The sequence below is a fragment of the Chiloscyllium plagiosum genome, unplaced genomic scaffold (assembly GCF_037043375.1).
Source record: "Chiloscyllium plagiosum isolate Xiang-an unplaced genomic scaffold, Cpla_swu_hap1 HiC_scaffold_1, whole genome shotgun sequence".
In the NCBI taxonomy this organism is placed as follows: domain Eukaryota; kingdom Metazoa; phylum Chordata; class Chondrichthyes; order Orectolobiformes; family Hemiscylliidae; genus Chiloscyllium; species Chiloscyllium plagiosum.
Window position 1 is genome coordinate 156,694,312 of NW_028270139.1, and position 288,358 is coordinate 156,982,669.

At 44.3% G+C, this 288,358-nt stretch overlaps 1 long non-coding RNA gene across 1 annotated transcript; it reads right to left on the minus strand.

Moving 5' to 3' along the window:
* Window positions 1–35,481: 35,481 nt before the first annotated feature.
* On the minus strand, window positions 35,482–187,667 carry LOC148152249 (uncharacterized). The gene is made up of 3 exons (XR_015760050.1): window positions 187,637–187,667; window positions 49,113–49,243; window positions 35,482–35,602 (listed from the first exon to the last, which is right to left on the minus strand). It is a non-coding gene; the product is annotated as an uncharacterized LOC148152249 (long non-coding RNA).
* Between the last annotated feature and the right edge of the window lie 100,691 nt (window positions 187,668–288,358).

The following is a 288,358-nucleotide window of genomic DNA, read 5'->3' on the forward strand; positions in this document are numbered from 1 at the left end:
AAGGTGAAAGGCTTTCTTCCTGAGGAGGGAATCAGCCAGAATTTTAGAGATTTAACTCTACTGTCTTCAGTTACTCTCTCACTGTCATTAATCAAATGGGAACTACTAATGTTGATATTCCTATATATCACTCTAACATGTCTAAAGCTATCCTATATCCCCAATCCCATAGACTGGTGCTTCAAATGTATCCATATTTAATGCATCTATTGTTGTATCTTGGAGCCTCAACCCTATTGAAGCTCAATGTACAGATAATCAATTTACACCCAGGGAGCTCCCCCTAGCAGCAAAGCAAAAGCAATATAATGTGTTGCTGTGATTCACTTCCTCCACCATCAATAAAAACTGCAGCAGCAGTTTGTAATGTACTATAGCAACTCACTGAGACTCCTTCAACAGCACCTTCCAAACCCACAACCAGCTTATGGGGACAAGGGTAATGGGAGTACCACCACCATTTGCTAATTCCTCCCTAAGACACACACCATCTTGACTTGGAAAATTGTTGTTCCTTTCGCATCAAGACCTTAGAATTCCCTTCCTGACAGCATTGTGCGTGTCCCTACAGCACATGGCCTATGGTGATTCAAGAAGGCAGCCTTCTCAAGAGCAGTTGGCAAGAGGCAATAAAGATTGACCTAGCCAGGGATGCCTGTGCCCTGTGAATGAATTAGAAGCCGTTGTAGGGATGGGGTAATATGGGCCTCACCATCAATGCACGAAAGGGAAAAAAACATTCTGATTGGGAGAGACCAAAACTTGCATCAAATCACTGGCTCAGTGAAGTAAAATGTTGTACCAGAGTGTGTTTGATAAAGAGTAATCAAGAAAACAGAGAGGGACTAGGACAGGGGAATAAACGTTTGTCAAAGAGTTAAGCCTTAAGTGAGGAGAGAAAGGCAGAGATCATGAGCTTCTGCACACTAATAAACTGCAAAACTAACCAGCAACACTAATGCAGTTAGCTCAGTAGATAAGAGATGAGATCAAACTGTGCCCTTGTTTCGATACCCACAAGCAAGCTCTTTGGTACCCCTAGAGAGAACATATATGGAACATCTCAATTTTACAGTGTTCATTAAATTAACAGTACGACTTCAGCACCAGTTTTCCTGTGTATATTAAAGGAATAATTACCTTAATTATGGGCCATGCTGAAATCATATTGCTTTCAGCTGGTATCAAGGCTTTTTCTTCCATTAATTTTGACAAGAATGATTATTTATGGTAAGCAGTGTAAAGAGTCTTATTAAAAGGACAAAGCAGTTTATTAGGGCGAGCAATTTAACTCTCTCGGACCTTGTGGTTATAGACAATGCATTCTATTTTATGTTTAATAAGAGCATCAGTATGTTCTTTATAATTTGTTTGTATAATTCAGGATGTGATTATTGCTAGCAATACTGCATTTATTGTCCTTTGCCAAATGCCTCCAGAGATGCTGAGTGACTACAGAGGAAACAGATTCCCGTTAAAGTTTTGTTATGCTTGCAGATCAAAAGGAGGCCATTCGGTACATCACGTGCAAGCCAGTCTACACTAATCCAGCACTTGGCCCATAGCCCTCTGGGGGACGACAGTGCAAGTGAATTTCAAAATACTGTTTCAATGTCTGACTCTTTCAGGCATTGAATTCCGAACTCTCACTGGCCACTTGATGAAACAAATTTCTCTTCAATCCTCCTTTTAGCCTCTACCTCTTACCCTAAATTTAAGCCGCCTGATATTGACCCTTTTGCTAGTTAAAACATGCCTTCCTATCCACCCTATCTGAGGCCCGGAATACTCCCCAATCAGCTCCCGTCTCAATCTTCTCTGCTCCAAGAGAAATAACATCAGCCTCTCCAATCTTTCCTGAGAGCTCAGACTTTTAGCCCAGGCAGCATTCTGGTAAATCACCTCTACATCCTCTGTAATGCAATTATATCCTTCCTATATTGTGGTGACCAGAAGTGCCTAAGTTTATACAGTTCCATTATAACCTCCTTACTCTTGTATTCTATGGCTCACCTCATAAAGGATACTATCCCATATGCCTTCTCAACCACATAATATACTATGTTAAAAATCACACAACACCAGGTTGTAGTCCAACAGGTTTAATTGGGAGCACTAGCTTTCGCAGCGCTGCTCCTTCATCAAGTGGGTGATGAAGGAACGGTGCTCCGAAAGCTAGTGCTCCCAATTAAACCTATTGGACTATAACCTGGTGTTGTGTGATTTTTAACTTTGTGCGCCCCAGTCCAACACCAGCATCTCCAAAACATAATATACCTACCATCTTCCCAATGTCTACTTGCTGTTCAGTATTCTGTAAGTTTCAATCAGATCCCCCTTCATCCTTCTAAACCCCATCAAGTATAGTCCCGTAGTCCTTAAATGTTCCCCACATGGTAAGACTTTCACTCCTAGAATCATTCTCGTGGACATTCTCTGGACCCGCTCCAGCGCCAATACATCCTTCCTGAATCCATTGTGAAGGATAAGATTTCTGAATACTTAGAAGTGCAAAATAGGGCAAAGTCAGAATGGTTTCATCAAGGGGAGGTCATGCCTGACAAAATCTGTTAGAATTCTTTGAGGAGTTGATAAGCAGGCTAGATGAAGGAGAGTCAATGGATGTTATCTACCTGGACTTCCAGAAGGCCTTTGATAAGGTGCCACATGGGAAGCTGCTCAGTAAGATAAGGGCCCATGGTGTTAGAGGCCAGGTACCACCATGAATAGATGCTTGGCTGTCTGGCAGAAAGCAGAGAGTGGGGATAAAAGGGCCCTTCTCAGGCTGGAAGCCAGTGACTAGTGGTTTTCCCCAAGCGTCAGTGCTGGGACCACAGCTTTTCACTTTATACATCAGTAATCTGGATGAAGGGGCTGAGGACATCCTGGCTAAGTTTGCAGAAGACATGGGGAGAGAGTGGGGAAATGGGATTGAAAAACGTATCAGCCATGATTGAATGGTGGAGCAAAATCAATGGGCCGAATGGCCTAATTTATGCTCCTATGTCTCATTGTGTTATGGTCTAACATTGACCGTTTTCAAGAGGCAGCTAGATATATCACTTGGGGTGAATGGGATCAAAGGTTATGGGAAGAAAGCAGGATTAGGCTGTTGAATTGGACAATCAGCCATGATCATGATGAATGATGGAGTGGGCTCAAAGGGCCAAATGGCCTCTTTCTGCTCCTATCCTCTATGATTCTATGTTAATTCCACTGTCCTGCATTTTCCCCATAATCCTTGATTCCCTCACTGATTAAAAAAACTGTCTCATCCTTGAATATTAGATTAGATTAGAGTAGATTAGATTAGATTAGATTCCCTACAGTGTGGAAACTGGCCCTTTGGCCCAACCAGTCCACACCGACCCTCCGAAAAGTAACCCACCCAGACCCATTTCCCTCTGACTAATGTACCTAACACTACTGGCAATTTGGCACAGCCAATTCACCTGACCTGCACATCTTTGGACTGTGGGAGGAGACCGGAGCACCTGGAGGAAACCCACTTAATGACCCAGTCTCTACAGCCCTCTGTGGTAAAGAATTCCTCTACCTTCTGAGAGAAGACATTCTTTGACATCTCATTCTTAAATGTGTGACCCCTTACTCTGAAAGTATACCCTCTGATCCTAGACTCCCCACTGGGGAGAATAAACAACCCCTTTGTATCCACCTTGTTATGTCCTCCATAACCTCATATGTTTCAATAAGATTATACTTCATTCCAGCAAGTATACACCCAAACTACACAACTTCTCCTCATAAAACAATCCCTCCCTATCCAGTATCAACCTCGTGAACCTTCTCTGGACTGCCTCCAATGCCAGTATTTCTTTCCTTAGATAATCAGACCAAAAGTGGTCACAGTATTCCAATTGCCATCTGACTAGTGCTTTGTATGTTTATTCCAAACCCTCGCCACTTTTATATTCCATTCCACTGGAAAAGAAGGTCAACATTTCATTTGCCTTCCGTATTACCTGCTGAACATGACTTGGAGTTGCCGGTGGGGGCAAAGTCAGAAGTCACACGACACTAGGTTATAATCCGACAGGCTTATTTAAGATCACACGCTTTCGGAGCACTGCTCCTTCATCAGGTGAAGTGGAGAGAGGTACACAGGCAATGAAGCTGGAACGTTTGGATGCGAGCTTTTCCTGACTCACAGACACAGACTCTTACATCCCTCTGTTCCGTAGCTTTCTGCAGACTTTCTCCATTTAAATCATATTCAGCTCCTACTCCCCACTTTATATTCTATCTGCCAAGATTTTTTAAATGCCCACTCAGTTAATTTAAAGTGATAGAGTCATAGAGATGTACAGCACGGAAACAGACCCTTCGGTCCAACCCATTCAGGCTGACCAGATATCCCAACCCAATCTAGTCCCACCTGCCAGCACCCGGCCCATATCCCTCCAAACCCTTCCTGTTCATATACTCATCCAAATGCCTCTTAAATGTTGCAATTGCACCAGCCTCCACCACTTCCTCTGGCAGCTCATTCCATACACGTACCACCCTCTGTGTGAAAAAGTTGCCCCTTAGGTCTCTTTTATATCTTTCCCCCCTCACCATAAACCTCTAGTTCTGGACTCCCCCACCCCAGGGAAAAGACTTTGTCTATTTATCTTAGCCATGCCCCTCATGATTTAATAAAACTCTATAAGGTCATCCCTCAGCCTCTGATGCTCTGACTTGTCTATATCCCTCTGAAGACTCTGATCTTCTCTACCCTAGGGGATATCTTCAGTCTTCCAGGTAGCAGACGGGGGAGTGTAGGACCATTCACTGCAGCCATTTTGGCGCGAGCGATTAGGCGCAGCCCGTTTGGCGCAGACCCATTTTGGTGCAGAACTGTTTTGTAGTTCTTCAGTAGTTTGTAGTTATTATTAAAATAAAATATAACCCATTAAATGCCATCAACAATTTTGTTGTCAAAACGCGGAAAGGAGAAGTGCTCATACGACGGCTATATATATATGTATGTTATTTGGAAATTTATTGACAGCTTACGAAAAGTTCAGAGAGGAAGGGATATTTACTATGAGCATCTCATAGCAGGGCATGATATTCCGTTGAAATTAAAGAAATTCAGGGAAGCAGATGCTAGAATACAAACACTTGTAAGAAGATTTAGTGAGAGAAATGACGTTGAGTATTTACGAGGGATTGCCCATAATTTTGAATAAACGTCATATTTTAGGTTTTTCGTATTTACCTTATTTCTTTTATTTTTATTTTCTTTTTAACATTTTTACTAAAGAGGATAAATATTATTTTTCTTTTTATTGCTTTCATTAATGCTTTTAACTAAGCCTGAAAAGGGATAAATATGAGCTGGGCCGAAACAGTTCTGTGCCTAATGAGTCTGCGCCAAAACGGCTGTGCCAAACCGGCCGCGCCGAATCGCTCGAGCCAAAATGGCTGCACCGAATGGTCCCACTCCGGCAGATGGTGCTCAGTTTAACATCTTGCCTGGTAGACAGCTCCATTGACTCCGTCATCACCTGATGAATCTGCTTTCACCCTCAGGCTAAGATATCCTGACCGAGGATGATGTCCAGAACTGCATACAGTTGTTTAAATGGGACTGAGACGGCTCTGACTTGAGATTCTCAAAGTGTGGCATCCACCATTAGTTCGCTGCCAAGCAGTCAATTGGCAATCGCTTGACATTTTCTGTTAGAAAAATGGAATTTGGTGGTGACTCAGTTCTGAAATCTGTGCTTAATGGTGACAAAATGAAATGACTCCATCATTAGCCGAGACAAAAAAAATAAAAGTTTGAATGTAAAATTTATTAAACTGCTCTAAGCCGCCTGCAGGCACTTGTGGGAATAGTGTGAAAACCAATTATATTCGTTATGAGAGAGTTTCAGGCCAGAATTTATTATAATTTTATAACGTTACACGGAGGTATTAACATTACGCATGCAGCTTGATCACACATCAGGGAGTTGGGAGTTAAGCAAAAGCTTGGTGTAGTGTTATACAAGGCACTTTTCAGGGGGTGAAGAAAGAGATCTCACATTTCTGCCTTTCCGCACCTCAATCTGAGTTCTCGGCTCACGCTCAGTGGGTAGCTCTCTTGTTACAACAGTACTGGGCATTGTTGTATTCTTACACTGTTTACTAGCTTAGTCAGCTCACTTCAAGAGGAACATACATTCATGGGAATCAGCTTAGAGAAGCTTCACTAGGCTAATTTCTGGGACATAGTGAGCATAGAATCCCTACAGTGTGGCAGCAGGCCATTCGGCCCATTATGTCCACACTGACCCTCCGAAGAGCCTCTCCACCCAGACCCAACTGCTCCCTCTCACTCTGTGACCCTGCATTTATCACAGCTCTTTCACCAAGAATGCACATCCCTGGATACTATGGGGCAATTTAGCACGGCCTAACCTGCACATCTTTGGTCTGTGAAGAAACCGGAGCAGACTCCATCATAAATCATCTGCTCACTTTAATCAACGTAAAAGAGCAGGAAGCATGACTTTGAAGGAACAAGGTGCCATTCACTCCTGTTTTCTGAATCAAAATTCTTCCCTGGGCCAACACTGCTTAAAACCCAATGATCTCATTCCCATTTGTGGGAACTTGCTGTGTACATTTTGGCTGCTGCGTTCCACTGCATTACAATGTACTTAAATCCAAACGTGTCACAGCATCTTCAGACATCTTGAAGCCCTGAAGTCACTGTAAAAACACAAATACATTCTGTCAATACAGACTGCAATTTCTGATATGCTTCAGAAACACCCGACCTACACTGTCCTTCAGCCTGAGGATCACATTCTGACAGCTAGTTATACGTTTAAATGAAAAGGTGCAGTGAACTCCCGATGTCCTCACTTTACCTTGTGACCCATGGTACCCAATGGCTGGAGGATCTAAATACTGCAAAGGTTATAAGTCCTGATATCTTTCGGCTGTTATACTGAAATTGTGTGTACTTGTCTCCTCCCTAGTCTAGTTGCTCCAGTACAGCTACAACACTGACATTTACCTGACCATGTGAAACATTGCCCAAGCATGTCCTGCAAACAAAAGCAGATTTAATCCAACCTGGCCAATTGCTGTCCCATCGGTCTACTCTTGATCGCCAGTAAAGTGATGGGAAGTGTCATCAACAGTGCTATCAAGCACCTGCTCAGTGATGCCCAGATTGTGTTCCGCAAGAGCCACTCAGCTCCTGACTCCATTACAGCCTTGGCTCAAACATGGACAGGAGAGTTGAATTTCAGAGAAGAGGTGAGAGTGACAGCCCTGGGCATCAAAGCCAAATACGACCGAGTGAGGCATCAAGGAGCCCCTAGCAAAACTGGAGTCAATGGGAACCAGGGGAACGATCTTCGCTGGTTGAGGTCAGACCTGGAACGTAGGAAAATGCTTGCAGTTGTTGGAGGTCAGTCATCTCAGTTCGAGGACATCTCTGCAGAAGCCCAACCACCTTCAGCTGCTTCATCAATAGGCAGGATGGTGGCTTAATGGTTAGCACTGCTTCCTCACAGCACCAGGGACTTGGGTTCTAACTGCATTCAAGAAGCTTGGCAGCATCCACGGCAAACTAGCCCTGTGGATTAGTACCACATCTATAAGCATCCATTCCCTCCACCACCAATGTTCAATCGCAGCAGTGTGCATTATCCACAAGATGCGCTGCAGAAATTTACCAACGCTCCTGAGGCAGTATCTCCCAGACCTGTAAACACATCCAATTAGAAGGAAAAGGGTAGCAGGTACGTACTACCATCTGCAAGTTCCTTTCCAAGCCTCTCATCGTCCTGTCTTGAAAATTTATCATTGTGGTTTCTTCACTGTCACTGGGTCAAAATCCTAGAAACTTCCCTCCCTAACAGCATTGCCAGTCTTCCTACACCAGATAGATTTTATAAAACAAATATCATTCATGTATTCTGGGCATTGCTAGCTGAGCCAGCACTTATTAACCAACTCTAATTGCTACTTGAGCTGAATTGGTTGCTCAGCCACTTCAGAGTGCAGTTAAGAATAAGTTGTGTTGCTGTGGGGATCTGGAATTATATGCAGGTCAGACTAGATCAGGACAGCAGATTTCCATCCTTGAAAATCATTGGTGAAACAAATGAGATTTTGCAAGGTTAGATTAGCTTTTTTTAAAAAATATTCTAGGTGGTGGCGTCTTACCAAGGATATATTTCCCTCCCCTCCCCTATCAGCGTTCCCGAAAGACCACTCCCTCCACGACTACCTCATCAGATCCACACCCCCCACCAACCCAACCTCCACTCCCGGCACCTTCCCCTGCAACCGCAAGAAATGCAAATCTTGCGCCCACACCTCCCCCCTCACTTCCCTCCGAGGCCCCAAGGGATCCTTCCATATCCATCACAAATTCACCTGCACCTCCACACATCATTTACTGCAGCCGCTGCACCTGATGTGGCCTCCTTTATATTGGGGAGACAGGCCGCCTACTTGCGGAACGTTTCAGAGAACACCTCTGGGACACCCGCACCAACCAACCCAACCACCCCGTGGCTGAACACTTTAACTCCCCCTCCCATTCCGCCAAGGTCCTTGGCCTCCTCCATTGCCAGACCATGGCAACACAACGGCTGGAGGAAGAGTGCCTCATCTTCCGCCTAGGAACCCTCCAACCACAAGGGATGAATGCAGATTTCTCCGGCTTCTTCATTTCCCCTCCCCCCACCTTATCTCAGTCCCAACCCTCGGACTCAGCACCGCCTTCTTGAACTGCAATCTTCTTCCTGACCTCTCTGCCCCCACCCACTCTCCGGCCTAGCACCCTCACCTTAACCTCCTTCCACCTGTCGCATTCCCAACGCCCCTCCCCCAAGTCCCTCCTCCCTACCTTTTATCTTAGCCTGCTGGACACACTTTCCTCATTCCTGAAGAAGGGCTTATGCCTGAAACATCGATTCTTCTGCTTCTTGGATGCTGCCTGACCTGCTGCGCTTTTCCAGCAACACATTTTTTAGCTTATTGCTCGTCCAACATCAATAATACAGATTACCTGGTCCATATTTCTTGGCTGTCCATGGGAGCTTGCTGTGCCCATGTTGGCTGCTCCAGTTCTTCCATAACAGTGATCGTATTTCAAAATGACTTTATTGGAAAGAAGATGCTTTTGAATGCGCTGACAATGTGACAGGTGCTGCAGTAAGTGAGTTCTTTCTTGCTTTCTTCCCTTCTCTCTCTTTCTTTCTCGCTCTTTCTCTATCTCTCTGTATATTTATATATATTATTCAAGTGAACAAGTTGCATTTACTTTTCTGGTTCTGCAATGCCGGCTTCTCATTCCCAGGGTGCTGCTCTCTCTGATACATCTTGACGGTTCGACTGCCCTCAACTGTGAACAAAGCCAAAGGCTTAACCTCAGAAGAATCCATAATGATCTGAGTCGATTGCATCACGAAGGTGAGGAGAAAGCAGAGAAGCAACACATTCCCACGTTTAAATCATTGACTGATTATCTGACTCCATGTAGCTCCCCCTCCCCGCAACCCCCACTCCCCTGAGGGGGGTGGGGGGTGTTCAAACAGCGCCTGATATTCTCTCTGTAATACAGATTGCACATTGAGCCATTGCCTCCAGCTATCCATTGAATAAAGCCTGTGGTAGGTTTACAGTTATAATTAGCAGTCCTGTGTTCAAGTATGCCTGATTCCACTTAGATATACAGGAGTGTGTATTCATACATTTGAGGGCAAATCAATCAGCTTGTCAGGATGAAAAATTCCTTCCTTTCTCCTGGTAACCTGCAGAAACCTCTGTGTCTGAGCTATTTTTGGTCCACTGTTCTCCCCGAATTCAAGGCTGAGATAATACGTGCTGGTTTTAGGAGGATGATTCAATTTAGTACTGAGTATAATACTCTGTTATGAGTGGGGAGGCTTGGCCAAAGGAAAGAGGTTGTCAGGAGATTTGAACCATTATGAGGGGCAGGAATCATTGTAGGAGGCTTGAGATGGTAGAGGGGAGGGAGATTTGGTGCCACTCAGAGAGTTGGAGAAATGTACAGCACAGAAACAGACCCTTTGGTTCAACCCGTCCATGCCGACCAGACATCCGAATAAATTTCGCCCCCCTTGACAGCATTTGGCCCATATCTCTCTAAACCCTTCCCTTTCATATACCCATCCAGATACCTTTAAATGTCGCAATTGTACCAGTTTCCGCCACTTCCTCTGGCAGCTCATTCCATACACGCACCCACCCTCTAGGTGAAAAAGTTGCCTCATAGGTGCCTTTAAAATCTTTTCCACCTCGCCCTAAATCTATGCCCTCTAGTTTTGGGCTCCCTTATCCTGGGAAAAAGATAGGCTATTCACCCTATCCATACCCCTCATGATTTTATAAACCTCTATAAGGTCACCCCTCAGCCTTTGACACTCCAGGGAAAGCAGCCCCAGCCTATTCAGCCTCTCCCTTTAGCTCAAACCCTCCAACTGTGGCAACATCCTTGTAAATACTTTCTGAACCCTTTCAGGTTTTGTTCAAGCATCAGGCCAGGTCAGAATTGAGGGTTTGAGTAATAAGGAGAGACTGGAAAGGCTGAGGGAGTGCTGCGTTAGCCGGATTTAAGACATGTTAGCTGTAGCTCATTGGCTTGTCTTGAGTCTTCTCTGAGCCAGGGGATCTTGATTTCACCCTCCCTCCCGCTATTTGAAGATGGAATCCCAAGTGGAACTTTTGGGTTGTAGTAGGGGAGTGTTGTGTTGCTGGTCTTTATGGTGATACATTGAGTGAGGGGCCCCCTCTAGACAGTCAAATGGATGTAGGTGGTCCTACAGCACTGCTGCAGGAAGTACTGCTGGACTATATTTATCTCGCAACCAATACCCCCAAGCATTATCGGTGACTCCAGATCTCGAGATGAGTGATGATATCACTACACCTCCACCTCCCCAACATCTGCTTTATTTCGAGAAGGTGGAATTGCATTCCCTGCACAGAAACAGAAAAGGGTGCAAAAATATTTACAAGGATGTTACCAAGACTGGAGGGTTTGAGTTATAAGGAGAGACTGGATAGGCTGGGAGATTTCTCCCTGGATCGTCAGACACTGACAGCTGACTGTACAGAGGTTTAATTCTGAGTGGCAAATATACAGTGAGTAGACAAGGACTTTTCCCTAGGATAGGGGAGTCCAAAATTAGAGCACATAGATTTAAGATGAGCGGGGAAAGATCTGAAACGGGATTCCAAACTGGTGGCAGCACAGTGGCTCAGCGGTTAGGTTTGATTCCAGCCTTGGGGTGACTGTCTGTGCTGAGTTTGCACATTGTCCTTGTGTCTGTGTGGGTTTCCTCCAGCTGCTCCAGTTTCCTCCCACAGTCCAAAGGTGTGGAGGTTAGGTGGATTGGCCATGGGAAATGTGGAGTTACAGGGATAGGTTGGGGTTGCGTCCCAGGTGCCAGGGTTCGTGATGTCTCGGATCGTGTTTTTGGGAGAGGAGCAGCCCCAAGTCATGGGGCTAGTTGATGTAAGGCAGAAATTCAGGGAGCAAGGGTGGAAACTTACAGCTAGAACAAACAAAGTTGTAATCTCTGGCTTGTTACCCATGCCACATGCTAGGGAGGTGAGGAATAGGGAGAGAGAGCAGTTGAACATGTGGCTACAGGGATGGTGCAGGAGGGAGGGATTCAGATAACTGAATATTTGAGGTTCATTCTGAGGGCGGTGTGACTTCTACAAATGGGATGGTCTACATCTGAACCAATAACCTGGGGGCGGGGAAATTTGCTGATGCTCTTCAGGAGGGTTTAAACTAGTTCAGCAGGGGGATGGGTACTCCCTTTGGATAAGCACGTGGATGATGATGAGATAGTGTAAGACGATGGGCTTAAGTTAGTTCACAGGTCAGCACAACATCGAGAGCCAAAGGGCCTGTTCTGTGCTATATTGTTCTATATTCTATATTCTAACCTGAATTGTAGCTCCATTGTACAGGAGGTTGAGAGTAGTGAGGTCATGAATAAGGTTTCAAGGTCACAGGAGTGTACTGGCAGAAAGGAAGGTGATTTGAAGTATGTTTATTTTAATGCCAGGGGCATTCAGAATAAGATGGGTGAACTTGCAGCATGAGTTTGTACCTGGGACTGCGATGTTGTGGCCATTTCAGAGACATGGTTAGAGCAGGGAAAGGACTGGTTGTTGCAGGTTCCAGGATTTAGATGTTTCAGTAAGATCAGGGAAGGTGGACAAAGAAGGGGAGGTGTGGCATTGTTAGTCAAGGACAGTATTATGGCAGCAGAAAGGATGAGGACTCGTCTATTGAGGTAGTATGGGCTAAAGTTAGAAACAGGAAAGGAGGGGTCACCCTGTTGGGAGTTTTCTATAGGCCTCTGCAAAGTTCCAGAGATGTAGAGGAAAGGATAGCAAAGATGATTCTGGATAAGAGTGAAAGTAACGGGATAGTTGTTATGGGGGACTTTAACTTTGTAATATTGACTGGAAACACTATAGTTCATGTACTTTAGTTGGGTCAGTTTTTGTCCAATGTATGCAGGAGGGTTTTCTGACACAGTATATAGACAGGCCAACAAGGGGCGATGTCACATTGGATTTGGTACTGGGTAATGAACAAGGTCAGGTGTTAGGTTTGGTAGTAGGTGAGCACTTTGGAGATAGTGACCACAATTTGGTTACATTTGCTTTAGTGATGGAAAGGGATAGGTATATACTGCAGGGCAAGAGTTATAGCTGGGGGAAAGGCAAAATTTAGGATGCATAGGATGGGGAAGGAAACTGCAGGAGATGGGCACAATTGTAATGTGGAGCTTGTTCAAGGAACAGCTACTGCGGGACCTTGATTAGTATGTACCTGTCAGACAGGAAGGAAGTAGTCGAGCGAGGGAACCATGGTTTACTAAAGAAGTTGAATCTCCTGTCAAGAGGAAGAAGGAGGCTTATGTAAAGAAGAGATGTGAAGGCTCACTTAACGAACTTGGGAGTTACAAGTTAGCCAAGAAGGACCGAAAGAGAGAGAGCTAAGAAGAGACATGAGAAGTCTTTGGCAGGTAGGATCAATAAAAACCCTAAGGCTTTCCATAGCTATATCAGGAATAAAAGAATAACTAGAGTAAGATTAGGGCTAGTCAAGGACAGTAGTGGTAAGTTATGCGTGAAGTCCGAGGAGATATGCAAAACGCTAAATGAATATGTTTCTTCAGTGTTCACACTGGAAAAAAACAATGTTGTCAAGGAGAATACTGAGATACAGGATGGTAGACTAGACAGGATTGAGGTTCAAAAGGAGGAGGTGTTAGCAATTCTGGAAAGTGTGAAAATAGATAAACCTCCTGGGTCAGATGGGATTTATCCTAGAATTCTCTGGGAAGCCAGGGAGGAGATTGCTGAACTTTTGGCTTTAATCTCTATGTCATCATTGTCAACAGGAATAGTGCCAGATGACTGAAGGATAGCAATTATTGTGCCCTTGTTCAAGAGGAGGCGAGTAGGGACAACCCTAGTAATTATAGTGAGCCTTACTTCGGTTGTAGGTAAAGTGTTGGAAAGGATTATAAGAGATAGAATTTATAGTCATCTAGAAAGGAATAACTTGATTAGGGATAGTCAACCTGGTTTTATAAAGGGTAGGTCATGCCTCACAAACTTTATTGCTTTCTTTTGAGAAGGTAGCCAAACAGGTGGATGAGGGTAAAGCAGTTGATGTGGTTTATATGGATTTCAGTAAGGCATTTGATAAGGTTCCCCATGGTAGGCTATTGCACAAAATACGGAGGCATGGGATTGAGGTGAATTTAATGGTTTGGATCAGAAATTGGCTAGCTGAAAGAAGACAGAGGATGGTGGTTGATGGGAAATGTTCATCCTGGCATTCAGTTACTAGTGGTGTACCACAAGGGTCTGTTTTGGGTTCACTGCCATTTGTAATTTTTATAAATGACCTGGATAAGGGCGTAGAAGGATGGATTAGTAAATTTGCGGATGAAATAAAGGTTGGTGGAATTGTGGACAGTGCCGAAGGATGTTGCAGGTTACAGAGAGACATAGATAAGCTGCAGAGTTGGGCTGAGAGGTGGTAAATGGAGTTTAATACGGAAACATGTGAGGTGATTCCCTTTGGAAGGAGTAACAGGATAACAGGATATAGGTCTAATTGTAATTTTCTTGATAGTGTGGATGATCTCGGTGTCCATGTGTATAGATCCATGAAAGTTTCCAGCCAAGCTGATAGGGTTGTTAAAATGATGTATTGGTAGAGGGATTGAGTTTCAGAACTATGAGGTCATGCTGCAACTGTACAAAACTCTGGTGCAGCTGCACTTGGAGTATTGCGTACAGTTCTGGTTGCCACATTATAGGAAGACGTGGAAGCTTTAGAAAAGGTGCAAAGGAGATTTACCAGGATGTTGCCTGGTACGGAGGGACGTTCTTTTGAGGAAAGGCTGATGGATTTGAGGCTGTTTTCATTAGAGACAAGAAGGTTGAGAGGTGACTTAATAGAGACATAGAAGATGATCAGAGAACTAGATAGGGTGGACAGTGAGAGCCTTTTTCTTCAGATGGTGAGGCTAGCACGAGGGGACACAGCTTTAACTTGAGGGGTGATAGATATAGGACAGATATCAGGGGTAGTTTCTTAGAGAGTAACAAGGGGATGGAATGCCTTGCCTGCAACAGTAGCAGACTCACCAACTTTAAGGGCATTTAAATGGTCATTGGATAAATATATGGATGAAAATGGAATAGTTTAGGTTGAATGGGCTTCAGATTGGTTTCACAAATCGGCGCAACACCCAGGGTCGAAGGGCCTATACTGCACTGCATTGTTCTATGTTCTATGTTTAACCTAGATCTGGGTAAGATGCTCTTTGAAAGGATGATGCAGACTCGATGGACTGAATGGCCTCTTTCTGCACTGTTAAGATTCTATGACAAGACTTTCTGCCACCTCTCCACCCTACCCCCACCACCACCATTTGCGGAGAAACTCTCACATTCGATTTGAATTGACCAGCAGCTCTCTAGTCCCAAGTTTACATGTTGGCCAATTCTGGGACGACAGGTTCCTCCCAAAGGAGAGGAGGTTATGGAGACAGCTCTTCAGGTACGTTTGCATTATCAGTGAGATCTGGCTGACAGAGCCCAGCATGGTGTATGACAAAGTTCGAGGAGGGGGTACGTCCAGGTTTCAGAGGCCTGATTAATGGAGAGTTCAAGCATGTATGGGTGTGTGAGGAAGAGACTGTCTCTGATAGACATGAGGGTAATGTCTGACCACGTCTTGATGTAGGTTAAGACATAAGCAGTGGACATTTGAATAACTTTAAGTCAGGAAGATAAATAGTGAGAAAGGAGACAGGAGCATTTGAAAAAGTCAGGTCTATCAATTAAGACCACAAGACAAAGGATTAGAAGTAAGCCACTCATCCAGTTGAGTCAACTTTGCATTTCAATGGCTGATCTGGTGTTCCTCAATTCCATTTTCCTATCTTTTTGCCTTGGGAAAGGAAGGGTAGAAAGAGCATTTGTTAGATTTAGTTGCCTGATACTTTGCATTTTTAATAAGTTCACCAATATTGTGCCTTTATACAGTTGAATTGAATTTCCACCATGGTGGGATTTGAACCAAGATTTCAGCTCAGAGCCTCTGTAGGGCGACTGCACTAAATCACCACGATACAATTGTTTCTCATTAAAGGCTCAACTTTCTTCGACTGTGTGTTGAACCCATGAATTTATGACTCGAGGCAATTGTGTTTCCCACAGTTGCCAAGGGTCCTCACACTGTTGTGGCAGACAGATGTCAATCACAATGAAGAATGATTCCTGGCCAGCACTTAAACAGCATTTCCTCCCTCCCCCAACATCTGACTTTTGTATAATTAATAGGCAGAAGTGCTTTAAGTAAATGGAAAAAATGAAACACATATCAATTTTTTTGTTCTAAATGCCCTTATGATTTTTCTTTTCCCCCAGTCTCTTGCTTTCGGCTGGTCCTGGGAGACTAACCTTTAATTTCTGGAGATTCCAAGGCAATCCTGAAGGATTGGCAACGCTTTGTCCTGCCCGAATCGTGATTGTGGCAGATTGAGTCAAGTAACAAAAATGATGGTTGGATGAAGGTTTTCATAAATTACTGATTACTCCTGCGAGGATTGCAGCTCAGCAGAAAGAAAAATAAATGGTCATGTTCACATTTACTTGAAGGACACGGTAAATTACAAACTGCTCTTTCATTCCGAAAGCGCATGTGGAATGTTTTGCTGAGTTGGACGATGGGCTTTCCAGATGTTTACTTGGAAGTTGGGAGGTGTCGTACGTTGAAGAAAAGGCTCCCCCTTTGTTTTCCAATTTCTTGTTTGGAGGGGATAGAAAATTGTACTGTACTGCCACACTTGATGTGTCCTATTGTGTCATTCTGCTGCGATTATGACAGATGTATACAACTTCGGGGTTTGTGTGCTGATTGTACCCAGAACATCTCAATCAATTCTGAAGAAATATCACTGAACTCTGCCTTCTCTCCACCGACACTGCCAGACCTGCTGAGTTTCTCCAGCTATCTTGGTTCCTCTTTGTTTTCCAGCTTCTGCAGTTCATTGTTTTATCTCAACACTTTTGTTTCAGTCATCTGTTGATGTAGGTGAGAGCGATTGATGCCAATCAAATGACCCTCTCTCATTGCAAGGAGTCAGTCTGAGTAACAAGCAAGATTAGAGAGGTGCTGGAAAAGCACAGCAGGTCAGGCAGCATCCAAGGAGCAGGAAAATTGACGTTTCGGGCATTCCTGATGAAGGGCTTTTGCCCGAAACGTCAATTTTCCTGCTCCTTGGATGCTGCCTGACCTGCTGTGCTTTTCCAGCACAACTGTAATCTTGACTCTGATCTCCAGCATCTGCAGTCTCCACTTTCACCTGAGAAACAAGCAGTCCTAGGGCAGGTATAGCTTAACAATATAAAACTTGCTCTACCCTCCTCCATGAAGAATTCTCAGGTCAAGGATTATACAGGCCACAGTTAGAATACACCATTCCATCACTGAGTATCGATCCTTTGTCAGAAGAGCATGCTTAATTATAGCTTGAGTTCATGGAATCCCTAAGTGCAGGTACAGGCCTTTCAGTCCATCAACTTGAAGCCTGATGAAGGGCTTCTGCCCGAAATGTCGATTTTCCTGCTCCTCGGATGCTGCCTGAACTGCTGAGCTTTTCCAGCACCAATCTAATCTAGATCCTTTCTGTCCATCAAGTTAACATCAACCCTTCAAAGAGCATCCCACCCAATCCCTCTACTTCTCGCATGCCTAATCCAAATAGATTGTAAACCCCTGGACACTGTGGGGCAATTTAACATGACCAATCCGTCTACCCTGCCCATCTTCAGACTGTGGGAGGAAACCAGAGCTCCCAGAGGAAATCAACAGACACAGAGAGAATGTGCAAACTCCAGACAGACAGTTGTGTGAGGCTGGAAGCGAACCCAGGTCCCTGGTATTGTGAGTTAGCAGTGCCAACCACTGAGTTGCTAAATTGTCCTTGGTGTTATGAGAGTTGTCTCCAGCTGTGAAAAGGCTCCAAAGGACATTTTCTCGGACTAATTACCCTCCCTACAAGGTCAATGCTCACACTCACCTTCAGATCTGAATGTTCAGGATTTGTAGACAGAACCCAGGCTGATACTCCAGCAGTACCTGCACGGCCAGAGGAGCTATCTTGCAACTGAGATGCTGAAGTAAGGTCTCAATTGATTTCCTTTAAGAAGAAACATCTACCCTCCTTCCCTAGCTTGGCCAAATGTGACTCCAAGCCTACAGCAAAGTGGGTGACTCTCAACTACCTTCTGAAATGGCCCTGACAAACTACTTAGTTCAATTAGGGAGGAGCAATTAATGCTGCCCCAACTAGGAATACACATCCCATGAATGAATAAAAAATGGCAATAAAAATTACCTGCTCATGTGGTCCAAGTGAATCTAGAGGAATCCATGACACTGTTCGTGGAATCAGTAAATTCCACCTCCTCAGAACAGGACTCATCAACTCCATTTTATTTGTACCATCTTAATATGGAAAAATTGGTTCTGTTCTATACATCACTGCACTTCCAATCCAATGACCTGTCCAGACAATTGCACCATATAAATAGACCTTGTGACCAACAAGCCTGTTTAGCTGTTTGTCATCTACATCTGCAGTAATCCTAATACTTATGCTTCTATATTCCTTAACCATCATTCCTTTCAATTCAAGCAAAACAAAGAACACGGGTGCTGAAGATCTGAAATAAACAAACACAGAAATTACCGTAAAATCTCAGCAGCTCTGGTAGCACCCATGGAAGGAAAGCACATTTAACATTTTGAGTTCAGTGGCCCTTTTTTAGAACTGAAGGGTCTGGGCAATAGATAGCTATCAGTATTTGCTGAAACAAAGGCCACACCATAGAAAATATAGATAGAATCCCCACAGTGTGGAAACAGGCCCTTCCTGGCCCTCCGAAGAGCAACCCATCCAGGCCCATTCCCCTACCCTATTACTCTACAAGTCCCCTAGCTAATGTATCTAACCTACACATCCCTGAACACTCTGGGCAATTTAGCAAAGCCAATTCACCTGGCCTGCACATCCTTAGATTGTGGGAGGAAACCGGAGCACCCGGAGGAAACCCACACAGACACGAGGAGAATGCGCAAACTCCACATAGACTGCAGTTTGGAGGCTAGATTTGAATCCAAATCCCTGGCACTGTGAGGCAGCAGTGCTAACCACTGAGCCACTGTGCCACCACGCCATCGTGGTTGGCACTGCTAAGGTAAGGGTCTTCCAAGATAACACTTTATCCATGTGATGGCTTAGACTTGATAACTTAAGAGGAGTTGGAGAGGAATTTTATGGACCTTTTATTCCCTTATCTGCATGCATCCTTCAATAGGAGGAGGTGATGGCCTAGTGATATTATCACTAGACTGTTAACCCAAAGGCCCCGATTATATTCTGGGTGCTCAAGTTCGAATCCCACTATGGCAGAATTCAAATCCAATAAGAATCTAGTTCACTAAAGCCCCTTTAGAGAGGAAAGTCTGCCCCTACTCTTGCCTCACGGCAACGTGATTGACTCTTAACCACATTCTGATCAATTAGGAAATTGGAAATAAATGCAGGCCTCGCTAGCTGCAGCCTCATCCAATGCATTAAAAAAATTAAGTTTTTGGAGCGGAGAAGTTTTAAGTCTCATATCAAGATACTTCAGGAGTGTAAGACATGCATAACAGTGGTTAGCACTGCTGCCTCACAGCGCCTGAGACCCGGGTTCAATTCCCGCCTCAGGCGACTGACTGTGTGGAGTTTGCACGTTCTCCCCGTGTCTGCGTGGGTTTCCTCCGGGTGCTCCGGTTTCCTCCCACAGTCCAAAAGATGTGCAGGGTCAGGTGAATTGGCCATGCTAAATTGCCCGTAGTGTTAGGTAAGGGGTAAATGTAGGGGTATGGGTGGGTTTCGCTTCGGCGGGTCGGTGTGGACTTGTTGGGCCGAAGGGCCTGTTTCCATACTGTAATGTAATCTAATCTAATCTAATCTAATCTAATCTAATAACCTTGGCTGATACTCCAGCAGTGTTTATGTTCATCCACATCACATGTTCCTCTATGATAGGAGAAAGTGAATACTGCAGATGCTGGAGATCAGAGTGGAGAGTGTGGAGAGACGGCATCCGAGGAGCAGGAGAATTAACATTTCGGGCATAAGCCCTTCGTCAGAAATGAGCATTATGACGGACTTATGCCCAAAACGTCGATTCTGCTCCTCCTTGGATGTTGCCTGGACTGCTGTGCTTTTCCAGCACCACACTCTCGACTCTTCTTCTTTGATAGTCAATCTGGGACAGTACACAGCCTGGAAGGATTGGGTGTGGAACATGTGGAAAATAATCAGGTTTGTTTAGTGACAATGGCGTGATCATGTTTAAGATAGATCTTTGATTTCTTGCAATGAACAAGTAAGGGGGTTACCTGAAAAAAATAGGCCAAGTCCCTCCATGATCCCTTGCTGGCAACCTTTCAAGGAGTGTCTGCTTGGCTGTGGGATTGCTTAGTGCTGCCTACACATTTTGGCATGCAGTAGTCCTGGTTGGTACTTTACCAGATTGGCACCTCAGGTTTGCCTGGTGCTCTTGCACTCTCCATTGAAACAGGGTTTGACCCCTTGGCTTGATGGCAATGGCTGAGTGGGGGATATGCTGGGTATGAGATTGAAGATTGTGCTGTCGTACAATTCTGCTGCTGTTGACGGTCCACATCACCTCATGGATGCCCAGTCTTGAGTTGCTAGATCTGTTTGAAATCTGTCCCATTAGAACAGTGACAGGGTCAATAAGTATGGTGCTGGAAAAGCACAGCATCTGAGGAGCAGGAGAGTCGTCATTTCAAACCTAAGCCCTTCATTAGGAATGCCACATGGTGTCCAGGCCTGGTCTCTCGGCAGCTCATGGTGGGTCCCGGCCTAGTTTGTCGGCGACTCTCAGCCTGGTCTCTCAGTGATATGTCTGCTGATCTCTTGGTGGCTCATGGTGGTGTTTCGGTTCAGAATGTGAGTGGATCCTGCCCGGGCATGTTTCTGAGGCCCCAGGGCAGATCAGAAAGGCAGCAGTTTCAGCACCAGCGACGGTATCTGCAGTAGCGGTATCAAGAACAGACAGCAGAGCAGGATAGGCAGACGACTCATTAAAGACTGCTGAACTTTTAACTTATTCCTTTATTTTCCTGGTTTAGACTACAAAAGACTTTAATGTAAACTCTTACCTATTTCTTTATTTTTCTAATTCTATGAGCTTAGCTTTTTAACTCATTTTTTTAGATTACAATCCCTACGGCGTGGAAACAAGGCCTTCGGCCCAACAAGTCTGTACTGAACATCTGAAGAGTAACCCACCCAGACCCATTCCCCTGCATTTACCCCCAACTAATGCACCTACCACTATGGGCAATTTAACATGAACAATTAACCTGACCTGCACATCTTTTGGATTGTGGGAGGAAACCAGAGCACCCGGAGGAAACTCACGCAGACTCGGAGAGAATGTGCAAACTTCACACAGTCGCCCAAGGCCGGAATCTCTTAGTACTTTGTACCTAAGTACCTAGGCACCTAAGATGGACCCATGTGTGGTGACATTACACACTTTTCAATGTACACTTGTACTTGAGTACACATGACAATAAAATCTAAAACCTAAAAAATCTAAAATCAAAAAATCCAACAAAGATCTGTTGCACTCCCTTGGTATTGCACTGGGATCATCAGCCTTGGGGTTTGTGCTCTATTCTGTGGAAGAGGTCTCAAGCACTTTGAGTGCGAGCAGCAGCTAAGGTAAGACAGTTTGTTTTAAAATTACTTACCGGTAGCGGGCAGCGGTGTTTTTTTTTCTCTCTTTACAGAAAGAGCGGGAGCAGCAGGGGGAAGTGACGAAGACCAGAGGGGCAGCCGGGTAGGTTTTTTTTCCCTTTAAAAGCGCGCAGGAGAAGAACCCGAGGCACTACAGAGGTAGTGTCTCCCACCCGCCCTCCTCCTCTAACCTAAATAATAAGACCCGTTGTGGTAAGTAGGTAAGTGCTGCATTTTGCTTGTTGTATTCTTTAGACCCAGTTTTTTTTTATATAAAAGGTTACTTTCAGAGGGATGGCAGTGAAGGCAGTGCAATGTTCCTCTTGCAACATGTATGAGGTGAGGGATGCCATGGTCGTCCCTGCTGATTACACTTGCAGGAAGTGCACCCATCTCCAGCTCCTCCAAGACCGTGTTAGGGAACTGGAGCTGGAGTTGGATGAACTTAGGATCATTCGGGAGGCAGAGGGGGTCATTGATCGGAGCTTTAGGGAAGTAGTAACTCCAAAGGTGGCAGATAGATGGGTGACAGTGAGGGGGACTGGGAGGAAGCAGCCAGTGCAGGGACCCCCTCCGGCCATTCCCCTCAAGAACAAGTATACCGTTTTGGATACTTGTGGGGGGGACGACTTACCAGGGGTAAGTAACGGGGCTCAGGCCTCTGGCACGGAGCCTGTCCCCGGGCATTGCATAGGCATATGGAGGATAGTGGGCTAGTGTAGGTTAGGTGGGCTTGGATCGGCGCAACATCGAGGGCTGAAGGGCCTGTACTGCGCTGTATTCTTCTATGTTCTATGTTCTAAGCCCATCACATGCTGACTCAGCAGCAAGATCCCAAGGCATACAGGATGAGTGTTGGAAAATGGGATTAGACGAGTTAGGTGGTTGCTTTTGACCAGCATAAATATGATGGGTCAACGGGTCTTTTTCTGTGCTGCAGATCTCTTATGACCGCAACTAACAATGAAGATGAAGTTAAAAATCATACAACGCCAGGTATGGTCCAACAAGTTTACTTGGAAGCACAAGCTTTTGAAGCACTGCTCCTTCGTCAGGTAGTTAGTGGAGCAGGATCATAGGTGTCAATGTCAAGATTGGAGTGGTGCTGGAAAAGCACAGCAGGTGAGGCAGCATCCAAGGAACTGGAAAATCGAGGCTTCATTCCTGATGAAGAGCTTTTGCCGGCTCCTGAGATGCTGCATGAACTGCTGTGCTTTTCCAGCACCAATCTAATCTTGACTCTGATCTCCAGCATCTGCAGTACTCACTTTCGCCCAGGATCATAGGTATGACATTTTGATCTTTTGCTATAAATTCTGTGTTCTTTTATCCTGCTCCCCAGCTACCTGATGAAGGAGCAGCGCTCCAAAAGCTAGTATTTCCGAATAAACCTGTTGGACTGTAACCTGGTGTTGTGTGATTTGTCCACTCTAGCCCAACACCGTCATCTGTACACCATAACAAAGATGATTGAGGTCTTTATGAATGGTCCTCAGCAGCAAAATATATTTCAGAATTCAGCTGTGGTCTGCTTCTTTTGCTCTCTCTGTCTCTCTCTCTCTTTCTCTATCCTTCCATTGGCATTGGCATGCAGTACAACCTGAAGCTAACATGAGATCACGGTTGGACAGGGTGGGCTGGCTACCTGGATGGTTGCCACTGGAAGACAACCTCATGATGTCATTCCCAGGAGAATTCTCCACTAGATGTCAACTCCAAGACTGCCTCCTAATTTGCAACTTTCAAAATGCAAATCAGGGTAAACCGGGAACGACTCAGAGACACAGATGGACTCATTTGGAATGCATTTGACAACCTCATAGAATTTTCCCTTCCAATTTGTAATTATGATTGATGACAGTCCTCTCAAAGAAATAAGATACACTCCCATTCAAAAAGAAAAAAAATGTGTTTGTGAAGAAATGTTGAACAACTCAGAGCAGTTTGAATTATTAATTCTCTGAAGGTCTAATCCATTGGGTTGCATCAAGCTAGAAGCTGACATTGTCAGTGTGCAGTGACTACAGAAACATTAGAATGGGTGGTGGGGGTGGTGGAGATCATTCAGCCTCTCCAATCGAAATGCTGTGCAATTAGGTCATATCTAATTTGCATTTTAAAGCCAACTATCCATTCTGGTTTCATGAACCTTAAACTACATGCTGCTAAATAAAAATTGACCACCCTCCGTTCTTAAATCCTTTATTGACCCTCCAGGCTCAACAGGTTATCAAGGAGAGAATTTTAGATTTCTACAACCCTTTGTGTGAAAAATTGCTTTCTGACATCACCCATCAGCAACTTACTGTAGCAATGTCTGCACACCCAATGGGGAGCAGTGGTTCATCAAACTGCTCACAACTACCTTCTCAAGAGGAATTCAGGATGGGGGTAATAACTGCGGGCTTCACTCACAATATCCTGATTGTGCAGATTTCCAGAGCTCAACTGAACCGGACAAATTCAGGGGAGCTCACTCAGCTCCTGCAAATCCTGCTCTACCATTCTGGGTGATTATGGTTGAACTGTGCTCAATAATCTTTTCCACCCCCTTGCATATCAAGAACTCTGCTTTAAAAATATTCAAAAAGTCTATGTTCAGAGCCTTTTGGGGGGGGGGGGGGGGGAATGTTCCAAATCACAACCCTCTGTGAGATAAAATATCAGTGTCACAGAGTCATACAGCACTGAAACAGACCCTTCGATCCAACCAGTCCATGCTGACCACATTCCCAAACTAAACTAGTCCCACCTGCCTGCACTTGGCCCATATCCTTCCAAACCTTTCCTATTCATGTACTTACCCAAATGTCTTTTAAACATTGTAACTGTAACTGTACCAATATCCACCACATCCGCAGGAAGTTCATAAACTCCCTAACCTGAAACTGTAACGCTGAGTTCTGATTCCCCCATTACAGGAAGCATCCTTTCCACATCCACTTCATCAAGACCCCTCAGACCCCTCTTATACTTCAAAACTCCATTGGACACGAGCTTAATTTGTCCAACCTTTTCTCGTAAGGCAACTTGTCTATCCCAGTTATTGTATGGGTTAGCCTTTCCTGAACTGCTTCCAATGTGCTTCCAGTGTGGAGACCAATAACTGTTACATAATATTCCAGATGTTGTCTCTTCGATGCTCTGTATAACATTGGAAGCATAACGTCACAACTTTTGTATTCCATTCTCTTTGTAATAGCTTTCCTAATTCACAGAATCATGGAATCTATATAGTGTGAAACAGACCATTTTGACCGACAAGTCCACACCGACCCTTCGAAAACTAACCACCCGGATCCATTCCCCTACCCTATTAATTGACATTCGCCTGACTAATGCACCTAACCTACACATCCCTGGATACTATGGGCAATTTAGCATGGTCACTTCACCTAACCTGCACATCTTTGGACTATAGGAGGAAACCGGAGCACCCCAGGAAACCCACACAGATATGAGGAGAATTTGCAAACTCCGAGGCTGGGATCAAACCCAGGTCCCTTCACTGTGAGGCAGCAGTGCTCACCACTGAAACTACTTGCAGTATCTGCATTCATACATCAGTACACCCAGGTCTCCCTTCATCTCAGAGCTCTGCAATCTCTCACCATTTTGGTAACAAGCTTCTTTTTGATGTTTTCTTCTAAAATGGACAATTTTACATTTTTACCACATAATACTCGATTTACCAGATCTTTACCCACTCACTTAACTTTTCTGTATCCATTTGCAACCTCCTAAGGCCTCTTGACAACTTACTTTCCTCTTTGTGTCTTCAACAAATTTAGGAATAATACCATCTGCTTCTTCCAAATTACTTCTATAAATTGTGAAAGGTTCAGGCTCCAACACCATGTCTGTGGTGCACCAGGTAATACAGTGTGCCAGGCAGAAAATTATCCATTTCTACCAACCCCTGTTCCTTTTAGCAAGCCACTCCTCTAACCACACCAATACATTACCCTCTGAACCTTAAGGTTTTGTTTCCTATTGTAATTCTCACTCACAGAAAGCAGTTAAGGCCAAAACATTGAATCTTTGCAAGAAAGATATAGTTCTTAGGGGTAAAGGGATCAAAGGGTATATGGAGAAAGTGGGAACAGGGGACTGAGTTGCATGACCCGTTATGATCACATTGAATGCTGGAAGGGCTGAATGGCCTACTCCTGCTCCTATTTTCTATATACCTCTGTGTCTGTTATTCTATCTGCTCGTGATGTGATAAATCTGAGGCAGGTTGTTAAGGCGATAAGAAATAGGGACAGGAGTAGGCCATTCGGCCTCTCAAACCTGCTCCACCATTCAATAGGACTGTGGCAGATCCTACAACCCTCAAGTCCACTTTTCTTGCTGTTCCCTGCAACTCATGACTCCCCGACTGATCAAGATTCTATCCATCTCAGCATTAAACATATACAATGACGCCATGTGGCAAGGAGTTTCAAAGACTGATCTTCCTATCGGAAGGATGGAGTAAAACTTGAAAGGGTTTAGAAAAGATTTACAAGGATGTTGCCAGGGTTGGAGGATTTGAGCTGTAGGGAGAGGCTGAATAGGCTGGGGCTGTTTTCTAGCCTCTATTCCTGATGAAGGGCTTTTGCCCGATACGTCGATTTTCCTGCTCCTCGGATGCTGCCTGACCTGCTGTGCTTTTCTAGCAACACTCTAATCTAAAAACTAGTGCTGTTTTCTCTTGAGCACTGGAAGCTGAGGGGTGACCTTATAGAGGTTTACAAAATTATGAGGGGCATGGATAGGGGAAATAGACAAAGTCTCTTCCCTGGCATGGAGAGTCCAGAACTAGAGGGCATTGATTGAGGGTGAGAGGGGAAAGATATAAAAGAGGGGCAACTTTTTCACGCAGAGGGTGGTACGTGTATGGAATAAGCTGCCAGATGAAGTGGTGGAAGTTGGTACAATTGCAACATTTAAAAGGCATCTGGATGGGTATATGAACATAGAACATAGAACATAGAACATTGAACAATACAGCACAGAACAGGCCCTTCAGCCCACGATGTTGTGCCGAACATTTGTCCTAGCTTAAGCACCCATCCATGTACCTATCCAATTGCCGCTTAAAGGTCACCAAAGATTCTGACTCTACCACTCCTACAGGCAGCGCATTCTATGCCCCCACCACTCTCTGGGTAAAGAACCCACCCCTGACATCTCCCCTATACCTTTCACCCTTCACCTTAAATTTATGTCCCCTTGTAACACTCTGTTGTACCCGGGGAAAAAGTTTCTGACTGTCTACTCTATCTATTCCTCTGATCATCTTATAAACCACTATCAAGTCACCCCTCATCCTTCGCCGTTCCAATGAGAAAAGGCCTAGCACTCTCAACCTATCCTCGTACGACCTGTTCTCCATTCCAGGTAACATCCTGGTAAATCTTCTCTGCACCCTCTCCAAAGCTTCCACATCTTTCCTAAAGTGAGGTGACCAGAACTGCACACAGTACTCCAAATTTGGCCTAACCAAAGTCCTGTACAGTTGCAACATCACTTCACGACTCTTGAGTTCAATCCCTCTGCTAATGAACGCTAATACACCGTAGGCCTTCTTACAAGCTCTATCCACCTGAGTGGCAACTTTCAAAGACCTATGAACATAGACCCCAAGATCCCTCTGTTCCTCCACCTCACTAAGAACCCTACCGTTAATCCTGTATTCCGCATTCTTATTTGTTTTTCCAAAATGGACAACCTCACACTTGGCAGGGTTGAACTCCATCTGCCACTCCTCAGCCCAGCTCTGCATCATATCCAAGTCCCTTTGCAGCCGACAAGAGCCCTCCTCACTATCCACAACTCCACCAACCTTCGTATCATCTGCAAATTTACTGACCCACCCTTCGACTCCCTCATCCAAGTCATTAATAAAAATTACGAACAGCAGAGGACCCAGAACTGATCCCTGCGGAACTCCACTTGTAACTGGGCTCCAGGCTGAATATTTACCATCTACCACCACTCTCTGACTTCGACCAGTTAGCCAGTTTTCTATCCAATTGGCCAAATTTCCCACTATCCCATGCCTCCTGACTTTCCGCATAAGCCTACCATGGGGAACCTTATCAAATGCCTTACTAAAATCCATGTATACTACATCCACTGCTCTACCCTCATCCACATGCTTGGTCACCTCCTCAAAGAATTCAATCAGACTTGTAAGGCAAGACCTACCCTTCACAAATCCGTGCTGGCTGTCCCTAATCAAGCAGTGTCTTTCCAGATACTCATAAATCCTATCCCTCAGTACCCTTTCCATTACTTTACCTACCACCGAAGTAAGACTAACTGGCCTGTAATTCCCGGGGTTATCCCTATTCCCTTTTTTGAACAGGGGCACAACATTCGCCACTCTCCAGTCCCCTGGTACCACCCCCGTTGACAGTGAAGATGAAAAGATCATTGCCAACGGTACTGCAATTTCCTCTCTTGCTTCCCACATAATCCTCGGATATATCCCATCAGGCCCGGGGGACTTGTCTATCCTCAAGTTGTTCAAAATGTCCAACACATCTTCCTTCCTAACATGTATCTCCTCTAGCTTACAAGTCCGTTTCACACTCTCCTCTTCAACAATACGGTTCCTCTCATTCGTAAATACTGAAGAAAAGTACTCATTCAAGACCTCTCCTATCTCTTCCGACTCAATACACAGTCTCCCACTACTGTCCTTGATTGGACCTACCCTCGTTCTCGTCATTCTCATGTCTCTCACATACGCATAAAATGCCTTTGAGTTATCCTTGATCCTATCCGCCAGAGATTTTTCATGCCCTCTCTTGGCTCTCCTAATCCCTTTCTTCAGGTCCCTTCTGGCTATCCTGTATCCCTCCACTGCTCTGTCTGAACCCTGTTTCCTCAACCTTATGTAAGCCTCCTTCTTCCTCTTTACAAGACATTCAACCTCCCTCGTCAACCAAGGTTCCCTCACACGACCATTTCTTTCCTGCCTGACTGGTACATACATATCAAGGACACGTCGTATCTGTCCCTTGAAAAAGTTCCACATTTCCACGACATCCTTCCCTGACAGCCTATGCTCCCAACTTATGCTCCTCAGATCCTGTCTTACAGCATCGTAATTCCCCTTCCCCCAATTGTAAAACCTACCCTGTTGCACGCACCTATCTCTCTCCATAACCAAGGTGAAAGTCACAGAATTGTGGTCACCATCACCAAAATGTTCACCCACTAACAAGCCCATCACTTGTCCCGGTTCATTACCGAGTACCAAATCCAAAATGGCCTCCCCTCTGGTCGGACAATCTACATACTGTGTTAGAAAAGCTTCCTGGACACACTGCACAAACACCGCCCCATCCAATCTACTTGATCTAAAGAGCTTCCAATCAATATTTGGGAAGTTGAAATCGCCCATGACTACTACCCTGTGGCTTCTGCACCTTTCCAAAATCTGTTTCCCAATCTGTTTCTCCACATCTCTGCTGCTATTGGGGGGCCTATAGTAAACACCCAACAAGGTGACTGCACCTTTCCTATTTCTGACTTCAGCCCATACTACCTCTAAAGGCAGATCCCCCTCGAACTGCCTTTCTGCAGCTGTTATACTATTTCTAATTAGCAACGCCACCCCCCTCCTTTTTTACCACCCTCCCTAATCTTACTGAAACATCTGTAACCAGGAACCTCCAACAACCATTCCTGTCCCTCTTCTATCCACGTTTCCGTGATGGCCACAACATCGTAGTCCCAGGTACCTATCCACGCCTTAAGTTCACCCACCTTATTTCTGATACTCCTTGCGTTGAAGTATACGCACTTGAACCCATCTCTGTGTCCGCAAGTATTCCCTGTCTGTGCTACCTTCTTCACAGCCTCCCTACATTCTTGGACATCCTGACAAACAGCTAGCCTACTTGCTGGACTACAAGTCCATCCCCCTGCCAAATTAGTTTAAACCCCCCCGAAGAGTGCTAGCAAACCTACCCCCCAGGATATTGGTGCCCTTCTGGTTCAGGTGCAACCCGTCCTGCTTGTACAAGTCCCACCTTCCCCAGAATGCAGTCCAATTGTCCAAATACCTGAAGCCCTCCCTCCTACACTATCCTTGCAGCCACGTGTTCAACTGCACTCTCTCCCTATTCCTTGCCTCACTGTCACGTGGCACCGGCAACAATCCAGAGATGACGACTCTGTCTGTCCTAGCTTTTAGCTTCCAGCCTAACTCCCTGAGCTCTTGAATTACCTCCCCACCTCTCTTCCTACCTATGTCGTTGGTGCCAATGTGCACTACGACTTCTGGCTGCACACCCTCCCCCTTAAGGATTCTGAAGACACGGTCCGAGACGTCTCAGACCCTGGCACCCGGGAGGCAACAAACCATCCGAGAGTCTCACCCATGCCCACAGAATTGCCTGTCCGTCCCTCTAACTAGAGAGTCTCCTATAACTAGCGCTCTCCTCCTCTCCCCCTTTCCCTTCTGAATCTCAGAGCCAGACCTCACGCCACAGACCCGGTCACTGCAGCTTACCCCTGCTAGGCTGTCCCCCCCACCAGTATCCAAAGCGGTATACCTATTGTTTAGGGGAATGACTACAGGGGATCCCTGCACTGCCTGCTTCCTCCCCTTCCCACCTCTAACTGTTACCCAGCTACCTCTGTTCTCTGGCGTAACTATGTCCCTGTAGCTTCTATCTATCACCTTCTCAGCCTCTCGAATAATCCTCAGTTCATCTAACTCCAGTTCCAGTTCCCTAACTCGTTCTGTGAGGAGCAGGATCTGACTGCATTTCCTGCAGATGAAGTCGGCAGGAGTATCGGTGGTCACCCCTACCTCAAACATCCGGCAGGAGGAACATTCCACTGCCTGCGCTGCCATTACTCTACACTTCGTCTCCAAAGCAAGAACACTGAGTCGCTTACCGGTGAACTTTAAAGTTAGGTTAGAGGAGGAGGATGGGAGGGAGGCCCTACTATGTAGGGCCTGGGGTATAGAACACACCCACTCAAATATCAATCACTTACATAGAACATAGAACATAGAAGAATACAGCGCAGTACAGGCCCTTGGGCCCTCGATGTTGCGCCGATCCAAGCCCACCTAAACTACACTAACCCACTATCCTCCATATACCTATCCAATGCCCTCTTAAATGCCCATAAAGAGGGAGAGTCCACCACTGTTACTGGCAGGGCATTCCATGAACTAACGACTCGCTGAGTGAAGAACCTACCCCTAACATCAGTCCTATATCTACCCCCCCTTAATTTAAAGCTATGCCCCCTTGTAATACCCGACTCAATACGCGGGAAAAGGTTCATACTGTCGACCCTATCTAACCCCCTAATCATCTTGTACACCTCAATCAAGTCACCCCTAAACCTTCTTTTCTCTAGTGAAAACAGCCCCAAGTGCCTCAGTCTTTCCTCATACGATTTTCCTTCCATACCAGGCAACATCCTGGTAAACCTCCTCTGCACCCGTTCCAATGCCTCCACATCCTTCCTATAGTATGGCGACCAAAACTGCACACAATATTCCAGATGCGGCCGTACCAGAGTCTTATACAACTGCATCATGACCTCAGGACTCCGGAACTCAATTCCTCTACCAATAAAAGCCAGTACGCCATATGCCTTCCTCACCGCACTATTTACCTGGGTGGCAACTTTCAGAGATCTGTGTACATGGACACCAAGATCCCTCTGCTCATCCACACTACCAAGTATCCGACCATTAGCCCAGTACCCCATCTTTTTGTTATTCTTCCCAAAGTGAATCACCTCGCACTTAGCTACATTGAATTCCATCTGCCACCTTTCTGCCCAGCTCTGCAGCTTCTCTATATCCTGCTGTAACCTGCCACATGCTTCCTCACTGTCAACAACTCCTCCGACTTTCGTGTCATCCGCAAACTTGCTCACCCAACCTTCTAACCCCTCTTCCAGGTCATTTATAAAAATGACAAACAGCAATGGTCCCAAAACAGATCCTTGCGGAACACCGCTAGTGACGGCACTCCATGAAGAAACTTTGCCATCAACTACTACCCTCTGTCTTCTTCCATCCAGCCAATTCCTAATCCAAACCTCCAACTCACCCTCAATGCCATATCTCCGTATTTTCTGCAGTAGCCTACCATGGGGAACCTTATCGAACGCCTTACTAAAATCCATATATACCACATCTACCGCTTTCCCCTCATCAACCTCCTTCGTCACCTTTTCAAAGAATTCAATAAGGTTTGTGAGGCACGACTTGCCCTTCACAAAACCATGCTGACTATCCTTGATCACATTATTCCTATCTAGATGTGCATAAATCCTATCCCTTACAATTCTCTCTAAGATTTTGCCCACAACAGAAGTGAGACTCACCGGTCTATAGTTACTAGGGCTATCCCTACTCCCCTTTTTGAACAAGGGAACCACATTTGCTATCCTCCAGTCTTCTGGGACTACTCCTGTAGACAAAGAGGACATAAAAATCAAGGCCAATGGCTCTGCAATCTCCTCCCTTGCTTCCCAGAGAATCCTAGGATAAATGCCATCAGGCCCAGGGGACTTATCTATTTTCACCTTTTCCAGGATTTCCAACACCTCTTCTCTACATACCTCAAAGACCAGCTCTACGCTCCAACCTCACTTCCGCCCAACACGCGCCGCTCTCTGCTGAGAAAAGACCGTTGGCGTCGAGGTAAGTTCTTTATATATCACTTACCTTCCCGACCAGCTCTGCGCTCCAACCTCACTTCCGCCCAGCTCGTGCCGCTCTCTGCTGAGAAAAAAAAAATAGAATGAATAGGAAGGGTTTGGAGGGACATGGGCTGGGTGCTGGCAGGTGGGACTAGATGCGGTTGGGATATATGGTCAGCATGGATGAGTTGGACCGAAGGGTCTGTTCCCATACTGTACATCTCTGTGACTCTATGACTGACAACCCTCTGAGAGAAGCAAATCCTCTTCATCTCAATTAGTGCCTCTTTATTCTCAGATCTTGCCCTCTGGTCTCAGACTCTCCCTTGAGGGGAAACATCCTTTCAGCATTTACCTTCCTTGCCAAATCCCTTAAAAATCCTGTGCATTTCAATGAGATCACCTCTCATTATTCTGAATGCCAGAGATAGAGCCCCAACCTGTTTAGCCTTTGCTCAAAAGGACAACCCTGCATTATAGAGATCCTCTTAGTGAACCTTCTCTGACTGGCATCCAATGAAATAATATCTTGAACAAGTTGAGTTGAGAGACTTCTGGGTTTTATGTTAACTGTGCTCACCAGGGCTCTCAGACGGTCATGGTATTAGACATAGAACATAGAACAGTACAGCACAGAACAGGCCCTTCAGCCCATGATGTTGTGCCGACCACTGATCCTCATGTATGCACTCTCAAATGTCTGTGACCATATGCATGTCCAGCAGTCTCTTAAATGTCTCCAATGATCTTGATTCCACAACTGCTGCTGGAAATGCATTCCATGCTCTCACAACTCTCTGTGTAAAGAACCTGCCTCTGACATCCCCTCTATCCTTTCCTCCAACCAAATGACCCCTCGTGTTAGTCATTCTGACCTGGGAAATAGTCTCTGGCTATCGACTCTATCTATGCCTCTCATTATCTTGTATACCTCAATTAGGTCCCCTCTCCTCCTCCTTTTCTCCAATGAAAAAGTCTGATCTCAGTCAACCTCTCCTCATAAGGTAAGCCCTCCAGTCCAGGCAGCATCCTGGTAAACCTCCTCTGAACCCTCTCCAAAGCATCCACATCTTTCCTATAATAGGGCGACCAGAACTGGACGCAGTATTCCAAGTGTGGTCTAACCAAAGTTTTATAGAGCTACAACAAGATCTCACGACTCTTAAACTCAATCCCCCTGTTAATGAAAGCCGAAACACCATATGCTTTCTTAACAACCCTGTCCACCTGGGTGGCCATTTTAAGGGATCTATGTACTTGCACACCAAGACCCCTCTGTTCCTCCACACTGCCAAGAATCTTATCCTTAATTCTGTACTCAGCTTTCAAATTTGACCTTCCAAAATGCATCACTTCACAGTTATCCAGGTTGAACTCCAACTGCCACCTCTCAGCCCATCTCTGCATCCTGTCAATGTCCCGCTGCAGCCTGCAACAGCCCTCTATACTGTCAACGACACCTCCAAACGTTGTGTCGTCTGCAAACTTGCTGACCCATCCTTCAAGCCCCTCATCCAAGTCATTAATAAAAATTACAAACAGTAGAGCCCAAGGACAGAGCCCTGTGGAACACCACTCACCATGGACTTCCAGGCAGAATATTTTCCTTCTACTACCACTCGCTGTCTTCTGTTGGCCAGCCAATTCTGTATCCAGACCCCCAGCTAGGTTCCCCTGAATCCCATTCCTCCTGACCTTCTGAATGAGCCTACCATGGGGAACCTTATCAAATGCCTTGCTGAAGTCCGTATACATCACATCCACAGCTTGTCATAAAAGAGCATGCACTTTAGGGAGCACTCATTCTGGAGCAAACTCCCCAGGTCTTTGACATCTGACCTGTAGCTAAATTTGCAAATGACACAAAAATAGATGGAAAGGCAGATTGTAAGCATGACACAGTTTACAGAGAGACATTAATAGGTTAAGTAAGCAGGCAAAAAATTTGTAAATGCAATATAATGTGGGAAAACATGAATTTGTTCATTTTAGAAGGGAGAACAAAAGAACAGAATATTATTTAAACAGAGAAAGCTGCAAGAATGTTAGAATGAAAGAACTAGGAGCAGGAGTAGGCCATCTGGCCCATTGAGTCTGCTTCATCATTAAATAAGATCATGGCTGATCTTTTCATGGCCTGAGCTTCACTTACCAAACATCTCACCATCACCTTTAATTCGTTTACTGTTCAACGAGGTAGCCTCAACTGCTTCACTCAGCAGAGAATTCCCCGGATCCAGGATCCTTTGGGTGAAGAAATTCCTCCTCAACTCAGTCCTAAATCTGTTCCTTCTTATTTTGAGGCTATGCTCCCTAATTCTAGCTTCACCTGCCAGTGGAAACAACTTCTCTACTTCTGTCTTATCTACTTCCTTCATAATTTTATAGGTTTCTACAAGATCCCCCCTCATTCTTCTAAATTTCCATGAGTATAGACCCAGTCTGCTCAATCTCTCCTCATAAGCCAACCCTCTCAACTCCAGAATTAACCTCATGAACCTCCTGTGCACCCCCTCACTGCCATTACATCCTTTCTCAAGTAAGGAGACCAAATCGTACAGTACTCCAGTACTACAGTACCCAATACAGCTGCAGCATAACCTCACTGTTTTTAAACTCCATTCCTCTAACAATGAAGGACAATACTCCAGTTCTTAATTACCTGCTGCACCTGCAAACCAACTTTTTAATGATTCATGCACAAGGATACCCAGGTCCTTTTGCATAGTAGCATGCTGCAATTTTTCACCATTTTAAAAAATACTCCATTTTGCTGTTGTTCCTATCAAAATGGAAGACCTCACATTTACCAACATTGTACTCCATCTTCCAAATGCATGCCCATTCACTTAGCCTATCTGTATCTCTCTACAGGCTTTCAGTATCCTCTGCTCTACCATTCATCTTAGTGTCACCTGTGAACTTTGACACACTACATGTGGTCTCCAACTCCAAACCATCTATGCAAATTGTAAATAATTGCAGTCCCAACACTGATCCCTGTGGCACACCACTAGCCACTGATCGCCAACCACAAACCCATCCATTCAGCCCCACTCTTTTGCTTTCTGTTAGTTAGCTAATCCTCTATCGATACTAATGTATCGCCTGTAATGCCATGCACTTTTTTCATATGCAGCAGCCTTTGGTGTGGCACCTTGTCAACTGCCTTCTGTACATCCCAATACACCATGCCCACCAGTTCCCCATTGTCCACTGGGCTCAGAACATCCCCAGAGAATTCCAGTACATTAGTTTTAAGAGAAAAGGATTGGGAATACTTGTGCATGAAATTTAGAAAACTAACACATACAGTTGCAGTGAGAAAACACCGGCATTTACCCTTGTGGAATGCAGAATATCAATCATCCACTTCCTGCATGGGTAATGTTCTTAATTTAATCTCACCTAAAGCACTGAGCTCCTGTATGATCTCGCTCCAGACTGCTCGGGTCTGATGGGAGGGCTTCTTTCACCTGTTGCTCTGGGAAACCTGCTTTCCAGATTGAACCAGACCAAAGTCAAGTGCTTAGTGGGGCAGAACTGAAGTGTGGTGTCGTCTTCTAAGGGGTTGCAAACATTTCTGGAGTTAGAGGTGTGGGTGTGAGAGAAACAACCAGAGGCTGTTGTTGATCATCTGTCTTGCAGCAAGTGAAGAGATATCTGGCCAATCTTTAAAAATGGCATGACAACAACGCAGTCTAGGGAGATGCTGGAGGGGGCAAGGACTAACTGAGAACAACTTGCAGTTAACTGTCAATCATCATTAACACCTCTACTGGAGTCTACTGATCAAACTATCAACTCTCATGCCTGCAGTATCCAACTATGAGGAACACATAATGTTTTCAATACTCAAAGCCCCTGACCTAGCTATGTTGAGCCCATTTCTCCACCAGAACCGTAGGCATTGGATAGATCTGCTGAAGGCAAGGTTCCAACACTTGGATCTTCATTTTTTTATTCATTTGTGGGATGTGGGCATCATTGACTTGACAACACTTATTGCCTGCCTCTAGGTGCCCCTGAGATGATGGTGGTGCTGCTACTTCAGTTGAGAGTCAACCACAGTTCTGTGGGTCTGGAGTCCCATGTCGGTGAGGACAGCAGATGTTCCTTCCCTGACGAACACTAAGTGAGTCTCATGGGTTTTTCCAACAATCATCAATAGTTTCATGGTCATCAGTAGATTCTTATTTTCAGATGTTTTTTGCTGATTTCAAAATGTTGTGAACACAGCCCAGTCCATCAACCTTCCATCCATTAACTCCATCTATACTTCCCACTCCCTCAGGAAGGCAGCCAATGTCATCAAAGGCCCCTCCATCCCGGTTATAATCTCTTCCAAACTCTTCCATCAGGCAGAAGATACAAAAGCTTAAACACACAGACCAACAGATTCTTCCACACTGACTTCTCAATGAACCTCTCAAATTATATATTTAATAAAGATTTTGCTCTTTGTGCAATTTCTCTGCAGCCGTAATATTGTATTCCTCATGCTGTTCTACTATCCTAATGTATTCTAAATGGTACGATCTGCATGTACTACAAGCAAAACAAAACATTTCACTGTATCTAGGCACATGTGATTATAGTTAATCAAATCAAATCAAATCAAATCAAATCCACCACATGCCGGGGTGGGATTCAAACCTGGCACATTACCTGGGTGTCAGGGCTAACCATCCGGCATTAATACCACGAGGCCATTGCCTCCACTTAAGTTGTCAGCGTGAGGGGAGGGGGTTGGTTGTAGTACAGAATGTGCCGTACAATCCTTGTATGCTGTGCTCTGTACATCTGAAGCAGAAAAGGAGAGGATGTGGTGGATGCTGAAGAGCTGGGACAGTGAGGGAGAAGTTGAGGACATTGAGCAGGAGGATCAACACCTTCAACATGATAGAACCATGCAGTGTCAGGTGAAACAAGCACTTACTTGACAGAAAGTGAGGACTGAAAATGTGTTGCTGGAAAAGCGCAGCAGGTCAGGCAGCATCCAAGGAACAGGAGAATCGATATTTCGGGCATAAACCCTTCTTCAGGAATGAGTCCCACATTGATCACCAGAAATTAGATTAAGAGTGTGTTCACCAAACAATGTCCTGGGATGGAGGATTGCCCTGTGAGGAAATATTATATAGAGAGGGACTAAACTCTCTGTTGTTGAGAAGAATGAGAGGTAATCTTATTCAAATATATCACATTCGCACTGCGCTTGGCAGGCTAGATGCAGGAAGGATGTTTCCTTTAGTTGGGAGTTTGGAGTCAAGGGACGTAATCTCAGAATAAAAGGTCATTTAGGGCTGGGATGAGGAAGAATTTCTTCACTCATAGAATAGGGGTTATTGATAAGGATGAAATATTATTGCATCTCATTTGTAAGTTTCTATATTAATCTAGTGAATCTTTGGAACGATGTGCCACAGGGGGTTGAGGAGGTTCAGTCAGTCAGGTTCTTGACAGAGGTTAATAGATTTTTGCATTTTCAAAACATCAAAGAATAGGGAGATAGTTCAGGAAAAAATGGTATTACAGTAGAAGGTTAGCGTGATGTCACTAGATAGCAGAGCAGGTATAAAGGGCTGAATGGCCTACTTTTCATGACAGTCTAGATTAGAGTGGTGCTGGAAAAGCACAGCGGGTCAGACAGCATCCGAGGAGCAGGAAAATCAATATTTCAGGCAAAAGCCCTTCAGCAGGAATAGAGGCAGGGTGCCTGCAGAGTAAAGAGGTAAATGGATAAATCCTCATTTATCTCTCCACTCTGCAAGCACCCTGCCTCTATCCCTGATGAAGGGCTTTTGCCCGAAACATCGATTTTACTGCTCCTCGGATGCTGCCTTACCTGCTGTGCTTTTCCAGCACCACTCTAATCTAGACTCTGGTTTCCAGCATCTGCAGTCCTTGTTTCTACCTACTTTTCCTGAGATGGAAGTGTCACTGAATGGGCCAGCATTTGTTCTCTACACTTTGGACCAAGTGGATTAGTGGGCCATTTTAGATGGCAAGTAAGAGTCAACCACATTACTGTGGATTTGGAGTCACATGATTACATTTCCTGAAGAGGTGACAAAGAATATTGATGAAGTCAGAACAGTAGACGTTGTCTATATGGACTTCAACAAAATATTCAACAAGGATCAGCATGTTAGACTGGTTAGTAAGGTGAGAACACATGGGATCCAGGGACAGCCAGCAAATTGGATATGCCATTGGCTTGAAGGTAGGAGACAGAGGTTTGTGGTGGAGGCTTGCTCTTCTGCCTGGAGGCCTGTGACCAATGGTGTGCCGCAAGGATTGGTGTTGGGTCTGCCGCTTTTCATCATTTATACAAACGATTTGGATGTGAACATAGGAGGCATGTTTAGTAAGTTTGCAGATGACACCAAAATAGAAGATGTAGTGGACAGTGAAAAACAGTTATTTCAGAGTACATTGGGACCTTGATCAGATGGTCCAATAGGCTGAGATGTAGCATAAATGTGAGGTGGTGCAATTTGGTAAGGCAAACCAGGTCAGGACTTATACACTTAACTGTAGGGCCTTGGGATTCTGGATTAGTGGTGCTGGAAGAGCACAGCAATTCAGGCAGCATCCGAGGAGCAGCAAAATCAACGTTTCGGGCAAAAGCCCTTCATCAGGAATAAAGGCAGAGAGCCTGAAGCATGGAGAGATAAGCTAGAGGAGGGTGGGGGTGGGGAGAGAGTAGCATAGAGTACAATAGGTCATGGGGAAGGAGATGAAGGTGATAGGTCAGGGAAGAGAGGGTGGAGTGGATAGGTGGAAAAGGAGCTGGGCAGGTCGGACAAGTCCGGACAAGTCGAGTTGCTGGAGGTTAGAAACTAGGATGAGGTAGGGGAAGGGGAAATGAGGAAACTGTTGAAATCCACATTGATGCCCTGGGGTTGAAGTGTTCCGAGGCGGAAAATGAGGCGTTCTTCCTCCAGGCGTCTGGTGGTGAGGGAGCGGCGGTGGAGGAGGCCCAGCACCTCCATGTCCTCGGCAGAGTGGGAGGGGGAGTTGAAATGTTGAGCCACTGGGCGATTTGGTTGATTGATGCGGGTGTCTCTGAGATGTTCCCTAAAGCGCTCTGCTAGGAGGCGCCCAGTCTCCCCAATGTAGAGGAGACCGCATCGGGAGCAATGGATACAATAGATGATATTAGTGGATGTGCAGGTAAAACTTTGATGGATGTGGAAGGCTCCTTTAGGGCCTTGGATGGAGGCGAGGGAGGAGGTGTGGGCACAGGTTTTACAGTTCCTGCAGTGGCAGGGGAAAATGCCAGGATGGGAGGGTGGGTCGTAGGGGGGCGTGGACCTGACCAGGTAGTCATGGAGGGAACGGTCTTTGCGGAAGGGGAAACTGGGCGCCTCCTAGCCCCGATGCGGTCTCCTCTACATTGGGGAGACTGGGCGCCTCCTAGCAGAGCGCTTTAGGGAACATCTCAGAGACACCCGCATCAATCAACCAAATCGCCCAGTGGCTCAACATTTCAACTCCCCCTCCCACTCTGCCGAGGATATGGAGGTGCTGGGCCTCCTCCACCGCCGCTCCCTCACCACCAGACGCCTGGGGGAAGAACGCCTCATCTTCCGCCTCGGAACACTTCAACCCCAGGGCATCAATGTGGATTTCAACAGTTTCCTCATTTCCCCTTCCCCCACCTCATCCTAGTTTCTAACCTCCAGCAACTCGACTTGTCCGGACTTGTCCGACCTGCCCAGCTCCTTTTCCACCTATCCACTTCACCCTCTCTTCCCTGACCTATCACCTTCATCTCCTTCCCCACTGACCTATTGTACTCTATGCTACTCTCTCCCCACCCCCACCCTCCTCTAGCTTATCTCTCCATGCTTCAGGCTCTCTGCCTTTATTCCTGATGAAGGGCTTTTGCCCGAAACGTCGATTTTACTGCTCCTCGGATGCTGCCTGAATTGCTGTGCTCTTCCAGCACCACTGATCCAGAATCTGGTTTCCAGCATTTGCAGTCATTGTTTTTACCTCGTAGGGCCTTGGGAGTGTTGTTGACTAAAGAGACCTACGGGTGCAGATGTATAGTTCCTTGAGAGTAGAGTCACCAATAGACAGGGTGATTAAGAAGGTGTTTGGCACACTTGCCTTCACCAGTCTGAGCATTGAGTATCGGAGTTGGGATGTCATGTTGCAGCTGTAAGGATGTTGGTGAGGCCACTTGTAGAATAATTCTGGTCACACTCCTATAGGAAGGATGTTGTTAACCTTGAAAGGGTGTGGTGCTGGAAAAGCACTGGAGGTCAGGCGGCATCCGAGGAGTAGGATAAGGGTTTACGCCCGAAACATCGATTCTTCTACTCCTCGGCTGCTGCCTGACCTTGTGCTCTAAAGAAAAAATCCCGAGCTTATCCAGCCACTCTCCATCATTAAAATACTCCATCCCAGGCAACGTCCTGGTCAATCTCCTCTGCACTCCCTCCAATGCAATCACATCCTTTCCAGAGTGCAGAAACTAGAATTGTATACAGCACTCCAGCTGTGGCCAAACCCAGGTCCTACGCAGTGCTGATATGACCTCCTTGTTTTTGCAATCAAGTCCTTCACTGTTAAAGCAAAGTGCTTCATTTGTCTTCTTACCCATCCTACTATCTTCAGGGATTTGTTGGCAAATACCCAATATCCTTCTGTCTCTCTGAGCCTTCTAGCGTCCTGCCATTCAGTGAGTACTTCCTTTGTCTAGTTCCTTTTTCCGAAGTACATCACTTTACACTTATCAGGGTTAAATTCCATAGTTTTAAATTTGACTTATGCACTTAGCACTTCAATCACTTAGATCACTTTGTACCTTCAGTGTTCCAGAACTTTACAAGATGAAAACAATCTAGATTTTCTACTACTCATCATTCTCATTCAACCAATGCATTCTGTCTTAGTATGTGGGTGGCTCTGGTCGGGCCAGCATCTTTGTCTATCCCTAATTGTCCTTGAACTGAGTGGCTTGCTACAGCCACATTGAAAGTCAGCCATAATGGTGTGGGTCTGGAATCACAAGCCAGACCAGATTAGGAGGAAAGATTTCCTTCCTTGAGGCACAGGAGTGAACCTAACCCTAACGCTGACCATGACCCTAATCGTAACCTAACCCTAAACCAACCCACACCTTAACCCATACGCTAACCCTCACCCTGACCATAATCCTCCCATTAACCAAAACCTAACCCTAAGCCTCACCTTCACCCTCACCCTAACCCTAATCCTCACTCTAACCCTCACCCTCAGCCTCTCATTCTCACCTTAACCCTCATCCTAACCCTCAGTCTGATCCTAATCCTCACCTTAACCCTCAACCTAGCCCTAACCTTTACCTTAATCCTCACCCTACCCCTACCCTAACCATAATCCTCACCTTCACCCTAACCTAACCCTCACCCTAGACGTCACCCTCACCTAACCCTAACCATCATTCTAACCCTAAATCTAACCCTCACTGTAACCTTAAACCTCATCCTCACTCTGACCCTCACCTTAATCCTCATTCTAACCTTCATCCTCACCCTCACTCTGACCCTAATTCTCAGCTTAACCCTCACTTTAACCTTCACTCTGACCCTAATTCGCACCTTAAGCCTTACCCTAATCCTCAATTTAATCCTAACTCTAACCCTAACCAGAACTCTTGCCCTTGCCCCACCCCATTGCAGTTTTTATGTCAAATGATGATAGTTATCACAGTCACCATTACTGACACTCACTTCTAATCCCAGTTTTCATTAACTGACTTTCATTTCCATGAAGTCATACTGCACTGAAGAGGCCCTTCGGTCTATTGAGACTATGCTGACCTATCTTTATAACTCTCACTTTCCAACACTTGCCTCGTAGTCTTCAATGTTGTGATATTTCAAGTGGTCACCCATATAACTTTTTACAAGGTTTCCTGTCCTTTACTGTTCTCCCAGGATTTGGTGGGAATTGAATGCATGTTTCCAAACATTGGCCTGGACCTTTGGATCACATTTCTAGTAAGATTGCTAATTCAAGAGTGGTGAGCTTCTACTGTTGGTGTGAACAAGCTCATTCTTGACCGGTAGATCATTGGGCATGTGGTGCAGGATGCTTCACAAGGTCGTGGGGTCCAGAGTTTGGGATTTTCTTTCCATCTCACTGTACCCCTGCTTCAAGTATTTGGACGGGAAAAAGTGTGCCATAAACAACATTCCAGTCACAAACATAAGGGTTTCCTTTTTTTGACCACAATGGTGGTAATCCCATATTTCTCAGCCAGAAGAGAGGGCTGTGTTTTTTTCACACCTTTAGGGTAAATAGAGGAGGACTACCTACTCCCAGATGCTGTCACTCAGAGGTACCTCTGTCCCAAACTAGGTGACCAACAGCCCCATATCTCTGCTTTCTATATGCACATCCTAGAATAGGGACTCCCAGATTCACAGCTTTGTCTCAGTCACCAATTCAGCATTGCCGCAGGGCATGGTAAATGGACCTAGGTAGAAGTCTGCATAATACTTCGTTTGACTTAGCGGACCCTTGGGTGCCATCATTTTCCACAACTTCTTGACAGGCCTGAGGTGACTGTACCCTGTCGAACCACGAGGATGCATAATTAGAAGTATAATTTAGAATTTTAGCATAATTAGAATTCAAAATATAAAAGGAAATGTGTAATTAAAGGAGAAAGAAGACCTGCCTTCCTTACCTTTTGTACAATTTCAGGCCCACATCAAGGCTGTTAACTCATCTATCTCTCCCCCACCTCCTCAAGGGCGACTACAGTAAGACAAGAAATATTGGCTTTACCAGCATTGATCATGCTCAGAACATGGCAGAATAAGAAGAGTTAAGTTAAAAAGTTATATTTATTTTTAATTTTGTTCACACTAGTTAAGTGCTCTGACCAAAACAAAAGCCTGTGGTGTGTTGATAAGGTAAGGTGTCTCTATTTCTTTTTTAGCGTGTGATTGGGAAAATGTTTTCTTTTTTTCTTCTTTCATTTATCTATTATTTGATGTTATAGTTGGACTAAGTTAAGCTTAAGAGTGAAAGTGGCAGGAGACCTCAGACTAATGTTATGTTCTTCTTGCTCAATGTGGGAGCTCAGGGATGTGGCTGATGTCCCTGACTCCTTTACATGCAGGAAGTGTGTCCAGCTGCAGTTCTTGTTTGACCACGTAACCGAGCTGCGGATGGACTCACTTTGGAGCATCCGCGATGCTGAGGGGGTTGTGGAGAGCACATTTAGCGAATTGGTCACACTGCAGATTAGAATTGCTGAGGGAGAAAGAGAATGGGTGACCAAAAGGCAGAAAGAGCAGGAAGGCAGTGTAGGTGTCCCCTGCGGCCATCTCCCTCCAAAACAGGAATACCATTTTGGATACTGCTGGGGGAGCTGGCTCACCAGAAGAAGGCAGCAGTAGCCAGGTTCATGGCACTGTGGTTGGCTCTGCTGTTCAGAAGGGTGGGAAAAAGAGTGGAAGGTCTATAGTCATAGGGGATTCAATTGTAAGGGGAGTAGATAGGGGGCTCTGTGGTCGAATGTCAAAACTCTCGAATGATATGTTGCCTCCCAGATGCATGGGCCAGGGATGTCTCTGATCGGCTGCAGAACATTCTGAAGGGGGAGGGTGAACAGCCAGTTGTCGTGGTTCATATAGGCACAAACGATATAGGTAAAAAAAAACAAGATGAGGTCCTACAAGCAGAACTTAGGGAGATAGGAGCCAAGTTAAAAAGTAGGACCTCGAGGTAGTAATCTCAGGATTGGTACCAGTGCCATGTGCTAGTCAAAGGAATGATAGAATAAGCAGGATAAATGCTTGGCAGGAGGGATGGGTTCAGATTTTTGGGACACTGGGACTGGTTCTGGGGGAGGTGGGACTATTACAAATTGGACGGTCTCCACCTGGGTCGGACTGGAACCAATGTCCTTGGGGATGCTTTTGCTAACGCTGTTGGGGAGGGTTTAAACTAATGTGGCAGGGGTTGGGTACCAAATGAGGTGAAAGGACAGTAAGGAGGCAGTAACTAAAGCCTGTAAGGAACTAGATAATGAAGTCAGCGTGACCAAAGGGAAGAGGAGGCAGGGAGCAGATGATGAATGCAAAGAGACTGATGGTCTGAGGTGCATTTGTTTTAATGCAAGAAGTAAGGCAGACAAACTTAGGCTTGGATTAGTACCTGGGAGTAAGATGTTATTGCTATTCCTGAGACTTGGTTGAGGGGAAGGGTATGATTGACAATTAAAATCTCAGGATATTGATCCTTCAGGTGGGATACAACAGGAGGTAAAAGGGGTGGAGGAGTTGCATTACTGGTCAAAGAAAATATCCCAGCTGTACTGAAGGAGGGCACCATGAAAGACTCGAGCAGTGAGGCAATATGGGCAGAGCTCAGAAATAGGAAGGGTGAGATAACAATGTTGGGGCTGTGCGACAGGCCTCCCAACAGTGAACGTGAGATAGAGGTACAAATATATAAACAGATCATGGAAAGATGTAGTAGCAACAGAGTGTTGGGACAGGAGATTTTAATTTTCCCAATATTGACTGGAATTCACTTAGTATGAGAGGTCTAGATGGAGCAGAATTTGTAAGAAGCATCCGGCAGGGTTTTATGGAGCAGTATGTAAATAGAGCAACTTGGGAAGGGGCCATACTGGACCTGGTGTTGGGAAATGAGCCCAGCCAGGTGGTTGATGCTACAGTAGGGGATTACTTTGAGAATAGTAATCACAATTCCATAAGTTTGTGGACAAAGACGAGAGTGATGCTAAAAGAAGAGGGCTAAATTGGGGGAAGGCCAACTATAGCAAAATTCAGCAGGAGCTGGGGAATGTAGATTGGGAGCAGCTGTTTGAGGGTAAATCCACATTTGATATGTGGGAGACTTTTAAAGAGAGGTTTATTAGAGTGCAGGACAGACATGTCCCTGTGTAAATAAAGGATAGAAATAGCAACATTAGGGAAACATGGATGACAGGTGAAATTGTGAGACTAGCTAAGGGGAAAAGGATGCGTACATATGGTATAGGCAACTGAAAACAACCAAAGCTTTGGAAGAATATCAGGAAAGTATGACCAATCTGAAACGAGGAATTAAACCGGCTAAAAGGGGCCTTGAAATATCTTAAGCAAACAGGGTTAAGGAAAATGCCGAGGCCTTCTTTTCATACAGAAGGAGCAAGAAGGAAACTAGAGAAAGGGTTGGCCCACTCAAGGGCATAGGAGGAAAGATATGTGTGAAGTTAAAGAAAATGGGTGAGATTCTGAGTGAGTACTTTGCGTCAGTCTTCACCAGGGAGAGGGACATGACGGGCGTTGCGATCAGGAATAGATGTTTGATTACTCTAGGTCAAATCGGCATAAGAAAGGAGGAAGTGTTGGGTATTCTAAAAGGCATTAAGGTGGACAGGTCCCCAGGTCCAGATGGGATCTATCCCAGGTTACTGAGGGAACTGAGAGAGGAAATAGCTGGGGCTTTAACAAATATCTTTCCAGCATCCTTGAACACAGGGGAGGTCCCGGAAAACTAGAGAATTGCTAATGTTATCTCCTTGTTTAAGAAGGATAGCAGGGATAATCCAAGTAACTATAAACCAGTAAGACTGATGTCAGCGGTAGGGAAGCTGCTGGAGAAGATACTGAGGGGTAGGATCTGTTTACATTTGGAAGAAAATGGGCTTATCAGTGATAGGCAGCATGGTTTTGTGCGGGGAAGGTCATGTCTTACATACTTAATAGAATTCTTTGAGGAAGTAACAAAGTTGATTGATGAGGCTGTAGATGTCATATACGTGGACTTCAGTGAGATGTTTGATAAGGTTCCTCATGGTAGGCTGATGGAGAAGGTGAAGTCACATGGGGTCAGGGGTATACTAGCTAGATGGATAGAGAACTGGTTGGGCAACAGGAGACAGAGAGTAGTATTGAAAGGGAGTTTCTCAAAATGGAGACCTGTGACCAATGGTGTTCCACAGGGATCCGTGCTGGGACCACTGTTGTTTGTGAGATACTTAAATGATCTGGAGGAAGGTATGAGTGGTCTGATTAGCAAGTTTACAAATGACACTAAGATTGGTGGAGTAGCAGATAGTGAAGGGAACTGCCAGAGAATGCAGCAGAATATAGATAGATTGGAGAGTAGAGCAAAGAAATGGCAGATAGAGTTCAATCCGGGCAAATGTGAGGTGATGCGTTTTGAATGATCCAATGCAAGAGCGAACTATACAGTAAATGGAAAAGTCCTAGGGAAAGTTGATGTACAGAGAGACCTGGGTGTTTAGGTCCAATTTACACTGAAGGTGGCGATGCCGGTTGATAGAGTAATTATGAAGACACACAGTATGCTTTCCTTCATCGGACAGGGTATTGAGTACAAGCATTGGCAGATGATATTGCAGTTGTAGAAGACTTTGGTTCGGCCACAGTTGGAATACTGCATACAGATCTGGTTGCCACATTACCAAAAGGATGTGGATGCTTTGGAGAGAGTGCAGAGGAGGTTCACCAGGATGTTGCCTGGTTTGGAGGGCACTATCAATGAAGAGAAGTTGAGTAGATTAGGATTATTTTCATTTGAAGGTGGAGGTTGAAGGGGGACCTGATTGAGGTCTACAAAATCATGACAGATATTGACAGTGTGGATAGCAAAAAGCTTTTTTCCCAGAGTGAGGGATTCAATTTGTGGGCGGCACGGTAGCACAGTGGTTAGCACTGCTGCTTCACAGCGCCAGAGACCTGGGTTCAATTCCCGCCTCAGGCGACTCTCTGTGTGGAGTTTGCACATTCTCCCCGTGTCTGCGTGGGTTTCCTCCGGGTGCTCCGGTTTCCTCCCACAATCCAAAAATGTGCAGGGGTTAGGTGAATTGGCCATGCTAAATTGCCCGTAGTGTTAGGTGAAGTGGTAAATGTAGGAGAATGGGTCTAGGTGGGTTACGCTTCGGCGGGTCGGTGTGGACTTGTTGGGCCGAAGGGCCTGTTTCCACACTGTAAGTAATCTAATCTAAAAGTAAGTAATCTAATCTAATCAATTAATAGGGGTCATGAGTTCAAGGTGAGAAGAGAAAATTTAAGGGAGATATGCTTGAAAAGTTCTTTACGCAGAGGGTGGTTGGGTGCCTGGAATGCGTTGCTAGCGGAGGTGGTAGAGGCAGCACGATAGCGTCATTTAAGATGTTTCTAGACAGATACATGAATGGGCAGGGAGCAGAGGGATAGAGATCCTTAGAAAATAGCTGGCAGGTTTAGATCGAGGATCTGGATCGGCGCAGGCTTCGAGGGCTGAAGTGCCTGTTCCTGAGCTGTAATTTTCTTGTTCTTTGTCCTTTGAATGAAGCTTTGTGCCTGTGAAAGTTACTTTTCTGGGCCAGGGAGTTGGTTAGTCATTAAGATTTAACAAAATAAAAACTGAACAAACTGCAGATGCTGTAAATCAGATTCAAAATTAGAAATTGCTGGAAAAACTCAGCAGGCCTGGTGGCATCTGTGGAGAGAAAGCAGGGTTAATGTTTCAAATCAAGTGAGGAAGAATCACATGATCCAAAATGTTGACTCTGCTTTCTCTCCACGAATGCCATCAGACCTGATAAGTTTTTCTAGCAATTTCTATTTTTGTTGTTAATTACGATTTAGCTCCTAGTTAATAATATGCAGAGAGTAGCATCCACCAGCTCTGAATTTGTCTGGCATTTTCAGGCCATGGATAAATTGGTCTTGCTCTCTTTGAAAGGGCATCTGACAGAGGCATAAATGATTTAGACAATGGAAAGCTATTCCTATGTGATGATGATTCTTGCTGAAGAACAAGGGTACACAGTTTTAAGCTTTTAGGCAAAAGATACAGGAGGGTTTGAGTGGGAGAAATTTGTTTAGCAGCAACTATTAATGCCTTGGAAGTCGCTGCCTGTGAAGTTGATAGCAGCAGAGACTGATTAGGTTCAAATGGAAACTGGTTGGTCATTTGGAAGAAATAAGATCGCAGGACTATAGGGATAGATTGGCAGAATGGAACACTTCCACAGAGAATTCAGCATGGATTAGATGAGCAGATTGGCCTCTTGGTTTCTTGGTTTGCAGATGCAACAGATAATTAAGAGGGCAAATGGAATATTGTCCTTCATTGCTAGAGGGATAGAGATTAAAAATAAAGAGGTGACGCTGCAAGCTTTACAGGGTGCTGGTGACTCCACACCGGGAGCACTGCGTACAATTTTGGTCTTCCTACTTGAGAAAGGATGTACTGGCACTGGAGGAGGGGCAGAGGAACTTCTATAGGTTGATTCTGGAGTTGGGAGGGTTGCCTTATAAGGAGAGATTGAGTAGATTGGGACTATACTCATTGGAATTTGGAAGAATTAGAGTCCCTTCAGTGTGGAAACAGGACATTTGGTCCAATAAGTCCACACCGACCCTCCAAACAGTAACCCATCCAGACCCAATCCCCAACCCTATTACTCTACATTTTCCCCATACAAATACACCTAACCTACACATCCCTGAACATTATGGGCAATTTACCATGGCCAATTCACCTAAACTGCACATCTTTAGATTGTGGGAGGAAACCCACGCAGACATGGGGAGAATATTTAAAGTCCACCCAGACAGTCACCCGAGTCTGGAATCGAATCTGAGTCTCTGGCGCTGTGAGGCAGCAGTGCCAACTGCTGAGCCACTGTGCCACCCCCAATATTGAGTGCGGTGGGTCTGACAGAAACATGTAAAATATGAAGGAATAAGGTAAGATAGAAGCAGGGAGTTTGTTTCCACTGGTGGATGAAACTAGAATGAGGAGACCTAGCCTCAAAATAAGAGTGAGCAGATTGAGGACTGAGTTGAGGAGGAACTTCTTCACCCAGAGGGTTGTGAATCTGTGGAATTCCCGGCGCAGTGAAGCTGTTGAGGCTACCTCGTTCAATACTTTTAAGGCAAAGATCGATAGATTTTTGAACAGTAAATGAATTAAGGGTTATGGTGAGCGGGTGGGTAAGTCATCCCCAGCGATGATCTTATTGAATGGTGGAGCAGTCCCGAGGGGCCAGACGGCCTACTCCTGCTCCCAGTTCTTATGTTCTTATGTTCTCACCAGAACTCGAAGAATGTTGACTGCTGTTCCACTTCATTGGCAGAAACTATGGCTCGGTGTTTCAAAAAGGGAATCCTCCGAAGGGTTAATCTTTGCTGCATTTGAATGAAGGGACTTGCAAGTCCATCTTTCTACAAGTTAAAAAACAAAATGCAGTTGTTAGCTTTGGCTGTGAGCGTTGGAAACTGTACATTACTGTACAGCGAGTGAAAGTATGGAACTGGGTCCCCCTCCCACGTTTGGTTTTCATTACTTTAAAGAGGAAAGTAACAATAGGACATTGGGATGAAGTCATACAATGGGCCACAGGTCACAGCCAAATAAAACATTCTGTGTCCCTCAGCCAATAATGATGAATGAGGAGGGAAACAGGTGTAAACAGGCCTGCGCTGGGGGAAATATAGCCAGTATTATTACCGTCAGTTCCCTCTCTTCAACAACTAGCTCAAGATTAACTTTGAGTAGATCTTCAATGTTGGCTAAGGAAACAGCAAGACCCAGGAGGACATTTCAAACTGAAAATATTTTCTCTCATTAAAAATAAATTGGCATGGGTATGTTTTGTATCGAGGGGAGAAAGTGGAAGTCGGGGGCTGGGGGATGGGGGCATTGGCAGGAAACATATTCGCATAACAAAATCCTGCATTCCAAAATGGATATCTAAGAACTAGGCCATTCTGCCCATCATGCCTGTGTCACCTCACTTAAAAGGCTGGAATAGAGAGAAATGAGAAGCAAACTTATTGAAAAGATATAAGATTCTTAGCTGACTTGACAGGATAGATATGGAAAGGTTGCTTCCCCCTGTGTGAGAATCTTGGACCAGAGGGCATCATCTCAGAGTAAGGAGTCGAATATTTAAGACAGAGATGAGGAGGCATTTCTTCTCTCGGAATACTGCAAATCTGTGGAATTCTTTACCATATAGGGCTGACCCTTCAAGGCTGGAGAAAGTGAGGTCTGCAGATGCTGGAGATCAAAGTTGAAACTTTACTGCTGGAACAGCACAGCAGGTCAGGCAGCATCCAGGGAACAGGAGATTCGACGTTTCGGGCACAGGCCGATTCCTGAAGAAGGGCCTGTGCCCGAAACGTCGAATCTCCTGTTCCCTGGATGCTGCCTGACCTGCTGTGCTGTTCCAGCAATAAAGTTTCAACTTTGACCCTTCAAGGCTGAAATAGACAGATTTTTAATCAGTTTGGGGAGTTGAGGGTTTTCAGGTCAACTGTGATCTCATTGAATGGTGGAGCAGACTCAATGGGCTGCATGGCCTACTTCAGCTCCTCTATCTTCTGGTCTTACAATTCCTCAGAACTCTTGGGTGTTGTGTAGAGTAAAGCCACTCCCTTTGATCACTCATGCAGAACTCAACTATCTCCAACCAAAAAGGCGTAACACCATCAAATAGGTCAGAAGCTAAACGACATCAGGTTATAGTCCTTTGTCAGGTGATGAAGGAGCAGTGCTCTGAAAGCTTGTGATTTCAATTGAACCTATTGGACTATAACCTGGTGTCATGTGACTTCTGACTTTGCCTACCCCAGTCCGACACTGGCATCTCCACATCATGACCACTGAATAGAGTGAAGTAAAATATCATATGGATATTTGCTAGGATTGCGAGACTAATAACTGGAATGAGTGAACTCCCTTCTGTAGAAAGGCTAGACGGGCTCAACCTGTATTCCCTGTAGTTTAGAAAAACAAAGAACAAAAAGCACAAATGTGAAGTACAGCACAGGAACAGGCCCTTTGGCCCTCCAAGCTGATCATCATGCGCTAACTAAACTGAAAAACAAACCTTCTGCCCTTATTCAGTCCATATCCCTCTATTCCCTCCTGATTTATGTAACCATCCAGATCCCTCTTAAATGTCGCCAATCTGCCTGCTTCCACCACCTCTTCTGGCAGTGTGTTCCAGGCTCCTACCACTCTCTGTGTGAAAACCTTCCCTCACACATTCCCCTTAAACTTTCCCCCTCTCACCTTGAACCTGTGTCCACAAGCAATTGAAACTTCAACTCTGGGAAAAAGCCTCTGACTATCCACCCTATCTATGCATCTCATAATGTTGTAGATCCCTATCAGGTCTCCTTTCAGTTGCTGTCTTTCCAGTGAAAACAATCCTAGTCTGTTTAACCTTTCCTAAAACCCACGCCCTCCAGACCAGGCAACATCCTGGTGAAACTTCTCTGCGCTCTCTCCAAAGCTTCCACATCCTTCTGGTCATGTGGCGACCAAAACTGCAGACAACACTCTAAATGCAGTCTAACAAGGGTTTTGTATAGAGTCAGAGGTGACCTTTTTGAAACATAAAATCCTGTGGCTTGCAAAAGGATGCTTCCTCTTGTGGGAGAAAGAAGAAGTCGGGGTCATCATGTTAAAATAAGGCATCAGCCATTTAAGACAGAGATGAGGAAACAGTTTTTCTTTGAGTGGGTTCCTTCCTGAAGAAGGGCTTATGCCCGAAACGTCGATTCTCCTGTTCCCTGGATGCTGCCTGACCTGCTGCGCTTTTCCAGCAACACATTTTCGGCTGGGTTCCTCAAAAGGCAGTGAATGAAGAATCTTTAAATATTTTTAAGGCAGAGGTAAATTCTTGATTACCAAGAAGATGAAAGAATATCAGGGATATGCAGGAATATAGAGTTGAGGTTAATATCAGATCAGCCACGGTCTTATTAAACTGTGGAGCAGGACTGAAGAGCTGAGTTGCCTACTCTTGTTCTTCACGAACTCCTTCAGAATCACTGCCTTAGACAATAACAGAATGGGTTTAATTCCTGTCCTGGCAAAGGCAAACTTTGCCTCTTTACCCTGCCTCCTTCCCCCAGCTCCCAAGAAAGCAATGGCAAACACTACTGACCAGACTTTCCAAGGAAAGGAAATAATTCAGGATGAGGCATCTTGTAGGATGGTGCCTTCAAGCATTCCAAGACATGGAATCCAGTTTTCTATTGAAGATGCCCCCACTGTCCTTTCCAGGCAGCGTCATTTTGGATCACGTTGCTGTGGAAGAAAATCTTCCTGCTGCCCAACCGTGGTTTTGGCTTGGGATGGGTCTCTCTTTCACCATCTCTGTAGCTCCCTCATCACTCAGTGAGGAGTGTGGAGATTGAATGGGACCTGTCCCACTTAGACTGCAAGAGCCCTGTCTCCTACTGCCTGGATTGCTGGATGAAGGAGTGAGGCCTAAACCGGGCACAATGCTCTCGTCACTCATGGTGGCCCAATGCCTGGCAGCATCCCAACACTTGGACCTCAAGGGCTACCATTTAGAGGCAGTGTTGAGAGGGTTCCTGGAGAATAACATGGGTGAGTCAGTCTCTTCGGGAGAGAGAGCATAAGGTGATAGAGTCATAGAATCATAGCGATGTACAGCATGGAAACAGAACCTTCGGTCCAACCCGTCCATGCCGACTAGATATCCCAACCCAAACTAGTCCCACCTGTCAGCACACGGCCCATATCCCTCCAAACCCTTCCTATTCATATACCCATCCGGGTGCCTTTTAAATGTTGCAATTGTACCAGCCTCCACCACTTCCTCTGGCAGCTCATTCCATAAAAGTGCCACCCTCTGCGTGAAAAAGTTGCCCCTTCGGTCTCTTTCCCCTCTCATACTAAACCTATGCCCTCTAGTTCTGGACTCCCCCACCCCAGGGAAAAGACTTTGTCTATTTATCCTATCCATGCCCCTCATAATTTTATAAACCTCTATAAGGTCACCCCTCAGCCTCCGACGCTCCAGGGAAAACAGCCCCAGCCTGTTCAGCCTCTCCCTATAGCTCAAATTCTCCAACCCTGGCAACATCCTTGTAAATCTTTTCTGAACCCTTTCAAGTTTCACAACATCTTTCCGATAGGAAGGAGACCAGAATTGCATGCAATATTTCAACAGTGGCCTATCCGATGTCCTGTACAGCCACAACATGACCTCCCAACTCCTGTACTCAATACTCTGACCAATAAAGGAAAGGATACCAAACACCTTCTTCACTATCCTATCTACCTGCGACTCCACTTTCAAGGAACTATGAATCTGCACTCCAAGGTCTCTTTGTTCAGCAACACTCTCTAGGACCTTACCATTAAGTGTATAGGTCCTGCTAAGGTTTGCTTTCCCAAAATGCAGCACCTTGCATTTATCTGAATTAAACTCCATCTGCCACTTCTCAGCCCATTGGCCCATCTGGTCAAGATCCTGTTGTAATCTGAGGTAACCCTCTTCGCAGTCCACTACACCTCCAATTTTGGTGTCATCTGCAAACTTACTAACTGTACCTCTTATGCTCGCATTCAAATCATTTATGTAAATGACCAAAAGTCTCCAAGTTTTGATTGATTGGCTCTGAAACACACACTGATTACATAACATTTGCAGCACAGAAACAGGCCATTCAGCCCTACTGGCATATGACAGTGTTTATGTGAGTCTCCCTTATCAGGGCTTTAGATTTTAAGGAAAGGAAGTTTACAAAGAACATTACAAATCAGCGTTCACTGGAAAATTATCTCCAAGTCGTCAAATTAAGTTAATACCACATTTTAAACTGTGAGACTTCAACATACTCAAAGTGCTGACTAACCTTACACTTTACAAAAAGATTGTGTGCTAGAAATATTGCTTGTGGAATTGTTTTTGCTTCCTGCTTACGCAAAGCCTGAGACTTTAATAGACACATAAAGTGCTGACTTTAATGCCAGCCAGCCAGCACTGCCAATAATTCTCTCCTCTGCTCATTATGAAGAAAGATTTAGTTTGTTGAATCAGACGCGATAAGACTGCGAACCCCTGAGACTAATCTCTCAGTGAAGAAAGATAACATTCTCTGCTGCCTGCTCAGCTCTGTTGTTACCTATCTGTTGGCAAATCTATCTAAAAATGCTGCTGCCTGCCCCAGTCACTCTCATGTGAGGCTGTGCAAGCTGAGTTTATTCTGCTTCAGTGAGGACTCCAGTTGGATGACTGATGTCTTAAAGATTGATATAGGAGCATAGAGTCATAGAGATTTACAACACAGAAGTAGACCCTTCGATCCAACTCGTCCATGCCACACAGATATCCTAATCTAATCTAGTCCCATTTGCCAGTAGTTGGCCCATATCCCTCTGAGCTGAAAATGTGTTGCTGGAAAAGCGCAGCAGGTCAGGCAGCATCCAGGGAACAGGAGAATCCATATCCCTCTGAACCCTTCCTATTCATGTACCCATCCAGATGCCTTTTAAATGCTGTATGTAATTGTACCACCCTCCACCACTTCTTCTGGCAGCTCATTGCATACACACATGCCAGCCTCTGCATAAGAAAGTTGCCAGTTAAGTCCCTTTTACATCTTTCCCCTCTCACCCTAAACCTATGTCCTCTAGTTCTGGACTCTTCCCCCCTCCCAGGGAAAAGGCCTTGTCTATTTATCCTCTCCATGTCCCTCATTTTTTTTTATCAATTTCTGTAAAGTCACCCCTCAACCTCCAACACTCCAGGGAAAACAACCCCAACCTATTCAGCCTTGACCTAAAGATCAAATCCTCCAACTATGGCAACATCCTTGTAAACCTTTTCTGAACCCTCTCAAGTTTCACAACATCCTTCCGATAGGAAGGAAACCAGAATTGCATGCAATATTCCAAAAGTGGCCTAAGCAATGTCCTGTACAGCCTCAAAATGACTTCCCAACTCATACTCAATGATCTGATCAATAAAGGAAAGTAAACCAAAGGACCCACACTCCAAGGTATCTTTGTTCAGCAACACTCCCCAGGACCTTTTCATTAAGTGTATAAGTTGTGCTCTGGTTTGCTTTTCCAAAATGCAGCACCTCGCATTTATCTAAATTAAACTCCATCTGCCACTCCTCAGCCCCATTAGCCTATCTGATCAATGTTCCATTGTATTCTGAGAAAACCTTCTTTTCTTTCCACTACACCTCCAATTTACAAACTATACCTCCTATGTTGATATCCAAATCATTTATATAAATGGCAAAAAAGCAGTGGACCCAGTACTGATCCTTGCTATGCACCACTAGTCACAGTTCTCCAGTCTGAAAAACAACCCTCCATCATCACCCTCTGTCTTCTACCTTCGAGCCAGTTTTGTATACAAATGGCTAGTTCTCCCTGTATTCTATGAGATCTAACCTTACCAACCAGTCTCCCATGAGGAACCTTATTGAACATCTTACTGAAGTCCATATAGATCATGTCCATAGCTTTGCCCTCGTCAATCCTCTTCATTACTTTTTCAACAAACTCAAACAAGCTCATGAGACATGATTTCCCACGCACAAAGCCATGTTGACTATCCCTAAGCAATCCTTGCCTTTCCAAACACATAAGAGCAGGAGAAGGCCATTCAGCCCATTGAGCCTGCTCCACCACTCAACTGGATCATAGTTAATCATCTACCTTAATGTCATTTCCTTGTACTATCTCCTTGATGCTATTAATCTCTACAAAACTATTAATTTCTGCTTGAATCTGGTCAAGGATATTATGAAGATGGAGAGAGTTCAGAAGAGATTCACCAGGATGTTTCCAGAAATAAAGGGTTTGAGTTTTAAGGAGAGGCTTGTTAGATTTGGACTGTTTTCACTGGAGAATAGGAGGGTTGACCTTATCAAGGTTTAGGAAATTATGAGGGGTATAGATAAGGGGAATATTAGGTGTCTTCTCTCTAGGGTGGGAGATTTCAGGCCTAGGGGGCATCTTCTTAAGGTGAGAGGAGAAAGATTTAAGAAAGACATGAGGGGCAACTTTTTTTACACAGAGAGTGGTTCGTGTGTGGAATAAGCTGTCAGAGGAAGTGATGGATGCAGGTAAAGTTATGTAATTTAAAAGATATTTAATAAGTACATGAATAAGAAATGTTTGGAGGGATATGGGCCAAGTGCAGGCAGGTGGGACCAGTTTAGTTTGGGATGCCTGGTGAGAATGGACTGGTTGAACCGAAGGGTCCGTCTCCGTGAGCCTATGACTCTCTGACTTTATGCTCAATGATTTGATTTCCACAATCCCTTGGGGTAGAGCATTCCAGAGGTTCACCACCCCTTGATCGAAGAAATTTATCTTCATCTCAGTCAACTGACCTGCCTCTTAACCTGAGATTATGTTCCTCAATTTTAAACTCAACAACCAAGAGAAACACTCGTCTACATCTAGCCTGCTATGCCTTTAAAATCAGTTTAGCAAACTTCCCTTCACTGCTTATGAGTTAATGAGTTGGGAAGTCACATTGAGGTTGGACAGGACAATTGATGGTCTCTTCGGTAATATTGTGTCCTGGGTTAAAAATCCAGTTTGATACTCTCCCAGTGCATGGCTTTGAAATTCTTTGAAGCTTGCATCGCAGGTGGACAGGGTGGTTAAGAAAGCATTTAGTATGTGTGCTGTTACTGCTCAGATCTTTGAGTATAGGAGTTAGGACATCATGTTGAGGTTGTACAGGATCTTGGTAAGGCTTCTTCTGGAATATTGTGTCCAGTTCTGGTAGCCCTGTTATAGGAAGGATATTATTAAGGTGGAAAGGGTTCAAAAGAGATTTACCAGGATGTTGCCAAGTATGGAGGGTTTGAGTTATAAAGAAAGGCTGGATAGGCTGGGATTTTTTTCACTGGAGCGTAGGTTGAGAGGTGACCTGATAAAAATTTATAAAATAATGAGGAGTACAGATAGAGTTACACAAGGGGCAATTTTTTTACACAGAATAGTTCGCATGCGGAATGAACTTCCTGAAGAATTGGTGGACATGGGTAAAATAATCATGTTTAAAAGACATTTGGATAGATACATGAATAGGAAACGTTTGGAGGAATATGGGCCCAGTGCAGGCAAGTGGGACAAGATTAGTTCGGGATTATGGTCAGCATGGACTGGTTGGACAGAAGGGTCTGTTTCCATGCTGCATATAACTCTATAACTTTCATTTTTCACTAATCTCTGGATACACATCTAATCTAATTACATAATCTTTCCTCATAAGACAATCCAACTGACCCAGCGGTTAATCTTGTGAATTTCCATTGCAGTCTGCAGTAAGTACATTCCTTCTTCAATCAGGACGCCAGTGTGTACAATGGTTGGGGTGAGATCGCCCCAAGTTTCTGTAGAACTACAGCATGCCTCTTAACACATGTCCTCAAATTGACTTGCCTACATTGCATTAGATCAGCCTGGGTCCCCAGACATTAACTGGTTATCTGGATTAATAGAAATTGCTGGAAAAGCTCAGCAGGTCTGGCAACATCTGCAGAGAGAAAACAGAGTTAACGTTTCGGGACCAGTGACCTTTCCTCAGAACTGCTGAATACTGAGGAAGGGTTACTCGACCAGAAACGTTAACTCTGACTTCTTCCCACTGATGCTGCCAGACCTGCTGAGGTTTTCCAGCAATTTCTATTTGTGTCTCTGACTGAGAGTATCCTCATTCTTTTGTTTTTTATCTGGATTAATATCCTTGTGATAATTCCACTGGATCATCATCACCCTACCTCCTGAAAAAAAACAGGGAAATCTGACCTGGCCAACATTGGAGGCTGAGAGGTGACCTTATAGAGGTTTATAAAATCATGAGGGGCCTAAGAACAAAGAATAAAGAAAATTTGCAGCCCAGGAATAGGCCCTTCCACCCTCCAAGCCTGAGCCAATCCAAATCTACTGTCTCAACCTGTCACCCAATTCCTAAGCATCTGTATCCCTCTGCTCCCCACCTACTCATGCATCTGTCCAGACACATCTTAAATGAATCTACCATGCCTGCCTCTACAACCTCTGCTGGCAACATATTTCACACACCCACCAACCTCTGTGTAGAGTACTTGCTGCGTGTATCCCTCTTAAACTTTCTACCTCTCACCTTGAAAGCATGACCTCTCATTAGTGGATCCTTCACCCTGGGAAAAAGCTTATATCTATCCACCCTGTCTATATCCTTCATGATTTTGTAAACCTCAATCAGGACCCCCCCATCTCCTTTTTTCTAATGAAAACAAACCTAACCTTCTCAACCTCTCTTCATAGCTGGCACCTTCTATACCAGGCAACATCCTCGTAAACCTTCTCTGCACCCTCTCCACAGCATCCACATCCTTTTGGTAATGTGGTGCCCAGAACTGTACACAATATTCTAAATGCGGCCGACCCAATGTCTTGAACAATTTTAACATGACCTGCTAGCTCTTATACTCAATACCCCGTCCAATGAAGGCAAGCATACTATATGCCTTCTTGACCACTCTATCCACCTGTGCAGCAACCTTCAGGGTACAATGGACCTGCACTCCCAGATCTCTCTGCTCATCAACTTTTCCCAAGGCTCTTCCGTTCGTTGTATAATTTGCTCTAGAATTAGACTTCCCAAAATGCATCACCTCACAATTTTCTGGATTGAACTCCATCTGCCACTTCTCCACCCAACTCTCCAGTCCATCTATATCCTCCTGTATTCTCTGACAGTCCCTTATGCTTTCTGCTACTCCACCAATCTTTGTGTCATCTGCAAACTTGCTGATCATGCCAACAGTGCCCTCTTCCAGATCATTTATGTATATTACAAACAATAGCGGCTCCAACACTGACCCCTGTGGAACACCACTGGTCACCTTTCTCCATTTCGAGAAACTCCCTTCAACTACTACTCTCTGTTTCCTGTTGCTCAACCAGTTCTTTATCCACCCAGCTAGAACACCCTGCACACCATGTGACTTCACTTTCTCTATTAGTTTACCATGGGAAACCTTACTGAACGCCTTACTAAAATCTATGTATGTGGCATGGATAGGATAAATAGAAAAAGTCTTTTCCCTGGTGTGGGGAAAGTCCAGAACTAGAGGGCATAGGTTTAGGGTGAGAGGGGAAAGATATAAAAGAGACCTAAGAGGCAACCTTTTCATGCAGAGGGTGGTACGTGTATGGAATGAGCTGCCAGAGGATGTGGTGGAGGCTGGTACAATTGCAACATTTAAAAGGCATTTGGATGAGTATATGAATAGGAATGGTTTGGAGGGACATGGGGCGGGCGCTGGTAGGTGGGACTAGATTGGGTTGGGATAGCTGGTCGGCATGGACGGGTTGGACCAAAGAGTCTGTTTCCATGCTGTACATCTCTAGAACTCTATGACTCTATTTACCCCATAATCATCAATTGATCTCATTAATCTAGTTATTCTAATATTGCCTTCAGTGAGAGCTTGTTCCTTGGGAATTGTTTGTCATATCTGTCACCTTTCCCACATTTCAACAATTGTACCAACAAGAATGTGAGAAATATTCCTGTAACATTGCTTTTACATGAACTCAGATTCAATAAAAATGTTATTGAACAAATATTAATGTCCTCTTTAAAACAAGCTCTACAAGCATTCAAGCTCTTGAAAAATCAACTTTAACGGATGGTACACTGTTTCAAGTGGGCAAAGAGCCTATCCTCCTTCCAAACCTTGTTTCTACAACTCAATACTGTCCAGCATCCCTGGGAGGATAAGGAAAACTGCACAGAGATATTCTGAATTTCCCCTGAGGCAAAGCAGCATTGACATCAATGAAAATAAATAATTCTGAGACATGTATTTCTGAGGATCTATAAGGCTCTGGTCAGACCATAATTGGAGTATTCGGCATAGTTTTGGGCCCCATATCTCAGGAAGGATGTACTGGCCCTGGAGAGTGTTCAGAGTGTTTAGAGGAGGTTCACAAGAAGTCCCACGAATGAAAAGCTTAACATATGAAGAACTTTTGAGGACTCTGGGTTTATGGTCAATGGAGTTTAGAAGTATATGGGGAATCTAATTGAAACATACAGAAAACTGAATGACCTGCACAGTGTAGATGTTGGGAAGATGTTTCCATTGATAAGAGAGACTAGGACATGAGGGCAAAATCTTAGAGTAAAGGCGAAAACAATGACTGCAGATGCTGGAAATCAGATTCTGGATTAGAGGTGCTGGAAAAGCACAGCAGTTCAGGCAGCATCCGAGGAGCAGTAAAATCGACGTTTCGGGCAAAAGCCCTTCATCAGGAATGCCTGTGTTCCTGATGAAGGGCTTTTGCCCGAAACGTTGATTTTACTGCTCCTTGTATGCTGCCTGAACTGCTGTGCTTTTCCAGCACCACTAATCCAGAATCTTAGAGTAAAAAGAAGACCTTTTAGAATGGGGATAAGGAGAAACTCTTTCAGCCAGAGATTGGTGAATTGATGGAATTCACTGCCACAGAAGGCTGTGAAGGACAGGTCACTGAGCATACTTAAGACTGAAATCGATAGGTTCTTGAGGATCAAGAGGATCAAGGGTTACCGGGAGAAAGAGGAGAATGGGGTTGAGAAACTTACCAGCCATGATTGAATGGCGGAACAGACTTGATGGCCTAATTTCTGCTGCAGGTCTATGTTCTTATAGTCGTATGGACTCTGGTGAGGTGGTTACTGTCAATCATTCAAATAAAAGCCTAGAAACAGCAAAAATCAGAGCAGGAGTAAGCCATTCACTGATCATCCTGCTCAATAGCCTGTTCCCACTTTTCTTCCATATCCTTAAGCCCCAAGAGTTATGTCTAATGCTGTGGTCAGTGCTAAAGCCTTGCAAGCGCCAATGAAGCCTGGCCTGTCTGAGCAGGTCTTAGCTCAGCTTGGGGAAGAGTGGGCCCTCTTAGGGAAAGCCCCGCTGAGAGCATCTGCAGGCCCATGGCTTCAGAAAGCATCAGAATGTTCGACATCTTAACTTCATTTCTTTATTTTTCTACTTTTATGTTAAAAAGATCTTGCTGAGCTTTTTAACTTCTATCTTTATTTCTCCTTCTCTGCAACTAATATTTTGTACCTAGGTACTTTATACCTAAGATGGCGCCATAGATGGCAGCATTGCACATCTTTCACTGTACTCTTGTACACCGTACTTGAGTACACGCAACAATAAAAGCTAAAACATAAATCTAAATCTTCTTAAAAGCATACATACTGTTAAGTGCTTTCTGTGGTATTGAATGTCACAGGCTCACCCACTCTCTGGGTGAAGAAATTTCTGCTCATCTCAGTCCTGAATGGTTTATCCTTTATCCTTCGATAATGATCCCTGTTCTGCACCCGCCCACAATCAGGGACACCCTTCCTGCATCTATCCCACCAAGTCCTGTTAGAGTTTTGGTGGGTTTCTGCGAGATTGCTTCATTCTCCTTAAACTGCAGTCAATTTAATCCTAATCGATCCACTCTCTTCACACATCAGCCCCATCATCCTTGTCGCTATGCAGGTCTGGTACAAGGTAACTTTGCCCTTGAGTTTTTTTTTCGGGGTGGGGGTGGGGTGGTGCGGGGGGCTAATTGGCCAGGCTCCATCTTGTCTGAAGTTTGATTGGTTCATTGGCATCTTGTTGTTTACCCTAACAGATAGTGCTTCAGACCAAAAGCTTGAAAGGTCTTTTGAAAAACTGATCTAGTCAAGGGGCATGGTCAGCTCTCTTGCTGGACAGTTCAATTCAGTTGAGGAGGGAGTTGATTAAATGTCACAGGGGAAACTGGAAGCCTTCTCTCTGTCCTTCTGCCCTAATGATGTAAAACTGTAAGTTTCCTGTGCCATTGTTTATTGTTTGTGCTAAGGGATGTGTGTATTGGGACTATTGTAAGTATTTTCAGAACAGCATCATTAAGTCTAGTCTGGACAGGATAAGTCACCTGGTATTCTGTTTTCTATTCTTTGTGTTTCATTCCATAATTGTGCAAATAAATTTTGTTTGTTTAAAACTTGGTAGTCGATGCAGCTAATTTACTCCAGGAATATCCACAATACACATAGCCAAACAAATAGCAAAGTTACAGTCTGGCCTATGTGTTTAAAAATGTTCTGAGGGGTCTGGCCTAGTCCATAACATCCCTGACTCAGTCTGGTAAACCTTTGCTGCACTTCCTCTATTGCGAGTCATAGCCACATCAAAGAGATATGGTTCCCATGTTTCAGAGACATTGTGTACATAAGCAAGAAAGTTATGATAAACTGTTAGGAGAAAAGACCAGCCTAGATTCAACGGGGCCATCATATCCAATTCTTGATGCCATACTTCAAGAAAGATGTGAAGGTGAGAATCCCGACAAGATTCATAAGAATGGTTCCATGAAGGTGGAATTTCAATTACTTGGAAAGATTGGTGAATCTGGAATTGTTTTACCCAGAAAAGGGAAGGTCAAGAGGACATTTGACAGCTATGTTTAAAGTCTTGAAGGGGCTGAGAAGAACAGAGAGGAAAGCTGTTCCCATCGGCAATAGGGTTGAAAATCAGAGGATGCTGACTTAGGATCACGGCTAAAAGAATCGAAAGTAACATGAGAAACACTTATTTCTCACAGTGAGAGTACGGTGGAGGCAGGGTCAATAATGATTTTAAACAGGGAATTAGATCAAATTCTATGAAAGAAGAAAATTACAGGCCTACAGGAAAGGGTGAGGTGGCAGAACCAGCAAATATACTCTTGCAGACAGACAATGGGCTGAAAGGCCTCTTTCTGCACTGGAACAATTCTGTTTTTTCTATAATTAAATACTTTAAGACAGATGGGGTTTAGAAAGAGAATCTCACTTGTACAGTCATTGAGTCATACAACATGGAAACAGACCCTTCAGTCCAACTCATCAGTGCTGACCAGACATCCCAATCTGACCTAATCCCATTTGCCAGCACATGGCTCATATCCCTCCAAACCCTTCCTATCCATATACCCATCCAGATGTTTTTTAAATGTTGTAACTGTACCAGCCTTCATCACTCCCTCTGGCAGCTCATTCCATACATGCATCACCCTCTGCATGAAAAGTTACTCCTTGGGTCCCATTTAAATGTTTCCCCTCTCACCTTAGATCTTTGCCTTCTAGTTTTGGACTCCCCCACCCTATGGAAAAAGACCTTGTTGACTTACCGTATCCATGCCCTTCATGATTTTATAAAGGTCACCCTCCAATGCTCCAATGGGCCAAGGAAAACATCCCCAGCTATTCAGCCTGTATCTATAATCCAAACCCTCCAACCACAGCAACATCCTTGTTAATCTTTTCTGAACTCTCTCGAGTTTAACAAAATCCTTCCTGTAAAAGGGCCACCCAGAATTCTACATTGTATTCTAAATGTGGACTCACCAATGTCCTGTACAGCCAAAACATGACATCCCAACTCCTATACGCAAGGCATTGACCAATGAAGGCAAGCATAGCAAACACCTCCTTCTCCATCTTGTCTACCTGTGAGACTCCATTTTCAAGGAATAATGCCTCCATTCTTCTGGCACCTCACCAGTGGCTATCGATGATACAAATATCTCAGGTAGGGGGCCCAGCAATCTTTTCCCTAGCTTCCCACGGAGTTCCAAGGTACACCTGATCAGATCCCAGGGATTTATCTACTTTCACGAGACTTCCAGCATCTCATTTTCTGTAATATGAACACTTTTAAAAATATCACTATTTATTTTCCTAAGTTCCCTAGCTTCCTTGCCCTTCTCCTCAGTAAATACTGACACGAAATACTTGTTTAGTATTTCACCCATCTCCTGTGGTTCCTCACATATACGGTCATTGTTGATCTTTAAGGGGCCATGTTCTCTCTTTGTTTACCCTTTGGCCCTTCATGTACTTATAGAATCTCTTTGGATTCTCCTTAACTCTCTTTGCCAAAGCTATCTCATAATCCCCTTTTTGCCCTCTTTTCCCACTTAAGTAGACACCTACTGTCCTTATACTGTTGGAGTTCTTTGAAGAGGTGACAAGTAGGTTAGACCGGGGAAACCCAGTGGATGTGGTCTACCTAGACTTCCAAAAGGCCTTTGATAAGGTGCCACACGGGAGGCTGCTGAGCAAGGTGAGGGCCCATGGTGTTGGAGTTGAGCTACTGGTATGGATTGAGGATTGGCTGTCTGACAGAAGGCAGAGAGTTGGGATAAAAGTTTCTTTTTCGGAATGGCAGCCGGTGACAAGCGGTGTCCCGCAGGGTTCAGTGTTGGGGCCGCAGCTGTTCACATTATATATTAATGATCTGGATGAAGGGACTGGGGGCATTCTAGTGAAGTTTGCCAATGATACAAAGTTAGGTGGACAGGCAGGTAGTACTGAGGAAGTGGGGAGGCTGCAGAAGGATCTAGACAGTTTGGAAGAGTGGTCCAGGAAATGGCTGATGGAGTTCAATGTGAGCAAATACGAGGTCTTGCACTTTGGAAAAAATAATACAAGCATGGACTACTTTCTAAACGGTGAAAAAATTTGTAAAACCAAAGTACAGAGGGATCTTGGAGTGCCAGTTGAGGATTCTCTAAATGTAAACATGCAGGTTGAGTCCGTGATTAAAAAAGCAAATGCAATGTTGTCAATTATCTCAAGAGGGTTGGAATATAAAAGCTCCGTTGTGCTACTGAGACTTTATAAAGCTCTGGTTAGTCCCCATTTGGAGTACTGTGTCCAGTTTTGGTCCCCACACCTCAGGAAGGACATACTGGCACTGGAGCGTGTCCAGCGGAGATTCACACAGATGATCCCTGGAATGGTAGTCTAACATATGAGGAACGGCTGAGGATCCTGGGATTGTATTAATTGGAGTTTAGAAGATTAAGGGGAGATCTAATAGAAACTTACAAGATAATACATGGCTTGGAAAGGCTGGACGCTAGGAAATTGTTTCCGTTAGGCGAGGAGACTAGTACCCATGGACACAGCCTTAGAATTAGAGGGGGTAAATTCAGAACAGAAATGCGGAGACATTTCTTCAGCCAGAGAGTGGTGGGCCTGTGGAATTCATTGCCACAGAGTGCAGTGGAGGCTGGGACGCTAAATGTCTTCAAGGCAGAAATTGATAAAATCTTGATGTCACAAGGAATTAAGGGCTACGGGGAGAATGTGGGTAAGTGGAGTTGAAATGCCCATCAGCCATGATTGAATGGTGGAATGAACTCGATGGGCCGAATGGCCTTACTTCCGCTCCTATGTCTTATGAGCTTATGGTCTTATACTCCTCCAGGGATTCTCTCAATCCCAGCTCTTTATACCTGACATATGCCTCCATCTTTATCTTGACCAGAGCCTCAATTTCTCTGGTCATCCAACATTCCCTACACCTACCATCCTTGCCCTTCCCACTAACAGGAAGTAATTGCCTCTGAACTCTCGTTATCACGTTCTTAAAGGATTCCCACTTCCCAACCATCCCTTTACCTGCATTGGCAGAGCCAAATTAATCTTATTCTCCCACTCACTCCCAATAGCTCCATATATTGTTCTGTGCTGAAGATTTACATGCTTTTCCTGTGAAAGATACAATATTCTTGGCTCCAACAATCCTCTCTGTGAAAACATTTTTACTAAACTTGCTTTTCATTTTCTTAGCAATTCCCTCATGAGGGGAATAATTCTTTTTTTGTTCACTCTATCAAAATCCATCTTGGTTAAAAATCCACGTTGCTGTCACTTTTCCTTTGCCAAATGCCTTTAATGTGTCCTCTATTTCTCAATCCTTTCACCAACAGATATACATTCTCTCCATAACTTTTTTTCAGATTCAGGTGGACTGCAGCAATTCAAGAAAGCCACTAACCACCACCTTCTCAGGGGTAACTTGGGACAGGCAATCAATGCTGGCCCAGTCAGCGATGCCCACCTCCCAGAAAGGAGTTAACGAAAAGATCTATCTTCTCTTCTCTCAGGAAGTCACAGTTTGTTCAATCCATCCATGTAACTTTTTTTCTTTAAAGGATGGGGAAATTACTAGCAAAGCCAATATTTATTGCTCATTTTCTAACTAACTTTGAATTGAGGGACTTATTAGACCATTTCAAAAGACAGTTAAAAGTCAATCATTTCGCTGTGGATTTGAAGTGGCACATAGGCTGGACGAGCTAAGGATGGCAGATTTCCTTTCCTAAAGGACGTTAGTGAACCAGATGGGCAGTTATGAAAATTATGAATAATTTCATGGCTACCATTACTGATTGTATTTTAATTCTAAATTTATTAAGTGATTTTAAATTCCACTAGGTGGTATAGTGGGATTTAAACTTCTGTACTCAGAGCATTAACCTGGGCCTCCAATGTACTAGGCCAATGACTTGGCCACTACTTGCCAACTCAAAGTTTGCACTTTGTCCAAGTGCAAGAAGATCTGGGCAATATCCAGGTTTGCGTTGAAAATTAACAAGTAACATTTACATGATACAAATGCCAATTTAAAGAATATAAACTAAGTACTAAGTTAGCCTGGAGCACTTTTGTTTAAGAGGAAAATGACGGTACTATTTTCTGGGCCTGTAGATTGTGAAGGAACAAAGATGGCCTTTAGTTGAGTAATATGCTCTTCTTGTCGGATGTGGGAGTTTAGGGAGAGTTTCCATGTTACTGATGATTATGTCTGCAGTATGTGTGTTTGGTTGTGAATCCTATAAAATTGCTTGGATCAGTTGGCGCAACAGTTTGAGGCAATGAGGAATGTACAAGAGCTAGGGGGTATGATGGATGGCAGTTATAGGAAAGGAGAAAAGCCACAGATACAGTCAAGTAGATGGGTTAACTCCAGGAAAGGTAGGAGGGGTAGGAAGGTAGTGCACGAGTCTGCTGTGGCTATCCACATTTCAAACAAGTATGTGTTTTGGAAAATGTAGGGGGTGATTGAATACAGGGGAATGTAGCACAAACAGCCAAGTTTCTGGTATTGATACTGGCTCTAATGCAATGAGGGGTATGTCAGGTTCCAAGCAATTGATTGTGTTAGGGGACTCTCTAGTCCAAGGGACAGACAGGCATTTCTGCAGCCAGCAGCGAAGAATCAGAATGGTGTGTTGCGTCCCTGGTGTCAGGGCCAAGGATATCTCAGAGTGGGTGCAGAATATTCTCAAAAGGGAGAGGAACCAGCAGGAGGTCATTGTACACATTGGAACCAACAATCTAGAAAGGGAAAAAGATGAGATTCTAAAGAGAGAATATAGGCAGGAATTTAAAAAGGAGATCCTCAAGGAGAATAATAACTGGATTATTCCCAGTGCTACGAGTTGGTGAAGGTAGGAATAGGAGGATAGAGCAGATGAATATGTGGCTGAGGAGCTCGTGCATGGGAGAAGGGTTCCCATTTTTAGATCATTGGAATCCCTTCTGAGGCAGAAGTGACCGAGACAAGAAGGATGGATTACACCTGATTTGGAAGGGGACTAATATGCTGGCAGAGAGGTTTGCTAGAGCTGCTCAGGAGGATTAAACTAGCAAGGTGGAGAGGTGGGACACAGGGAGATAGCGAGGAAAGAGACCAATCTGAGACTGGTACAGTTGGGAAAGGGAGCAAGTCAAACAGTCAGGGCAGGGAGGAACAAAGCAGTGAACAAGGTAGGACTGATAAATTAAACTGCATTTACTTCAATACAAGATGCCTAACAGGGAAGGCAGATGAACTCAGGGCATGGTTGGGAACATGGAGCTGACATGATCACAGCAATTACAGAAACATGGTTCAGGGAAGGACAAGACTGGCAGCTTAATGTTCCAGGATATAAATGCTACAGGAAGGATAGAAAGGGGGTCAAGAGAGGAGGGAGAAAGACAATTTCAATAAGGCATAGCATTACTGCTGTACTTCAGGAGCACATTCCTGGGAATACATCCAGGGAAGTTATTTGGGTGGAACTGAGAAATAAGAAAGGGATGATCACTTTATTGGGATTGTATTGTCGATCCCCTAATAGACAGTGGGAAATTGAGAAACAAATTTGTAAGGAGATCTCAATTATCTGTAAGAATAATAAGGTGGTTATGGTAGGGGATTTTAACTTTCCAAAGATAGACTGCGACTGCCATAGTTTTAAGGGTTTAGATGGAGAGGAATTTGTTAAGTGTGTCCAAGAAAATTTTCTGATTCAGCATGTGGATGTACCTACTAGAGAAGGTGCTAAACCTGACCTACTCTTGAGAAATAAGGCAGGGCAGGTGACAGTGGGGGAGCACTTTGGGGCCAGCGACTGTAACTCTATTAGATTTAAAATAATGATGGAAAAGGACAGACCAGATCTAAAAGTTAAAGTTCTAAATTGGAGAAAGGCTAATTTTGACAGCATTAGGCAAAAACTTTCAAAAGCTGATTGGGGCAGATGTTCGCAAGGAAAGAGACGGCTGGAAAAAGGGAAGCCTGAGATAACGAGAGTCCAGAGACAGTATATTTCTGTTAGAGTGAAAGGAAAGACTGGTAGATGTAGGGAATACTGGATGACTAGCAAAATTGAGGTTTTGGTTAAGAAAAAGAAGGAAGCATATATCAAGTGTAGACAGGAGAGATCGAGCGAATACTTAGAAGAGTATAAAAGCAATAGGAGTATACTTAAGAGGAAAATCAGAAGGGCAAAAAGGTGACATGAGATAGCTTTGGCAAATAGAGTTAAGGAGAATCCAAAGAGTTTTTATAAATACATTCAGGACAAAGGGGTAACTAGGGAGAGAATAGGGCCTCTCAAAGATCAGCAAGATAGCCTATGTGTGAAGCTGCAGAAGATGGGGGAGATATAAACAATTATTTTGCATTAGTGTTTACTGTGGAGAAGGACATGGAAGATATAGAATGTGGGGAAATAGATGGTGACATCTTGAAAAATGTCCATATTACAGAGGAGGAAGTGCTGGATGTTTTGAAAAGTATAAAAGTGGATAAAGCCCTGATCAGGTGTACCCTCGAAATCTGTGGGAAGCAAGTGAAGTGATTGCTGGGCCTCTTGCTGAGATATTTGTATCATTGATAGTCACAGGTGAGGTGCCGGAAGACTGGAGGTTGGCAAACATGGTGCCACTGTTTAAGAAAAGTGGTAAGGACAAGCCAGGGAATTATAGACCCAAGAGCCTGACACCTGTGGTGGGCATGTTGTTGGAGGGAATCCTGAGAGACAGGATGTACATGTTTTTGGAAAGGGAAGGACTGTTTAGGTATAGTCAGAATGGCATTGTGCATGGGAAATCATATCTCACGATCTTGGCTATGTTTTTTGAAGAAGTGATGGTGAGGATTGATGAGGGCTGAGCCATGGATGTGATCTATATGGACTTCAGTAAAGCGTTCGACAAGGTTCCCCATGGGAGACTAGTTAGCAAGGTTAGTCTAATGGAATACAGGGAAAACTAGCCATTTGGATACAGACCTGACTGGAAGGTAGATGACAGAGGGTGGTGGAGGGTTGCTTTTCAGACTGGAGGCCTGTGACCAATGGAGTGCCACAAGGAACAGTGTAGGTCCACTACTTTTTACCATTTATATAAATGATTTGGATGTGAGCATAAAAGGTACAGTTAGTAAGTTTGCAGATGATGCCAAAATTGGAGGTGTAGTGGACAGTGAAGAAGTATAACAGGATGTTGATCAGATGGGCCAACGGGCTGAGAAGTGGCAGATGGAGTTTAATTTAGATAAATGGGAAGAGTTGCATTTTGGAAAAGCATATCAGATCAGGACTTGTACACTTAATAGTAAGATCTGAGGGAATGTTCCTGAACAAAGAGACTTTGGAGAGTAGGTTCATAGTTTCCTTGAAAGTAGAGTCACAGATAGATAGGACAGTGAAGAAAGCTTTCCTTTATTGGTTAGAGTATTGAGTGTAGGAGTTGGGAGGTCATGTTGCGGCTGTACAGGTCATTGGTTAGGCCACTTTTGGACGATTGTGTGCAATTCTGGTCTCCTTCCTATTGGAAAGATGTTGGGAAACTTGAAAGGGTTCAGAAAAGATTTACAAGGATGTTGCCAAGGTTGGAGGATTTGAGCTATAGGTAGATACTGAATAGGTTAGGGCTATTTTCCCTGGAGTGTCGGAGGCTGAGGGGTGACCTTACAGAAGTTTATCAAATCATGAGGGGCATGGATATGATAAATAGGCAAAGTCTTTTCCCTGGGGTGGGGGAGTCCAGAACTAGAGGGTTTAGGGTGAGAGGGGAAAGATGTAAAAGGGACCTCACGGACAACTTTTTCACGTGTAGGATGGTACGTGTATAGAATGAACTGCCAGAGGAAGTGGTGGAGACAATTACAGATTTAAAAGGCATCTGAATGGATATATGAATAGGAAGGGTTTAGAGGGATATGGGCCAAGTGTTGGCAAATGTGACTAGATTAGGTTAGGATATCTGGTCAGCATGGATGAGTTGGACCGTGTTGTACTTCTCTATGACTCTAAATGCCAGGCAATGACCATCTCCAATAAAAGATTATTTCACCACTGCCCCTTGACATTCAATGGTGATGTTAATACTGAATTCCCAACTCTCAACATCCTGGGGGATTGACAACTGGCAAAGGGAATGGTCCTTGTGGAAGACAGAGAGGGTTGTGGAGAGGTGGGGTGTGGTTGGAGTTCTGTTCCCTTTGCTAATCCTTGGTTTGTGCCACTCTCCCCACCAAACTCCCCCGAACTCCCAGCTACCTTCCCCGGCAACCGGAAAAGATGCAAAACCTGCTGGCATGCCACCTCCCTCACCTCCATCCAGGGCCCCAAACAGTCCTTCCAGGTGAGATAGTGGTTCACTTGCCTCACTTCCAACCATGTTTACTGCATCCGGTGCTCCTGATGTGGTCTTCTCTACATCAGGGAGACCAAACATAATCTCAGAGCGTCTCAGCTGGACCTGCATGGGCCGACCTGACCTCCCAGTCACTGCCCATTTTAATTCCCCTAACCAATCCCTTTCCGACAGGACCATCCTTGACCTCCTCCATTGCCACAGCGAATCAGCCTGCAAATTGCAGGAACAATGCCGTATCTTCCACCTGGGCGGCCTACAGCCTGAACATTGAGTTCTCCAATTTCAAATAACCTCCCTTTCCATCCCTCAACTCCCTTCACAGTCCCTCCCCCTCCCTTCCATTCCTCTAATCCACCCTTCCTTCCAGTACCAATTGACCAACCAGTTCATACTCTCGAACTGTGCTCACCTATCCCTACATCACCACCACGCCACACCCCCCCATCTCTCCTTTATCTGCTGCTCCCCTTTCACCTACCCCCAGTCCTGAAGAAGGGTTACACTTGAAACATTAACTTCTCCACCTCCTGATGGTGGCTGGCTTACTGTGTTCTTCCAGCCTCCTACCAGTCACATAAATCTGATTTCAGATAGTCAACATGGTTTCGTCAAGGGCAGGTCGTGTCTTACAAACCTCATTGAGGTTTTGAGAAGGTGACCAAGCATCTGGATGAGGGTAGGGCAGTTGACGAGGTGTACATGGATTTGATAAGATTCCACATGGTAGGCTGTTGGAGAAAATGCAGAGGCATGGGATTGAGGATGACTTAGCAGTTTGGATTAGAAACTAGCTTTCTGAAAGAAGGCAGTGTGTGGTGGTTGATGGAAAATATTCAGCCTGGAGTCTGGTTACTAGTGGTGTGCCACAAGCATCTGTTTTGGGACCACTGCTGTTTGTCATTTGTATAAATGACTTAGACTCAGGCATAGGTGGATGGATTAGTAAATTTGCAGATGACACTAAAGTCGGTGGAGTAGTGAACAGTGTGGAAGAATGTTACAGGTTGCAGGGCGACTTGGATAAACTGCAGAATTGGGCTGAGAGGTGGCAAATGGAGTTCAGTGCAGATAAATGTGAGGTGATGCACTTTGGGGAGAACAACAGGAAGGCAGAATACTGGGTCAATGGAAAGATTCTTGGTAGTGTGGATGTGCAGAGGGATCTTGGAGTCCATGTGCATAGATCCATGAAAGTTGCTACCCAGGTTAATAGTGCTGTTAAGAAGGCACACGGTGTGTTAGGTTTCATTCGTAGAGGAATTGAGTTCTGGAACTGCAATATCATGCTGTAACTATACAAAACGCTGGTGTGGCCACACTTGGAATATTGTGTACAGTTCTGATCGCCATATTTCGGGAAGGATGTGGAAGCATTGGAAAAGGTGCAGAGGAGATTTACCAGGATGTTGCCTGGTCTGGAGGGAAGGTCTTATGAGGAAAGGCTGAGAGACTTGAACCTGTTCTCATTGGCAAGAAGAAGGCTAAGAGGATCATGCAAGATGATCAGAGGATTACACAGTGAAAGTCTTTTTCCTAGGAAGATGATGTCAGCGTGTAAGAAGGGGCATAACTACACATTGAGGGGTGATAGATTTAAGACAGATGTCAGAGGCAGTTCTTTACGCAGAGAGTGGTAAGGACGTGGAATGCCCTGCCTGCCAATGTAGTCAACTCAGCCACATTAGAGAGATTTAAACAATCCTTAGATAAGCACATGGATGATGATGGGATAGTGTAGGGGGATGAGCTGAGAATAGTTCACAGGTCGGCGCAACATCGAGGGCCAAAGGTCCTGTTCCACACTGTATTGTTCTGTGTTCTATGTTCTATGTTCTAAACAGCCTTAGAGTCATCGAGATGTACAGAAACAGACCCTTCGGTCCAACTCATCCAGATATCCTAACCCAATCTAGTCCTACCTGCCAGCACCTAGCCCATATCCCTCCAAACCCTTCCTATTCATATACCCATCCAAATGTCTTTTAAATGTTGCAATTTCACTAGCCTCCACCATTTCCTCTGGCAGCTTATTCCATACACATACCACCCTCTGCGTGAAAAAGTTGCCCCGTAGGACTCTTTTATATCTTTCCCCTCTCACCATAAACCTATGCCCTCTAGTTCTGGACTCCCCGAACCCAGGGAAAAGACTTTGTCTATTTATCCTATCTATGCCCCTCACGATTTTATAAACCTCTATGAGGTCACCCCTCAGCCTCCGACACTCCAGGGAAAACAGCACTAGCCTATTCAACCTCTCCTTATAGCTCAAATCCTCCAACCCAGGCAGCATCCTTGTAAATCTTTCCTGACTCTTTCAAGTTTCACAACATCTTTCCGCTAAGAAGGAGACCAGAATTGCACACAATATTCCAAAAGTGGCCTAACCAATATCCAGTACAGCCGCAGCATGACCTCCCAACTCCTGTACTCAATACTCTGACCAATAAAGGAACCATACCAAACACCTTCTAGCAGTATTTTCTGGCTCCTACCACTCAGCTTGCCAATTTGCCAAGTCTCACCCTGGATCCCATCACCTTTTACCTCTTTTACCAAGTTTCTAAGGGAATTTATCAGCTGTCTTATTGAAATCCATATAACTACATCAACTCCCTAACCTCACCCAAACACTAAGTCAACTCCTCAAAAAAATTTTACCAGACTTGTTAGATATGAGCTCTCTCTGATAAAGCCATGCTGACTATCCTTGATCAAACTTTGCCTCTCTCAATTGAGATTAATTTGTTCCCTTCATTATTTTCTCCAAAACATAAACTTCTTGTGCATAATTCCCCTGTTAATAAAGCTTAAAAGTGGTCTGACTTCACTCTGCAAAGAGCCTTGGGGGCTTTTATTGACAAGATGAACTGTGGTTTATGCATAAAAATTGCTGGTCATTATTATATTTGTCACAAACAGCTAACACAGAATAAACAGTGGAATAATGTGGACTGTTCTTTGACAGTCTGGTTCATTCTAACATTGGGCAGCTGCTCATGAGCCGACCATCTGAGGGGACTATGATTTTTCTCCTCTCTAATGCTTTTTTAGAAATTTAATAGAATTGAATTGAATTTATTATCACGTGTACTGAGGCACAGTGAAAAGCTTTGTCTTGTGAGCAATACAGGCAGATCACAGAGTTAAATAGCATAGGTAATTAAACAATAATTAAACAGCAGCAAAAACCAAAACACAGGTACGGGCGAATGTTAAGAGTTTGTGAGTCCATTCATTATTCTAACAACGGTAGGGTAGAAACTGTTTGAAAACCGGCTGGTGTGTGTGTTCAGGCTTCTGTACCTTCTCCCCGATGGTAGAGGTTGTAGAAAAGCATTGCCAGGGTAGGATGGATCTTTGAGAATTCTGGCCCTCTCCTTCCCCATCCCACCCCCTGCCCCACTTCATTTCACTTTCAGCTGCCTCCTTCATGGGTTAAATGTTCAACAACGTCAAAATACTTCATTGTGAGTTATGCTCACTTTTGACCTCAGCCCTTGCCAATGTGACATTTTCGCTCTCTGCAGCCTTGTCTCCCTGGTCTCAGACTGCCTGATTAATGTACTCATGCCACTTGCTGTAATTTGAGCACAGTTTCCTTTTATTCCTAAGGGACTGGATGGACTTGCCAAGATTCTTCTATGCGATCCTGAGCAGCCATCAACAAGGATTACTCCTGTTTAACTACTTGTTTGTGTTAACTGTTCCATAGCTACAAAGCTCCTATCTTTAATTCTGTTGACCTTCACCAGCATTTACAGGTTGACAGGTCAGTTCTAAGTCATTTCTTTTCCCCCCAGTATTTCCTGTGGGTAGGAAACAACGGCTTAAACATCAGGTTTCAAATAACACTTCCTCTTTTCCTTAACTAGGCCCATTTTCTCTGTTTGATTCTCCCAGGACTCTGCAGAATCACTATAGGTTGTCATCTTGTGACTTCATACCTCCCCTTTCAAATGCCTGACTAAGTAAACTGTAGCGAGATGCATTCAAGTAAATAAAGTTGTGGTCAGTGAGGATGTGACGATGTTGTCACTTTAAAATGATATTATCTCCTGTTTTGCTTTTGAGGAGAGGTTGTAAGGCAGATGTACCATGCTATCTCTAAGAAAGCAATTGAAAAGAGTTTGTGAGGTCTTGGGGATTTTTTTAAAAGTTGGAACAACAGAAGAAACCTGGGTGTGGCAGCTCTAGTTTGTGTTTTAGTTTTTAGGTTTAGTTTTAAGCAGAAGTCTTTGGGGACTCAAAAGAGTTGGAAGCTCCAGTGAATGATACTTTAGAGAATCCTGGAGCAGAAGATGCAGTCAGTTCTTCTATAATGCGATGGCTGTGTTCTTCGGCAACTCCGTGTTGTAGAAACAGCACTTAAAGTGTTGGTGATGTAATCACATTGCGGCCATTACACGTTTTAAAAGTTCGTAATTTAGAAACAGCATCCCCATTCGTCAAATGCGCAATGGCAAATTTGCATTATAATAGAACAACCTGTAATAGGTCAGGGTAAGCCTGATGGGCTGAATGGACTCTTCAGTGCCTTATGACTCCGTGACATGAAGGGAAGGCCACTTTGCACATTCTGCTCAGGCTAGCCCTTTGAAAGAACTGCCAAATAAATCCCTGTCATCCTCTCCACTCTCTGGACCACTGCCACTGTTTTCCCTTCTCAAAGATATTTGCAGTTTCCTTTTGAAAGTTATAAAGCAATCTGCTTCCTCTCTCTGAGAGACATCAAGTTTGTTTTAAGCAAAAATGTTAAGGGATATGGGTAAAAGGTAGGAATATGGAGCTAGACTACAGATCAATCATGATTTCGTTGAATGGTGGAAAAAGTTCAAGAGGCTGAATGGCCGACTGTGGTTCCTACATTTCACTGTTTAGGCAATGCATTCAGAGTCACAGTAACTCACAGTGTAAAGAAAGATTCTTCCTCATCCTTCCTTTGTTTTATTTGTCAATTACCTCGAGTCTGTGGCTACAACAACAGCGATTATAAACACACTTGTCACTAGAAATAACTTCTCCCTATCGACTCTATCAAAAACCCTTTACAAATGTGAATCTAAGCCTAATTTGCATGTTTTCCACTAATCACCTCCTTTAGACATTCAAATTATTCACTAAATTAGCATTCTGCACATTCAGTGTCTCTGATATGGGATCCTTCAGTTGATTAGAACAAGGAGTCCTATTTTTTGAATTTCTTTGCAAATTGACTTATGATAAACCCAAATGATTCAACTGATCCAACAGCCGAGGTTGACGACGACACTTCTTGCATGTCTCATAGCCCGGTAGAGGATTTCACGAAGTTTAGAGTTTGGAGGGATGACCTGTGGCTGGTGTTCTGGATTTAGAACAAAGTCACTGGAGAAACTCGGCAAGTCTGACAGCATCTGTGGAGAGCTCAGGTTTCAAATCCCAAGTCTCTTCAGCAATGAAGTGGGCTGGAAAACAATAACATATGTTGTTGACAAAGTGGGGGCGCATTCAAAGAAAGGGCAGAATAGAGTGAGAGTGCACAGAGCAAGTGATAAAGGGGGAGTGTTAATAGACAATAGACAATAGGTGCAGGAGTAGGCCATTCTGCCCTTCGAGCCTGCACCACCATTCAAGGATTCATTTTGATGAAAAATAGGTGTTAATGATAGTTGTAGGTATTTGAAAATAAGTTGGTTTTGCTGAGATCAAATGTATACAAACAACACATGGGGATGGAGGGGTGGTGTGGTGGTGAAGGAATGTCATCAAGATGGAGGACAGTCTTCCTGGTCTGAAAATGTTGAATCCTAAAGGTTGCAAATCATCTCATTGGAACATGAGATGTTGTTCCTCCAGCTCACATTAGGTTTTCTAATACAAACAGCAGCAAACTTAGGATGGAAGTGTTAGCATGGGAGCAAGATGCTTTATTGAAATGACACACAAGAGGGAGGTTAGGGTCACCCTTATGAACAGAGAGGAGGGCTTCCACAAAGTGAGCACTCAATCTGCATTTAGCCTTGCCAATGCAGAGAATACCACACTGGGAACAGCGATTGCAATAGATTTGGTTGAGAGCAGTGTAAGTAAATCATTGTTTCATTGGAAGTCTGAGCGCTTGGTTAGTGAGGAGGGAAGAGGTAAAAGTGTGGCTTAGCATCACACTCTCAACCAGGGATGGATAATGAGTCGAAAAGTGTGGCGCTGGAAAAACACAGCAGGTCAGGCAGTATCCAAGGAGCAGCAGAGTTGATGTTTTGTGCATAAAACCTCCAGCACCTGCAGTCCTCATTTTCTCTGGGGGTGGATAATCGCTCGGGACTGATAATAAATACTGGCCCAACCAGCGACACCTACGTCCCATGAGTGATTTATTTTTAAAAACCTAGTGCAGCATCTATGTCCATGCGGATTTGACCAGTTTGGCCAGAAGAGAAGCAACTAAGCCATCTTTTATGGTGAGCATTGAAGTCTTCCACCTGGAGTAATTTATGTGCCCTTGCCGCCTTCAGTATTTCCTCCAACTGATGTTCAGTGATGAGGCAGCTCATCACTAACTTCTCAAGGGCAACTAGGAATGGGCAATAAAAGCTGACCAGTCACTGATGTCCACAACACACAAATGAATTAATAAAATGCATGGTATTGATTCATCAGTTCAGAGGGAGTGATATGGGAAGTGATCGCCAGGATGTTTCTATGTCCAAGTTTGATCCAATGCCATGAGACACAATCAGACCTAAAGTCAATATTGACGATTCCCTGTAAAACACAATAGACAATAGACAATAGGTGCAGGAGTAGGCCATTCTGCCCTTCGAGCCTGCACCACCATTCAATATGATAATGGCTGATCATCCTTAATCAGTATCCTCTTCCTGCCTTATCTCCATAACCCTTGATTCCACTATCCTTGAGAGCTCTATCCAACTCTTTCTTAAATGAATCCAGAGACTGGGCCTCCACTGCCCTCTCGGGCAGAGCATTCCACACAGCCACCACTCTCTGGGTGAAGAAGTTTCTCCTCATCTCTGTCCTAAATGGTCTACCCCGTATTTTTAAGCTGTGTCCTCTGGTTCGGCACTCACCCATCCTGCCTCCAGAGTGTCCAATCCTTTAATAATCTTATATGTCTCAATCAGATCCCCTCCCAGTCTTCTAAACTCAAGGGTACACAAGCCCAGTCGCTCCAGTCTTTCAGCGTAAGGTAGTCCCGCCATTCCAGGAATTGACCTCATGAACCTACGCTGCACTCCCTCAATAGCCAGAATGTCTTTCCTCAAATTTGGAGACCAGAACTGCACACAGTACTCGAGGTGTGGTCTCACCAGGGCCCTGTACAGCTGCAGAAGAACCTCTTTGCTTCTATACTCAATCCCTCTTGTTATGAAGGCCAGCATGCCATTAGCCTTCTTCACTACCTGCTGTACCTGCATGCTTACCTTCATTGACTGGTGTACAAGAACACCCAGATCTCTCTGTACTGCCCCTTTACCTAAATTGATTCCATTTAGATAGTAATCTGCCTTCCTGTTCTTGCCACCAAAGTGGATAACCATACATTTATCCACATTAAACTGCATCTGCCATGCATCTGACCACTCACCTAACCTGTCCAGGTCACCCTGTAATCTCCTAATATCCTCATCACATTTCACCCTGCCACCCAGCTTAGTATAATCAGCAAATTTGCTAATGTTATTGCTAATACCATCTTCTATATTATTAACACATATTATAAAAAGCTGCGGTCCCAGTACTGATCCGTGCGGTACCCCACTGGTCACTGCCTGTTATTCCGAAATGGAGCCGTTTATCACTACTCTTTGTTTCCTGTCAGCCAACCAACTTTCAATCCAAGTTAGTACTTTGCCCCCAATACCATGCACCCTAATTGTGCTGACTAACCTCCTATGTGGGACTTTATCAAAAGCTTTCTGAAAGTCCAGGTACACTACATCTACTGGATCTCCCTCGTCCATCTTCAGAGTTACATCCTTGTAGGAAACTGTAAACCATTGTACTGCCATTACTGTTTGAATCAAACGGCCCATGCAGTGTGGGCTTCACTCACTCAGGTATGTCTTGACCTAAGAAAATGTTGCTGTAGGTGAGAATGGGAGGTTTCCTTCCCTAAGGGACATTCATGAACCAGATGGATATTTCTTCATGACAATTGACATTGACTTCATGGTCAAAATTAGACTTGCCATTTATTCCGAATTTTTATTCCACCATGTGTTATGGTGGGATTCAAACCCACACCCTCAGAATATTAACCTGGGGTTCTGAACTATTAGTCAATGGTGTTACCACTTAGCAGAAAGTGAGGACTGCAGATGCTGAAGAGTCAAAGTGTGGTGCTGGAAAAGTACAGTCAGTCAGGCAGGAGAGTGGACATTTCAGGCGTAAGCGCTTATATGGCTTCCTCCTATTTCCAGTAGATTTGTTCTTCTCATGGGACAGGATGTACCCAGGAATGACAACAGTGGGGTCTAGGATATGTAAGGTACGAATCATTGGGTCTGATCATGTCAAGCTGCTACATGACAGTGGTTAGCACTGCTGCCTCACAGCGCCAGAGACCCAGGTTCAATTCCCGCCTCAGGCGACTGACTGTGTGGAATTTGCACGTTCTCCCCGTGTCTGCGTGGGTTTCCTCTGGGTGCTCCGGTTTCCTCCCACAGTCCAAAGATGTGCAGGTAAGGTGAATTGGCCATGCTAAATTGCCCGTAATGTTAGGTAAGGGGTAAATGTGGGGGTATGGGTGGTTTGCGCTTCGGCGGGTCGGTGTGGACTTGTTGGGCCGAAGGGCCTGTTTCCACAATGTAATGTAATCTAATAATCTAATCTAATGACTTGAGTACATGGGGAACTCTCCTAATTACATAGGACTAGGTGTGCATTCATTTCCATACAGCTGAGTAGCTTGCCCAGCAATTTCAGAGTTAGTTGAGACTGATAGAGTCATACAGCACGGAAACAGGCCCTTCAGTCTAACCAGTCCATGCTGAACATAATCCCAAACTAAATTCATCCCACCTCCCTCCAAACATTTCTTATTCATGTACTTATCCAAATGCCTTTTAAACATTGTAACTGCACCCACATCCACCACTTCCCCTGGAAGTTCATTCCACACACAAACCACTCTCGACGTAAAAAAAATTGCCCTTCATGTCTTTTAAAAATCTTTCCCCTCTCATGTTAGTAATATGGCCCCTAGTCTTGAAATTCCCTGCTCTAAGGATTCAGCTTACCTATGCCCCTCATGATTTTATAAATCTCTATAAGGTCACCTCTCGACCTCCTATTCTCCCGTGAAAAAAGTCCCAGCCTCTCCTTATAACCCAAACTATGCAATCCCACCAACCACTGGAGATGTGGTAGCCAAGTGGTATTATCACTGGACTGTTAATCCAGAGACATAGGTAATATGCTGAAGACTGGGGCTTGAATTCTGCCATAGCAGATGGTGGAATTTGAATTCTATAGAAATTGGGAATGAAGAGTCTAATGATGACCATGAATCCATTGTTGCTTGTTGGAAAAACCACCTGGTTCACTAATGTCCTTCCATAAGACCATAAGACCATAAGACATAGGAGTGGAAGTAAGGCCATTCGGCCCATCAAGTCCACTCCGCCATTCAATCATGGCTGATGCGCATTTCAGCTCCACTTACCAGCGTTCTCCCCGTAGCCCTTAATTCCTCGAGACAACAAGAATCTATCAATCTCGGCCTTGAAGACATTTAGCGTCCCGGCTTCCACTGCACTCCGTGGCAATGAATTCCACAGGCCCACCACTCTCTGGCTGAAGAAATGCCTCCGCATTTCTGTTCTGAAATGACCCCCTCTAATTCTAAGGCTGTGTCCACGGGTCCTAGTCTCCTCGTTTAACTGAAACAATTTCCTAGCATCCACCTTCAGGGAAGGAATCTGCCATTCTTACCAGGTCTGGCCTACATGTGACTCCAGACCAACAGCAATGTGGTTGACTCTACACTGCCCTATGGGCAAATAGGGATGGACAATAAATGGTGGCTGAGCCAGAGATGTCCTCATCCCATGAATGAATAAAAAAATACCCTGGTAAATTTCTTCAGAATAATCTCCATCTTAATAATATCCTCCAGATAACAGGGAGACTAAAGCTGGGCACAGAGTCTGTGAGTCTGGAGTCACATGCAAGCCAGACCAGGTAAGGATGGCAGCATTGCCTTTCCTAAAGGACATTCGTGAACCCAATGCATTTTTACGACAGATGATAGTTCAATTGTCACTGTTGCTGAGTCTGGCTTTTAATGCCAGATTGATTAATTCGTTGAACTTAAATTCCACCAGCTGCAATTATAGGATTTAAACCGATCACTGAGCTGAAGCCTTAACCCTGCCTTCCTGTCATAGCAATTGCTCCTGACCAATAGAACATTTTCAGAGTTGTAATTTCCAGTTTGCAATAGCTACAGCATTCTGCTTTTTGTTTAACCTCTAACTTATAGAATTACAGGATGGCTACACAGCTGACATCTCACGACATATCGATCAGTTGGGGTGAGAGTGTACAGCACTCTCCTATATCACTGTTCTAATACATTGAACATTAACACTGCTGTTAGATAGGGCTCTGCAGATAGCACTTGCTCCGCCGAATCAGAAATTCTAGCCCTTTGTAGCTACAGAAACTCGAGCATAATTGTGCAGTGTTGGAGGAGTGCTATCTTTCTGATAATACATTTAATTGATGGACTGCTTTCCTGCTTAGGCTAGCAGCAAACATACACTTCTTGTATATTCATGTGCCTACCTAAAATGCCCCTATTGTGTCGTGCTCCAGGTTCCTACCACTCTGTGTAAAAACCTTGCCCCTCACATCTCCTTTGAACTTTCCCCTCTCACCTTAGATGTATAACTCCCCCTATAGAATTAGACATTTCAACTCTGGGAAAAAGATTCTGACCATCAATCCTATCTATGCATCTCATAATGTTACAGACTTCTTTTAAGTCTCCCTTCAGCCTCTGCCACTCCAGAGAAAACAGCTTGAGTTTTTCTAGCTTCCCCTTACAGCTCATGCCGTCTAATCCAGGCAACATCCTGGTAAACCTCTTCTACACCCTTTACAAAGCTTCCACATCCCCTCATGCAGAATTGAAAACAATGCTGTAAGTCTTAGAAAGTCTTAGAAAGCTGCAACATGACATCCTGACTTTTACACTCAATTCCCTGACCAATAAAGGCAAGCATGCCATGTGCCTGCTTTACCACCCTATCTACTTGCATCACCACATTCAGGGAGTTATGGACTTGAACCCCAAGATTGCTCTGTACACCAATGTTGTTCAGGGTTTCGTCGTTAACTGTGTATGTTTCCTTAACATTTGATTTCCCAAAGTGCAGCACCTCATACTTAACTGCATTAAACTCTATCTGCCATTTCTCATTGTCTTTCAGTCAACAGTAACTCCCAGGATGTAGATGGTGGAGGTTTCGGTGATGGTAATGTCTTTGATCATCATGGGGAGATGGTTAGATTTTCTCGTCATGGCCTAGCATTTGTGTGTTGTGACTGCACTTTACAATTTGTCAACTTAAACCTGGATAGTGTCCCTGTCTTTCTGCACAAGGACATTGACTGCTTCACTTTCTGAGGAGTTGTAAGTGGTGTTGAGCATTGTGCAAATATCAGTGAACACCCCCATTTCTGACTTTATGATGGAGGGAAGGTCATTGATGAGGCAACTGAAGATGGTTTGGCCGAGGACACTACCCTGAGGGATCTGTGCAGTGATATCATAAGGCTGAGCTCCAGCAACACCATCGTCCTTGCTTTTGTTACAGATGACTGTCAATTGTGGGCAGCTTGCCCTTTGTTCCTGGAAACCTTGAGTGTACTGCTCGATGTATACTCTGTCAAATGCTGCTAGTGAACATGGGAGCAGGAGGATTGAGTAATTGAATACATGGCTAGAAAGCTGGTGTAAGAGGGAGGGCATGAGATTCCTGAGGCATTCTGGGAAAGATGAGACATGTATTAAGCAAATGATCTACACTTTTAACACTGAGATAAGTACTCTCACAGCACGACTTCCTGGTTCTGATGGGGAAGATTTTAAATTAAATTGTTAAGTATAGGAATCTGACGGCAGATTCAGATAGGACAAACTCAGAGCAGGAGACAGAAGGCAAAAATATAGTGAGTGACTCTTAAAGACAGAACAGTCAAAGATAATTGAGTGTCCAGAGCAGGAATTTGGCAGTGGTAAAAAGGATTATATGTAATTGCAACAAGTAAAAATGAATAAAGACAATGACTTGGGGTACAGATAGACAAATGCAGCATGATATCATTGCTCTGATAGAAACTTGGCTTTGGGGAGGAATTCCTGGTTATGGAGTTCTTGGGCAGGATAGAGCAGGGATAAAATAAGGTGGGGTGTAGCCATAGTGTTTCAGGAATTGATTACAGCTGTGAGGAGGGGCGATATACTAAATGAGTCATCAAATAAGGCCAGATGTGGTGGGCTCAGAAACAAAATAAAAGAGAGCCACTCTGCTACAGATCCTGAATAGTGGGTGGGAGATATGACAGAAAATATCGATGCAAATATCTGAGTGCAAAAGCTATGCGACAATATAGTTGGGAACTTTAACTGTGCTAAAATCTACTTGGATGCAAACAAAAAGGCATAGCAAGCACAAAAGTTTGGATTGCACACAAGAGAAGCTTTTAGACAGCACATAACAATCCAAAGTGAGAGGAGGCACAGTTCCAAATTCAGTGTTTGCAAATGGAGCTGGGGCAAGTGGCTGACGTAGCAATGGCTGACCACTTTGGGAACAGTGAATGTCAGGTTTTGCATCAATACGGAAAGGGACAAAGATAAAAGAGGTGTAAAAGTTCCAAATTGAGGGGAGACAAATTCTGCAAAACTGAGAGTTGATGTGATGAAGATGGACTGGATACAACTGGAAGGGAAATCAGTGGGGGGCATTTAAAAGCAGGTACACCATAGACATGTCCCCACAAAATAAAGGCTGGCATTGTCAAAGCTAGAATCTCCCTGGTTTGCCAGAAGCATTATGGCAGGAAAGGAAAGGTTCATTGAATAATTGAGAGGTTACGGTGTAGAAGGAGGCCGTTTGGCCTACTGTTAATTTTATTCATTCACAGGATGTGGCCAGCATTTATTGCCCATTCCTTGTTGCCCTTGAGAAGGTGTTGGTAAGTTGACTCCTTCAACCACTGCACCAGCTCTCTGAGCATCTTGTCTTCGTTCCAATTTCCTGCCTTTGTTCTGTAACTCTGCACATTTGTTTCTGTTTAAGAAACCATGCAACGTTCTCTTGAATGCCTCAACATGAATCTGCCTCCACTCCACTTCCAGACAGTGCACCCTTCTACTCATTGCATGAAAAAGTGTTTTCGCATTTCATTTTTGCTTCTCTTGCAATACACTTTCTCTCACAAATTTGTGCGATAGTTATTCTGTTCCATCCAAACCCCTTAAAATATTGAAAACTGCTATCCAGCTTTCTCTTCCCCAAGGAAAGCTGTACCAATCTCCAGTCAATCATCACTCAATATTTGCGTACTCTTCTGGACTCTCTACAATGCGTTCCCATCCTTCCTAAAGTTCCGCATCTGAAGCTGCATACAATAATCCAGCTGAGGTCTAATGTGTCATATATACATTTGGCACTTCCTCCCAGCTCTTGTACTCCATGTCTTTTTAAATAAAACCTAGAATCCTAAAATCCTTATTAAATACTCTATCTCTACCTAACCTGCTACCTTTAAGGACTTATGAACATGTACGCACAAGGCTTCTTGTAGTTCTAATATCCCTACCTTCAGACACGGAGGCCCACGTTAGGGTCTCACCTATTCCAGAGGAGTAACATCTTTTGGGCGGCACGGTGGCACAGTGGTTAGCACTGCTGCCTCACAGCGCCAGAGACCCGGGTTCAATTCCCGACTCAGGCGACTAACTGTGTGGAGTTTGCACATTCTCCCCATGTCTGCGTGGGTTTCCTCCGGGTGCTCCGGTTTCCTCCCACAGTCCAAAGATGTGCAGGTCAGGTGAATTGGCCATGCTAAATTGCCCGTAGTGTTAGGTAAGGGGTAAATGTGGGGGTATGGGTGGGTTGCGCTTCGGCGGGGCGGTGTGGACTTGTTGGGCTGAAGGGCCTGTTTCCACACTGTAAGTAATCTAATCTAATCTCAGAACAGGATGCTTAGAAAATGACAGGTCTGTCTGTTCCTTAATACCCTTTAGAATAATATGACAGTCGCAAGCAAAACTTATTAATTTTGGAACGACATCAGACATCACTGGAAAAACTGAGCAGGTCTGGTAGCATCTGTGGAGAGAAAGCAAAGTTAACGTGTTGAGTTCAGCAACACTTCATCAGAACAGCCTTTCAGCTTTTCCAGCAATTTCTGATTTCCAGCATCTGCAGCTGTTTGTTATTTTTGTTTAATGCAGGAAAGCTGGAGGAACAGACATGAAGCAAAAGAGGAAATCAGGAAAGCAAAAACAGAGACAAGGAAAACAAAACAAACTTTGTCAGTGCATTAGGAGCAAAAAGGATAACCAAGGAAATAGAATCAGGAATACTCAAGCTAAGTTATGCTAACTCTTAATAAGGGCTTCGCTTCTGCTTTTGCCAAAAAAGGGATGATGCAGTCATTCTCTGGATTCACAGTCCAGCCATAATACCACTAGACAGTCACCACCCTTATCTTTACAGCAGAGGGATGTAGAGACTGGATTGAAAGGCAGAGATAAACAGATATTTAATCAGTATGGGAAACCAGGGTGATGGGGAAAAGGTAGGAAAGAGTTGAGGATTACCACATATACATTCACACCACAAGGACACCCACCACTTGTAACAAGGCCTACATGACGTAACGGGCTACAAAGCAAAACAGAACAGAATAGCAGATAAAAATACATCCCTCTGATACATTGACGCTTATTCAGAACAGAAGCTTAAACACCCGTACTGACAGATTCAGGAACAGCTTCTTTCCCAAGGTTATTAGACTTCTGAATGGACCTCTCAAATTTCAAATTTAATGTCGAACTCACTCTTTATGCCCCTTCTCTGCAGCCATAATATTGTTTTCCTTGCTCCGTTCAATTAACTGAATGCGTACATGATCTGCCTGTACTGCGCTCAAAACAAAACTTTTCACTGTACCTAGGTACATGTGACAATATTAAATCAAATCAAATCAAATCAAATATCAGATGAATCATGACCTAATTGAAGGGCAGAGCAGATGCGATGGGCTGAATGACCTACTTGTGTGACTACGTCTGATAGATTGTTTTCCTTAGAGGAGGCTGAGGGGTAACTGAATTGAGGTGTACAAAATTATGTGGGGCCTAGGTAGAGAAGGCAGAAAAGACCCATTATCCCAAGTGATGAGGTCAATTATTAGGAGATTACAGATTATTACAGATCTATGGTTTAAGACTAGGAAGGGTTTAGAAAGATATGGGCCAAGTGCAGGGAAATGAGGTTAGTGCTGATGGACATTTTGTTTGGCATGGACCAGTTTGGGCCAAAGGGCCTGTCTCCATGCTGTAGGACTCTATGACTCTATGGCTCTAGAAGTGATATGATGAAAAGTATGTCAGTGCAGAGGATGGTGGGTGTCTGTAGTTCGCTGTAGTTTGGTGGTGGAGGCAATGGGGATCTCCTCCTGAAGACTGTAACCTTCAAGACTTATGGACTTGGTACTGAAACTTGGGACTAGAATGGGTAGCCAGTTTTCTTTAGCTGGCATAGACAGGGAGGGGAGTTGATAGGCTAGTGCTATTATTACTAAACTTTTAATCCAGAGACCCAGATAACGTTCTGGGGACCCAGGTTCGAATCCCGCCATGGCAGATGGTAGAATATGAACTCAATAAATATCTGGAATTAAGAATCTTATTGTAGGAAAAAATCCATCTGGTTCACTAATGTCCTTTAAGGAAGGAAACTGTCCTCCTTACCTGGTCTGGTCTACATGTGACTCCAGACCCACAGCCATGTGTTTGACTCTTAACTGCCCTCTGGGCAATTAAGGATGGGCAATAAATGCTGGCCTAGCCAGTGATGCCCTCATCTCGTGAATGAATAAATGAAAACATGATGTGCTACATAGATACTTTTGCACATTTTCTATTGTTTGGTGATGTCACGTACATTAATCTTCATGTCACCTCTGGAGTTCAGCTCTTTTATCCATGATCAAAACAAGTCTACCATAATGTTTGGAATTGAGTGGCCCTGGTGGAGCCCATGTTTAGGAGTGGCACAGGGGTTAGCATTACTGCTTTACAGTACCAGGGACCTGGGTTTGATTTTAGCCTCAGGCGACTGTCACAGTTTACACATTCTCCCTGTGACTGCATGAGTTCCCTCTTGGTGCTCCAGTTTCCTCCTGAGATCCCAAGGTTTGCAGGTTAGGCGCATTGGCCATGCTAAATTGCCTAGAGTGTTCAGGGATGTGTAGGTTTGGTGCATTAGTCAGGGGTAAATGTAGAGTAATAGTTTAGGGGAATGGGCCTGGGTAGTTTGCTCTTTGGAGGATTGGTGTGGATAGTTGAGCTTGTTTTCACACAGTAGACATTCTATTCTATGACAGTCAGTGAAACTAACCAAAAAGAGGGAGGGTGAAATAAATTAAGCCTTGCTGTGAAAGTTTATAAGTCTTTTGTGACTGTCATAATATTCTAAAGAGTGTTCAGGAGCAGAGAGACCTAAAGCATCAGTATTTTCTCGCCAACCTGTTCTGAGATGTTATTCCTCTGGAATAGGTGAAATAAATTAAGCCTTGTTATTGGGGGGGGTGGGTGGAGGATGGTCAGCAGCAAACGTGAGAAGAGACTCGAACACTCCCTCCAGAATGTTAATTCATTCTCCCCCCACTTCCTCTGAAAGAAAAGTAATATTAGCTTAAGATAATGCATGTGTAAATGTGCAGTAATGACATATGTAACTGTATTACATGAAAATTAGCAAATTCAATTAGGGAAGGGGAAACAGAGAAAAACTGTAATTTGTGCTTCTCGCTATGTATAACTCCATTATTAAAATTGTAATATAAGTGTGCAGCCGCAATGAAATGTTGTAAAGGCGAGCTCCAGGATTACTGTGCCTGATTGAACATTGTGTTTAATCACTTTGGGAAATTTAATTATTCCCATGCACCATATATTATTAACCATCTTTATTGATTTTTGCTTGCTTCATTTTTTTCACATGAGTACATGGAAATGAAAGATCAGTAATAGGTTGGACAGTTCATTTGCATCATCCTCTTCCAAAAAGGCTTTGCCTATTAAACGAGGCTGTGAGACATGGGATATGTCATGGGGGTGTTGGAAGTAAAAGGATTAGCTTTTAACATTAATGCTTGGTGTCAATGGTGAAGTAATGTCAGGTAGTGGGGAGCGTGTGGTTAGCAAATTGTGAAGTCAGTATAGTCCTCCTGGACCATGGACAGTGGCAAGTGTCTAGGGATTCTGGCTGATATGCTTCTCAACCATATTCTCCTGCCTTCTGATCCCATTAGCAATCAACACTCTATCGACCTCTGTTTTAAATGTACTCAATGACTTTGCCTTCACAGCCCTCTGTGGCAATGAGTTCCACAGGGTCACCACCCTCTGGCTGAAGAAATTTCTTCTCATCTCAGTTCTAAAGGGCAGTCCCTTCACCCTGGGTTTGTGCCCTCGGGTCCTCTTACTAGTGAAAATATTCTCCATGTCCACTCTGTCCAGACCTCTTAATAATCTGTAAGTTTCAATCAGATCCCCCCCTCATCCTTAAAGCCTCTGTCAAGTACAGACCCTGAGTCTTAACCATTCCTCAGATGACAAGCCCTTCATTCCTGAGATTTCCTTGTAAACGTGTTCTAGATCCCTTACAATACCAATGCATCATTCCTTTTGAGTAGTGCCCAAAACCTCTCTCAATATTCCAAATGTGGGTGAATGAGAGCCTGCTATAGCCTCAGCAGTACAGCCCTGCTCTTGTATTCTAACCCTCTTGAAGTGAATGCTGACATTAAAATTACCTTCCAACTGCCAACTGAACCTGTATGTTAACTTTAAGAGAATCCTGAACTAGGACTCCAGAGATCTTATGTGCTTTGAAGTTGTGGAGCCTTTCACTAGTTAGAAAACAGTCTTCGCCTCTATTCTTCTGAGCACAGTGCATATCCTCACACTTTCCCACATTCTATTCCATCTGTCATTTCTTTATCCACTCTCCTCGTCTCTCCAAGTCCTTTTTCAGCCTTCCTGAACACTCGCTGTCCCTCCACCCATCAAGCCTAGCAATAATCATCTCAGTTCCTTCTTCCCAATTATTTTCTTTTATATTCACTCATGAGATGTGGGCAGCGCTGGCTGGGCCAGCATTTATTGCCCATCCCTTGTTGCCCTTGAGAAGGTGGTGGTGAGCTTCTTGAACCCCTGCAGTCCATGTGCTATGGGTTGACCCACAATGTCCTTAGGGAGGGAATTCCAGGATTGTGACCCAGTGTCAGTGAAAGAAGGCCAACACAGGATGGTGAGCACCTTGGTGGGGAACTTGAAGATGGTGGTGTTCCCGTATACCTGCTGCCATTGTCCTTCTAGTTGGAAATGGCCATGAGTTTGGAAGAGTTAGGTTATCTTTGGTGAATTTTTACAGAGTGTCTTGTAGATAGTATACATTTCTGCTGCTGGTATCAGTGGTGGAGGTAGTAAATATAATGCCAATCATGGGGGATGCTTTGTCCTGAATGGTGTCAAGCTTCTTGAGTGTTGTTGGAGCTGCGCCCATCCAGGCAAATGGAGAATGTGCCATCACATTCTTAACTTGTGCCTTAAGATGGTGGATAGGCTTTGGGGAGTCAGGAGTTCATTATTCACTGCAGTGTTCCTAGCCTCTGACCTTCTTTTGGAGACAATATGTTTATGTAGCAAATCCACTTGAGCTTCTGGTCAATGATAAACCCATGGATATTAACATTAGAGGACTTGGTGATGATAACACCATTGAATATCAAAAGGCATTGATTAAATTGCCTCTTATTGGAGATGGTCATTGCCTGGCAATTGTGTGGAGTGAATGTTACTTGCAAATGAGCAAAACTAACGTAGTGTACAAGATCCCATGAAAGGACTGCACAAAACACTATATAGGACAAACAGGAAGACAGCTAACGATCCGCATCCACGAACATCAACTAGCCACGAAACAACACGACCAGCTATCCCTAGTTGCCACACACGCAGACGACAAGCAACATGAATTTGACTGGGACAACACTACCATTAGAGGGCAAACGAAACAAAGAACAGCCAGGGAATTCCTAGAAGCTTGGCACTCATCCACAAACTCCATCAACAAACACATAGACCTGGACCCAACATACCGGCCACTACAGCGGACAGCTGAAACTGACAACCGGAAGCGGCAAGGACAGGCCACTATAAATGCTGGAGGAAACACCACAGAAGCGCTTCACAGGAGGCTTCCAAGCACTGAGGATGTCACCTAGACAGGGGACGAAACGTTTGCAACAAAAACTTCCAGCTCGGCGAACAGAACCACAGCGGTCTTTTAAATTCATTAGCCGCTGTTTAAGTGTGTTGGTGGGTTTGTGGGCTACCATGATGCCAAGAGGCTTGAGTAGTCTGAATGTCATTTCAGAGATGTCTTTGATGTAGAGGAAAGTGACTAGGGATTCTGGGCGCATCATGTCTGCTTGTTTGGGTGTGTTTATTGGGTCGAGAGTGTGATGCTGGAAAAGCACAGCAGGACAGACAGCATCCAAGGACCAGGAGAATTGACAGGCATCAGGGCTTATGCCTGAAATGTCGATTCTCCTGCTCCTCGATGCTGCCTGACCTGCTCTGCTTTTCCAGGACCACACTCTCGACTCTGATCTCCAGCATCTGCAGTCCTCACTGCCTCCTTGTGTTTATTGGATAGCCATTCTTCTTGAATACGCCGTATAGATATTTCTCTTGTGCTCTTTGTAGTTCCTCGGTGCTGCAGTGTGTGGTGGCTCATTGAAATAATGTCCTCATGCAGCTTTGTTTGTGAGTGTTGGGATGATTACTTCCATAGTTAAACATTTGGTCCATGTGTGTTGTTTTCCCGCAGACATAGGTTTGAAGTTCTCCATTGAGTGTTCGCTCTACTGTGATATCTGGGACCTCTTTATCTCTTCTTTCTACCTTTTGCCAGTCAGCCAATCCTCCACCTATGCCTGTACCTTGCCCTTAACACCACGGAACCTTATCTAATTTAACAGCCTCCTTTGCATCATCCTATCAAAGTCCTTCTGGAAATCCAAATAGATTATGTCCATTATTGTTTCTCCTTTGACGAACTTGCTTGTCAGTTCCTTAAAGAATTCCAACAGATTTCTTAGACATCCCTTTGATGAAGATGTGTTGATGCAGCCCTATTTCACCATATACTTCCAACTCTCCGCAATCTCATCCTTAATAATGGACTCGAGAATCTTACCAATAACCAAGATCAGGCTAACTGTCTATAATTTCCTGTCTTCTGTCTTCCTCCCTTTTTTAAACCGGGATGTTACATTAGCCATTTTCCAGTTCTCTGGGATTCTGTCTCCAGCGACTCCTGAAAGATCACCATCATTGCCTCCAGCTTATTTTTCGTGAAGGTCATGATACTCACCTTTGACCCCTGACTCAATTGAAGTTCTGGTATGCTGCTGGTGTCTTCGATTCTGAAGACTGATGTGAAGGTCAATAAGCCAGTTGGTAAGAATTAATAATTGTTCTGTGATGTTGATATAAAAAAAAGGTAAGACTCTACAAAATTTGTAAAGTAACCTGGGGATGAGAAATAACTGGATTATAACTCATGAAGGAATAAAGAAATGTAGCCAGAGCCTTCTGTTAAAAGTGTGACACACCGAACCACAATCAACACAGTGATAGACAAACTTCCGAGATTCTGTCCAGAGTTCAGCCACAAACACCCGTGCCTTTGATTTCTCTGCCAGCTGGTGATATCACAAACAAACCTCTTCCTGAAAAAGTTAAAGTCATGGGCAGACGGGAAATGAGGTCAGTGCTTAGAGACGCAGTGGTGTTGAAGATAAGCTGAAGATAATGATAAAACCAAAATCTTCACTCAGTTAGAGGAGAGCCAAGAATGAAAGCATTTTTCACTCTTTCCACTTACATGATCAGTGAAGGCTCAGACTGGATCTGCATTTTCCTGTTGTTGTTAAGCTTGTATGGAGTCACATCCCATTTCTCCTTCGCATGAAGACAAAGGATGTGATCTCCCCCTGAAGGAATGAAGGGTCATACAAAATAATCACTTTCTATTGACAGCCACCCTGTTTTTGAACTGATGGCTCTATAGGTTTCGTATTTGTTTATCTGATTTAAGTTAAACAGCAAATCTCTGACCTGTTTTTACTGTCAGTCTGCGTTTTTGTATAATTCATTCACAGGATGTGGGTAGCACTGGCCAGGCCAATATTATTGCCCATCTCTAATTGCCCAAAGGATTTTGGGGAGTCAGGAGGTGAGTTACTCACTGCGTGATTTCAAACCTCAGAGCTTTAATTTTACTCGTTCACATGTTGTGGGCATCGTTGACTGGGCCAACATTTATTTCCAATCCCTAATTGCCCAGGTTATAGTTAAGAGTCAACCACACTTGCTGTGGGTCTGGAGTCATATACAGGCCAGACCAAGAAAAGATGGCAGATTTCTTTCCAGAAAGGCCCATTAGAGAGCAGGATAAGCAATGGCAATGGTTTCATGGTCACCATTAGACTCTTAATCCCCAATTTTCTTTTGTTATTCAATACACACTCTCCCTGATGAGAGGTAAGTTGATTCAACAAATATCATCTTGAGGTGACTCAGCAGGGGTACACATAGAAAAATGTCTTGTCTTCCAAGAGAATCAAGGGGCTTATTTGAAATTATGGTGTTGCCCATTCGAGACAGAGGTGAGGAGTTTTTTTTTATTATGGAGATCATGGGTTTTTGGAATATTGTTGCTCAAAGGTCAGTTGAAGCAAATTTGTTGAGTATTTTGAAGACAGAGGTCACTAGATGGGTGAATGCTTAAGGAGGGTGAAACGTTATGGGGGGAGGTAGGAATGTGAATCAGTCAGATCAACAATGTTCTTATTGAATGACAGGGTGGGCTCTAGTGGCATGCTCCTATCGTATGCATTTCTGGAGTGTGAATTGAATCCATAATTCACAGCCCACTGAGTCACAGCTAACTGCCAACGGCCAAGTTCCCCAAATGAATGATCAGGACCCTTATTTTGAAGCCTTCCCACATCTCAGCAGAAGACGTTAAAACCACTTGATGGTTTAAATTGATCCAGGTTCATTGTCAATTGTACAGGAGAGAGTTAGAAAAACACAAAACACAAATGTGCAGGTTCATAGTTCCTTGAAAGTAGAGTCACAGGTAGATGGGATAGTGAAGAAGGCATTTGGTATGCTTTCCTTTATTGGTCAGAGTATTGAGTATAGGCGTTGGGAGGTCATGTTGTGGTCATACAGGGCATTGGTTAGGCCACTTTTGGAATATTGCGTGCAATTCTATCAGAAGGATGTTGTGAAACTTTAAAGGATTCAGAAAAAATTTAGAAGGATGTTTCCAGGGTTGGAGAGTATGAGTACAGGATAGAGGCTGAATAGGCTGGGGATGTTTTTCCTGGACCGTCAGAGGCTGAGGGGTAACATTATAATGCTTTATAAAATCATGAGGGACATGGATAGAGTAAACAGACAAAGTCTTTTCCCTGGTGTGGGGGAGTCCAGATCTAGAGGGCATAAGTTTAGCGTTATGTCATGGGGTAAACCCTCCTGCTTAATTTTAAAACCAGCAACATGGAAAAGATTTATCCTGTGCAGTAATCTGTAAAATTTCAAGTGGCCAAGAACTATTAGAAGTAAAAATTAACAACTTTATTTCTTAAAGTATAACAGAGAATAATTAACTAACAACTATTTACCATTCCTTCCCTTCCCTTCTATAATATTAGTCCGATAAAACTCCCAATAAAGATTTACAAACAACAGTTCTTATCTCAAAACTAGGCAGCTTTTGTGCCTCTATTTGGATCTTCCTGGGTCTTCTTTTCTTCTCAGGAATTTCTACGTCACAGGTTACTGATCAATAAAGGTACCTTTTAAGAGAGCTATTTTTCAGGCAGTCTGGTTACATGCTGGGCTTGTCAGTTCTCCTCTCAACTGTTCAATTTTCCTGGGTCTTATACCCCCAAAGCATCAAATTGTGTCATTGGCTTTTAATATCATCAATATACTCAATTCAAATTGGATTGGAGTTTGATATTTTTTCTGTGTACAATTTAAACTGATTGGCCGAATTCGAATTTATGTTTTTGTCTCATAGCAACTCAGAGAATGCTGTTTGTTCTGAATCAAATGTTACATTGTAAATTCTCCAGCTCTCAGTGTACTTGCAAGTCCATCACTCTCGTAAAGGTACATCCACATCTTCATAACTCCTCCCCACTTAAGAAAATATGAACCGTCATAATTAAAAGATGACTTTTGTTTCAACTTTTAAAACATAATACTCTAAAATACAGATAACTTTAATATAAGTTCACCTTAACTTCTTCCCATATAACTGTATATATATTATTGTGTATGTGCATGGATGTTGATCTTCTTTGAAAAGTAACCAACTGATAGTTCAATCCCATCCTCATCTTCCTGTAGCAGTACAGCTCCAATTCCTATGTCACTAGCATTGATGGCGACTTTAAAAGGTTTTGAAATGTTTGGTGCAGCTAAATCTGGTTTGGTGGTTAATATTGATTTCAAATGGTCGAATGCCTCGTGGCATTGTTCTGTCCACCGAAAGTTTGTGTTCTTCTTCAGCAAATCAGTTAACTGTGCCACCATATTGCTGAAGTTTGGAACAAATATCCAATAGAATCCAATGAGTCCTAAGAATCAAGCACCTCTTTCTTCAAGGTTGGTAGTGGAAATTCCTTGATGGACTTCATCTTTGTGTTCCATGGGGTCAACCTTCCATGAACGATGTTATGTCCCAAGAATGTCACCTCTGCTTTCGCCAATTCCGTTTTATTTAAATTTATCACCAGTTTTGCTTCTCGTAGTCATTCAATGAGCTCTGTAGTCATCTTTCCAGACCTTACAAAAGATCACTGCATCGTCCAAGTAGACCACACAGTTTGTTAAGCCGGTCACAACTCTGTTCATGAGTCTTTGGAATGTGGTGGATGTGTTCTTCATTCCAAAGGGCTATAAACTGATATAGCCCATTTGGGGTGACAAACGCAGAAATTTCTTTTGCCAACTCTGATAAAGGTACCTGCCAGTAATCACGCATTAAGTCCACCTTGGTGATGTAACTGGCTTGTGCGACGTTCTAGATACAGTCCTCCAATCCAGGAATTGGATATGAGTCCAATTTTGTAACAGCATTGGCCTTCCGATAATCCACACAGAATCGTTAAGTCCCGTCCGGTATGGGAACTAAGATAATCAGCGAACTGTACTTGCTCTGACTTGGTTCATTGATGTTCTCATTGAGCATGGCCTCCACTTCCATCTGGACCTGTCTGGCTTTGAAAGGATTAAGCCGATAGGGGTGTTGTTTTATCAGAGCAGTATTCCCTACATCTACTTTGTATACAATAGCATTTGTCCTCCCCATCTGATTCATACATATGTCCTTGTACTGTAGTAACTAATCTTTCAACTCTGTTCTGTGCTCCTGAGACAGATCGCTTACTAATTTATCCCACTCCTCAAGGACTTCTTCATTTTTTAATCAAGTTTGAGGAACATCAAAATCCACATCATCTGGATTTGATTCCTCACTCTGTGGGGCACTTACTAACACCTGTTTCTCCAATTCTTTCTCTCTAGTGTAATACAGTTTCAACATGTTCACATGACGTACCCGAGACTTTTTTTTCCTATCTGGCATTTTTACTAAATTGTTCACCTTACTCAATTTTTTCTCAATTTGATAGGGACCACTAAACCTGGCTTTGAAGGGACCTCCTATCACTGGTAACAGTACTCACATGTTATCCCCTCAGGAAAATATCCGCGTCTCAGAGGTTTTATCTACCACCTGCTTCATTCTATACCGTGCCCTCTTTAGGTGCTTTTTTATCTAAATCACCTCTTCAATTTAGTTTCTCCCTGACCTCCGATACATAATCTAGGTGTGAGATCTCTGACTTTGGTCCTGTTAATTTTTCTTTAATTAATTTCAAAGGGCCTCTAACTTCATGACCAAATATTAATTCAAAGGGAGTAAACTGAGTAGATTCATTTGGGGCATCTGTAATGGCAAACAATACAAATGGAATACCTTTATCCTAAACATTCAGGTAATCCTGACAGTATGCTCTCAACATGGTCTTTAAGGTCTGATGCCATCTTTCTAAAGTTCCTTGGGATTCAGGACGATATGCACTGGATTTAAGGTGCTGTATACCTAAGCTATCCATAACCTCCTTAAACATTCTAGCAGTAAAATTTGACCCTTAGTCCAACTGAATCTCTCTCGGTAGCCCATGGTAGCCCATGGTAGCCCATGGTAGCCCAAACCATGTGAAGAAAACTACTAGCTTCTCAACCACATTTTTTGCCTTGATACTCCATAATGGAATTGTCACTGGAAATTTGGTAGACATGTCCATTATGGTTAATAAGTACTGGTTCCCACCTTTAGTTCTCAGGAGGGGACCTACACAATCAATTATAACCCGTGTGAATGGTTCTTCAAATGCAACAAATTGGCAACAAAGATGCTGGCGTTATTACCGCCTGTGGCTTGCCTATCATTTGGTATGTATGACACGTTCAGCAAATGTTAGCCACATTCTTGTGCATTTCAGGCCAATACAAATGCTTTTGTACTTTAGCCTGAGTCTTTCATACCCTTGGTGAACTCCTACAGGTAGTTCATGTGCTACCGACAACACAATCTGGTTCACTTTGGCCCATTTTTCCTCTGCACTAACTTGCCATTGTCTCCATTTCCATCTGAGATAATTTCAGATAATAACCTTCCAGAATATTCTCTGCCTCCTTATCAGAGTAAGCATCCACATATATATCTTTTATCGCCTTGGTCTTGCTGTTGCAAGTCTCTTAGTCTTTCAGAACTAAACATGTCTGTCTGACCCTCTGCCAGTTCAAGCTTTTCCTGCACCATCACATCAAATAGAATATACGCTAACTGAACCTCAACTCCTTCATCTTTCTCTTTACTTTTCACTTCGTGCTGTGACTTATGATGGTGGGATCCAATTACCACACAGTCTGGGAAAATACCAGGATATTTCTGTTTTACCCCCTCAGTTTCTTGGTTTTCCTTGGGCTTCTCCACACAACAAATGGTGTCACTCCCACCTTGGATCCTGCCAAATCATTCCCAAAAAACAACTGAATTCTGGAACTGACTCTCAGTCAATCAGTCCCACTGTTATTTCCCCAGTCTTGAGTTGGCACTCTAACTTGATTTACATAGGGGAACATTACATTTCTGTCCATCTATCCCACAAATTACCATACTCTCGGGTAACAGATCAGAAAGAGTGCATATTCGCTCATCCCTTACTATCAGCGACTGATTAGATCCTGTATCTCTCAAAATTATAACTTCTTGCCCTTCTCCCCCGTTCTTTCTAAGTAAATGTTACCCACACTGGTGAATTCTTTGTAGAGATCAGGTACTAATTCCATACCCAGCCCTCACCTAGGCCATGCACTCTCCTGTAGCTCCTCGGCTCTTCTTGTGGTCTCCTTTACTACCTTCACTAATGCCACTGGCTTTGCACCTTTTACCATATCTTTTCCCACAGTGCCTTTCTTTAACGAACAGCACTGTGTCTTTACATGTCCCACTTTACCACAGTGAAATCATCTGAGGCCTTTCACCTCCTTTCCACCCTCTTGTGCTTCTTTTTTATCCTGTGGTAAATTCTTATCAGTGCTCTCTACTCTTGGTTTAGTAGTATAGGATCTCCCTTTCTCTCAATTTCCATCCCTCACAGGACAACTTGCTGGCCGGAAGCTCGTCTTATGCACCAACATGTATTCATCTGCTAATTCTGCTGCCCTTCTCACTTCCTAAACTGTCGGTTCCTCCGCGTGAATTCTTACCATCTCTGGAAGTGAGTCTTTAAATTCTTCCAGCAGAATAATCTCTCTTAGAGCTTCAAATGCCCTATCTATTTTCAAAACCCGCACCCATCGATCAAATGACTATGTTTAATTCTTTCAAACTCAACTTAAGTCTGGCCTGTTTCCTTCTTTGTGTTTCTGAACCACTGTCTATAGGCTTCTGGTACCAATTCATAAGCACTTAAAAAGCCTGTTTAACCTCTTTATAATCTCTTGACCCGTCATCTGACAGTGCAGCTAATACCTCACTAGCTCTGCCTACCAGTTTAGTCTGAACTAGCATTACCCATAAATCCTTGGGCCGCTCCATCTGCCTAGCCAATTTTTTGAATAAAATAAAGAAGGCTTCAACGTCTTTCTCATAAAATGTAGCAGAGTTTTGACACATTTATATATATCACTACCTTCACTTTGAATCTCCATCCTGTTAACTCGACTTTGCTGACTAAGTTGCAACTTCTCAAGTTCAAATTCTCTCTCTGTCTTTCTCTCTCCCTTTCTTTTTCTCTCTTTTTGCTCAGCCAGGAACCTTCTCTCTCTCTCTCTCTTTTTCCTCTCTTTCTCTTTCTTCTCTCTCTTTCTCTTTTTCTCTCCCTCTCTCTTTCCTCTTTCTCTTTGATTATCTTCTAAAAGCATTTTCCTCGCTGTAATTTAAGTTTTTCTACCTATACTGCACCTGTCTGTTTCTCTGACACACCTATGTGTTTGAGTCATTCCCTTACAATTTCAACTTTACTTTTGTCGTTGGTTAATTTAACTTATTTGCTAATTCTGAAAGTATGGTCCTTTTTCTTTCCTTCCAAACTTTCTTGGCAAATCTGAAAATCATCATAAAATCCCAGAGCCACTTTAGCAATTTTAAGAGCCAGTTCTCTCACTTTTAACTTAATCAACCACAAGTCACTGAAATTAAACTAATTGCCTCACCTTATTTTATTTAAAGATCTAGGACACTAACCTGCAAATCTGCTGGAATTTTTCACACCTCCAAATCTATTCAAATCTGTCTAAACCAGTTCAAATCCTGGATGATCCCACAAACTGTTATGACACAGGGTAAACCCTCCTGCCAAATTTTAAAACCAGCAACACAGCAAAGATTTATCCCATGCAGTAACCTGCAAATATTCGAGTGGCCAATAACTATTTAAGGTAAAAATTAACAGCTTTATTTCTTAATGTATAACAGAGAATAATTAACTAACAACTATTTACCATTCCTTATGCTAACCTATCTGTTACCTTCACTTTTATAATACTAGTCAGATAAAGCTCCCAATTAAGATTTACAAAACCACACTTCTTATCTCAAAACCAAGCAGCTTTTGTGCTTCTATTTGGATCTTCCTGTGTCTTCTTTTCTTCTTTCTGCATCACAAGTTACTGATTGAAAAGGTACCTTTTAAGAGAGCTATTTTTCATGCAGTCTGTTTTCATGCTGGGCTTGGCAGTTCTCCTCTCAACTGTTCAATTTTTCCCGGTCTTATACCCCAAAAGCGTCGGATTGTATCATTGGCTTTTAAGATTGTCAATATACTCAATTAAAACTGGATTGGAGTTTGATATTTTTCAGCGTATAATTTAAACTGATTAGCCAAATTCACATTTGTTTTTTTATCTCATAGCAACTCAGCGAGTGCTGTTTGTTCTGAATCAAATGTTACTTTGTAAGTTCTCCAGCAGGGAGAATTACAGGATATTTTATACAAGCACATGAATATGCAAGGAGAGATATGACCATAGACAGGCAGAAGCTGAATGTAAGGATTAGAATCATCGAGTGCAGAAAGAAGCCATTCAGCCCAACAAGACTACACTGGCCCTCTGTAGAGCATCCCACCCTGAATTATCCCATCCCAGTTTCATAATCCCACTGGAGTCTTTATCATGACTAATCCAAACATCCCTGGTCAATATGGAGCAATTTTTAGCATGACCAATCCAAATAACCTGCACAGATAATTTGGCGTAGTGTTCAGCACAACATTGTGGGTCGAAGATCCTGTTCCTTTGCTGTTCTGTTCTATGTTCTATTCCCGGCCTCCGGTGATATCTCCTGGTATGATGCAGCGGCCTCCGCAGTGGTCTCCTGCAGTGGAGTGTTGACCTTCTGGACTAGCGCAGCAGCCTGCTCCTATAATGGCATCCTAGCATAGTGGTGAACTCCTGACATGGCACTGTAACTACCTGGTGTGACTTCCTCGGCCTAGCATGGTGGTCTGAAATGATTTCCCACCCTCGTGGTCCTCAAGGTGAAGCCTGGTGCTGTCTGGAGCCAGGATCTGGTGTGGACTGGAGGCTAGGCGCCAGTCTGTTGTTCTAAACTATTATTTCTCTATCCAACTATCTAAGATCCTGTAACTAAAGAAGCTGTACTTAGGAACCTTTGTACCTAAGTCGGCATGGTAAATGGAGATGTGTAAACTTTTCCCTTTACTCATTGAGTATGCGTGACAATAAAGGCCAATTCTAAATCTAATTCTGAACTTCAGTAGATGCCAAGTATTATCTTGGGATGGCACAGTGGCTCAATGGTTAGCACTGCTGCCTCACAGTTCGAAGGACCAGTGTTTGATTCCAGCCTTGGGTGAATATCTGTATGGAGTTTGCATGTTCTCCCCGTCTCTGTGTGGGTTTCCAATGAGTGCTCTGGCTTCATCCCACAAAGCTGTACAGGTTAGGTGGATTAGCCATGCTAAAATTGCTCCATAATGACCAGGAATGCATGGGCTAGCTTTGGCACAACCTCCATACGGATTATGGGTGGGATGCTCTTCAGAGAGTCAGTGCAGTCTTGATGGGATGAATGGTCGCTTGCTGCGCTGTCAGGCTTGGATCCCTGTAATCCCTGTGGTATACCACACATTTCTGACCTGAAAATAACCTACTTTTGCTATTCTCTGCTTCCTGTTAGCCAGACATCTTTCTTCTCTGTGCCAGTATATCACTCCCAGCACCATGAACCTTCACTTCCTGAAACACCAGACTTGATAGATTTTCAGATGGCATTTGCAAAGGTAAGTACAATACATTCATAAATTGTCCTTTGTCTGCAGTGCAAGGTGGCCCTTGAAAGAACACCAATAAATTGGTTAAACCTGACTTTTCTTTCACAAAACTATGTTGACTATGCCTAATTACTTTGAACTTTGCTAAGCGCCCTGCAATATTGTCTTCAATAATCACTTTGAATATCTGCCTTATGATAGATGTTAAGTTAACTGGCCTGTAGTTTCCTGCTTTCTGTGTCTCACTGTTTGAATAAACATTTGTTCCAATCTTTCCTGAATCTTGGGACTTTTGGAAAATTAAAACCATTGCATCAGTAGCTCACTAGCCATTTCATTTAAGACCCGAGAGCGAAATCTGTCAGGACCAGGGAATCATCACTTCAAGGTCCAATGATTTACTCAGTACAACTTCCATTATGATGATCATTTTCTCCATCCCTTCGATTTCCTCATTTACAGCAAATTTTTGGGATAGTAAAAAACAGAAACATGTAAAATAGTAGCAGAAGTAGGCCATTCAGCCCTTCAAACCGCTGCAACGTTCCCTTTGATCTCTTTAGCCCTAAGAAGTGTATCTCACTTCTTCTTAAAAGTATTCACTGTTTGGCCTCAACTGCTTTTGCGACAGAGAATCCACAGGAGAGATTGACGAGGTTAGGATTGTTTTCACTTGAGATCAGATGAGTGAGGGGGGCGGAGATCTCATAGAAACATATAAAATTCTAACAGGACTAGACAGGGTAGATGCAGGGAGGATGTTCTGGATGGTGGGTGTGTCCAGAACCAGGGGTCACAGTCTGAGGATTCGGGGTGGACAATTTAGGATGAAGATGAGGAGACATTTCATCACCCAAAGAGTAGTGAGCCTGTGGAATTCATTACCACAGGAAGTCATTGGTGCCATAACATTGAATGTATTCAAGAGGTATAGCACTTGGAGTGAATGGGATCAAAGGTTATGGGGAGAAAGCAGGATTAGGCTATTGAGTTGGACCATCAGCCATGATCGTGATGAATGGTGGAGCAGGTTTGAAGGGTTACATGGCCCCCTCTATCTTCTATGTCTCTGTTTCTATATTAATACTCTCTGGGTGAAGAAATTTCCTCTCATCTCAGTCTTACAACTGTAAGCTATTCTAACTTTCTTAGTTAGCAGGAACATCCTTCCTGCATTAATCCTGCCTAGCCCTGTGAAGACTCTTTTCATTTTCTATGAGATGCCCCCATATACTTGAAACTCCAGTGAATACAGTCCTAATCTATCCAGTCTCCCTTCATACTTAAGTCCTGCCGTCCCAGGAATCAGTTTGGTGAACCTTTGTTGCACTCCCTGCATAGCCAGAACATCCTTCTTCAAGATAAGAAGAAAATTGCACAAAATACTTGGTGTGGTTTCACCAAAGCCCTGTACATTTTCAATAAGACTCTAGTGTTTGCTCCTGTATGTGAATCCTCTCATTACAAAGGCCAACATACATTCTGCTTTCTTCATGTCTGTTGCACCTGCATGCTTAACTTCAGTAACTGGTGTGCAAGAATACAGAGGTCTCATTTTACCTCCCCTTTCCTAATCTATCACCCTTCAAATGATAATTTGCCTTCCTATTTTTCTTACCAAAGTGGATAATGTCATATTTTTCCATGTGTTAGCTATTTATCTGCCCTCTCACTCAACTTGTCCAAATCACACTGAAGCATCTCTGCATCTTTCTCACAGTTCACCCTCCCACCCAGCTCTGTGTTGCCTGCAAACTAGGAGATGTCACATTTAGTTTCCTCAACTAAATCATTAATGTATATGATGAATAACTGGGCTCCATGCACTACTCCCTGCACTAACCCACTAGTCACTGGCTGCCACTCAGAAAATAACCTGTTCACTCTTGCTCTTTATTTCTTGTCTGCCAACTCCAGAGAGTGTCAATTCCATGCGGATAATCTTGCATGCTAGTCTCATGCTTGCATGCTAGTACTTTATCAAAAATCTTATCGAAAGCTCTGCTAGCTATATCTTTGAAAAGTTCTAGTAGATTTGTCAAATGTGATGCTGACTCTGTCCAATTCTATAACTGTTTTCAAGTGCTCTGTTACTGAAGTTTTTATAATGAACTGTAACATTTTTCCTACTACTGATGTCAGCTTAACCGGTCTATAGTTTTCTCTTTCCATTCTATTTAAAAATTGTGTGGTTACATTATTTACCATCTAATCCATAGGAGCTGTTCCAGAGTCTAGAGTCTCGAGAAACTTGAAGATGAGCAGCAATGTTTCCATTGTTTCCAGGGCAACTTCCTAAAGTACTCAAGGGTTTGGACAATGAGCGTTAATGATTTATCAGTTTTTATTCCCATCAATGTCCCAATACCATTTCCCTCCTAATGCTGGTTTCCTCAATTCATCCTTCTCACTAAAACCGACATTCCCCAGCATTTTTGGGACATCACTATGTCCTTCTCTGTGAAAACATTACCAAATATATACTTATTTGGTCTGCCATTTCTTTGCTCCCCAGTGTAACTTCCCCTGTTTCTGATTGTAAGCGATGGACATTTGCCTTCATCAGTCTATTTCCTTTCACGTATCTCCACAATAGATAATAGACAATAGACAATAGGTGCAGGAGTAGGCCATTCTGCCCTTCGAGCCTGCACCATCATTCAATATGATCATGGCTGATCATCCTTAATCAGTATCCTCTTCCTGCCTTATCTCCATAACCCTTGATTCCACTATCCTTGAGAGCTCTATCCAACTCTTTCTTAAATGAATCCAGAGACTGGGCCTCCACTGCCCTCTGGGGCAGAGCATTCCACACAGCCACCACTCTCTGAGTGAAGACGTTTCTCCTCATCTCTGTCCTAAATGGTCTACCCCGTATTTTTAAGCTGTGTCCTCTGGTTCGGCACTCACCCATCAGTGGAAACATGTTTCCTGCCTCCAGAGTGTCCAATCCTTTAATAATCTTATATGTCTCAATCAGATCCCCTCTCAGTCTTCTAAACGCAAGGGTACACAAGCCCAGTCGCTCCAGTCTTTCAGCGTAAGGTAGTCCCGCCATTCCAGGAATTGACCACGTGAACCTACGCTGAACTCCCTCAATAGCCAGAATGTCCTTCCTCAAGTTTGGAGACCAGAACTGCACACAGTACTCCAGGTGTGGTCTCACCAGGGCCCTGTACAGCTGCAGAAGAACCTCTTTGCTTCTATACTCAATCCCTCTTGTTATGAAGGCCAGCAAGCTATTAGCCTTCTTCACTACCTGCTGTACCTGCATGCTTACCTTCATTGACTGGTGTACAAGAACACCCAGATCTCTTTGTACTACCCCTTTACCTAAATTATTCCATTTAAGTAATAATCTGCCTTTCTGTTCTTGCCACCAAAGTGGATAATCATACATTTATCCACATTAAACTGCATCTGACCACTCATCTCACCTGTCCAGGTCACCTTGTAATCTCCTAACATCATCCTCACATTCCACCCTGCCTCCCAGCTTAGTATCATCAGCAAATTTGCTAATGTTATTACTAATACCATCTTCTATATCATTCATATATATTGTAAAAAGCTGCGGTCCCAGTACTGATCCCTGCGATACCCCACTGTTCACTGCCTGCCATTCCGAAATGGAGCCGTTTATCACTACTCTTTGTTTCCTGTCAGCCAACCAACTTTCAATCCAAGTTAGTACTTTGCTCCCAATACCATGCGCCCTAATTTTGCTGACTAACCTCCTATGTGGGCCTTTATCAAAAGCTTTCTGAAAATCCAGGTACACTACATCTACTGGATCTCCCTCATCCATCTTCAGAGTTACATCCTCAAAAAATTCCAGAAGATTAGTCAAGCATGATTTCCCCTTCATAAATCCATGCAGACTCTGACCTATCCTGTTACTACTATCCAGATGTGTCGTAATTTCATCCTTTATAATAGACTCCAGCATCTTTCCCACCACTGAGGTCAGACTAACTGGTCTATAATTTCCTGCTTTCTCTCTCCCACCTTTCTTAAAAAGTGGTACAACATTAGCCACCCTCCAATCCGCAGGAACTGATCCCGAATCTATCGAACTCTGGAAAATAATCACCAATGCATCCACGATTTCTCGAGCCACCTCCTTCAGTACCCTGGGATGTAGACCATCAGGCCCTGGGGACTTATCAACCTTCAGACCTAACAGTCTCTCCAACACCAATTCCTGGCAAATATAAATTCCCTTAAGTTCAGGTCCTTCAGCCACTGTTACCTCAGGGAGATTGCTTGTGTCTTCCCTAGTGAACACAGATCTGAAGTAACAATTCAATTCTTCTGCCATTTCTTTGTTCTCCGTAATATATTCTCCTGTTTCTGTCTTCAAGGGCCCAATTTTAGTCTTAATCATTTTTTTGCCTTTCACTTACCTAAAAAAGCTTTTTACTATCCTCCTTTATATTATTGGCCAGTTTACCTTCGTATCTCATTTTTTCTCTGCGTATTTCCTTCTTAGTAATCCTCTATTATTCTTTAAAAGCTTCCCAGTCCTCCGTTTTCCCACTTATCTTTGCTATGTTATACTATTTCTCTTTTAACTTTATATTTTTCTTAACTTCTCTCGACAGCCATGGCCACCTCTGCCTCCTCCTAGGATCTTTCTTCCTTTTTGAATGAACAGTTCCTGCATCTTCTGCATTATACACAGAAATATCCACCATTGTTCCTCCACTGTCATCCCTGCTAAGGTATTGCACCAGCTCTATCCCTCATAGCTCCATAGTTCCCTTTTTTCAACAGAAATATTGTCACTTCCGATTGTACCCTCTCCGGCTCAAGTTGCAGATTGAAGCTTATTGTATTATGGTCACTACTTCCCAATGGCTCCTTCACTTCAAGGTCCCTGATCAATTCTGGTTCGTTGCACAATACCAGATCCAGAATTGCCTTCTCCCTGGTCAGCTCCAACACCAGCTGTTCTAAGAATCCATCTCGGAGGCACTCCACAAAGTCTCTTTCTAAGGTCCAATACTATCCTGATTCTCCCAGTCTACCTGCATGTTGAAATCCCGCATAACAACTGTAGTAACATCTTTGTGACAAGCCAATTTCAGCTCCTGATTCAACTTATAGCCGACATCCAGACTACTGTTTGGGGGCCTGTAGATAACTCCCAAGAGGGTCTTTTTACCCTTAGAATTTCTCAGCTCCATCCACACTGACTCTACATCCCCTAATTTTAGGTCCCCCAGATGGTATATTCCCCACAAGCTTACTCTACTCCCCCTTACTCCATCCCGTTGTCGTTGTTGTTTTGAAATCTGAACAGTTCCCAATGCTCAGGTTTGCACACACTCAAAAACAGAAGTTGCTGGATAAGCTCAGCAGGTCTGGCAGCATCTGTGAAGAGAAATCAGAGTTGACGTATCAGGTCCGGTGACCCTTCCTCACAACTGACGTTATCTAGGAAAATGTTGGCTTATATGCAAAAGATTGGGTTGGAGGAGGGGATAAGGAGTAAACGATAGGTGGTGATAGAGCCCAAAGAGAGAGAAGAACAGGTTTGTTGCTTTTTTTGGCCAAGTTGTATTCCTGTTCCTTGGATTTATCTTATTATCCTTGGTCGACCCACCTTTCCTGGTTTAGTCTTGTGCCAGGCAGGAATGAATAATTGCAGAAATTTACAGAGAAACGTAGCATGAAGGGAGAGAAAGCAGAGTTACCATTTCAGGTCATCACCCTTCTGATGAAGGTTCAATAGATTTAACATGCTAACTCTGCTTTCTTTCTGCAGTTACTGCCAGACTTGCTGAATTTCGCCAGCAACTTCTATTATGATTTCAGGTTTCCAATATCTGCAGTTCTTTGTTTTATTATATATAGAAATGAACAACTGCAGCAGCTCCTCCCTTTGCTGGTTAAATATTTGCCATTGTCTACCTACCAGTGTCCTTTCAGGTAACATTCCCACCCTTATCAGTTTCTGTCTCAGACCATCATAGTTTCCCTTATTTATATTCAGAATCCAAACTTTTACTCAGGACCTAATAGAATTCTTTGCAGAGGTGACGACATTGGTTAAATGGGGAAGGGACGTAGATGTCATATAACTGGACTTTAATAAGGCGTTTAATAAGGTTCCCCATGGTGGGCTGATGAAGAAAGTGAAGTTGCATGGTGTCCAGGGTGTTCTAACTAGATGGATAGAGAACTGGTTGGGCAATAGCAGACAGAGAGTAGTACTGGAAAGGAGTTTCTCAAAATGGAGACCTGTGACCAGTGGTGTTCCACAGGGAGCCGTGCTGGGTCCACTGTTGTTTGTGATATGCATAAAGGATTTTGTGGAAGGTGTAGGTTGCCTGATTATCAAGTTTGCAGATGACACTAAGATTGGCGGAGTAGCAGATAGTGAAGGGCACTGTCAGAGAATACAGCACAATATAGATAGATTGGAGAGTTGGGCAGAGAAATGGCAGATGGAGTTCAATCCGGGCAAATGTGAGGTGATGCGTTTTGGAAGATCCAGTACAAGAGCAAACTATACAGTAAATGGAAAAGTCCTGGGGAAAACTGATGTACAGAGAGATCTGTGTGTTTAGGTCCATTGTTTCCTGAAGGTGACAACGCAGGTCAGTAGAGTGGTCAAGAAGACATACGGCTTGCTTTCCTTCAATGGACGAGGTATTGAGTACAAGAGTTGGCAATCATGTTACTGTTGTATAAGACTTTGATTTCACCACATTTACAATACTGCGTACAGTTCTGGTCGCCACATTACAAAAGGATGTGGATGCTTTGGAGAGGGTGCAGAGGAGATTCACCAGGATTTTGCCCGCTATGAGGAGCGATTGAGTAGATTAGGATTATTTTCATTGGAAAGAAGGAGGTTGAGGGGTGACCTGATTGAGGCCTACAAAATCATGAGGAATATAGACAGAGTGGATAGCAAGAAGCTTTTTCCCAGAGTGAGGGACTCAATTACGAGGGGTCACGAGTTCAAAGTGAAAGGGGAAAGTTTAGGGGAGATGTACATGGAAAGTTCTTTATGCAGAGGGTGGTGGGTGCCTGGAATGCGTTGCCAGTGGAGGTGGTAGAGGCGGGAACAATAGCATCCTTTAAGATGTATCCAGACAGATACATGAATGGGCGGGGAGCAAAGGGAGACAGATCCTTAGAAAACAGGCAGCAGGTTTAGTTCGAGGATCTGGATCAGCGCAGGCTTGGAGGGCCGAAGGGCCTGTTCCTGTGCTATAAGATTCTTTGTTCTTGTTTTAAATCATACTATGGTCACTCTTCCCTATAGAGTCCCACATAGTTAGATTGCTACTTTCTGATTACAGTACTCAGTCTAGAATGGGTTATTCTCTCGTTGATTCCTCGATGCAGTGATTCAGAAAATGGTCTCACACACACTCCAAGAAGTAGACTGTTACTGGTTTGATTTGTTCAATCTGCATACAGATTAAGTAACCCATAATTACAATTGTGCCTTTATTGCTTGTGTCTCTAATTTTCTGTTTCCCCAATGTTACCACAACATTATAGAACAGTATAGTACATCTCTGTGGTGGGTCTAATCTCTGTAGCCACACAACTTCCATGTCACCAGAGCTAATACTCCATAACCAACAATACTACTACAGCTATTTTTTTCTCTTTGTCTGTTCTTCCTAAAAAAACTGAATACCCTGGATATTCTGCTCCTGTCCTTGGTCATCCTGCAACCATGTCTCTGTAATCCCAACTATATCATACACATTTCCATCAATTTATGCATCTAATTCATCCACTTTATTCATCTAAGCATTAAGACACAAGACCTTAAAGCTTGACTTTTTAAAATTCTTCGTCCCATTCATATTGTTTTATGCTGTGGCCCTGTTTGATTTTTCTTCTTAAATTCTCTACCTAACATTTTTCTTATTTCCCATTCTGTCTTTTGTTTTTGCCCTTGTTTCCCTCTCCTCTGTCTTTCTGCATACGTTACCATCCCCTGACATTTGGGTTTAAATGCTCCCCAATTATACAAATAAATATTCCCCCCCAAGGACATTAATCCCTGGTCCTGCCCTGGTGTAACCCATCCAGTTTGTACTGACTGTGTCTACCCCAGAACTGATCGCATTGTCACAGGAATCTTTCACCTTTTTCCTTCACCCATCTCTCCAGCCTTTTATTCACGTGCAAATTCTAATTCTTATTGCTACTTCTATCTTTTAAAGTGAAGACTGATGCAAAATGGCTGCTCATTTCACCTTTAATTTCCCTACTTTCTATTCCACACACTCTATTTTAAATATTGATATAAATGGTTCCTGTTTTATGTTTTCAGCTAGCCTTCACTCATACTCTAATCTGTCCTTACTTTCTATTCAAACCATTCCTTATCCTGTATAATTTTCCAATCAGCCATTCTTCTGTGTATCCATTCAGTTGCAGAACATCTGTCATCCGTTCTGAGGAAGGGTCACTAGAGGGACCGAATGGTCTCTAACACATATTTAAAGGTTTCAAATTACATGGTAACAATGCAATCCCATCAATCCAAATGACTTCCCAGAACACCAGAAAGAATCCCTTTCTCTGTCCCACATAGGGTTTGACCGAGCTGTAGTTTCAATTCCTGACAGTAAGAATCTGATCGCCTCTTCCTTGATTCACCATAACACTGAGCTTAGGCTTGAAGAAAGTGAGGACTGCAAATGCTGGAGATCAGCGTCAAGAGTATAATGCTGGAAAAGCACAAGTCAGGCAACATCCGAGCAGCAGGAGCATTGACATTTCAAGCATAAGCCCTTCATCAGCCCTTCCTGTTGAAGGGCTAATGCCCGAAACGTCGATTCTCCTGCTCCTTGTTCGCTGCCTGGCCTGCTGTGTTTTTCCAGCAGCACACTCTCAAGTCTGAGCTTAGACCTGCTCAGCTTAATATAATTCTCTTAGGTTTTAATCAAACACTTCTTATCTGGCAGTTTTAAACTCAAGTCCCTACACAGTGGTAAGCTTTCTCTTAACAGTCCTGAACAACATCCCTTTGTCAGGTGCAACCATTTGACACCTGCAACTTCAGCTGCGAATTCTGACAACTTTGCAAACTGAAATTTCTGATCTGTATCTGCTGCCCTTGTCCTCCGAGATGGAAGGGGCCATGGGTTTGGAAGGTACTGTCTGAGGATCTTTGGTGAATTTCTGCAGTGCATTTTGTAGATAGTACGCAGCTGATACTGAGCATTGGTGATGGAGGGAATGGATACTTGTGGATGTGGTGCCAATCAAGAGGGCTGCTTTGTCCTTGGGAACTGAACCAACCCAATCAGTAATGCTGCTGCCGAGCCACTCTGGCTGGTGGACATTGAAAGCTCCCACCTACAGTACATTTTGCACCTTCAGTGCTTCCTCCAAGTGTTGTTTAACATGGGGAGGTATAGATTTATTAGATGAGGGAGGACTGTACGTGGTAATTAGCAGGAGGTTTCCTTGACCATGTTTAACCAGAAAACAGGGACTTCGAGCAGAATGGAGTCACTGTTGAGGACTCCCAGGGCAAATCCCTTTCACCTGTGTACCACAATGGCATCACCTCTGCTGGGTCTGTCCTGCCGGTGGGACAGGCCATATCCAGGGTTATGGCCTGGGGAATTGTCTGTAAGGTATGATTCCGTGAGTCTGATTATGTCAGACTGTTGCTTGTCTACTCTGTGAGACAGCTCTCCCAGATGATAACAAGTAGGACTTTGCAGGGTCAACACTGCTGTTTCTGCTGGCGTCTTTTCTGGTACCTGGGTCGATGCCAGGTGGTCCTTCTGGTTTATTTTCTTTGTTGAGACTTTGTAGCAAATAAGTGGCTTGCCAGGCCCTTTCAGAGAGCAGCTAAGAGTCAAACCACGTTGCTATTGGTCTAGAGCCACATGTGGGCCAGACCAGGAACAGACACCAGATTTCCTTCCCAAAAGGACATTGGTGATCCAGATGGGGTTTCTGACAATTGGCATGGTTTCATGGTCATCATTAAACTCTTAATTCCAGATATTTTTGATTGAATGTAAATTCCACCATCTGCCATGGCAGGATTTGAACCCAGGTCTCCAGAACATTTGCTGGATTTCTGGATTAGTGATCTAGACATAATACCACTCCTTTCCCTTACAGCTGCAGTGTTTTCCAAAGAGAGATAGGCTGTCATGCTGACCATTGTCAAGCTCATTATGAATCTGTTATGCTCACCACCTTGATCTTGTTTCCACTGAGATTCCTCATAGAAGATCTGCTTGGGAATTTGTTCATCTAAGCTTATTTTGAAAGAGGGGCAAGAAGCAGGGATGGAATGGGTTAGGAAGGGGATTAATGGCATATTTGCAAAATAATCTAAGAATTTAATGACAGAATTTAAGGATTGCCGAGATCTCAGATAATTGCTAGATTCCAAACGTGAACAATTGCCAGAGAAAGAAATGGGATGTCATGCAAGGTGGTTTATTAGATTAGATTACTTACAGTGTGGAAACAGGCCCTTCGACCCATTAAGTCCACACCAACCTGCCAAAGCGCAACCCACCCAGACCTATTCCCCTACACCTAACACTATGGGTAATTTAGCATGGTTAGTTCACCTAACCTGCACATTTTTGGACTGTGGGAGGAAACCCACGCAGACACGGGGAGCACGTGAAAACTCAACACAGACAGTTGCCTGAGGCTGGAATTGAACCCGGGTCTCTGGCACTGTGAGGCAGTAGTGCTAACCACTGTGCCACCGTGCTGCCCTTATCTCTTTATAAGAGTAGATAGTGTTTTTCTGAGACAAACTGTGATGTCCGGATATAGTTGAAATCAAACAGCAGAGACAGAAATCTGTGCAGATTCACTGCTGGGTCAGACAGCAGTGCAGGTTCATTTCTCCATTTGATTCACTTCCTATGTGGTCTCTACCTTTGTCTCTCTTCCTCCTTTTTAAAGTGTTTTTTGCTTGATTTTTTTCCCCAGAGTTCCAAAACAATCCAACAGCTTATAAAACAGCAATTACTGTTTCAGGAATTCAAGGAAATCAGCTCCAACACTGAAAATACCCCCAAAAAAGGAACAGCTTTTACTACCACAATATTTTTCCATCCTCCATCTTGGATTAGTACTACCACTTGTGAAACAAGAATGTAAACTTGCAATGGCATGTCTGTCTCTTATGACATTGGCTGGAGATATCTCTTAACTTATGCCAGCATTGATTCATGCTAAATAACCTTCCACTGTCAAGTGGTCCTTTATTCCTCTATTTGGATAGAATGAAGATATTGAGACTGTTCTGCTCAGAGAGAAGAAGGCTGAGAGGAGATCTCATTGAGGCTTTCAAAATCATGAGTGGGCTGGCTAGAGTGGATAGGAAGAAGCTGTTCCTGTTCATAAAAGAAGTGGAAGGCAGAGATTTCAAACAATGTGCAAAGGAAGCAAGAATGAGATAGAATCATACAGTCATAGAGGCAAAGATATGTCCAGCATGGAAACAGATGCTTCAGTATAACTCGTCCATGCTGACCAGATAGCCTAAATTAATCTAGCCCCATTTGCCACCATATGGCCCATATCCTTCTAAATCCTTCCTATTCATATACACATGCAGATGCCTTTTAAATGTAATTGTACCACCCTCCACCACTTCCTCTGGCAGCTCATTCCATACACACACCACCTTCTCTGTGAAAATGTTGCCCCTTAGGTTTCTTTTAAATCTTTCCCCTCTCACCTTAAACCTATGCCCTTTAATTTTGGAATCTCCTAACTTAGGTAAAAGATCTTAGCTGTTCATCCTCTCCATGTCCCTCATGATTTTATAAACCTCTATAAGGTCACCCTGAAACCTCTGACGCTCCAGGAAAAACAGTCCCAGCCTGTTCAGCCTCTCGCTCTAGCTCAAACCTTCCAACCCTGGCAACATCCTTGTAAATCTTTTCTGAACACTTTCAAGTTTCACAACATCCTTCCTATAGGAGGGAAACGAGAAATGCACTTAGTATTCTAAAAGTGACTAAACCAATGTCCTGTATAGCCGCAACATGACCTCCTAAACTCAATGCATTTGAGTGAAAATCTCCCTCACACAGCAGATAGTTAAGGTATGGACTATACTATCTGGAAAGGAGGCTGATTCAAGTGAGGTACTCAAGAGGGTATTGGGTGCGTATTTGAATAGATAAGGTATACAGGGATATGGGGAAAATTGAATTGAATTGAATTTTTTGTCGCGTGTACCGAGGCACAGTGAAAAGGTTTGTTTTGCAGGCAATACAGGCAGATCACAGAGTTAAGTAGCATAGATAAGTAATTAATAGGTAAACAGCGGCAAAAACCCAGATACAGGCAAATGTTAAGACTTTGTGAGTCCATTCAGTATTCTAACAACAGTAGTGTAGAAGCTGTTTCGAAACCGGCTGGTGCGTGTGTTCAGGCTTCTGTACCTTCTCCCCGATGGTAGAGGTTGTAGAAAAACATTGCCAGGGTGGGATGGATCTTTGAGAACGCTGGCGGCCTTTCCTTGACAGTGGGCCTGCTGGATGGATTCTATAGATGGGAGGTTGACCTTTGTGATTGTCTGGGCCGAGTTCACCACTCTCTGTAACCATCTCCGATCTTGAATGGTACAGTTGCCATACCAGGTAGTGATACATCCAGCCAGAATGCTCTCGATGGCGCACCTATAAAATTTGGCAAGGGTATTCACCATCATGCCAAATTTCCTCAGCTGCCAGAGGAAGAAGAGACGTTGTTGGGCCTTTGTAACCAATGCATCCACATGAAGAGTCCAAGAAAGCTTGTTGTGGATGACCACTCCCAGGAGATGGATACTCTCCACTTGTTCCACCTATGTGCTGTTAATGTGTAGCAGGGCATAAGTAACATCCTGCCAAAAGTCAATAGTGTGTTCCTTGGCTTTGCTGGCATTGAGAGCTACTTTGTTCCCAGTGCACCATTTTTCCAGGTCTTCCACCTCCCGTCTGTAGTCTGTTTCTTCGTCATCTGAGATTTGACCAAGTATGGTGGTGTCATCAGTGAACTTATAAATGGCATTAGTTTGGTATTTGGTGACGCACTCATGGGTTTACAGTGAATACAGTAGGGGGCTGAGTACGCACACCTGGGGGGGCTCCAGTGTTGAGTGTTAGTGATGATGAAATATTGTCCCCAATTTTCACTGATTGTGGCCTGTGGGTCAGGAAACTGAGGATCCAGTTGCAGAGAGTGGGGCTTAGTCCAAGATCACTACGTTTAGTAGATCACTAAGTTGGCCGTCTTGAAATAGGAAGGAACAGTTGCCTACTGCAGGGAGAGGTTGAAGATGTCCGAGAAGACCTCTGCCAGTTGATCTGCACATGCTCTGAGTGCATGGTCTGGTACTCAATCTGGTCCCATCGCTTTCCTTGGATTCACACGAAGGAAAACTGATCTGACCTCTGATGCAGTGACTGTTTGGATAGGTTCGTCAGGACTTGTCAGAATAGGTGTTACCTTTCTGCTGGAATTCTGCTCAAAGTGAGTATAGAAGATGATCTGGGAGGGACGTGTCATCACCTGCTATCTTGCACTGTCTCTTTTTAGAACCTGTGATGTCATTCAGTCCCTGCCATAGTTGCTGGGTGTCCGTCTGGTATTGGTCATTGGCTGTCTTAATGGCTCTGCGAAGGTCATATTTGGATTCCTTATATTTGAGTGGGTCTCCTGATCTGAAGGCCTCACGCCTGGTTTTTAGCAGGTTCTGTACGTCCTGATTCATCCAGGGTTGACTGTTGGGGAACCCTTGGATTGACTTCTTCAGTATACAGGAGATTGGTACTGTGTAATGGAACCGGTGCAGGTTCTCTAGGTTGAATAGCCTGGTTATGCACTGTAACATACTCTGCAATAAACATCCACAGTTTTGCTCAATTCAAGATTGTGTCATCACCTGCCTATGGCCTTAATCTGTGACATTCCCTCATGAAACCCTCGACCTCACCATCTCATTTCCTTCTTTCAGAGACCTACCTCTTTGATTATCCTTTTATCACCTGCCCTGACACCTCCTTGTGGTTTGGCATGAGTTTTTTGTTGAATGCTGCTCGATGAAACATATCAAGAAATTTTACCACCTTAAAGGCATAATGGAAGTGCAACAGGAACATGGAAATCGCTGGAAGTCCTCAGCAGATCAGGGCTGAGGAAATTTCAGATTTTACTGTCTTTTGTGACAATAATTTACTTCCAGATTAATTCCTGAATGGCAAGGTCAAGTCTGGTCATGTTTGCAATGTAGAAAAGCCAACAGTCAGACGCCAGACAGAGGAGGCAATGTGATAATGACCAGAGTTGTTTTCGGTGTATGTGTGTAGGATTTTTCTGGCACAGAGTACTGAGGAAGGTAAGAGCCTTGAAGATACAGAAGAGAATGTGGTATTCTCACCCTTCTAATCAACTGATAGTCAAAGACCAGAAAAACTCCCTGTCCCAGGAGAAACATGAAAGTGTTAACAAACATCTGTAAAACGTTAAACTGAATCAGTTTGTATCACTGCTTTTCCAGCGTTGGCATTGTTTCTGACTTGGAAACTTTCAGACACCCAGTCAGTGTTCCATTCAGGATCCAATTAACTTTCTTGCAGCAGAACAGAGAGGAGAGCAACGTCCACGATGCTCACTCCCCCTCATAAATTGCTGCCTGTAAAATACAGCTTCAGGAAGAAACAATTTTTCCCACGCACATCCTCTTGTTGCCAGTGTTTGTATTTGCCTGCCTTGTACCTCACAGAAAATAACAAATCTGTAGAAAGAGGGACTGTTGGATGTTACTCAGCTCTTTATCTGTGCATACTAGCACTTTGTAAGAGCTGAAGGTAAAATCATGTCAGACCATAGGGCTGACAATGGGGGGTCTTTTAACCCGAGGATCACTATCTCTTAGGTGAGGGGAGAGGGTTGTGGTAACCTCAGCTGTTGCAAGAATTGGACTCATGCTGTTAGTACCAACTGTAGAGCCAACTCAGCAACACAATGGTCCCACTTCACTTTCTCATTAGCTCTGTAAATCATTCCCATCTCATTTTGCTTGAATTACCTTTTGAAAGTTACTATTGAATCTCCTTGCAAATCACAAAACCTATAGAGTCATAAAACGGTTACAACGCAGGAAGAGGCCATTTAGCCCCTCAGTTGGCTTTGCTAGATCTTTGAAAGAGCAATGCAGGTTGTATCCATCCTCCACTTATTGCCGTAGACCCACAACATTTGCACCTCAGATAATGATCTGAATCTCTTCAGAAAGCTATGATTGAATGTTACTTCATCACAATGTCAGGCATTACATTCTACACCCTGCTAGGCTGAATTGGCTGTTTTCCCTGGAACATCGGAGGCTGACCTTATAGAGGTTTATAAAGTAATGGGGGGCATCGATAGGATAAGTAGACAAGGTCTTTTCCCTGGGTGGGGGAGTCCAGAAGTAGAAAGGAAACGGTTAGAGTGAGAGGGAAAAGATATAAAAGGGAGCTCAGGGACAACTCTGCTGCCGAGGGTGGTGCGTGTTTGTATGGAATGAGCTGCCAGAGGAAGTGGTGGAGGCTGGTACAATTACAACACGTAAAAGGTATCTCGATGGGTAAATGAATAGGAAGGGTTTAGAGGGATAACGGCCAAGTGCTGGCAAATGGAACTAAATTAATTTAGATTATCTGGTCGGCACGAATGACTTGGACTGAAGTGCCTGTTTCTGTGCTGTACAACTCAATGACTCTGTGATTCTAAGTAAGTTAAATAGGAATTAGGATTGGCAGCCCAGAGAGGATACTGCTCCATAATTTCAATGTGCGAGTTCTGGTTGTTGTTGTAGGTGGGGGTGCGGGGTGCAAGAAGGTGAGTTGGGAAGGTGATGATGCACCCTCACCCTTGCATGTCAAAAACCTGAAGCCTGCCAACAGATACCTCCCTCATTACTCCTTTCTACTGGCTTCAAATCATCCGGTTTGCAATACAAACAGGTTTAGCACAGACAGCTCATAAGGAGTCACTGCTGGCAGAGCTCAAATCAGGAAGAAAACAGAACAAGTTGTGATCGAGCTGTGGATTGTCCTCTGTGCAATAGTACCAACCAATCACTAATGCCCAGGGGGCACAGGTAAAGAGTTAGTTTTGGAAGGGGGTTTTAAAAGAGGAAAGAAAGGCAGAGGGTGTTAGGGAGGGAATTCCAGAGTTGAGGCCTTGGTTTTTGAAAGGACCACCATCAATGGTAGAGCAGTTAAAGTCAGGAATGTTCAAGAGCCTGGCGTTGGAGAAGTGCAGATATCTGAGAGGCTCAGGTTACACAGATTGAGAGGGATTCAAAATTTATTTTTCATTCATTCAATGTTACTGGCTGAGCCAGCATTTATGTCCTAGAATCCCTACAGTGTGGCCCTTCAGCCCAACAAGTCCACACTGAGCCTCCGAAGCGTAACCCACCCAGACCCATTCCCCTGACTAATGCTCCTCACCTACACATCCCTGAACACTACGGGTAATTTAGCACGGCCAATTCACCTAACCTGCACACCTTTGGACTGTGGGAGGAAACTGGAGCACGCAGAGGAAACCCACACAGACACAGGGAGAATACGCAAGCTCCACACAGACAATCACCCAAGGCTGGAATCAAACCTGGGTCCCTGGCACTGTGGGACAACAGTGCTAACCACTCCACCACCATCCTGCCTATTAGGCCTATCCCTAATTGACCAGAGGACAGTTAACAGTCAAATGCCCCCTCTCCAATGACACAATCCTCCTTCCTGTGTAGTATCAGCCATGACTGAATAGAGGAACTGAGTCTCTGGGTTGAAAAGTCTAATTCTGCTCCTATATCATGAGGCCTTATCTGAAGACCTGTCTCATTCTCAGTGATGAGGATAGACAAGCATGAAGAGAAAATATTTTCCAAAATATTCATCAGTATTTGGAGTATAGTATCATACAGTAGGAGGCCAATCAGCCCAGAGTTTCTGAGCTAGTATTGTTGTCATATTTAGATTTTATTCTGCTCCATCTTACTCTGTATCGTTGTAGTCAGCTAAGGAGCTTTTGCTTTGATGGGCCATTGTTTCCATCCTGAAAGTGTGAATATTTTCTCCTTATTTATTTGTGACCACTTTCCCAGTGTCTATAGTACAGCAGCTCTTTGATGAACTTACTGACTAGTGCCAGGGCACTGTAAGCTTATTCTAGCCAGACTGATTTATGCCCAAGGAGAAAGTGAGGTCTGCAGATGCTGGAGATCAAAGTTGAAACTTTATTGCTGGAACAGCACAGCAGGTCAGGCAGCATCCAGGGAACAGGAGATTCGACGTTTCGGGCACAGGCCCTTCTTCCTGAAGAAGGGCCTGTGCCCGAAACGTCGAATCTCCTGTTCCCTGGATGCTGCCTGACCTGCTGTGCTGTTCCAGCAATAAAGTTTCAACACTGATTTATGCCCAAGTTGATCGCAAATGAAATATGGTCCCACTGATTCAGACGACACAACTGACTGCTGGTAGAGACTGACAAGTTGACTGCAAGTTTATCAGTTTTCAATTGCATTGCCTGAAGCAGGGGAAGGTGTAATGGGACTTTATTAGCTGCCTTTTCAAATGACTTTTTATTATGTAGATCAAAAGGAACTGTTTCCAATGGCAGGAGGATCAGGGGACATAGATTTAAGCTAATTGGCAAAAGAAAAAGGGAATGATGAGATTTTTTTCAAACCAAAGAGTTATGATCTGCAATTCATTAGCTGAAAGGTTGATTGAAACAGAGTTAACGGTACTGTCGAATGCTGATGTCCCTGAAAAATTGAATTTTCCTAGACTTTACTGGGCAGCACGAGATTTCACTTATACAGCTGTCACAGCCCGAGTTGACTTTCCAAAACTCGATCATATGAACACAAAGAGAAGGACGATGGAAAACATAAAGGTCATGGTGCCCATTGAACCAGTGTCAACAATTTGCCTGGTGCTTAACACACCTTATTACGACGGCCTTGTTTTTGAAAACAAGTAGCGTTTGTTCTGAGGAAGATCAGTAAACTGACCCCGAAAATGAATGCTAGCAAGGTGACAAAAATAATCCAATCTCATGAATGCCCATTAGCCAAAAGGTTTCAGATAATTTGTTGTGGACTAGACCAAAGCCCCTCAAAATATATTAAGAAGGCTATTTCTTATTTTTCAAGGCAAATCATAGAGTAATAGAAATGCACAGTACGGAAACAGACCCTATGGTCTAACTTGTCCATGCCAACCAGATATCATACATTAATCCAGTCCCATCTGCCAGCATTTGGCCCATATCCCACTAAACCCTTCCTATTCATGTACCCATACAAATGCCTTTTAAATGTTAGAACTGTGTCAGCCTTCACCACTTCCTCCGGCAGCTCATTCCATACACGTGGAAAAATTGCCCCTTAGGTTCTTTTTTAAATCTTTCCCTCTAGTTTTGGACTTCTCTACCCCAGGGAAAAGACCTTGACTATTTATCCTATCCATGATCACTTTGATTTTATAAACCTCTATAAAGTCACCACTTAGCCTCTGACATTCCAGGGAGAATAACCCCAGCCTATTCAGTCTGCCCCGATGTCTCAAAACCTCCAACCCTGGCAACATTCTTGTAAATCTTTTCTGCACCTTTTCAAATTTAACAACATCTTTCCTATAGCAGGCATACCAGAATTAAATGCAGTATTCCAAAAGTCGCTTAACCAATGTCCTGTATAGCCACAACATGACCTCCCAACTCCTGTACTCAATACTCTGACCAATAAAGGAAAGCATACCAAACGCCTCCTTCATTACCCTATCTACCTGCAACTCCACTTTCAAGGAGCTATGAACCTGCACTCCAAGGCGTCTTTGTCCGGCAATCTAAGGTATTGTGGATGCAATTTGATTAGTCAAACTACCAAGCTTAAGGCAAGCACACTTTATTCTTATATTTTCATTAAAATACAAACAAAATAAAGAAGAATTGAAATAACTTAGCTCCGTTGAAAATCTTAATAGAATAATACATTATTTAACTACAAACGGGAACCAATCCAATACAGTAACATCCCAAAGGCAAATTCAGTAAAATAGATTGTCTCACGTCATTCTCCAGTCCAGGAGGAAAGAGCATTAAGAGAAAAATCAAAACGAGAGAGAGAGAACGCGAGAGAGAGAGGGAGGGAGTTAGAGAGAGAACTCAAGCATTTTGCTGATTTAGGGAGAGATGCAAAGCAGCTTCCAAACCGTAACAACTACTGAAAGTGAAACTAAAATCCTGGTTCTGTGGGAGCTTGACCCCACCCATTCAGGCTGCTTCTATTGTTCCAACTTGAAAAAAAACTCCCGGCAGGCCTCACAATCTGTCTATTTTATTGGCTGGGAACAGACTACTCACTACCTCTGTCTCAGCCTATCTTCACAAAGAAAAAGGACAAAATACACCCCTTAATGCCATAGTACCATCACAAACTGATTGAAACAACACAAGCGATCTGCCCCTGGAAATATGATGTCACAATAAGTGCTCGGGGAAGTTCCTAAAAAAGCAGTTCTCATTGAGTGATCTCCAGAGAGTAGTGTTCATCAAACTGTCTTTACCAGGCAGGTTGAAGACAGACGAGAAGAAGAGGAGGAAGACCCAGGGAAGAGTTCCCTGACACCTTGACTAGAGGGCAGGATGCTGGCCCCACCACTTCAGCAAGACTGACACATTCCACGCCGGCTGTCTCTTTGTCCTCTTGTGAACCAGTGAACCAGCTGCAGTTGTCACAGTTGCATAAGTTATTTATCTAATTGATTATTGCATCATATGTAGGCTGCTGCTTCTTAACAACCTCAGTGAACTATCAGAAAATTATTATAAAACATCAACTGCCTATTATTAGGTCACAGTGATCACAAACCACCAAAATCAGCAGCTTCTTTCAAAGCATCCAAAATAAAATTTTAAATGTTTTGGTGATAAAGCAAAGAGGTGGGGTGGAATGGTCGCTCAGTGTTGGCACTATTGCCTCACAGCACCAGGGACCCAGCTTTGATTCTGCCCTCAGGTGACCATCTATGTGCAGTTTGCTGATTCACCTCATGTCTGCGTAGGTTTTCTCCCACAGTCCAAAGATCAAATTACTTACAGTGTGGAAACAGGCCCTTTGGCCCAGCAAGTCCACACCAACTCTCAGAAGAGCAACTCACCCAGACCCATTCCCCTATACCTAATACTATGGGCAATTTAGCGTGGCCAATTCACCTAACCTGCACATCTTTGGACTGTGGGAGGAAATCGGAGCACCCAGAGGAAACTTACACAGACATGGGGAGAATGTGCAAACTCCATACAGACAGATGCCTGAAGCGGGAATTGAACAAGGGTCTCTGGTGCTATGAGGCAGCAGTGCTAACCACTGTGCCACTGTGCCGGTTAGGTGGATTGGTCATGCTAAACTGCCCACAGTGTCCAAAGATGTGTCGACTTGATGGATTAGCCGTGGGAAATGCAAGGTTTCAGGATAGGGTAAGGGTGTGGGAATGGGTAGGATGCTCTTTGAAGGGTTGGTGTGGACCTGATGGGCTGAATGGCCTGCTTCCATACTATTGGGATTCTATGATTCCATGAGTGGGATTACTTGGCAAATTCTTTGAAAGGACTAGCCCTAAATCATTTGGCTGAGTGGTCTTCTCCTTTCTGATTCTATAGTGCAAATACTGATGACCCTTTGGAAAGTAATTCCTCTCTCAACAGCTCCTATTTTTAGCTTGAAGCCCCTCCAACAACATACATTTATCAAGCATCTTTTAAGTTTTAACACGTCTTAATATGTTTCTCTAGAAAATTACCAGCCAAATTTTCACACCGGTCTACACTGAGATATTATAGTAACAAGATGACCAGGAGAGTTGACTTTTAAGGAGGGTTTTTAAAGAGGAAAGAGAGGCAGCAAGGTTTATAGAGGGATTTCCAGAGCTTAGGGCCTTGCAGCTGAAACAAGAGGTCAGAATTGGAGCAGTGCAGATATCTGAGAGGCTTATGAGGGCTGGAGGAGGTTAACAGAGATTGGGAGGGATGAGGCATAAAGGGATAAAACATATGAATGTAGATAAATCCCTGGGACCTGATCAAACGTATTCCAGGACGTTGTGGGAAGCTATGGGAGAAATTGCGAGGCCCCCTAGCAGAGACATTGTATCATCAACAGCCACAGGTCAGGGGCCAGAAGACTGGAAGTTTGTGCCACTATTTAAGAAGGGCTGCAAGGAAAGGCCAGGAAAGTAGGCCGGTGAGCCTGATGTGAATGGTGGGTAAGTTGCTGGGGGATTCTGAGAGACTGCATTTACATATGTTTGGAAAGGCAAATAATGAGTAGAGATAGTCAGCGTGGCTTTGTGCATGGGAAATCATGACTCACAAACTTGACTGAGTTTTTTGAAGAGGTGGCCAAGATTATAGGTGAAAGTAGAGCAGTCGGCACTGTCTGCATGGGCTTTAACAAGGCCATCGATGAGGTTCTGCTTGCCCAGAGGACAGTTGCGAGTCAACCACATTGCTGTGGCTCTGGAGTTGCATGTAGGCCAAACCAGGTAGGGATGGCAAATGTCCTTCCCTGAAGGACATGAGTGAACCAGATGGGTTTTTATGTCAATCCCACAGTTTCACGGTCCATGCCAGTGAGACTAGTTTTTTGTTTATTTTAGATTTAGTTTACAGTCCATGAGTTGGTTGGATGTCCCTGAGTACACAATGTCTTTGCTGCAGCATTGCAATGATAGTTGGTGTTGCATCACAAGTTGCAGCAGTAAAGTACAGAAACATACTGTAAATGAGTCGGAGATGTGCCATGAGCATTTTTAAAGGATAATACATGTCAAATGACAATGCCCATGAATGTGGTGTGTGTGTGTGTACATCTATATATATATATAAATGTGTGTGCATGTTTGCGCATGTGTATATGCATGTCTGCACATATATGTACATGCGTGTCTATGCGTATGTTTATGTGTGTGTACGTCTGTGTCTGTGTTTTTGTGTCTATGTGTAAGAAGTGGATGACACGCAACAATCACCAGACAGGGATATTCCCTCTCAGTTGGGGAACACTTCAGCGATCAGGGACATTCGGCCTCAGATCTTCGGGCGACCATCCTCCAAGGCGGACTTCGGGGTATGCAACAACCGAGCAGAGGCTGATAGGCAAGTTTGGTTTTAATGGGGTTGGCCTTAACCAGAATCTTGGATTGATGTCACCAGGTGACCCCACTATGAGCAAGTGAGGACAGCAGATGCTGGAGGTCCGAGTCAAAACATGTGATGCTGGAAAAACACAGCGGGTCAGGCAGCATCTGAGGAGCAGGAGAATTGACGTTTCAAAGCATATGGTCTTCATCAGGAATGTGGGGGTGCCCAAGGGGGCAGAGAGATAAATGGGAGGGGAGGTAGGGCTTGGGGAAGGTAGCTGGGAATGCAATAGGTAAATGAAGGTGGGGGTGATGGTGATAGGTTGGAACAGAGGGTGGAGTGGATAGGTGGGAAAGAAGATAGACAGGTAGGACAGTTCAAGAGGATGGTGCCGAGTTGAAGAGTTGAAACTTGGATAAGGTAGTAGGGGAGGGGAGATGAGGGAACTGGTGAAATCAGCATTGATTTTGTGTGGGCGTAAAGTCCCAAAGCAGAAGATGAGGCTGTTTTCCCTGGAGCGTCGTAGGCTGAGGGGTGACCTTTTAGAGATTTACAAAATTATAAGGGGCACGGATAGGATAAATAGACAAAGTATTTTCCCTGGGATCGGGGAGTCCAAAACTAGAGGACATAGGTTTAGGGTGAGAGGGGAAAGATATAAAAGAGACCTAAGGGGCAACTTTTTCACACAGAGGGTGGTACGTGTATGGAATGATCTGCCAGAGGAAGTGGTGGAGGCTGGTACAATTGCAAAATTTAAGAGGCATTTGGATGGGTATATGAATAGGAAGGGTTTGGAGGGATATGGGCCGGGTGCTGGCAGGTGGGACTAGATTGGGTTGGGATATCTGGTCAACGTGGACAGGTTGGACCGAAGGGTCTGTTTCAGTGCTGTACATCTCTATGACTCTATGACTCTATGAGGCGTTTTTCCTCCACGTGTCGGGGGGCAAGTTTTTGGTGGTGGAGAAGGCCCAGGACTTGCATGTCCTTGGCAGAGTGGGAGGGGGAGTTGAAGTGTTTAGCCACAGGAGAGTGGGACTGTTTAGTGTGTGTGTCAGGACCCTCCAAACCTTTCCTATTCATGTATTATCTAAATGTGTTTTAAACCTTATAACTGCGCCCACATCCACCACTTCTCAGGAAGTTCACTCCACATGTGAACCACCCTCAGTGTAGAAGATTTTCCCCTCATACCTTTTTAAAATCTCTCTCCTCTCATCCTCAAAATGTCCCCCGTATTCTTGAAATTCCCGACCCTCGCATTCAGCTTATTTATACCCCTCATGATTTTAAAAATCTCTAAAGGATCACCTCTCAAACTCCTATGCTCCAGTGAAAAAAATCCCAGTCTACCCAGCCATTCTTTATAACTCAAACTTCCCATTCCCAGCAGCATCCTGGTAAGTCTCTTCTGAATCCTCCAGAGCTTAATAATATCCTTTAAAGAGCAGGGGAACCAGAACTGGATGCAGTACTCTAAAGTAGGCTGTAATATGAAACAGCAAATTGAAATCTACACCGCCGCTCATCATGTTGTATGTGTAACTAAACCAAGTCTGTACTCCAAACTGCGGTCTGTTTGCTGTGAATATTATCTTCATGGATAGGGATCTACAGGACCTGCTTGCTTTAGTGTGACAGAGGAAAATCATTACTGGTCTAATGAGAAGATGCTTAGTATTAGAGGAATAGGATTTTGTTGCCTGTTAGCAACTAGTTACTAGTCATTTTGATGCATTGAGTATTATTGCAGAGAATGTGATTAAGATCTTCAGTCTTATTCCTTTCCTTTTCAATCTGTTCTGCTCACAAGCCCACTAGAATCATAGGGTCATAGAATTTTACAGTACAGAAAGACCCATTGTGCCTGTACCAGCTCCTGAAACAGTGACCCAACCAATCCTATTCTGTAGCCTATCTCTGTCGCCCTCTAAATTCATCACTTTCAAATATATATCCAGCTCTCGTTTGAAACCTCCTATAGAATCTACTTCCACCTCTCTCCCAGGCAGCACATTCCAAATCCTAACAACTCTCTGACTAAAGAAGTTTGTCCTCATCTCACTTCTAGCTCTCTTGCTGAAGTTGTGACTCTTAGTTACTAACATGCCAACTAATAGAAACAGAATATTCTTCTTTAACCTCTCAAAATTGTTCATAACTTTGAACACCTTAATAAGGTCACCGCTTAATCTTCTCTGCTCCAAGGAGAATAAGCCCAATCTCTCTAATCCTTCCTTGTATCTAAAATCCCTCATTACTCATATCATTCTAGTATTTATCCTTTGAATTCTCTCCAGGGATTTAACATCCTTCTTGAAATAAGGTGCCCAGGACTGAACACAATACTCCAATTGTGGTCTGATCGATGATTTGTAGAGGTGCACAATCACTTCCTTGCTTTTATACTTTATGCCTCTTTTTATAAACACAAGAATCCTATAAGTCTTCTTAATAAGTGTCTTAACTTGCCTGGCCACCTTGAGAGAACCATGCACGTGAACCCTGAGGTCCCTCTGCTCCTGTGCTCCCCTCAGGGTTGTCCTTTTGAGGCCTGTATTGTCTCTCCATGTTTCTTCAACCAAAATACATTACCTCACATTTCTCTGCATTGAGATTCATCTGCCAGATGTCTGCCCATTTAGCCAACCTGTCCCTCTGAGGTTGCTCAGCGTTATCCTCACAGTTCACTAAACTCCCAAGCTTGGTATCATCTGCAACTTTGCAGATGTTGCCCTCAAGACCCATCTCCAAATCATTTATATAAATCAGAAAAAGCAAGGGTTCCAACATCGGTTTCTTGGGGACACTACATTCAACTCATGTCCAATCTGAGAAATACCCATCTACACTCATCCTCTGTTTCCTGTCTTTTAGCCAACTTCTAATCCATGCTGCCAAGGGTGCAGCAATCCCAAACATTTCTAATTTGCTAACCATGTGGCATCGTATTGAATGCTTTCTGAAAGTCCAAATATACAACATCCACATCACTACCCTCATTTGCTGTTCATGTCACTTCATCAAAGAATTCACTTAAATTTATCAGATATGAACTGCCCTTAACAAAGCTATGTTTACTATCTTGTACTTTTCTCTAAGTGTAGACTTTACACCTTATCCTGTATTTGTCCTCCCCCATCCGTTTTGCCACTATTGATGTCCTTTGTCCCTTTCTTAAACAGCAGTGTCACATTTGCAATCCTCCAGGCCACCAGAACTAATCCAATGTTCAGAGAGAGCTAGAAAATTTCAGTCAAACAGCTCCATGATTTGTTCCCTTACATCTCTTGGCAATTTGGGATGCATCCCCTTTGAGGCTGATAACTTCCCTGCCTGGAATGCTGCCTGCCTTTTTAGCACCTCTTCTTTACCTATCACCTATACTGCTCAATTGCTCAAAACCCACATTTTTAACTCAACTATTGTCACCACCTACTGACTTAGTAAAGACAGAACATACCCTTTGCTTTGTGAGCCATCTACCTTGTTTGTTCCTTAAGACCCCTATTCTACCCTTCACTAATATTTACCATTAATATGTTTGAAGAACATTTTTTCCATTTGTTTCGTGCAGCCTGTCATCTTATGTTTCCTCTTAGCCTTTCGTATTCAAGTGTGGCATCATAGAGCCCTAGCAAAACTAGAATCAATGAGTAGCGGGGGAAAGCTCTCCAGTGGTTAGAGTCATACCTGACACAAAGGAAGATGGTGGTGGTTGTTGGAGTCCAGTCATCCCAGCTCCAGGACATCTCTGCAGGAATTCCTCAGGGTACTGTCCTAGGCCCAACCATCTTCAGTAGCTTCATCAATGGCCTTCCCTCCTTCATAAGGTCTGAAGATGATTGCACAATGCTTAGCACCATTCGCGACTCCTCAGACACTGAAGCAGTCCATGTTCAAATGCAGCAAGATCTGGACAATATCCAGGCTTGGGCTGACAAGTGGCAAGTAACATTTGCAACACACAAATGCCAGGCTCTCACCATCACCAATAAGAGACAATCTAACTAGTGCCCCTTGATATTCAGCAGTATTACCATCACTGAACCCCTCACTATCAATAGTCTGGGAGTTATCATTGACCAGAAACTCAACTGGATTCACTTCATAAACACAGTGGCTATAGCAGTAGGTCAGAAGCTAAGAATACTGTGACAAGTAACTCACCCCCTGACTCCCCAAAGTCTGTCTACTAACAACAAGGCACAAGTCAGGAGTATGGTAGGATACCCCTCACTTGCCTGGATGGGTACAGCTCCAACAACACTCAAGAAGCTTGACACCATGCAGGACAAAGCAGCCGGCTTGATTGGCACTGTATCCACCAGCATCCACTCCCTCCGCCACCAATGCTCACTAGCAGCAATGTGTACTATCTACAAGATGCACTGCAGAAATTCTCCAAAGATCTTCAGACAGCACCTTCCAAACCCATGACTACTTCCATCTAGAAGGACAAGGGCAACAGGTACATGGGGACACCACCACCTGTAAGTTCCCTTCCAAGCCACTCACCATCCTGATGTGGAAATATATCATCATTCCTTCACTGTTGCTGGGTCAAAATCCTGGAATTGCCTCCCTAATGGCATTGTAGGTCAACCCACAGCAGGTGGACTGCTGCGGTTCAAGAAGGCAGCTCACCACCACCTTCTCAAGGGGCAACTAGGGACGGGCAATAAATGCTGGCCAAGCTAGCAACATCCATATTCCACAAAAATGAATAAATAAATAAAGGTTCCAGCCTTAGCCCCTCTCTTACATTTGAGATATTCTTCCTGATTTCTATTGCTATTATTATTATTCATATGTCACATTGTTCTTCCTTACTTTTTCATTAATATCCTTCATTATCCAGGGTTTACCAATTTGAGATATCCCATATTTATTTGTCGTGAGTCTGTAGCTAGCTTGAATTCCATTCATCTCTCGACATTCTCCCATTTTTCATCCAATATTTCATCCGCCAAAATGCATTTATAATCAACATGCACCAGTTCAACCTTTAGGCCCCTAAAAATATGGCCTTTTCCAGTCTGGGATTATTGACTAATTTTTATCCTTTTCCAAATTAATTTTGATACTTATTATGTTATGATTGCTATTTCCTATTTGCTCCCCAACTCTGACATTCCCTCATTTCTTAAAATGCACAGGTCCCTCCTTGGTGGGACTGGAAAGCATCATCATAGTGAGTGCAGCTTAGACATCCTCAGTATTAACTCTCAAAAACCCTTGTACTCTACTAACCTCAGCTGTAATATTTGAAAGTAGCATTGAGCATTTGGGTAAGATCTTCACTGACATAGTGACATTGAATGTCACAGTCCCTGCCCTCACCACTCCATGATTCTGACAATCTGCAGGTGCTCACTTTCTCAAATGAAGAATGAACACTTGAAAGTATAACAGAAAGGTGTCAAGTGCTTAGCAGATGGAACAAGCAGGCAATTAGTCATTCGTTCACTGGTGGTCCCTCGCAGACAAGGATGACTCCCTTCCACTCTCAAGATGAGTCTGTAGGTGGTTGTACAGTCCAACATGGCTACCACAGGCTCTGCTATAGTTGGGGTAGGTGGTGGTCCCAAGAAGGAGTAAGTAGGGCTCCTTTGGTTGTTTTTGCTTGGCTTCCTTTTTTTCCTGATGACAACTATTGAGGTGCTCAATGCCCTCTCCTCCACTTTGGACAGTCTTGGACCAGTGATTCCCAGGTGTTTTGTGGGAATGCCGAACTCCACCAGTGAGGCCTTGAGGGTATCCCTGAAGCAGTTCCTCTTTCCACGTAGGGCTCACCTGCTGTTTCGGAGCTGGGAGTAGAGCACCTGCTTGGGGAGCCTCGGGTCGGTCATGTGGATGATATGCCAACCTATCGCAGCTGATCAAGGGGTGATCAGTGCCTCGATGCGGGGGATGTTGGCCTGGTCGAGGGCGCTGGTATTGGAATGTCTGTCTTCCCAGCAGATTCGCAGGATCTTGCTCAGTCAGCATTGGTGGGACTGCTCCAGTATCTTGAGGTGTCTGCTGTAGATAGTCCACATCTCAGAGCCATATAGGAGGACAGGAATCACCACAGCTCTGTAAATCATGATCTTGGTGTCAGATCTGATGATGTTGTTCTCAAACACCCTTTTGGCTGTGCTAGAACACTGGCAGCAATGTTGGACCACTTCATCAATAGCTGCTTTGGCCAACAGGACACTCCCAAAGTATTGGAAGTGGTCAACGTTCTACAAGGCTTCTTGGTGGACCTTGTTAACTGGGGATTCACTCTACAATGTCAGGCCGGTTTGGTGCAGAATCATCATCTTGTGGATGTCCAGGGTGAGACCCATACAGAAGAGAAAAACAGGCAACTTGTATGATACAAGGATGATGATGGGATAGTGTGGGGAATGAGCAGAGAGTAGTTCACAAGTCGGCGCAGCATCAAGGGCCGAAGGGCCTGTTCTGCGCTGTATTGTTCTATGTTCTACATTCTATCTCACAAACCAAAGAAGGCTCAAAGTGCTTCACACAAAAGATTATTGAATTGTGATTCCTGTTGGAATATGATTAATGCAGCAGTGAATATCGATATGATAATGGCCAATGTTTGGTTGCTGTGGATTGAGGGGTAAGTATTGGCCAGAATATTTCAACATGCAGAGGGTGGTCGAGGTTTGGAACTCTCTTCCACGTAGGGCAGTAGATGCTGAATCATTTATGACTTATAAATCTAAGATAGATACATTTTTGTCAAGCGAAAGTATTAAGGAATATGAGATCAGCCAAGATCTTATTGAACAGCAGAACAGGCTTGAGGGGCTGAATGGTCTATACTTCTTCCTATTTCTTAATGCCATGAGGCTTTTACATCCAAGTGAGAGAGCAGGCAGGGCCTCGGATTAACAAATCATCGGAAGATGATACTGGCACGGTGGCTCAGTGGTTAGCACTACTGCCTCACAGTACCAGGCACCCGGGTTCAATCCAGCCTCAGGCAATAGCCCGTGTGGAGTTTGCACATTCTCCCCGTGTCTACGTGGTTTTCCTCCAGGTGCTCTGGTTTTCACCCACAATCCAAACCTGTGTGGATTAGGAGGATTGGTCATGCTAAATTGCCCATAGTGTTCAGTAACGTGTAGGTTAGGTAGATGAGCCATGGGAAATGCAAGGTTACAGGGATATGGTAAGGGGGTGAGTCTGGGTGGGATGCTCTTTGGAGAGACAGTGTAGATTTGTTGAGCTGAATGCCCTGTTTCTGCACTGTAGGGATTCTATGAATTCTATCAAAACAAAATCTGACAGTGCTGCACTCCTTCAACACTGCACACAAAGTGGGTCAGCCTGGAAAATATCCAAAGACCCCAGGAGCAGAGAAGAGAGGAGACAGGCAGGGATTACTATCCATCCATCTTACTGGAGTTTACAGTGTGGGTAATTATTCTTTATAATCATGACAGTGCTCAGGGCCTCTTTGTATAAAACTGCTCCATACACTTTTACAGGGCACTTTCAAAACTAAAATCTGATACTGATTAGCTGCAGTGACAACTGACGAATGTTTCCGAATGTAAGTGTGCGATTAAGTGTGTCTTAAGTGTTAGTACCAGACACCAATACGACTCATTTCCAATTAAGAGTGAAATGAAAATCAGACACAGCCTGGAGTCTAATATTTCAATCTGCAAGATGCCCATCTTGATGTACTGCCAATCTTCAGCTGCAAAATGTAGGTGATATAATTTCTGGGCAATGTGCAGGTCTTTTATTCGCCTTTTCCTTTGGAGAGGTACAATATTAAAAAAAAAAGAACAATGTTTCCTTTCATGAATGGCCCTTGGATCCCGAGCTCAAAATCAGCCCTCAAATGTCTCGAAAGGAATGTTTTCACAGCTGTGCTGAAAATTCCCAGCCTTGCAGTAAAACTCCAACTGGTGGAAGATTGAAGCGAGTGAGTAAGATCATGCTTGGCAGCTCACGGGATCTATTCACTAAACACCTCAGGTTTCAGGTCTGAGGAAGTGGGGGAGGTTAGGAGGGGGATTGATGTCAGAGCAGGACCAAGGGCTGTTCAGCCAAGAGGTGGAGGGGTCATTTGTCAATTGTCTGCTTTGATAAAGTGTTCAGCGAGCAATTAAAACCTGTATTATTATTATTCTTTGTGTGTGGATGGTATTCAGTTTCTGAACTGTGCTGCAGGAATTCACTGCTATTCCTCCGGCCAACGATGCGAGTGACCTACCTTGAGACTTTATATTAATATACAGTATAGGAGCAGAACGAGATGATTCATCTCCTTGCGCCTGATCTGCCACTCAGTAAGATGCAGCTGAGGTGTTTGTGTTTCAAATTCCACAATGCCGTCTACTCGTTGTAATCAGATTCCCTACCCAACACAAATTTATCCCCTCTGTCTTAAAATGATTAAATGACCCTGCCTCAACCACAGGCTGAGGCAGGGAGCTCCAAATGAAGTATTAGCCCAGTGGTATTATCACTAGCCTATTAATCCAGAGACCCTGGTAATGTTCAGGCGACCTGGATTTCAATCCTACCATGGTAGGTGGTAAAATCTGAATTCAATAAAACATCTGGAATTCAGAGTTAATAGAAGCAGAGAGTCATACAGCACAGAAGCAGACCTTTTGGTCCAGCCATTCCATGCTGACCATAATCCCAAGAAAAACAAATCTAACCTTGGTCCATATCCCTTCAAAAATTTTTTATTCATGTACTTATCCAAATGTCTATTAAAAATTGTAACAGTAACCGCATCTACCACTTCCTCTGGAAATTCATTTCATACACGAACCACTCTCTGTGTGAAAAATATTACCCCCACATTTTTTTTAAAATCTTTCTCCTTTCACCTTTAAAATATGCCCCTTGAAATTCCCCACCCTAGGAAAAAGAATACCTGCCATTCACTTATCTGTACCCCTCATGATTTTATAAACTGTATACGATCACCCCTCAACCTCCTACACACCAGTGAAAAAACGTCCTAGCTTCTTAGACTCAAACCCTCCGTTCCCGGCAACATCCTGGTAAACCTCTTCTGAGCCCTGTCCAGCTTAATAATATCTCTCCTGTGACAGGGCAACCAGAACTGGACACAGTAGTCCAGAAGAGGCCTTACCAAGATCCTGTACAACCTCAATATGACGTCCCAACTCCTGTACTCAAAGGATTGAGCAATGAAGCTAAACATGCTAAATGCGTAATTAACTACACTGTCTATATGTGACACAAATTTCTAAGAATTATGTACCTGAACTTGAGGTCTCTCTGTTCTACATCACTACCCAAAGACCTACTTTTAATTTGACAAGTCCTGCTCTTGTTGTTTCACTAAAATGCAATACCTCACACTTATCCAAATTAAACTTCATCTGCCACCCCTCAGCCCATTGACCCAATTGATCAAGATCTCTTTGTAATCTCAGATAACATTCTTCACTGTTCATTTTACTAACAATTTTTTTGTCTCCTGCAAACTTATTATTGTCAAGAAAAAGCTGTCTGGTTCACTAATGTCTTTTAGGGAAGGAAATCTGTCATCCTTACCTGGTCTGGCCTACATGTGACTCCTGACCCACAGCAAAGTGGTTGACTCCTAAGTGCCCTCCAGCCAATAAGAAATGGACAATAAATGCTGGCCTAGCCAGTGACATCCCAATATCCCAACAATTAATTAATTTTTAAAAATCATAAAGAGAGACTTCTCTTTTTCTCAACGCTATTCTATAAGGGCAACCCCTTATTTTAAAATTGTTCTTCCCAGTTCTGAACTCACCTACATGAGGAAACATCCTTTCTATGTTCATCTCATCAATACTGTCCAGAAACTTATACACCTCAATCCAGTCAACTCTGCGTTCCTGTGGAAACAAGCCTAGTTTGTCATAAGATCAGACAGCACGGAATCAGGCCATTCGGCCCAACCAGTCCATACTGAAGATAATCCCAAACTAAACTAGTCCCACCTGCCTGCTCCTGGCCCATATCCCTCCAAACCTTTCCTATTCATGTCTAAGTATCTTTTAAACACTGTAACAGTGCCATATCCACCACTCCCTCGGGGAGTTCATTCCACACATGAACTTGCTCATACCATGCTACCAATCTAGTACACATCAACTCCAAAGCATCTACACCATTCCTTAAAAAAGGAGGCAAAACCTACAGTCTAAATAAAATGGACAGATAATTAATTTTCTCTCTGAGGTCCAATGCCTTTTACCCTATCTCCTCATACACGACAGCATTGATTCCACCTTCCCCTTTAAATTCCATCCTTAGGCAGGGAATTGAAGCTTAAAGGTGTTAGCAGTCTTGTTCCTGGCCCTTACAAAGATCTGTAATCAGATTCTGGATCAGTGGTGCTGGAAGAGCACAGCAATTCAGGCAGCATCCGAGGAGCTTCAAAATCAACGTTTCGGGCAAAAGCCCTTCATCAGGAATAAAGGCAGAGAGCCTGAAGCGAGGAGAGATAAGCTAGAGGAGGGGGGGGTGGGGATAGAGTAGCATAGAGTACAATAGGTCAGTGGGGGAGGAGATGAAGGTGATAGGTCAGGGAGGAGAGGGTGGAGTGGATAGGTGGAAAAGGAGCTGGGCAGGTCGGACAAGTCCGGACAAGTCAAGTGGACAGTGTTGCTGGAGGTTAGAAACTAGGATGAGGTGGGGGAAGGGGAAATGAACAGACATTTAAACAATCCTTAGATAAGCACATGGATGATGATGGGATAGCGTAGGGGCATGAGCTGAGAATAGCTCACAGGTCGGCGCAACATCGAGGGCCGAAGGGCCTGTTCTGCGCTGTATTGTTCTATGTTCTTTGTTCTTTGTTCTATCTACTGTGAGTGATGGCTGTGCTTGAATGGTGGACAGACTGTCTGGTGAATCTGCAGCAGCAGTCAACCCCCTTCTATAACACACACCTGAGTATTTTCTGCTTACGTCGCAACAGGAGTAGGCCATTAAGGATCAGTGACATCAGTGTGAGACCATTGTTATGTATAGGTGCAGACTGGATTAAGATCTTTTCCTGAAGATCAGTCCTGAACCAGAGCGATGCCCAACAGCCTCATGGCTACTTTTGCCGAGACTGCTTTTGCAATTTCACTACTAGTTGCAAGTTGTTGAGGTAAAATTTGAACACAGATTCCTGGGATTACAATTCCATCAACATAATCTTGGCACTACCATGTTCTGGCCGGAAGCATTCTGTATGTCTGCCAGCGTAGTTTACACTGAGGGATAAGTATTGGCCAGAAAACCTGCACAAATTCTCCTGATCTTTCTGATAAACACTGAAAGATGGTGCCTTAGGTTGTATAGGAATCTGCCAATGTTCGAAAATATCAACCTACAGATTATCATAGAATTCCTACAGTATGGAAACATTTCCCAGTCCCATTCCCCTCACCGACATTTACCCCTGACTACTGCACCTAACCCATACATCCCTGAACACTATGGGCAATTTAGCACGGCTAATTCACAACCTAACCTGCACATCTTTGGATGGAGGGAGGAAACTGGAGCACCCGGAGGAAACACACACAGACACAGGGAGATTGTGCAAACTCCACGCAGACAGTCACCTGAGGCTAGGATCGAACTCAGATCCCTGGTGCAGTGAGGTAGCAGTGCTAACCACTGAGCCACTGTGCACCCATAGCATCTCCACATATGGAAACAGGCCATTTGGCCCAACAATTTCACACCCACCCTCCAAAGAGTAATCCTCCCAAACCCATTCCCCTAATAGTGGCTCAGTGCTAACCATAGGATCCCTATAATGTGCCCTACAGAATCCCTACAGGCAACAGTGCTAACCACTGAGCCACCATGCCACCCATTATGTACTTGGTTCTCTGGAGCAGAATGGGAGTCAGTGACCTATTAACCGGGACATAGCTCAGTTGGCTGGATGTAGGTAATACCGGCACATTGTGGGTTTAAGTCCCATACTGGCTGAGAATAGGTTGGAGTTCCTGCCTTCTCAACCTTCCCCCCATGCTTGCGATGTGGTGATTCTCAAATTGAATTCTTTGTTCAGATGGAGTACGGTATCATGGCCGGAGTATTACTAATGAAACTATTGCTAACAATACCTAATAGGAGCTTCTGCAATGTTGAAATTCAATGCAGTGTATCTACAATGAAACCACATAGATTATTGTTTTCTCCTGTCTGCTTGGTGTAATTTATCCCAGGTTCTGTGACTTGAGTTTGATTTATTGTTGTCACATGTACCGAGATACAGTGAAAATGTTGTTTCGTGTGCTGTACAGGCAGATTGTACCATACATAGTACATCAGGGTAGCAGAACAGAGTGTAGCATACTGTGAGAAGAAAGATATAAAAGAGACCGAAGGGACAACTTTTTCAAACAGAGGTTGGTACGTGCATGGAATGAGCTGCCAGAGGAAGTGGTGGAGGCTGGTACAATTGCAGCATTTAAGAGGCATTTGGATGGATATATGAATAGGGAGGGTTTGGAGAGATATGGGCCAGGTGCTGGCAGGTGGGACTAGATTGGGTTGGGATACCTGGTCGGCATGGACAGGTTGGACCGAAGGGTCTGTTTCCATGCTGTACATCTCTATGACTCTATGACAGAGGAGGTGCAGAGAGAGAGATCAGAATTAACATTTGAGAGGTCCATTCGATAGCCTGATAATAGCGGGGAAGAAGCTGTTCTTGAATCCAGTTGTACATGTATTCAAGCTTTTATATCTTTTGCCCAATAGAAAAGGATAGAAGAGAGTATGAGCGAGTGGAAAGGGTCTTTGATTATGTTGGTTACTTTCCCAAGGCAATGGATGGAAGGCTGGTTTGTGAGATGGGATGGGCTGCATTCACAACTCTCTGTAATTTCTTACAGTCTTAGAAAGAGAGGTTATTATATGACGCCGTGATACATCTGGATAGGATGCTTTCTATGGTGCACCTATAAAAATTGGCAAGACTCCTTGGGGATATGCTAAATCTCCTTAGCTTCCTGAAGGAGTAGAGTTGTTGTGCTTACTTAACTACCACACTGGGTTGTAGTGGGTGGACCAGGACAGATTAGTAGTGATCATCACTTGCAGGAACCTGATACTTTCGAACATCTCCACCTCAGTACCATTGATACAGACAGGGGCGTGCCCTCCTGAAGTCAATGACCAGCTCCCTTGTTTTGCTGGTGTTGATAGAGAGATTGTTATCGTTACACCATACCTTTAAGCACTCGATCTCTTTCCTACATTCTGACTCATTGTTGTTTGAGATCAGCAAACTTGTTAATGGAGTTGGGGATGGAACTTAGCCACACAGTTTTGACTGTGTAAGGAGTGTAGTAAGGGACTGAGTACGCAGACTCGCGGGGCACCAGTGATGAGGATTGGCTGGAGAAGGTGCTGTTGCCTATTCTTCCTGTCTGCGGTCTGTGGTTCCGGAAATCATGGATACAGTTACAAAAGATTGAGACCCTAGGTCTTCGAATTTAGAGATGAATTTGATTGGAATTATGGTGTTGAGGACAGAGCTGAGGTTAATAAGTAGGAGCCTGACATAGGTATCCTTGTTATCCAGATGTTCCAGGGATGGGTGTAGGGCTAGGGAAATGGCATCTGCAGAAGACCTGATGTGCCGATAGACAAGTGGCAAAGGATCAAGGCAATCTGGGAGGCTGGAGTTGATATGAGCCACAGACGAAAGTGAGGACTGCAGATGCTGGAGATCAGTGTCTAGAGTAGAGTGGTATTGGAAAAGCACAGCAGGTCAGGCATCATCTGAGGAGCAGGAAAATCGACGTTTCGGGCAAAATCCCTTCATCATGAGCCATGACTAACCTCTCGAAGCACTTCATAATGATGGAGGTCAGAGCGACTGGGCAATAGTCATTGAGGCACAGTCACAAGGTTTGAATAAATCTCAAATAAAAGTTGGACGAGTGGGCAAACCTTCTCAGGTACTGACCTCTGGGCTATTTAGTGGAGAGGTGCAAAAATAATCAGCTCCTTCTGTGTTGGGAATTATCACTAACAAACCATTTCACAATTCCTCCCTCAATGAAAGACTCCGAAGTGCAATCAGTGAGTGGCCATTTTGTTGGCCATCAAAGAGCAAGGAGAAAATAAATCAATATTCTTCTTTTGTGTTTGTAGTAAACCACAATACACTTCCCCATCAGCACTAACCACCCCTACCAACATTCACCACCCCCACCTCTCCCTCACTCCCCCCGCCAACCTCTCACTCCTAATCCCAAATTCTTCATCAAATCAGTTACTTGTTAAAGTGCACTTTCTGTTATTCTACAAATCTCTAGAGAGCTGCTGATTTAAGCTGGAACAGATGGTATGTAACTTTGAACTTTGACATCCTGTTTGACAGAGTGTTCCACTTTAAACTCCATATATTCCAGCTACAAAGGGCTTTGATGACTAATTCCACACCAGTGTCCAAATTGCCATTGTAACCTTGATTCACTTTTGGTCTGATTTCTGTTGGCTCCCTGAGCTTTCCTTCCAAGTACAAATCTCATTTCTTTTGCTTAAATGCATCCTCAGATTGTGGACATGACTTCCAAGTCTAGCATTTATCATCTACCCATGATTTCTTTGAGAAGGTAGGTGTTGGAATTCCTTCTTGTATCTTTGAAATTCTTTATCATGATTTGATACAAAAGAATGTCTTGCTTATGAAACACTCTATGGTGACATACTGTTCTTTCCTGGGATATGGGCATTTCTGGCTGGGCCAACATTTGGTGCTTATCCCACTTTGTTCTTTAGAAGGTGGTGGAGACCTGACTTTTGAAGCACTGAGGATCAAGTGGAGTAGATATGTCCACAGTGCTGTCAGGGAGGGTATTCCAGGGTTTTGACCCAGTAGGAATGTTGATTTATTTCCAAATCAGGAGAGTAGCTTGGAGGAGAACTCATAGTTGGTGGTGTTCCTATCACCAACAATCCTCCTGGACCACCCATATTAATGCGATGGTTAAGAAGGCACAACAACTCCTCTTCTTCCTCAGGTGGTTATGGAATTTGGGCATGTCGTCAGTAACTTTTACACCATAGAAAGCACACCATAAAAAGTCGTGAATACAGCCCAGTCCATCACACAAGCAAACCTTCCATTCATTGACTCCACCTACACTTCTCACTGCCTCAGAAATGCAGCTAATGTTGCTAATCTTCCACCTCAGTTATAATCTCTTCCAACATCTTCCGTCAGGCAGAAGCTTCAACACCATACCAACAGGTTCAAGAGCAACTTCTTCCCCACTGTTATTAGACGGTGGAATGGATCTTTGAGGAGAAAGTGAGGACTGCAGATGCTGGAGATTAGAGCTGAAAATGTGTTGCTGGAAAAGCGCAGCAGGTCAGGCAGCATCCAGGGAACAGGAGAATCGACGTTTCGGGCATAAGCCCTTCTTCAGGAATGAGGAAAGTGTGTCCAGCAGGCTAAGATAAAAGGTAGGGAGGACTTGAGGGAGGGGCGTTGGAGGGGAGGGGAGGGAAATATATCCTTGGTGGTGGAGTCCGTTTGGAGGTGGCGGAAATGACGGCGGATGATGCACTGTACATGGAGATTGGTGGGGTGGTAGGTGAGGACCAGTGGGGTTCTGAACTCGGATTTCACCAGTTTCTTCATTTCCCCTCCCCCCACCTTGTCTCAGTCAAATCCATCGAACTCAGCACCGCCTTCCTAACCTGCAATCTTCTTCCTGACCTCTCCACCCCACCCCAGTCTGACCTATCACCCTCACCTTGACCTCTTTCCACCTATCGCATTTCCAACGCCCCTCCCCCAAGTCCCTCCTCCCTACCTTTTATCTTAGCCTGCTGGACACACTTTCCTCATTCCTGAAGAAGGGCTTATGCCCGAAATGTCGATTCTCCTGTTCCCTGGATGCTGCCTGACCTGCTGCGCTTTTCCAGCATCACATTTTCAGCTGTGGAATGGATCTCTCGAATTTAAAATCTAATGTTGATCTTGCTTTTTATGCACCTTCTGTGCAGCCATAATACTGTATTCATCGCTTTGCATGGTATGATCTGCCTGCACTGCATGCAAAACAAAAATTTTCACTGTACTTAGATACATGTGGCAATAATAAATTAAATCAAATCAGTGTATCTGCCTCCCTTGCCCATCTAGATTAAAATGGCTGAGGGTTTGGAAGGTGCTGTCTCGGGAATCTTGGTGATTAACATCAGTGCATGGTACACATTGCATTGGTGGCAGATCATGTCAAAAGTCGACTCACAGGTAGATAGGATAGTGAAGAAGGCATTTGGTCAGAGTATTGAGTACAGGAGTTGGGAGGTCATGTTGCGGCTGTACAGGACAATGGTTAGGCCACTGTTGGAATATTGCATGCAATTCTGGTCTCCTTCCTGTTGGAAGGATGTTGTGAAATTTGAAGGAGTTCAGAAAAGATTTGCAAGGATGTTGCCAGGGTTGAAGGATTTGAGCTTTAGAGAGATGCTGAACAGGCTGGGGCTGTTTTCCCTGGAGCGTCGGAGGCTGAGGGGTGACCTTATAGAGGTTTATAAAATCATGAGGGACATGGATAGGATAAATAGACAAAGTCTTTTCCCTGGGGTTGGGGAGTCCAGAACTAGAGCGCATAGGTTTAGGGTGAGAGGGGAAGAATATAAAAGAGACCTAAGGGACAGCATTTTCATGCAGAGGGTGGTATGTGTGTGGAATGAGCTGCCAGAGGAAATGGTGGAGACTGGTACAATTGCAACATTTAAAAGGCATCTGGATGGGTATATGAATAGGAAGGGTTTGGAGGGATATGGGCCGGGTGCTGGCAGGTGGGACTAGATTGGGTTGGGATATCTGGTCGGCATGGACGGGTTGGACTGGAGGGTCTGTTTCCATGCTGTACATCTCTATGACTCTATGACTGTGTGTAGAATGGGGTGCCAACCAAGCGAGGTGATTATTCCTGGATCGAGTCAGGCTTCTTGGAAGTTATTGGAGCTGCAACCATCCAGGCAAGTGGAAACTATTCCAACACAATCATGACATGTGTCTTGTAGATGGTCAGAAGTCACTTGATACCAGTTTATAGACCATGTTTGTTTGAAATCACAAGCTTTCGAAGTGCAGCTCCGTCATCTAGTAAAGTGTTCAGCTCACAAAGGAGTACTGCTCTGAAAGCTTGTGCTTTCAAATAAAACTGTTGGATTTTAACCTGGAGTCACGTGACTTCTGACTTTGTCCACCCCAGTCCAACACCAGCTCCTCCATATCATATAGATAGTGGTCAGGCTTTGGGGAGGTTGGACCGAAGGGTCTGTTTCCATGCTGTACATCTCTATGACTCTATGAATTACTCGCTGAAACCTTTCCAAGCTTCTGACCTGATGTTGTAACAGAATATAATTGTGAAACTGCCACTGAGGGATGCCCAGACCTTGCAGTATGACATAACCATTACATTCCTGTGTCTGAAAGCTTATGGCCACTTTCTGCTCCGGTCCAAGCCCTCCCTCATGCACACTCTCTCTCCTGCCACCTCCTCTTGTCTTTGCGTATTCCAAAGCACTTCATTTTATATAGTTGCCCTCATTTTCAAAATTCTTCATAACCTCGGCCATAATCCAACCTCCTGTCCCGTGTCTCAGTCTGGTTAATCTCAGATCCCAGCTTTGAGTGAAATTCTCACCATTTTCTATCAGCCGTGTAGATGATGGATTTGTGCGTACAATTTTAAATTAACTGATAGAAAATAAAGGCAGGCATTCTGTCTAAACTGTTGTTGCAATCCGTCAAGTCCCAAAGCTTTTCAGCTGTAGATTTGAAGGTAGAATATTTATTTCCTCAAGGTGTATTGGAGTTGACTTGTTTGCAATTTCATGTCTCCATGGTTTCTTGCATTCACTTACAAGGATGTAGGCATCACTGGCTAGGCTAGCATTTATTGTGCATCCCTAACTGCCCAGAGGGCATTCAAGAATCAACCACGTTGCTATGTGTCTGTAGTCACATGTAGGCCAGATCAGGTAAGGATGGCAGTTTCCTTCTCTAAAGGACATTAGTGAACCAGATGGGGTTTTCCTGACAATCATTTCATGGTCATCATTGGACACTTAATTCCAAATTCTTTATTGAATTCAAGTTCTACCATCTGCTGTGGAGGGATTCGGACCCAGGTCCACAGAACATCAGGTGAGTTTTGGGATGAATAGTCTAGCGATAATACATTTGGTCATTTCCTCCTGCCTATGCATAGCTTCCCAGTGGTGATGAGGTGATGAAAACTTTGCCTCCAAATGCCACCGCATTTCAATGAATAGGTCACGGGGAATACATGGTTACGGGGGTGTAGTGGGTCTGGGTGGGATGCTCTTTGGAGGGTTGATGTGGACTCAATGAGCTGACTGGCCTGCTTCCACACTGTAGGGATTCTATGATTCTGCACGACCCATCACAGTGCTTCGTCTTTCAATTTTATTTACTTCATTTACTTTTCAATTTTAAACCTAGGCAGCGGTGCGTTTCTCTAAACCCTGTTTCTGAAGTCCAGTATAAAATGATACACACACATGAAAGATAGGAGATAGGAAAGGAGAGAAGTTACAAATTACAAATTACTTAAAATCAAAATATCAGAATCAGTTCATCTGAATCAGAGAGTATAGCATGTGTATGTCCATTGGAGGTTTCTTGGTACTGTACCTTTGTTTTTGTTTTTGCTTCTGTTTCCTATTATTTACTTATCTACGCTACTTAACTTCATGATCTGCCTGTATTGCTCACAAGACAAAGCTTTTCACTGTTCCTCAGTACACATGACAATAAATTCAATTCAATTCAATTCAGTTGACTGTGTACAAACTCCTTTTATGTAGCAGCTCCAATACAGTCAAATCGTAACTCTAGTTGCAGCAGTTGTAATCCAGGATTCGCTTCATCTTGCAGGGGGGGATGGAACATTATTTCCAGAATTTCTAATTATTTTGCGGATGAATCAAGCTCAGAAGCAGGTGTTGGTTGAGACTGAAGCTGCTTCCACGAAAGGAGTTAAAAACTGTTATAATTAAAAGTTGATTCAAACAAACCAGGAATTTTGCCATATAACTAACCTTCGAGCTGAGTCATCAGCTAATAAGGCAGGTTTTGAAGTCCTGGCCAAGCCTATGCAGAGGAACTTTGATTATCCAAACGAGATGGGTGGGCACTATTTCATTCGGATAATTGATTATTCGGATAATCGATTTTACCTTAAACGAGGGAAGCCATACTGATCTAATGCTGTGTTCTACCGGAGAATTTGTTTCCATCCATAATTTTATTGAGTCTGCTATTTAAACAAACTAATCTTTGCATTCTGAAAATTTCAGATTAAACTGAGAAGTTCCAAACCCTTACCATCCTATAAATACTGTATATCAAATCCCAGCATTAACCAAGGTCCCGAACTGCTTCTACGATCACAAGAGCATTTATCAGTTTCTGTGAACTCAGTCTCGCAATAGAAACGCCTCGTCCATGCGTTTAGTTTCTCGGCCATTTTTTTTCATGAATGGCCCATGAAAGTGACAGGGATACAGTACCCTGTAAAACAATAACTTTTGTAAAGGGCTGGGCAACTAATCCTTATCTAAAAAAATTCCAGTTGCTGATGCTTGAACTGCTTGTGTTTCTTTGTTTTTGCCAGTGATTTCACAAGTTCCTCAGTATAGATTATCCGAATACACGTGCCTCATTGATGTAATATTTCTGCAGGACCTTGAGATCTTCTCCAGATAATCCGAAATTTGGATACTTGATATATGGATAATCGAGGTTCCTCTGTATTGCTTTATGGAAGATAAATGTAAACGTGTAGGCACTGAATTAAGCAATAATGGGTTTATTGGTGCCCACTTTGCTCAGTTCTGACTGCCATGGGCATCGCCTTGACTATTCATTTGTATAGTTTAGATCAGAATGGTGCTGGAAAAGCACAGCAGGTCAGGCAGAATCCGAGGAGCAGGAAAATCGATGTTTCAGGCAAAAGCCCTTCAAGCTTTTGCCTGAAACATCGATTTTCCTGCTCCTCGGATGCTGCCTGATCTGCTGTGCTTTTCCAGCACCTCTCTGATCTAAACTCTGGTTTCCAGCATCTGCAGTCCTCACTTTTGCCTATTCCTTTGTATAGATAGGACTGGAATGTCTATACACTTTACAGAACGTGACAGAGTATTCCACGAGGATGATATAAACTTTTGTCAGCTAGTTATTACTGATCAAATCCCTCCAGAAATTGTGTATCAATGTGAGCCATGATGTCAGTACAGGATAATGTCCATATTTTTAAGTAAAGAATTTAAACAAGAGGACATAGTGTTTTTATTTTGAAGAAAATACAGTCTGAAAATCAGTCAAACCACCTTCTTCTCTTGACCATGACTCTCCCAAATGCTTATGTATCTCCCAAGAAACAGCGTGAACATAATGGGCCAATAGCCTCCTTCTGTGCAGTGCTATTTAATGATATTAATGCAAAGCTTCTATCCACCTTTCTTGACTCTCCAGAAAATTTCAGAATTGCCATCGAATCTTTGAGGGCCAGAAATTTCCTTGGAGCAATTCCACTCCACAGTCATTTCCCCAAACCTCCTTGATCAGAATTCCACGTGTGGGAAAAGTCCTTCATCAGAACTCTAAGTCTAACAGGAGTCCCTCATGGTAGTGTCCTTGGTCCAAACACCTTCAGCTGCTTAACAAGTGACCTACCCTCCATCATAAGGTCAGATGTTGGCTGATGATTGCACAATGTTCAGCACCATTTATGACTCCTCAGATACTGAATCAATTAATATTCAAATGGAACAAAATCTGGACAATATCCAGGCTTGGGCTGATGAGTGACAGGTAGCAGTCGCACCACACAAATGCCAGACAATGACAATCTAGCCATCAACCTTTGACATTCAATAGTATAAGTGTCACTAACACCCTCACTAACAATGTCCCGGGGGTTACCATTGTCCAGAAATTGAACTGGACTAACCATATGAATTGAGTGGCTACAAGGTTATTGGTTATTGCTCTGGTCAGAGGTTAGGAATATTGCAGTGAGTAACTCATCTCCTGACACCCCAAAGACCACCTACAAGGCACAAGTCAGGAGTGTGATGGAATACTCCTCACTTGCCTGGATGGGTGCAGCCCTAACAATGCTGAAGTAGCTCAACACCATCACCTAAGGGTGGAATCGAACCTGGATCTCTGGTACTGTGAGGCAGCAATACTAACCATTGAGTCACCATGCCACGGTCAAAGAAAAATTTTAAGACTGGGGCAAATAGACTTTTGGGTGTTAATGGTTATAGGATGAAGATAAGTTGCTGGATTTAAGAGGCAAATAAGCTATAATGTGAATGATTGGCAGCAGACAGGCTGAATCATCTTCTCATGTTGCTATGTTCCTAGGAATGTCGTCGATTACTTTCTGAGTGACCCAAGGGATTGTGATTCTGTGGGGTTCCCTGCCCTCATAAAGTAGTTGAGGCTATCCCATTGAATGTTTTCAAGCCAAAGTTGGATAGATTTTTGAACAGTCAAAGAATTAAGAGTTATGGTGAGCGGGCGGGTAAGTGGAGCTAAGGCCATGAGAAGATCAGCCATGACCTTATTGAATGGCAGAGCAGGCTCGAGGGGCCAAATGGCCTACTCCTGCTCCAGGTTCTAATGTTCTTGTGAATCCGTAGGAGAGTGAGAAGGGGGAGAAGGTGAAAGACAAGAGACAGGAGGAAGTGGCAGCAGAGAAGAAGAGGGAGAATAAAGCACAACAAAAATTTAATTTCATGCCTGAGGCCTTCAGCTGGGCCTTGCAAATACAAAAACAGTATCTTTGGCATAAAACAGCGAGTGTGTATAAGCTGCCCCCCTCGATCCACATGTGCAGTAAAAAAAGAGTGTTAATGTGATGCCAACTGCTCCCAAAATATCCAACTCTAATTAACCACAGTTCATTATAAGACATGAGGACACTTTCTTGGCAGGCACGCCAGCCTGAATTATGCAGCACTGGTCACAAAGGTATTAAGGATGAGATGCTCAACTCATGCATTTTCATGCAAAGTTAATGACTTTGTGTTTTTTCTCTTTCCAACAGCAAAAAGTTACAACGGGCTGGTTTGGCCAGATGTTTTGTGAGACCCTGAACTGCACGACTGCCAGGAGTTTGCTGGGATTAAAGTTTTATTGATTTTATTTTAATTTTGAGGCTTAAAAGCTCGTTTCTGATCATGTGCCCGCTGAGTCTGGGCGGGAGGCTGTGACAGCGCCTTTCTGAGGCTACCACCAAAATTAAAATTTAAAAACAAAATGTTGCTGGAACAATAAATGTAGTGATTCATTACAGGAATTACAAAGGACCTACAGCACAGATAAAGGCCAGTTGGTTTATGCGAGACATCGGCATGTTTCCACCCTTGTTCACCTTACTCAAGCTTGCCTGCTAATTACACTGAAACTGAGTAGTTACATTCTGACCATCACATTGATACGGTTCCACTGGTAATCAGAGACCTTGGCAGCTATACTTGCAGAGTGCAGCTTCATAGGCACTTATGCTCTATGTAAGCCTCCTCCTACCCCATCTCCTCTAAAGAAAGTGAGGGACTGCAGATGTGGAGGTCAGAGTTGAGAGTGTGGTGCTGGAAAAGCACAGCAGGTGAGGCAGCATCTGAGGAGCAGGAGAATCGACGTTTCGGGCATAATGCAGGAAGGGCTGATGATCAGATTCCCTACAGTGCGGAAACAGGCCCTTCAGCCCAACCAGTCCACACCAACCCTCCAAAGAGTAGCCCACTCAGACCCATTTCCTTCTAACTAATGCACCTAACACTATGGGCAACATAACATGGCCAATTCACCTGACCTGCACATCTTTGGACTGTGGGAGGATACCGGAACATCTGGAGGAAACCCACACAGACACGGGGAGAATGTGCAAACTCCACTCAGACAGTCGCCCGAGGCTGGAATCGAACCTGGGACCCTGGTGCTGTGAGGCAGCAGTGCTAACCACTGAGCCACCGTGCCACCCACGATGAAGGGCTTATGCCTGAAATGTTGATTTTCCTGCTCCTCAGATGCTGCCTGACCTGCTGTGCTTTTCCAGCACTACATTCTCAACCCATCTCCTCTAAGCCTGTATGCTTAGCCTTCTATTTCTCACCACAGAATTATTACAGCTCTGAAGGAGACCATTCAGCACAGCATGTCTGTGCCAGCTCTCTGGATGAACAATTCCCTTAGTGCCATTTATCAAGCTTTCTTCCTTTTCGGGGACCAGTGCAACCAGCATAATGCGGAGGCAATGGCATAGTGGCATTATCACTGGACTGTTAATGCTCTGGGGACCTGGGTTAGAATCCCACCGAAGCAACTGGTGTAGTTTGAACTCAGTAAAATCTGGAAGTTAGAGTCAAATGATGACTGTGAATCCATTGTGGATTTTTGGAAAAACCCATCTGGTTCCCTCATGCCCTTTAGGGAAGGAAACTAGTCTGGACCACATGTGACACCAGACTCCATAGCAATGTGTTGGACTCTTAACTGCCCTCTGGGCAATTAGGGATAGGCAATTAATGTAGCACAGCCAGTGACACCCTCTGTCTTGTGAATAAATACAAAGAAGTCCTGCTTTGGATGCTTCATGTGAACGTGCCTCCATCACACACTAAAGCAGTGCATTCCAGACCTCAACCACCTCCCTACAGGGAGAAGCTTTACCTCATATTGCTTTGCGATCTTTTACCAATGGCTCTAAATCTGTGCCTTCTTGTTCTTGTTCCCTGAATGAGTGGGAACAGTTTCCCTCTATCTCCTCTGTCCTGACACCTTGTGATTTGGAACTCCATTTTCCAAGGAACATTTCTACAACATATTTTCAAAACAGCAGGTCCTTATCCTTTGAACCATGCTGACAAATCCTTTCTCACATTCTTCCACGGCTTCAGCCGTAATTATCTTAAAGTTGTTCGATTCCACTACTCGCTTTCGGAAGCAAGCCACAAATTAAAACAACAGATTTTCCTCACTAACGACATTACACTGATGCTCCTTTGATTTGGGGTCCCACACAATTCAAACATTTTCTCAATGGCTTTGACTTCGGTTGCTTGGTCTTAAGCTCTCTCCTGAATCCCACCAGCTCAGGACCGTTACCTCTCCAGCTCACTACCGATATCTCTACAGCTCACCACCACTATCTCTGCAGCTCACTACCCTATCTCTCCAGCTCACTACCACTGTCTCTGCTGCTCACTACCTCTGCCTCACCAGCTCACTACCGCTGTCTCTCCAGCTCACTACCGCTACCTCTGCAGCTCACTACCACTGTCTCCCCAGCTCACTACCACTGTCTATCCAGCTCACAACCGTTGTCCCTCCGGCTCACTACCGCTGTCTCTGTAGCTCACTATCACTGTCTCTCCCTCTCACTACCGCTGTCTCTGCAGCTCACTACCGCTCTCTCTCCAGCTCACTACCACTGTCTATCCAGCTCACAACCGTTGTCTCTCCGGCTCACTACGGCTATCACACCAGACCAAAGATGTGCAGGTCAGGTGAATTGGCCATGCTAAATTGCCCGTAGTGTTAGATAAGGGGTAAATGTAGGGGTATGGGTGGGTTGCGCTTCGGCGGGCGGTGTGGACTTGTTGGGCCGAAGGGCCTGTTTCCACACTGTAAGAAATCTAATCTAATCTAATCTAACCACTACCGCTGTCTCTCCAGCTCACTACCGCTGGTCTCTCCAGCTCACTACTGCTCTCTCTGCAGCTCACTACCTCTGTCTCTGCTGCTCACTAGATCTGTCTCTCCAGCACACTAGCACTGTCTCTCCAGCTCACAACCGCGGTCCCTCCAGCTCACTACTGCTGTCTCTCCAGCTCACTACCGCTGTCTCTCCAGCTCACCACCGCTGTCTCTCCAGCTCACCACCACTATCTCTGCAGCTCACTATCACTGTCTCTCCAGTTCAGTACCGCTGTCTTCCAGCTCACTACCACTGTCTCTGCTACTCAATACCTGAGTCTCTCCAGCTCACTACCGCTGTCCCTGCAGCTCACTACGGCTGTCTCTCCAGCTCACTACGGCTGTCTCTCCAGCTCACTACAGCTGTCTCTCCAGCTCACAACCGCTATCTCTGCAGCTCACTACCGCTGTCTCTCCAGCTCACTACCACTGTCTTTCCAGCTCACGACTGCTGTCTCTGCAGCTCACTACCACTGTCTCTCAAGCTCACTAATGCTATCATTGCAGCTCACAACCACTTTCGCCGCTGCTCACTACTTCTGTCTCTGAAACTACCACTGTCTCTGCAGCTCACTATCACTGTCTCACCAGCTCACTACCACTGTCTCTGCAGCGCACTATCACTGTCTCTCCAGCTCACTACCACTGTCTCTCCAGCTTACTAACGCTGTCTCTCCAGATCACTACTGTTGTCTCTCCAGCTCACTACCGCTGCCTCTGCAGCTCACTACTAATGTCTGTCAAGCTCACTATCACTTCTCTCCAGCTCACTACCGCTGTCTCTCCAGCTCACTACCACTGTCACTCCAACTCACTACCAGTCTCTCCAGCTCACTACCACTGTCTCTCCAGCTCACTACCACTTCTCTCCAGCTCACTACCGCTGTCTCTCCAGCTCATTTTGTCTGTCACTCCAGCTCACTACTACTGTCTCTCTAGCTCACTATCGCTGTCTGTGCAGCTCACTACCACTGTCTCTCCAGCTCCCTACTTGTGTCTCTCCAGCTCACTATTGCTGTCTCTGCTGCTCACTACCTCTCTCGCTCAAGCTCACTACCACTGTCTCTGCAGCTCACTACCGATATCTCTGTAGCTTGCTACCACTGTCACTGCAGCTCACTACCACTGTCTCTCCAGCTCACTACCGCTGTCACTCCAACTCACTACCACTGTCTCTCCAGCTCACTACTACTGTCTCTGCCACTCACTAATGCTACCTCTCAAGTTCACTACTGCTTCCTCTGCAGCTCACAACCACTGCATCTGCTGCACACTACCACTGTCTCTCCAGCTCACTACCACTGTCTCTCCAACACATACCGCTGTCTCGGCTGATTACTACCTCTGTCTCTGCAGCTCACTACCTCTGTCTCTCCAGCTCACTACTGGTATCTCTGCAGCTCAGTACTGGTGTCTCTGCAGCTCACTACAGCTGTCCCTGCAGCTCACTACCACTGACCATGAGAACCTATTTCTTGACCATGAGAACCTTTTTTCCTACGTATGGAGTCAGCTATTACGAGGGGGCATAGCTTTAAATTAAGGGGTGGTAGGTATAGGACAGATGTTAGGGGTAGATTCTTTACTCAGCGAGTCGTGAGTTCATGGAATGCCCTGCCAGTAGCAGTGGTGGACTCTCCCTCTTTATGGGCATTTAAACGGGCATTGGATAGGCATATGGAGGATAGTGGGCTAGTGTAGGTTAGGTGGGCTTGGATCGGCGCAACATCGAGGGCCAAAGGGCCTGTACTGCGCTGTATTTTTCTATGATCTATGTTCTATGTCTCTGCTGCTCACTACCTCTGTCTCTCCCTCTCACTACCGCTGCCTCTACAGCTCACCACCGCTGTCTATCCAGCTCACAACCGCTGTCTCTATAGCTCACTACCACTGTCTATCCAGCTCACAATCGTTGCCCCTCCGGTTCACTACTGCTCTCTCTGCAGCTCACTACCTCTGTCTCTGCTACTCACTAGATCTGTCTCTCCAGCTCACTAATGCTGTCTCTCCAGCTCATTACCGTTGTGTCTGCAGCTCACTACTGCTATCTCTGCAGCTCACCACCGCTGTCTCTGCAGCTCACTACTGCAGTCTCTCCAGCTCACTTCCACTGTCTCTGCAGCTCACTACCACTGTTGCTCCAGCTCCCTACCTGTGTCTCTGCAGCTCACTACTGCTGTCTAACCAGCTCACTACATCAGTCGCTCCAGCTCACTACCACTGTCTCTCCAGCTCCCTACCTGTGTCCTGAGTCTCTCCAGCTCACTACCGCTGTCTCTGCTGCTCACTACCTCTCTCGCTCCAGCTCACTACCATTGTCTCTGCAGCTCACTACTGCTGTCACCCCAGCTCACTACAGCTGTCTCTGCAGCTCACTACCACTGTCTCTCCAGCTCCCTACCTGTGTCTCTCCAGCTCACTACTTCTGTCTCTGCAGCTCACTACCACTGCCTCTACAGCTCACTACCGCTACCTCTACAGCTCACTACTGCTGCCTCTACAGCTCACTACCGCTGTCACGCCAGCTCACTACAGCTGTCTCTGCAGCTCACTACCACTGTCTCTCCAGCTCACTACCACTGTCCCTGCAGCTCACTAACTCTGTTTCTCCAGCTCACTACCGCTGTCTCTCCAGCTCACTACCGCTGTCTCTGCCACTCACTAACGCTATCTCTCAAGTTCACTACTGCTTCCTCTGCAGCTCACAAACGCTGTCTCTGCTGCACATTACCAATGTCTCTCCAGTTCACTACCGGTGTCTCTCCAGCTCACTACAGCTGTCTCTCCAGCACATTACTGCTATCTCTCCAGCTCATTACTGCTTTCTCTCCAGCTCATTACTGCTTTCTCTCCAGCACATACCGCTGTCTCGGCTGCTACCTCTGTCTCTGCAGCTCACTACCTCTGTCTCTGCAGCTCACTACCTCTGTCTTTGCAGCTCAGTACCACTGTCTCTCCAGCACATACCGCTGTCTCTGCAGCTCACTACCACGGTCTCTCCAACTCCTTTCGTCTGTCACTCCAGCTCACTACCACTGTCTCTCCAGCTCACTACCACTGTCTCTGCTGCTGACTACCTTTCTTGCTCCAGCTCACGATCATTGTGTCTGCAGCTCACTACTGCTGTCCCCCAGCTCATTACAGCTGTCTCTGCAGCTCACTACCGCTGTCTCTCCAGATCACTACAGCTGTCTCTCCAACTCATTACTGCTGTCTTTCCAGCTCACTACCGCTGTCTCTGCTGCTCACTACCGCAATCTCTCAAGTTCACTACTGCTTCCTCTGCAGTTCACAACCACTGTCTCTACTGCACACTACCGATGTCTCTCCAGCTCACAACCCTGTCTCTCCAGCTCACTACCGCTGTCTCTCCAGCTCACTACAACTGTCTTGCAGCTCACTACAACTGTCTCTGCAGCTCACTACCACTATCTCTGCAGCTCACTACCGCTATCTCGGCTGCTCACTACCGCTATCTCGGCTGCTCACTACCAGTTCCATGCAGCTCATACCGCTGTCTCTCCAGCTCACTACAGCTGTCTCTGCAGGTCACTATCGCTGTCATTCCAACTCACTACCACTGTCTCACCAGCTCACTACCGCTGTCTCTCCAGCTCACTAATGCTGTTCCTCCAGCTCACTACTGCTGTCTCTGCAGATCACCACCGCTATCTCTGCAGCACACTACCACTGTCTCTCCGGTTCAGTACCGCTGTCTTCCAGCTCACTACCACTGTCTCTCAAACTCCTTTCATCTGTCACTCCAGCTCACTACCGTTGTCTCTCCAGCTCACTACAGCTGTCTCTGCAGCTCACTACGACTGTCTCTGCAGCTCACTACCACTGTCTCTGCAGCTCACTACCACGTGTCTGAAGCTCACTACTGCTATCGCTGCAGCTCACTACCGCTATCGCTGCAGCTCACTACTGCTGTCTCTGCAGCTCACTACCGCTATCTCTGCAGCTCACTACCGCTTTCACTACGGCTCACTACCACTGTCTCTACAGCTCACTATCACCGTCTCTTCAGCTCACTACCATTGTCTCTCCAGCTCACTACCGCTGTCTGTTCAACTCACTACCACTGTCTCTCCAGCTCAGTAACACTGTCTCTCCAGTTCAGTACTGCTGCCATCCAGCTCACTACCACTGTCTCTGCTGCTCACTACCTGAGTCTCTCCAGCTCTCTACCGCTGTCTCTGCAGCTCACAACTGCTGTCTCTGCTGCTCACTACCGCTGTCTCTGCTGTTCACTAGATCTGTCTCTCCAGTTCACTAGATCTGTCTCTCCAGCTCACTAGATCTGTTGCTCCAGCTCACTAACGCTGCCTCTGCAGCTTACTACCGCTGTCTCTGCAGCTCACTACCGCTGTCTCTGCTGTTCACTAGATCTGTCTCTCCAGCTCACTAGACCTGTCTCTCCAGCTCACTACATCTGTTGCTCCAGCTCACTAACGCGGCCTCTGCAGCTCACTACTTCTGTCGCTCCAGCTCACTACCACTGTCTCTCCAGATCACTACCGTGGTCTCTCCAGATCACTACCGTGGTCTCTCCAGATCACTACCGCTGTCCCTGCAGCTCACTACTGCTTTCTATCCAGCTCACGGCCGCTGTCTCTCCAGCTCCCTACCGATGTCTCTGCAGCTTATTACCGCTGTTTCTCCAGCTCACTACCACTGTCTCTGCAGCTCACTACCACGTGTCTGAAGCTCACTACTGCTATCGCTGCAGCTCACTACCGCTATCGCTGCAGCTCACTACTGCTGTCTCTGCAGCTCACTACCGCTATCTCTGCAGCTCACTACCGCTTTCACTACGGCTCACTACCACTGTCTCTACAGCTCACTATCACCGTCTCTTCAGCTCACTACCATTGTCTCTCCAGCTCACTACCGCTGTCTGTTCAACTCACTACCACTGTCTCTCCAGCTCAGTAACACTGTCTCTCCAGTTCAGTACTGCTGCCATCCAGCTCACTACCACTGTCTCTGCTGCTCACTACCTGAGTCTCTCCAGCTCTCTACCGCTGTCTCTGCAGCTCACTACTGCTGTCTCTGCTGCTCACTACCGCTGTCTCTGCTGTTCACTAGATCTGTCTCTCCAGCTCACTAGATCTGTTGCTCCAGCTCACTAACGCTGCCTCTGCAGCTTACTACCGCTGTCTCTGCAGCTCACTACCGCTGTCTCTGCTGTTCACTAGATCTGTCTCTCCAGCTCACTAGACCTGTCTCTCCAGCTCACTACATCTGTTGCTCCAGCTCACTAACGCGGCCTCTGCAGCTCACTACATCTGTCGCTCCAGCTCACTACCACTGTCTCTCCAGATCACTACCGTGGTCTCTCCAGATCACTACCGTGGTCTCTCCAGATCACTACCGCTGTCCCTGCAGCTCACTACTGCTTTCTATCCAGCTCACGGCCGCTGTCTCTCCAGCTCCCTACCACTGTCTCTGCAGCTTACTACCGCTGTTTCTCCAGCTCACTACCACTGTCTCTCCAGCTCACTATGACTGTCTCTGTAGCTCACTACCGCAGTCTCTCCAGCTCACTACCGTGATCTCTCTAGCTCACTACTGCTGTCTCTGCTGCTCACTACCGCTTTCTATCCAGCTCACTGCCGCTGCCTCTGCAGCTCACGGCCGCTGTCTCTGCTGCTCACTACTTCTGTCTCTCCAGCTCACTACCGCTGTCACTGCAGCTCACTACCGTTGTCTCTGCAGCTCACTACCGCGATCTCTCCAGATCACTACCGCTGTCCCTGCAGCTCACTACCGCTGTCTCTCCAGCTCACTACTGCTATCTCTGCAGCTTACTACCGCTGTTTCTCCAGCTCACTACCACTGTCTCTCCAGCTCACTATGACTGTCTCTGTAGCTCACTACCGCAGTCTCTCCAGCTCACTACCGTGATCTCTCTAGCTCACTACTGCTGTCTCTGCTGCTCACTATCGCTGTCTCTGCTGTTCACTAGATCTGTCTCTCCAGCTCACTAGATCTGTCTCTCCAGCTCACTACATCTGTTGCTCCAGCTCACTAACGCTGCCTCTGCAGCTCACTACCGCTGTCTCTGCAGCTCACTACCGCTGTCTCTGCTATTCACTAGATCTGTCTCTCCAGCTCACTAGATCTGTCTCTCCAGCTCACTACATCTGTTGCTCCAGCTCACTACATCTGTTGCTCCAGCTCACTAACGCGGCCTCTGCAGCTCACTACCGCTATCTCTGCAGCTCACTACCGCAGTCTCTCCAGCTCCCTACATCTGTCGCTCCAGCTCACTACCACTGTCTCTCCAGATCACTACCACTGTCTCTCCAGATCACTACCGTGGTCTCTCCAGATCACTACCGCTGTCCCTGCAGCTCACTACTGCTTTCTATCCAGCTCACGGCCGCTGTCTCTCCAGCTCCCTACCGCTGTCTCTGCAGCTTACTACCGCTGTTTCTCCAGCTCACTACCACTGTCTCTCCAGCTCACTATGACTGTCTCTGTAGCTCACTACCGCAGTCTCTCCAGCTCACTACCGCTGTCCCTGCAGCTCACTACCGCTGTCTGTCCAGCTCACTACCGCTTTCTATCCAGCTCACTGCCGCTGTCTCTGCTGCTCACTACCTCTGTCTCTCCAGCTCACTACCGCTGTCTCTGCAGCTCACTACCGCGGTCTCTCCAGATCACTACCGCTGTCCCTGCAGCTCACTACCGCTGTCTCTCCAGCTCACTACTGCTATCTCTGCAGCTTACTACCGCTGTTTCTCCAGCTCACTACCACTGTCTCTCCAGCTCACTATGACTGTCTCTGTAGCTCACTACCGCAGTCTCTCCAGCTCACTACCGTGATCTCTCTAGCTCACTACCGCTGTCCCTGCAGCTCACTACCGCTGTCTGTCCAGCTCACTACCGCTTTCTATCCATCTCACTGCCGCTGCCTCTGCAGCTCACTACCTCTCTCCCCAGCTCACTACCACCGTCTCTCCCGCTCACTACCGCTGTCTCTCCAGCTCACTACCTCTGTCCCTGCAGCTCACTACTGCTGTCTCTGCAGCTCACTACCGCTGTCTCTCCAACTCATTACCGTTGTCTCTGCAGCTCACTACCGCTGTTCCTGCGGCTCACTACCGCTGTCTCTCCAGCTCACTACTGCTGTCTCTGCAGCTCACTATTGCTGTCTCTGCAGCTCACTATTGCTGTCCCTGCAACTCACTACCGTTGTCTCTGCAGCTCACTATTGCTGTCCCTGCAGCTCACTACCACTGTCTCTGCAGCTCACTATTGCTGTCCCTGCAGCTCACTACCACTGTCTCTGCAGCTCACTATTGCTGTCCCTGCAGCTCACTATCGCCGTCCCTGCACTCACTATTGCTGTCCGTTCAGCTCACTACCGCTGTCTCTGCAGCTCACTCCTGCTGTCCCTGAAGCTCACTACCGCTGTCTCTCCAGCTCACTACCGTGTCTCCCCTTCTGAACACTTTCAAATGTAAATTCTGTTGCCGCCTGTCCTGCTGAGTTTCTGTGACAATTTCTGTTTTTGTTACTGATTCGTTTGGGTTCAGCCGGACCCACTCGGCTCCTGACCTCATTACAGGCTTGGCACAAACATGGACTAATTTGCAGAGTGACAGTTGTTGATATCTCGACTGGATGTGGCATCGAGGATCTCTCGTATAACTGGAATCAATAAGAATCAGGGAAAAGCCTCCAATTATTAGAGTCAAGGCTGGCACATCGATTGATGGTTGTGGTTGGTGGAGGTCAGCTCCACAACATCTCTGCAGGGATTTCGCAGAGAAGTGTTCTTGGCACAACTATCCTTATTAGCTGCTGCATGAACTCTCTTCCCTCCATCAGAGGGTCAGAAGCAGGGGTGTGCGCTAATGCCAGCACAATGTTCAGCAACATTTGCATCTCCTCAAATACTGAAGCAGTCCGTGTTCAAATGCAACAAGATCTGGACAATATCCAGGCTTGGCTGGCACGTGACCAGTAACATTTGCACCACATACTGCCAGGCAATGGCCATCTCCAATAATCTAACCAGCACCTTAATGTATTCGATAGCATTACCATCATTGAGTTATCCCACTATCAATACCTTGGCATCTACCATTGACCAGAAATTCAACTCTACTTGCCATATAAATGCAATGACTGCAAGAGCAAGTCAGAGGCTGGGAATATTACAGAGGGTAACTCATCTCCTGACTCCAAAGGCCTGTCCACCATCCACAAGTCAGTGGTGTGATGGCATACTCCCCACTCGCCATTTCCAAGGACAAGCTTGACACCATTCAGCAACCCAGCCGGCTTGATTGGCATCACATCCACAAGCAGCCATTCCCTCACCACTGATGCTCAGTAGCAGCAGTACAAGGTGTACTGCAGAAATTCACCAAAGACCCTCAGACACCACCTAATAAATCCATAATTATTGCCATTGAGAAGGACGAGAACAGCAGATCCATGGGAACACCATCACCTGCAAGTTCCCCTCCAAGACACCGACCATCCTGACTTGGAAATATATCACTATTACTTCACTGTTGCTGTGTCAAAACCCTGCAACTTCCTCTATACCTACAGTACTTTAAGAAGCCAGCTCAACACCACATTCCCAAGGGCTACGAGGGGTGAGCAATAAATGCTGATCTAGCCAGTAATGCTCACATGTGAGAGAGAGAGAGACAGAGAGAGAGAGACAGAGAGACAGGGAGAGAGTGAGAGAGAGACAGAGTGAGAGAGAGAGACAGAGAGAGAAAGAGAGACAGAGAGAGCGAGACAGACAGAGAGCAAGACAGACAGAGAGCGAGACAGACAGAGAGAGCGAGAGAGAGAGAGACAGATAGAGACAGAGAGAGAGAGACACAGAGAGAGACAGAGAGAGAGAGAGAGAGACAGAGACAGAGAGAGACAGAGAGCGAGAGAGACAGAGAAAGAGACACAGAGAGAGACAGAGAGAGAGAGAGAGAGAGGCAGACAGAGAGAGAGACAGAGAGCGAGAGAGAGACAGAGAGTGACACAGAGAGAGAGAGAGAGAGAGAGAGACAGAGAGAGAGAGGCAGACAGAGAGAGAGACAGAGAGAGAGAGACAGAGAGTGAGAGAGAGACAGAGAGCGAGAGACACAGAGAGAGAGAGAGAGAGAGAGGACTTCAGAACTTAAGCCAAGTCAGCAGACTTTTATTTACTCATGGGGAGTGAGCATCAACAGTTCGGCCAGCATGCGTTACCCGTACCTCGCTACCCTCAAGAAGATGATGGTGAACTTTCATCTTGAGTCACTGCAGTTCAGGCGGTTTGTCTCATTATGTCCCTTTCTTGAGACTTGCTAGTAATGATACAACTGAGTAGCTTGCTTAGCTATTTTAAAGAGAAGGTGAGACTCAACCACATTGACATAGGCCAGACCAGGTGCAAACAGCCAATTTATTTCCTTAAAGGTCAACCAGATATATTTTTTAACAATATTTAGATCTGTGTCGTTGTACCCAAATTTCATCATCTGCTGTGATGGGATTCGAACCTGTACCCAGAACTTTACTTACATCCCTGCAGAGCTGAACAACACCAACAGAGGGCAGCAATGAAAAGTGACTGAGCAGGATTCTGGGAGAAGTTGGTTCTCCCAGTCATTCACACCATGACTGTGAATGGAATTGTGGAGAATCTGGCGTCAAAGTAATAGGGCACTCTATAGTCAGGGGCACAGATAGGGTTTTTTCATGGGCATGAGTGAAACTCCAGGATGGCATATTGCCTCCCTGGCGCCATTGTCAAGAATGTCTCTGAGCGGGCACAGGATATTCTGAATGGGGAGGGTGAACAGCAAGAGGTCATTGTCCGTCTTGGTAATAACTACATCAGCAAGAGGGGCAATGAGGTCCTGCACATTGAAGTTAGTGAGTTGGGTAGAAAGTTGAAAAGCAGGACCTTGACGGTTGTAACTTTGGGATTACTCCCTGTGCCACTTGCAATTGAAGCCAGAAGTAGGAAGATAATACTAACCATGCATAGCTAAAGAGCTGGTGTAGGAGAGAGGACTTCACCTGTGTGGATCATTGGGATCTCTTCCGGGTCAGGTGGGATCTGTGCAAGAAGGACAGGTTGCACCTAAACTGAAGGGGCATTAATATTCTAGCAGGGAGGATTGCTAGTGCCCCTCAGGAGGGTTTAAACTTGTGCATCAAGGGATGGGAACCAGAGCAGTAGGTCAGTGTGTGGAGTGACTGAGGAGAAGGTCAATGTTAAATCAAGTAAGTCTAGTAGGAAGAACAGACAGGGCTAGGTTAATGAATACAGCCGGACTGGAGGGCTGAAGTATATTTATTTTAATGCAAGGATTATAACAGATGAGCTTAGAGTCTAGATTAGAACGTGTAACTACAATTTTATTTTTTATTAATTCACAGGATGAGGGCATCACTGGCTGGGCCAGCATTTACTGTCCATCTCTAACCGTTAAGAGTTGCTGTGCATCTGGATGACAAGAGTTATTGAAATTTTAGTTGAAAAGTAAAAGGAAGCAGATCACAGGGAGTAGAGGGGCAACTATAATTTGGATATGGAATGGCTTGAAAGTAGAAGACAGAGGGTGGTGGTGGAGGGTTGTTTTTCAGACTGGAGGCCTGTGACCAGTGGAGTGCCACAAGGATCGGTGCTGGGTCCTCTACTTTTCGTCATTTATATAAATGATTTGGATGTGAGCATGAGAGGTATAGTTAGTAAGTTTGCAGATGACACCAAAATTGGAGGTGTAGTGGACAGCGAAGAAGGTCACCTCAGATTACAACAGGATCTTGACCAGATGGGCCAATGGGCTGAGAAGTGGCAGATGGAGTTGAATTCAGATAAATGTGAGGTGCTGCATTTTGGGAAAGCAAATCTTAGCAGGACTTATACACTTAATGGTAAGGTCCTAGGGAGTGTTGCTGAATAAAGAGACCTTGGAGTGCAGGTTCATAGCTCCTTGAAAGTGGAGTCGCAGGTAGATAGGATAGTGAAGAAGGCATTTGGTATGCTTTCCTTTATTGGTCAGAGTATTGAGTACAGGAGTTGGGAGGTCATGTTGCGGCTGCACAGAACATTGGTTAGGCCACTGTTGGAATATTGCGTGCAATTCTGGTCTCCTTCCTGTTGGAAGGATGTTGTGAAATTTGAAGGAGTTCAGAAAAGATTTACAAGGATGTTGCCAGGGTTGAAGGATTTGAGCTTTAGAGAGAGGCTGAACAGGCTGGGGCTGTTTTCCCTGGAGCGTCGGAGGCTGAGGGGTGACCTTGAGGGACATGGATAGGATAAATCATGAGGGACATGGATAGGATAAATAGACAAGGTCTTTTCCCTGGGTTTGGGGAGTCCAGAACTAGAGGACATAGGTTTAGGGTGAGAGGGGAAAGATATAAAAGAGACCTCAGGGGCAACGTCTTCACGCAGAGGGTGGTACATGTATGGAATGAGCTACCAGAGGAAGTGTTGGAGGCTGGTACAATTACAGCATTTAAGAGGCATTTGGATGGGTATATGAATAGGAAGGGTTTGGAGGGATATGGGGCGGGTGTTGGCAGGTGGGACTAGATTGGGTTGGGATATCTGGTCGGCGTGGACAGGTTGGACCGAGAGGTCTGTTTCCGTGCTGTACATCTCTATGATTCTATAACATTTTGGAAACTGAAATCAGAAAAGACTCTTGAGGAATACAAAGGAAGCAGGAAAGGAATTCAGAGGGCTAAAAGGGGCCATGACATTTCATTGGTATCTCAGAATAATGAGAGTCCAACGGCATTTTATACAAACCTTCAGAGTAAGTGTGTAACCTGGGAAAGGGTAGGTCCACTCATGCCCAAAGGAGGGAGTAGAACCAGAGGAGGTGAGTGAGGTCCTGAATGAGTATTTTGTAGAGGTAGTCACCAAGTAGGAAGACACGGAGAATGGTAATATTTGATTTGATTTGATTTAGTTTATTACTGTCACATGTCCTGAGATACGGTGGAATGTATTGTATTGTGTGCTATCCAGACAAATCATACCTTACATTAGGTCATCAGGATAATAGAACAGAATGCAGAATATAGTGTTACAGCTACAGAGAAGCTGCAGGGAAAGATCAACTCTAATGTATGAGTGGTCCATTCACAAGTCTGATAACAGTGGGAAAGAAGGTGTTCTTGAATCTGTAGGTATGTGTTTTCAAACTTTTATATCGTCTTCCCAATGGAAGAGGGTGGAAGAGAGTATAAACAAGGCGGGAGGGGTCTTTGATGATGTTGGCTGCTTTCCCAAGACAGTGGGAAGTGTAGGCAGAGTTAATGGATGGAAGGATGGTTTTCATGATGGACTGGTGCAACTCTCTGTAATTTCTTGCAGTCTTGAGCAGAGCAGTTGCCAAACTAAGCTGTTATGATTCCAGATAGGATGCTTACTATGATGCACGTATAAAAATTGGTAGGAGACATTGTGGACATGTCGAATGTCCTTAGCCTTCTGAGGAAGTAGAGGCTTGGTGTTCTTTCTCAACTGTAGCATCGAGGTGGATAGACCAGGACAGATTGTTGGTGATATTTATTCCTAGGACCTTGAAGCTCTCGACCATCTCCATATCAGCACCATTGATACAGACAGAGCTGTGTCCTCCACTCCGCCTCCTGAAGTCAATAACCAGTCCTTCATTTTGCTGACATTGAGGGAGAGATTGTTGTCTTTACACCATGCTATTAGACTATCTCTCTCCTTCCTGTACTCTGTCTCATCGTTGTTTGAAGTCTGACCCATGACAGTTGTGTCATCAGCAAATTTGTAAATGGAGTTGGAGCAGACTTTGGCCACACAGTTTTTGAGTGTATAAGGAGTACTGTAGGGGGCTGAGTACACAGCCACTGTTGAGGATTATCATGGAGGAGGTATTGTCACATATTCTTACTGACTGCAGCCAACAATTGCGGATCCAGTTGCGGAGTGAGGTGCAGAGTCCTAGCTCTCAGAGTTTGGAGGTGGGTTTAATTGGAATTAAGGTGCTAAAGACAGAGCTAATGTCAATAAATAGGAGTCAACTTGGGTGTCTCTATAATCCAGATGCTCCAGGGATGAATGTAGGGCTGGGGAGATGGCACCTGTTGGGGATCTGTTGCAACGGTGGATGAATTGTTGTGGATCAAGGCAATCTGGGAGGCTGGAGGAGTTGATGTGTGGCATTACTAACCTTTTGAAACACTTTATAATACTAGATGTTAGAGCCATTGGGTGGCATTCATTATGGCACACTGCCTGAGTTGTTTTGACAGCGGGATGATAATGGTCTTCTTGAAGGAGGTGGGAAGCTTTCATCGTAGTAAGGAGAAGTTAAAGATGTTTCCAAGTACTCCTGCCAACTGGTCCATGCAGGATCTAAAGGGCATCCTGATCATGATGGGACCATTCGCCACAACAGATTCGCTGCCAACGATTCGCCACTGCCCATTGGCCACTGAAGAGGCTTCACCACTGCCCATTGGCCACTGAAGAGGCTTCACCACCACAAGTAAGTCGTATATTTTGAATATTGGTGGTATACGAAATTGTCATTATTTTGGTTAAGGTAGTGTTTGTGTTGTTTCAGTAACAACTTATTTTCATTACTGGAGAGGTTTTTTTAAGCTTGTATTTTTGGAACAGGAAGTTTTAGCATGGAAACAGAAATTATTAGTAAACGTGAAAATAAGAAGTTTTACCACGATGGTTTTGTATATATTTTTGATAAACTATCCAAGAGTGATTCAAGTATTAAGTTTTGGCAATGTGAACAAAGGAGCCGTTGTAATAGATGGATCCACATATTGTATATTGTATTTTAGCAAAAAGCACTTGATGGGGTTCATCCAATATTGTATAAACTTCTACCAAATAAGCAGCGTCAACGTATGTATGCATGTTTGAAATGGTGATGTCCTTGGTACCTAATCCCAGACCACAGTATGTCCACTGTGACTTTGAGCAGGCAGGTATCAGTGCTGTGAGAGAATGTTTTCCTGAAGTTAGAATTAACCTATAAAATGATATTTATTTTACCTCTTTTTTTATCAATATGTAGGATGTAGTTGTATAAATAAAGAGGACTGAGAAGTATGAAAGAAAAGGCGGGAGGGAAAACAATCACGATATATATATTTTTCTAGTGGCGAATAGTCTCCAGAGGTCAAACGACCCCAGTGGAGAAACGCTGGTGGCGAACCGGCAGTGGCTAATCATCACCGGCGAATCTGCCGTGGGGAATCGTCACCAACCCATCCTGATTTTCTAGGCCCTGTCAATAAGAAGGAGGAGGAGATATTGGGTGTTCGGAAAGGCATTATGGTGAACAGGTTCCCAGGACCTAATGAGATCTATCTCAGAATGCTGAGAGAGGCAAGGGAAGAAATTGCTGAAGCCTTGTACAAAATAAGTCGCAAGAGAGATCCCCGTGGACTCGAGAAAAGCCAACGTTGTTCCTTTGATTAAGAAGGATAATCTGGGAAATCACAGGCTGGTGAGCTTTATATCAGTAGTAGGGACTTATAAATAAAAGGCACTATGGCTTTGGGCAGGAGCATTTATGTCCCACAGATTTGACTGAGTTTTTTGCAGAAGTGACAAAGATGGACTGAGGTATGGCTGGGTCCAGAAGGTTAAATCACATGGGAACCAACCTTAAATTGGATACAAAATTGACTTGGTCACAGAAGACAGAGTATTTGTGGAAGAGTATTTTTCTTATTGGAGGCCCATGATGTTCCTTAAAGGTTAATGCTGGGACATTTGTTGGTTTTAATTTGTGTAAATGATTTGGATGAAAATGGAGATAGTCAATTTGTAAGTTTGCAGACAATATGAAATTGGTGGAGTTGTGGATAGTGAGTAAAGATACTAAAGGACAAAGCAGGACATAGATAAGTTGGAAAGTAAGGCAGAGAAATGGAAAATGGCGTTTAATCTGGACAAGTGTGAGGTGATGAACTTTGGGAAGTCAAGTGGAAGACGAAAGTACATAGTAAATAGCCAGACCCTGAGGAACATTGACATACAGAGGGATCTTGAGGGACAGGTCCATAGCTCCCTCAAAGTGGCAACACAAGTGGATTAGATGGTTAAAGAAAAGGTGTACACATGCTTGCCTTCATTGTTGGGGTTTGAGTATAAAGGTTGATGAGGAATGTTGCAGTTGTATGAAATTTTAGCTTGGCCACATTTACAGTATTATGTGACGTTCTGGTCACTGCAGACCCTGGAGGGGGTGCACAAGAGGTTTACCAAGATGTTGCCTGGATTTGGAGTGTGTTGGCTATAAAGAGAGTTTGGACAAACTTGGATTGTTTTCGCTCAAGCATCAGAGGCTGAAGAGTGACCTGATAGGAGTATCTAAAATCATGAGAGGCGTGGATAGAGTGGATAGTCAAAGTCAAGATTAGAGTGGTGATGGAAAAGCACAGCAGGTCAGGCAGCACCCGGGGAGCATGAAAATGTTCCTGCTGCTCAGATAATGCCTGGCCTGCTGTGCTTTTCCAGCACCACTCTAATCTTGACTCTCATCTCCAGCATCTGCAGTACCCACTTTTGCCTGGATAGTCAGAGTCTTTTCCCAGGGTGGAAATGTCAAATACTAGGTGGCATAGAGTTAAGTGAGAGTGCGAAAGCTTAAAGGAGATGTGTGAGGCAAGTGTTTTACACAGAGGATAGTAGGTGCCAGAGGAGGTGGTAGAAGCAGATATATTAGCTGTGTTTATGTGGTATTTAGAGAAACACATGAACATGCAGAGAGGGATAAGGACCATGGGCAGGGCAGATGAGATTAGTTTAGAATGGGACAAAGATCAGTGCAGACAAGCTAGGCCGAAGGGCCTGTTCTTGTAGCTGTACTGTTCTCTGTTTCCCTGTCACCTCCTTGGCCACCAATGTTGAAGAGATTACAATCATGTGTGAGAGGCCAGGTTAAAGAAGGATTGCAATAAATTGAGAAACAAAAATAAAAGAATACAAAAGCGTACAAAGGATAGAGGAATTCCACATTTTCACTTATATTTGAGAGATGAGGTTTGACGACCATTACACATGAGGAAGCCAAGATGGAAAGGTCAAGGCTTCTAATGTAGGTCACCAATAAAACTGAAGAGAAAATGTGTTAGTCCCGAAATGACCTATATCTCAGTGATGTAGAACATTAAGATGATTTTTCGTGGTAAAATCTGGGTCAGAATCATTCTCCTGAACACAAGTGAATCAGGATAATTTTAGTGTCACTCCTCTTGTCTTCAGTGGATTTGGTGCCTTTGAGAACTGTGTCAGTTTATGTACCACATGACGCAGACAGTGATTTATTCCTTTTTTTTTGGTAATTAAAAGGCTCAATCTGTCAAATATTTCCACAAATGTAAGGGAAAGTAATTGTAATCACATTATACCACAAAGGATTTCACGTGGCAGATAATTTTACCTCAGCACAGAGATGTTGGTTAAATAATTGTCTTGGGCGTCCATCTATTTTCCAATGTTTTGACCTATCCCTACAGCTGCCTGAGTCCAAATAGATTAAGTTTCCACCCTTTGCTGTCTTCTTGCTATTTAGTGCCTACAGTCCATCGTTTCTCCCTCCACATCTGTTGCCTGACTGGCTGAGTAATTCTAGAATTTTCTGTCTTTAGTCCCGACTGCCCTGTCAAATACCGCATGGCTCCATTGAAAAGAGATTAAACCTCTTGCCAAGTGAGTTAAAACTTTATTCTACGTTAATAGCAGCTTATAAATGATAGCTGTATTTTGTCCAACTCAAGCTGGAAAAATAGTGAAAGAGATCATCTATCTAATGTTATGGAATCAGGGGAAACTTCTATCATTTATAGAGTCATAGAGATTTACAGCACAGACACAGACCCTTCGATCCAACTTGTCCATGCTGATCAGATAACTTAACCTAATCTAGTTCCATTTGCAAGCATTTGGCCTATATGCCTCTAAACCCTTCCTATTCATATACCCATCCAGATGCCTTTTAAATGTTGTAACTGTACCAGCCTCCACCACTTCCTTTGGCACCTCATTCCATACACGCATCACCCTCTGTGTGAAAAGGTTGCCCGTTAGGTTCCTTTTAAATCTTTCTCCTCTCACCTTCAGCCTATGTCCTCTAGTTCTGGACTCCCCCACCCCAGGGAAAAGACATAGAACACAGGACGTTACAGCGCAGTACAGGCCATTCGACTCTCGATGTTGCGCTGACTTGTGAAACCAATCTGAAAGGCAAAAGTGAGGACTGCAGATGGGGATGCTGCCTGACCTGCTGTGTTTTTCCAGTACCACTCTGATGTAGACCAATCTGAAGCCCATCTATCCTACACAATTCCATTTTCATCCATACGTCTATCCAATGGCCATTTAAATGCCCTTAAAGTTGGCGAGTCTGCTATCATTGCAGGCAGTACGTTCTACATCCCTACTACTCTCCGAGTTAAGAAACTGCCACTGACATCTGTCCTATATCTGAGCAGCCATCAATTTAAAGCTATGTTCCCTCGTGCTAGCCATTACCATCCGAGGAAAAAGACTCTCACTATCCACCCTATCTAACCCTCTGATTATCTTATATGTCTCAATTAAGCCACCTCTCAACCTTCTTCTCTCTAACAAAAATAGCCTCAAATCCTTCCTCAGAAGACCTTCCCTCCATACCAGGCAATATCCCAGTGAATCTCCTCTGAACTCTTTCCAAAGCTTCCACATCCTTCCTATAATGCAGTGACCAGAACTGTACACAATACCCCAAATGTGGCTGCACCAGAGTTTTGTACAGCTGTAGCAGAACCTCATGGTTCCGAAATTCAATCCCTCTACTAATAGAAGCGAAGATTTGGAGATGCCGGTGTTGGACTGGGGTGTACAACGTTAAAAATAACACAGCACCAGGTTATAGTCCAACAGGTTTAATTGGAAGTACACTGGCTTTCGGACATCCGCCAATGAAGGAGCGGAACTCCAAAAGCTAGTGCTTCCAATTAAACCTGTTGGACTATAACCTGGTGTTGTGTGATTTTTAATTTAATAGAAGTGAACACGCCATATGCTTTCTTAACAACCTATCAACCCGAGTGGAAACTTTCAGGGACCTACGTACCTGGACACCGAGATCTCTCTGCTCATTTACACTACCAAGTATTTTACTATTTGCCCAGTACTCTGCATTCCTGTTGCTCCTTCCAAAGTGAATCACCTCAGACTTTTCCGCCACCTGTCAGTCCGGCTCTGCAGCTTACCCATATCCCTCTGTAACCCACAACATCCTTTGTCAATATCCACAACTCTACTGACCTTAGTGTCATCTGCAAATTTACTAATCCATTCATCCATGCCCTCAACCAGGTCATTTATAAAAATGACAAACAGCAGTGGACCCAACACAGATCCTTGTAGTTCACCACTAGTAACTGAATTCCAGGATGACCACCCTCTGTCTTCTTTCAGCTAACCAATTTCTGATCCAAATTGCTAAACCACCCTCAATCCCATGCCTCCATAATTTGTGCAATAGCCTACCATGGGGAACCTGATCAAATACCTTACTGAAATCCATATACACCACATCAACCGCTTTACCCACATCCACCTGTTTGGTCACCTTCTTATGAATTTTTAAACTTTCCAGAATTGCTAACACCTCCTCCTTGAGAACTTCAATCCCATCTAGTCTAGTGGCCTGTATCTCAGTCTTGCCCTCGACAACATTGTCTTTTGACAGTGTGAATACTGATGAAAAATAGTCATTTAACGCCTTCCCAATCTCCTCTGACACCACACACAACTTCCCACTACTATCCTTGATTAGCCCTAATCTTACTCCAGTCATTCTTTTATTCCTGACATACCCATGGAAAGCCGTAGGGTTTTCCTTGATCCTATCCGCCAACAACTTCTCATGTTCTCTCCTGGCTCATCTTAGCTGTCTCTTTAGGTCTTTCCTGGCTAGCTTGTAACTCTCAAGTGCCCTAACTGAATCTTCACATCTCATCCGAACATAAGCCATCTTCTCCCTCTTAACAAGAGAATCAACTTCCTTAATAAACAAAGGCTCCCACGCTCAACAACTTATTCCCTGCCTGACTGTGCATACTTATTAAGGACAAGCAGTAGTTGTTCCTTGAACAAGCTCCACATTACAACTGTGCCCATCCCCTGCAGTTTCCTTCCCCATGCTTTGTATCCTACATCTTGCCTGATCACATCAGTCTTTCCCCCAGCAATAACTCTTGCCCTGCGGTATATACCTATCCCTTTTCATCACCAAAGTAAATATAATCAAATTGTGGTCAGTATCAGCAAAGTGCTCACCTACCTCCAAATCTAATACTTGGCCGGGTTCATTCCCCAGTACCAAATCCAATGTGACCTCGCCTCTTGTTGGCCTGTCTACATACTGTATCAGGAAATCCTCCTGCACACATTGGACAAAAACTGACCCATCTAAAGTACTTGAACTATAGTATTCCCAGTCAATACAAAGAACCCCATAACACCTAACCTGTCACTCTCGCTCCTATCAAAAATCATCTTTGCTATCCTTTCCTCTACATCTCTGGAACTATTTGGATGCCTACAGAAAACTCCCAACAGGGTGACCTCTCCTTTCCTGTTTTTAACCTCAGCCCATACTACCTGAGTAGACAATACTGCAAACATCCTGTCTGCAGCCATAATACTGTCCTGCGGTAACAATGCCACCCACACAAACCAACTTTTTACCATTTTCCCTGATCTTACTGAAACATCTAAATTCCAGAACCTGCAATAACCATTCCTGTCCCTGCTCTACCCATATCTCTGAAATGGCCACAGCATCGAAATCCCGGGTACCAACCCATGCTGCCAGTTCACCCACCTTATTCCGGGTGCTCCTGGCATTGAAGTAAACACACTTCGAACCAACGTCTTGCTTGCCAGTGCCCTCTCGCGACCTTGAAACCTTCTTTCTGACCTCACTACTCTCAACCTCCAGTATTCTTGAACTACAATTTGAGTTCCCAGCCCCCTGTTGAATTAGCTTAAACCCTCCCGAATAACATTGGCAAATCTCCTCCCTGGGATATTGGTACACCTCTGGTTCAGGTGAAAACCATCCTGTTTATAGAGGTCCCAATGACTCCAGAAAGAGCCCCAATTATCCAAGAATCCAAAATCCTCCGTCCTGTCACCATCCCTATTCCTGCCCTGCTAGCACGTAGCACGGGCAACAAACCAAAAATAACAACTCTGTTTGTCCTAGCTCTAAGCTTTCACCCTAGTTCCCTGAATTTCTGCCTTAAATTTGCCTCTCTTTTCCTACCCATGTCGTTGATGCCTATGTGGACCACGACTTGGGGCTGCTCGCCTGCTGCCTCAAGGATCCCGAAAACATGATCAGAGACATCACGAACCCTGGCACCTGGGAGGCAACACACCAACTGTGATTCTCTCTCATCCCACAGAAGCTCCTATCTGTCCCCCTAACTATGGAGTCCCCAATGACTAAAGCTCTATTGCGCTTCCCCCTTCCCTTCTGAGCAACAGGAACAGGCTCTGTGTGCCAGAGAGCTGTGCCCCATTGCTTACTCCTGGTAAGTCGTCCCTCCCCAACAGTATCCAGAATGGTATACTTGTTGTTGAGGGGAATGGCCACAGGGGATCCTTGCACTGCCTGCTGGTTCCCCTTCCATCCCTGACGGTAGCCCATCGACCTTCTCCTTTTACCTGAGGTGTGACTATCTCCCTGTAACTCCTCTCAATAACCCCGTCCGCCTCCCGAATGATCCAGCTCCAGTTCCCTAACGCGGTTTTCGAGGAGCTGGAGTTGGGTGCGCTTCCTGCAGACACAGTCAGCAGGGACACTAGAGGTGACCCTGACCTCCCACATTCTGCAGGAGGAACATTCAGCTGCCCTAACCTCCATTCCCACTATTCTAAATTCCCAATGAAGCTACTGAGAAACTAAAAAATAAAATAAAAACTAGTCCACTTACCAATCCGGTGCACAGGACCTTTCTTTTGATTCGAGGAGGAGGACAGGTGGGAGACACTACCCGCGTAGTGTTTTGGGTAAAGCAACTGTCCAAATATCAAGCCTCACTTACCCAGCAGTCCCATGTCCGCTCCTGCTCAGCATGCGCTCTGCCTACACATGAAGTAAGTTTACATACTTTAAACTTACCTTCCCATCAGGCCTCTGGGCCTCGCTGTTGCTCCTCCCACTTCAACTGCCACTGAAAAATAATAGACCTTGTTTATTTCTCCTATCCATGCCCCTCATGATTTTATATGTCTCGATAAGGTCACCCCTCAGCCTCCGACGTTCCAGGGAAAATGGCCCCAGCCTATCAGCCTCTCTCTGTAGCTCAAACCCTCCAACCCTGGCAACATCCTTGTAAATCTTTTCTGAACCCGTTCAAATTTCATAACCTCCTTCCTCATGTGGGATCACTACCTCAAAGTAAGGGTCCACCTGCTTCAAGACAGAAATAAAGAGATAAGATGGTTTGGACGGCATTTGGGATACTTGCCTTTATTAGTCAAGGCACTGAATACAAGCACAAGAGGTTATGATGGAGGTGTGTGTCTAATGTTAGCTCGGTCACAGCTGAAGTACTGTGTGCAGCTCTGATCACAACATTATAGGAAGGATAGGATTGCACAGGAAGAGGTGCAGAGGAGATTCACCAGGATGTTGCCCGGGCTGGAGAGATTCAGCAATGAAGAGAGGCTGAAGTTGTTTTCCATGTGCAAAGTTCGAGGGTGCACAGACAGGGTGGAGAGGTTCTCTTAGCAAAAAGCTCAATAATGGAGCGGGGAGCAGGGCATGGCTTTAAGATAAGGAGCAGGGTATTTAGGGCAAATTTGTGGAAAAATGTTTTCACCCAGAGGGTAGCAGTATCTGGAACTGACTGCCTGAAAGGGTGGTGGTAGAGGTGGGGACCCTCAGGTCCTCGTATATAGGTGGGACTAGATTAGGTTGGGATATCTGGTTGGCATGGACAAGTTGGACTGAAGGGTCTGTTTCCATGGTGTACATCTGCATGACTCTATAACATTTGAAACATCATAGCATACAAGGCTATGGGCCCACAGGCTATAGTACCTCAAGTGCTACAAATGGGATTAGAACAAATGGAAATTTGATGGCTAGCATAGACATGATGGGCTGAAGGGCCTCGTTCCCTGGTGTAAAAATTCTATCACTATTCTATGAATAGAGAAGCAGGCTCAAGAGGCTGAGAGTCCTGGTTCTAATTTGCATCTTTGTAAATTGACCATTTGATGGACGAACAATAACATTGAGCAACTTACTCATACTCCCCCCCCCTGTCCCAGCACTCCAGCCACACCCTCAGGCATATTTCCCCAACTAACAACTCTCAATTGGAGGGTTTAAAGATTAAAAATTCATTCTTTTTCCTTTCAGGTTCCAAAGGTTAAAAGATCTAGTGAGACACTGAATCTGAAGGAATCAGAAATCTGCAAGACAGGTGAAAATGGATATGGTGAATAGTCTAGGTCTTTTCCACAAGGTAAGGTCCAAAAACCAAAGGGCAGAGGTTTAAGGTGAGAGGGGAAAGATTTAAAAAGGACCGAAGGAGCAACTTTTTCACGGTGATCCATGTATGGAATGAACTGCCCGAGAAAGTGGTGGAGGCTGGTACAATTACAACATTTGAAAGGCATCTGGCCGGGTATATGAATAGGAAGGGTTTAGAGGGATTGGGGCCAAATGCTGGCAAATGGGTCTAGATTAATTTAGGACATCTGGTCAGCATGGACAAGTTGGACCGAAGGGTGTGTTTTTCTGTATATCTCTATGATCCAAAACTCTAATTTTAAAAAATGACTTAGTGCAAAGCAGCATGCAGTGACTGCTGGAAAATGGAGACAACATAGAAAATGCTGGAAAGCACACAGTGGATCAGAGAACTTTTTTTATTCATTCAAAGTCAGCATTTATTGCCCATCCCCAAATACCCATTAGGCATTTGAGGGTCAACTACATTGGTTTGAGTCTGGAGTCACATGTAGGTTGGACCAAAGCACTTAGTCTTAAACACAACAGAATTTATTTACAAGATTACTGAATGAAATACAAACACTAAGGAACAGAGTACTGAATAACTTAACCAATCCGAAGACTCAACAGATTATCCCAACTTAATGATGCTGTTCCAAATACTTGCAACAATCCCCATAACCACCTTTTTGCAGAAAAAGGTAAAATCAAACACAGGGTCTTACAGGAGAGAGACAGAGAGATTCAGCGTGGAACGCCTTCTTCCATGTAGCTGTTTCCTGGACCAGCAGCCTCAAACTGAACTGACTGCTTTCAGTGAACAAGGAGAAAGTGAGTACTGCCGATGCTGGAGATTAGAGTTGAGATTGTGCTACTGGAAAAGAACGACAGGTCAGGCAGCGGCCGAAGAGCAGGAAAATTGATATTTTGGGCAAAAGCCCTTCATCAGGAATGAGGCTTGGAGCCTCGGGCATGGAGAGATAAATGGGAGGGGGGTGGGGCTGGGGCAAGGTAGCTGAGAGTGCAATAGGTAGATGGAGGTGGGGGTAAAGGTGATAGGTCGGAGGGGAGAGTGGAGCGGATAGGTGGGAAGGAAGATGGACAGGTGGGACAGGTCATGAGGACAGTGCTGAGCTGTCCTTGCCACCCGATACCTGGAGGATGAATGCCTCATCTTCCACACTGAGACCCTCGAACCCCTCGGCATCAATGTGGTTTTCACCAGTTTCCTCATTTCCCTTCCCCCACCTTATCCTAGTTCCAAACTTGTAGCTGAGCACCGCCCTCATGACCTATCTTACCTGCCCATCTTCCTTCCCCCCTTCCCACTCCACCCTCGCTTCCAACCTATCACCATTATTCCACCTCCATCCACCTATTGCACTCTCAGCTACCTTGTACCCAGCTCCATTACCCCCCCCCCCCCCCACCTCCCATTTATCTCTCCACCCTGAGGCTCCAAGCCTCATCCCTGATGAAAGGCTTTTGCCAGAAATGTCGATTTTCCTGCTCCTCGGATGCTGCCTGACCTGCTGTGCTTTTCCAGCACTACACTCTCAATTGTTTTTAGTGAACAACCAGACTGCTAAAATCAAACCAAACCAGAGAAAAGCTGAGCTGGGAGAGCTGGCCACCCCCCTTTCATTGTACAAGTGTTTATCTTTGAAGCTTGAAAGCCTTTTTCCTGAGACAGTACCTGTTAGCTATAATCTAATTGGCCCTAAAACCCTTCCAAGCCAGACTTTTTGAAATCACTGCTTTTACGACCACTCTGAAAAAAAGCCAAGGGCAGCATAGCCTTGTAAGGGAGCAGCATCTTCACAATAGTCAGGATTAACCTAGCGAATGTTCTCCGCACTTCAAACAACGCAAAACAGTTTAAACACCATCCAGGCTAAAATAACCCACATGTTCTGCAAAGCATTTAACCCTTCGTCTGGCACAGACTTGATGGGTCGAAGAGCGCTTTCTGTACTGTAGAACTCTGTAACAATTAACATCCTTCTCTTTATCACTGGTAGTGTACCAGTGCACTAGGGTGGCATGGTGGCTCAGTGGTTAGCACTATTGCCTCACAACACCAGGGACTGGGTTCGATTCCACCCTTAGACAATGTCTATATTGGGTTCCTTTGCTCTGTTTCGCTTTCCTCCCATCATTACAAAGACAGCCGGGTTAGTTACAATGGCAATGATAAATTGCCCCCATAGTGTCTAGTGATGTGCAGGCCAGGTGGATGAGCATGGGAAATGCAGGTACACGTTGGTCTGGGTGGAATGCCCTTCAGAGGCTTAGTGTGGACTCAATGGGCCAAATGGCCTGTTTCCAAACCTTCGGGACTTGATGATTCTAGATAGTACACTATTAAAAATATCATTGATTGGAATGATGCTGTTCTCATAGTGAGCCATTTTATCCAGCATCTTATATTTAATTCTTTGCCCCTACATTTCTGCCCCTCAACCCCTGATTGAAATGTGGAGATGAATGTGAAAGCTGAGATTTTGCCTGCTTATTGAGTTCAAAGCTTTGTGAGAATGTATGAACGGAAACGTCTTTACATATTTCTCTTCCCTTTGCTTCTTGGAAGAGATTAATTCACACCCCCCCAAAAAATGTCACATTCCATGGCGCTGTGGGAAATGAGAGAGGAAACAGGAAGGTAAAGCACTAAAACATCTGGAACTCATTCCTTACTCGGCCAGTAATGAAATATTAAAGCGAGCTGAGGCCCATGCATCTGGGATATTTCTCTGTCAAACTACTATTGTATTTTATTTTGTTTCAGTTAAAGATAGTTTCAAGATTTTGTGTGTGCAGAGTGTGTATATGTCTGTGTGGGTCTCTCTGTGCCAGAGCACAAGGGGATGTGCCACTGTGAATTTGCGTGAGTCAGAGTATGTGCACAGCTTTGTGAATGTGCATGAGTCTGTGCGTGAAAGTGTGCATATGCTTGAGACTGTGTGTGTGTGTCTGTATGTGTGTGTGTGTGCGCGTGCGTGCGCACGTGCACATGATAGAGTATGTGTGTGTGCGCGCATGAGAGTGTGTGTGAGAGAGAGATTGTGTGTGTGTGCATGGGAGAATGTATGTGTGAGAGAGTGTGTGTTTGTGTGTGTGAGAGAGAGAGAGACTGTGTGTGAGAGATTGTGTGTGTATGTGCGAGATAGTGTGTGTGTGAGTACACTATGCATGAGAGAGTGTGTGTATGTGAGTCTGTGTGTGTAAGAGAGTCTGTGTGTGAAAGAAAATGTGTCTAGGGAGTGTGTCTAGAGAGAGTGTGTATGTGTGAGAGAGAGTGGGTGCATGTATGAGAGTGTGTGTGTTCATCTGTATGTCAGTTTGTGAGTCTGTATATACGTGTTCATGTGTGTGCCTGTCTGTGATTGTGATTGGCTATGGCATTGTTACTATGTGTCTGTGTCTTTGTATATGCATTTGTCGGTTTGGGTGTATGTGTCTGTATGTGAGTGCATGTATGTGAGTTTATTTCAGTTTCCAAGTCTATGCATATGTATAACCTTATCAGTACATCGTGTCTGTGTGTACTCATGCAGAATCATTGAATTTAACAGTACAGAAGGCCATTCGACCCATCGTGTCTGTACGAGCTCCTGAAAGAGTTACTCAGCTAGTTCCACTCTCTAGTTATCTCTGTAGCCCTCTAAATTAATCACTTTCACATATTTTTGTGCATTATAGTGTTTCTGTGGTCGTGTGTGTGCATCTGTTAATGTGCAAGTGTGTGAGCAAGTGCAGTTTTATTAGAATGTTTATGTGCTTTTGTATGAAATTATGTTTATGTACCAGTATTTGAGATAGCACGTGTGGAAGAGTGGAGACACAGGTTTGTGTGTTTGCGCATATGTGAGAGTTTGTGTGGTAATATGTGTGTGTGTGAAGGCAGTATGAGACAATGTCTGTAGGTATGAGTGTAAGAGTGTATGGCAGTGTATGTCAGTGTGTTTGAGTATGTGGGTGTTAAAGGGGTATCAGTGCATTGAGTATGGGAGATGGGAGGTCATGTTGTGGCTGTACAGGATGTTGATTAGGCTATTTTTGGAATATTGTGTGCAATTCTGGTCTCCTTCCTATCAGAAGGATGTTGTGAAACTTGAAAGGGTTCAGAAAAGATTTCCAAGGATGTTGCCAGGCTTGGAACTATAAAGAGAGGCTGAATAGGCTAGGGCTGTTTTCCCTGGAGCATCAGAGACTGAGGGGGCAACTTATACAAGTTTGTAAAATCATGACAGCATGGACAGGGTAAATAGACAAGGTATTTTCCCCAGGGTGAAGGAATCCAAAACTAGAAGCATAGGTTTAAAGTGAGAGGGGAAAAACTTAAGGGGCAACTTTTTCACACAGAGGGTGATGCATGTATGGAATTAGCTACCAGAGGAGATGGTGGAGGCTGGTACAATTACAACATTTAAAAGACAGCTGGATGGGTAGATGAATGGGAAGAGTTTAGAGGGATATGGGCCAAGTACTGGCAAATGGGACTAAATTAATTTAGAACAGCTGGTTAGCATAGATAAGTTGGTTGAAGGGTCTGTTTCCATGCCTCCCAAGTGTTTGATTGTCAGCATGTGTGACTGTGTGTTTGTGAATGACTTGACATGTGTGCGTGTGCTTGTGTGTGAGTGAATGCATGTATCAATGCTTACATCTTCATGAGTTGCGTGTAAGTGAGAGAATAAGTATGACAATGAGTGTGGGGGTGTTTCTTAGTTATCTTCTTTTAAAAATATATTTTTCTCATTCCAGTTTTTGTTTACAGGCACCTCCTCTTCTGAAAGTGATGACCTATTACAACAAGCCAGGTGCCTATCCAACCTCACCTTCGTATTTTTCACATTGGAGTTCAAGGTTACATTGTTATTTGCCTGCAATACACATCATGATTGTGCCCTCATCGATATGTTCATGTTCCAGAGGAAGTTACTGAAAAACATCTCATTGCTTCTGCAGGATTTAACTCAATCACAGCAAGGGGACAGCGGCGAATTTGTTGGTAATATTCTGGTCTTGAAGTCAGATGGTGAAAAATGTGTTGCTGGAAAAGCGCAGCAGGTCAGGCAGCATCCAAGGAGCAGGAGAATCGACGTTTCGGGCAGAAGCCCAAACGTCAATTCTCCTGCTCCTTGGATGCTGCCGGACCTGCTGCGCTTTTCCAGCAACACATTTTTCAGCTCTGATCTCCAGCATCTGCAGTCCTTACTTCCTCCTTGAAGTCAGATGGTGGTGAGTGTGAATCTTGCCCGAGGGACTGAGGAGCAAAATCCAGGCTGACTGCCCACTGTATCACTTAGCGAGTGCTGTATTGTTAGAGGTTGGGTACACAATGGTAAACTGAGGCTCTGACTGAACTCTCAAGTGGCTGTAAAAGATCTCATGACTGCTCTCTGAGGAAAAGCAACAAAGGTTTGCCTGGTGATCTGGCAACACCTAAATGGACAAAAAGCAGATCATCGGGAAACAATCAACCGTACAGAAAACGTTTGCTTCGTAAAAACCGAAAGAACTGCAGATACTGTAAATCTGAAACGAAAACAGAAATTGTTGGGAAGGTTCAGCAGGTCTGGCAGCATCTGTGGAGAGAAATCAGAATTAATGTTTTGGCTGCGGTGACCTAAATGCTAACTCTAATTTCTCTCTACAGATGCTGCCAGACCCGCTGAGCTTTCCGCAATTTCTGTTGATTACTTTATATATGTTTTGTAGCACAACATCCACACAACATGCATTGAGGCATCCTGACATTTTTTCATGCAGATACTGGTGGAAGTATAGAATACTTTGCCTGAGAGGGTCTTTGAGGTCACTGTTGCAACTTCTAAGAAGTATTTAGATAAGCCCTTAAAAGGCCAGGTCATAGTAGGCTACAGACTAAGTGTGGGTAACTGGGTTAGTGTCATTTAGTGTTTGTTGGTTAGCATAGGGCCGAAGGTCCTGTTTCTGTGATGTCTGCCATTATAACTAGATCAGTCAAGATCTTGTTGAATAGTGGAGCAGGTTTGAGGGGCCGAATGGTCTACTTCTGCTTCTGTTTCATATGTTCATATCTAACCAGATGGAAAACATTCATATAGTCAATAACAGCCATGAAGGAGACAAGGCAAATTTCTTTTGAACAGCAGATAAATGTGATCTAGGATGCACTATCTGAAAGCGTGGTGTAAAAGCATTCAAAAGAATCTTTCAGAAGAAAATTTACTCATTTCTAAACAAAGGAAAAATATTGACATCACAAAAACAGGATCTTCGGCCCATCATGGGGCAAGACCAGCAAAATAGCACCAACTAGAATGATGCCTTAGGTAAAGGGAAGACTGTTTAGAACAGAGGTGAAGAGATAAGGAGAAACTTCTTCAGCTAGAGAGCGGTGAATCTATGGAATTCACTGCCACAGAAGGCTGTGGAGGCCAGGTCAATGAGCATATTTAAGACAGAGATAGATAGGTTCTTGATTGTCAAGGGGATCAAGGGAGAAAGCAGGAGAATGGAGTTGAGGCTCCAGCCCAAAATGTCGATTTTCCTGCTCCTCGGATGCTGCCTGACCTGCTGTGCTTTTCCAGCAACACACTCTCAACTCTTATCTCCAGCATGTGCAGACCTCACTGTCTCCTTGAGAGACGTATCAATCATAATTGAATGGCGGAGCAGACTCGATGGGCTGAATGGCCTAATTTCTGCTCCTATGTCTTATGGTCTCAAGTTTTGATGACCACACTTGAGAAGGAAAACAATTGACAAGAATGGTTCCAGTGACGATGAACATCAGGTACAAAGGTAGACTGGCAACATTGGGACTTTTCTGTTTACAGAGAATATACAGGCAATATCAAGTAAGGTCCCGTACCAGGGTATGGAGGGATTACCTTATGAGTAAAAGCTAATCAGGTTGGGATGTAGTCACTGGAATTCAGAAGAATGAGAAATGCTCTCATTGAAACATTTGGGGTTCTTAAGGAATTTTTAAGAGAGAAGTTTTCTCCATTTTTGGAAATGTTGAGAACCAAAAGGCAGAGATTTCAGGTGATTGGCAGAAGAGTCAAACAGGTTACACAAGGAAAAGCGTTTTTATACAGTGAACGGTTCAGATTTGAGAGGTGTATCCTGACAGTGCCGTGGATGCAGATTCAACCATGCTTTTCTAAAGGGAAGTAGCTCATTATCTCAACAGAGAAAAAAAAATAAGGCTAAAGGGAAAGCCAAAGGCACAGATCCAGCTAAGCAGAACTTAGAGAGAGCCAGCATAAATATCAGGCTGAATGGCCCTCCATGTATTCAATTGGCATTCTATGGTCCTTTCACTGCACTTCTACATTTTTGGCTTCTTATACATTTTCACTGTTCTTGGAGTGATGTTGGGATTTAATTTTCTCAACAATTATCAATTCTCAAAGGAAAAAGAGCAGAAAAAAACAGACATATCGAAACCTTGTCTCTAAACACTTTTATGACTCTGTGCAACAGAAAAAGAGACTAGACTGTAATACAGACGAGATCTTTGTGACAGTTCCATTTCTCACACGGTCTACTAGTGCCTTTGCTAAGCAGCTTTACAATTGTGCCAAATTTGACTCACTGAAGACCATTAATAGCGCGCAGGGGATGTAAAGATATGAGAGGGAGCTAAGCAATACAGCACAGTTGAATGGAAGCAAGATATTCTCACAGTTGGAAGGAACTCAGAACTTGGAAGCAGAGTAGCTGCAGTTTGCTGACGTTAGCTGTGGGTCAATAGATAGCACTCTGCCTCTGATCCAGAAGGTTGTGGATTCAAACCTCATGCCAGAGTCTTGGTTGCTGTGCTTCTTACAGCATGACAATACCTTTATGTCCAAAGGACTTCCTTGGCTGTAAACAGCTTTGAGGTGCTCTGAAGTTGTTGGAGAAGTGCTATATCAGAACAGGAATGCTGCATCATTGGTTTACAGAGCAGTGTGATGCCAACAGTATGGGTTCAATTCCCATCACCATGAAGGACTCGCCTCCTCAACCTCTTCCCTCACCACAGGTCTGGTGGCCCTCAGGTTAAATCATCATCAGTTGATTCTCTCTAATAAGAGAGCAGCCCTCATGGACTGCTAAGACTACGGAGAGTGTGTTGTTGGAAAAGCACAGCAGGTCAGGCAGCATCCGAGGAGCAGGAAAATCGATGTTTCGGGCCGGAGCCCTTTATCAGGAATGATTCCTGATGAAGGCCTCTGGCCCGAAAGGTCAATTTTCCTGCTCCTCGGATGCTGCCCGACCTGCTGTGCTTTTCCAGCAACACACTCTGAATTCTGATCTCCAGCATCTGCAATCCTTACTGCCTCCTAAGACTATGGAGACACAACAATGCTCCATATGCCTAATACTCCATTCAATGCAATGGCAGGTAATCTTTGGCCCATATCCCATAATATGTTTGCTTAACAAAGATTTACCCATTTCAGATTTAAAATTAACAATTGATTCAAGAGAATTCCTAACCCGCACCACCCTTTGCATGTGGATGTGTTTTAACATCTCTCCTAAATGGTCCGGCCATAATTCTCAGTGTTTTGGGTGTTACTCGCGAACACCCAGTTTGGGTTCTGCTGTGGTCACTCAGCTCCTGACCTTATTTGATTCAAACATGGACTAAAGAGCTGAATTCCAGAGGTGAGGTCTGAGCCCTTGACTTCAAGACTACATTCAGCCGAGTGTGACATCAAGAAGCCCTAGAAAATTGGAAATCAGGATCAAACCCTCTGCTGGTTGGAGTCATATCTGGTACAGAGGAAGATGGTTGTCATTGTTTGAGGTCAGACATCTCTGAAGGGTAGTGTCTGAGATCCAACCATCACTTCCTTCCATCATAAGTTCAAAAGTGGGTACGTTTGCCAATGATTGCACAATGTTCTGCAATATTTGCAACTCCTCAGACACCAAAGAATTCCACGTTCAAATGTAACAAGATCCGGACATTATCCAGGCTTGGGCTGAGAAATGGCAAGTTACATTCATACCACACAAATAAGAGATAATCTAACCACCACCCATTGATATTCAATGATGTTACCATCACTGAATTGCCCACTATCAACATCTTAGGGGTTATCATTGACTAGAAAATCATCTGGATTCACCACATAAATATATTGGTGACAAGAGCAGGTCAGAGGCTAAGAATGTTGACTCCCCAAAGCCTGTCCACCATCTACAAGGCACAAGTGAGGAGTGTGATAGAATACTCCCCATTTGTTGGAATGGATGCAGCTCCAGTAACACTCGAGAAGATTGATACCATCAAAGACAAAGCAGCCCACATCCATTCCCTCCATGACCAACACAGAGTAGCAGTCTGTACCATCTAAAAGTTGCACTGCAGAAATTCACCAAAGATCATTAGACAGGTCTTCCAAACCCACAATCACTTCCATCTAGACAGGCAAGGGCAGCAACTACATAGGAACACCACCACCGAAACGTTGCATTCTGAGCCACTCACCATCCTGACTTGGAAATATGTCATTGTTCCTTCAATGTTGTTCATGTCAAAACCCTGGAATCTCTCCCAAAAAGCGCTGTGGATCAACCCACAGCATATGGGTCTGCAGCAACTCAAGAAGGCAGCTCACAACCACTCTATCAAGGAGGGCTAAGGACGGACAAGAAATGCTGGCTCAGCCAGTGACACCCACATCCCATGAGTGAATAAAGTAAATTCTCAGACTCTGGCCCGTAGTACTAGAATCTCAGTGGAAATAGTTTATCTTTATCTACCCTGTTGCTTCCTGTTAATAAACGCAATCTTTTCTCTCCTTGATGACACAAGACAGTATGCTAAATAAAGACTGGGGAGCAAAGTGTGATCTCAGAGTGACAGAAGGTCAGCCAAGTTTCCATGCAAAACTGGTGAGAGATGGAGAAGAAATGCCTGTTTGTTGTTTTGATGTTGCAGTGATGAACCGGTCAGTAGCACACTGCAGCCTTCAGCCACTCAAAGAAATTGACTTCTCGACAGTGTAGTAACCCACAGACTCTCTCCCCTGCTCTCCCACCCTGAAAGAGACTCTCAACATTTGCCAACTTTGACCGTAGCTGTCGGCAACACAGGAGCAGCGACGACAACAAACTGTGTTTATGTTGCAGCTACAATGCTGTAAAATGATCAAAAGTGCTTCACAGGAGCAGTATAAAGCAGAAGTTAACGGCCAGCAACCTAAGATGATGTTGGGGCAGATTGCCGGAACATTGGACAAGAATGTCAGTTTACAGACAATTATAGATTGCTCACAGATCAGGAAAGAAGGCCATTCATCCCATTGTGTAGGCATTGAAAGAATAATGTATCTCGTGCCACTCCCTTGCCTTTCCCCAAGAGCCCTCTTCCTATAGATTACTTACAGTGTGGAAACAGGCCCTTTGGCCCACCAAGTCCACACCAACCCTCTGAAGAGCAACCCACCCAGAGCTATTCCTCTACATTTACCCTTTCACCGAACACTACGGGCAATTTAGCATGGCCAATTCACCTAACCTGCACATTTTGGGACTGTGAGAGGAAACTGGAGCACCCAGAGGAAACCCACGCAGACACGGGAAGAATGTGCAAACTCCACACAGTCAGTTGCCTGAGGCGGGAATTGAACCCGGGTCTCTGGCGCTGTGAGGCAGCAGTGCTAACCACTGAGCCACCGTGCCACCCATTGGATAGTGATCCAATTCCCTTCTGAAAACTAGAATTAAACTTACTCCCAGGCAGTGCATTCCAGTTCCTAACCACCAGCCAAATTAAAAAAAGATTTTCCTCATGTCATGCCTGATTCTTTTGTCAAGTACTTTATTTGGAGTCCTCAGCATTGCAATCATTCCTATAATGGGAACAGCTTCTCCCTGTCTACTCTGTTCTGATCTCTCGATTAGAAATCTCTGTCAGATCTCCTCTTAAGTTTCACGAAGGAGAACAGTTTCAACCTCTCTCATCTATCGGCATAATTGAAGTCTCTCATCTCTGGGACCATTATCATAAATCTGCACCTGCTCTCCAATGCTTCATGATCTTCCTCAAAAGCAGCATCTACAAATTTACAAAATAGTTGTGTTTTACTCTAGTTTAACATAATCTCCTTCATAGAATCCCTGCAATATGGAAACAGGCCCTTTGGCCCAACAAGTCCACACCGACCCTCCAAAGAGCAACCCATCCAGACCCATTCCCCTACCCCATGATCCTATATTTATCCCTGACCAATGCAACTAACCTACACATCTATGAACACGATGGGAAATTTAGCATGGCCAATTCATCTGACCTGCACACCTTTGGATTGAGAGAGGAAACTGGAGCACCCGGAAGAAACCCACACAGACATGGGGCAATGTGCAAACTCCACACAGAAAGTTGTCCGAGGCTGAAATTGAACTCAGGTCCCTGAGGTTGTGAGCCACCATGTCACCCTTAATTTTGTATTTTATGCCACTATGTGTAAAGCTCAGAATCCCACATGTACCATTAAACGGCTGTCTCAGCCTACCCTGCCATCTTTGGGCGGCATGGTGGCACAGTGGTTAGCACGCCAGAGACCCGGGTTCAATTCCCGACTCAGGTGACTGACTGTGTGGAGTTTGCACAATCTCCCCGTGTCTGCGTGGGTTTCCTCCGGGTGCTCCGGTTTCCTCCCACAGTCCAAACATGTGCAGGTCAGGTGAATTGGCCATGCTAAATTGCTCGTAGTGTTAGGTAAAGGGGCAAATGTAGGGGAATGGGTGGGTTGCGCTTCGGCGGGTCGGTGTGGACTTGTTGGGCCGAAGGGCCTGTTTCCACACTGTAAGTAATCTAATCTAATCTTCAACACTCTTTTCTCCTACTCTCCTGTTAGAATTGTACTTTTTATTTTATATTACCTTGGTGTGTGCTCAGCATTAAATTTCGCTTCCACTTGCTTGCCAATTGTATCACCTTGCCTGTGTCCCTTTGTAGATTAACAATATCCTTCACACAGTTCACAACATTTCCAAGTTTTGCATCATTCTGTCACTCAGCCAGTTTTCACATCTATGTAGCTATTGTCTCTTTCATTCCTTGAGCTGTAACATTACTTGTGTTAGCCATGTTGTGTGGCAAGTTCATGTATACAAGAACAACAGCATTGCCCACATAAACTCGCTGTTATTTCTTCATCATCAAACGTTATAGTTGTAAACCATATTCCAATACAAATTTACAAAATAGTTGTGTTTTACTCTAGTTTAACATAGTGTGTGGCATTCCTTAATTAGTCTTTATTTGACCAAGTGAGCATTGCTAGTTTACCTATCAGATATGCTAAACCTACTGGTCGATAGTTGTTTTTAGATTAGATTACTTACAGTGTGGAAACAGGCCCTTCGGCCCAACAAGTCCACACCGACCCACCGCAGCGCAACCCACCCAGACCCATTCCCCTACATTTACCCCTTCACCTAACACTACGGGCAATTTAGCATGGCCAACTCACCTAACCTGCACATTTTTGGATTGTGGGAGGAAACCGGAGCACCCGGAGGAAACCCACACAGACACGGGGAGAACGTGCAAACTCCACACAGTCACCTGAGGCGGGAATTGAACCCGGGTCTCTGACGCTGTGAGGCAGCAGTGCTAACCACTGTGCCACCGTGCTGCCCACTTGTTATTATCCTTCTGCGTCTGCTTTACTGAGGGTGTAACATTTACAATTCTCCTGGCACCACTCGTGCATTTGAGGAGGGCTGGATAATTATGACCAGCGTCATAGGGAGAAGAGCACGCTATTCAGGCTATCAAGCCATTGGGGCGGCACGGTGGCTCAGTGGTTAGCACTGCTGCCTCACAGCACCAGGGTCCCAGGTTCGATCCTAGTCTCAGGTGACTGTCTGTGTGGAGTTTGCACATTCTCCTCGTGTGTGCGTGGGTTTGCTCCGGTTTCCTCCCACAGTCCAAAGAAGTGCAGGTCAGGTGAATTGGCCATGCTAAATTGCCCATAATGTTAGGTGCATTAGTCAGAGAGAAATGGGTCTGGGTGGGTTACTCTTCAGAAGGTCGGTGTGGACTTGTTGGGCTGAAGGGCCTGTTTCCACACTGTAGGTAATTTCATCTCTCTCAAAGTCATTTTCCTGCCCTATCTCCAAATCCTCTTGATTAGTTACCAGATGTCTACCAAGGTCTGTTGGGAATCCGCGGAATGATTGAGTGGATCAAGACTGAACACAATACTCAGATAAGATCTCACCAGAGGCTTTAGTTAATGGCAGCAAGACATCTTTATTCCTCTACTTAAATACTCTTTGCATTGAAGGCCAAGACACCATTTGCCTTCCCAGTTGCTTCCTCATCATCAAGGACACCCAGCTCACTTTGGACAGCCAAAGCTCTCAATCTTTTATCATTAACTAAATAGTCTATCTTTCAGATTTTTGTTCCAAACTGAATTACACTGAGTTTAATCACATTCTGTTCCATCTGTGAGTCCTCTTAACCTGTTGAAAACAGCTCATAAGTACATTCCCATCCAGTTTGGAGTTATTTGTAAGATAAGAAATATGACAATTGATGTTTACATTACATTGGTTTACTTTTATTAACATTACTTTGCTTGACTTTAACTTAACAATCCATCCCACACTGCAACACACTTGATGGTTGAAATAAAACTTACCTACAACTGGTCCCCCCATGCAGTGAATTCTATAGAACCATAACACATAAGTGTGGAAGTAAGGCTATTCGGCCTATTGAGTCCACTCCACCATTTAATCATGGCTGATGGGCGTTTCAACTCCACTTACCCGCACTCTCCCCGTAGCCCTCAATTCCTCGTGAGATCAAGAATTTATCAATCTCTGCCTTGAAACACCCAACATCCCAGCCTCCATGGGCCCCATGGCAATGAATTCCATAATCTCACCGCTCTCTGGCTGAAGAAATGTCTCCTCATTTCCATTCTAAATTGACCCCCTCTAATTCTAAGGCAGTGCCCATGGGTCTTAGTCTCCCCGCCTAATGAAAACAACTTCCCAGCGTCCACTCTTTCTAAGCCATGCATTATCTTATAAGCTTCTATTAGATCTCCCCTCAACTTTTTAAACTCTAATGAAGGATCCTCAGCCATTCATCGCATGTTAGGCCTACCATTCCAAGGATCAGTGTGAATCTCTGCTGTACAATCTCCAGTGCCAGTATGTCCTTCCTGAGGTATGGGGTCTGAAATTGCACACAGTATTCTACATGGGGCCTAACTAGAGCTTTATAAAATCTCAGAAGCAAGTCGCTGCTTTTATATTCCAACCCTCTTGAGGTAAATGACAACATTAAATTTGCTTTCTTAATCACAGACTCAACCTGCGAATCAACTTTTAGAGAATCCTGGACTAGCTCTCCCAGGTCGCTTTGTACATTGGTTTTATGAATTTTCTCACTGTTTTAAAAATAGCCCATGTCTGTGTTCTTTTTTACAAAGTGCAAGACCTCGCACTTGCTCACGTTGAATTTCATCAGCCATTTCCTGAACCACTCTCCTAAACTGTCTAGATCTTTCTGCAGCCTCCCCACTTCCTCAGAACTACTTGCCTGTCTGTCTAACTTTGTATCATCGGCGAACTTCACCAGAATGGCCCCCAGTCTCTTCATCCAGATCATAAAGTGAACAGCTGCGGCCAATCACTGAACCCTGGGGTCCCCACTTGTCACCAGCTGCCATTCCAAAAAAGAACCTTTTATCCCAACTCTCTGCCTTATTCCTACGTAAATCTAGCCCACTACTTTTTTTTTTTAATACCGTTACATACAAAAGTGCAGACAATACAGACCCAGCAAGGTAGGGTCTTTTTTTATTTTTTTTATTTTTTTTTTTCCTTTTTTTTTCTAAATAATTTAACCCCCACACTACCACCTAAGTGCAGTAGTGCTTATTTTATCCCCAGCACCCATGGTGTGTGTGTGCAGGTGTGAGACACAGTGAAAGACACAAAGTGCACCAATCTTTATTCAATTTCCACCACCAGGAAGATAGGAAGACACCCGGGTGGCCAGTGACAAACACTGCCCTTCACATCAAAGGGCAGTGCTGTGTGATTCTAGCCCACTACTCACTGTGGTCCATAATTTACCCTCACTTGGTCTCCTGACCATACACCCCTTACTGACAGTGCAATGTGAAAGGACGGTCTCTTAGATAAAGCCATTAGTGAATCATTAACTATGTCAGCTATCTTCCACAGTAATTAAGATCAAATGAACCAACTGATTTTAGCAGAATGACAGACAACCCTTACTACCAGGCATTTTCCTATTTGGCAATCGGACCTAATTCATTTGAAGTTTGTTAGTTCTACATCAGAGCCTAGCTCTGAATCTATGTTTGAGCCTGAAATAAAATCATCAGAGCTTACCAAGTAAACCCAATTCATGATTTACTTCGTATTTTTTTCACAGATTTAACCTCCACACCATAAGCCCCTCACTAACTTCACAATTTCCACCTTTACTTGTCTTAGCATTCTTGAATGCATCTCATCTGGTCCTGATGATTTAATGTGTTTAAGAACAGCTTGTCTAATACCAGTTTGATTATTTGTTTAGTTCAAGTCTTTGAAGGTGTGGCCAGGTAAGTCAGAATAGTTGTTAAGAAGTTTATAGGATCCTTGGGTTTATTAATCGAAGCATAAGGTATGAAAGCTTACCTGCTACATTAGTCAGACCGCTATGTTCATTCCTGGGCATCTTATTTAAGGAAGGATAATAAAACCTTGGAGAGACTTCAAAGGAGACTTACTAGAATTAAACCGGGAATGAAGGATTTTAGATGCAAGGAAAGATTAGAGAAATTCCCCTTGCAGCAGAGAAGATTAGGAAGTGTTCAAAATTAAGAACAAATTTGACAGAGTCAAAAAGGGTATTCTTTTCCCACTAGTTAGGGGGCAGTATGGTGGATCAGTGGTTAGCACTGATGCCTCACAATGCCAGGAACCAAAGTTCAATTCCAGCCTTGGGTGACTGTCTGTGTGAAGTTTGCACATTGTCTGCGTGGGTTCCTCCCATAGTCCACAGATGTGAAGGTGAGATGCATTGGCTTATTGGGATGTCCAGATTAGCTGGGGTGGGGAGGGGGTTTAACAAGGATAGGGTAGGGGGGTGAGTCTGGGTAGAGAGTTGGTATGGACTTGTTGTGCCAAATGACATGCTTTTACACTGTCAGGATACTTGGTCTGTCAGTAACTAGGTGTCACGATTTCAAGATTGTCAGCAAGAGAGCGAAGAGTAAGAGGAGGAGAAACTTCCTTACTCACAGAGTTGTTCGGATTTGAAACGCACTGCCTGAAGAGTAGTGAAGATTGATTCCATGGGAGGTTTCAAAAAAGAGCTGGATATATATTTGAAAGTTAGAGGACTGCAGAGATAGGGCTGGAGAGTCGGACTAACTGGGCAGCTCTTTCGGGAGACAGTTACAGACACGATGGGTTGAATGGCCTTTTTCTCACTGTAAAAATTTATGATTATGATTCTTTAAAAAATGACCCAAAGAGGAAAGAGAGTTTTAAAGAAGCAAAGGTTTCGGGAGGGCTGTCCAGAGCTTATGGCCGAGGAAGATGCAGTCATGACCATCCAAATTGGGGATTGCTTAAGAGACCAGAACCCAGGCTTCTCAGGTATTGGCAGAGATAGGGAGATGGAAATGAAGCAAAAATTAAAATTAGAACATGACCTAAGCAAGAGCAGGATATATATTTGTATGTGATGACGTTAGAGAGCTACAGAGACAGGCCAGTGGGGAAGCTTCTCGGATGCTGCCTGAACTGCTGTGCTCTTCCAGCACCACTGATCCAGAATCTGGTTTCCAGCATCTGCAGTCATTGTTTTTACCTCGTTGATTTTAACCCTACTGCGAATCCTCTTGCAAGGATGCCTGCCTTGAAGAAGTTTTCCTCCTCTCTCTACAAGAATCTCAGGGAGTCTCTTTCTCACTGCAACTCCCAGGTCATTTCCTCTGCCCTGAAGCTCTTCAACCATGTCGTGAAACAAACTCGCTACCACAGCCACATTTGCTTCCTTAGTGCCTGCCTCCGTAACCAACTCATCCCACACGGACTCCGGACCACCTTAAAACCAGCAGAGTTCGGACCCGAACAGGACAAACAGTACAGACTACAGATTCAAAAACACCAGCAACGGTTCTCCTTCAAAATCCTCCGCTCCACGCTTGCAGCAATGCACCAGCACCTAACCTCTCTACAGTCAGCCCTGCCTCAGCTGAGGGTCACACTCTCTCAGAATTGCAAAGGACCCACTCTGTACTACATCCTCAGGAGAATCCATACTCTCAACAAACAGTATTTCAATTCCATCTCAAACATCAAAAACTGTAAGTACAACAAACTTTTATCCACCCACCTCCATAACCAGCACTCCTCAAACATTCCAGAAGATTCCCCTGGCCTCGGAATCTATTCCATCATTAGCCATGCAGCTGCCACCCCCACGCTGATTGATGATGTCACTTCCGCCCCCATCATGGCCACTCCCACAACCACTTCCACCCCTCACAATTCCTCATGCATCACACGTGACATCACTTCCGCCCTTCAAATCATTGCTGATGCCACTTGCTCAGTGACTTCCGCCAACCCTACTGCCGTGGTCACCACCACTTCCACCCCCAACAGTGCCACTCACCTGTATTCTGCTGACATGCCCCCCACAGACCCCACTCATCACTATCCCCACCCCCAGAACCCCGAGGGGAACACTACCCCTGCTCATGACTCCACCCCCATTCCCCCCACCATCACACCCACTCCAGTTACAGGATCCGCCCCACTCCCAGCTCTACACCCACACCAGCTCCCAGCTCCCAGCCCTGCCAAGTTTTCACCATTTCCCCAGACCTCCCCCTTACTGAGGACGAACAATCAATCCTCAGCAAAGGACTCACCTTCATCCCCCTCCGTCCACGCATCAATGAATTTAATACACGCCGTGACGTCGAACAATTCTTCCGTCGCCTCCGCCTCCGCCTCCGAGCTTACTTTCACAATCAGAACTCCCGCCCACCTTCCGAGGACCCCTTCGCCCACCTCCAACACACTGCATCCACCTGGACACCCCGCACTGGCCTATTACCTGCCCTCGACCTCTTCATTTCCAACTGCTGCCGGGACATTAACCGCCTCAACCTGTCTACCTCCCTCCCCCACTCCAACCTCTCACCCTCACAACGCGCAGCCCTCCAATCCCTCTGCTCCAATCCAAACCTCACCATCAAGCCAGCAGATAAAGGGGGCGTAGTGGGAGTCTGGCGCACTGACCTCTACATCGCTGAAGCCAAACGTCAACTCGAGGACACCTCTTCCTACTGCCCCCTCGACAATGACCCCACCCCCCATCACCAAACCATCATCTCCCAGACCATACAGAACCTCATCACCTCAGGAGATCTCCCACCCACAGCTTCCAACCTCATAGTCCGGGAACCCCGCACTGCCCGGTTCTACCTCCTTCCCAAGATCCACAAGCCTGACCTCCCTGGCCGACCCATTGTCTCAGCATGCTCCTGCCCCACTGAACTCATCTTTACCTACCTCAACACTGTCCTATCCCCCCTAGTCCAGGAAATCCCCACATACGTTCGAGACACCACCCACCCCCTCCACCCCCTCCAAGACTTCTGTTTCCCCGGCCCCCAACGCCTCATCTTCACCATGGATATCCAATCCCTCTACACCTCCATCAGCCATAACCAGGGCCGCCAAGCCCTCCGTTTTTTCCTCTCCAGACGTCCCCAACAGTACCCTTCCACCGCACTCTCATTCGTTTGGCTGAACTGGTCCTCACCCTTAACAATTTCTCCTTTGAATCTTCCCACTTCCTCCAGATCAAAGGGATACACGTATGGGCCCCAGCTATGCCTGTCTCTTTGTTGGCTACATAGAGCAGTTGATCTTCAGTAATTAGATTAGATTAGATTACATTACAGTGTGGAAACAGGCCCTTTGGCCCAACAAGTCCACACCGACACGCCGAAGCGCAACCCACCCATACCCCTACATTTACCCCTTACCTAACACTACGGACAATTTAGCATGGCCAATTCACCTGACCTGCACATCTTTGGACTGTGGGAGGAAACCAGAGCACCCGGAGGAAACCCACGCAGACACGGGGAGAACGTGCAAACTCAGTCAGTCGCCTGAGGCGGGAATTGAACCCGGGTCTCTGGCACTGTGAGGCAATAGTGCTAACCACTGTGCCACCGTGCCACCCACAATTACACCGGCACCACTTCCCACCTCTTCCTCCGCTACATTGATGACTGCATTGGCGCCACCTCATGCTCCCGCGAGGAGGTTGAGCAATTCATCAACTTCACCAACACATTCCACCCTGACCTTAAATTTTCCTGGACCATCTCTGACACCTCCCTCCCCTTCCTGGACCTCTCCATCTCCATTAATGACGACATTTTTTACAAACCCACCGACTCCCACAGCTACCTGGATTACACCTCTTCCCACACCACCTCTTGCAAAAATGCCATCCGGTATTCCCAATTCCTCCGCCTCCACCAGATCTGCTCCCAGGAGGACCAGTTCCACCACAGAACACACCAGATGGCCTCCTTCTTTAAAGACTGCAATTTCCCTTCCCACGTGGTTAAAGATGCCCTCCAACACATCTCGTCCACATCCTGCACCTCCGCCCTCAGACCCCACCCCTCCAACCGTAACAAGGACAGAATGCCCCTTGTGCTCACCTTCCACCCTACCAACCTTCGCATAAACCAAATCATCCGCCGACATTTCCTCCACCTCCAAACAGACCCCACCACCAGGGATATATTTCCCTCCCCACCCCTTTCCGCCTTCCGCTAAGACCGTTCCCTCCATGACTACCTGGTCAGGTCCAAGCCCCCCTACAACCCACCCTCCCATCCTGGCACTTTCCCCTGCCACCGCAGGAACTGTAAAACCTGCGCCCACACCTCCTCCCTCACCTCTATCCAAGGCCCTAATGGAGCCTTCCACATCCATCAAAGTTTTACTTGCACATCCACTAATATCATCTATTGTATCTGTTGCTCCCGATGTGGTCTCCTCTACATTGGGGAGACTGGGCGCCTCCTAGCAGAGCGCTTTAGGGAACATCTCTGGGACACCCGCATCAATCAACCACACCGCCCCGTGGCCCAACATTTCAACTCCCCCTCCCACACTGCCAAGGACATGGAGGTCCTGGGCCTCCTTCACCGCCGCTCCCTCACCACCAGACGCCTGGAGGAAGAACGCCTCATCTTCCGCCTCGGAACACTTCAACCCCAGGGCATCAATGTGACTTCAACAGTTTCCTCATTTCCCCTTCCCACACCTCACCCTAGTTCTAAACTTCCAGCTCAGCACTGTCCCCATGACTTGTCCGGACTTGTCCTACCTGCCTATCTCCTTTTCCACCTATTCACTCCACCCTCTCCTCCTTGACCTATCACCTTCATCCCCTCCCCCACTCACCTATTGTACTCTATGCTACTTTCTCCCCACCCCCACCCTCCTCTAGCTTATCTCTCCACGCTTCAGGCTCTCTGCCTTTATTCCTGATGAAGGGCTTTTGCCCGAAACGTCGATTTTGCTGCTCCTTGGATGCTGCCTGAACTGCTGTGCTCTTCCAGCACCACTAATCGAGAATCTGTTTTCCAGCATCTGCAGTCGTTGTTTTTACCACATTGTTCCAGCTGAGTTTGATGCTGATTTTACCCAAAGATCTGAGTGAATGCACTTCAGCAGGAGTCATTGTTTGGGATCAATAGGCTCCCTGATATTCCATATACCTCTGTATAAGATATAGAGTCATAGAGCTGAACAGCACGGAAACAGACCCTTCAGTCCAGCTCACCGATGGCAACCAAATACCCTAAATTAATCCAGTCCCAAATTAATCCAGTCCTATTTGCCGACACTTAGCCCATTTTCCTCTAAACTCTTCCTATTCATATACCCATCCAGATGCATTTTATATGTTGTAATTGTACCAGCCTCCACCACTTCCTCTGACAGCTCATTCTCTACACGCACCACCCTCTGCGTGAAAATGTTCCCCCAATAGACTCATTGATTGTTGAAGACATATAGCAGATGATGTTAAATACAGAGGATTGCAATTTGATGTAAAAAGAATGAGGGAAAATCAGAGAAATTAAAGATAACTTTAAAATTATCTGCAGGAACAATGGGGTTTCAAATACATAAGGTAACAGGGTAATTTGAGATGACCATCTAAAAATCTTAGATTAGATTAGATTAGATTACTTACAGTATGGAAACAGGCCCTTCGGCCCAACAAGTCCACACCGCCCCGCCGAAGCGCAACCCACCCATACCCCTACATTTACCCCTTATCTGACACTACGGGCAATTTAGCATGGCCAATTCACCTAACCTGCACATGTTTGGACTGTGGGAGGAAACCGGAGCACCCGGAGGAAACCCACGCAGACACGGGGAGAACGTGCAAACTCCACACAGTCAGTCGCCTGAGGCGGGAATTGAACCCGGGTCTCTGGCGCTGTGAGGCAGCAGTGCTAACCACTGTGCCACCGTGCCGCCCATTTGTGGGATCCTTGGCATGATAAGTAGAGGCATAGAGCAGATTTAATAAAGATGTTCATAATTCTGAGCAGTTTTGATTGAGAAATAAGGAGCACTGTTTCCATAAGCAGGAGGTCAGTACAGGTTTGAAAGAATTGCAAAAGAATGAGAGGGTAGATAAAAATTGTATTGCATGTGAATTGTTCTGCTCTGGTTACACTGTCTAAATGGGAGATAGAAGCATATGCATTCATAAACTTCAATACCATTTTCAAAAACCTCAGAATCCCTACAGTGTAGAAACAAGCCACCCAGACCCATTCCCAGTAACCCTGCATTTCCCATGGCTAACTCACCTAGCCTGCACACTATGAAGCATTTAGCTTGGCCAATTTACCTAACCAGCACATCACTGGACAAATCCTGAACAAGCCAACACAGACACAGGGAGAATGAACAAACTCCACACAAACAGTCACATAAGGCTGGAATTAAACCAGGGTCCCTGGGTCTGTGGGACAGCAGTGCTAACCACTGAGCTATCAGGCCAACCTCAAAGTGGGCTGTAGCTGAATGGCTCTTTAATAATCAAATCAAACTCAATGGGCAGAATGGCCTTCTTGTATGCTGTAAATATCTGATTCAGGAGATGTTAGTGTCAAAATGGAGAAACCCTCTGCAGGTCAACAGAGGGTCAACACTTTCTTATGGGGTGTGGCCAACATTTGTTACCCATCTCCAATTGGTCTGTGAAGGCAGCTGTTGTGAATCATATTGCTCTGAACCCAATGATGGCCACTTGTGGACCCGTTGTCTCTTTTATGCCAGTCAATGATAGTTTCATGGTCACTATTATGGGCTGAGAGAGATGCGAGGTGGGTCATGGGGGCATTGTGGGAGGGGACAGTTTGGAGATTTAACTACCTTTCAACTCCAGATTCTTTCTTCTGTTCCATAAAGAACATTTGTGCGTCTCATCGGCTTTCCATTGTGGTCATTACTTAACTCTTAATGTCAGATCTTCTTTTAAAATTGACTTCAAATTGCACCACCTGCATGTTTGGTTTGGAACTCAGATCTCCAGAGCATTACCTGGGTCTCTGGAATAATAATCTAGTGACAATACCATCAACTCCTCAGATTGTATCCTCTAAATTGATTGATTGAATTAAACTTCACAATTGGTCACGGTGGGATTTGAACCCCTATAGGCAGATAATAAATCAGGAGCCCCTGGATTACTAAGTAGCAGAATTTCTATTAGTGCACATCACCCCTCAATGAGCTGAGCTCTTCAAGCAGTGGGGTGGGATCTTTTAGCTCTTCCTGAACAGCCAGGAAACTGGCTCATTCAAACATCTCCTTGAAATGACCCTGTGTTTGTTTATACACTGTAGTCATGGACAGCATTGAACGAGGCTAAAAGATATCCTGAATTAAAATACTGCATCTGATCTTTGGTTCTAAATAATTATAAACTAGAAAAGAAAAATTGCCCTTGGACAATGCTTAAGACAAGTTCAGATTTTAACTTTCCAAAGAGAAGCCTAGTGGCTCAGTGGTTAGTGCTGCCGTTTCACGGGACCTGGGTTTGATTCCAACCTCGGGTGACTGTCTGTGTGGGGTTTGTACATCCTCCCCATGTCTGTGTGGTTTTCCTCTGGGTGCTCTGGTTTCCTCCCACAATCCAAATATGTGCAGGAGATGTGGATTGGTCGTGCTAAACTGCCCCATAGCATCAAGGCTAGGTGGGTTAGCCATGGGAGATGCAGGGTTACAGGGATTGAGTATGGAGGCAGTGGATCTGGGGTGCGATGATAATCAAGAGGGGCAAGGTGGACTCGATGGGCCAAATTGCAATAAGGTAAGTGAGCGGACATGTCTCTTAAACTTCTCTATCCTCACGTCCATAATTTCCTGGATGAGAAGATGTTCTGCCTCATTATTCAGTTGGATAGAGGATCATTTCTGTTTGTGTTGGGTGCTGTCTCTTTAATCCGATTCCTTCCATAAATGTGAACTTTAAACATTGCATTCAGGCTCTGCAATCTCACACTGATTGCATCACAGGCACTGCTAATGAATCCCCAAAGTTACTTAAATCACAGCAGCTCAGACACAGCAAAATAGATCTGACAGATTTATGACCAGTCATTATTTCAACAGTGTGGGAAGTATGTACTCAAGTGATTACAGTCTGTACCTTTGCAATACACATGTTCATCATATGAAGAAATAGGTGACAACTTGCCGGATTTTACTCAAATCTCCTTCATAATTAATATCTTAATTGGGACTTTGTGCTATAGATTAAGAGACTTAATTTTCCAAGTTCCATGGAATTGTTGTAGTGCAGTGGCAGCGTGCCTGCCTCTGGCCCAGTATAGAGTTCAAATCATACCTGCTCCAGAAGTGTGTCATTACATATCTGAACAGACTGATTTAAAAGCTTTTCTTCCAGGTTTGACGATGGGGTCACAGAATCAAAGAGGCCACTTGGCCAATCCTGTTCAGAGAAGCATCATTCCCCATGCCCCCTGCATCCTATTTCTGTTTGAGTAGTCATTCAATGCTCTCTTGAATGTCTCAGTTGAACATTGGGTTTAGAATCAGAGAATCCCCGCAAGGTGGAGGAAGCAGGCTAATCAGCCTGTCGAGTTCACACTGACCCTCCAAACATAACACCACCGTATCCCCGTAACCCTGCATTTCCCACAGCTATTCTATCTGGCTTACACACCCTTGAATACTTAGACAATCCACATTACGCACACATCTTTTCACTGTGAGCGGAAATCAGAGCAAGCCAAAACAGATGCAGGGAGAACATGCAAACTCCACACAGGCAGTCGCCCAAGGCTGGGATCGAACACAGGTCCCTGGCACTGTGAAGCAACAGTACTAATCACTGAGTCGCCCTTTTATGTTTAAGGGAGAGCCAGGAGAATCGAGGACAGAAGTATCATTAAAGCATCAGCACTGCAGAGAGTTTTCTTCAAGGCAGGTAGGGCTTAGTTACTGGAGATAGAACCCCTACAGTGTGGAAACAGGCCATTTGGCCCAACAAGACCACATCAACCCTCCAAACAGTATCTGGATTAGAGTGGTGCTGGGAAAGCACAGCAGTTCAGGCAGCATCCGAGGAGCAGGAAAATCGACATTTCGGGCTAAAACCCTTCATCAGGAAAGAGCTCTTGCCCTGCTCCTCGGATGCTGCCTGAACTGCTGTGCTTTTCCAGCACCACTCTAATCCAGAATCTGGCTTCCAGCATCTGCAGTCCTTGTTTTTACCTCCAAACAGAAACCCACCCAGACCCATTCCCCGACTACTCTCTATTTGCTCCTAACAAATGCACCAAACCTGCACACTATGGAGCAATTTCACATGGCCAATCCACTTAACCTGCACATCTTTGGACTGTGAGAGGAAACCAGAGCACACACAGCCACAGGGAGAACATGCAAACTCCACACAGATAGCCACTCAAGACTAGAATTTAACCCAGGTCGCTGGTGCTGTGAGATAGCAGTGCTAACCACTGGGCCACCATGCCGCTCGATGTTGAGAGGTCATTTAGGGGTGAGATAGAGGGCTCACTGGCAGAGAGGCTGTCAACCACTTACAGAGGCCACCATCTCAATGGACTCTGCCACACACCAAGATGCCAGAGACTCCATGCGGCAGGAATGTGGCTGCTGGGATGTGTTGGGATTGTTCTCCTTGGAGAGAAGAAGGCTGAAAGGAGATTTGAGAGAGGTTTTCAAAATGAGCGGGCTGGATAGAGCAGACCAGGGAGAAGCTGTTCTCGCTCACAAAGGAACAGGAACAAGAGGGCAGTAGTTTAAAAAGGCGTGCAAGCGAAGCAAGGATGATGGGAGAAAAAGTCTTTTCACTCATCGAGTAGTTAGTGTATGCTGTGCACTGGCTGGAAATGTGCTGGCATTTGGTGACTATTTGGGTAGAAATAATATTGCAGGGATGGGCAAAAGGAAAGACTGGCATACCGTAATGACACTCATAGAGTCATACGGTGGGAAAGCAAACCCTTCGGTCCAACCAGTCAATGCTGAACATAATCCCAAACTAAACTACACCCATTTGTCTGCTCCTGGCCCATATCCCTCCAAAATGTTCCTAATTATTTACTTATTTAAGAGCCTTTTAAACATTGTAACTGTAGTGTCGCATCCACCATTTCCTTAGGAAGTTCATTTTACTCGCGAACCACTCACTGTGTAAAAGAAATGTCCCAATGGTTTTTTTAATTCTCTCTCTCCTCTTCTGAACAACCCGCCCGCTAGAATTGAAATATCCCATCCTAGGGAAAAGACACCCACTATTCATCTTATCTATGTCTGTCATGATTTTGTAAACCTCCTATATTCCAGTGTACAAGGTCTCAGCCTATCCAGTATTTGTTTATAACTCAAGCATTCCCTTCCCGGCAACTTCCTGGTAAATCTCTTCTGAACCCTCTCCAGCTTAATAATATCCTTCGTACAACGGGTTCCAGAAGAGATTTCACCAACATCCAGTACAACCTCAAAACGACATCCCATCAAAGGCCTGAGCAATAAAGGCAAGTGTGCTAAGTATCTTTTTAGCCATCATGTCTGTCAGGGTACAGTTCTGAACACAACTATCTTCAGTTGCTATATCAATAATCTTAACTCTGAGAGTTGGTCAGTAAAACGGAGAAGTTCACTGATGATAACTTTGAATAATTATTTACTTGAACCCCTTTGTCCCTCAGTTCTTCAACATTCCCAACCTTTTGAAGAGCCAGTGCAGGCAGTATGGGCTGAATGGCCCCATTCTGAGCAATAACAATTCAGTGATTGTGGAGGAAAGAATGCGGGCACAGTCTAAGCGATGCAGCTGGAGGGCTTTCTCTTTACTATGAGGGACTCTAATCGATTCAGTCCTCAGATTTTCAATATTTAGTACATAGCTCCAACAGTGACCTCATGACAACGTGCCCTTGTGATGACAATCTGTCTCAGCATTTTCCCAGCTCTCTCACTGGGTTTGCTGAGGTTCAGGAGCTCATCCCCACCTTCTCCAGGACAATTCAGGCTGGACAATTGATGCTGGTCCAGACAACAATGTCTATATCCCATGAATGAATGAAATTTTATTGGTCAGTGCATTCTGGATAGGAGTTGGGAGGTCATCTTGGGCTGTACAGATTGGTTAAGGCACTTTTGGAACACTGTAGGGATTCTATAATGTAGGGATTCTACGACTGTGTTCAATTCTGGTCTCCCTGCTATAGGAAGGGTGTTGTGAAACTTGAAAGCACTCAGGAAAGATTTACAAGGATGTTGACAGAGTTGGAAGATTTGAGCTATAAGGAGAGGCTGAATAGACTCGAGCTGTTTTCCCTGGAGCATTAGAGGCTGAGGGATGACGTTTTACAAGTTTAGAATGTCATGAAGGGCATGGATACGGTAAATAGACGTGGTCTTTTCCCTGGGTTGGGGGAATCCAAAACTAGAGGGCATTGGTTTAAGGTGAGACGGGAAAGATTTAAAAGGGAACTAAGAGGCAACCTTTTCCCACCCAGGGCGGTGCGTGTATAGAATGAGCTGCCAGAGGACGTGGGTGGAGGCTGGTACGATTACAACATTTAAAAGGCATCTGGATGGAAAGGGTTTAGAGGGATATGAGCCAATTGCTGGCAAATGAGAATAGATTAATTTAGGATATCTGGTCAACATGGACGAGTTGGACCGAAGGGTCTGTCTCCGTGCTGTACATCTCTATGACTTTATGTCACTATTTGCATTGTGTTGCCTTTATAGGAGTCAATGAGAATCAGAGAAATCTCTCCATTAGTTGAAATCATGCTGAGAATAAAGGAAGATAGTGATAATTGGAGACCAGTCATTTCAGTTTAAAGTAACCCTTCAGTCATTGCTCAGGGTACAGTTCTGAACACAACCATCTTCAGCTGCTTCATCAATGATCTTAACTCCGAGAGTTGGTCAGTAAAATGGAGAAGTTCACTGATGGTAACATAAGGTTTCATCCTTGACAACATTCAGCGTTGAGGTGATAAGTAGAAAGTATTATTCATGTGACAAAAGTGGCTACAAGAGCAGCTCAGAGATGAGGAATACTGAGTCAAGTAACTGACCACTTGACTTGCTAAGACCTGTCCCTGTCCACAAGGCATATGACATGAACATAATGGAAGACCTTCCAGTTGCCTGGGAAAGTGCAACTTCAACACACTCAAGAATCTTAACACTATCCAGAACAAAGCAGCCTATTTGATTAGTACCTTATCCACTACTTTAACCATCATTCATTTGGCCACTGACGCACAGTAGTAGCAGTGTGTATCTTTGACAACATGCACAGGAGTAACTCACCAAGGGTCCTTCAATAGCATCTTCCAAACCAGCAATCTCTACCTCTGTAGAAGTACAGGGGCTGCAGATGCGTGGCAAAACCACAACATGCACACCCACCCCCCCACCCCCCAAGCTACATCATAATCTGACTTTGAACTGTATCACCACTCTTCAGTATTGTTAGGTCAAGATCTTGAATATCTCTCCCTAACAGCACTGTGGGTGTACCTGCACTTCATGACCTGCACAAGTTCAAAACTGAGGTTCAGCACAACTTTCTCGGGGGCAATTAACAAAGAACTAAGAAACTTACAGCACAGGAACTGGCTGTTCAGCCCTCCAAGCTTGTGTCAATCCAGATCCTCTATCTAAACCTGTCGCCAATTTTCTAAGGATCTGTATCCCTCTGCTCCCTGGCCAGTCATGTATCTGTCTAGATACATCTTAAATTATGCTATCACGCCTGCCTCTACCACTTGCACTGGCAACACGTTCCAGGCATCCGTAATCTTCTGTGTAAAGAACTTTCCAAGCATATCTCCCTTAAATTTATCCCCTCTCACTTTGAACTCATGACCCAGTGGTGTCACAGTGGTTAGCACTGCTGCCTCACAGTGCCAGAGACCCGAGTTCAATTCCTGCCTCAGGCGACTGACTGTGTGGAGTTTGCACGTTCTCCCCGTGTCTGCGTGGGTTTCCTCCGGGTGCTCCGGTTTCCTCCCACAGTCCAAAGATGTGCAGGTCAGGTGAATTGGCCATGCTAAATTGCCCGTAGTGTTAGGTAAGGGGTAAATGTATGGGTGGGTTGCGCTTCGGCGGGTCGGTGTGGACTTGTTGGGCCGAAGGGCCTGTTTCCACACTGTAATGTAATCTAAACCCCTGGTAATTGAGTCCCCCACTCTAGGAAAAAGCTATTCACCCTGTCTATACTTCTCTTGATTTTGTAAACCTCAATCAGGTCCCCCCTCAACCTCCACCTTCTAATGTAAATAATCCTAATCTACTCAACCTCTTTTCATAGCTAACCTCCCTCCATATCAGGCAACATCGTGGTGAACCTTCTCTGCACCCTCTCTAAAACATCTACATCTTTTTGGTAATGTGGCGACCAGAACTTTACATAGTACTCTAAATGTGGCTGAACCAAAGTTTTATACAACTGTAACATGACCGACCAACTCTTGTACTTAATACCCCTTCTGATGAAGGAAAGCATGTGGTATGCCTTCTTGACCTCTCTATCAACCTGTGTTGCCACCTTCAGGATACAATGGACCTGAACACCCAGATCTCTCTGTACATCAATTTTCCCCATTTACCATATAGTTTGTTCTTAAATTGGATCTTCCAAAACGCATCACCTCGCATTTGCCCGGATTGAACTCCATCTGCTATTTCTCCCCCCAACTCTCCAATCTGTCTATATTCTGCTGCATTCTCTAACAGTCCCCTTCACTATCTGCTGCTCCACCAATCTTAGTGTCATCTGCAAACTTGCTAATCAGACCACCTATGCCTTCCTCCAGATAATTTATGTTTATCTCAAATGACAGTGGTCCCAGCATGGATTCTTGTGGAAGGCCACTGGTCACAGTTCTCCATTTTGAGAAACTCCCTTCCACTACTACTGTCTATCTCAAATTTCCCTATCCAGGGATGGAATATAAATATGGCATTTCCAGTGATGTCCATGAAGAATAAAAGAAAATCTTATTTCCTTTGAAATTGATGATAGAATCTATTCCCTTTCAGCCAGCACATTCCAGATCATAACAAGTCACTTTGCAAAAAACAGTCTCAATTCACGCTCCCTCTGGTGGGTGTTAAACCTGTTTCCCTTTGCTTACTGACCCTTTGCTCCACACTATCAAAGCCAATCATGAATTTAATGACCTCTATCACATCTCCTCTTAACCTGTGCTTTTCCAAAGATAACAATTCCAGCTTCTCCAGGTCCTTCACTTAGTTTAAGTTTGTCACATTGGCACAATTCTGGTAAATCTCAGAACAATCACCACGCGCTCCTTCATAACTAAACATGAAAAATGATATCCTTGTGAATGTTCTGTCCCACACAGCAACTCTGATCAAAGTGTGTCTATGGTCTTACGGGTCATACATTTCTCATAGATGCACCAAATTTGAATTCCTTAAACTCCCTTAGCCACTTATTTATGACCAATGACCTGGAGCAAATGTTCATCTTCCTTACTGGGTCAGCTGTAGCACTGTGATTATTGTGAGCAATGAAGATAGACTGAAAGCATTGGAGCATGTTGCTTTGCCTGTTGTAAGTGAGGTTTCCTCCAACTGATTTCAGTATTGGGGTGCAGTCACTGAATTCAAACCTTCCTATCTACAGTGTATTGGAGAAAGTGAGGACTGCAGATACTGGAGATCAGAGCATCTGCAGTCCTCACTTTCTCCTAGTTGATTATAACCTTACTGTGTAGCCTCTTCCAAGGATGGGTAAAAACAATGACTGCAGATGCTGGAAACCAGATTCTGGATTAGTGGTGCTGGAAGAGCACAGCAGTTCAGGCAGCATCCAAGGAGCAGTAAAATCGACGTTTTGGGCAAAAGCCCTTCCTGAAAGAAGTTGTCCTCCTCCCTCTACAAGGATCTCAGTGAATCTCTCTGTCACTGCACTCCCCCAGGCCATCTCAGATCCTGACTGACTGACCAGCACCACACTTTTTGACTCTACCTACAGTGTCTGAACATTAACCAGAGGCTCCAGTTTTAGGGACACCAGCGACATTACCACGATATCACCACAACCTCTCCAGTGTCTTCATGGTATGATCCCTCATGAACTTACATTAATTGTCGCTTAAGTCTTTTTTCTGAGGTCGTGCTCCTATTTCAAAGGAAGATGAGAGTTTTTTTTGGCAATTACATAGCATTGTCCACAGCCTCATGAGGTTCCAACAGTTATGTAAATTTGAAGCTTTATCACTGTTAGGTGCAGTAAATCGCCATGATAATTGATTAGAGATTTGGATTTGCAATGTTCAGTAATAAATAACCACTGTCTAGGACACCAAAGAGAACAAATCAAAACATAGCAAATAGGAGCAGGAATAGGCCATTCGGCCCTGTTCCACATTCAGTATGATGGCTCATCATTTAATTCAATTACACCCTGTGATTCCTTATTCCCGAGGAACTTTATCGAACTCCTTCCTGAAAACATTCAATGTTTTGGCCTGATCTGCTTCCTGTGGCAAAGGATTCTACAGGCTCGCCTCTCTCTGGTTGAAGAAATTTCTACTTATTTCAGCCCCTGCTGTTTTTCACAACTGTGCTGAGGGATCTTTTATATCCACCCAAGAAGGCAGGTGATTTAATGCCTTATAAGAATGACGATACTGCTGACAGGGCAGCACTCCCTCAGTGGCAATTGGTTTAGCTCAGTTGGGCTGGTTCATTGATTTGCAGAGCAGTGTGATACCAACAGCGTGGGTCCAATTCCTATCACTAGTTTGAGGTAACCATGAAGGGCTCTCCTTCTCAACCTCTTCCCACACCTGAGGTCTGGTGGCCCTCAGGTTAAACCAGTTGCTTCTTTCTAATAAGGGAGCAGCCCTTATGGTCTGGTAAGATTATGGCAACACAACAAACAACTCCTTCAGTACTGCACTAGGGTAACAGATGAGTCTGAAACAGATGAGTTTGACCTGCTGCGCATTTCCAGCAACACATTTTCAGCTCTGATCTCCAGCATCTGCAGTCCTCACTTTCTCCTAACAGATGAGTCTGTCTACTCAAGTCCCTATAATCGGATTGAAACAGACCTTCTGAATCAGTGTAGGGAACGCTCAAACCCCAACCAAGTTTGCCTGAAAAGCCCACATTAGCAGATTGAATAGCAACATTCAATTTGAATAAAACTTTGAGAAAGGAGTATTTGCAGAGCTATGGGGAAAAACTTGCTGAAATCACCTCTGTTTGCCTCTGTAACATTGTCCACAACCATCCTTGCCTATTGTTTCAAGTGTTCTAACACTTTCCCCTCAGTGCACTATCTTTTAGAAGTTTGAGCCTATTTTAGTCTTTGCTCCCTCAATCCTAACTGTCACCAAGGCTCACTTCATGCAACATCTTTGGGCTTCCTATTGGATATTGGTTTCCATGCCCAGACCACTTGGAGTTTAATATTCTCACATCCATTTACATAGAAAACCTTCAGCGCAGAAACAGGTCATTTGACCCATCAAGTCCACATCGATCCTCCAAACAGCATCCCACCCAGACCCACACACTATCCCTGTAATCCTGCATTTCCCATAGCTAACCCACCTGGACATTCCTGGACATGATGGGCAACTTAGCATGGCCAATCCACCCAAACCTGCACATCTTTGCGACTCTGGGAGGAAACTGAAGCACCCTGAAAAGAATCCACATGGACATGGGGGGAATGCGCGAACTCCACACAGACAGTTGCCTGAGGGTGGAATTTGAATCCAGGTGCCTGGTGCTGTGAGGCAGCAGTGCTAACTACTGAGCCACCATGCTGCCCCATTCTCCCTTACACTCTCTCCCTTAGCCTCTTTCAGTCCCTGTAATCTCCTACAGCCCTGTAACTCTGCAAGAAACCTGTCCTCCTCAACTTCGGCCCCTCGTATATCCCTGATTTTCTACGCTGTAGTGTTGACAGCCATACCTGCAGCTGCCTTAAGCTCTGGAGAATTCCTTCTCTAAACATCTCCACCTCTTTCTCTTCTTTTTACTGAAGAGACTTAAGACACTCCTTGAAACCCACTTCTCAGATATAGCGTCCTGTGCTAATATGTTGTTTAATGGGAAGCCCCTCAATGGGGAGGGATGGGGGCAAGATTTTGTTGTGTTAAAGGCACTTTAGAAATTCAAGATGTTGTTGTTTGGTCAAAAAAGCTGACACGGTCAGGGTTCCTGGAAACGTTTCCCTTTATTTTTGTGCGAGTCTATGATTGTAATTTGCTCGACTTTCGATAAACAGCTTGAATGCCCTCATTTATTTTTCTTTCTTTCTCTCTCATTCGCTTTCCGGTTATGTCTTATTTCCAACAACAATCGGCAAAGTTTTCCTTCCTCTCTCTCAAAAAAAATAGATTCAATCAGTTTTTTTTGAGTGATGGGACAAGTATTGGATTTCAGGTGACCTGAAGTTTACAATTTGACCCCAGCAAGAGGTTTCAGCTGTCAAAGGCTGTTAATTTGATGCTCTGCGGACAGAAAATCATTTGCCGATGAAATCAAGCTGACAGCCTCTAATATCCTCCTGTGTCCTTTTATGAGCTTTCCCTGACAAACAATGGAAGAACAAGCTTTATAACTTGGTGCTCCCATCTCACCCAGTTCACAGTGTTTTTTTTTTGGAGTGAGAAACATCTTCGCCAACACAGATTACCGCAGCCTACCTCTTAACGAAACCCTCATCCATAGTGCGGCCCACTCCTCATTTCCACAGGCAATGGGGAGTCAATGGCCGAGTGGTATTATTCCCTGGACCGTTAATCCAGAGAGCCAGATGATGTACTGGGGAGCTGAGTTTGAAGTCTATCACGGTAGATGGTGAAATTTAAATTCAATACAGGGAAGAAAAAAAAAATCTGGTATTAATAGTCTAATGATGCCAATTGTTGTGGAAACCCATCTGGTTCACCAATGATCATTAGTGAAGGAAACTGCCATCCCTACCTGATCTGGCCTACATGTAACTCCAGACCCACAGCAATGTGGTTAACTTTTAACTGCCCACTGGGCAATTGGGATGGGTAATAACTGCTGGTCTAGCTACTGATCCTGTGAATGAATAAATAGCTCCTGCTAACTTAATCCTACCTTCTACCCTGCATGATGTTGAGTTCATCCAAAGCTCTGTTGCCCAGATCCTCTAATGAAGACTTGTTTTGGGAGGTAAGGCCATGATAGTAATATCACTGACCTGCTAACCTTCAATACCCAGACTAATGATTTGCAGGCATTGTATTTAGGGACCAGTAAGAGATTATTTGCTTTGTCAAGTATATCCTCGTCACAAGCTTATTGAACTGGGTTATATCATGGTTAAAGATTGCATGTTAATGACACACATATGCATTTTCAACACAGTACAAATAGTTATTGATCAATTTGACATTGTCACGATGCTGCTCCTTTAACAAGGTTATGGTGTACTTGGCTTTTTTTTTCAGGAAGCTCATAAAAGACATAGACTCCGAAAAGTCTGGGTTTGGATGGATTTTAGGGCCAATTTGATTACAGAAAACAGATCCTGCCTTAGGAAAAAGGCTTGTAAGTTTTAAAAAAGCATTTGTACAATGCAAGGGGAGTGGCCAGTTCTCCCAGCCCTACTTAACTCTGGTTTGGTTTGGTTTGGGTTTTAGCAGTAGTGTTCTGAAGCTGCCAGATCCAAAGAAACACGTCCAGGCTAGCACTCTCTCTCTGACTTCTCTCTTGTAAGACCCTGCATTTGATTTTACCTTTTGTGCCAAGGGGTGTTTATAGCGATTGTTGCAAACATTGGGAACAGCATCATTAAGTTGGGATAATATGTTGGGTTTTTGGATTGGTTAAGTTATTCAGTAGACTGCTCTCTTTTGTTTGTGTTTCATTTGGTAATCTCGTAAATAAATTCTGTTTTGTTTAAAATGAAGTCTTTTGAGCAGCTGCATCTCTCCTGGAATATCCACTACACCTGCTTAAAACAACTCGCAAAATTAGGGTCTGGGCTACTTTCTTGAAATGTTTGAGTGTGTCTGGCCTGGTCCACAACAACGTTAAGAACCAATTCATCAACAATATTGCATGGACAGCAGTGGTTCAAGAAGGCAGCTCACCACCACCTTCTGAAGGGCAACTAGGGACGTGCAATAAATGCTGACCCAGCCAGAGATGCCCATGTCCCAAAGTGAATTTATAAAACGTAACGTCTACAGATTATGGTTGGTTTACCTTTGCTTTTAGCCAAGGCCGAGAAAAATCCATTGAAATACCAATCTTGGAGAATTAGCGTCTACACTGTTTCTGAGGCTAATTGCTCATTATCACTAAATAAGCTTGTCATCTCCTTAGGTTCTCAATTGTACTTTGGAGGTTAGCAAATGCAACTCTCTAAAGTAGAACCTAAGACCCGTGTGGATGTTGTTATATCCAGTCTGGAGCAGGTGGGACTTCAACCTGTGCATCTTGTCTCAGAGGTAGGGACATTACCGCTGTTCCACAAAAGTCCTGATGGATGTCAGAGTTATGTCCTCTGTTATATCATCACATGAAAGTCATTATATCATAACAATTGGGCAAGGTGTTGGCAAGACCACATAAGTGTTGTGTACAGTTGTGGTTTCCTTACTGGACAATGGTCTCATGGTCAAGTCACTGGGCTAGTTATCCAGAACCCCAGGCTAATGTCCCGAGGACGTGGGTTTAGTTGCTCCATGACAGATGGAGAAATTTGAATTCAATGAATAAGAAATGCAGACACTGGTGATTGCCATAAAAATCCAGCTGGTTCACTAATGTCCTTCAGGGAAGACAATCTGCCGTCCTTATCTGGCCTACATGTGACTCCAGGCCCACAGCAATGTGGTTAGTTCTTAACTACTTGTGTGCTGGAACAACTATTGATGTCTGACTCCTATGAATTCAATAAATGGCATGAGATGCAATACAGAGATGTCTTAAAATAACTGGGCAGGTTAGGCCAGAATTCATTGGAGTTCAGAGGAATAAGAGGTGATCTTATTGAAACATCTCTGATCCTGGGATATGGTGGATGCTAAGAGGATATTTCCCCTGTGGGAAAGACTAAAACTAAGGGACATGGTTTAAAAATAAGGGGTCTTCATTTAAGCTGTCAAAGGGACTCTGTAAATTCCTGCAGTACACCTTAAAGGGGGTACATATCGCTGCCACTGAGTATTGGCTGTGAATTTAGTGCTAATTAAACAGGCTGCTTTGTCCTGGATGGCAAAACGTTTCTTGTGTGCTGTTAGAGCTGCACTCATTCAGGCAAGTGAAGCTTAATCCATCTTGACTGTAACTTGTAGATGGCAGATGCATGACAAAAACAAGATATGAGTTACTCCTCTCAGAAAGCCCAGTCTCTGACCTTCTCTCACAGCCAAGGTACTTATTTGGTTTCAGTTCAGTTTCTAGTCTATGATAGGAGTGCAGAGATGGTGAGAAAACCAGTAAGAAGGATAGCCTTACTTCATTGTCTCACCAATCGACCTGTTGCAGATGCATCTGTCCATGATAGCATCAGTAGGAGCAAGGGTTTTGCCCAAAACATCAACTTTCCTGCTTCTCGGATGCTGCTTGACCTGCTGTGCTTTTCCAGCACCATACTAATCTCCAGCATCTGCAGTACCCACTTCCACTCAGTAGGAGCAACTACCTCACAGTCAACATGGAGATGAAGTCCTGATACTCTCCATCCCTTTCAGACATGACCAATGGTGCGACATAGCTGCTCTTAGTGGTGGACATTGAAGTCCCCCACCCAGAGTACATTTGGTGCCCTTGCCGCCCAGAGTGCTTCCTGCAAGTGTCGTTCAACAAGAAGGAGCACTGATCCACCAGTCAAAGTGTGGGAGGGGTTGGGAAGCAGGAGGTGGCATTGAGTAGGAGTTTTGTCTTGCCTATGAGACTTCAAGAGATCTGGAGTTAATGTGGAGGACTTCCAGGGAAATTTCCACCTGACTGTACACTACTGTGCCACCACCAACTCCGGTGATTTTGTTCTGTCAGTGCAACAGGAATGATGATATTTTCTGTGACATTGTCTATAAAGTACGATTCTTTGAGTATCATTCTGTAAGGATGTCTTTGTGACAGCTCTCCCCTGCTCAAGTGTTCTGAAGAAGAATCGCTGGATCCAAAACCTGCTTTCTCTCCACGGATGATGCCAGACCAGATGAGTTTTTTCTAGCATTTCCTGTCTTAGTTAATGATAAGGAGGACGGTGCAGCATTGAAAGGTTTTCTTCACTTCAATTCTACTCTGGGATAGTCACTTCAACAAGGCATTCCGATGAATATTTCACAGAGCTGGGGAATCCAGGCCAGCTTCATGGTGTTATTTAATCATGCGTGGAATTTACATTATTCATGGTCGATGGTTTTGAGGCGGAATTTCATCGCTCAGAGGGCCATTAGTGCTTGGAATTCTCTTCCCCAGAAAGCAGGGGAGGGCTGATTTATTGAATCGATTCAAGGCTAAGTTAAGCATATTTTTGATTGATAAGGGAGTCAAGGGTTATGGAAAACAGGCAGGAGCGAAGGCCAGAATCAGATTAGCCATGATGTTGTTGAATGGCAGAGTAGGCTGGAGGGGGTGAATGGTTTCATCCTGCTCCTATTTCCTATGATCTTATGATCTTAAACCAACATAGGATTTGTAGAAAGGGAATTTGCTGCACATACTCAGCATTGGAACGGCACTTTCTTCAATATGAGTCCAAATTGTACCCATCCGAGTCTGGTGAAAACAGTTGGTCTCTCACCTCCCTTCTGCTCAGCAAAAGTGAATCCAAGATTCATCACTGAAAACCATGATAATCGAGGAATTCTACCCCACAAGGAAGACTTAATATTCAGGGAGCTTTGGGAATGGTCACTTTGTGAGTAACTGAGCGGAAGCAACACTAACTATTGTTAATTTTTACAGAGGTGGGATGGCGGGAGACATTAGTTTGTCTTTTCTATCTTCTCTGTTGCCCCCTCTGTGTTTCTTTTCTGATATTCACATGGAGATATTACGTAGAGCCCAGCTCCAGAATGATGGTGCTTACAACATTGAAAAGACATTTGGATAAGAACATGAATAGGAGAGGTTTGATGGAATATGGGTCAAACGCAGGTTAGTGGCCCTAGTTTAGTTGGGAAACATGGTCGGCATGAACAAGTTGGACTGAAGGGTCTGTTTCCATGCTGTGTGATTGCGTGGCTATAGCTCTATACCAGCCAGGTTGCTTCCTTCAGTGGTACATACACAATTGAGGACAGTACGGTGAGGAGAGATGGGGTTCTTTTGTGAGAGTGCAAAGGACAAACAAACATCATTGTTGGGTCTTTCACATAAGGACAAACTACCTGAGGTTTCCAGTGGAAAGACCAAGGAGTTGAATAAGGAAAACCAATGGAGGAAATGAATGGAAAATTACGCAGGGTTGGTAGGATTGACAAAGAGAAATTACTTTCTCTGGTGAGGAACCCATGCAAATGGCCATATCCATGCATTTAGAATATGGCAGGTCATCAGTGATGGTGGAATCACCTACTCACACAAGGATTCAAATGGAAATCTGGAACTCTCTCTCCCCCTGTTGAAACTAAGGTAAATAAATTTGCTTCAGAAAGATTATGAGTATTATTGAACCAAAGTAGGAGTGAATGTTCAAGTCAGCTTATTAATCGAGGATCTCTTCCACACCAGTTATACTCTCATCTACCCTCTTCCAAGCTCGAGTTGCCTGCCACTTTAATGCACCACTCTGTTCCCTGGCCAACATCTCTGTCTCAGGCTTGTTGTCGTGCTCCAGCAAAGCTCCACATAAGCTGGAAGAACAGCTACCTCATTTGCCACTTGGGGACCCAGCAACCCTCTGGACCCAATATCGAGTTTGATAACTTTGGGGCTTGAGCTCTTCCATGTGCTTATCCCAATCCCCACACACCAGGCCTTGTTAATACATAGTCGACTACTATACTTATTGTTAGCCACTAACAGTCCCCATTAATAGCTATTCACCCTTCTATCCAGATCATTATTCACTCCTTTCTCTGTCCAAATGTTTTTCTCTCTCTCTTTGGGCTCTATCTCCACCTATTGTTTGCTCCTTACCTCCTTCGCTCCCTTCTCTCCCTATCTTCTGCATATAAGCCGACATTTTCCTAGCAACCATCACTTCTGAGGAAGATCACTCAACCCGAAACGTTAACTCTGATTTTTCTGCACAGATGCTGCCAGATCTGCTGAACTTTTCCATAATTTCTGTTTTCATTTCCAATTAAGTAACAGAGTTGACTAAAAAGAACTGAACTGACTCTTCCTGTTCCGCTGTATATTTAATTGAAAAATGATGGGAAAGGTACCCCTTATTTCTTGCTATCAGGGTCTGGCTGTCTTCAATAGCTCAGTACTCGCCATGCTCAGGCACAGCTCACTTCTACATTTTTTCTGCTGAAGTAATGGCGCTGTACACCATTCCTCCCCAGGAAAACAACCCCTCCCCCAACTCTGTGGTAATGACCCTCACTCACCACCACAACCATCACTGTGAAAAGTCATACTGTAATGTAAGTTGAATGATTTATATATGCATCTCATCTATATTTATATTGTTGGATTCTGAACTAGTGGCATATTGTTTTTCTGTGTGACTGGAGGAGTTTAATGACTAACTTGTATGTATTTCTGTAGCTTCTGGTATATAATGGAGTTTTGCTTTTCTCAAGATAATGTATGAGCCATCTAAGTAATCAGCCATTCCAATGGAAGAGTCTGGAATTTTTTTGAGAGGGAGCTTAGATGATACACTGACAGTCTAGAAATTAAAACATTTTAATTTCAGTTTTGTCAGAATCTGAACTGTGTTAAACACTTGGACCTGAGAAAGGTGGGGCAGAAATTTTAGGATCATTAAGCATACCTTAAAAAGGATGTTTAGCTTAAAAGTTCCAGCCCAGAAGTATTGAATATCAGTTGGGAACATAGAACAAAGAACAAACAAAAAACAAAGACCATTACAGCACAGGAACAGGAACCTTTGGCCCTCCTCTATCTAAACCTGTCACTTATTTTCTAATGATCTGTATCCCTTTGCTCCCTGCCCATTCATGTATCTGTCTAGGTACATCTTAAATGATGATATCATTCCTGTCCCTTCCACCTCTGTTGGCAACACATTCCAGGCACCCACCACCCTGTGCGTGAAGAACTTTCCACATATATCGCCCCTAAACCTTTTCTTTCTCACTTTGAACTCGTGTAATTGAGTTGACCCCGAATAATTGAGTCCTCCATTCTGGGAAAAAGCTTCTTGCTATTCAACCTGTTGACACTTCTCATGCTTTTGTAGGCCTCAGTCAGGTTCCCCCCTCTACCTCCTTCTTTCTAATGAAAATAATCCTAATCTGTTCAACCTTTCTTCATAGCTAGTGCCCTCCATACCAGGCAACATCCCGCACCCTCCTCTGCACCCTCTCCAAAGAAATCCATGTCTTTTTGGTAATGTGGCAACCAGAACTCTACGCAGTATTCCAAATGAGGCCAAACCAAAGTCTTATACAACAGTGACATGACCTGCCAACTCTTGTACTCAATACCCCGTCCAATGAAGGAAAACATGTTCGTATGCCTTCTGACACTCTTCTGATCTTTGTTGCCACCTTCAGGGAACATTGAACCTGAACACCCAGATCTCTTTGTGCATCCATCTCCCCCAGCACTTTTCCATTTACTGTATAGTTCGCTTTGCATCTTCCAAAATGCATCACCTCACATTTGTCCGGATTGAACTCCATCCACCATTTCTCTGCCCAACTCTCCAATCTATCTATATTCTGCTGTATTCCCTGACAGTCCCCTTCACTATCTGCTACTCCACCAATCTTAGTGTCATCTGCAAACTTGCTAATGAGGCAACCTACACCTTCCTTCTAATCCTTTATGCATATCATAAACAATTGTGTTCCCAGCATGGATCCCTGTGGCACACCACTAGTCACAGGTTTCCATTTTGAGAAGCTCCCTTCCACTACTACTTTCTGTCTCCTGTTGCCCAACTAGTTCTCAATCCATCTAGCTAGAACACCTTGGACCCCATGTGACTTTACCTTCTTCAGCCTACCATGGGGAACCTTATTGAATGCCTTATAAACATCCATGTATATGACATCTACATCTCTTCCCTCATCAATCAACTTTGTCATCTTTTCAAACAATTCTATTGGGTTTGTAAGACACGACCTTCTCTGCACAAAACCATGCTGCCTATCATTGATAAATCCATTTTCTTCCAAATGTGTATATATTCTATTCATTACTATCTTCTCCAATAGGTTCTCTACCACTTATGTCAGGCTCACCGGTCTATAATTACCTGGAGTATCCCTGCTACCCTTCTTAAACAAAGGGACAACATTAGCAATTCTCCAGTCCTCTGGGACCTCACCTGTTTTCATGGATGCTGCAAAGATATCTGTTAAAGCCCCCGTTATTTCCTCTCTCGCTTCCCTCAGTAACCTGGGATAGATCTCATCCGATCCTTGAGACTCGTCCACCTTAGTGCCTTTTAGAATACACAACACTTCCTCCCTGCTGACGCTGACTTGACCTAGAGTAACCAAAGATCTATCCCTAACCTGAACATCCATCATGCCCCTCTCCTCGGTGAACACCGATGTAAAGTACTCATTACGAATCTCACCCATTTTCTCTGACTCCACGCAAATCTTTCCTTCTTTGTCTTTGAATGGGCCAACCCTTTCCCTAGTTACCCCCTTGCTCCTTATATCATAACTACATCCATCCAAGAAAATCAGGTATCTTGGGAATTCATCATCCTCTGTCCCCTAATAGGGAAGAACACAACTGCGAATATTTTCAGATTCCAAATTAGATTCCCCTCCATTCAGCAGCGATTAATGCAACAAAGTATCCCTTCCTCAGCAGAACACCCTAACTTCCAAGTTAAATCCACACACCCTGTTCCTGCGAAGATTCAGGCCCCCAAGATAATCTATCCCAAACCTACGTTTTGCTTTTAATTTTCATTTTATCCGTTACATCCATAAGCTTTTTGGGAGAGAGTTATATTCCACTTATATTTCTGTAATCAGTATTTCCTCACTTCACTCTGAACAGATGGGTTTTCTAATTTCAAAAGTTATGCCTTCTAGTTCTGGAATCCCCCCACCCCAGAGAAGAAAGTCTCTCTCTCTGTCTCTACAAAACTAACAAACTTCTTTAATCACCTAATATACAACAGTTACATCACCAATTAATTTTCTACACTCAAGAGATCACAAAATCAGGTCGATGAGTCTTTCCTCCACCCCCTTCTTATTTAACCCTTTTAGTCCCAGATGAAAATTGAGGTAACATTAGGATCCCCAGGATTTCAGGAAATAACTTTGGGGATGTTGTCAAGTTGGATATTGGGGTCATAATATTCTGAAGAGGGTCACTTGACACAAAACTTTAACTCTGCTCTCTCTCCACCTGCTGACTTTCTCCAGCAATTTCTGTTTTAGTTTCAGATTTTCAGCTTCAGTAGTTTTTTGTTTTGTGATGTTGGGGTTCCACTGCTCCCACTGAATGATGTTTTCTGGCCAAAGTGAATGCATCTAAGGGAAACATTTGGAACAGACAATTGAATCCATGGCCTTAAGCATGTAAAAAACAGAATGGGAGATAGATTTCAAAGCCTCAGGTCTGGTCCACTTAAGGTAGCATGTTGGTCCAGTGGTTAACACTGCTGCCTCACAGAATGAGGGACCCAGGTTCGATTCCAGCCTCAGGTCATAGTCTGTATGGAGTTTGCATGTTTGCCCAATGTCTGTGTGGGTTTCCTCCCACAGTCCAAAGATGTACATGTTAGGTGGATTGGACATGCTAAATTGCTATCTAGTGTCCAAGGTTATTGGGTTAAATGTGGGCTTGGGAGATGGCACTTAGTCTGGGTGGGATGCTCTTCAGAGGATCAGTGCAGACTCGATGGGCTGAATGGCCTCTTTCTCCACTGCAGGGATTCGATCTGCATAGCCACACCTTTTGTGCTGGACTCTGTATCACATCATCTGAGGGAATGGGTTCTTTCTTGAACTCTCAACAGCAGCGCAATTGCATGGGGAAGTTTTTTTTAACCTTCCTTTGAGAGAGAAAGTCCTGCATTTATGGGAAGCCTCTTCCACAGCCTTATGATGCCCTACTATGGCTACGGAGAAAAATCTCACATTGTTAATGGCCCCAGAAATATTTCAAGCAGGCATTCTCTATGTGAGCAGTCCTTTAACAGTAGCATTGCAATCTCAATTCATTTCAAACACTTCTCACTAAATCCTACCAATCAGAGCATTCCCACAATGCTCCTGATAGACGGATTAGACCACGGCAAAGGAATCCTCATCTCTTTGAGTGACTGATTGGAAAAGTCAGCCTTGGAGGTGCTAACACTACCAGGCTACTGTACAGAATGTTTAACACTGCCCACAGTGGGGGCTGAGACAGGGTTAATTTCCGAGCTGAATTAACCATGTCATAAGTTACACCAAGGTCTATTTGGCTGACAAACCTTTTCTGCGTTGCACATGAAGTTTTCTTGGGGCTGTTCCAGCACTGTCAGGTGTTCAAGTTGGGCTGGGACACTGCAAGGGAGAGAATTATTTCACATTTCCTGCGTGAGTAATTTGTTTCACCTGGGCCTGCTGCATTAACTCTTTGAGGGCGGGGGTTGGAGTTTGATGTGAAACCCTCCTTCCAGGGTAACACCATGCAGAACCTTTAGTAGCCTCCCAATTGTGTGACCGCTGTCGGTGTGAGAGATTGTGAGCTGCAGAAAAGTACCGGGCCTTGGAAAAGTACCGGGCCACGTTCAGCTCTGAGTCAAACATAAAGAGTTCGGGATCCACCCCAGAATCCTGAACACGTAATGCAGGATGTGCTAGATTGTCTTTCAAATGGGGCTCTGGTAATTACCAGATAACATGGGTTATGGAAGAAATCAGATGGAGTATGTGATAAAACTCAATAACTCAAGAATCACGAGCAAAGGTAGGTCATTCAGCCTCTCCAGCCTTCTCCCATTAATGAGAAGGTCATGGCTGAGTGAACTGTCCCTGTCTCCCATAACCTTTGACCTCTTTGTTGATCAAAAATCTATCTAACTAAGCGTGAGTATGTACAAGGAGCCTGCCTGCTGTACTCTCTGGGGAAGAGAATTCCACAGACTAATAAGAGAAAATAATTCTTCTCAGTCTGAATTCTTAAGCTCTGCCTTTGAATCATAGAATCCCCGCAGAGCAGAAAGGGGCCATTCGGCCCATCAAGTCCACGCCAAACCTCCAAAGAGCATCCCACCCAGACCTCCCCCCTTATCCTTTCCCTGTAACCCTGCATTTACCGTGGCTAACCCAACTAACATCCACATAGCTAGTCATTCCTGCACCCACCCATTTTCCCCACAATATCCTTTCAGCATTCCCTTCAGGATCTTGTGGACTGCACCTGACATCAGTTTGGCTCAGGCGAAAGTGACGACTGCAGACGCTGGAGGTCAGAGTCAAAAGGTGTGGTGCTGGAAAAGTACAGATGGTCAGGCAACATCCGAGGAGCAGAAGAATCAATGTTTCGGGCAAAAGCCCTTCATCAGGAATGAGACTTGTGGGTCGGGGGGCGCTGAGCGGGAGAGTGGTGGGACTGGGGAAAGGCAGCTGGGGATGCGATAGATTGGTGAAGGTGGGGGTGAAGGTGATAGGTTGGAAAGGAGGGTGGAGCAGTTTGGCTCAGTCAGAGTTGTGTTGAGCTATTTGAAGGGTTTTGGTGACGGGAGCCTAGTGAGTTTTCTTGCTATATCTTACCAACTCTGTCTCATTCCTACTTGTCCCAAGCCTATGACATCTCTCCCATGCCATCGCAGCTCATCTTACCATGTGACGATTCCGAAACATCTCGCCACTCAGTGGATATCCACCCAAAGATGGCTGCCCCTTGCCCCAGCGCCATCTTTAATAGGTCGCTTTACCAGGGCAAGCACTGGCATTCTGAAGTGGCAAGCTCATCGAAGGACAGAGTCAGAACTTGGCAGAGAATGGGAAGATGGCTCCATGATTCTCTGTCCTGGGTGGACATGGTGGTCCAAGGAAGAGGAATCCTCTTCCTGAAAGACCAGCAGTGGAGACCGTGCCACCAGACCATGCCAGCCTGGTCTAAGATCACTACTCAGGTTGGTAGGGGAGGTGGTGGCCAAGTGATATTATCTCTGGACTGTTAATCCAGAGATCCAGGGAATCTTCTGGGGAAAGTGAGAACTGCAGATGCTGGAGAATCAGAGTCGAACAGTGTGATGCTGGAGTAGCACAGCAGGTCAAGCAACATCGGAGGTGTAGGAGAATTGACATATAAGGTATAAGCCCATCATCAGGAATGTGGGAACAGCGAGATGGGGGGTTACGCAACAGGGCTGAGAGATAAATAGAGAGGTTGGGGTGGGGCTATGGGAAAGGCAATATGTGGATGCAGTTGGGGGGTAATGGTGATAGGTCAGGGGGAAGGTGGAGCAGATAGTTGGGAAGGAAGATGGACAGGTGGGATAGGTCAAGAGGGCACTGCCAAGTTGGAGGGTTGGATCTGGGATAAGGTGAGGGGAGGGGAAATGAGGAAACTGGTGAAATCAATGTGGTTGCAATGTCCCAAGTCAGAAGATGAGGTGTTCTTCCTCCAATCATTAGGTGGCAAGAATTTGGTGGTGGAGGAGGCCCAGGATTTGCATGTCCTGGCAGAATGGGAAAGGGAGTTAAAGTGGTCAGCCACTGGGTGATGAGGTTGTTGGATGCGTATATCCCAGAAATATTCCATGAGTTTTGATGGAGGTATCCCAGAGATGTCCCATGAAACCTTCCATGAGTTTGATGTGTGTCTCCCAGAGATGTTCCATGAAACTTCCACAAGTGTTCTGGGGACCCAGGTTCGAATCCTGCCTTGGCAAATGGCAGAATTTGAATTCAATCAAAAATAAATCTGGAATCAAGAGTCTAATGGTGACTATAAATCCATTACCGATTGTCAGAAGAAAGCATCTGGTTCACTAATGTCCTTTAAGGAAGCAAACTGCCATCCATATGAATCCAGACCCACAGCAATGTGGTTGACTCTTAACTGCCCTCTGTGCAATTAGGTGTGGGCAATAAGTGCTGGTCTAGCCAGCAATGTCCTGGTCTTGTGAATCAATAAAGAAAAATACAGGTGCCTTGTGCAGGATGTGGAAGAATGGCTCCGCAGTGCTGCAATACTATCTCACTTAGATCCTCATTAGATTCATCTTATGGATTTTAATATGATGCCTCTAAAGCCCAATGAATATAGGCCCAACCTGTTCTAACTTTCGAAGTTTGTGAGAAGATTTGTAGCTCGGGTGCTCGTTGCTGTGGTTCTGTTCGTTGAGCTGGAAGTTTTTGTTGCAAACGTTTCATCCCCTGTCTAGGTGACATCCTCAGTGCTTGGGAGCCTCCTGTGAAGCGCTTCTGTGGTGTTTCCTCCGGCATTTATAGTGGCCTGTCCCTGCCGCTTACAGTTGTCAGTTTCAGCTGTCCTCTGTCAGATTCTAACTTTCATCGTAAGACAAGCCCTTCATCCCAGGAATCAAATGAATGCATCTTCTCTCAACTGCTTCAAACACAATTATATCCTTTCTTAAATAAGGAGACCAAAACAGCACACAATTTTCCAAACGTGGTCTCACCAATTCCAGTGTAAAGTTTTGGTGATACTTTTGTAATCTACACCCGGTAATAAATGGCAACGTTTCATTTACCTTGCCACTCGTTTGTGGTCGAGTCATGGAGTTATTCTGGCACAAGAGGAGAACATTCTGCTCAATATGCCTATGCCAGTTCTCTGCCAACATGCAAACTTTTTTGTGATTCATGTATCAGTGTCCCTACATTTTAATAATTTGATGATATTTTATTCTACCTGCTGACCTGTACAAGCCCGCGTTGTCTTGTATTGTACCCCTTGTGTCATTTTTCTTTGGGCCCACTCACTTTCATTATCTTTATCTCTTTGTAAATTCCTTATGTCATCTTCACAACTTACAGTCCCACCTATCTTCGAGTCCTGAGCAAAATCAGAGACCCTTCATCAGATTGTAAACTCAAATTCACTGCCACTGATGACTTTCCACCACTTTGCTGAATCAGAATATATATTACTCTGTCCTTTAACCCTACTGCGAATCCTCTTGCAAGGATGCCTGCCTTGAAGAAGTTTTCCTCCTCTCTCTACAAGAATCTCAGGGAGTCCCTCTTCCACTGCAACTCCCAGGTCATTTTCTCTGCCCTGAAGCTCTTCCGCCTATCCACTCCACCCTCTCCTCCATGACCTATCACCTTCATCCCCTCCCCCACTCACCTATTGTGCTCTATGCTACTTTCTCCCCACCCCCACCCTCCTCTAGCTTATAGAACATAGAACATAGAACATAGAACAATACAGCACAGAACAGGCCCTTCGGCCCACGATGTTGTGCCGAACATTTGTCCTAGCATAAGCACCTATCCATGTACCTATCCAATTGCTGCTTAAAGGTCACCAATGATTCTGACTCTGCCACTCCCACAGGCAGTGCATTCCATGCCCCCACCACTCTCTGGGTAAAGAACCTACCCCTGACATCCCCCCTATACCTTCCACCCTTCACCTTAAATTTATTGAAGGGCTGTGGAGAGAGGGCAGAAGAGTGGAGTTGAGGCCAAGAGTGGAGTTCACGCTTCAGGCTCTCTGCCTTTATTCCTGATGAAGGGCTTTTGCCCAAAACGTCGATTTCGCTGCTCCTCGGATGCTGCCTGAACTGCTGTGCTCTTCCAGCACCACTAATCCAGAATCTGGTTTCCAGCATCTGCAGTCATTGTTTTTACTTCCTTGAAAAGGAATGGTTAAACAGACTGGATTTATATCCTCTGGAACTAAATCAGAAATTGCAGGAAAGTCACAGCAAGCCTGGCAGCATCTGAATTGAATTGAATTGAATTGAATTGAATTTGCTTTATTGTCACATGTATTGAAATGGCTACAGTGAAAAGTTTATAAGTTTACAACTTAGGTGTAATGGTACCCAGGTACAATCTTTAGTTACAGAATAGAGAAATGTAGAAAAATAAATTTACATTACAGCTGTACGCAGTCTGTGCAAAGAGAAATCAGAGTTAACGTTTCAGGTCCAGTGACCCATCTTCAGAACTGTATCCTCTGGAGTTAAGTAAAAGTCAGAGGCAACTAAATTGAAACATATACAGTCCTGAGGGAAATTGACTGGGTGGATGTGGAAAGGATATCCCTTGTGGGAGAACCCAGAACAAAGGGTCATGGTTTAAAAATAACGGGTTTCCCATTTAAGACAGAGATGAGAAATTTGTTTGAGCAATTTAGGCCATTTCTCTCCAGAGTTTAAATGAATGTGGAGGTATAATTAAGGTATATAAGATGCTAATTTGCTAACTAGATGTAGAGGGGATATTGCCTCATGTGAGCCATATGAGAGGCCATAGTGTCAGGGTAAGGACCAGCAGATTTAAAACAGAGATGAGGAGGAATTACTTCCCTCAAAGGGTGACAATCCTTTGGGGAGTTAACTGCCCCAGAGTGTGGTGGATACTGGGACATTGAGGACGAGATGGACAGAGTTTTAATTAGTAACAGTTTGAAGGGCCGTGGAGAGAGGGCAGAAGAGTGGAGTTGAGGCCAAGATGAGATCAGTCTTGATTGTATGAAATGATGGAGCAGGTTTGAGGGGCTGAATGATCTACTCTGACTCTTAGCTCTTGTGTTGTGTCAGAGGATTGTGAGTCTTTGGAATTCCCTATCCTGAAGGTTGCAGATCCTTCCAATAATTTTAAGGCAGAGACAGATAGATTCTTGATTATGAAGGAGATCAAAGGTTATCAGGATATGCAGGAATGTAGGGTTGAGGTTAAAATCAGATTAGACATGACCTTATTGAATGGTGGCGCAAGCTCAAAGGGCTGAATGGTCTGCTCTTGTTCATGTGGCTGTATAAAAATACTCAATGACGTGGCTGAGAGTTTCAGCAGCAGATAAGCTGAGACACAAGGCCAGAGTCAGACAATGTTACAAAGGTTTAGGTAGATGTTGTTGTGACCGAGCTCGCTTAGTGCCAAAAAGACTCCGAGGTAGTCAACAGACTGGTTACCGGGGTGAGGGATAGAGTGGCTGGGTGGGAAATGGAGTTAGGAACACATGTAAAATCAATGGGGAGGCGATAGCTGAGTGGTATTGTCATGGGTCTGTCAATCCAGGCACCCATGCAATACTCTGGGGACCCAGGTTTGAATCCTGTTATGGCAGATGGTGGAAATTGAATTCAATTAAAAAGGAAAAGCCTGAAATTAGGAGCCTAATGATGATCGTGAATCAGTTGTCAGGAAAAATTCATCTGCTTCACTAATGCCCTTTTGGGAAACAATCCTTAACTGGTCAGAAGTGGGTACTGCAGATGCTGGAGATTAGAGTCAAGATTAGAGTGGTACTGGAAAAGCACAGCAGGTCAGGCAGCCTCCATGGAGCAGGAACATTGACGTTTCGGGCAAAGGTCCATGAAGGGCTTTTGCCTGAAACGTCGATTTTCCTGCTCCTCGGATGCTGCCTGACCTGCTGTGCTTTTCCAGCACCACTCTAATCTTGATCCTTAACTGGTCAGGCCTACTCTTCACTGTCCTCTGGGCAATTAGGGATGGGCAATAAAACCTGCCCGGTCAGCAACACCCTAATCCCATAAAGAATTGCGAGAAAAAAATTGGTTTAGTCTTCACAGTAGAAAGAAATTTATTATTAATTGTATTTGTGAAAATTTAGTAAAATGTGTATAGATTGCCAGGAAATTACTTAAATTATGTATATTAAAAAAAGAGAGAAAGTTAAGATAAATATCATTTTCTATTCATTCCATGGCCTCTTAGTTCCATGATCCAGCCATTGCTAAAGACTGGGCAAAAGTGAGGACTGCAGATGCTGGAACCCAGAGTCTAGATTAGAGTGGTGCTGGAAAAGCACAGCAGGTCAGGCAGCATCCAAGAAGCAGGAAAATCTACTCCTCGGGCAAAAGCCCTTCATCAGGAATCAGGATTTTCCAGCACCGCACTAATTTAGACATTGCTAAAGACAGAGTCTGGGCCAACTGCTGAGGACCGGGGGCGATCGGTGGGGGATGAGTGCATTGTCACAACTGCTGAGGATCAAGGCCTTCTCCAACTTCCAAGGACCAACTATTTAATTTAGGAGGAAGTTTTCACTCATCCAACATTGGATTTCAGCAGACAGTGTTGATAGCATCAACAGGAACCTGGCTGCTAAAGGTTCCTCGTCAGCTTTTGACATTGGACCGCAATTAGGTTAGCAATGAAACTTGAGCTGTTAGAGGGTTAGGTCATACATGTTTACTTTGCCCTTTTCAGGGCAAGCTCACTGTTAGTTGGTACAACTCTTGCCTTTGGTTGGGTTGGAAGCTTGCTGCTTCCCAGTTGAGAGACAAGTTGGCCACAAATTAAAATGCAGAGAAAAAATGTGAATGGGGAGGTTAAGCCTCTTTGCTTTCATGAGTTTTACACATGACCCAAATTATACAATTATGCAAGATGCAGTGAATTGAGAAACACTGTATAAATATTTCACTTCACACAGCCAGATGATGCTGAAGAATTCCCTGTTTAAACACTATGAACTAATTAAAACATTTATGTGCCTGAACTCCTGACATTGTACCTGAATGCCAGCCTCTGGGCTTTGGGAGTTAGGGTTCACCGCATGAAATGCTCTTAAAAATTTGACCGTCTTCACAATACGTTCCTTTGTTTGGTGGAACTTGTTTGACATTTTTTTCCCCCGCGCACTTTGAAGTAATATCTCATTACACAAACCCTATTAATCTCAGTCTTGCAGTTTAAGGTATTAGTACGGTTCACTGACAGACATGTCTGCATTCGGAGAGTTCTGAATTACTTGACATACACCCAATCTTAAAGTGAAGCCTTATGTTAGGCCTTGGCTTCCACCATCTAGAAGCCTGCAGGTGTCCTAAGTTGAGGCTGTTGCCAAGTGTCCACGGCAAACAAAGCCATATTATTTTCCCATCAAAGCTTTTTTTTATTGAAAAAAAAACGTGGAAAATATTGCAAACACTTTGGGTTATTTCACTCAGAGCCTAAAAAAAAGACTGCTGATGATTTATGGCATTTCTGATGCTAATTTAAAATTGACCAAATATTTTTGTTTCACCACAGCGTGACTAAGGCTATAAGTTATTCGAGAATCGGGGCCAGTGTTTCTAGATGGGGTCAGCAGTGGTGTGTGTTTGTGTGTGTGTGTGTGTGTGTGGGGTGGGGGGGGGGGCGGAGGGGGGAAGGGGTGGTGGGGTAGTGGTGGGGACGCATGGGGTGGGAAAGCTGGGAATCTGGTGTGCAGCTCAAGGGACCCTATGTCACGATCAATAAGAAGCTGTTGGTTCAAATCCTGCTTGACTTTCCTGTCTCTCTCTCAGGATGAGATCTTCCCTTTTGCTAACAATTGCAGATGTGGTGTAACTAGCCTTCGCTGGCCGCGCCAATTCAGCAGGGTAAAAACTCTGCAATTAATAGCAATAAATCAAAACTCACAGGAGAAAAAATACATAGTTTGCTTCAGCTCAGCGGGGGGATTTTCTTTTCAGAATGACTCCCTGTTCCCTGTAAAAGTCAGTGGGAAACAGCAATATGTTAAAAGAGTTAGGAAAGGTGTCACCCCCAACCAGAGCAAACAAAACAAACTACACTGTCTTCTGAAAAGCACTGCCAAATTGAAGAGGATATTTTAAACAATTTTTAAATTGAATTTGGGGTGAACTGTGGTATTGAACTGTGGGATCTCTTTGTGTCTGTCAATTTTTATGTGTGTTTGTGTGCGTATGTCTGTGTGCGTAAGTATATATGTTTGTGTGTATCTGTCTCTGTGTGTGTGTGCATTTTTGTCCATGTATACGTGTGTACTTCTGTTGGTGTGTGTGTTTGCGTATGTGTATGTATGCACGTCTGTGTCAGTCTGTGCGTGTGTCTGTGTGTGAGTGCATTTCTGTGTCTATTTCTGTGTAACCAGGTGTGTTTATGTGTGTGTTGGTGTGTGCGTATGTCTGTGTGTGTTTGCATCTTCATGTCTGTGTATGTGTCTGTGCATGTGTGTTTGTGTGGGTGCGTCTCTGCGTGGCTGTGAATGTGTGTGTGTCTGTTGAATGTGTTGGTGTGTGTGTGTCTATGTGTGTATCTGTGGATGTGTGTGCCTTTGTGCTGTGTGTGTCTGTGTGAGTGTCTGTCTCTATTGCGTGTGTGTGTGTGTGTACGTGTGTGTGTGCTGGAGGAGCTCTGTGCTGACTCTCAGTAAAGATTTGAAGCTCCTCATCTTTGTTTTCAAATCCCTCCAAGGCTTTGCCCCTCCCAAACTCTGTAGCTGTTTCCAGACCTGCCACCCTCTAAGACATTTGTGCTGCTCCAGGTTTTCCTCATTTTGGTGTGAACCACCTTCTTGAACTGCTGCAGGGGTACAGGGACACCCACTGTGCTGTTAGGAGCGACTTCCAGCATTCTGATTGAGAAACGGAAAAGAACAGGGATATGATTGCAGGTCAGGATGGTGAGTGGAGGGAACTTGCTGTTGGTACTGGTCCATTGTATCTTTTGCTGTTCCTACTCCTTCAAGGCAGTAAAGTCATAAAGTTGGTAGGTTCTTGTTGGGTTTGATTCTCCACCATCAGTGCCCATGCTGTCAGCTGCCGCTCTGGAACATCATCCCGAAAGATTTCTCTCCACCTCACTTTCCCCCTTTGAGGCATTCCTTGAAATCTACTGCATCAAAGCCTTTGGTCTTTACCCCTGCATAGAGATACACAGCACAAAAACAGACCCTTTGGTACAACTCATCCAGGCCGACCAGACATCCCTCAACCTAATCTAGTCTCATTCGCCAGCACTTGGCCCATATCCCTCTAAACCCTTCCTATTCATATACCCATCCAGATGCCTTTTACATGTTGTAATTATACCAGCCTCCACCACTTCCTCTGGCAGCTCATTCCATACACACACCACACTTTGTGTGAAAACGTTGCCCGCTTGAAATCATTCCCCTCTCAGCTTAAATCTCTGCCTTCCAGCTTTAGATTCCCCTAACCCAGGGAAAAGACTTTGTCCATTCATCCAATCTATACCCCTCATAAATTTATAAATCTCCGTAAGGTCACCCCTCAGCATCCAATGCTCCGGGGAATACAGTCCCAGCCTATTCAACCCCTCCCTATAGCTCAAACCCTCCAATCCTGGCAACATCCCTGTAAATATTTTCTGAACCCTTTCAAGTTTAACAACATCTCACCTATACCGGGGAGACCAGAATTGAACATACTATTCCAAAAGTGGCCGAACCTATGTCCTGTACAGCCACAGCATGACCTCCCAACTCCTATACTCAGTGCTCTAACCAGTAAAGGTGAGCAAACCAAATGCCTTCTTCACTGCCATGTCTTCCTCTTTATTGTAAAAACACTCAAATAACAGTAAAGTGCTGCAGATACTGGAAACCTGAAATAAAAAAATGCCGAATGCTGGAGAAGTTCAGTGGGTCTGACAGCATCTGTGCTGGAGAGGAGGAGAATTAACGTTTGACTCTGAAGTTCTGAAGAAGTCATCTGACTCAAAAAGTTAACTTTGCTTCTCTCTTCACAGAGGCTGGCAGGCCTGCTGAGTTTCTCCAGCATTTGCCTTCTTTTTGTGCTTTGGTATTGATTTCTGTTTGATGTTGCTTCCCTTGTGTGCTTTACTTTGTTAAAAATGCATTACTGCTGTTGCAATGGAGCCATGAGAAGTCTCTTTCAAAGAGGTGGCACGGATGCACTGGACAGAACCCTACTGGGGTCTGAGCAATGTGGACGGTGGCGAGATGTGTGGCAGAATTGGGCAGCAAGTGTGGCAATGCCCATCCTGCTGTCAGGAGCAACTTGACGATAATTGTTTGTGAAATCCCTTGTAAATAGCCCGACTCACCTCATTAATGTTCGGCGTCCCACCTTACAAAACGACCTTAACATCGGGAAACCTCGACGTGGGAATCGGAGCAAACTCCGATGGACTATGGGTGACATTATCGAGGTTTATAAAATCATGAGGGGCATGGATAGTGTATTTAGACGAGGTCTTTTCTCTGAGGTGGGGGAGTCCAGGACTAGAGGGCACATGTTTAGGATTGTTACAACATGGGGTAAACCCTCTTGCTTAACATAAAAACAGCAACACAGCAAAGATTTATCCTGTGCAGTAATCTGTAAAGATTCGAGGAACCAAACACTATTTAAAGTAAAAATGAACAACTTTATTTCTTAAAGAATAATGGAATATAATTAGCTAATAACTATCTACAATTCCTTACTCTAACCTATCTGTTACCTTCCCTTCTATAATACTAGTCGATAAAACTCCCAATTAAGATTTACACAGCAAGACTTCTTATCTCAAAACTGGGCAGCTTTCGGTTCTTCCATTTGGATCCTTCTGTGTCTTCTTTTCTTCTTCTTAGGGATTCTGCTTCAGAGGTTACTGATCAATAAAGGTACTTTTAAGAGAGTTATTTTTCAGGCTGGGCTTGGCAGTTCTCCTCCTAACTGTTCAATTATTCCCAGTCTTATATCCCAGAGCATCATTGACTTTTAAGATTGTCAATATACTCAATTCAAACTTGATTGGAATTTGGTTTTTTTTGGGGTATAATTTAAACTGACTGGCCTAAATCAAATCTGTTTTTTGTCATTTCCAGGCAACCAGCTACCCCAGTAGCTGGAGCACATATTACATTGTGTCTTATTGAGAACACTTGTCGCTGTAACTGCTAGCTTTTAACTCTCTTAAAAGGTATAGTTCCCCCCACATCTTCATAACAGGATGGAAGGGGAAAGATATAAAAGAAACTAAGGGGCAACTTTTTCATGCAGAGGGTGGTGCATGTATGGAATGAGCTGCCAAAGGAAGTTGTGGAGGCTGGTACAATTGCAACATTTAAAAGGCATCTGGATGGGTATATGAATAGGAAGGGTTTGGACGGATATAGGCCAAGTGCTGGCAAATGGGACTAGATTAGGTTGGGATATTTGGTCAGCATGGATGAATTGGACTGACTGGTCTGTTTCTGTGCTGTAGATCTCTATGACTCTATGACCCATCTGACCACTTCTTCTGAAAAACTTTCATGTTAGGCACTAACATCCGAGGCCAGGCTCCATGGGCACCAACCATGTCCAGGACCATTAGGCATCTGACATGTGCCAGCCTCTACAAACACTCATGGGACATCACCAGTTCACTGACAGGGCACTGCTGCCCTACAATGCTGCACTGGGTGCTATGCTCTTTGTAATACTGCAGCAAGGACACTGTGTGCTTAGGAACAACCCAGCTAATGGACTGGACCATGCTATATCTCCAGGCTCTTCGCTCTTCGCTCACTTCATTCTGACCCTAGCTAGATGATCACATCATTCTACTTTGAAAGGATAGAATCCCTACTTGCCATTCGGCCCATCAAGTCCACACCAGCCCTCTGTAGAGCATCCCACCCCCTCCCCTGTAAACCCTACATTATGGGAAGGAAAGAGTTCAGAGAAGATTTACTAGGATGCTACCTGGTATGGGAGGAAGGTGTTATGAGGAAAGGCTGAGGGAACTGAGGATGTTTTGGTTGGAGAGAAGAAGGTTGAGAGTGACTTGATGGAGACATACAAGATAATCAAAGGGTTAGATCGGATGGACAGTGAGGGCCTTTTTCCTTGGATGGTGAAGGCTAACACAAGGGGACATAGCTTTAAACTGAGGGTTGATAGATTTAGGACAGATATCAGGGTAGTTTCTTCACTTGGAGAGTAGTAGGGGTGTGGAACGGCCTGCCTGCAACTGTAGTAGACTTGCCGACGTTAAATGCATTTAAATGGGCATTGGATATACATATGGATAATAATGGAACGGTGTAGGTTAGTTGGGCATCAGATTATTTTCACAGGTCGGCGCAACGTCAAGGGCTGAAGGGCCTGTCCTGCGCTGTAACGTTCTATGTTCTATGTTGAAGACATCAATCTTTTACCGCCAGTGTTTTAACCCGGATGGCAACATTGGAACAGGTTGACATGGTCAGGTCTCGTAGCCTCCACTGCTCGCCCTGGGTGGAAGGTGAATTCCCAACCTCATCAATGCGAAAAGTGAGGCAACGATATCCGCTCGCCGCCCTCCCCCCCCCCCCCCACCGTTTGCCATCTGTGGGGTAAATATCAGGAAAGAGAAATGGAGTTAACATTTCAAGTGCAATGTGGTTAGTGTAAGTGTAATGTTTCAAATGTGATACTCGGTTGGAACTGAAGGGGGCTGGTGAAGGTGGTGTTGTCAAGAACAAGGTGTGGGTGGAATAGGGAGCAACGCATTCACTATGTCAGGATGTCTCGAAATGTCTTACAGTCAAGGAAATACAGTTCAGGAGTGGTTACAATGGGAAGGCATAACTATCAACTAAAAATCACTCAACACCATATTATCGTCCAACAGGTTTATTTGGGAGTACGAGCTTTCAGAGCACTGTTCCTTCATCAGGTAACTAGTGGGGCAGAATCGTAGGACACAGAACCATCACAGTGTCATGCAATTAAAACGATACATTGAACATAGACTGCTGTTACAATTTGTATAGAGTAAGCAATGACTTACTGGTGCTATCGCTAGACTATTAAACCAGCAACTCAAATAAAGTTCTGGGGACCTGGGTTCAAATCCTGCCATGACAGATGATGAAATTTGAATTCTATAATAATCTGAAAATAAGTGTCTAATGATAACTGTGAAACCATTGTCAGGAGAAAAACCCATCTGGTTCACTAATAGCCTTCAGGGAAGGAAACTGCCATTCTTACCTGGTCTGACCTACATGTGACTCCAGACCCACAGCAATGTAGTTGACTCTTCACTGCCCTCTGGACAATTAGGGATACAATCAGCTCGGATACAATGTGATATTTCAGTTCTTGTGCAATCTCGCGTTATCAGAAAATCATGCAATAGCCGCACCATTTAAAACATGTAGAATTGGAATCATCTTATAGCCAGCACAGGTAAGGAAAGTTTGCATTCTACAAACACTAGGCAAAGGCTAAATTCTTCAATGGCATTAAAGCCAATTTATGATGAAGAAACACATGTTACAGCCAAACTGACCGTAGGCAATAAATGCTGGCTTAGCCAGAGATGCCCACATCTTGTGGATAAATAAAAAATAAAGCAATGTAACCAGCAGGTCAAGTTTTAGTGATTTGGATTGGCATCAGTAAGCTCAGTTGGCTAAATGTACAGAGATACTAACAGCAAGAGTTCAAGTTCCCCACTGGCTGAGGTCACCCTGAAGATTTTGCCTTCTCAACTTTGCTCCTTCCCCCTGAGGTAACCCTTCAGGTTAAACTCACTGCCAGTTATCTCCCTTGAATGTGAACACAGCCTTATTCCTCTCCAGGACTATGGTGACTGCACACGCTGGTCATAGCACCGCAGACAGCTCATCTGCCCTTCTTCAATAAGTCCTCTGTGACTTTTTTGCTTTTATCTGAGTGGGGAACCAGTTGACCTCTCAAACCTTGTCTGTAAAGGGGAGTCAGTGCCAGAGCTGGTAATGTCACCACTAACCTGGCCTACTTTTCTTCCTGAGGCTGAATCAGTTGTTTTTAGCACAACTTCATCATAATTTACTTTCTTTTGTATTTTATGCCTTAATTAATAAAGTCCAGCATCTCACGTGTCTTATTAAGCACAATCTGTTCTGTCACCTTCAATAATTTGTACCCATAAACCACCAGACAGCTCTGCTCCTGCACCCATGTTACAATTGTGCTGTTTGTTTGTATTGCCTTTCCTAAATCTTATCAAAATATATCACTTCACATTCCTCTACATTCAACGGCATTTGTCAATTCCACAAGTCTGTCTACATTCTCTTGAAGGAGAAAGTGGAGAGGTCTAGGAAGGGGAGGGAGGAGACTGAGACGGTCCAGGTAAATTTGAGGTCGGGGTGGAAGGTGTTGGTAAAGTGGATGAACTGTTCAACCTCCTCGTGGGAGCACGAGGCAGCGCCGATACAGTCATCGATGTAGCGGAGGAAAAGGTGGGGGGTGGTGCTAGTGTAGCTGCAGAAGATGGACTGTTCCACATATCCTACAAAGAGGCAGGCATAGCTGGGGGCCCATGCGGGTGCCCATGGCTACTCCTTTGGTTTGGAGGGGAACCCTCCAACCACAAGGGATGAACCCAGATTTCTCCAGTTTCCTCATTTCCCCTCCCCCCACCTTGTCTCAGTCCCAACCCTCGAACTCAGCACCGCCTTCCTAACCTGCAATCTTCTTCCTGACCTCTCCGCCCCCACCCCCACTCCGGCCTATCACCCTCACCTTAACCTCCTTCCACCTATCGCATTTCCAATGCCCCTCCCCCAAGTCCCTCCTCCCTACCTTTTATCTTAGCCTGCTTGGCACACCTTCCTCATTCCTGAAGAAGGGCTCATGCCCGAAAGTCGATTCTCCTGCTCCTTGGATGCTGCCTGACCTGCTGCGCTTTTCCAGCAACACATTTTCAGCTACATTCTCTTGAATTCTACCATGATCCTCACTATAGTTCACAATATTACCAAGTTTGGTGCCACCTGCAAATTTTGAAGGTAAAGGTCTAAGTCAATGACATATTTTATCGAAAGTGCGATGTATATCTCAGTTTTTTTGACTAATTAAACCCAAATATCGTGCGTTATCAGCATAAAAATTGAGGCTGCTGAAAACCCCTCCAACATTTGGGGTTGAGCACCAGAGTAAGTACAGGGGTAGTCACAATCTCTGTCTGGAGTCACACAGGCTCTGGCCTGTAAGCGCAGGATGTAAACCCCCACTCATCTTTGCAACATTGCCCAAATGTCCGGCTTTATCCCTTACACCATCATTAGGTAAAATATCCATATTTTGCGTGAAATATTACGACAACCGCATGTGGTGAGTCTGTTGCACCTCATGTGGCACAGTGGATCAGTGATTAGCACTACTGCCTCACAGCTCGAGGGACCTGCGTTTGATTCCAACCTTCAATAAGCATAGAACAGCACGGCACAGGAGCAGGCCCTTCAGCTGACAATGTTGTATCGAACATGACACCAGGTTAAACTAATCCCTCCTGCCTACCCATGGCCCATATCCCTCCATTCTTTGCATATTTATGCGCTTACCTAAACGTCTCTTAAATGCCCCTAAGTATCTGCCTCTGCCACTGCCCTTGGCAGCGTGTTCCACTCTCTGTGTAAAAAAAACTTGCTCTTCACATCTTCTTTCAACTTTCCCCCTCTCACATTAATACATTTACACCCCAGAATCAGACATTTCAACTCTGGGAAAAGGATTCTAACCCTCAACCCTATCTATACCTCTCATGATTTTATAGACTTCTATCAAGCTTCTCCTCAGTCTCTGCTGCTCCAGAGAAGACAATTTGAGTTTTTCTAGCTCTCCTTATAATTCATACTCTCTAATCCAGGCAGTATCCCAGTAAACCTCATCTGCATCTTCTTCAAAGCCCCCACATCCTTCCTGTTATGTGGTGACCAGAATTGAACACAGAGAACTAAGCGTGGTCTAACCAGAGTGTTATAAAGCTGAAACATGACACCCTGACTCTTGTACTCAATTCCCCGAACAATAAAGGCAAGCATGCCATGCGCCTTCTCTACCACCCGATCTACTTGTGTGGAGTTTGCATGTTCTCCCCCGAGATTGCATGGGTTTCCTCCAAGTGCTCCAATCTCCTGCCATAGCCCAAAGATGTGCAGCTTAGGTGGAGTGGCCATGGGAAATGCAGGATTATGGGGAGAGGGTGGGTGACTGAGTTTGGGTTGGATATTCTTTCAAGGGACAGTGCAGACACTATGGGCTGAATGGCCTCTTTTCATGCTGCAGAGATTCAATAATCTACTGTGATCTACAGTAGCCTAACTGACCAATCCACTATGGACTGTGAATAAGATGTAATCCTATCATTCTTTCCAGAGGCTACTTAGTAGGATACTGAAAAACCTAAAGGCTGTCATCCTCGCTGATGTGTTTATTTGAGATTCTGTGAGTTCTTTAAGCCTAAAGAGCTCAATGTGCATGTTTTACATCCACTTTATCTTCAAATGAAAAACTGCTGTTCCAGATAAATTAATAGCTCAAGATATGGGGCAACGTCAAGATACCACGCTGCCAAGTGGTGTTAGCATATACATGTTTTTAATGGGGTTTGTGTTGTCAGGAAATATTCATTAAGGAAATGATTTACTCACCGATGGGTGTTCCCATTAGCTGGCTTCCAAATGGAAAGATTATTTCATGGTTCTCTTTGCTTCTCCAATTTTTACTGACCTGTTTTCCGAGCTGGAAGACGAAGTGGAGGAACGTAGCCAGGAATAAAACAAAGAGTGTTACAGAGACATTTGGATAAGATCATGGGAACATGCAGAATGAGAAAAGCATGTTGCAATGTGTCCACAGCCCCTTGAGACTCCACCCAACAACATCAATATTTGCAACTGGCATGTGGTCACATCAATAACACAGTAAAGTATCGCAAGGCATTTCACAGGAGCGTTACAAAACTTTTCACACTCAGCCACCTGAAGGGGGATTGAGCAAAGTTTTAATGTTTTAAGAAGCATCTTAATTGCAGACAGATAGGAATGCTTGGATGTTTAGGTTGACAACTCTACAATTTAAGATTCAATTGGCTGAGGGCATAGATGCCATATTGAATGGGATTAAATATGTAAATAGTGCAGCTACAAGAGTGGGTCAGAGGCTCGGTTACTGTACAGTGAGTAATCGGTCCATTATTTGTAAGGAAACTCCTGCCTAATGTATACTGTGAATCTTTGACTACTGTCATCTGTTTTACAAATAATTGAAGAAAATTAGTCCACCTTGTAATGTGGCTCATTCCCACTTGCTAGAAGCGAAGTACATTCATTTGCAGGGACCGTTTCTAAAATTAAATAGATTAAATTCCATGCAGTGTGGAAACAAGCCCTTCAGCCCAACCACTCCACACTGACCCTCCGACAAGTAACCCACCCAGACCCATTTCCCCCTGACTAATGTACCTAACACTATGGGCAATTTAGCATGGCCAATCCACCTGACCTGCACATCTTTGGAAGGAAACTGGAGCAAACCCACGCAGATGCAGGGAGAATGTGCAAACTCCACACAGACAGTCGCCCGAGGCTGGAATCGAACCTGGGACGATGGTGCTGTAAGACAGCAGTGCTAACCACTGATCCACCGTGCTGTTCCAACCAGAACCAACAGGAATATGTTCATGTCTTCTGCCTTTGTTGAAATTAGAAGTTGCCCTCTGAGCTTGGGGAGCTTATAGTTCCCTTTACATTTCTCCATGGCAACCCCTTGGTCAATCAGAATTGTGTTGCCAACAAATCACCACCCCCTTCTTTTGTCTTATTCACTCTCCTGAGGTGTAAAATTTGACATTCTTGTATTTGTACTGATCAGTGGAACATATAAGCCTCTTCCCATCATTTTTCAATTTGGGAGCTCATGCTTTGTGTAAATAGGGTTTCCACGTGACAACAGTAACTGCAGCCCAGAGATATTATTGACTGCAAACATGTCAGGAAGGTCTAATTGTGCTCATAGCAGAAACTGAATCAGTATAATTCATGTCCATTAATGACTCAGTTATAGAGGTACTTTGGTTGCAGTTTTCCTTGATTCCTCCAATTTTGAAATCAGAATTTCAAAGAAGCTTCAATCCATGTTCCTGGTTTAACACTTAACAAAACCCAAACTGAAAAAAAAACCAACATCGTGTAATCTACTTGGTTTTGAATTTCAGTTAAGCTACACGGATCATTACACTGAGGCTGTATTCCATTTGGAACAGTTTCCTGGCACACATTTGGTGGTTTTATACTCAACAGCTGTAAATATTCAAACGCCTTATTGCCAACACTGTCTGGTTTCAGTGTGCAGTTTTTATTATTGTCGCACTGTCACCTGTGAGCTCTGTTAATACAGATATCCTTGGTGAGTTGTCACTGGTATCCATGGACGTATAGAGTACCACGTATGCCATTGAGTTCAGTCAATGATTCTATCCAAGCTTCTGCAACTGAACCTCATATTTGAGGTACTGCATACAATTCTGGTTGCCCTGCTACAGAGGAAGGGTTTTACTAAACTGGAAAGGATGCGAAAAAGATTTACAAGGATGTTACCTAGACTGGAAAGCTTGAGTTATAAGGGAAGATTGTGTAGCCTGGGACTATTTTCCCTGGAGCATAGGAGACTGAGAGGTGACTTTATAGATGTTCATAAAATCATGAGGGATATGGATAGGTGAATAGCCAAGGTCTTACCCCCAGAGTAGGGGAGTCCAAAACTAGAGGACATAGGTTTAAGATGAGAAGGCAATGATTTAAAAGGGACTGTAGGGCAATGGTTTCACACAGTGTGTTTGGAATAAGCTGCCAGATGAGTGGTGGAGGTGGATACAATTATAATGTTTAAAAGGCATCTGGGCAGGTACGGGGATAACGAACGTTAAGAGGGATATGGGCCAAAGGCAAGCAAATGTGACCAGTTCTAATTAGGAAACTTAGGTTGGCATGGACGGGTTGGGCCGAAGGGTCTGTTTCTGTGTTGTATACCCCTATGACCAAGATCTACTTAAACTCCTTGAATGATACACTCCAGGGAAAAATGTCACTTCATGCTGCAAGCCTGTGCCAACCCTTTCAAGGACATTTGTAACTTCGAAAAGGCTTTAATCCTGAAACCAGGGCTAATGTTCTGGTGACATGAATTTGTGTCCCACCATGGAAGATGAGATCAAAATCTGGAAATAAGAGATAGCCATGTTACCCCAGTCAATTATTTTAAAAACCCATTTGGTTCACAAATGCCTTTGTTTGAAGGAAATCTGCCATCCTTAGCTGGTCTGGCTGACACATGACTCCAGATCCACAGCAATGTGGTTAACTCTTAATTGTCCCCTGATTAATAAATAGTCTAGCCAGAAATGCCCAAACAAATAATGATAAAAGTGACACTGCTGCTGCTGAGCAAAACTTCCTTCAACTGTCAATGCTTGCATTTCTATTTCAGCCATCCATTCTTTATTTCTCAGAGGTAATGTAGGTTATCAAACAGAATGTTTCTTCAGCTGTACTCAACTAGCAGCGCTTGCAAAAATTAGAACATTATGTCCAAACATAGACATAACTTTATGAATGATGAGCAACGGTCACCAGGCAGGACTGTTCCCTCCCAGTTGGGGAACACTTCAGCAGACCAGGACATTTGGCCTCAGACCTTCAGGTGACCATCTTCCAAGGCAGACTTCAGGACAAGCAACAAAGCAGAGTGGCTGAACAGAAGCTGTTAGCAAAGTTCGGTATCCATGGGAATGACCTCAACCGGGACCTTGGGTTCATGTCACACTACCAGTGACCTCACTGCATGCGTACACACACACACACACAGACACACACACAGACACACACACACTCCTACATACTCACACACTCATGCAGACACTCTCACACACATAAGCTCTCCCTCTCATATGCACACACAGACACCCCCCTGCACTCACATCCACACACTCAGACCTTCCTTGAAGAAGCTCTCTTCCTCCCTCTGCAAGGATTGAAGGGCTTATGCCCGAAACGTCGATTCTCCTGTTCCCTGGATGCTGCCTGACCTGCTGCGCTTTTCCAGCAACACATTTTCAGCTCTGATCTCCAGCATCTGCAGTCCTCACTTTCTCCTCCAATCAGAGATGATGACAATTTTTGAATTTAAAGCTTGGATAACTGTTCCCTTATGCATTCACCTTAGCACACATCACCCAATTAGCAACTTCTTTCTTCCTTTGTAGTATAAATTGTTTTCCCTTCCAAATATTTTTTCTGATGAGCACAAGAGGAAAAGTGGTTTTTTTCAGTCACATGGCAATGTGGTGTAGTGATTAAATTAGTAAGGAACTGTATTTCTGTAGTCTCACTTCGATATAGTTAAAAATCACACAACACCAGGTTATAGTCCAACAGGTTCACTTCGAAGCACTAGCTTTCGAGACACTCCCTCTTCATCAGGTGGTCGTGGAGCAGGACCGGAAGACACAGAATTTATAGCAAAAGGGTTACAGTTTCACAGAGCGAGAATGATAAAATAAACAAACTTAAATTAAGTCTTGCATCTTTTAGGATGGATATGCTGGTTAGGCTCTTTAATATCGAGAACTCCTTTTAGGTTACATTCTCATAGTTCACAGCCACAAGATATTAAAGAAAGGTGTTTTTCAACAAGAGGGGTGATAATGTCAGAAGTGGGGGACCTAGTTTGTACTCAGCAAGGTCCAACCCCTTCAATGTGGTAATGAGCAAATGAATGGTCAGCAGTTTTGATTGACAAATATGCACGATCGGGACAATGGACAGAACTCTGCTGTTCATCAAAATAATATGGAGCCAATGTCAATCTGGGGTGGACAAAGTTAAAAATCACACAACACCATGTTGTAAAAAAATGGGTGGCGTGATGGCTCAGTGGTTAGCACTGCTGCTTCACAGCACCAGGGTCCCAGGTTTAATTCCAGCCTCAGGCGACTGTCTGTGTGGAATTTGCACATTCTCCCCGTGTCTGCGTGGGTTTCCTCTGGCTGCTCCAGTTTCCTCCCACAGTCAAAAGATGTGCAGGTCAGGTGAATTGGCCATGCTAAATTGCCCATGGTGTTAGGTGCATTAGTCAGAGGGAAATGGATCTGGGTGGGTTACTCTTCAGAGAGTCGGTGTGGACTTGTTGGGCCGAAGGGTCTGTTTCCACCCTGTAGGGAATCGAATCATGTTATAGCCCTCCTGGAGTGTAACTTGATGTTGTGTGATTTTTAACATAAAAATAATGCCTTTACATCCTCAATTATATTTGATTTGATTTATCCTTGTCATGTGTATTAAGATACAATGAAGAGTATTGTTTGCATGGTATCCAGACAAATTGTACTTAAATAAATACATCACTGTTATAAAACAGAATGCAGAATCTGGTGTTTCAGCTGCAGGGAAAGATCAACTCTAACATGTGAGAGGTCCGTTCACAAATCTGATAATAGAAGACTATCCATCCAACACTTAAAGTGCTTCACTCAGCGCAACAATCTTTGATTTGGCACTTAAAACTCTGGATTGTGATAAACCCACAGCCTTAGACCAGAAGACCATAAGAGATAGGAGCAGAAATTAGGCCATTCAGCCCATCGAGTCTGCTTCACCATTCAATCATAGCTGATAAGTTTCTCAACCCCATTGTCTTGCTTTCTCCCCGTAACCCTTGATCCCCTTGATACTCAAGAACCTATCTATCTCAGTCTTAAATACACTCAAGTGCTTGGCATCTACAGCCTTCTGTGGCAGTATGAATTCCATAGACTCGCCACTCTCTGGCCGAAGAGGTTTCTCCTTGCCTCTGTTCTAAAAGGTCTTCCCTTTACTTTAAGGGTGTGCCCTTGGGTCCTAATCTCTCCTACCAATGGAACCATCATCTACTCTGTCCAGGCCATTCAATATTCTGTAAGTTTCAATTAGATTTCCCTTCATCCTTGTAAATTCCATCAAGTATAAACCCAGAGTCCTCAAACGTTCGTTATACATGAAGCTTTTCATTCCTGGGACCATTCTCATGAAAAACTTTCTGACAAAGGCAAGAGACTGCTCCACTGAGATATTGCTGACCCTCAATGGGAGGACAGAGGAAGAGGGTGGAATGTGAAAGAAGAAACTGGAGGGGGTTTAATTGCTTTGAAATGTGAATGGGAAGTGAAGTTTATATAGTTCCTTCTATAACTCAAACGAACTTCAAAAAACTCTTCACAGCCAATGAAGTGTCACCCTTTTCATAAAGTGATCATTATAATTTAAGATGTTCAGGAGATAATTTGTCCACAGCAAGTTTCCACAAACAGCAATGTAACAATGCCAAGATCACCTTTTTAAAAATGAAATTTGTTTAGGGATAAATATTGACCAGGATACATGGTCTAGCTCTAAACACAGCTATGGGGGGTCTGTTGTGTCCACACGAGACTAGGCAGAAACGGTGTGTATTTGACTGCTGATCTGAATAACAGTGCCTCTGATAATGCAGCACTCCCCCTGAACTGAAAAGAAGTGTCAGTCCAGATGAGGCACTTAGATCTGAATGGCCTATAGAGTCATAGAGTCATAGAGATGTGCAGCATGGAAACGGACCTTTCGATCCAATCCATCCATGCCAACCAGATATCCCAACCCAATCTAGTCCCATCTGCCAGCACCCGGCCCATATCCCTCCAAACCCTTCCTATTCATATACCCATCCAAATGCATCTTAAATATTGCAATTGTACCGGCCTCCACCACATTCTCTGGCAGCTGATTCCATACATGTACCACCCTCTGTGTGAAAAACTTGCCCCTTAGGTCTCTTTTATATGTTTCCCCTCTCAACCTAAACCTATGCCCTCCAGTTCTGTATTCCCCGACCCCATGGAAAGACTTTGCCTGTTTACCCTATCCATGCCCCTCATAATTTTGTAAAGCTCTACAAGGTCACCCCTCAGCCTCCAATGCTCCATGGAAAACAGACCCAGCCTGTTCAGCTTCTCCATATAGATCAAATCCTCCAACCCTGGCAACATCCTTGTAAATCTTTTCTGAACCCTTTCAAGTTTCACAACACCTTTCCAATAGGAAGGAGACCAGAACTGCACACAATATTCCAACAGTGGCCTAACCAATGTCCTGTAAAGCCGCAACATGACCTCCCAACTCCTGTACTCAATACTCTGACCAATAAAGGAAAGCATACCAAACACCTTCTTCACTATCCTATCTACCTGCGACTCCACTTTCAAGGAGCTATGAATCTGCACTCCAAGGTCTCTTTGTTCAGCAACACTCCCTAGGACCTTACCATTAAGTGTATAAGTCTTGCTAAGATTTGCTTTCCCAAAATGCAGCATCTTGCATTTATCTGAATTAAACTCCATTTGCCACTTCTCAGCCCATTGGCCCATCTGGTCCAGATCCTGTTGTAATCTGAGGTAATCCTCTTTGCTGTCCACTACACCTCCAATTTTGATGTCATCTGCAAACTTATGAACTGTACTTCTTATGCTCGCATCCAAATCATTTATGCAAATGAAAAAATGTAGAGGACCCAGCACCGATCCTTGTGGCACTCCACTGGTCACAGGCCTCCTGTCTGAAAAACAACCCTCCACCACCACCCTCTGTCTTCTACCTTTGAGCCAGTTCTGTATCCAAATGGCTAGTTCTCCCTGTATTCCATGAGATCTAACCTTGGTAACCAGTCTCCCATGGGGAACCTTGTTGAATGCCTTACTGAAGTCCATATAGATCACATCTACTGTTCTGCCCTCATCAATCCTCTTTGTTACTTCCTCAAAAAACTCAATCAAGTTTGTGAGACATGATTTCCCACGCACAAAGCCATGTTGACTATCCCTAATCAGTCCTTGCCTTTCCAAATACATGTCCATCCTGTCCCTCAGGATTCCCTCCAACAACTTGCCTACCACCGAAATCAAGCTCACTGGTCTATAGTTCCCTGGCTTGTCCTTACCATCCTTCTTAAACAGTGGCACCATGTTTACCAACCTCCAGTCTTCTGGCACCTCACCTATGACTATCAATGATACAAATGTCTCCACAAGAGGCCCAGCAATCACTTCTCTAGCTTCCCACAGAGTTCTTGGGTACACCTGATCAGGTCCTGGGGATTTATCCACCTTTACCCATTTCAAGACATCTAGCACTACTGCTCTGTAATCTGGACATTTTGCAAAATGTCACCATCTATTTCCCTACAGTCTAAATCTTCCATATCCTTTTCCACAGTAAATACAAAATACTCATTTAGTATCTCCCCCATTTTCTACGGTTCCACACAAAGGCTGCCTTGCTGATCTTTGAGGGGTCCTATTCTCTCCCTCGTTACCCTTTTGTCCTTAATGCATTTGTAGAAACCCTTTGGATTCTCCTTAATTCTATTTGCCAAAGCTATCTCATGTCCCCTTTTTTCCCTCCTGATTTCCCTCTTAAGTATATTCCTACTGCCTTTATATTCTTCTAAGGATCCACTCGATCTATCCTGTCTATGCCTTACAAATGCTTCCTTATTTTTCTTAAAAAAAACCCTCAATTCGTTTATGTCTGTTCTTACCTCTAATGGTCTTACCTTCTTAAAGCTTCGAAGAATCTTGTATGTTTTAATAATGTTTCATACTTCTGTACTCCAATGAGTACCAGCCCAACCAACTCAAACTCTCCTAATAAGATCACTTTCCAAACCCATGATCAGCCCAGAGAACCTTGACTGGTCTGTTCAACCTATTTTGGCTTGCCTCTTCGACCTTTGAAGGGTTGTTGTTTGAAGTTCTCTTTGCATCTTTAGGTATGACATTCAATGGGTTTCTCTACCTCTAGACAACCATCTAACTTACATCCATTGCAATTTATAGCTGGATCAGTCCTTTTTGCAAACAGCATATTTTGGAATTACAAGTTAAAAATGTTCGTCGTAGTTCAGGGTTCTGAGCTATGATTGTGACAACTGGCCCTGTGATCCCAACACCTGACTGGCAGTGCCCGCCCACTCTTTTTTCATGCTGATGTTGGGCAGGGATCATCGCCACTGTTTCCCACAGCAGACCCATGTTGGTAAAGGAGGCTGGCATATCCCAAGGTTGGCAAGTTAGTAAGTCGTTCTCCCTTCACTGGGGCATCAACATGAGGCAGGGAGTTCCAATCACCCAGAGAGAAAAAAAAACAACTCCTCATCGCTGACCTAAAAGAGTGCGCCCTCATTTTAAAGCAGTGCCTGCTAGTTCTGGACACACCCACACGAGGGAACATTCTGTCCACCTCTACCAAGTCAAGTCTGCCTGAAATTGTATAAGCTTCAATCAAATCATCCTTCATTCTTCTAAACTTCTATAGCAACAAGCCCAGCGTATCTGACCTTTCTCCATAAGACAACCCATTCCAGAAATCAATCTAACAAACCTGCTCTGGACCACCTCGAATGTATTGACAGCCTTCCTTGAGGAATGAGACTAAAACTGCAAATGGTATTCAAGATGTGGTCCCACCGAAGCCCTGTAAAAGTGAAATATAAAATCCTTCCTCCTAGTTTACATTGCCTTGTAATAAAATGTAGCACACTATTAGGATTCTTGAATTGCTTGCTGTACCTGCATAATAACATTTTGTGAATCATGCGCAAAATGCCCAAATCCTTCTGTAACTCAGAGTTTCGCCTTTCTTCTCTGTTTAAGTGAACATTCTGCTTTTGTTTATTTTTATTCTTAAAGTGCAACATTCTCTCACATTATAGGGCTATATCACCCATGACATTCCCTCCATCGTAAGGTCAGAAGTGGGGGATACCTGAACAATATTCAGCATCATTCATGTCTCCTCAGATACTGAAGAATTCTGTGGCTGTGTGCAAAAGGACCTGGACAATATCCAGGGCAAGGAGTGTACAGTGGGTAGACATGGAGCCCTCAAAGAGAGAAAAACAGCTAAGAGGACAAAGGAATGGGTAAAAACTGAAAGAACTGCAGATGCTATAAATCAGAAAGAAAAACAGAAATTGCTGAAGAAGTTCAGCAAGTTTGACAGCATGTGTAGAGAAGAATCAGAGGTATCCTTTCCGGTCAAGTGACCCTTCCTCAGAACAGGAATCGATGAGATCAACCTGGGACCTGGGAGAATGAATAGTTGTTAATGGGGACCATGAGGAGCTCGCAATGTGCTGTTCAGAAGAAGGGTCATTGGACCTGAAACATTAATTATGCATTCTCTGCACAGATGTTGCCATAACTACTAAACTTTTCCAGCAGTTTCTGTTTTTGTTTCTGATTTCCAACATCCACAGTTCTTTGTGCTTTTTTTTGTTTAATATGTAACCATCGCCTTTGGATATTCAATGGCATTAGCATTGCTGAATTCTGCATGATCAACAGTCTAGGGATTAGCATTGACCAGAAATTGAATCATACTAACCAAATAAAAACACTGGCTGCAAGAACTGGTCTGAAGGTGGGAATCCTGTGGCAAGTAACTCACTTTCTGTCTCTGCAAAGACTGTCCACCCCCTACAAGGCCCTAGTTAGGGGTGGGATGGAATATTCCCCACTTGCCTGGATGAGTGCAGCTCCAAAAACACACAAGAGGCTTGACACCATGCAGGTCAAAGCATCCCACATGATTGACGCCATCTACCACCTTCAAATTAATTGTCTCCACTGATATACATTAGTAATAGTGTGCACCATCTACAAAATGTACTATTGAAGTTCACAAGGATCCTTCAATAACACCTATCAAGCTTTTTAAAAAATCTATCTGAAATGCATTTTATGTACTCTTTGTCCAAGCTATTACTGTCAATGAAGTTTGTACAGTTTGTATGTAGATTCAAATCACCCATGATAATCTGTTTATCACAAGGACCCAGTATAGTATTTCTTCTTATCTACTTTGTCTTACATTTGTTAGAGGACATGCAGTCACTACTAGTCCTCGTTTCATTCCAAACTGATTGTGCATCCTGTTCTAATGAATAAATGTCATCTCCAACTCTTCTACCAATTCTGTGTTTGACCAGCAGGGCCACACCTTCACCTTTACCTCGCTTCCTATTTTTCTTGACAGTCAGAGATATAATTCAATTTGTGATCAACTTAGTTCAACCCATGTAGTGGGTGACAACAACACTAAGTCAGACTGTTGTAGGTTCAACTCCTGCTAGAGAAAAAAAAGCACAAAGATCGAAGCTGACCTTCCAAAATGATACTCAGTGCTGTCAACTTTTGTCTGAGGTGTTAAAAAGACTCGTCATCCCTTCCAAATGGATGCAAAAAAATCCTTTGGAATTATTTGAAGTTAGTGAGACATCTATCGTCCGTGGCCCAACTAATACTTATTCTCAATTAACATGATTTGGTTATAACCAGGTTGCTGTTTGTTGGAGCTTACTGTGCACAGATTGGCTACAGGTTTTCCCACTTTAAAACGGCAGCTCTGCTTCATAAAGTGCTTTGTTGGGTGCAGAGTGCTCCGGGACATCCTGAATATCAGATAAACATTAATCCCTTCTTTCGAGCTTGCTTGAGTGTGGTTTGCGCTGCCCACGTAGCACCTTGGTCCTGGAGGAACGCTGTCTCATTTTTACTGTATCAGTTGTATATGGTAGAAACGACAAATAAAAAGCTACTGTACTCTACTACACTTCAGCTGTCTGTAGCTTCCAGCTTTATTTCTTGGACAACTTCGCAATGCAGAATATGGCAATGCATGTGATTTTGTTTAACTTCCACGCCTGACAATCCTGTGGAGGTCTTGTGGTGTGGTGGTAATGTCCTTGTTTTGTTGCTGTGGACTGGACCCCCACTCCAAGACTCCAAAACAAGATGTATCCCCAATACATTCATAACTGTCAATTGTTCCAATGTGCCAACTGAAAACAGTAAAAACGGGAGTGGTCTTCACCAGCCATGCTTGAAGCTTTGATTTGATTTGATGTATTATCATCACATGTACCTAAGCACAGTGAAAAGTTTTGTTTTGCATGCAGTATGGGCAGATCATCCCATACAAAGATTCTAGGGTGATTGAACAGAATGAGGAATACAACGTAACGTCTGCAGAGAAGGTGCACAAAAGACAAGTTTGACATTAATTTTGAACTTTGAGAGGTCCATTCAGCTGTCTAATTACTGCAGGGAAGAAGCTGTTCTTGAACTTGTTGGTACAGACATTTAAAGTGAATCTATTTGTTTGACTTATTTATTGTCACGCATATCCTGTTACAAAATACAGTGAAAAGCATTGTAGAGTGTCACCACTCTCCAATGTCATTTTTCACGCAGGAAAAAAAAACATAGAATATAATGGCAGAAAAATTGTCTGTTGGTGGGTTAGTGATCTGGAAAATCTCAGCTATGGAAGTTGACCTAAGTACATTGTTTTATGTCCTGAGACATGGGAAAGTCTCTAAATCAAAGATTCCTATTGTAACGTCCCAACTTAATCACATTCAATGAAGTGGCAGTTAGCCTATAGCTGATCTAATGTGTGTCACTCAGTTCTGGATTGGGTAACACATTGACCCATTGCGGGAGTTCAGGCAGTGTTTTACATTTGTAAAAAATAGCGTGGGAATATTGGATAATCCAGTGAGTTGTGAAATGTTTATGGCTTTATTTTTGGCTACATAAACAAAAAAATTAGGAAGAGCTAGAGCAAGCTCTCTAAATTATTTCCTGGCTTGTGGTCTTTTACATTGATATAGGTTCGTGCAACCAAAAAAGAGACTAAGGAGTCCACTGTCGATTAAGAAAAAGAAGGAAGCAGATGTCAGGTGCAGACAGCAGAGATCGAGTGGATCCTTAAAAGAGTAGAAAGGCAGTAGGAATATACTTAAGAGGGAGATCAGGAGGGCAAAAAGAGGACATGAGATAGATTTTAAAAATTGGGTTAAGGAGAATCAAAGGGATTTTATAAACACACTTAGGACAAAAGGGTAAGTGGGGAGAGAATCGGGTCCCTCAAAGATCAACAAGGCAGCCTATATGTCGAGCCACAGGAGATGGGGGAGATACTAAATGAGTGTTTTGCATCAGTATTTACTGTGGAAAAGAATATGGAAGATATAGGCTGTAGGGAAATAGATGGTGACATCTTGCAAAATGTCCAGATTACAGAGGAGGAAGTGCTAGATGTCTTGAAACGGGTAAAGGTGGATAAATCCCCAGGACCTGATCAGGTGTACCCGAGAACTCTGTGGGAAGCTAGAGAAGTGATTGCTGGGCCTCTTGTGGAGATATTTGTATCATCGATAGTCACAGGTGAGGTGCCAGAAGACTGGAGGTTGGCAAACGTAGTGCCACTGTTTAAGAAGGGCAGTAAGGACAAGCCAGGGAACTATAGACCAGTGAGCCTGACCTCAGTGGTAGGCAAGTTGTTGGAAGGAATCCTGAGGGACAGGATGTACATGTATTTGGAAAGGCAAGGACTGATTAGGGATAGTCACCATGGCTTTGTGCGTGGGAAATCATGTCTCACAAACTTGATTGAGTTTTTTGAGGAAGTGACAAAGAAGATTGATGAGGGCAGAGCAGTTGATGTGATCTATATGGATTTCAGTAAGGCGTTCGACAAGGTTCCCCATGGGAGATTGATTACCAAGGTTAGATCTCATGGAATACAGGGTGAACTAGCCATTTGGATACAGAACTGGCTCAAAGGTAGAAGACAGAGGGTGGTGGTGGAGGGTTGCCTTTCAGACTGGACGCCTGTGACCAGTGGAGTGCCACAAGAATCAGTGCTGGGTCCTCTGCTTTTTGTCTTTTATAAAAATGATTTGGATGTGAATGTAGGAGATATAGTTAGTGAGTTTGCAGATGACACCAAAACTGGATGTGTAGTGGACAGTGAGGAAGGTTACCTCAGAGTACAACAGAATTTTGCTCAGATGGGCCAAAGGGCTGAGGAGTGGCAGATGGAGTTGAATTCAGATAAATGTGAGGTGCTGCATTTTGGAAAGGCAAATCAGAGCAGGACTTATACACTTAATGGTAAGGTCCTAGGGAGTGTTGTGTTGCTGAACAAAGAGATCTTAGAGTGCAGATTCATTGCTCCTTGGAAGTGGAGCCGTGGGTGGATAGGACAGTGAAGATGGAGTTTGGTATGTTTTCTTTTATTGGTCAGAGCACTGTGTATAGGAGTTGGGAGGTCATGTTGCGACTGTACAGGACATTGGTTAGGCCACTTTAGAATATTGTATGCAATTCTGGTCTCCGTCCTATCAGAACAATGTTGTGAAACTTGAAAGGGTTCAGAAAAGATTTACAAAGACATTGTCAGGGTGCAGGGATTTGAGCTATAGGGAGAGGTTAAATATGTTAGGGCTGTTTTCCCTGGAGCATCGGAGACTGAGGGATGACCCAATAGAGGTTTATAAAATCATGAGGGGCATGGATAGGGTAAATAGACAAAGTCTTTTCCCTAGAGTGGGGGAGCCCAGAACTAGAGGGCATAGGTTCAGAGTGAGAGGGGAAAAATTTTAAAGGGACCTGAAGGGAAAAAAATTCACACAGAAGGTGGTGTGTGTATGGAAAGAGCTGCCAGAGAAATTGATGGAGGCTGGTACAATAACGACATTTAAAAGGCATCTGGATGGGTCTATGAATAGGAAGGGTTTGGAGGGATATGGGCCAAGAGCTGGCAAATGGGACTAGATTGGGCTGGGATATCTGGTCAGCATAGATGAGTTGGACCAAAGGATTTGTTTCCATGCTGTCCATCTCTCTGAGTCTCAGATTCTGTGAAGAACAAGCTGAAAATTCTTTGAAAGCCCAAGGACTAAGTACTTAACTACAGATGACAAAATAATTGGTAGAGGGACAGGTAGTGTTCAGGATGCAGGGAGACTGCAGAGGAAGCTAGGACTAGCTTGGAGAGTGGACAACGGAGTGGCAGATGGAATATAACATGGGAAATGTTCCGTTATGCAAATATACAGGAGCAGAAATAAAAAGAGGTGTAGATTATTTTCTAAACGGGGAAAGGCTTTGGAAATCTAAAGCATAAAAGGAACTGAGAGTCCGAGTTCAGGATTCTCTTCGCATTAGCATGCGGGTGCAGTTGGTAGTTCGGAAGGCAAATGCAATGTCAGCATTCATTTCAAAAGGGCTAGAATGCAAGAGCAGAGATTCTAAAACTGTAGGAGGCTCTGGCCAGACTGCATTTGGAATATTGTGAGCAGTTTTGGACCCCGTATCTCAGGAAGAATACATTGGTGTTAGAGGGAATCCAGAGGTGGTTAACAAGAATAATCGCAGGGATAAAGGGCTTGTCATATGAGGAGTAGTTGAGATCTTTGGGTCTGCTCTCAGTGGAGTTTAGAAGGATGAAGGGAGTATCTGATTGAAACTCACAGGACACCGAGAGGCTCCTGGATAGAGTGGACATGGAGAAGGTGTTTCCATTAGTAGGAGAGACTAAGACCCGAGAGCACAGCCTTCTAGAACTGAGATGAGGAAGATTTTTTTTCAGCCTGAGGATGGCGAATCTGTGGAATTTATTGCTGCACACTACTGTAGAGGTGAAATCATTTAGTGCATTTACAAATGAGAGAAATAAGTTCCTGATGAGTAAGGGGATCAAGGGTAACGGGGAGAAGGCAGGAGAATGGGGTTGAGAAACATATCAGCCATGAACAAATGGTGGAAAAGACTCGATGGGCTGAATGGCAGAATTGTGCTCCTGTATATTACAGTCTTAAGGCCTTGGCCTGAACCTGGGCATGTCCATTGGCAACAAGAGCTGACAAGGTGTCCAATAGCTTGGCATGAAGGAGAACTCAAGTGGCAGTAAGCCATGGATGGGGAGACAGTGAAATGATATCTCTATACTTAGTGGTATTGGAAGCTCAGAGCTTGTTGGGAAGAGTAGAATGGTGAGGCAATATTTTCTTATGGTGATCAGAGGAACACTGCTGCTCTGTAAATGTTTGAAAAAGAATATTGCTATAGCGGAGCTTAATCCACCTTCATTTGGAAAAGAAGGGGATAATCCTCATTCAGTTTTAAATGCTCCCTTCACCCCACCTTGCTTGCTTTCCCTCAGATTAGGTTGTGATAAACCATGTTCAGTCTTTCACTATTTACCCATGCAAACCTCTTGCTAGTTTTGAATTTCAGTGTCCCTCTGCATCCAGTCCTTGCCAGAATATCTACAGTTAAGAACTAAGAAGATCAAGACAGCTATTATTTTACACATCCCCAGTCAATGTTCAACTCCAGTAGCACTGTCAGTCTAAAAGATTGGTGTGAAGAATACTTCTTAACTAAAGCTTTAAAAAAAGAGAGATTGACAGATGAAAACATTGGCTTTGTTCTCTCTTGAGGTCTTTTATATTGCTGTCTTCTCATTTATGATGAGATCTATCTTGGTACTCAGCCCAGGCAATAGAAAAATGCTCTGATCTCCTTGACGGCGTTCTGCAGGGTCCTGCAGAGTGAAATGAATTCAGAATGTATAAATTCGATTCCAGCAGAACAAGTACAGAGCTTAAATGTTACTGAAAAGAGAGCTGTGTTGCCAATGTTTTCCATCTTGCATCATCAGTACAAGTGTAAAATGCCAAACTACTAACAATTGCAACATTTTACACAATAAGACCAAAAGGATGCAGATGGATTGGCAAGACAACTCTTTATTGCTCAAGGGTTGCAATCCAGAACAGAATAGGGGACAATAAGCTGCTAACCTCCCCAATAATTCAAACGAAACCAGCTCGGCTTGAACATACAAGGAGGCATGATGGGCTAAATGGCCTTCTTCAGGAGCTTTACGTGTCTATGATTCTATGAACATATTCCTTTTTTTACAGAGAGAGTAGGTCCCTGAGTGTGATTTCTAGGAAGTATCATTGAGTCGCTTTACAAGATCATGCGTGGTCTTGAACTGATTGTTAGTGTAACTATTAGCACTCTTGGGATTGGTCAGCAAGTGCTATCCAATCACAAAATGACATCAAAAATATTTTTTTTTAAGGGGAGGCTTTCACAAAATTACGTCTGGATTTCTTTCAGAGATGTGAACCATACATCCCAGTGATTGGGATGGAATCAAATATTTCTTTTATTGTTCACAGTAGGCTGAGTACAGATTGCGATCAACCAGTCCCTCCTTGGAAAGCCCCACGTAGAATTTCTCCGGTTAGATGTAATTCCATGATTGGTTAGCGCTTACTGAACAATCTTGAGTTTACCAATACCGACATGGAAAAATAAAATTATGAAATAATGCTTGCCACCATCGTGCTAGGATGGAGGCCAGTCCAGGTAAAATCATAGAGTTAGTCTTTTGTCTGCAAGAGGAAGACCAGTCCTGACGTCAGGTCCACTAACCTCACAAATTTGGACTCAAAGCTTCCTTTCACTTTCTCTGTTTATTACAACACTTAAAAGATATCTTGATGGGTATATGAATAGCAAGGGTTTAGAGGGAAATTGGCCAAATGCTGGCAAATGGGATTAGATTAATTTAGGATAACTGGTCAGCATAGGTGGGTTGGACCAAAGAGTCTGTTTCCGTGCTGCCCGTCCTATGGAATATTTTGAGTGTATCTCATTTTACTCTATCTTTTAGCATCCATTCGATACATTCATGCTACAATTCCATCCATTTTAATTGTGGCTGTCCCAAACAATCCCTGCCATTTTGCAGAAATGCTGAAACTCCTCATGAAAAACAAAAAGGTTACAGATTTAAAGTAACCAGAAAATAAAAGCAAAGTGACGTAAGGACAAATGTGTGACTATAGTGAGTGGTTAAGGTCTGGAACGCTGTTCCTGACAGAGTGGATTCTATCGAGGCATAAACAGAGTTTAGAAGAATGAAGGGGAATTCTGATTGAAACAAGGATCTCTGAAAAGGAAGAGTGTTCCATGAGAAAGTCAATAGAATAGCCTCTCATTTGGCGAGCCAGTGCAGACAGGCTGGGTGGAATGGATTTCTTCCATGCTGTAAGAATTCTGTGATCTGTGAAAGGTAATGTTCTTGATGTGGACCTCACTCATCATTTGGAGAACTGTTGGGAAACTTGCAACCACAAGCAGCTGGAAGCTGACCAAGCTAAGTGTTCCCTCAGGCATCAAGCTCGGCATTCCCGAGGACTTAGGCCTGTCAGAGTGAACATCACTCCTGGTGAGAGCTGTCAGTACTTGCAGTTCCCCAACACTGGAAGAGGCATCTGTAATGGTACCAACTGCCAGTACTGTTCCAGACACCTGATCAGGGATCACTCCTAGATCAGTGAACATGGGTGGTATCGAACTTGCTCCTATTGAGGAGCAGCTGAGTCAGAGGCAAGAGTAGAGTAGACTCCGGAAGTGGCCTTTCGCCATTTAATCCTCCTACTGCCTCTTTCACCTCCACCATAATCCAAGATTATGCTGAATAACCTGCTTAACTATAACAACGTACATGTATTGAAACTAAAAGAACTGTGAATGCTGTAAATCAGAAACAAGAACAGAAATTGCTGGAAAAGCTCAGCATGTCTGGCAACATCTGTGGAAAGAAATCGGAATTTATGTTTTGTGTCGAGTCATCCTCCCTCAGAATTGATCAAAGTTCCTCAACAGGTTCTGAGGAAGGGTCACTCGACCTGAAACATTAATTCTGATTTCTCTCCACAGATGCTGCCAAACCTGCAGAGATTTTCCAGCAATTTCTGTTTTTGTACATGTATCCAACGTTGTGAAATGGTGCAAGATTCTTCAGAGGAACCTCACTAGACAAAACTTTACACTTAGACACATCTATTAGGATAAGTGACAAAAGACATGTCTGTTCAAAAAGGTCTTCCTGCAATTGAAGAGATATTCTTGGGAGTGCAGATGAGCAGAGAGATCTCGGTGTCCATGTACACAGATCCCTGAAAGTTGCCAACCAGATTGACAGGGTTGTTAAGAAGGCATACAGTGTTTTGGCCTTTATTAATAGAGGGATTGAGTTCCGGAACCAGGAGGTTATGCTGCAGCTGTACAAAGCTCTGGTACTGCCACACTTGGAGTATTGTGTATAGTTCTGGTCACCATATTATAAGGATGTGGAAGCTTTGGAAAGGGTGCAGAGGAGATTTACTAGGATGTTGCCTGGTATGAAAGGAATGTCTTACGAGAAAAGGCTGAGGGCCTTGAGGCTGTTCTCGTTAGACAGAAGAAAGTTGAGAGGTGACTTAATAGAGACATACAAGATAATCAGAGGGTTAGATAGGGTGGACAGGGAAAGCCTTTTTCCAAGTATGGGGACGGCAAACACAAGGGGACACAATTTTAAAGTGAGGGGAGATAGGTATAAGACAGATGTCAGAGGTAGTTTCTTTACTCAGAGAGTAGTAAGGGTATGGAATGCTTTCCTGAAGAAGGGCTTATGCCCAAAACGTCGATTCTCTTGTTCCCTGGATGCTGCCTGACCTGCTGCGCTTTTCCAGCAACACATTTTCAGCTCTGATCTCCAGCATCTGCAGACCTCACTTTCTCCTATGGAATGCTTTGCCTGCAACGGTAGTAGATTCACCAAGTTTAGGTGCATTTAAGTCGTCATTGGACAGGCATATGGACGTACATGGAATAGTGTAGGTGGGATGGGCTTCAGATTAGTATGACAGGGCGGTGCAACATCAAGGGCCGAAGGGCCTGTACTGCGCTGTAATGTTCTATGTTCTATGTTCACTCCTGATAAAACTCCTGTTGTCTTTTCTAACATCTTTACACCGTTCCTGAAGTCTGGCACAGTAGCTGAGACCTAACCCGCAAAGCACTGTTATCATTACTCTGTTTTTATATTCTGGTCCTCCACTTAATCACCTAAGCAATCCTGATACATTTTTAATCATCTCATCAACTTCACAAATCACAGAAGTGTTATGGTGCAGTCAGAGGCCATTCAGTGCTTTCAGATCATAAAAAAGTGAGGACTGCAGATGCTGGAGATCAGAGTCAAGATTAGTGTGGTGCTGGAAAATCACAACAAGTCAGGCAGCATCCGAGGAGCAGGAAAACCAATGTTTCAGGCCCGAAATGTCGATTCTCCTGCTCTCCGGATGCTGCCTGACCTGCTGTGATTTTCCAGCTCCACACTAATCTTGCTCAAGGACTGCACCAGCTCTGTTGCTGGGGCCAATCTCAAGCATTTTCCCATATCCATGCATATAATTATAATCCAAGTAACCGTCCAATGCCCCTCTTGAGTGCCCTCCATTGAATTTGCCACCACCACATTTCCAGACAGTGTATTCCATACCCTAAGTACTCACTAAGTGATAAAGGTGTTTTCTTACATCACTTCTGCTTCTTTTACACTTTAAATCTAAGCCTTCTCATTCTTTTCTCTTTTACGAGTAGGAACACCATCTCCCCTATCCCTTTCCTAGCCCTTGATTATGAAAACCTCTATCAAATCTCTTCTTAACCTTCTTCTTGCCACAGAGAATAGCCCCATGTCAATCTTACTGAAGTTTCTCATTGCTAGAACCATACTTACATGTATACACACAGACCCAGGGAGAATACACAAACACACAGGCAGTCATCCAAACTGGAACCGAATGCAGGTTGCTGGTGCTGTGAGACAGCAACGTTAACCACTACACTACCCACGCATTCATTTCTTTCCAATGATATGATGCCCACAACTGTACACAGTACACCAGCTGAGCTCTTTCACATGTCTTATATAAGTTCAGCATCATTTCCTTGTTTAGACCATAAGACATAGGAGTGGAAGCAAGGCCATTCGGCCCAACGAGTCCACTCCACCATTTAATCATGGCTGATGGGTGTTTCAATTCCACTTAACCGCACTCTCCCTGTAGCCCTTAATTCCTTTCGAGATCAAGAATTTATCGATCTCTGCCTTGAAGACATCCAACATCCTGGCCTCCACTGCACTCTGTGGTAATGAATTCCACAGGCACACCACTCTCTAGTTGAAGTAATGTCTCCTCATTTCTGTTCTAAATTGATCCCCCTCTAATTTAAAGTCTGTGCCCACGGGTCCCAGTCTCCTCGCCTAATGGAAACAACTCCCCAGCATCCACCCTTTCTAAGCCATGCGTTATCTTGTGTAATCTATGTCCCTATTTAAAAAGCCAAGAACTGTGTGCTTTATTTACTGCTCTCTCCACCTGACATTCAATCTTAAGTGATCTGGGCACATATGTACCCAGCTCCTCCATCAGCTTCAGTGTTACACCCCCCATTTTATGTTGTCTTTCAGGGTTCTTTTGGCCAAAATGAATCACCTCGAACTATTCTGCATTCAACCTCATTGTCCATAAATATGCCTGTTCCATCAACTTGGCAATGTCCTCTTGGAGTTCTACACTCTCATCTGTGAGCTCCACAATGTGTGAGACTTAGCTTGAGTGTCCACCTGTAACTCGTGAACTACCCTAACTAAACTTTAGTGTAATCAAACAATCAAATCAAGTTAGTCAGACAGGATTTGCCTTTAACAAAAACAATTCCTGTTCTGCCACATTTATGGCTTTGTGTATCCTAACAGCAAGTCTACTCTGCTCATGCAGATGTTTTATAATGGTGCCATTTACAATATACCGTCTTCCCTTATTCATCCAACAAGAGCATCACTTTGCACTTGCCCAATTGAACTCAGTCTATCATACTTCTGCTAATCTCACCAGACTGTCTGTCATTCTGAAGCTTATAAACCTTCCTCATCATGATCTGCTGCTTTGCCAAGTTTTCTATTGTCTGAAATTTTCACAGTTTAATCGAGGTCATTTACAAAGAGTGAAAAGAGCAATGGGTTTGAAACTGAGCCTTGGCCATTACCACTGCAAACGATTCCGAGAATGAAGTGCACACGTTCACCACCGCCCAGTTTTGTGTCCCCACACCACCATACTTAGTGCCATGTTCTCCTTCAGTTCTACACCTTGCATTTTTTTAAAAGCCCCCTGTGTGAGCCTTACCTCACATATACAGCAACTACTCGACTACACAATTAACATTTTGCGTCATCACAAATCAAATTGGTCAGACAGAATTTGTCTTTAACGAAAACGTAAAGCTCCAGAGAAGCTCAGCAGGTCTGGCAATGGAGAGAGAGAAACAGAGTTGATGTTTTGAATCCAGTGACTCTTCCTGGAAACATCTGATGGCTCTGGAGAAGGTGGGGTTGAGCAGTTATCTGGAATTGCTGCATTCCTTAAGATGTAGCAACACCCACAGTGCTGTTGAGAAGGGAATTCAGAGATTTTGATCCAGTGACAGGATTGGAACGACAGTATAATTCCGAGATAGAGGTTTTTTTCTCATTCATTAAATGTGGATGCCTCTGGATGGCCTGGCAAAGATTGCCCATCTATAATTACTCGGAGAAGTTAGTGGTCAGCAATTTCAGCCATATCCTCATATCACATGGGATGAATCGAGTTGGTTGAATACTGGCATCTGTGGTGCTGGAAAGAGCCCTACAAGATGCGCTGAAGAAGTTCAGCAAGGACACCATAGAACATAGAACATAGAAGAATACAGCGCAGTACAGGCCCTTTGGCCCTCGATGTTGCGCCGATCCAAGCCCACCTAACCTATACTAACCCACTATCCTCCATATACCTATCCAATGCCCGCTTAAATGCCCATAAAGAGGGAGAGTCCACCACTGCTACTGGCAGGGCATTCCATGAACTCACGACTCGCTGAGTGAAGAACCTACCCCTAACTTCAGTCCTATATCTACCCCCCCTTAATTTAAAGCTATTAAATTGAAAGGACCACTTTCAAAACTAACAACCTCTACCCTCCAGAGGGGCAAGGACAGCAGGTGTATGGGAACACCATCTCCTGCAAGTTCCCTGCCAATCACACACCATTCTGACCTGACCGTTATGCCCAGGGTTAAATCAATATGAGGGAAAAGAAAGCACATGAGGAAGACAGGGTTGCACCCAAGGTTGACTCACTGAATGCAGTGACAATGCACAGCACATCCCTTTTGTTTCCACATACAATTAAGGCTCTGTTTGCTGACACCCAGGTGTATCTGTGAAATCTCTGAATAAATTGAAATAAGGAATGATTAAAAAAAAAGAAACAAAGCCTGAAAAATAAAAAGAAATATTGGTCGTTAAAAAACAGTTGAATGATATGGATTTTCAAAAATAAAATTTAATATTGGCTTTATATTGTGTCCACACCCTTTTTAAAACACGAGCAATCAGTCAGAATTTATCATCAGATGACTGAGTCAGCAGGCAATTTCTAGAATAAAAAGCACAAAAACAGACTGTCCAGCTCAACCATACTATGTTGGTGTTTCTTTTGTCTTCCTACACTTGGGTGGCATGATGGTTCCGAGTCTAGATTAGAGTGGTGCTGGAAAAGCACAGCAGGTCAGGCAGCATCCAAGGAGCAGAAAAATCGATGTTTCGGGCAAAAGCCCTTCATCACGACTGAAAGCCTCCAGGATGGAGAGATAAATGGGAAGGGGGTGGGGGTGGGGTGAAAATAGCAAACAGTACAATTAGGTGGATGGGGGTGGGGATGAAGGTGAGTTCAGAGAGGAGGGTGGAGTGGATAGGTGGGAAGGAGGATTGGCAGGTAAGAGCTTCAGGGCAGAGGAGATGATCTGGGGAAGCGGTGAGAGAGACTCACTGAAATTCTTGTGGAGAGAGGAGGAGAACTTCTTCAAGGTAAGCATCCTTGCAAGAGGATTCACAGTAGGTTAAAATCAACTAGGCAAAAGTGAGGTCTGCAGATGCTGGAAATCAGTCAAGATTAGAGTAGTGCTGGGAAAAGCACAGCAGGTCAGGCAGCATCCGAGGAGCAAGAAAATCGACGTTTCGGGCAAAAGCCCTTCATCAGAACTAAAGGCAGGGAGCCTCCAAAGTGGAGAGATAAATGGGAGGGTGTGGGGGTGGGGAGAATGTAGCAAAGAGTACAATCGGTAGATGGGGGTGGGGATGTAGTTCAGAGGTTAGCCCTACTACCTCACAACACCAGCGACCTCAGTTCAATTCTACCCTCAGGTAACTGACTGTGTGGAGCTTCTGGATTAGTGGTGCTGGAAAAGCACAGCAGGTCAGGCAGCATCCGAGGAGCAGTAAAATCAACGTTTCGGGCAAAAGCCCTTCATCAGGAATACAGGCAGAGTGCCTGCAGGGTGGAGAGATAAATGAGAGGAGGGTGGGGGTGGGGAGAAAGTAGCATAGAGTACAATAGGTGAGTGGGGGAGGGGATGAAGGTGATAGGTCAGGGAGGAGGGTGGGGGAAGATAGCAAAGAGTACAATGGATGGATGGAGGTGGGATGAAGGTGATAGGTCAGGGAGGAGGGTGGAGTGGATAGGTGGAAAGGAAGAAAGGCAGGTAGGACAAGTCATGGGGACAGTGCTGAGCTGGAAGTTTGGAACTGGGGTGAGGTGGGGGAAGGGGAAATGAGGAAACTGTTGAAGTCCACATTGATGCCCTGGAGTTCAAGTGTTCCGAGGCGGAAGATGTGGAATTGAACAGTTTTCTCATTTCCCCTTCCCCCACCTCACCCTACTTCCAAACTTGCAGCTCAGCACTGTCCCCATGACTTGTCCTACCTGCCTATCTTCTTTTCCACCTATCCACTCCACCCTCCTCCCTGACCTACCACCTTCACCCCCTCCCCCACTCACCTATTGTACTCTATGCTACTTTCTCCCCTCCCCCACCCTCCTCTCATTTATCTCTCCACCCTTCAGGCACTCTGCCTGTATTCCTGATGAAGGGCTTTTGCCCAAACTGTTGATTTTACTGGTCCTCCAGCACCACTAATCCAGAATCTGGTTTCCAGCATCTGCAGTCATTGTTTTTACCTGTGTGGAGTTTGCATGTTCACTCTGTGTCTGTATGGGTTTGCTCTGGTTGCCTCCCACAGTCCAAGGCTGTGCAGGTTAGGTGAATTGGCCATGCTGAAGTGACAGTAAGATAAGGGCCTGTGGTGTTTGCGGCAACGTGCTAGCATGGATAAAAGATTTGCTATCTGGCAGACAGTGGGAGTAAAAGGGTCTTTCTCAGGATGGCAGCAGGTGATAAGTGGTGCTCTGCAAGAGTCACAACACTTCACCTCATACATTAACGATCTAGATGAAGGAACTGAGGGTACTCTAGTTAAATTTGCAAACAATACACAGATAGGTAGAGAGATAGGTAGAGGGACATGTAGTGTTGAGGAGATTGGAGGCTGCAGAAGGATTTGGACAGGTTAGGAGAGTGGATGCAGCCTGAACTGCTGTGCTCTTCCAGCACCACTAATCCAGAATCTGGCTTCCAGCATCTGCAGTCATTGTTTTTACCTAGGTTAGGAGAGTGGGCAAAGAAATGGCAGATGGAGTACAACATGTGAGGTCATGTACTTTGGTAGGAAGAATAGAGGCGTAGACTATTTTCTCAATGGGGAGAAAATTCAGAAATCTGAAGTGCGGGAGTTCTAGTCCAGGATTCTCTCACGATAAAGTTGCAGGTTGTGTCTGTACTTTGGAAAGCAAATGCAATGATGGCATTCATTTTGAGAGGACTTGAATATAAAAGCAGGAATGCACTTCTGAGGCGCTGGTCAAACCACATTTGGAAAATTGTGTGCAGTTTTGGGCCCCATATCACAGGAAGGATGTACTGGCCCTGGAGCAGGTTCAGAGGAGGTTCACAAGAGTAGTCCCAAGAATGAAAAGCTTAATATATAAGGAAGGTTTGAGGACTCTGGATCTATAGGCAAATTTGAGAAGGATGAGGGGGGATATAATTGAAACTTATAGAATACTGACTGGCCTGGACAGAGTGGACGTTGGGAAGATGTTTCCATTGGCATGAGACTAGGACCTGAGGGCACAACCTTAGAGTAAAGAGAAAACCTTTTTGAATGGGCATGAGGAGAAACATCTTCAGCCAGAGAGTGGTGAATCAATAGAATTCACTGCCACAGAAGGCTGTGGAGACCAGGTTATTAACTATATTTAAGGCAGTGATAAATAGGTTTTTTGGTTGTCAAGGGGATCCAGGGTTATGGGGGAAAAAGCAAGAGAATGAGGTTGACAAACATATCAACCATGATTGAATGGCAGAGCAGACTCGATGAGCTGAATGGCCGAATTTTTAATCCTATGTCTTATGGTCTTATTATACCATCCGGGGATGTGCAGGCTTGGTGTGCTCGCCATGGGAAATGTAGAGTTACAGGGTAGGGGATGGGTCTGGGTGAGATGCTCTTTCGACTCAATGGGCTGAATGGCCTGCTCCCACACTGTAAGGATTCTACACCCTACTTCATCTCACCTGATCAAAAGTTTATTTTTATCTCACAGATATGTTTGTTTATTTTGTGTGTGAAGGTGCGAACACTTGCAATAAAACAGCTTCTCTATGAGGGACCTTTGTATCACTAATACATGAGAGGCATGTCTGTCCGTTCAAAGTGAAAGAAGGTGGATTTTTTGAGGAGTGCACTCATTCAGTTTGACAGATATTGTCATGCTATGATTATATACAGATCAATGAATGCTTCAGTGTTATTCACCACAGTCTGTCCCCGTGATAGCGAACACCACATTCTCACCAATTTTTGGGTAAAAAGGTTCGTCCCAGCTCAATTTATTCACTTTTGTTTCCTATTCACAATCCAGAGTTTTGGATCGTCTCACTACTATAGCCGTTTTCTTCATCATTGCCACCCTCGGAATTCGAAAGGCAATGCGCAGTAAATCTCTCTGTATGATAAGGAAACATCCTCAGCCCATTCCTGTGGTGTTTAATTTCAGGATACTCGTTGTTGTGGTGGTAGTGTTGTGGGGGTGGGGGGGGGGTGGTGTGGGGATGGAGATGTGCGTGGAGGCAGTGAGTTGGCAATGGGAGTGGCAACATCAGGATACTTTCCCCGAGATCCCCAGATAGTTCTTCAACCAGGTGCCGCCTGCAATGGGCAATTAGTGAAGGCGCAGGCTGTGTTGTCAATCACTAGGCCCGGTAGATTAATTCTCCAGCGTAATTACTGGGCAAGTTATGCTTCAACCCAAAGGATAACCTTTTGCCAATAACGGGCCCCAGAGTATCAATTACTGAAGGTCGGAGATTCAGAAAAGGGCAGGATTTCAACAGCGTGCGCATATAATGATTGTTTAGATTTTTCTTTTCCAAATAACACCAGCGTGACAGTCATATTGCTCCCCCCAGAGTGGCTGCAAAGATGGGATATGAGGTAATTAGTTTGAAAATGGAGACCAGATTCTCGGCGTTATGTTAATTTATTTTGTGTGTGAAGGTGCGAACACTTGCAATAAAACAGCTTCTCTATGAGGGACCTTTGCATCTCTAGTACATGAGAGGCATGTCTGTCCGTTTATAGTGAAAGAAGGTGGATTTTTTGAGGGGTGCACTCATTCAGTTTGACAGATATTGTCGTGCTATGATTATATGTTACAGGTAATTGGCTCAAAGTACTTCACAAGATTAATTGCCGACTGCTGTTCTGCAGGTAGGTGTGTGTGATAATGTAATGGTTATGTTAGTGGATAACTAAGCCAGAGACCTGATTAAGAGTTCAAATCTCAAATGGCAAATTTAAATTCAGGGAAGGGTTTAAATAAATGTGAAACAGAAAGCTTGCATCAGTAATGGGGCGAGGTAGTGGCGTTTCAGTAACATCACAGGACTCGTAATCTAAAAGTCCAGGCTAATACTATGGGGACAGAGGTTCAAATCCCAACATGACAGCTGGTGGAGTTTAAATTCAGTGAATAAAAATCTAGAGTTGAAAGCTAACCTCCATAAAAGCACCATTGAATGTTGTGAAAGCCTGCTGAGTGAAATAACTCCACAGAAGCCGGTATCCCACCACCAAGTCGCGCTTTATTTACACGTGGACAGTCCTTGACTATAGTACCGCCACCTTCTGGTTCAGGTACCAGAGTGCCAGTATCTCTGACACTCACCCTTTATTACCTGTCAGCCAGGGCTCCCTGATTGGACCAGGTTAACAGCCCCAGTCAGGGAACTCATATTCTATGTGGTCCAGCTGGCTGACCTCAGTGTAATCACTGCACTGGGCTCACCAATGCCCTTCAGGCCCAGTCATGACTTCAGATCCACAGCAGCAGGGCCTTAGGTGTCCCCTGAAGTGGCCATTATTAGGATGTATCAAAAACCGCTTTGCAATAAAATAATTCAGGGAAATCCTAACACATCATTGGTATGGTCACAGGTTCAGACAAAGCAAAGGCACACTTTCAGTGGATCTTGAAAAGCCTTCCTCAGTAACGTGTAGGGACTTGCACCAAAGTCGTGAGTGCTGTCCCACACGCAAATGAAGAAACACTCTGACTTCGTCATACTGTCATCTTCTGTCATGGGCAGTACAGACCTATCAGAGATGGTAGAAGAGTTATGAGGGAAGTCCTCAACATTGACTCCAGAACCATCAAGTTTCATGGCATTACTCAAACATGAGCAGACAAAACTTTCACCGATTGTCACCAGCTGCTCTCCATCAACTAATGACTCAGTATTCTGCCATTTTGAATATCATTTGGAGGAAAAACTGAGGATAAAAAGAGCCATTGAAAGTACTTTGGGTGGAGTCTTCAATGTCCATCACCAAAACTGCCTTAATAATACCCCAACTGTCAAGTTATCAAGAACATATCCATTGGACCAGCCCTGTGAAAGATAGTGAGGAAGCCTACAAGCGGGGAATAATTAATTCATTTACCCAAATCTACTTGTTGCAGATGCATCTATGCATAGTATTGTTGGGAGTAATGAGTAGTAAATGACTCTTTGAAGGACCAGTGGGTAGTGCTCCAGATAGTCTACTAATCAAGCTGTTCAGAAATGCTGCTGCACACCTCTGGAGCAGGTGGGACTGGGCCTCCCAGCTCAGAGTTAGGGACACTAGCACAATACCTCAAGAGCGTCCCCGTGTAATGTTTCATTGTTCAATGTTCAATTGTCTGTTGACTGATCATTGTGTGTGATTAGTCAAGCCTGGAGGTGAGCCTCTTAGCAAAAGAAATAGTTTAATCTGAGGCAAACTGCTGTAAGCATGAGAGAGCAGACATTTTCATTGTCAAGCTATGTTTAAATTTAACGCAGGCATGTTGACTCTGGTCAGTTCTGGTTATGCCCTGTGATATGAATCAGTGAGTGGCTATCACCTATCACCTAAGGACAGCAAAGAGGCTCGCAGTGCCACGGACCTGGGTTCAATTCCACAGTGCGTGTACATATTCTTTTTACCTGCAAATAACTGGAATCGGCATTTACACATCTGTAATTCCAACAAGTGTGTGTTTGTGCACTCTGGGAGCCAGAACGTGAATCGGAAATTGGACTTCAATGAAATTATTTCCACATTGAGGACTATCCAGCAAACGTTGACCGATTGCCAAATCACAGCTATTGTGAAACACTGCACTGTGAGTTTTGCATGCATGGGCTGGATGGACACAGCTGAAGAGATATACTATTTGATAGGCCAGTTGTTAGAGTGTAAAACCTACATGGAGAAAGTGAGGACTGCAGACGCTGGAGATCAGAGATGAAAATGTGTTGCTGGAAAAGCGGAGCAGGTCAGGCAGCATCCAAGGAGCAGGAGAATCGACAATTCGGGCATGAGCCTTCCTTCCTGAAGAAGGGCTTATGCCCGAAACGTCGATTCTCCTGCTCCTTGGATGCTGCCTGACCTGTGGCGCTTTTCCAGCAACACATTTTCAGCTGTAAAGCCTACATACCTGGCATCACACCAGCACTGAAATTCATGTACCACATTACTCATTTGTGGAGATGCCAGTGCTGGACTGGGGTGGGCAAAGACCGAAGTCACACGACACCAGGTTATAGTCCAACAAGTTTATTTGAAATCACAAGCTTTTGCAGCACGCTTCCTTCATCAGATGAAGTGGAGGGAACGACACAGGCACAGAATATATGGGCCGAGAGATAATAGCAAGATAATGCCAGATAATTCAGAGTATCAATGGATAAGTACAAATAATGTGCATCTGGAACAGAAGAGTTGGTGGAAGCAGACACAACAGGAGCATTCAAGAAGCACCTGGATAAATACATGAACAGGAAGGGAATAGGGGGATCTTGTAAGTGAAGACAGTTTTGATATGGAAGGTCAAAATGTGTCAGCGTAGGCTTGGAGGGTCGAAGGGCCTGTTCTTGTGCTACATTGATCTTTGCTGTTTGTTCTTGCTGCTGGTGGGTGCAATAGTGGAGGTAGAGTGTTTGGTTGCAGAGAGAAGATATTTCTATGGAACAGAGAAGATCACTGATCTTCTTGTGGCATTACTGTGCATTCTTCCAGACCATAGTAACAGTACAGACTCCAGTGGCAACCTCGGATGAGGCTGGAAGAGGTTGGGTGCTACATTTCCATTGCACGGGCTTCTAAGGTGGGGGTGCAGTAACAGCTTCCAGGATCAGAGGGCAGTGCACAGAGTGCTGATCAACACACAGGGAACCTCTGAGGTTCTACAGTCACACAGCTTAGAGGGAACATTTATTCTGCTGGTCTCCTGTGCTGGACACAGCACTACCCCATTCACCACAACAGCCGCCTCACTGTTGGCAAACCACATTACATAAGAACATAAGAGCTAGGAGCAGGAGTAGGCCATCTGGCCCACCGAGCCTGCTCCACCATTTAATAAGATCATGGCTGATCTTTTCGTGGACTCAGCTCCACTTACCTGCCTGCTCAGTTTAACCCTTAATTCTGGTATCTTTGCCTTAAAAACATTCAACGAGGTAGCCTCAACTGCTTCACTGGGCCGGGAATTCCACAGATTCATAACGCTTTGGATGAAGAAGTTCCTCCTCAACTCAGTCCTAAATCTGCTTCCCCTTAGTTTGAGGCTATGCCCTCTCATTCTAGTTTTACCTGCCTGTGGAAGCAACCTCCCTGCTTCTATCTTATCTATTCCCTTCAGAATTTTATGTGCTTCTGTAAGATTACCCCTCATTCTGATAAATTGAGTATGTGCAATCTCTCCTCATAAGCCAACCCTTTCAACTTCCTCTGCATTCCCTCCAGTTGCTAATTTCCCTCTGACCATCATGTCTGCGGCAATCCTTGAGATGAAAGAACGCACGGGGCAGCTGGACTCTGACAATTCTTGAGCTGGCCCAAGACCGGGTCTTAAGTATAGTTCGGGAACTGGGAATCCTGGGAGGTCCCACCAGTGACAAGTACCTCCTCATGTGGCGAGAGGGAAGCTAGGACATGCAGAGATGTAGTGTATAGGTGATAAGGACAGTTTCTGAAAATAGCATCAGACATCTCACTTGGACCTTGTGGTGAAAAACTGTTCATAAACCTCGGCTAAAGTTGTCATTTAGCCAATTTCTGCCCCCAGTGGAGGAGATATAGCAGTGACCTGATAGAATGAAGGAAGCAGTTAAAGAGCTTGAGTCAAGTTTCAGGTCCACATAACATTAATCAAGTGGATGTGACCAGATATTTATGATTGCAGTGAGTGACCTTTCGGCTCTCATCCGTCTCATCAACCTCAACTCTGGCATGTTGACGTTGGTGAGCTGACAATTTTTTTTAACTGTGATAATATGAGAACACTTTTTTTTCTGACAGTACTCGGAGGTCTTGTGATGCAGTCTATTTCTGGGTCTGAAGGTCCAGGTTTGAGTTCAACAGGTCCTGTTGGCAATGGAAGGAGGATTCACTAGTGTAATAACCATCGTGTGAAAACTTCCACTTCTTCCTCATTGCGTGTGTATTGTACATGTATATATGAGGGGAGAGAAGCTTGAGGTGTTGCAATGAGCTCCAGCTGTGGCTGTGAACGAAGGTGATGGCTTGGCAATCCAAGGGAGAGGAGATGGCAGCTGACGGTAGGATGATAGCATTACCAACAGCATAATGTATAAGGACATAATGACGTTAAACTGAAAAGGAGCAGAAGCTCATACAGGGTCTTGAGAATGTATGAGAATCAAATGTAGTTTGTAGTATGCATCGATCAAGCTGTGTAGGAATAAAGTGCAAGGATATAGGGAAAGAGCAGATTGGCACTCAAATAATGTTGTTCAGCTGAAGGATTGATGCAGACATGATGGGCTGAATGGCCTCCTTGTGCACCGTAACACTATGTGGTTCTCTGGTTCTATAATACAAACTGGACAGTCTACACCTGCACAGATAGAACTGAGTTCTTTGTGACTAATTGTCTAACTGGGAGGACATCAAACTAACTCAGAAGGAAAGAGAAATGAGAGGTATGCCAGGAGGAATGAACAAAATACTTTAATGAAGAGAATAGGAAGACAACAGGTGAATTCGGAGTAAGGGGGAAAGTCATGAAGTTTAATTCAGGATAACTATGTATATATGCGAATGCAGTAAAAAGGGTGCAATTACATTGCTCAGTGCATCCTATAGACCACCAACTGGTCAGAAGTATGTAAAGGAATAAGTCTTCAGGGAAATTACAGACAGATACCAACATTATTGAGTAGTAACAATGGAGGACTTCAAATACGCAAATATAGACTGGTCCAGTGGCAGTCAGTGACTGACAGAGAGGGATAAATAGTTTCTACAGCAGTGTGAGTCCAGCCCAACAAGAGAGGGAGCACAAAGGAATAGATACCTGGAGACAAGGAGTGTGGTTGATTTGTTACATGAGAACTTTATAACAAAGAACAAGGAACTGCACAGGAACAGCCCCTTCGGCCCACCAAACACATGACACCTTTTGTCTCTACACATGTCCCTCTATTCCCTCCTCATTCATATATCAGTCCAGATGCCTCTTAAATATTGCTATTGTACCTGCTTCTACTACCTCTTCTGGCAATGCATTTGAAGCACTCACCACTCTCTGCATAAAACAATTTTAAGCCTAAGTCCCCTACTAACTGACATTTCTGCCCCAGGAAAGAGACTCCAACTATCCTTTCTATCCATGCCTGTCATAATTTTGTAAACTTCTGTCAGGTCACCCCTCAGCCTCTGATATTCAAGTGAAAACAAACCAAGTTTGTCCAATTCCTCCTTGTAGCTAAACTTTGTTCCAAAAATGGTTGTAAGAATAAGCCCAGCAATTACAGACCAGACAGTTTACCTTCAGTGGTGAGGAGGCTTCCAGAAGCACTTATTCAGGGCAGAGTAGTGCTCACGTGGGAAACAAGGAATTAATTATAAAGGCCCAACACATATTTCAGTGCAGGAAGAGGCCATTCATCCCATCAGATGTCTGCACTGACCATCTGAAGAGCACCCCACCGAGACTCTGTAATCCCACATTTCCCTATGGCTAATCCACCTACCCTGCACACTCCGGCCACTTTCGCATGGCCAATCCACCTAACTTGCTCATCTTCAGTTTGTGGGAGGAAACCGGACCACTCTGGAGAAATCCACACAGATACAGGGAGAACGAACAAACTCCATACAGACAGTCACCCAAGACTGGAATCAAAGTGGGATCCCTGGCGCTGTCAGGCAACAGTGCTAGCCACTGAGTCACTGTGACACCCTAAAGCCATTCTAAAGGGGAAAGCATGTTTGATCAACTTGCTGGAGTTGATTGAAGAAGGGGTAGAGATCCTTGATGAGGGTAATGCCATTGACACGGTGCATACATGGACTTCAAAAGGCATTCGATACTTTGCCATGCAGCACACTTACGAGAAAAGCTATCGCTCATGAAATTAAAATGGATATAAAATTGGCAGAGTGGTTAGGAACAGGTAGATGTGTGCAGTGCTATTCCCCAGGGGTCAGTATTGAGACCTGTTTTTTTCTGATTTATAATAATGATCTAGATCTTGGTGTGCTGGAGCCAGGTTCAGACAATTGGAAGCTTCAACAGATTGTAAATTGTGAGGACAGTGGAGAACTCCAAAAGGACACAGATAGGTTTTAGGAGTGGGTCAGCAGATGGAGGGTGACGTTCCATGCATAGAAAATCGAAATAATACATTTTGATTGGAAGAACATGGACAGACAATATAAAATCGGAGATTTATGATTACTATTGGATGCAATGTACTTGTCATGGCCTCACTGAAACACTGTAAAGACTCAAATTCACTGCTTCTGTAATCAACCCCTCTAATTACAACGTCGGCGCTTCCAAATACTGTGCTAACTATACTCTCAATATATTATCGCCATCACAGGACAACACACATTAACCAGTGGTTCTCATGACCTTCTTTACAATTTTGTTGTTCAGCTGAATCGCCTCTCCCTATTCTTCCTGCCATTAAGCACCAGCTTATGCGTTTCTGTGTTAAATTCCATTCGCTACTTGTCTGTCAACTCTACTTGGTCAATAGGTACCTTGTTGCATTCTCCAAACATAATGAATTGCTCTGTGTTATAATCAGTAGAATTTATTAAGAAGACAAAATGATCAGGACTGTGATTTGGAATCTTAAGTTGCATGGAGCTGAACTGTGGACCTTGAGAAAAGTGGACAGTCAAAGACAAATAAAGTAGTGAATTGAAATTCTGTGAAACTATGGAGTGACCAGTTGGTGAGAACACAACAGGAACGAGAAAGCCCTCAAGATGAAAGTTCATTCATGAATAACATCAGGAAAAGGCAATAAGTTTGGATTAGCCTTAGGCACAAGCAGTCACTGAAAGAGATGACCAAAGGAGGTAAGATTGATATGGACTGAGAGAGAGAGAGAGAGAGAGAGAGAGAGAGAGAGAGAAGCAAGTGGATGACAACTCAAAATTGCACATGGAAACCGTCTATGAGTGATTGATAAGAAACAGGCTATGACATGGTGGTAATGTCACTGGACTAGTAACATGGAGCACCAAGCTAAGGTTGAGCAGGTGAATCGTTCATGGTAAACTTGGTTGGTACAGAAACATGTACCTGAAGGGCTTATGCCCAAAACGTCGATTTTCCTGCTCCTCGGATGCTGACTGACCTGCTGCGCTTTTCCAGCACCACACTTTTCAACACAGAAACATGTTGGCGTGGCTCTGCATCGCAAACCTGCCGTCCAGCCAACTGAGCTAACCAACTTCTTGGCTCTGGCTTATATGTGACCCCACTGCTGTGCTGTTGACTCTTACCTGCCCTTTGGTGTGGACGAACAATTCATTCAGTTGTACCAAACTACGACAGAAAACTTGTACCAGATGGACTGCAGCAAGTGAAGAAAGTAGCTCACCAATACGTTCAAAAGGGCAATTAGGGATGGACAATAAATGTTGACACTCACACTGGGAAAGAATGAATAAAAATGAGGAAGTGTGAGGCTAAAAAGTGTGGCACTATAAGGACAAGATCTGCCCTTAGGCAAATCTGTGGAAATCCCTGCCCTGTGAAGCAGTTGAGGCTACTTTGTTTAAGGCAATGATAGATAGATTTTTGAATCGCATAGGAATTAAGGGCTAACACCTTTCACTACCACAAGATGTTCCAAAGTTATTCACCACAGCTTCTGTTGTAATGTTGAAAATATGGCAAGCAATTTGTGCATGTCAAAGTTCCATACATGTTGCAATGTAGTAAGAGCTAAATAAGTTGTTTGATGTGTTGATTAAAGGATAAATATTGGGAAGGACATCAAGGAGAGGTCTCCTACAGATCTTTGCATAGTGCCATATGTTCTTTTAGTTTTCCCTGAGTGAAGTCGATGCAGCAGTGTCCAGTGTTTCAGCAGAAAGTCAGCAGCTGGGGCAGTGCAGCATTCCCTCAGTACTACACTGCACTCATAGCTGGTCTTTTTGCTTTCAAATCTCTGGAACTCAAACTGAGTCTTCCGGTTCAGAGATGGGACAGAACCCAATTGGTGGAGCATTAGGTAACCTGAGATCACAGGGTGACGGGACATGCATCTCAACTATGACTTCCAACTGAAAACAGATGATACTAATTATCTGAATAGTGGAATTAAAGAATCTTGGACATAAAACCTGCTATTTATGAGCCTATTAAAATACTTTGAAACTAGTTTACAAGGGTCATAAAAGTGAGGATTATCCCTTTCTTTGGACCCAATAATTTTTGAGATATGGAATGGTTATATATTCGACCCATGCCTGCATTATTTATAATGCTTGAAGACAAATAACCTTTATTGTGTTGTAGAACAGAGCGACCTAAGGGTTCAGGTGCAAATTATTTGAAGCTTGTGTCACATATAGACAGGATGGTTAAAAAGGTGAAAACAATGACAGCAGATGCTGGAAACCAGATTCTGGATTAGTGGTGCTGGAAGAGCACAGCAGTTCAGGCAGCATCCAAGGAGCTTCGAAATCGACGTTTTGGGCAAAAGCCCTTCATCAGGAAGGCAGTCAGCACTTCATTGCTCAGTCCTTTCAGTACAGAAGTTGGGAAGTCATGTCGAGATTGTACAGGACTGAGACCTCTTCTGGAATAACGTGTCCAGTTCTGGTCACCCAGTTATACGAAGGATATTATTAAGCTGGAGAGGGTTCAGACAAGATTTACCGGGATGTTGCTGGATGTGGAAGGTTTGAGTTATGAAGAAAGGCTGCATTAGGCTGGGACTTTTATCACTGGAGCATAGGAGGTTGAGAGACGACCTTATGGAAGTTTATAAAATAATCAGGGGTATAGATAAAGTTAATGGTAGTTGTCTTTGCCCTAGGATGGTGGTGGGGGGTGGAGGTTCAGGGGTGCATTTTTAAGATGGGAGGAGACAGTTTTAAAAAAGACATGTGGGCAAGTTTTTTACAAGGAGTGTGGTTCATGTGTGGAATGAACTCCCTGAGGAAATGGTGGATATGGATGCCATTAGAACAGTTGAAAGCCATTTGGATAAGTACATGAATAGGAAATGTTTGGAGGGACGTGGGCCAGGAGCAGGCAGGTGGGACTAGTTTAGTTTGGGATTATGTTCAGCATGGACTGGTTGGACCGTAGGTTTCATGCTGTATGACTCTATAACTATGACTTGATAACTATTTGTGTGACAATACTGGGTTGAGTGTGCCCTTGCAAAGCTTAGCTACTCAGCAGCACCTATCAAACCGCTGTTGAGAACTTAATCGGGTGAGTGTTTCAATTCGACTTTTGATTTCAAATAACATCGATGAGTGTCTCGGCAGTTGAAAGAATAGAGAACTTGTCTTTTTGTATAGCGTTTCATGACCTCAATTCATCCCAAAGGAACCTCAGAGCCAACAAAGTGCTAATGCAAGTGGAGTTGCTTTGTGATCTAGAAACGTTAACAGCCAATTCACTCACAGAAAGCTCTCATTACCAGCTCAGGAATTGTTGGGGTCTTTTTAGGTGGGCAGAACAGCATGAGGTCAGGCCTCTTGCGAGCTCATTTTTTTCCTGCCATCTGCATAGTCATGTTCTATAGCACTGTCTCTCTTTCTGTCATTCTCTCTGGTTCTCCCTTGCAATAGTCTCAACCATAGCAAAGACAATATGCATTCATATAGAATCTTCAGCAGAGAATAACATCCTAAGAGGCTTCACAAGATTATTGAAAAAAGTATGGAATCTTTGTTGCCTATGGTGCAGATGGCCAAGGCTTGATCAAAGAGTTATGTTTTTGAGAATATTAAAGGGAGGAAAGAGAGGTGGAAAAGGAGGATTTCTGAGTTTAAAACCAGCTGAGGGCATGGACATCAACATTTGGGTGACTCCAATTTTAGATGTTCAAGAGACTAGAATTATTGGAGCTTGGACATTATGGAGGTTTGTGGGGCTGGAGGAGATTACAGAGATCAGGGAGTGAGGCCATGGAGAGATTTGAAATCAAGGGTAAGCATTTCAATATCAAGGCATTAGCAACCAAGAACGCATGCATGTCAGCAAGAGCAAGGGTAATGGGTGACTGGCTACAAGTTCAGATGTGGACACCAATGTCCTGGATTGCCCCAAATTTTCATGGATGGGAGTTGAGAAGAGGACAGGATTGCATTGAAACAAACATGTCTGGAGGGTGAACAAAAACAGCACGAATGAAGGCTTCAGCAGGAGATGAACTGGGGCATGAGCAGCGTCTGGCTCTATCACAGAGAAGTAAATAAATGTTCTTTGTAAATGGGTGGTCAGAAGCTTATCTCAGGATCAAACAGGACACCAATGTTGTAAACAGTCCAGTTCTGGCCCAGGCAGTGATCAGAGAGAAGGATAAATTTGGTGATGGGAACTAGGAGTTGATGCAAGGATCAAAGGCAATGGTTTTGCTCTACCCAACATTGAGTTTGAGCAAATTTCTGTTCATCCTGTACAGGATATCAACCAACCAACGTGACCAGTCAGGAACAGATGGAGAGACGGAGTGGTGAGATAGAACTCAGCATTGTCAGTGTACTTGTGAAACCCAACATTTTGGGTTTCGACCTGAAATGTTGACTTTCCTGTTCTTCAGATGCTGTCTGACCTGCTGTTCTCTTCCAGCTCCACATGATTAGATTAGATTCCCTACAGTGTGGAAACTGGCCAATCAGTCCAACCTGTCCACACCGATCCTACCCAGACCCATTTCCCTCTGACTAATGCACCTAACACTACGGGCAATTTAGCACGGCCAATTCACCTGACCTGCACATCTTTTGGACTGTAGGAAGAAACCACAGCACCCAGAGGAAACCCACGCAGACACAGGCAGAATGTGCAAACTCCACACTGACAGTCGCCCAAGACTGGAATCAAACCTGGATCCCTGGTGCTGTGAGGCAGCAGTGCTAACCACTGAGCCCCTTCTATTGATTTTGTTACTGATGAATGACTTCTTAAATGAGGTAGAAATGAGATAGGTCCTAGTGAAAATCATACACCAGGGGAGATACGACTTGAAGGAAAAGACATAAGAATATGTAGTGGACAGCGAAGAAGCTTACCTTGGATTACAACAGGATCTTAATCAGATGGGCCAATAGGCTGAAGAGTGGCAGATAGAGTTCAATTTAGATAAATGTGAGATGCTGTATTTTGGAAAGGCAAATCAGAGCAGGACTTATACACTTAATGGTCAGGTCCTAGGGAGTATTGCTGAACAAAGAGACCTTGGAGTGCAGGTTCATAGGTCCTTGAAAGTAGAGTCGCAGGTAAATAGGATAGTGAAGAAGACATGAGTTATGCTTTCCTTTATTGGTCAGAGTATTGAGTACAGGAGTTGGGAGGTCATGTTGTGGCTGTACAGGACATTGGTTAGGCCACTGTTGGAATATTCATGCAATTCTGCTCTCCTTCCTATCTGAAAGATGTGAAACCTGAAAGGATTCAGAAAATATTTATAATGATGCTGCCAGGGTTGGAGGATTTGAACTATAGAGTGAGGTTGAATAGGCTGGGGCTGTTTTCCCTGGGGCGTTGGAGGTTGAGGAGTGATCTTATAGAGGTTTATAAAGTCATTAGGGGCATGGTAAGGAAAAATAAACAAAGTCTTATACCTGAGGTGGGGGAGTCCAGAACTAGAGCGCATAGGTCTAGAGTGAGAGGGGAAAGATATAAAAGGGACCTACGGGGCAACTTTTTCACGCAGAGGGTGGTACATGTATAGAATGAGTTGCCAGAGGAAGTGGTGGAGGCTGGTACAATTGCAACATTTAAAAGGCATCTGGATGGGTATATGAATAGGAAGGGTTTGGAGGGATATGGGCCAGGTGCTGGCAGGTGGGACTACATGGGGTTGGGATATCTAGTCGGCATGGACAGGTTAGACAAAACAGTCTGTTTCCGTGCTGTACATCTCTATGACTCTAAGGAAACCAAAACTCAAATAAGACGAAAAAAAATTAAGATTTTAAACCATGAATTCTGGCAGTAGCACTATCATCTCCAAATCACAAGATTTTCAGTTCAACTCCCACTCCTGAAGTTGATCACATAAATCAAAATTGACGCTCAGAGAACTACTGAGGGAGGGTTGAACCGTCATAGTTCTTGCCTTTCTAGCGCGATGTTAAACTCAATAGTCTGCCTCATCTCTCGGGGGTTGTAAGCAATCTTGCATCACTAATTAGAGAACAAGGGAGTTAACTGCCAGGTTCTTGACCAATAACCAGCCTTGTCAAAACCAATGGCCGAGGAGACAGTGATGTCTGCAGATGCTGGAGATCAAAGTCGAGAGTGTGGTGCTGGAAAAGCACAGCAGGTCAGGCAGCATCCGAGGAGCAGGAGAATCGACGTCTCGAGCCTTCATCAGGAATGATCAAAAAAATATGGAATCTGTGTTTCCTATGGCGCAGATGGCCAAGGCATGATCAAAGAGTTATATATTTGAGAATACGAAGGGAGGAAAGAGAGGTGGAAAAGGAGGAGACAATTAAGGAGAGGATTTCCACGTTTAAAACCAGCTGAGGGCATGAACATCAACATTTGGGTGACTCCAATTAGAAATATTCAAGAGGCTAGAATTATTGGAGCATGGATATTATGAAAGGTTGTGGGGCTCGAGGAGATTACAGAGATTGGGGGGTGAGGCAATGGAGAGATTTGAAATCAAGGATAAGCATTTCAATATCAAGGCATTTGCAACCTGATTCCTGCTGAAGGGCTGATGGAGGGCTCCGGCCTGAAACATCGATTCTCCTGCTCCTCGGATGTTGCAAAACCAATGGCCTGCTCACTGTTGTTTGCAGGAGCTTGCTCTACACAAATTGCCTGCCACCTTCACTGCATTAAGAACATCAGAAGTACCTCATTTTCTTCTGTGTGCTTTAGATCCCCAGACTTCGTGCAAGGCTCTATATAAATGCAAGCACTTCTTTCTCAATGCAGATGTCACAGGCTTGATCACTAAAATCAGAGTGGACAGTCTCAAGCAGTGCCGTTTCAACCCTCCGTAAAGAGATAGCACTAAACTCTGTGAGACATGAAAGGAACGTACTAATCCCAGCAGGCTGCAAGGCCTACTTTCAAATATCTTCACTGTAATCGCAGGTTGACTGACAGGAAGTGACATACTAAAATGTAAGGGATCAGCGATAATTGATTTGAAATACTCTGCAGGTAGGCCTTGTCTGTTATGTATCTCGACATCATTATACCACCTCGATGTAAATATTCATGACATGCTCTTTTTTTCTCGCTCTGTGAATCCCTCACTCCCCTCTCAGTAGATGCATAGCTAATGAGCTGACTGACAGTGGGAAAAGATTTGGAATGGGAGGATTCCAGTTTCACGGGTTACTAATGCAGACAGGAATTTTAGAGTAGAATTCCCAAATGCCACTTTCATATCAATTACCATTTCTTTCCAATGTATCCTCATCTGGAGAATGATGCTATCTTTTGAGAAGTATTCAGATGAACGTTTCTGCAAATATGTGTCCTGAATATACAAATTATTTCTACTGACGGAAACAAAATCCAGATTGTGAAATGCACAATCTGATCAGTGGGTCTAATAATCGCTGAAAATTAAAGCGGAGAAGTTCATGGATAAAGGACAACACCCTAAAATTCATCTCAGTTGTTTGAAGCAGAAGTTAGAATTATTAAAAAGGTCTGGGATTTACATAGGAAAGAACTGAAACCAACATGGCCATTCGAAAAGATGAGAGACTTCACAAACAATCCAGGTTTTATTCAATATATAATACCAGTTGCATCTCACTGTAAACTTTTGCTATAAATTCTATGTCATATGATCTTATACTCCACAACCATTTGATGAAGGAGCAGTGCTCCGAAAGCTAGTGCTTCCAAATAAATCTGTTGGACTGCAACCTGGTGTTGTGTGCTTTTTAACTTAATAGGGTGCAGATATTGATAAACTATTCTGCATTTATTTTACAATTATTTCGCGGCTCCATTTGATAGGGTGTAGCCCGATATCAGAATCCTGTAACAGAGTGGATGGTATAAAAACACCCAATATGGGTAGTCATTCTAAAATAGCTGCGTTACCCAAAATGAGGAAAAACACGTGGAGCTTACAGTTATTGAAAGGTTAGTTGGCTGGATGATGTCCTAACTGTTTCCTGTGGTTTATATGTGTGTTTAAGTTAAACGTTGCAACTCAGAAGGATGACGCTGTCGGTCTGGGTGAAGTCCGGATTTAAAACAGATGCAGTGCACTCGACATACAACATACCATTTGTCAGCAAAACAAACTGTGGTTCTGCTGTGTAAATATTGTACAGTTGATCGGACGACACAAAAGCAGGAAGAGAAGAGGTTTTATGAGCAGCCTGGCCTGAGGTCGAAGTTCATTAAAACCCTGAGATAAGCCTCCTCACAAGGAAAGAAAAGCAGTTGGCTTGGTGGGCATAAGGTTCACTGACAGTGGAAGACATGACGCACTTGTGACTTTTGCCAGTGATTAAACTCATCAATCACTAAAAACTGGGCTGTGTTAAGGTTTGTATGGAAAAGAGTGCAAGAAAGTATGCCTTAGAGCAACAGCTAGCTAGCTCAGGGGCTGGAGATATGGTGAGGTTGGTTTGTGACCACTCTTTGGAATGACCTAGAAATTCAGTTCAGGGACTGAGGGGGCAACCTTATAGAGGTTTACAACATTATGAGGGACATGGATAGGATAAATAGATAAAGTCTTTTACCTGGGGTAGGGGAGTCCAGAACTAAAGGGCATAGGTTTAGGGTGAGAGGGGAAAGATATATAAGAGACCTAAGGGGCAACTTTTTCACACAGAGGGTGGTACGTGTATGGAGTGAGCTGCCAGAGGAAGTGATGGAGGCTGGTACAAATGAAACATTTAAAAGGCATTTGGATGGGTATATGATTAGGAAGGGTTTGGAGGGATATGGGCCGGGTGCTGGCAGGTGGGAATAGATGGGGTTGGGATATCTGGTCAGCATAGACGAGTTGGACCGAAGGCTCTGTTTCCATGCTGTGCATCTCTATGACTCTATGACAATAAGGGTTGGGTGACAATTGCTGGCCTTGCCCACCTTGAATTAACTTTTAAGGAATGAGATATGACAGAGTCACCATTGACGCACTCATGAGATTTCACAACTGCCTTAGTCTAAATTCTGCTGTCCTTCCCCAATCTGGCCTACATGCAACTTCAGACCCACAGCTATGGGTTTGACTTTTAAATGCCCTCTGAAAGCAATTTGAGAGTCTGAGGGGCTAGTTATTGCTAAACACCCACATGCTGTCAATGAATATAAAAGCCCCATGCAACCGTATCACATTAGTATTTAAATTGTTTTTTATACAGGAATTAAACTGATTTTAGATTAGATTAGATTAGATTAGATTAGATTACAGTGTGGAAACAGGCCCTTCGGCCCAACAAGTCCACACCGACTGAAATGGCTGAAAATTACCTTTTTTGACAAAGTACAAGATATAAGTTAAAAGAATCAGATTCTTAATAAAACCAAACTGGAAGAAGTCCTTTGAAAATCTTCTCAGTGAAATCCTTACTCCCGAATAAACATCCAATTTAAATTTTGGAGTCTTTTCACAAAATACCCATTTACCCTGGTGGTTTGGGGGGCACTGGGGGATAGTTTCTAACTTGATGTTTATAAACTACTGTTAAAGAGCATGGAACATCGATATGCCGTAAACCCTGAGTCTCATCGAGCTACCCACCTGTGCTGGGGGTTAGCGTGAGCTTAATTCCGACATTTTCATTTCAAAATCATGGCTCATGTTAGTTTCCCAACCCAGCACTGGGCACCCAGGAGAATTGCAATATCCCTAACAGTGTTCAGAAGCCTGGAAAAGGAAAGAACTTAGAAGTATCATGACAGTAGATTTAACTTATAATTCCAACAATTCTTTAGCAAAGGGCATCAGCACATCCACAAGATGAATGCAAACTCAATGATTGTCTGGCAGAGGTCTGTGTTGACTCCTGAACGGTCACTCCTGGATGAAGTAAGGGGACTAACAGAAGAAGCAAAAAGGAAGAGTTAACAATACGTTGACTATCCACTGTTCTCTCAGCAGCAAGTTATCATGTTTGTGTTTTATCCTTATGGAGATATGCATTAAAGGGGCTAAAAATTGATGCTACCATTGGTTGGTTAATGTACAGGCTAGTGTTCCATAGCATCACTGCTGTTGTAACAGCTACTAAGCACCCCTGCGCTACAAGTACAGAAAGGGAAAAAAAGCCTCTTTTTCACACAGTTTCCAGCCAATCACCATCAAAGGGAACCACAACAAAACAATTTCAGTCAATGCACAAAGCCAAAAATCATAGAACCCAGCAGTGTGGAAGCAGGCCATTTGGCCCATCGAGTCTTCACTGACCCTCCGAAGAGCATCCCACCCAGACCCACCCATCACCCTGCATTTCCCGTGGCTAACCTGCACATTCCTGGATGCTACACACAATTTAGCATGGCCAGTCAATGTAATCTGCACATCATTGGACTGTGGGAAGAAACCAGAACACCTGGAGGAAACCCACACAGAGCGGAGGGTGGAATCAAACCCAGATCCTTGGCGCTGTGAGGCAGCAGTGTTAACCATTGAGCTACCATGCTATCCCTTTGATATTTTGATAATGACTGTTCAGCCACCAATATCAGCATTGCTGGTTCAGCCCAATGTAATAGCCATGGAGTTCTATTATCTCCTCTTCATGATTGGCACAGTGGCTCAATGGTTAGACCTGCTGCCTTGCACATTCTGCCTATGTCTGCATGGGTTTCCTCTGGGTACTCCGGTTTCCTCCCACGGTCTCAAGATGTGAAGGTTGGGTGGATTAGCTGTGGTAAATTGCCCATTGTGTTCAGGGATGTGCAGGCTAGGTATGTTAGCCATGGGAAATGCAGGGTGATAGGGTGGGTCTGGGTGGAATGACCTTCAGGGGTCAGTGTGGACTTGATTAGCCAAATGGCCTGCTTCCACACTGTAGAAATTCTATTCAGTGGAATGACTCAGAGGCTGATCTGTATATTCTTTCTAACATCTGTCTTTTTCTTTTGGACTCATTTCTTATTCCTAATATTTGTATATGTTTGATGATTTATTACATCTTTTCATGTGTTGTAACTAAGAGACTCTCTTTTTTTTAATATTCATGAGTTGGACATGGGTATTGCTGGCTGGCCAGTATTTATTGACCATCCCGAGTTGTCCCTATTAACTCAAAGAGGCCTACTTATTTCTTTTAAATCACAGTTTCATTTGGTCTGGGACAAACGTGACTACAAGGAAAGGGATTCTTTTAGAGTTAACCTTATTCTGAGCAACCAAGCAGTGGGTGAAAAAGAAGGGGAGCCTGCACATTTCTCCTCACCCGAGGTTTTCGGGTATCCCATCAGAAATTAAAATATATTGGGAAATCTCATCTAGGGACGGATCGTAATAAGAGCACTGTTTACAATCTGCTTCATGTCTATGGGACATTCCAACGTATTTTTTTTAATTCATAACACATAGTATGGGTTTTGTACTGGAGTGGAGGTATTTTTGTCTCAACGCTGGAAGATCTGGGTTCAAGTCCCAACTCAAGCCTTGTTAATCACAAAAGCTGGGCTAAAATGCCTGGCGGCAGGCGGTGGGAACAGGAGAGATCCCTGGTCTGCTATTCTTCAAAAGGCAATGGCATAACATGTCTCTAACTTACCAAGGTTGGCCTAATGCACTAGGCTGCTGATGCCATCATGGTATCTGTGGAGAGGGGTGTGGGGGCTGGGGGGTTGGGGACACAACGTTTTTACACAGAGCACGGATGGAATAAACTTCCAGAGGAATTGGTGGGCACAGGTACAGCTACAACATTTAAAAGACATTTGGATAAGGACATGAATAGGCGCCACCTAGGCGGCACAGTGCCAGGGACCGGGTTTGATTCCAGCCTTGGGTGACTATCTGTGTGGAGTTTGCACATTCTCCCTGTGTCTGTGTGGGTTTCCTCCCACAGTCCAAAGATGTGCAGGTTGGGTGGATTGGCCATGGGAAATTGCCCCATAGTGTTCAGGGATGTGTGTGTTAGTCAAGGGTAAATATAGGGTGGGGGAATGGGTCTGGGTGAGTTACTGTTTGGAGGGTCGGTGTGGACTTGTTGGGCCAAATGGCCTGTTTCCACACTGTAGGGATTCTATGATGAATTGGACGTGTGAGAGGGATATGGTCTAAATGCAGGTGGGACTAGTTTAGTTTGGGACTATAGTTAGCATGGACCAAAGAATCTGTTTCTGTGCAGTAGGACTCTATGCCTAATGACAATCAATAGCTTTTATAAAGCACCTTCAAGGTAGAACAACATGATAAGATGCCTCATAGGAATGTTATCGAATAATCCTCAGCAGAAAGTCTCATAATGGGATATTTGGACAGGTGACTAAAGGTTTAACAGGCTTTAAGCAGCATCTTAAATGCAGAGATGGGGAGGGAGCGATGTGAGGAGGGAGTGCAACCTGGTGCCATTGGAAATCATGGTTCAACAAGAGATCAGAATAGAAAACGTACTGCGATCTTAGAAGCTGTAGGGCTGGAGGAAAATCCAGAGATAAGGAGGCGAGAGGCCATGAAGATGTTTTCTGAACTGTTCAAATCTGAAGTTACAGCTGAAGTACAGTCACTGTTGTAGTAATGACAGACAGCAAATGAGGCAAGTCTATTTTCATGAGCTTGACTCTGGGCCGTGTGTTGATCAAGAGAAGTTCATGGGTCATCTTTGAATGCACCAATGGGAGCTTATACATTAACCCAAGAGGGAAGCATTGCCTTGGCTTCACATCTCATCTGAAAGGCAACACGTCTGACAGTGCAGCCCTCCATCAGGACTGTATTCTCGTATCGCCCTAGATTATCTGTTGGAGTAAACAACGGAGACTATGTCATTGAGAGCTCACAATCTTAGAGCTGTGAGTGCTACTTTACTGAGGCCAATCTGTTAAACCATAAGTATGACATGATGCACTACTTGAACTAAGAAGGCATAGACATAGAATCCCTACAGTGTAGAAACAGGCCCTTCAGCCCAACAAGTCCACACCAACCCTCCAAAAACTATACAACCCAAACCCTTTTCTCTACCCTATCTTTCTACATTTACCTCTGACTAATACACCTCACCTACACATCCCTGAACAATATGGGCAATTTAGCATGGTCAATTCACCTAACCTGCACATCTTTGGATCGTGGGAGGAAACCCGCGCAGACACGGGGAGAATGTCTAACTCCACACAGACAGTCACCTAAGACTATAATTGAACCCAGGTCCCTGGTGCTGTGAGGCAGCAGTGCTAACCACTGAGCCACCATGCCACAGCTTCAGAACACAATGAGTTGTATTCTGAGTTTTTGATGTGTGGATATGTATGAATATGAAAACACAATAGGTCATAGCTGACCTTTGAACTAATCCCACATGCCTGCCTTTGTCCCATATTCCTCAACGTTCCTAAGTTTTACATGAAACTCTCCAAGTTGGCTGCACCAGCACATTAGGCCCGTCTGCTCCAGGCCAGCTATATTCTTTTCTTCTCTCTCTCTCTCTCCTTTTCATATTTCCTCTTTTTATAATTCTTTTCTTCATCTTTCTGATGTCACAGGGAGGCCGGAACAGTGTCAGCAGTGACTGGAGACGGGGTTTCCTGGTCTTGTGAGCCAGTTGCATGGGCTGCTGGAACTGGTGGTGAGGTGTCGGCTGCAGTGATAGCAGATTGGGGACTCCTGGCTGCCGTAAGGCCCAGAGCACGGACCTTGCAGAGACCTAGCTTAAGTAGATGTTTTAAGTCCAGGAGCAGGGGGATGTGTTGTTGCAGTTATCCAGGGCCTCAGTGAGGCCACACCGAGAATATTGTTGGCAGTTTTGGTCTCCTTTTCTGAGAAAGGATGCTCTTACTCTTGAGGGAGTGCAGCGAAGGTTTCCCAGGCTGATCCCGGGGATGGCGGGACTGACACATGAGGAGAGATTGACTAGGTTAGGATTGATTTTGCTGGGGTTCAGATGAGGGAGGGGGATGTCATAAAGACTTATAAAATTCTAACACGGCTAGACAGAGTAGATGCAGGGAGGATGTTCCTGATTGTGGGTGTGTCCAGAACCAGGGGGCCACACACTGAGGGTTCGGGGTGGACCATTTAAGATGGAAATGAGGAGACATTTCTTCACCCAAAGAGTGGGTGAGCCTGTGGGATCCATTACCACAGGAAATAGTTGATGCCAAGACATTGAATGTACTCAAGAGGTGGCTAGATATAGCACTTGGGGAGAATGGGATCAAAGGTTATGGGGAGAAAGCAGGATTAGGCTATTGAGTTGGACAATTAGCCATGATCATGATGAATGGTGGACCAAGCTCGAAGGGCCGAATGGCGTCCTCCTGCTCCTATCTTCTATGATTCTATGTTTCATTTTAATCTTTTGCACCTCAAAATGGTGCCCGTTTGTGGCAACAGAAGACTTTTCACTGTACCTCCCGAGATAGATACGGCAATGGATCAGGCAGGCGAAAGCGAGGACTGCAGATGCTGGAGATTAGAGTCAGGAATGTGGTGCTGGAAAAGCACAGCAGGTCAGGCAGCAGCCAAGGAGCAGGAAAATTGACATTTCAGGCAATGGGGCTGGGAGCCTCGGCCGGGTGGAGAGATAAATGGGAGGGGTTTGGGCTGGGGGGAAGGTAGCTGTGAGTGCGATAGGTGGATGGAGGAATCAGTTATTCATTCATTCATTTATTCATTCATAATCTGTCAAAGTTAACAATTGATCTAATATAAGTACCATTTGCATGTATTCTACTATCATTTGTGTGTGGAAGTGTTTCCCAGTTTCTGAAACGTCTCAGGAGATTCTCATGGAATCTTTTGAACGGTGAGGCCAAATTGTCTCACAGATGCTCCCATGACTGCTTTATTTTAACTTAATTCCTCCTTATACATTCTATGTGAATCTGATGCCAATTGATGCCTTCCACCTATACACTCTACATTAAAAAACAACTCTATCTAGTAATGGCATTTATGTAAAAAAAATGTCGCTACAATCCTACACAATTTTTAATTGAAGAAACCACTTAACTATCAATAACAGTAGCTGTAACATTTCATGTCATTTAATCTTGTGCAAATAAACATTGAGACATTGAAAAAAGAGATCACAGAAAGAGCAACTTATGAAAACCATATAAAAATGTCATTCAAGCAAAGTCAATGGCTGTATCAACATCATCCTCCTGACATAATCATTTCATAGGTCTGGGTTCTCAGCCAAACATCCCTAGCTCTCTCTCGACCAGCATTGTGGGACGACTTCCAACACTTGAACTGCAGCAGTTTAACTGGGGGAAAGTGAGGACTGCAGATGCTGGAGGTCAGAGTCAAAAAGTGTGGTGCTGGAAAAGCACAGCAGGTCAGACAGCATCCGAGGAGCAGGAGAGTCGATGTTTTGAGCATAAGCCCTTCATCAGAAACGGGCAACACATTCCTGATGAAGAGCTTATGCTTGAAAAGTTGATTCCCCTGCTCCTGGGATGCTGCCTGACCGGCTGTGCTTGTCCAGCACCACACTTTTTGACTGCAGCAGTTTAAGAAAGGAGCTCCCCCTTGCCTTCTCAAGGGAAAGCTCGGGACGACTCAGACCGCGTCCCATGATTAATCATTTCAACAAATGAGGCATTACTCAATCCTACACCTTCCATTGCAGAGCAGAGTCGGGTCTGTTGTGATATATTATGAAGGAAGTTTACCAAATTGGGATATTTTCTGATTGAAGCTACACACCTTAAAAATGAAAATCCAGCTCTTGAATTCTGTAATCAAATAAATGATATATTTGCATCTACCCCATCAGTTACCTTAACTGAAAACTTTAAATCAAATCCCCCTCGAAATTTCTAAATCCAGAGAATGTAACCGTAGCTTGTGTAATGGCTCTTTGTACCTTCAACCTTGTAATTTAAGTTTATGTATAATTGCTGTGTGCTTGTACGCGTGTTGAAGTGTTTGCAGGTCTGTTGGACTTGTCTTTGAAAAAGTGTATGTCTGTATTTGAGCATGCATGACTGCTATTATGTGTGTGTGTGTGTCTGCAAAAGTGTGTGTTTGTGTGTGTAGATGTCAGTATGTCTCCCTTCCATCTGTGAGCGTGCATTTATGCATGCAGATGTTTCTACGTGTACATTATTATTCCTCCCAGTGCCCCTGTTCTTTAGAAATTAATGAATAAACTCGATTTTGTTAGGAGTCAAAAGCTCATGTTACAGGATCCACTGAGAGACTCGGGATTAGTCTAACGAAAAGCAGAACTGAACATCTTACTTAACCGACAACTCTGACAAATGCTGTGAGAAGTTACTTTGAAAAAGTAGGTCTCTGCTCTGTTTTTTTTCTTTTTTATATAATTTAATTCTGACTCATTTCCTTGTCCCAATCATGTTGCTAAGATACCACCTGGTGGTGAGAATGCTACATTGCAAGTGGCCATGCTTCTCTGACCAATCTGACTTGGGACCCGCATCGAATTTAACTATTGACTTCAGTTTCTATAACTCTATAAAACCTTGTAACAGAGTTCAACAGTTGATTAATTGATGACCATCCCGTTGTTAATAACTCAAGTTATTATTTTAAGGAAATACTTCACAATAATTAATCCTTTTGTTTCGTGAACAAGCCATTTCTCCATGAGAGCTGCTGTTGCCAGTGCCAGAATATACGCAATACTTGCACCTTGCAGTGTTGCCCCACCATCAGAAAATAAAAAAATATATATATTTTCCTTCTTTCTGTTCTGCCCAGCTGATTCATTTCACATGGCTAGAGAGAATATCCAGTATTTAGTGCTGGACCACTCCTTTTGTACTTTTGGGTTAGGCAGAAACAAAAACTGCATTTACAGAGTGCCTTTTTATGGTTTCAGGCTGTCCAAAGATGCACTATAGCCAATGAAGTACTTTTGAAGTGTCGTCAATTTACAAAGTAACAATGCCTTATGAACAATGTTTTAATGGCCCTCTCAGGTGGACGTGAAACAGCCCCCAAAGCTCCATATTCAAGAGAAGGGGAATTCTCCCCCACATCCTGTCCAATGTTTACTTCCCAACCAAAATCATTAATCAGACTATGTGATCATTTTTGCTTGTGGGATTTTTTCCAGAATGTATTAGATTTGATCACAAGGGCATTTGACAGGAACACACAGGCCTTGCTTCAGCTGTACAGAAAACTGATCATACAGCACCTGGAGAATTTCATGCAGGTAGAATCATACAGTGCAGAAGAGGCCCTTTGGCTTATGCATGTTCTGCCAAAGTCACACTAAATCTGCACTTGTTCCCCCTTTCCCACATTAGGCCCATAGCCTTAGAGGTTATGACATTTCAAGTGCTCATCCAAGTACTTTTTCAAGGCTATGAGGTTATCTGCCTCTACCATTTCCCACGCAGTTCTGGCCACCTCCAGGCATAATGTACATGCTGTGGAGACAGATCAGTGGGGTTTCAGCTTCTGGTTCTTGGAGTGGTGGGACTGTCTTGTGAGGGAGCAAGTCTGAACTCTCAGGTGAATGAGAATCATATAATCCCTACAGTGTGAAAGCAGGCCATTCAGCTCATCAGTTCCATACCAACCCTCCAACCCACACTATCCTTGTTACTCTGCATTTCCTATGGCTAACCCCACCCCCCAACCCCAACCTACACATCCCTGAATGCTATGGATAACTTTGCATGGCCAATCCACCTAACCTGTGCATCTTTGGACTGTGGGAGGGAACTGGAGCACCCAAAGGAAACCCACACTAACATATGCAGAACATGCAAACTCCACACAGACAGTCAACCGAGGGTAGAATCAAACCCTGTCCCAGATGCTGTGAGGCAGCAGTGCTAACCACTGAGTCACTGTCAGGAGTAATCTTTTTGGAACTTACAAACGTTTGGAAGGGATAGACCATGCAGATGCAGAAAAGATGTTTCCTCTGCCGTCACAGGAGATACTGCCTCAGAACAAAAGGCTCCCTAGGGATGGAGGGTATAGTCTGTGGTACCCAAAACCCGTGAATGCTTATTGTGAAAACTCTAACCATGACAGGATTTCAGAAGTGCGTCGCTAGTTTGTAAAGTTATGAAGTAAAGCACTTTGGGGCATACTAAGAGGTGCTATAGCAATGCAGATCTCAGAGCCATAGAGTCATACAACATGGAAACAGACCCTTTGGTCCACGCCTACCGGTTTCCTCAATCTTTTCCCTCTCACCTTAAATCTATGCCCTCTAGTTTTGGACTCCCGCACCCAGGGAAAGACCTTGGCTATTCATTTTAACAATGTCCTTCATGATTTATCGCCCATCACCCTCCTGTGCTCCAGTGAAAAAGGTCCTTATAACTCAAACCCTCCAATCTCCGTAACATCCTTATAAATCTTTTCTGCACCCTTTGCAGTTTAATGACATGCTGCCTGTAGTAATCCTCTGCTTCCATTCTTTCTCCCCTGTAATACTCCTGCTATTGTTGCCCACTGGTTGATCATTTATTAATTTTAATTATTCATTTACATGATTTGGGCCTGCCTGACATTTATTGTATTCCTAATTGTCCTTGTTTATTTGATCCAAGCAGACAGTTTTCTATCCCCCCTGTATATCTCTAATACCTTCCAAGTCATTGAATAGAAAGGCTGACAGAAAGTGAAAATAACATGCATACATTTTTTTAAAATTCCTGCCATTCCTCCTGTCCTCCTGGGACACTCCAGGCCAATCCTGGAGGGTTTGGGAATCTTAGGAAGTGGGAACTGGAGGCTCTTTGGGTCACAGGGATGTGACGGGACAGTTTTGGAAGAACTGGCCCGGACTTTCAAGATGGCAGCGGGGACAGAGATGGCGGGACTGCCTAAAAATAAAAGAAAGGAATAAATGCAAATTTAGTTGAAGGTGGGGTGGAGGGCAAAACTCAAGCAATCAAATGCTGTTTACTCTAGGTCTTTGAGGAGATGGCCACCTGTACCAGGAGCCTGACTTTGGAGCGAACAAACCACACAATGCATCATAAATATGCCACTGAATCTGAGCAGGATATGGAGTTTATTAGAGCAATTATATTGCCAACATAAATAAATCCCCTAGTGAGCCAGTTTATGGTATAATTGCATGGATACTAAGCACTAGTGACATTATACAGGGAAATATCAACAGATTCAGTTTCCTCTTAAAGGTCTTTGGTTTGCTCTTAACCCTTTGAGGGTTCCTTAACAACCGTGCCCAGCAACAAATGTTCAATCAACAACACTGTGGGCTCCAGTTCTCCGGAGGGCAGGGCGGGGTGGGGAGGGGAGGTTGGGGAGTTGCAATCTCACTCACTAAGACTAGCACTCAATGCAGCGATAGTGAGGCGTGTGCACCGAATGACTTTTTAAAATTCATTCCCAGGATGAGTACATCGCTGACTAGGCCAGCATTTATTGCCCATCCTTAACTGAGCAGTTAAGAGTCAACCACATTGTTATGAATCTGGAGCCACATGTAGGTCAGGCCAGGTAAGGATGGCAGTTTCCTTCCCTGAAGGACTTCACTGAACCAATGTGCAGTTTTGGTCAACCCACTACCAGAAGGATGTGGAAGCTTCACAGAGAGTGCAGATGGTTCACCAGGATGTTGCCTGGTCTCGAGGGCATTGGCTGTGGGGAAAGGTTAAAAACACTAGGATTGTTCTCACTGGAAAGACAGCAACTGAGAGGAGACCTGATAGTGATCTACACAATTATGAGAGGCATAGATAGGGTGGATAGTCAAAGGCTTTTTCCCAGGGTTGAAATTTCAATTACTCAGGGAAACAGGTTCAAGATGAGAGGGGGAAGGTTTAAGGGAGATGCGCGAGGTAGGTTTTTCATGCAGAGAGTGGTCGGACCCTGGAAAGCACTGCCAGAAGAGGTGGTGGAAGCGGGCACATTGGTGACATTTAAGAGGCATCTGGATGGTTACATGAATACGGAGGGAATCAGGGATAAGGGCAGGAGGTTTGATTTTCAGTTTAGTTAGTGCACGATGATCGGGACAGGCTTGGAGGGGCCGAAGGGCCTGTTTCTGTGCTGTAGTCACATTTGTTCTTTGTTCTTATGGGCTTTTCCTACAATTGAACAATGGATTTATGGTCATCATTAGATTCTTTAATTCCAGATTTGTTATTAAAATCAATTTCCACAATCTGCCATGACAGGATTGGAATCTGGGTCCCCAGAACATTAGTTGGGTCTCTGGATTAAGGGCTTATGCCCGAAACGTTGATTCTCCTGCCCCTTTGATGCTGCCTGACCTGCTGCGCTTTTCCAGCAACACATTTTTCAGCTCTGGATTAACAGTCCAGCAATAATACCACTAGGCCATCACCTCCGCAAGGACCCAATTCCTTTGATGAGGCACCGATGTGAAATATTAGAGACTGTGTGTCCACTCCAGGGAAGGGGACATCTCATTAGGGGCAGACTCATTTTGGCAAGTGGGTCTCATAATAACTTTGAAGTTAAGGGGAGATCTACCAGGGACAAACTTACTGTATGATAAATATTGTTTCTACCAGCAGGAGGTACATATTTAAGATCATGCACAAAGGAACTAATGGAAAGGTGAGAAAGCCTTGCTTGGCTTTACACAGTGAGTTGTAAAGGAGTCAAATTCTGAAAAGGTGGTGCAGACAGATTAAATGAAAACTTTAAAAAGACACTTCTTCCCTCATGGGATGTAGGCTTTCAGGCCAGAATTTGTTGCCCATCCCTAATTGAATTGAATGTTTTGCTTGGCCAGTTCAGAGAGCAGTTAAATATCAACTCTATTGCTGTGGGACTGGAGTCGTTGCACCTCCAAATCCCCATTTTGATTGGAGACATACAAAAGATGAGAAATGCAGAGCTATGTAGCAAGGTTGAGGGATAGCTTATGGTGCAGCTTTTTCAACATATTGGCAGAGTCATGAAGGGCCAAATGTACTCCAGTTGTGGTGTCTTTGTCCATAATATTCTCAGCCTATCAACGCTAAAAAGCAGCCATTGCCATCAAATACGTGTTCCATTTTCAGGCAAGAACTGCACCTCCATTCATAGAATTATAGAAGCTTAAAGCAAACACAGAGGCTTTTCAGTCCATTGTGCATGTGCTCATACTTTTAAAGAGACACTTAGTTCAGTACTTTTGTCCAGAAATCTCTAAGTTCAGTTTCTGTCTTATTTTTAGGAACAGCTTTCCAGCTCCTGACTGTTGTGGATAGATGGTGATGTAATGGTAATGTCATTGAGCTAGTAATCCAGAGATCTAGGCTGTTGCTCTAGGGGCACATGAGTGCAAATGCCATCACAACAGCTGGTGGAAGTTAAATTCAATTCATAAAATATAAGGTAAACATTGTCTCAGTAATGGAGACCACAATGTTCTTAAATCTCATCTAGTTTGCTGATATCCTTCAGGGAAGGTTATTTGTTTCCCTTGCCTGGTTTCATCTACTTAAAGTGGCCAGTGGCTCAGTGGTTAACACTGCTGCCTCACAGCACCAGAGACCTAGGTTCAATTCCACCCTTGGCAACTATCTGTGTGGAGTTTGCATATTCTCCCCGTGTCTACGTCTGTTTCCTCCCACGGGTGAAAGATGTGCAGGTTAGGTGGATTGGCCGTGCCAAATTGCCCATAGTGACCAGGGATATGCAAGCTGGGTGGATTAACCATGGGAAATGCAGGGTTACAGGGATAGGGAGGACCTGGTATGATGGTCTTCAGAGGGCCGCTGTGGACTCATGGGGCTGAATGGCCTGCCTCTACACTGTAGGAATTCTATGTGACTCCAGACCCACAGCAACATGGTTGACTCTTAACTGTTCTCCCCCTGAAATTTCCCTAATGAGCCATTGAGTTTAAGGGCAGTTAGGGATGAGCAACAAATTCTGAATTTTTCAGTGATGCCCAAATCCTACTGATAGAACCTATTACAAGAAACTTTGATTGATTAAGTTTCTCCTTGTCTCCCTCATAAATATTTTTCTATTGATATTAAAACAGTAGCTACTTGGATGGACTTTCCATATCTCCTCTTGAAAAACCTTCTGAGAACTCTACTGGGTAACCTCTAAGCATTTTCATCTTGAAGGAAACATTCCTACCTCTTCTGACCTCTTCTCCTATTTCAAATTCCCCATTCTGAATAATATGCTGATAAACCTCATGTGTACCCACACTAGAGCTTTCTTCTGGCATCAAAGACACTGGCAGTTTCTCCAGCATTTTAATTGACTTTGCTTCTCTCTTTGTGTGATCTGGTGGAAACAGTACTTGCTGTGATCAGCTCAGATTCCAGTCGTGCACTTGAGTTGAGCTCAGGGCTGAATATCACCTCATTTCCCCTCTCATTCCTTCGGCAAGAATTGCCACAGGTTTACAGCATCAAAACAGGTCTCATCAAAGTCAGAAGTGCCATCCTTTTTGGCTATGGAAATCTATCTATTCTCATCCTGTCTACAGTTTTTGACAATGTTGACTACACCATCCTTGACTAGCATTCTGCACTATCACATATTTTTTGATCAACCTGTTCAAAGATGCTATTACATACCTCTAGAGTAGGTGTGGCTTGAACCTAGCTCTCATGGCTCAGAGATAGGGACACTACCGCTGCATCAAAAGAGCCCACCCCATTCTCCACTGTCATCCATCGGAGTGAGTCTGTGCCCACATACATATACTTGTCTAGTCAGTCACAACGAGGGAATCACTTGCAATGCCTTCCTGCTCCTGAAGCTGTTAGCTCACTGCCTTTATTCCTGATGAAGGGCTTTTGCCCGAAACGTCGATTTCGCTGCTCGTTGGATGCTGCCTGAACTGCTGTGCTTTTCCAGCACCACTGATCCACCTCTCGTGTCTGTTGTGTTCTATCGGTTGATTTGATCTGTGTTTGATAATCAGCCTAATGACTGATCTCTGTTCACTGTGCTTAGTTGATTAAGTCATCTAGAGTTTTACCATATAATTCCTGCAGTATCCTACTAATCAAAACAAGAAAAAAATATAAAAACAGGAGTTAAAAAAAATCCTTACAATGTGGAAACAGGCCATTTGGCCCAACAAGTCCACACCAATCCTCCACAGAGAAACCCACCTAGATCCATTTCCCCCCCCCCACTACTCTACATTTCCCCTGACAAATGCCCATAATCTAGACATCCCTGAAAAAAATGGGCAATTTAGCATGGCCAATTCACCTAGCCTGCACATTTTTCTTTTGGACTGTGAGAGGAAACCAGAGCACCCAGAGGAAACCCATGCTGACACAAGGAGAATGTGCAAACTTCACACAGACAGTCACCCGAGGCTGGAATCAAACCTGGGCCCCTGGTGCTGTGAAGTAGCAGTGCTAACCATTGAGTCACCATGCCACCCCGTTTTGTAGAGCAAAGGTAAAGCATGAACTTTCACAGAGAGCAGAGCTGAATCTATCTGTGCAAATCCTACTAGGGATGCACTGTATTTATGCAGTTGTAGTCATATGGCTAATGTCATATCTGCATTTCCCTAAGCTAAGTCAAATAATTGGAATATTGCATTCAATCTTGTCTCCCTGCTTTAGGAAAGATGTTGTCAAACTTGAAAGGTTTCAGAAAAGATTTACAAGGACATTGCCAGGATTGGAGAGTTTGAGCTATAGGGAGAGGCTGAATAGGCTGGGGCTGTTTTCCCTGGTGCGTCAGAGGCTCAGGGGTGACCTTATAGAGGTTTATAAAATCATGAGGGGTGTGGATAGGGTAAATAGACAAGGTCTTTTCCTTGGGGTGGGAGAGCCCAGAACTAGAGGGCATTGTTTTAAGGTGAAAGGGGGAAGATTTAAAAGGCACCTACAGGGGCAACTTTTTCACACAGAGGGTGGTGTGTGTATGGAACGAGCTGCCAGAGGAAGTGGTGGAGACTGGTGCAATTGCAACATTTAAAAGGCATCTGGATGGGTAAATGAATAGGAACGGTTTAGAGAAATATGGGCCAATTGCTGGCAAATGGGACTAGATTAATCTAGGACATTTGGTTGGCATGGATGAATTGAACCTGTTTCTGAGCTGTACACCTCTGTGAAACTCAGCGTGTTAAAAATTGAAGTTCTGGAGCTGAATTTTCCTTGTATTTACTGTGTCGCATGATTTGATTTATTATTGTCACATGTACCAAGATACAGTGAAAGGTATTGTTTTGCATGCTATCCAGATGAATTATATCCTATATTTCATTGAGATTTCATTAAATTGCTGTTACAACAGGAATTAACTTTCCAGGTTGGTAAAGCAAGATACATGGCGATCATGGTGCGTATTAAAGCATCAATAATTTATCTATTGCCAAATGTGCCCTATTGTCAGTGTGTTGCATCGAATAATATGAAGGTTCAGCTCTCAGAAAGAATGAAAATTAACTTTTGAATGCAGGTGGGCAAGAGGCCAATGGTCATTCAACGTTATGAGTAGCAGTCACATGGCTATTAGCCAGAAGAGTTCAGACGGTTGATTGACAAGTGTAAGCTACCTACCCCTCGATATATGACATAACAATAAGTTGTTAATTTGGGGGACTTCTCATCAGTAGTTCTCATCAGCTGTTCTCAGAGATCTTTTTTCTCAGACTGAAGACACCGACCAGCAGAAGAGGAGGAAGTCCCCAACGAAGGGTTCCTCGGCTGGTGCTATCTCTGGCAATTTAATGAGACCAGCACCATGCCGACACCCTGTGTGACCCCCGGAATCAGTGAACCCTCCTCAGTTGTCACAGCTGTACACTTGCTTTGTCCAGTTAAACAGCATATCATATCTAAACTGCTGCTTCTTAACAAACTCAATAAGCTGTCAGAAAACTGTTGACTGCCTACATTAGACAACT